This window comes from Hippopotamus amphibius, chromosome 2 (genome assembly GCF_030028045.1).
Source record: "Hippopotamus amphibius kiboko isolate mHipAmp2 chromosome 2, mHipAmp2.hap2, whole genome shotgun sequence".
Taxonomy (NCBI): domain Eukaryota; kingdom Metazoa; phylum Chordata; class Mammalia; order Artiodactyla; family Hippopotamidae; genus Hippopotamus; species Hippopotamus amphibius.
Window position 1 is genome coordinate 144,321,118 of NC_080187.1, and position 243,793 is coordinate 144,564,910.

The following is a 243,793-nucleotide window of genomic DNA, read 5'->3' on the forward strand; positions in this document are numbered from 1 at the left end:
TTTTGCTCTGTGTCATCAGAATTTGTATAGGCTTTCTAGTTTAGCGTATTTCTACTATGACTATAGGAATCCCATCTTTCAATGCCCCAAATGAGAAAGGAACCATTGCACCGAATGTCATTTCTGCTAACCGCCCAGGTGTAAGAGAGAGAGGAGCAGGTTTAGGAAAGAGGAATGACAAGGTCATGCTCATGGAACTTGACCAGGGAGGAGCCTCTCTTTTTAGCCACTGCTTGGACACAGGAATTGATGTGATGAAAGAGACCTCATCCATGAAGAGCTGAGAAGTGAGACCAGGCAGAACTGTGAGAAGAAAATAAGGGGACTGTTGAACGCCCCTTCTGAAGAGGCCTCTTACAATTCTGAATGTTTCACTCACCCCTTATAAGAGTATCTTCTTTCTTATACCAGAGTCTTGAAAGGAAAAGGGATTCTCTACCACTCTGACCAAGAATTCCCCTGAAACAGGAGGGTCCCCAGAGAACTGAAGGGGAAGCCTCTGAGAAATGGCATTATAAATCCTTCTAAGTGCTTCTGTTTTGTTTTGATTGGAAGGGGGGAAGATATCTATACCTATATATGTAGAAATATAGATATATATAGGTATATCTCTCTCTATATATATATAGTCCTTGCCTCCCCCTGCCCTGGACCCAGCACCCCAGCCCTGGCTCAGTTTCAGGCCTCACTCTAACCACTCCCCCACCCTCACCCAGTGAGATCATCTCCTCAGGAAGCAGGGCACAGAGGGTCAAGTGACATGCTGAGGTCACACAGCTGAATAGGGCACAGAACCCCTGAGGTCCTCCAGCTCTTTTTCTTTCCCTGGGAGCTCATCCCAACCCACCCAGCCTCCCAGCCACCCAGCCTGTGGCTCTCAGCCAAATTCCACCTAAGAGCATCTGGCTTCTGGGGGCCGGGATCACTGTTGGCTGCCCCTCTTTGAGGGCAGGACCAGGGGAGCAACACAGAGTCTCCCAGCCTGGAGGAAGAGAGCAGTGTGTTAAGACAGCCCCAAGTTGGGACCTGTGACAGCAATGGCACCGGCCAGCTCGATGGTGCCAGGCTCTCTGCCAAGCACCTCACCCGCATTAGTTCATTTAATCCCCATCAATATTTAGTTATGAGGCAGGTACTATTACCCACTCCCACTGCTTTACAGATGAGGAAACAAGTTAACTTTCAGAGCCAGGACTGAATCTAGACCTTTGGGTTCTAAGCTCAGGGTTCATTTCAAGACACGCAGCCTATTAAACCTTTGTTTGAGAGATCAGGGCACACCAAGATGTCAAGGCTCTAAGGTGCAGTGTAGGGAATGTTTCGAAACAAGTTTGGCTGTTCCTGGATGTGTTGGGCCTCCTGGCTTCTCTCTGGGCACCGAGAGAAACCAAGAGAGGAGGGGGAGGGGAGAAGAGAGGAGGGAGGAGGAAGGGGAAGGGGCTGGGCGAGCGAGAAAGAGGTTAGAAGGGGGCAGAGGCAGAGAAGCAGGTACAGTCGGGTCTGCCCTTCCCTGGGGCTTGATAAGGCCCCCTGCCAGGGCAGCTGCAAGCCCATCCCTGTGGAGGTTGCTCATGGTGGCAGCTCTTCTGCTCAGGATAAACCAGATGATGCCACAAACATTTAGTTTATAATCAAGGCGTCACAGGAGCCTCCAACAGAGTGAGTGGGGCACAGTGTGAATCTCCACCCAGAAGAGCAAACTGCAAAAAAGCTGGTATAGTATGAGCCTCTTTTGTAAAATGAATAACCTAAAAGAGTATTCACTCATGAAAAAAGTCTCATAAGTATTCACTTCTCAGAAGTATTCACTTATGAGAAAAATTCCACAAGCTCAGTGGTGGTCATCTCTGGGAGGCTCAGATTAGAGGGATTTTTGACTTCCTGTGTTCTGCATATTTCTTTTCTTTTTAATTTTTCTTTTTTAATTTTTTGCAATAAACTGCATATATTTAGAGTGTACAATTTGGTATCCCAATCTCCCAATTCATCTCCCCCCCAACCCTCTCCACTTTCCCCACTTGATGTCCATATGTTTGTTCTCTACATTTGTGTCTCTATTTCTGCTTTGCAAACCGGTTGATTTGTACCATTTTTCTATAGTCCACATATATGTATATTTCTATAATATTTAAATGTTTAATGATGCATGTGTAATGTTTTGGTAATCAGAATGGCAAAACAGTATTTTTAAAGAGAAAGAGTACATCTGCCTTTCATCCATCATGGTCCCCAAACTTCCAAAACAACCAGCATGTGCTGGTAACTCCACCTCTGTGTTACCAGGAAGTGTTTATGCATCATAAAAGATTTTGTTCCGAGTGTTTGTGATTAATTATTAAGGAGATGTTGTCAATCCTGTCAGATCAGTTTAATGTTTAGTGTAAGGACTGACACATTAAAGGGTTTGTCCGTTGACTTTGCACACTGTTGCTTGGGTATCAGTTAAAAAGCAATGGAACCAAGGAGCAAACGGTGTGATTTCGTTTTGTTTTCAAGACTGCTTAGGAAACACTTTTACTATTTGTGACGCTACGCAGCTTTCCTTATCTTCAAGCTCAGGAAAATAGATTGCTATTGTAATTACTGATCCAGTGAGAAAAGGGAGACTGGGTAAGATGGAAAATGAAAGATAAAACACACAATCCAAAAAACTGAGTAGCACTGATGACAAGTGGAGAAGGAGGCCTCAGGAGGGGATGTGAGGAGGGTAAGAGTGATAAAGGTGAACTTCCTGGAAGAGGTGGGCCTGTTTGGGAGCAGGAAAGAGTGGAGAGGGGGGCATCATAGAGGAAGAAGGCAGACTCAGTTATGAGGCAAGAGCTCCGTGTGCCAAGCCTAGAGTGGGGCCCACTTGCCCTGTTTCCTCTTTTTCCTGAGAGAGACTTGGGTCCCTGTCCTGGCTGTGGCCCTGGGCTCTAGAGACGGTGCTGGACAGAGCTAGGTGGGAGGCCCAGCCTACTCAAACTCTGGACTCTGCCCAGGAACTTTCACTGACATTAGAAGACAGGCCAAAGCTCAAGCAGGTTGGATCCAGACCGTCCCTGTGGGAACACCTGCTTCCATCTGCCCCTGAGAGGGGCTTGTTGACCACAAATACGTGAGTAAGAAGAGTAGCCTGCCTCTCTCTGTGCAGCTGTGTCTGTGTTCGCGTGTGTGCATGGGTAGCTGGGCCTTCCCAGGCTCTGCCTGTTTGTGCACCCATGTGTGCGTGCTCCTGGGTATGTGAGCTTAGCCAGGCTGACGTTTGGACAGGATAGGGTGCTACCCAAGGAGAAGAAAAAGAAAGGGGACAGGAGTGGAGAGAGATGGGGTCTTAGTGAGGGCTCTTATTTACAGATGAGTTTAGACCTATGAACTGAGTTTCGGGAAAAAAAAAAAAGAGGGACTATATTGGCTCCTATAATCGAAAAGTCCAGGAGTAGTACTGGTTTCAGGTATAGTTGGATCCAGGGACTGGACTGATGTCTTCAGGATATTGTGTCTCTGTCTTTCAGAGATAGAGGAGTATAATACAATGAAAATATCACCTAATGGCAATGGTTTTTACCTGTTGCGGGGAGTGATGAAAGCTAGGGCCTGTCTTCAGAAAAATGCCTATATCAGAGATACACACATGCTGTATATAATTCCTTCCTTTCCTTCTCTATGAAGTGGGTGGAACTTGCTCTGTTTCTGCCTGACCTCCCAGATTTACAAGGACTTGCTTCTCACAGGTTCAGAAGTGCAGGAAGGGGGTGCCTTCCTCTGTCACTGGGACCCCTGGCACAATGAGGGTTGAGCTCTGGGATGAGAGAGGCTGTGCCAGGCTGCTGCTCCCATCTCCCAGCCTACTCCCTCCCATGTTCCGCCCTCTGCCCAGCCCTTCACCTGGGTCCTGCATGGCCTCCCCTTTCAGCTTTTGGCCCTGACTTTGTCTTTCAGCTGCAAGGTCTGGCACATGGAAGACAACACACCGAGACGAAGAGAGTCTATCTCTCTCACATCAGTGGCCAATGGTTTGGAGAACATGGGGGCTGAGCTGTTGGAAAGCCTGGTCTGTCCCCTCCCTTATCCTGGTTTGGTCCCTCCTGGTGGGAGGGGCCTTTGTTCACCATCTTCCTCTAGCCCCCACCTCCTTTTTACCTCTTTGCTCGAACACTTAGGAACCCCCCAGCATGTTGACCTCCTCTACACAAAGCAGTAACCTTAATCACTCATTAAACATCTCTGCACACCTCCCATGTTCCAGTATAGCCTGCCCTTATCAGAAAGGTCAGGGAAGGGCTCACCCAGGAAGCAACACTTGAGCTGCGATCTAAAGGATAAGGAAGACGTGACTGCCCTGGCCATCCAGTGGTTAAGACTCCACACTTCCACTGTGGGAGGTGCGGGTTTGATCCCCGGTTGGGGAATTAGGATCCTGTATGCCTTGTCTTGCAGCCAAAAAAAAAAAAAAAAAAAATTAAAGGATAAGGAGGAGAACCCTCATGATGGGGTGAGGGGGGATGGGGGAATCTCTGGGGAAGCCCCAGCCTCTGAGAAGCTGACAATCTCGTCCTTGCTCTGGAATGGCCAGGTTGAGGCCCACCACCCGGAACGTTGGAGCCTAGTATGACACCCTCTTCCCTCCCAGCTTCCCCTGAAGTGAGAGTATCCCTCCCTCATGCATACCATGAGCTCCCTGAGGGCAGGATGTGTCTAGCGCAGAGCCCAGCACAAAGTAGGTACTCAATGAGTGCTTTTTGGAACTTAATTAAGTTCCCTCTGGTTACTTCCTGTGCCCAGCCCCCACCCCCGCCCACTCCTGAGGTGCCTGTGGGCACACTGGTGGCAGCCTGGGTCTCTCCACACACAAGGCCCCCAGATGTAGTTCTCACTCGAGGTGGGAGGCACACTCTGGTCCCCCTCTGGTGGCTTTAGGAGGAAGGCCGGCATCCTGGCAGTGACTCAAGCCCCCGAGAAGTCGGGGACAGCTGGAGCAGGCCTGGCCCGGAGCCCTCCTCAGGATGGTAGGTGGTCTCTGGGAGGGTGGTGGGCTGGTGTGGGGAGGAGGCCCCTGTGGGGAGCTGGGATGGGAAACCTGTCCTCCTGACAGGGAGGGGGCTCCCTGAAACTTTTTGAAGAAAGGAGTAAATGTGTTTTAGCCAACAAATGAGTTCTGCTGGCCTCTGCCTCACAGGTGAGCCAGGCCAGAGGTTCCCAATCTGCTTGAAAGTACCAGAATGAAATCCCACCGGGAATCCCAATTTATACTTGGGGGCTGCCCTGGTTGAAGTTGCATGGGGCCCTGAACCAGCCTGGTCCCGCCTCTACTTCCCATCTGCCTTCTACCCCATTCATTCTCTGGGGCATCTCAGGGAACCGTGAGGCTTAGTTTGAAAACACCTAGCCTAGGCCAGGCCCCTCGTTTCACATGGGGAGGCTGAAGCCCAGAGAGGGAGTGAGACGGGCCCAGGTCACACAGGCAGCAAATCGAGCCTAGAGCTCCTGACAAATTGGCCTCCTGACACCCAGGCCTATTGGGTGGTCCTCACTGGCCAGATCCTGAGCTCGTGAGAGTGTAATGCCAAAAGCTCGACCTCTGTGTACTGGTGTCAAATTGAATCTCGGAGACAGAGTTTTAGGTGAAGTAGAAAAGCATAGCTTTATTGCTTTGCCAGGCAAAGGGGGACACAGTGGGCTCCAGCCCTCAAAAACTGTGTGTCCCCACCCAGGAGGATTTGGTGAGGAATTTTATAGCAATAGTTCAAGGGTGGGGTTGCTGACAAGATTAGGGTGTGTGCAGGGCCTGCACTCCTTTAAATTGGTTTCAGGTAATCTGTTGATGAGCTTCTCTGATTCCGGCCTCAGGTGGTCTTTTCTGGAATGCAGAATGCTGGTATCTTCAATTCGTTGGGTTTTAGTTCTGTAAAGAGCTCAAAGATATTGTTGTGTGTATCCCTTGAGGGGCAACCAGGACCCTGCCCCAAGGCTGCACTATTGTTTCTTGGCTGCTTCTCCCTTGTCTCTGCATCCCCTCTCTTCCCTGATAAGCAACTGTTTGAATCTGCCCTTGGGACTCAGGGAAGGTCATGGAGACTGGAGTCTGTTCCCTACAAACATGGAAGGGGAGGAGGGGACACAGAAAGGCTTCCGTGCCCAGGAGCCCCACAGTGTCCTGCTCAGTTTCAAGCATGAGTGGAGGGCAGATTCCATCTGTCTGCCTTGGGGTGAGATTGAGGAAAAATGCCTCACTTACGGGATGTGGGGACAGAGAGAGGGGAGAGTGACTGGTGGCTGAATGAGCATCTCCTACGTGCTCAGCCTGGGGAAAACTCAGAGGCTATTCAGGTGCCAGCCTTTCCTCCAGGGACAGACAAGTGACCAGACAAGAACTGGCATTTGCACCAGGTTCAGAAGGCAATGGGGGGTGCGTGATGGCTGCAGGTAGACTTTTCACACTTCCCCTCTCTGGGAGGAGCTGTTGACTCAGAGGATAACGTCCCATGGGAGTAAATGCAATGCTGGGAGCCTCCCCATCTGGCTCCTCAGACAGCTGGACGTGGGACAGGGCAGGGGAGGCGGCTATCATGGTTTGCGCATTTCTGTATGTTGGTAAGGTTCTTCCTTATTGTCTCAGTTCATTCCTTCCCAAGCCCCGGAGGCAGGATTCTCACTGGGGTAGTGGTGCTGCTCCAGGCTGAGACACAGCTGGTACAGACAGAGGTCAGAAGGAGTGGGTGGCCTGAGCCATTCCTTAGTTTGCTCTGGGCTAGGGTTGCTCTGCAGCCCTGTGGGATGTCAAGGCCAGTGCCTGACTTGCCCCCTGTTGCCATTTTACTGGTGGTGTACCTGAGTGGCTTCTACCTGGAGGTGCTGAGGATCCTCACAGGGGTGGGAGTCTGGAGGTGGGGCACTCGTAGACCCTGCTGGTCTTCTCCCCAGGAGGAGCCTGCAGCCAGTCCTGAGAGTGAGCCGCTTCTGCAGGGAGCACACACAGCTGTTTCGGTGGATCTGCGTAGGCCTGCTCTGCACTGGTGAGCTTGGGGCCCAGTCCCAGCAGGGAGACATTCCCTCCTGCCTAGCTGCCCCCCGCTCCCCGCCCCACCACCCAGGTTTCAGCCACCTCCACCCCAGCCATCCATGTCTCAGGACAGAGTCATCCACTTACTCAATAACTCAACAAAGGTTTGTTGAGCACCAACTCAGGGCTACCTCTTGTTCTAGAAGCCGGGGCGTGAGAATTAAGCCAGACCAGATCTTGTTCCCAAGGTCCTCTCTGATCAGTAAGGGGCAGAGGGACAGATTTTTCCACATAAAGCAGAAAGCCATCTGGGAACACCAAGGAAAGATATGGAGGTGATCAGGGGGGACTTCCAGGAGGAGGTAACATTCCAGTCTCACAGGTTGAGCAGGAGTTAGCCAGGTAAAAGGGGAAGGACAATAGGAGTGAGAAGGCAGAGGAACACATGAGCAGAGGTGAAAACCTGTAGAATGTGGGCAGGCAGCTGATAAACAGTCTAGCGTGGCTGGAGGGTGTAAAGTTCTAGACCAGGAGTGCAGGAGGATGAGGCTGGAGGGATGAGAAGGGGCCAGGTATTGGGAGGGGGTTGAAGAGACTTGGATTTTACTCCCAAGTCCAGAGAGAGCCGCTGAAGGATTTAAACCGGGAAGTGTCAAGTTTGGATTTACATTGTGGAAACCGAGAAGAGGCAGGCAGGAAAGACTGGAGAAGGAGGTATTGAGGGCAACAGTCTGTGTGGGAGAAGACAAAGTGGTGGAGGATGGAAGGGGGTGGGTTTGAGAAATCCTCGGGAAGCCACACCAGCCAGACTTGGGAGCTGATCACCTATGCACAATGAGGGAGGCTCTGGAATCCAGGATGCCTCAGGGTTCTGCCTCAGGGTCATCTCCCGAGGTGGGTGATGCTGCCCAGGAGAGCCAGGGAACACGGGTGAGGAGGGGGTCTCGACAGGGAGGGGGATGGTGAGTTGTTTTGGACAGTGTATTAGAGGTACTGCTGCCAGGCCCTCCAGGAGGAGAAGAGGTTTCCCAGGAGTGCATGTAAAACGAATTGAGAAGTAGTTCACAGATGGAAACCTGGGGATCAGCCACACATAAGGAGTCGGAGAGGAAGAGGAGCCTTGAGGCAGCCTGAGAAGGCATGCAGGTGGGGGCTGCAACAGGGGACTGGGAGCAGAGTTGGTGCAGAAGACCGGGGAACAAAGGGTTTCAAGAAGGAGGGAAAGATCACCAGCATCTTTGCAGTAAGGGGACCAGAGTGACAAGGATGGAGCAGTGTCTGTGGGATTTAGGGACAAGGAAGTCAAGGTGACTTAGGGAGGAGGTGCAAAAGCTGTATTGGAGAATGGGAGGAGGGGCAGTGTAGACAGTAAATCTAGACAGCTCCGTTGAGAAATTTTTTAATGAGAACTGGGTGGGAATATTAATGGAAGGGTGCGGTGGTGTCAAGGAAGGGGGTGTGTTTGTGAAGGGAGACACTTTGTGTTTGTGAGCTGAGGCAGGGAGTTTGTAGAATGAAGGGGAAGAGCGGGGAGGCAGAGACACCCCACCGGTGGAGTGAGGTCCCCTGAGCACAGGGAAGGAGGGGTCCGGGACCCAGGAGGAGGGGCGGGTCTTCACAGCGGGAGACTCAACTCTGCTTGGCAGGTGGTAGATAGACTGGGAGGTGGGTGTGGATGCAGAGACCTTCATGGGGACCACTCAGGGGAGAGGACACAGAGACATGACAGCAGTGGCCCAGTTTTCATGGAGAAATCAAAAGCAGGGTCCCCTGCTGAGATGGGGTTTGTGGCTCTGGCAGCTTCCTCCTCGAAATGTCCGACACCGCGAATTCCTCCTTTGACAGGAGCTGAGCAGTGCCGTCTCAGTTCCCCTTGTGTCCGCCTTCACTCAGACTCAGATTTGTTTCTCTTGAAGAAATGATCAAATTCCTTCTAGCAGATAATGGAAATGACCCACTTCATCCTACTTCCACTTTTGTCTTGGCTGTCAGGAACTCAATCTCAATCATTAAATCCTCCCTTACTTTCTCCATGTTTGGGATTTTGATATCCTCCAGCTCTTTGATATCTTTATTGTATCACTTTCTTCTATGGCAAGGCTCTTCACATACTTCCTGAAGTAGGTGTGGTAAGAGAAATGTTCTCAGCACTTAGTCTGAGCTGTAGCAATGGTTTCCTCACCTTAGGCGGGCTTTCTCCACGAATGCAAAGATAACACTGGCGGCTGACTGACATGGAGGGCCTCAGCGTTCCCAGTCTCAGAAGAGTGTACCTCTTGCCCATATTTCCAGCCAAGTCCCGGGAGGCCTTTGATGGGCCTAGCTCAGGCCATGTGCCCATCCCTGCGGTCTCCCACCCCTGAAGTGGGTCAGGCACTGACACAGGCTAAGAGTGGGGAGGGGTGCCCAGAAAGAACAAAAAGTCATGTCACTGGAGGGGTGAATGGATCCTAGAAGGATAAAAATACTTCCTAAAACACGTTTCTCCCGTGTCCTGCCTGGAGGACTTGTCCGCACAGCCCCCTCTCCTGCACGATGTACCAATCCCCGCTGGCCACAGACAGACCTGGGTTGGAATCCCAGTCCAATTTCCTCCCTGTGGGAGTCATTTCACTTCTTATCTCTAAATGGGGATCACCATGGTACCAACCCATGAGATGGGTGTAAAGAGTAATCCTGGCAGTGCTATAAATAGTGCTGACCTTGGTGCCTCTCTCCCACCAGCTCCCCCTCCTTTGAGCCCCCACAGCCCTGTGTCTGCATCCCTGGCACTGCCCTGCAGCCTCACCTGTGTGCTTCTAACTGACCCCATACAGGTGTCCCAGCCCACAAACTTCTGTGTGAGAGAAAAGTAATTTTATTTTCCATAACGTGACATTTTCTATTTTGATTTCATCGTTCCAAGTGAGGGATAGGAATTGAATATCTATCAATTTGGAATATGCCTTCACCTCTTTCCTCAAGAGTCCCCGGGGCGGGGGGGTGGGGGGTTTATCCACTGTCCTTTCTCGAGTGTCTATTAACCTGTCAATTTCCCCAGCTGGTCCTGGATTCTCTGCCGCTGCAGGAACCTAGGCCCACGATGGAGACACCCTCATCTCCTTCGTGGGCCTGTTCTGGTCTCCTTTCTCTCTGAGTCGCTCATAGAGGTCCCTTCTGCTGCTTTGGTGCCTGCTGAGGTGTGCAGAACCTCAGAAGCCTTCTATGGCTCTGCCTAGCCACGCACTCCATAGGTGTTCCTCTCTGTGAAATTTTGCTGCCTACCTGGGGCAGGGCTCCTTTGCTTGCGATGCCACAAACACACCTGGGCTTTTGCCACCTCCCCAGGCTTAGAGCCCTTTTCTCTGGGACCCACCGGTATCCTCTAACCAGTTTGGCAGCAGAGGGGGTAGGCATAGGGATTACACTTACTCAAAATGTTTCATCCCACATTTTTTAACCCAATAAGTCTTTTCCGTTCTTCAAGGGCCCTGGCTCTTGAAATTCATAAGCCAGGGAGAGATATTTCCCCTCTGCTATCCGCTATCATATTCCTTTTTTTTTTTTTTTTTTTTTTTTTGAGGCATAGCACAGACTGGCTTAGCTGCTTGAATGGGGAGAAGGGCACAGGGGGAAAAGGAAATTCCAGGAAGAAAAATGGTCATTGCTGAATATTCAGAACAGGATCCTGGCACACGCAAGTGAACGCCTTCCTGGAGTAACTGGCTTATCCATCGCTGTCCTCCTTGGACCCTAGCGTGGCTCTGGAACATAGCAGCCCCTCCACTGATGCTCAGAGATTCATGCTGTCTTGCCTCCTCCTTAAGTATCTCCCTCACATTTGGTCAGCACTTTATAGTTTGCAAAGCACTTTCACACACATTCTGTCAATTGACTTCCTAACAACCCTCTGACAAAGTAGAGACAATGGTGCTCATTTCCAGATGAAGAAACTGAGGCTCAGAGAGCTCTGGCTGGAGTATGGTGGAGCTGGAGGGTAGGGCTGCAGGGTCCTGGAGAGGCCAGTGTCATTATGGATGACCCCATCTCTGTTTCATCCTCTACCTACTCCCAGCATTTGCTGCCTTCCTGCTAGCTGCCTGCATCCTGGATTTCCAGAGGGCCCTGGCACTGTTTGTCCTCACTTGTGTGGTCCTCGTCTTCCTGGCCCACAGCCTGCTTCAGAGGCTGCTAGGGCCAAAGCTGCTGAGGTGTGTCAAGCCTCTGGGGCATCCCCGACTGAAGCTCTGGTTTAAGAGGTAAGTGAGCCCCCAGGGGGGTAAAGGGGTAGGTGGGCACATTGGTGGAGGGCCTCTGAGTCAGCTGCGGGTTCACAGCCATGGCTGGGTGGGGAAGACCTCTGTCCTTGTCCCACCAGAGGGCTCCTGGGTGGTGGGGAACACACGTCATTTGCTTGCCTCCTGGGAGCCCCAGCACAGGTGTTGCTGGGTGGCTTCAGAGGCAACTTTGTGGCATCTTTGTGGCATTTTGCCAGTTCCCATCTGATTCTCTGCCCCAGTTACAACAGGTGACTATGACACCTGAGGACAGGAATCAACAGTCTCCTAACTTCAGAGATCCCAGTCCATTCAAGCAGGGAGGGCCCATCAGTAACTCCTATCAGATTACCTGGAGCGTGCGTGAGACATACAGCTGCAGGGGACCACCCCTGGAGTCTGATTCAGTGGTCTGAATTGGGGTCCAGGAGTCAATTTTTTAACTTTTTATTTTATATTGGAGTATAGTTGATTAACAATGTTGTGATAGTTTCAGGTGTACAGCAAAGTGATTCAGTTAAACATATACATGTATCTGTTCTTTTTCAAATTCTTTTCCCATTAGTTAATATTTTTAGTTAGGCACCAGGGGATTCTTTTTTTAAATTAATTAATTAAGTAATTAATTGGCTGCATTGGGTCTTCATTGCTGTGCTCGGGCTTTCTCTAGCTGTGGTGAGCAGGGACTACTCTTTATTGTGGTGTGTGGGCTTCTCATTGCGCTGGCTTCTCTTATTGTGGAGCACAGGCTCTAGGCACATGGGCTTCAGTAGTTGTGGTGCACGGGCTCAACAGTTGTGGCTCACAGGCTCTAGAGCGCAGGCTCAGTAGTTGTGGCACATGGGCTTAGTTGTTCCATAGCATGTGGGATCTTCCCGGCCCAGGGCTTGAACCCGTGTCCCCTGCATTGGCAGGTGGTACCAGGGGATTCGGATGTAGCCAGCCACATTCCTGGACAACAGTTTGGGATCCTCTATTTTTTTGTTTTTGGGGTTTTTTTTGTTTTTGCTTTTTTTGAATGAGTCAGGCCTTCATTGCTGTGCACTGGCTTTCTGTAGCTGCAGCGAGCGGGGGCTACTCTTCATTGCAGTGCTCAGTCTTCTCATTGTGGTGGCTTCTCTTGTTGCAGAGCACAGGCTCTAGTCACACCAGCTTCAGTAGTTGTGGTGTGCAGACTCTAGAGCACAGGCTCAGTAGTTGTGGTGCACGGGCTTAGCTGCTTTGTGGCATGCAGAATCTTCCCAGACCAGGGACTGAACCCGTGTCCCCTGCATTGGCAGGCAGATTCTATTTTTTTTTTAATTTATTTAAAAAAATTTTTAAGGACTTTTACATTGAGATATAATTGACATACAATAAACTGCATATACTTAAAGTGTACAATTTGATTTTTTTTTTCTCATTGGTAATATATGTCAATCCCAATCTCCTGGCAGGCAGATTCTAAGCCACTCCACCACCAGGGAAGTCCCAGGGCCCCCTGGTTTTTAAACTGGGTGCCTTAAAGCTCTGGAAACCTTGGAGGTACCATAGGGCAAAGAGAACATCAGATATCCTGCCTCCCAATCTCCATTTCAACCAGGCAGCCCTATTTTATCTGTTTTATAAGCAGATTTGCACCAAAAAAAAAAAAAAAAAAAAAAAGTTTAGCTGGAAAAAAAGGTTTCTATGGCTTAAAAAAGGTACTCTTTTTTCGTTGATGAAGAAACTGGTGACCAAAGATAATCAATGACTAAGCCAGGCAGGTGCAGGGCACAATGGTGTTTCCCAAAGTAATATCCACATACCACAGCAAAACGCTTTGAGCCAGCCTATGAACAAATTTTTCGCTTTATTTATAAATAGATTTGTTTTTACATTTGCCTTCTCTTTGTTAAATAGATTTATGAAAGGATTTATTTTTACAGTCATCTTCTGTTTAAGACAAACCATTGATACTAGTTTTCCATTTGCATTGTTATAAAGTTTCCTTTAAAAAAATACATGCAGATAGGGAGTTCCCTAGTGGTCTAGTGGTTAAGATTTGGCGCTTTACTGCTGTGGCTCAGGTTCAATCCCTGGTCAGGGAACTGAGATCCCGCAACCTGCGTGGCACAGCCGAGAAAAAAAAAAGAAAAATGCATGTAGATAAACTGGACTGTACAAAAATGAAAACTTTTTGATTCAAAGGATACCATCAACAAAGTGAAAAGACAACCCACAGAATGGGAGAAAATATTTGCAAATTATATGTCTGATAAGGGATTTGTATCTAGAATTATAACTCAACAAGAAAAAGACAACCCAATTGAAAAGTGGGAAAAGGATTTGAATAGACATTTCTCCAAAGATATCCAAATAGCTAATAAGCACATGAAAAAAGCTCAACAATCATTAGCCATTATGAAAATGCAAATCAAAACCACAACAAGAGGTAGTTCCCTAGTGGTCTACAGTTAGGATTTGGCAGCTGAGATTCTGCAAGCCATGAAGCAAGACCAAAAGAAAAAAAAAAATCACAACAAAATACCATGTCCTGTGTATTAGGATGGCTATAACAAAAAAGATAGATGATAGCAAGTGTTGGCAAAGATGTGGAACAATTTGAAACCCTCATACACTCCTGATAGAAATGTAAGGTGATGCAGCTTCGATAGAAAACAATGTCGGTTCCTCAAAATGTTATGCATGGAGTTATCATACCCAGCATTTCCACTCCTAGGTATATACCTAAGAGAAATGAAAACATATATCCAAAAACTTATAGGCAAATGTTCATAGCATTGCTATTCATAATAACCAAAGTGGAAACAACCCAAATGCCCATCAACCATTAAATGGCTGAATAAATTGCGTATATCCATATAATGGAATATTACTTGACCATAAAAAGAAGGTAGTACTGATAAATGCTACAATAATAACAAAGCTTGAAAACAGTATGCTAAGTAAAAGAAGCCAGTCACAAAGAACCATATACCGTATGATTCCATTTATATGAAATGTCCAGAACAGGCATATCTATAGAGACACAGAGTAGATTAGTGATTAACTAGGGCTGGAAGGGGATGGGAAGATGGGGGTAATGGGTAGAGGTATGGAGTTTCTCTTTGGGCTGATGAAAATGTTCTAAAATTGATTGCAGTGATGGTTGTACAACTCTGTAAATAACTAAAAACCATACTCTTTAGGTGGGATAATTGTATAGTATGTGAATTTTGTCTCAATAAAGCTGTTTTTAAAATACACGCATTTGATTTCAGCTTCCGAAATCAGGTCAAGATGGAGTAACAGAGACCAGGTTTATCCTCTCACTTGAAACAACTAAAAAACCAGAATGAATAGTTTGTGAAATGATGGCTCTTAAGAAATTGGGCATCAGGAAACAAAGGATAGTGATCTTTGAGAAATAGGAAACAAGTGAAATAAGCTCTATGGTTGCTCCAACTTATTGCATTAAAGAAGTTTCCAGGCCACACTGCAGGAAGGAGGCATTAAGTTGGGGCCAGTAGATTTCCTGAGTTGAAGAGACAGAGCTTGGACTTCAGGAAAGCCAGGGAAGCTAGAGTTCACATTGCAGAGTACCAGAGGAGAGAAAGCTGCACAGATAGAAAGCTCCAGTGGTCTGCAGAGGGTTCCCCTCCAGCCTTCAACTGAGTTCTGATCAGTGAATGCATATGAGGAAACTATGCAAGGCCTAGAAAAGAACCACTGAAAAGGACTAGAGAACAGTGCCCAGAAATCACACGGGGTCAGGAATAGTGTTTGCTCTCAACAGTCAGAGTGGAAAACCTCATGATTCACAGGGTATTGCTTAGAGGACTAAGAAAGATTTGGGGTCAGTAATAGGGGAAAATTAACCATAGAATAAACCCTGCTCAGGTTCTGCCTAACAAATTTTAAAAACAAAACTTGAGTCAAACAGAGCAACATTTAACCAAGGCACAACATTAACTGAGCAAGTAGACATGTAATTGAAATCTCCAAAGGAGAAGGAGGGAAGAAAAAATACTTGAAGAAATCATACCCAAGAAATTCCACATTTGATGAAAATTGTAAACCCAAACATCCAAGAAGCTCTACAAACCTACAACACAAGAAACATGAAGAAAACCACACCACAGCATATCATAATCAAATTGCTTAAAAACATCAATAAAGAGAAAATCTTAAAAATAGAGAAAAAAGATGTTCAGAGGAACAAAGATATGTATGACAGCAGATTTCTTCTCAAAAACAACATAAATGAGAAAATAGTGGAACAGTAAAAAATAAAAATGAAAACAAAAGTGTGTCAGTCTAGAATTCTTTACCAGTAAAATATCCTTCAAGAAAGGAGAAATAGGAATTTTTCAGATATATGAAAGCTGAAAGAAATTTTCAGGCATAAAAAAAAAAGAGATACATTACAAGAAATGTTAAAGAACAATCTCCAAACTGAAGGAAAATGATACCAGATGGAAACCTAGATCTATACAAAGGAATGAAGAGCACTGGAAGTGTAACTACATGGGTGATTTTAATGACTTCTTTTTCTTATTATTTAAATCTCTGTAAAATTGACTTATAAAGCAAGAATAGTAACAATGGGAACTTCCCTGGTGGTCCAGTGTTTAAGACTTCACCTTCCAATGCAGGGGGTGTGGGTTTGATCCCTGACTGGGGAGATAATATCCTGCATGCCTCTCAGCCAAAAAAGTAAAACATGAAACAGAAACAATATTGTAGCAAATTCAATAAAGACTTTAAAGTTGGTCCACATCAAAAAAAATCTTAAAAAAAAAAAAGAATGGTAACAATGTATTGTGGAGTTTATATGTAGAAGTAAATAATCATAGCACAAAGGCTGGTAGGGAAGAAATGAAATTATACTGCTGTAAGATTTTTGTACTCTATATGAAGTGATATAATATCACTTCAAGGTGGATTGTGATAACTTAAAGATGTGTACTATAAATGCTAAAGCAATCATTAAAATAACGCAACAAGGAATTATAGCTAACAAGTAGAAAAAAAGGAGATAAAGGAGAATAATTTTTAAAAAGTCAATCTGAAAGAAGGTAGAACAATAGGAAAAGGGGAGCAAAGAACAAAGATGGGACAAACAGAAAATAAATAGCAAGATGGTAGATTTAACCCCTCCCCATACCAATAATCACATTAAATATACAAACTCATAACCCTCATGAACAAAGATGTAAAAATAATTAACAAAATTTTAGAAAACCAAATACAACAATATATAAAGGGATAATACATCATGAACAAGAATGGTTTATCCCAGGAATCCAAAGTTGGGTTGACATTTAAAAATCAATCAATGTCATACATCATATTAACAGATTAAAAAGAAAAACTATATGATGATGCCTATAGACTCAGAGAAAGCATTTGACAAAATTCAACACCCATTTCTGATAAAAATTCCAAGCAAACTAGGAATAGAAGGGAACTTCCCCAATCTGATAAAGACCAGCTACCAAAAATCTGCAGCTAACCTCATACTTAATTGTGAAAGACTGAGTGCTTATCCACTGAAATCAAGACCAATATAGAGGAATGTCCATTCTCACCACTTTTATTCAACATTGTACTGGAGGTTCTAGCTTGTGCAATTGGGTAAGAAAAAGAAATAAAAGGCATGTAGATTAGAAAGGATGAATAATCATAGCACAAGGCTGGTAGGGAAGAAATGAAATTATACTGCGTAAGATTCACAGAAAACAGGATTGTCTACATAGAAAATCCTACGCAGTCTACAAAAAGCTAGTATAACTAATAAGTGAGTTTAGCAAGGTTGAAGGATACAAGCTCAACATACAAAAAATAATAGTATTTCTATATACTAACAGCAAACAATCATAAATTAAAATTATAAATGTCATTTAAAATAGCATAAAACATATGAAATACTTAAGGATAAATCTGACAAAAGACCTGCAAACCTGTACATGTAAAACTACAAAACATTGCTGAGAGAAATTAAAGAAGACAAATAAATGGAGCAATATACCAAGTTCATGGATTGAAAGAGTCAATGTTGTTAATGTATCAGTTCTCCTCAAATTAATCTATAGATTCTAAGAGTCTCTCAATCAAAATTCTAGCCGACTTTTGAGATAGAAATCAATAAGATGATTCTAGGATTCTTATGGAAATGCGAAGAACCAAGAATAGCCAAGACAACTTTGAAAAAGATGAACTAATTTGATGAATTTACACTATCTGTCTTTAAGACTTATTATAAAGCTACAGTAATCAAGACAATGTGGTATTGGCATTAAGACAGACAAATAGATCAGTGGAACAGAATAGAGAATATGGAAATAGACCTACCTGTGTATAACCAATTGATTTTTGACAAGGTTGCTAAGACAATTCAGTGAAGAAATAATAATCCTCTCAACAAATTCTGCTAGAACAATGGATTATCCATATGTAGAAGAAGAAGGAGGAGAGGAGAATGAAAGAATAGGAGGAGGGGGAATTCTCTGGCAGTCCAGTGGTGAGGACTTCACAATTTCGCTGCCGAAGGCTCAGGTTCAATTCCTGGTCAGGGAACTAAGATCCCACAAGCCACGTGGTGTGACCAAAAAATAAAAAAAATAAAGAAAGAAAGAATAGGAGTAGGAGGATGAGAGAAAAATAAAGGAACTTTGATCCATGCCTCACATTATATTAAAAAAATTAACTGAAAATGGTCATAAAACTAAATGTAAGCCTATAAACTATAAAACTACTATAAGAAAACGTAGGAGAAAATTTTTGTGACCTTGAGTTAAGTAAATTTCTTAGTTAGAGAACCAAAATCATGATCTATTTTTTAAAATGATAAATTAAACTTCATCAGAATTAAGAACTTTCACTCTTCAAAAGACTTGGTTAAGAGAATAAAAAGATAAGCCATGATTAGGAGAAAAGCTTTGAAAATCATATACCTGACAAAGGACTTGTATCCAGAATGTATTAAGCACTCTCAAAACTCAACAATAAGGAAACCCAGTTTAAGTGTGGGCTCAATATTTGAACAGATGTTTAGTTAAAGAAGATATATAAGTGGCAAATAAACACATGGAAAGATGCTTAACGTCTTTAGTCATTAGGGAAATGCAAATTAAAGCCACAAAGAGATACTACTATATGTCTGTGAGAATTACTAGAATTCAAAAGATTAACCATACCAACCATGTTGGCAAAGATGTGGGAGAACTGGAACTTTTATATACTGCTGGTGGGAATGGAAAAATGCACAATCACTTTGGAAAACAGTTTGGCAGTCTGTTAAAAAGTTAGATCTACCATATGATCCACCCATTCCACTTAGAGTATTTACCCAAGAGGAAAGCATATCTCCACACAAAGACTTGCACATGAATGTTTGAATGTTCGTAGCAACTTTATCCACAATAGCCCCAAACTGGAAATAACCTAAATATTCATCAGCAGGTGAATGTATAAGCCATTTGTGGTATAGCCACACAATGGAATACTACATAGCAATAAAAAGAAATGAACGCATGCAAAAACATAGATAAATCTCAAAATAAAATAATTACACTAGGTGAAAGAAGTCAGACAAAAAAGAATATGTACTGTATGATTCCATTTATATGAAATCCTAGAAAATGCAAACTAATCTAGTGACAGAAAACAGATCAGTTGTTGCCTAGAGATGAGGCAATGAACTACAAAGGAGTATGAAGAAGCTTTAGAGGGTGATGGATGTGATATGCTCACTGTGATAGTGGTGATGGTTTCATGGTGTATATATATGTCAAAACTATCAAAGTATATATACGCTTTCAACATGTTCCATTTATTATGTCAATCATACCTCTAATACTGGGGGTGGGGTGGGGAGGGATAGTTAGGGAGTTTGGGATTGACATGTACACACTGGTGTATTTAAAAAGGATAACCAACAAGAATCTATTATATAGTACAGGGAACTCTGCTCAGTGTTATGTGGCAGCTTGGATGGGAGGGGATTCTGGGGGAGAATGGGTGTGTATATATGGCTGACTCACTCTGCTGTGCATCCGAAACTATCACAACATTGTTAATCAGCTGTACTCCAATATGAAATAAACAGTTAAAAAAATCATACCTCTAATAAAGCTATTAAAAACAACCCCTTCCAAAAAAAAAATGTAAAACCTCAAGCATGTATTTAGGTTTTTATAAAATGAGTTAACTTCAAGGAAAGTAGCACAGGCAGCACAGAGCCGGGGCAGAAATCGTGCCAATGGAACTGGGATGATAGGAGTTTGAGAAACACGCCAGAAATAAACAGTAAAATCTGGGGTTAGCCTGCTTGAGTTCAGATCCTGAGTTCAGATCACCTTACTGGCTGGTGACCATATACAGAACTAGTTAAGAGAATAGACTTGCTGCCAGAGTGCAGGGTTAAGATCTCAGCTTGGCTACTTTCTAGATGGGCAGCTGTGGGCAAGTCATTTAACTTCCTGTGCCTCTGTTTCTTCATCTCTAAAATGAGGACAGTTACTGGAAGTCTCTCAGCACCCAGCATAGTTCCTGGCACATAATAGGTGCTCAGTGAACCTTCGCTGTGGTTATAGTATCCAGTGAGTTGAAGACTGGTTCGGGGCTAGACCTTGAACACCCAGTGCCCAGACCTGGGCTCTTGAACACTTTAGGCTACCTCCTGCACAAGCAAATCCCAACCTGACAGGGAGATGTTGCTGTAAAAGTTGCATCCAGCCCTTGGTCTCAGGCGCTCAACTCTGCATTCCAGACAGATGCTATAGCTTCCGGGTGTTGGGAGCAGAACCCATGACCCAGAGTGCTGAGTTCTAGCCCACACAGACCCCACTCACCCTGGCGAGGTTGGAGGCTGGGCTGAGCTGAGCATCACTGCAGCTGTGAGAATTCCTGCCTCTTGATGGGGCCATGGGCTTGGCACCGTGCTATGCTGAGTACCTGGGACCTCTGATTTAGTCCTCTCAGCAACATTGAGAAGTGGGGGGGTGCCTTTTGCTTCATGTACCCAATGAGGAAACTAGACTCAGAGAGGCTAGATGGTCTGTCCGAGGTCACACAGCGCTCTTTCTCCTCTCACCAGCCCTGAGAACCCTTTCCCTGGGGCCCTGGGTGCTATTTTGTGGGGGTGGGGAGATGCTGACAGTTATGACTTTCTGCTTCTGCCCCACAGGGGTCTAGCCCTTGCTGCTTTCCTGGGCCTGATCCTGTGGCTGGCTCTGGACACCTCTCAGCGGCCTGAGCAGCTAGTGTCCTTTGGAGGAATCTGCGTGTTCATCCTCCTCCTCTTTGCCTTCTCAAAGCATCACCGTGCAGTGAGTGCTTAGTCGTCAGGCCCAGAGCGGGCCGCAGCCCCTTCTCTTTCTGTTATCAGGACCCCTCCCTGTTTCACAGTGTGGTTAACACCTTCCCCCAGACTCCAGCCAAGCCTCCCGGAGATCTTGATGCACACCTAGGTGTAGGGATCACTACTAAGGAGTCATTCAATGCTGAGAGGTAGCAGCAGCCCTTAGGAGTCTGGCTCCCTTCTGCTGGGGGTGGGGGGAGTGCATTGAGGGATGGGGTCAGGGTGGCTGGGAGCCCTGGCTATGTGAGGAGGGTTGAGGGAGGGTCCAGACAGATAGTTACACGGAAGCCGGGCTCTGAGGCCACAACTCCAGCTCCGCCTACCTCATGGTGACCCAGGACCAAGTGCCTTGGCATGCTCCAGGCTGGTCCTTGGTTAGATCTTGCCCTACCCCTGCCCACTGCCCAGGCCCATTGCTGCCAAGCATGGCCTATGCTGAACTCCATGGGGGATGTGACCATTGGCAACAGGCCCAGAGCTCTGGCTGCTTCCAGCCCTCATCCTACAGACTGGCCGAAGCTCCCACAGCCCCTCCGCAGTGCCGTGACCTCTGCCCTCACCCAGCTGTTCCCTGTGGGTCTCCCAAGGAGCAGAGCTCACCAAGACCTTTCTATCGGGTGGCAGGTGTCCTGGCGAGCTGTGTCCTGGGGTCTTGGGCTACAGTTTGCACTTGGACTCTTCGTCATCAGAACAGAACCGGGATTTATTGCATTTCAGTGGCTGGGCGACCAGATCCAGGTGTGTACATGGGGTGCAGCTGCCCAGGGCATCTTGGGTTGCCAGGGAATGGAAGAGAAGCCTCTCTGCTGGAGGGAAGTGGGCAGTGAGTCCATAGAGAGGGACTGTGACCAGGATGGTGGGTGTGTATGGGGCCCTAGAGCAGCTGGGCAACTCAGGGCTGCGCAGTGCAGCGGTTACTTCCCTCAGGCCTGGTACCGTCTACCCAGACAGAGCAGCCCATTCAGAGACTGGGTCTGATGTGGAAGAGAATCTCAAAACAGGAGATGACTGCATGTGGCCCTCAGCAGTCATCAGGAAAGGAACTTATAATTGTTAAAAGTGCTTTAAAAATTGCAAATGATTTACTTTGTATATGTATGTTTAAAAATCATGTTCAGTTTGTTGAAATTGTACTTTTTTAATTCCATTTTTTGTTGTGATGAATACACATAACACAAAATTTACCATTTTAACCTTTTTTTTTTACATTTTAACCGTTTTGAGTGTCACGAAGTTCCTTCCCATCATTGGGCAATCATGATTTATTTATTTTTAAACCTTTTTTTAAATAGGTATGTTTCTTATTTATTATTTATTTCTTTACTTATTTATTTTGGCTGTGCCAGGTCTTAGTTGCAGCATGCAGGATCTTTAGTTGCAGCATGTGGACTTCTTAGTTGTGGCATGCAGACTCTTAGTTATGGCATGCATGCGGGATCTAGTTTCCCGACCAGGGATAGAACCCGGGTCCCCTGCACTGGGGGCACAGAGTCTTACCCAGTGGACCATCAGGGAAGTCCCATGATTTACTTTTTAATATATAAATTATCAAGGACACAAGGTTGATCTATACTCACCCCTCTCTTGCCACCTTGAATTTCCATGTGCTCTCTACAGGGAGAAGGAGGGGTGGGGCGGGGAGATCCCACGTGTGCAGGCTCTGCATGCCTGCTGGCCACGCCAAGGGTATATGCATGGGTGTCGTGCAGGAAAAGACAGTTGCTGCTCCACACCCCTCATTTTATGGATAAGAGCATCAAGGCCTAGACAACTGAAGTGACTTGGCCCTGTAGTCTCAATGCATGTTCTGGTCCTAAATATAGGTGTCTTGTAGAAGTATAGCCGGATTGCAACACCAAGGCCAGGATCCCGGGGAGGGCGACAGGTTGGGGCTGTGCCATCAGTGGGGAGGGACGTGGGCAGACACAGGGGGCACCACCTTTGACAGCCTTCTCCATGCAGCTCACTGTTTGCTTCCTCCTTTGTCTCTTCTTTATTGTTGTTGTCCTAACAACTCTCATCTCAGAGTATTTCTTTACAATTTATTGAAAATGTGTCTCCTCTGGAGGATGTGCTTGTAAGGAACAAGCGCCCATGAGTGTGGCTTTAAAGACACACCTGGTGCCCCAGCCCCTGTGAGGCCCACAGCCCAGGGGAACTGCAGCCTCTGTGTCCCTCTCTCGCCCTGGGCTTTGGGGAAGGCCCGCAGGACAGGCGAGGCTCCTCCAGTTCACCCCAGCCTGGCTCCCTGGCTGCTCTTTCCTCCTTCCTCCCTTTTTGGCCTCACTCCGGGTTTTGTTTTGTTTGTTTTCTCCTTTTCAGATCTTCCTGAGCTACACTGAAGCAGGCTCCAGCTTCGTGTTTGGGGAGGCTCTGATCAAGGAAGTCTTTGCCTTTCAGGTCAGCTTGACTCTTGGCCCATAAAGACTTTAGCAGCCTCTGCCCATCACCTCCAGCTAGTCGGGAGTCCAAGCCCAGCCCAGGCAGAGGGGGAGGGCTCCTGCAGGCAGAGCCCGGCTACTGAAAGCTAATGAGGCTTAAGCCTCGGGGTCCTGAGAGGTGGCCCGACAATGTGCTCACCTGGGGGTATGTTTTCAGTACCTTTTATAAAATGTACTTACTTGCAAAAGTAAGATATATCTGTATTCTTTTCCAAAATAAATGAATCCTCACATCATAGAATTGCTGGGAGGCTGAGGACGAGAAGAGAGGGTGGGGACATGGGGATGGCCCCTGCTGTGTCGTTAGCCCCTGACGTGCTGCAGGGACCTAGAACTGTAAAGGACAGTTTCCGGGAATCCTTATGCTCCAATGATCCTCTCAGGGTGCTTCTCCTCCAAGGCCCCTCACAAGCCACGTCTTCCAGGAAGGCTGCCCTTATTAGTCCAGCTGCAAGCTCTAAGTCCCTCCTCTGGACTCTCCTAGACCTACGGTCCCTCTTTCCCTTCCTCCCTCCCTCCCTCCCTCCTTCCCTCTTTCCTTCCCACCTTCCAGCAAAAATGTATCGTGTGCCTTCTGTAAAATATTATAGGGGAAATTGAGATAAATACTCAAAGACTTTATTGTACAATTGTAGAGCTCCAACCCTGATTTAAAACAGGGCGGCCTGTGCTGAGTATGCGATGGTGTGACTGCATCACTGTTTCAGGGTGGAACCGTGGTTATATTTCTTCTTTCTCCAACCGACTGCCCAAGCACCCAAGTGCCTGCTTTAGTAAGATCTCAAGTGTAGCTCCTCTGCCTGCCTCACAGGCAAATTGTCTCAGGACCCCAAGGCTGCTCCAGGCTTAAGTTCTACTTCCAAATGCCAGGTGGAGAGAGAGGGAGACCTGGGCCCCGCTTACCCATTACTGGCCCCAGTTTCTGCCCTGTTGCCATAGCAGCACAGATGGGAATTGGTGCCGCCCACTCCAGCATGTCCCGGACCACTACCACCATGGGGCTGCCACGTAGGATCCCATGTGTCAGTTCCAGAGATTTCTGCCTTTCACCGTTACTCAGCCATTGTTCCCAGAGCCTTCCCACCCTGCTGGGAGTGTCGGGCCCCCGAGGCTTCCAGCCCAAGCCATGGGCTTGGCATGGACTTCTGGGCTGGTGTCAAGCCAGTTCATGACACCCACTCCCAACCCTCCAGCCCACCCTCCACCCTGACTCATGGTGAGGTCCTCTGGGAGCTTCGGTGTCTGTTTGTGCCAGCAACTCTCTGGGAAACGTCCACTCTATCCAAGGGGTTCTATAAAGTCAGCCCTAGGAGGAAAGGGGGAGGGACCAGGTTCCTGTCCTCTCAGGACAAATTTGTCCATCGTGTTTTTCTGAGATCACGTCTGTGTAGGGAGAGGATCACTTCTGTGTAGGCCTCTGTCAGTGCCTCCAAAGGTCCCCTAACACCATTCTTGTAGGGCAGAGGTGGGGAGGGGCTGCTCGCTTTACATGTGCATTTGCAAGTAGGGACCACCCAAGGTTTCAGGGAAGAGCAGTAAAGTCCTGCTCCAGGGTGACTTCTTATGTCCACCAGACAGAGAAATAGCAGCTGGTGGTTTCTCACACTTTATAAGGCAAACACACAACACTCTGCAATCGACCTCCCCAGGCAGCCAGGTTCAAGTGTAACTGGCACAAAGGAAAGTGCCTGGGGAGTTCATTTAGGGAGAGATATGTTAAAATAAGGACAGTGAAGATGCCTCCGTAGGAGGTGGCATTTGAATTGGAGCCTCAGGACAGGAAAAAATGGACACAGGGATATGCAGGAAGAAGAAATGCCTGGGCAAAGGCGTGGAGGTGACAAAGTATTGGTCTAAGGTACAGGGCGTAGTTCAGTTCAACGGGCATATAAGCTATTTGAAGGAGAGGATGGATTAGGGGATAAACTGCAAGTGTGGTAAGGCTGTATCTTGAAGAATCTTAAATGCCAGGCTGAGGCACCTGGATTTTGCCCCCAGGAAATGAGGAGCTACTGAAGATTTCTGAGCAGGGAGGGACTTGACTGGAGCTTTGGGACGGCTATGACTTCAATAGTAAGTAGGAAGTGTTGTAGCCAGGATGCTTGGAATAGGGGACCAGGGAGGAGGCTGCCTCACACCCAAGTGATGATGCAGGGACCACCAGTCTGCCACAGTCCAGAGGAGAGGTCACCATGGGGAATGGAATGGGGGGTGGGGCAGCTGAGAGACCAGCTGTATGAAGCTTATCACTTAGCTCCACACGTTGCAGCTGTGTTTATGTTCAGCTATGTGAGGACAAAGCCTGGGTCTTACTCATCCTGGTGTCAGTTAACGGACCCCAAGCCCTGCAAAGCCCTGCCCAGTGCCTGGTGCGCTGCTTTTTGCTGAACGAATGAGATGAATAAATGATGGTTCTTCTGTGCACGTGGGAAGTGCCTCCGCCTGCTGGGAACGTCTGGCTCTGCGAGCCCCTGGCTGTGGGTTGGGCTTCCACACAGCCAGCCAGCCCACCATTCGCATCACTGTGTGGTCCTTTGGCCCAAGGCCAGGGCTGAGTCCTTCTTTCTCCAAACCTCCTCAGCAGTGGCCAGAGCTTCCCAACCCTCTAGAGCCAAAAGCTATACACAGGCTTTGCAGGATCCAGGGCTCCTAGAAACAATTTTGTCCCCCTCTGACCTGAGATTCTGGTAGAACAGGGAAGAAAATCTTAGGGAGAAGGAAGTCGTAATAACAGCACTATTGATGGAGCAAGGACTATGTGCCAGGCACTCACTTCACCTTCACAACAGCCCTATGGGGAAAACACTATCATTATCACCTTTTTACAGATAAGAGTCCTTAGGCTCAGAGTGGTGGTTGCTTGTGCAAGTTCATAAAGTTAGAGAGTATTGGAATCAAGACTGGAATAGGTCTGATGCTCTTGCTTCTGTGCCTTGATGTCAGAGCCCTTTCCTTGGTAGACAGTGGTGATGAAGGGGCCCCAGACCTTGGATCTTTGTTTCTCATTTGGTTTAGAAGAAAACAATATTCCTTAGGTCTATGTGGTTGCAAGTGACAGAAACCCATTTGAAACTTGCTTTAAAGGGAACAGAGAGGGAGGACTGTTTCTTGACTCACAAACTGGAAGGCAAGGTAGAGCTGATGCCAGCTGGAACCAGGGCCGCGGAGCTGCCAGGCTCGTGGCCCTCAGCCTCAAATCTCTGCTCATCCCAGGGTATCAGCTTCATTCTTTCATACCGGATTTTCTCCTGGCCCCCTGCAACACCAGATACTCATGCTTATAGCATGTCACCCAGCATAGGGGAAATTCTTCTCTGCCTGCTCAAGTTAAAAAATCCCAGGTGGGCTTCAGGTTGGTCTGCTTTGGGTCATAGGACCATTCTTGGCCCAATCACTAAGGCCAGGGCATGGGATATTGAAGTTGGAGTGACCGGAGTCTCATGTGCCCACCCAATGCCAGGGAGTCAGGTGCTCTGAGTGGAAGCCACCCTCCAAAACTCATCATTTGAAGGATTTATTGCCTAGGATAGGCAGGTACTATTAATCCCCCATCATAGAAAACAAGGTGGACATCTCCCTGTAGGACCTGGATTAGTTCCTTTTTCAGGGGGCCCTTGTATTCCAAGTGAGCAACTGTGGTCTAGGATAGGAGCAGAGTGTAGGTGGCAGATAGAATACCTGTCTAGGAGAAACAGCAAGGGCACAGACCCTTTGATCTAGAGTCCCTCGCAGCTAACATGTCGGGCCACATTTGGGAGTCTAGGCTGTATTTCCTGATTGGGGAGCCTAGCTCCTGAGTTTGTCAGTTGTAAATGACAGAAACACAACCCAAATTAACTTAAGCCAAAAGATTAAACAAACAAACAAAAAAAAACCCAAACAAACCAAAAAAAAATGATTAATTCTGATAACTGAGAAATCCAGAGGCTTCATGTTCTGCTGGATCCAGGTACTCAGCATCACCTGGGATTTCGCTTGCTTATATCCTGGTTCTTTGTTCTTAGTCTTTGCTTTAGTCTTAATCTTGGATAAGTTCTCTTGAGGTTGTTGCAAAGAGGTACCAGGCTTACATCCAACCAATTTAGCAACCTTAGCAGAGAGAGAGAGAGAATGCCTGTTTTCCACTAGCTCCAGCAGGAAATCCAAGAGTGGGCTCCTTTTAGCCTGCCTTGGGATACGTGCCATCCTTGAACTGTAGCCAGGGGAGATACCTCACTCTGATGGGCCAAACCTGGAGCCTCTGGGCTGAGAGTGGAGGAGGGGTGGTTTCCCAAAGAAAAGTCAAACTTCGTTACCAAAAGAAGTGAGGGAAGGGGCAGCTGCTTTCTATTCGAACCCCAACCCGACTTCTCTCCCAGTCCAGCCCTGAAAGTATCCCCTGGCTTGCTGATGTGTCCTTCTCCTCACCACTGTCAATTGTGTGTCTTTCCTCCCTCTCTAGAAGAATATGCACACATCTTCTACTTGCATCTCTCCCTGAATCACCCTTTAGAACCATGGATTCATAGAACATCGGGCTAGGAGGGAGCTCATTTATCTTTGGGCCTCCCCTTTATATTACAGATGGTCAAACCACAGCCCAGAGAGGAGTGGTGACCTGGGCACAACTGCGCAGTGAGTTAAAGCAGAGGCAGGGCTGGAACCGGGTTGTCAGACTTCCAATTAAGTGATGTTTTCTTTCTCATATTCCAAGCAGAAGTCCATGACATCAGCTCTCCCTTCCAAATACAAAAAGCATCCCTAATAACAACAATAAATTTAAAACCTATTAATGATTGCTAAAGACTTTGAGATTGGATGTTCAGTCAAGAGAGAAAAAATAAGAGAGGTGGGTTTATTATTAACTAGGCTCAGCGTTTCCCAGTCAAACACTAACTGTTCCCTGGCCCTTGGGAGGCCCTGTCCTCTGCACAAACTCCTGGCCAGTGTATTAGCCAGTGGCCTCCTTAGCAAAGGCAGGCTGGAATGAGGGAGGACTTAAGACAAATGCTCCATGGCCACAGAACTCCCTTTCTCAACAAGATTTACTAATCACAAAATTTCATTCACACCCTGCCCCCCTACATCTCTCTCTCTCTCTTTCTCTCTCTCTCACACACACACACACACACACACTCACACACACACACACACTTGCCCAGCTTGGGGCTTGTCCTCAACCTGGAGGCAGCTTTGTTAGTACTGAGTCGAATGGAAGACTCAAGAGCTTTCTTTCCATCTTTTCCATGAATCATGTGGCTCTAGTCCAAAGCCTGTGGCTCATGTCAGCCTGGGGATATCTCTGAGCTCACTCAGATTTTCAGAATCCAAGACGCTTCCTGGTGGGCCACGGTTCAGCTCATCGCTTCTCCAGGAAGCCCTGTCTGCCTGGGACTCCTTCAGCCCTCCGTCTCCCCTGGCACAGTCGACGTGGCAGCCACCTCCTGGCTGTATCATCTTGATTAGTCATTCCACCTTGGCCCCACCTCCCTTCTAGTAACTTTCCACCCACACAATTGCCTCCCCCCAGGCTCCTGCACCCCTCCTGGGTCTGGCCGGCCCAGGACCACAGGCTCACTCCTTCCTTCACTAATGCTCCAGCCTCTGGAACATGCACCACTCACTAAGCGCAGCAGTGCTGCTGAAATGTTCTCCCTGAGGAACCCCTAGGGAGAAAGAAAGTGTTTTCATCTCCCAAGGGTTTCGGGGTATCTGCCTGATGCAGCCCTCTGCAGGCCCCAACAGTCATCAGTGCCAAATTTGACCAAAAAAAAAAAAATCAAGTAAGATAAGGACTGAAAGGTGCCATTGGATTTAGTCATTAAGAGGTCACTGGTAACCCTAGTGAGCAGGATTTCCAGAGGAGGGCATGAAAAGGAAGTGGAGACGGGGTGGGTGCTGAAAGGAGGGAGATGGATCAATGGGACTGGAGAGATCTTGCAAGAATGTGGCATCTGCAGGGGCCTCTCGAGGCGACTTTGACAGGCAGAGACAGGCATTGGGCAGAGTGGTGAGGTCATTCTGGGTGAAGGGAATGGCATGAGCAGGAAATCAGGAGGCATGCCCAGCTTATCTGGCCTTGGAGTAAGTCCCTTCTGCCCTTCTGTAATGTTGGTGGTGGGGTGGGCATTGCAGCAGTCTCCGCTGAGGAATTTTCCAGCTTTGGGTTTTTGTGGTTCACCATGGCCTGGGGCTGGTTCAGGGCTCTGTCTGTAGGGCTTAGGCCTTGGCTCTGGGGGTGCAGGGATTGCTGGGACAACCTCAGGAAGTCATCAGAAGCCCTGGCTCAACTCTCTCCAGGGAGAGGAAGCAGCAGGGCCAGGTCCTTAGTGGGTTTGGTCCTGCCTTCAGAGCCTGTTTCCTGGGAAGGAGATGGCATCAGCTTAGAGGGTCTGGTCTAGACTCTAGAGCAGTGGTTCTTAGAGTGTGGTGTCCAGACTAGCACCACCAGCAGCATCTGGAAGGGCCAAACTCTCAGGTCCACCCCAGATCTACGGAATCTGAAACTCCGGGGTGGGGCTCAAAATCTGCATTTCTGACAAATTCTCAGGTGATGCTGCTGAACCAGGGACCATAGCTTAGAGGCACGATACTTTCCTTCTCCCTTGAGTAAGGGTGAGCCCTGGTACTAGCAGGACCAGCCTCTTCTGAGTTTCCACAAAGTGATAGTCAGGACTTACTTGAGGCTGCTATACTCTAAGCTGAGGCTCTCCCTGGAAGGAGATGCCTCTCCTTAAGGCAAAGAAATGAGGCTCCAGCACTGGCACCAGGGCAGACCTCCTCAGGGTCATGGCGGGTCCTTGGCAACCTGCTTAGTGTCCAAGGAGGTACTCTTTCTCTTTGTGGGTGTGTACCTTGGTCAGGAAGGTAACCAACATCTCAGAGCCTCAGTGTCCCCACTTTGAAGTGGATTCACATCGACCATGAGGATCCCTGAGTCACCACACATTGGGTACCTGGCTCATAGCAGGACTGCATAGTACATGAGTAGTAGGACCTAATGGCACTTTCCTCCCCCTTCCCACGGCAGCGCCTGCCTGTCCAGCTGCCTGCCCTGTCTTCCTCCGTCTCACATAGTACAGGGCCCAAGGGTATTTCCTGGACTGGGAGATCATATTGGCCTCAGGGACCTTGTTGAGTATTAAATGTTCCACCTTAGAAATCACCTCTCTTCTCCTTCACACATCGTCCCTCCCTAGCCAGTCACAGCTTCCCTTCCACCAAAGATTCCCATCTCACGGAGAGAAAATGTCTCTCGGTTGCTGCCAGGAGAAAGTCCCAATTCTGCCGTCGGGTTCCTCTGCTGCGGGCACTCTCCTTCCTGGTCTGGGCCATCTGTGCAAACCTGCCAGGCAGCCGAGCAGTCCCTCTTGTGATAAATTGGACAGACAGTCTAGACAGTACGTGACACTCCCTGCGTTTTACTCCCAGGGAGAGCAGGGTGCCGTCACCACCCCTTGTGTCGGGAGTGTGTCCAGCACCAGGCGGCCAGGGGGAGTCACGGGGCATGAAAAGGGTTTCTCCACCCAGTGCCTGTGTTCCCTGTCAGGTGACATCTCCCATGCAGTGAAGCTGGAGACAGGGATGTCAAGTGGAGCAGGTCCAGATAAACCCCGCAGCATTCATCTGGGAAGGGAAAGGGAAATCACCTCAGGGGGGCTTGTTTCTCTTCTCCAGGGGACTGCATGGGGCAGTCTCTGTTCTCATCAGGGACCATTCTGTAGTCCCAGTTCATTTTGCACTGGAGCTCGAACTTGATTGCTCAACACTCTACCTTCTGAAAAATGAAAACAACTCTTCCTCCGCCCCTCACCCCTCTCTGCAGCCCCTCTTTCTTCCTGCACAGCTAAGCTTCTTGACAGAGCTGCTTCTTCTGTTGTCCCTGCTTCCTCATGTCCCACTCCCTCCTTGGTTCACTGATACCCGGCCTCTGCGCCCATCCCTCCGACACTGCTTTCACCTAGGTCAGCAGGGAGCCCTGAATAACTAGGTGCCAAGCATCTGTCTCAGTCCTTACCTTTCCAAGTTCTCTGATGCATCTGGCACAGCTAATGGACCATCTCTTCTAGAAAAGCTGCCCTCAGTTTCCATTGCACCCTGCTCCTGGAAGTCTGCCAACCTCTCTGTTTCTTCTCCGTCTCCCCCATGCACCCCTCCTTCTTCTCTCACCTTTCAGGGACGCTGACCACAGGGTCCTGTCCTCAGTCACTGTTCTCACCCAGGGCGGTTTTCTCCATGAATTGCATCTGCCCCGTGGCCTCAACCTGCACTCAACCGAGGGATGCCCCAGACCTCTGCTCTGAGCTGCTGGCTCTTCCACCCACCTGCCCACTCCACGGTCCACTTGGCTGTCCCACAGGCATCTCAAACCCAGCAAGTCCAAAACCGAGCTGGTGAGCTTCCCCCACAGCTCTCCTCTCCTTGCTCCAAAGCTCTCCATGCCCCCTTCCCTTGAGAAGTGTCCAGCTCTTATGGAAAATTAAAGGAGCAGATGAGAAATTAGACATGGAGAGACAAGAAGACAAAAAGCCCACAGTCCCAGCACATAGAAGCAACCACTTTGACTGTTTGGTGTATGCCTCCCAGCCTTCTGTTCATGGTTTTAATATTCCACTTTCCCCACTTTACATTCTAGCATAAAAATGCTCCCGTATTATTCCTCATTCTGCATAACTTATTCTTTTGAAGCTGTTTGGAACTGATAGCACATTCCAACTGTACCAAAGAGGATATGGTAAAAAGTAATGCTCCCTCTCACCCCTGACCGCCACGTTACCCAGATCCCTCCCCAGGGCAGCTGACATTCCTGGTCATTTGCATACCCATCTGAGGATATCCGGGCCCACGTGAGAGCACACTCAGTACCACCCCCACCTTTTTTACTCATGAAGTAACACACCCTGTTCTACCCCTTCCCTTTTGTCCTTTAACAATCCATTTTGAAAATCATCCCCAGACTGCTCATAGCAACCTTCTCACTCTCGTTTCCTGACTTTGTGTGAACCGCTGCACGGCCACACCATAGGTTATCAAACTAGCCCTCCCCTGAGGGACTTTGAAATTGTTGCCAGTCCTTGCTATTATAAGTCAGCTGCAGTGAGGAAGCACTGGGAGGGGGGGAGGCCCTGGAGAGGAAGGAATGGAGATGAGGAAGACTTGAAGGAAGAATTGAAGAGCCTTGGAGTAAGTGAAGAGCAGTCATAAGTCTAGGAACAGGAAACGGGGTGACGGGAGGAAGTACAGGTGGCTGGTTCACCATGAGTGTCGTTCAGAGCCTGCCGGCACCAAGTGGAAGTAGGACACTAGAAAGTTGAGGGCCTCTGATGCAGGCCCAAAGCACAGGAGGGAGGTTGAGGCCAGTGTCATGGGCCAGGGACTGAGCTCAGGGTGGAGGATGGACCCTATGCAAGGTGCTGGGCCCTGAGCCAGCTCCTTAAACCCTCATGACAACCTGAGAGGTAGTCACTTCCTCCCCATTTTATAGACAAAGAAGCAGGTGATGAAAGTGGTGGACTCAAGTCCTGCCTCTCTACCACTCCCCAGTGGCTGGCCAGGTGGATAGTTAATGTTTACAGGTGAACAGAGAGGACAGCTGCCTCCAGAGAGGTCCCATGTGTGATGCACTGAATTCAGAGCTCCTTCTCTGACCCTGTCAGGCCTCTGTGCAGCAAGGCCTCGGATGAGGCAGGCTGTCTGGGTTCTCTGAGGCCCTGTGTGGTACCCTGCCCCCTGTCTGCCTCTAACCTGCGGTCTGTGCTTTTCCCTGGCAGGTTTTGCCCATCATTGTTTTCTTTAGCTGTGCCATGTCAGTTCTCTACTACGTGGGCCTCATGCAGTGGGTGATCCTGAAGGTGAGTTCCCAAGGTCCGAGCCCAGGCTGTCCCAAAGTCACGGGCTCACAGGGCCTACAGTCTCCCAGAATTCCTTGCTCTCAAGCCCACACCCTCCCCAAATCCCCTGCTCTGAGAGCCTGGACCTTCCAGCATCCCCTGCTGCTCAGTGCCCTCTCAGCGTCTACTACCAACCAAACATCCTTTCACAGAGTTTCTTGTCATGCTACTGAGAAATGGCACCAAAATCCAATGAGGTCTTTGGGGGTGAGGAGTTTATAGAATTGAGGCTGCATTGAGGAGAAGTATTAGGGGAAAAAATAATTTAAACCAAAAAGATCTTGAGAGCAGTGGGCCACGTTGCCCAGACCTAGCTGATATAAATGTCAAATCCTGTGCTTATGTTCATAAAATCTGCTGTGCAAAACCAGGATGCAGGAGACAGCACTGGACAGCATTGGACCTGGCAAGAGATTCTGAGGTTTTTAGCTGACTGAGCTCAGAATAAACCAGTACCATCAGGCGGCTGCCAGAAATGCAGCCTGTGGTCATGTTAAGAGTACACGGTACATAGCATGAGGGAGGCGATTATCCCCAAATCTGGAGAATGTGTTCGACTGAGGGTCTATGCCAAACTGAACCATCAGCAGGAGAGTGAAAGGGCCTGAGATATACCTTCCAAAGAATGGCTGAAGGAGGTAGGGATGAGGGGCCAGAAAAGAGGCCAGAGTGAAGAAGGTTAGGGGTAGGATTCTAAACACGTATAGAAGATTAGGGAAAAGGCAGCCTGAGAGGTACCTGCAGTGGAGAGAAATTCCCAGGAAGCAGATTTCATGTTGATTGAAAGAAAGAACTTTCTAATACAGTGTTTCCGAAAGCCTTTTCACAAAACTCTAATTTCACAGCAGGTTAATAAATGCTGCTGGGTAAAAGTATCCCATGGTCAAATGATTTTTCTTTTTTTTAAATTTTTTGGCCACACCACATGGCATGTGGGACCTTAGCTCCCCAAACAGGGGTCAAAACTGCGCCCCCTGCAGTAGAAGCATGGAGTCTTAACTGGACCACCAGGGAAGTCCCTTGGTCAGATAATTTTGTGAAGCTAAGTTAGACACTGTGCTAAATAAATCTAAACAAGTTTCATGCAGGATTTCTCAGAGCCTTTATAAGCTAATAAGTATTTGTCATCTCCAAGGTGTGTGTGTACAGCAATTCTCAAATATATTTGGCCAGGGAATCCTTTTTTCATAGATGGTAAGCCCCCTTCAATGGAAGTGTGGGAGGAGAAGATGAATGGACCTTTGGGGAAATGTAGGTGAGGGGGGGGTCCTACCTGGGTTCGGAGTTGGAAGGAAGGCTTTTAATGTACTTCCACCCCTGACTCTCTCTGCCCCTGGGGCTTACCGGCGCCAATCCACAAAAAGCACCCTGCTTCCTTCCAGATCTCCTGGCTGATGCAGGCTACCATGGGCACCACGGCCACGGAGACCCTGAGTGTGGCTGGAAACATCTTTGTGAGCCAGGTCAGTATTGCAGCCTCCTGCCCTCAAGAAGGGCAGGTCGCCAGAGCTCTGATTCAGTCAGCAGAAGAGCCAATGAAACCTTCTCTCAGGGTCACCAAAGGCTGCTGCCCTAGGGATGCTCCATTTGGGGATGCACTCCTTGCCTGGGTCATGCCAGGGAGGATGGTATCTGCCTGGCACCTCCTACCACCCTAGGCTGAGACTGTCTTCACCAGCTTAGAGACTCACAAGTCCTACAGATGGAATCCAGTGTTCTCCTTTTATACGTGCGGACACTGAGGCTCGGGGGGTGGGAACGCCTTGCCAAGGCCCCGCAACATAAGCCAAGACTTAGAATCCACGTCTTCTTCTTCCTGGCCAGGGTTCCTTCCACAACATCGGTTTGTATTTTCTTCCCTCTCTCTTTCTGAAAACGTATTTTCCAATATAAGTGTGACTCTGAAGGGACTATCAGTCCTGAGTCCCTTTCAGAAGACCTGACCCTCCTAGGGGTAAGACTCTGGTGACCGTTCCTGAATCCTGGCCCATTTGCCCAACATGTAAGTCACCAAAAAGACATACTTGCCAAAGTATGCCATATTTCATTGGGCAGTTTGGGAAACTTTGGTGGATATTTGCATCCTTTTTGCTATGATGCAAGTTTGTTGATTTCAAAAGTTTTTTTTACTTTTGAAGCCAATTAAGACAGATGTGCTCTCAGATAAATTGTCCCAGATCCCTTAGTTGTTCAAAACGAGGCAAAAGAGAAAAAGATATTTCAGTATCAGCGTTTATTTTATATAAAATGCTGCAAATGTAATCAATGGTTTCTGCTGAGAAAATACCGATCTTAGTTGAATGTGACACTGGGTGATATGAAAAGCTACGAAGATGAGTTAACTTTGAGGGGAATGGGGAGCCCTCAAGGATTAGCAGCATCGTTTCAAGCTCTGTGTTGGCAGGCTTGGGCCCTCTTCTCTCCCTTGGCCACATCTATCTCTAGCGCATTGCCCCAGCCCCATGGCTTAAATACTTCCTCTCCCCTAAACTCCAGTCTGATATATATCCAACAGCCCCCTGACCCTCCACTTGGATATCCTTAAATAATTTACTGGGCTAAGTGCAAACAAGCAGTTTGCTTCCCTCCCTCAACACACCTGCACGTCTCCAAGACTTTCCCTTCTCAGTAAATGGCAACGTCTTCGACTAGGTGGTTCAGACAAAAATCGAGGTGTCATCCTCCCTCCCTCTGCTTCCCTTGCTCCCAGCTGCATCCAGTCCATCAGCAAGTCCTGCCAGCTCTACCCCACATCACATCCCAGACCTGCCCTGCTGCCCTATGTCTCCTTTGCTATGAGCCACCCTTGTCTGTCACCTGGATACCGCAATCACCTCCTCTCTGTTCTCCCTGCCACCATTGCTGCCCCTACTATCCATCCTTCATACAAGGGCTGGAGTGGCCCTTTAAAAACCCAACTCAGATCATGCCACTCCCTACTGAAGTCCACTGCTTATCCTGCTTTGCCCACCTGCCCTCCACATCCCCCATCTCTGTCCCTATTCCATAGCACAGTCTGGAACATAGTATGTGCGTAATTATTTATCGAATGAATAAATGAATGGCTCCAAGGTTCCCCATATGCCCTGAAGTAAATACACCATCGAATGCCCCAGCTCCTTTCTTTCTGGCAACCCTCATGGCTTCATTAAAGGTTCAGGCTTGGAGTTACTTCTGTTTCTGGTCCTTTGCACGAACAGAGGTAATTCTTTGAACCTCTCCAATCTTATGTTCTCCTGGAGCATGGGGAGGACCACTTCTTTCCCGGAAGGTTGTAAGTGATGAATGTGAGGTGCTTAGCAAGGTGCCTGGACGAGGGAGGCACTTGACACAGGGGGCATTGTCAGGCCCAAGGAGGGGCTGGGGGTCCTTCCACAGAGCCAGGTTGCTGCTGGGGTTCAGAGAAGTTCAGCCAAGTACAGACTCTGGTCCTCACCCCAGCCTGCTGTCTCTTCCCCTGGGGTCCCCAGCCCTCACTGTGACCTGCTCACTCCCAGGGGGAGGGGGGACACCCCAAACGCCCATGCTGGCCTGACCAGCTCTGCTTGTCTGACATCTTTCCCATTTGCAGACCGAAGCTCCTCTACTGATCCGGCCCTACTTGGCAGACATGACACTCTCTGAAATCCACGTTGTCATGACCGGAGGCTACGCCACCATTGCCGGCAGCCTGCTGGGCGCCTACATCTCCTTTGGGGTATGTAGAGCTGTCCTTCTGCTTGCTGAAAACCAAGAACCTGAAACTCACCTTTTTGGGAGCCCCACATAGCTCCTGGCCAGAGTGACCTGGGGTCTTCTCTCATGGGCTATGTTCCGAACCAGGGCTGCTGTGATGGTGGGAGGAGAGGTTTCACCTGAGTAAGGTGGGCCAGGTGAGCTGGACCATTTGGGCTTATCACATGGCCAGTGGGAGCAGACGTTTCCGGTGTTCTGCTTACTGAGCACCTACTATGTACCAGGCAAAGTGGCAGGTGCTTTAATATCCCCATTTTACAGATGAGGTCATTCAGAGATGACCAAAGCCAGGATTTGAGCCCAGATCTGTCTGACTCCAAAACTCAAACACAAAGTCACCCACCTAGGCCATCCCTGGAGATTTGTCCTACTCTTCCTGCATCCCTGCTTCCCTCCTCTTCTCTTCTATACCCTCTCTGGGCGCAAGTCCTTCCTCTACTCTTTTTTTTTTTTTTTTTTTTTTTTTTTTTATTATTTTATTTTATTTTTTTTTTGGGGGTACACCAGGTTCAATCAATTTTTTTTTTACACATATCCCCATATTCCCTCCCTTCCTTGACGCCCCCCCCTCGATTCCCCCCCACCCTCCCTGCCCCAGTCCTCTAAGGCATCTTCCATCCTCGAGTTGGACTCCCTTTGTTATACAACAACTTCCCACTGACTATTTTACAGGTGGTAGTATATATATGTCTGTACTACTCTCCCGCTTCTTCTCAGTTTCCCCTTCACCCCCCGCCCCCTCCCATACCTCGAGTTCTCCAGTCCATTCTCTGTATCTGCTTCCCTGTTCTTGTCACTGAGTTCATCAGTACCATTTTTATATTCCGTATATGTGAGTTAGCATACAATATTTGTCTTTCTCTTTCTGACTTACTTCACTCTGTATGACAGATTGTAGTTCTATCCACCTCATTACATATAGCTCCATCTCATCCCTTTTTATAGCTGAGTAATATTCCATTGTATATATATGCCACATCTTCTGTATCCATTCATTTGTTGATGGGCATTTCGGTTGCTTCCATGTCCTGGCTATTGTAAAGAGTGCTGCAATAAACATGATGGTACAAGTTTCTTTTGGGATTATGGTTTTCTTTGGGTATATGCCCAGGAGTGGGATGACTGGATCATATGGTAGTTCTATTTGTAGTTTTTTAAGGAACCTCCAAATTGTTTTCCATAGTGGCTGTACCAACTTACAGTCCCACCAACAGTGCAGGAGAGTTCCCTTTTCTCCACACCCTCTCCAACATTTGTTGTTTCCAGACTTTGTGATGATGGCCATTCTGATTGGTGTGAGGTGATACCTCATTGTGGCTTTGACTTGCATTTCTCTGATGATGAGTGATGTTGAGCATCTTTTCATGTGTTTGTTGGCCATCTGTATGTCTTCTTTGGAGAAATGTCTATTTAGGTCTTCTGCCCATTTGTGGATTGGGTTATTTGCTTTTTTGGTATGAAGCTGCATGAGCTGCTTGTATATTTTGGAGGTTAATCCTTTGTCCGTTGTTTCATAGGCAATTATTTTTTCCCATTCTGAGGGTTGCCTTTTAGTCTTGTTTATGGTTTCTTTTGCTGTGCAAAAGCTTTTAAGTTTCATGAGGTCCCATTCGTTTATTCTTGATTTTATTTCCATGATTCTAGGAGGTGGGTCAAAAAGGATGTTGCTTTGATGTATGTCAAAGAGTGTTCTGCCTATGTTTTCCTCTAGGAGTTTGATAGTGTCTGGCCTTACATGTAGGTCTTTAATCCATTTGGAGTTTATTTTTGTGTATGGTGTTAGGAAGTGTTCTAATTTCATTCTTTTACATGTTGCTGTCCAATTTTCCCAGCACCACTTATTGAAGAGGCTGTCTTTTTTCCATTGTATACTCGTGCCTCCTTTGTCAAAGATAAGGTGCCCATATGTGTTTGGGCTTACTTCTGAGTTCTCTATTCTGTTCCATTGATCTTCCTTTCTATTTTTGTGCCAGTACCATACTGTCTTGATCACTATGGCCTTGTAGTATAGTTTGAAGTCAGGAAGCCTGATTCCACCAACTCCATTTTTCCTTCTCAAGATTGCTTTGGCTATTCGGGGTCTTTTGCGTTTCCATACAAATCGTAAGATTTCTTGCTCTAGTTCTGTGAAAAATGCCATTGGTAATCTGATCGGGATTGCATTAAATCTGTAAATTGCTTTGGGTAGTACAGTCATTTTCACGATGTTGATTCTTCCAATCCAGGAACATGGTATATCCCTCCATCTGTTTATGTCATCTTTGATTTCTTTCATCAATGTCTTAAAGTTTTCTGCATACAGATCTTTTGCCTCCTTAGGCAGGTTTATTCCTAGGTATTTTATTCTTTTGGTTGCAATGGTGAATGGGAGAGTTTCCTTAATTTCTCTTTCTGCTCTTCCGTTGTTCATGTATAGGAATGCAAGAGATTTCTGTGCATTAATTTTGTATCCTGCTACTTTACTAAACTCATCAATGAGTGCTAGCAGTTTTCTGGTAGAGTCTTTAGGGTTTTCTATATATAGTATCATGTCATCTGCAAAGAGTGATAATTTTACTTCTTCTTTTCCAATTTGGATTCCTTTAATTTCTTTTTCTTCTCTGATTGCTGTGGCTAACACTTCCAAAACTATGTTGAATAATAGTGGTGAGAGTGGACACCCTTGTCTTGTTCCTGTTCTTAGAGGGAATTCTTCCAGTTTTTCTCCATTGAGAACAATGTTGGCTTTTGGTTTGTCATATATGGCTTTTATGATGTTGAGGTAATTTCCTTCTATGCCCATTTTCTGGAGAGCTTTTATCATAAATGGATGTTGAACTTTGTCAAAAGCTTTTTCTGCATCTATTGGAATGATCATATGGTTTTTATCCTTCAATTTGTTGATATGATGTATCACGTTGATTGATTTGCGTATATTGAAGAATCCTTGCATCCCAGGGATAAACCCCACTTGATCGTGGTGTATGATTTTTTTAATGTGCTGTTGCAGTCTGTTAGCTAGTATTTTGTTGAGGATTTTTGCATCTATATTCATCAGTGATATTGGTCTGTAGTTTTCTTTTTTTGTGACATCTTTGCCTGGTTTTGGTATCAGGGTGATGGTAGCCTCATAGAATGAGTTTGGGAGTGCTCCGCCTTCTGCAATATTTTGGAAGAGTTTGAGAAGGATAGGTGTTAACTCTTCTCGAAATGTTTGATAGAATTCGCCTGTGAATCCATCTGGTCCTGGGCTTTTGTGTGTTGGGAGATTTTTAATCACTGCCTCAATTTCTGTACTTGTGATTGGTCTGTTCATGGTTTCTATTTCTTCCTGGTTCAGTCTTGGAAGATTGTATTTTTCTAAGAATGTATCCATTTCTTCCAGGTTATCCAATTGATTGGCATATAGTTGCTTGTAGTAGTCTCTCATGATGTTTTGTATTTCTGAGGTGTCCGTTGTGACTTCTCCTTTTTCATTTCTAATTCTGTTGATTTGCATCTTCTCCCTTTTTTTCTTGATGAGTCTGGCTAATGGTTTATCAATCTTCCTCTACTCTTGAATTATTGCTTGTGCAGCTTTCTGAGCACAGTACATTTCTAGATCAAATACCAATGGTATGAATCAGGCCCTTAAACCAATCACAACACTATTGCGTGGCAAGCAGAGATGAATCTTCAGTATGTCCCCTACAAAGTGCCTGATAATAATGCATTGCATTTGTGTAAAATGCTGTACTTGTTTGTGCTTTCATATGCAAGTCTTTAAAGATCTTATTTTTTTCCCCTTAAATAACAAAGAAATTCTTGCTTCTTACAGAAGCGAATAAAGTAAAAAAAAAAAAAAAAAAAAAAAATCACTCCCATTTCCCATGGGTAACTGCTCTTACTAGATTTACTAGATGAGAACAGCAGTTCTCCAAGTGCCATCCATGGGCCCGCAGCACCAGCTGCACCTGGGAACTTGTTAGAAATACAGATTCTTGGGCCCCTCCCCAGACCTGCTGAGTCAGAAACGCTGTGGAGGGGCCCAGCATCCTGCATTGTAACAAGCCTTCCAGACGATTCTGACACTCGCTCAATTTGAGAACCACTGACTTAAAATATGTCATCCCAGATATTTCTCTGTAGTCATTTAAGTGCATATCCCTGAATACATATATACTTGCTTTCTTTTTTTTTTTAACTGAAGATGAGTTAATTCTATTCACACCTTTCTACAACTTGCCTTTTTCTTATAAAATTCTGAGCATGACATGAAATCCAGAAGTGTAAAGGAAAAAGTTAACAGAGCTAACTAATAAAAGTGAAAAACCTCTGAACGGTGAAAATCACAATTTTTTAAAAGTTTAATCATTGCTCAGGAAAGAAAAGTTCGTAAATTATAAACAGATATTTAAGCTCACTGATAGTTAAAGAAATTAAAACAATAATAACTTATGTTTCTTCTCAAAGATATGCAAAATTTTACATGCCTCTAAACAGCAAAGCTGTGGGGTATTCATATATTCTTTATGGGAGTGTTATTTGCTCTAACCTTTTTGGAAAATACCTATCAGTCTGTTAAAAATACTCCTTTCCAAGAATGGATACATGTATACGTATGACCCATCACTTTGCTGTAGAGCAAGAAACTAACACAACATTGTAAAGTAACTATACCCCAATAAAAATTAATTTTAAAAAATACTCCTTTTGACCTAGTTAGGAATATGGTAATATAGAAATATTTTCACAAGTGGTCAAAAGATACAAAATTCCAACATTACTTGTAATAGCAAAAAAACGCAAGAAACATGAATATGGAGAAGGGAATGAGCTGGGTAAGCTCATGCGTGCAATGCACAGTCACTCAGCCCCTAGGCGAAGGTGGGCCTCCATGTGCTGATCTGGAGAAGAGAAGCCTGCCTCTCCCAGCGCCCAGGCTCTCCTGATGCTGTGGGTCAGGGGATGACAGAATGACCTGCACAGTTCTCTTCTCTGGTCCCAAGTTCCACCTGTCTTTCTCATCTCTGTCCTTGGGGATGGCCAAGGGGGTGAGGTCACCTGCCCCTTGGTCCCTCCTTCCCTCAGGATATCTGAGCCACACCGGGAGGCCCAGCTCAGCATACCCACAGAGCTGTCTGGGCAGGGTGGCTGCTGCCTTGTGACTTTTCAACAAGGCCCCTGCACTCTGGGGCTTTGTCTTCTTGGCCTGGCACCCTCCCATCTAGAATTTTAGAGATGATCTGGTTTGCACCTTGTCTCACCAGGGCCAAGGAAGGGCCCATTAGAGCTGCTCCATGCCACCCCTCTCCCCCATACCTCACCACCCATTGATTTTGGAAGGAATTTGATATTCCAAAAATGAACACTCGAAATTTTGTTCCTGAAACTCTTTCCATGGTGGCGTATTGAGGGAGGGGTTACCCTACTATCTTTGGGACTTAGAGTCTTTATTCATTCATTCATTAATTCATTCATTTTTGACGCCATTGGGTCTTCGTTGCTGTGCATGGACTTTCTAGTTGTGGCGAGTGAGGGCTACTCTTCATTGTGATGTGTGGGCTTCTCAGTGCGGTGGCTTCTCTTGTTGCAGAGCACAGGCTCTAGGCTTCAGTGGTTGCAGCATGTGGGCTCAGTAGTTGTGGCTTGCAGGCTCTAGAGCATAGGTTCAGTACTTGTGGTGCACAGGCTTAGTTGTTCCGCAGCATGTGGGATCTTCCCAGACCAGGGCTCAAACCTGTGTCCCCTGCATTGGCAGGCGGATTCTTAACCACTGTGCCACCAGGGAAGTCCCAAGGGCTCAGAGCCTTTAAAGATACGTTGCCCTGGGTCCCACAGCCAGTTAAAAGAATAGTATTCCTTCTACCGCATGAGCGTTGTTGCCATTACTTAAGACTAAAGTACTGAAAGAACTCTCTCCCTTTTCCACAATTGCCTTACAACTCAGCCTCCTTTCCTTCCCTTTCTCAGGCTAGAGTACCGGCCCAGCCAGGCAGGCAGGCCTCCCCACCAAAGGGGCCTGGGTACCCACTTCCCTTTAGCTCTACAGAATGTGCAGAGGCCGCCAGGCCCAGCCATGTGGCTGCAGGTCTCCATCCACAGCCTCTGGTACGGAAGCTCAGGCTGCCAGCATAGCTGGCCTGGTGTAAGATGCCTGGTCCACCTTCCTTCCCTCCCCTCCTGCCTCCGGATCTGCCCCGAGCCTGGTCACAGAGAAGCTCTCTTCTGCCCCCGCCTGGCTCTTGGCCGCCACTGCAGCAGCCCGGCAGCTTCCTCCCACAGCCCTGCCTTCCCACCCTCTCCCCTCTCCTTTTATTCCCTCCTCCAGGCAGTTCCTCACTGTATCTTTGGCTCTGCCCTTCCCCTCCGAATTTCAGAGAAATTCACGTTTCACTCTCCTCCTTTCTCTTTGTTGCTCAACTTCTAGCTCCCTCTTCCCTGCACCCCTCCTATTGCTAACATCTGGATATTTCTAGACCTGCCCTGTCCAACACAGTAGCCACTAGCCACACATGGCTGTTGAGCCCTTGAACTGTGGCTGGTCTGAAATGAGATCTGCTGTGAGACTTAATATGGAAAAATTCAATTAATATATTTTATTGATCAGTTTTATATTGATTACATGGGTAGAAAGATAGGTTAAATATATTGGGTTAAATTAAATACATTATTGACATCTTTTTTTTTTTTATGTTTTTAATTGGCTGCAAGAAAATGTAAATCACAGGTGTGGTTCTTACTATAGTTGTATCAGATGACATTGGTTTAGACCTTCTCCTTGGCCTGAGATCCCAAGGGTCACTTGACTGAATCCTTTCATTGTGACCTCCACATACATGTACCTTTTCAAGATATTTCCCCAAAGCTCTAAAGCAGGCGGGAGCTCTCTCTGCTAAAACCCCAGAAACTGGTCTCTTTACCCACCCCTTTGGTTCGAGACCACTGTGAGAGGAGATCCAGATATGTGCCTCAGGCTGTGAACACAGGATGGGTTTGGGGAGGGGGTGGGCGCTGATGTTCCTTTATCAATTGTGCAAGAGTGGGAGCCCCTGGGACAGGATCTGGGAGGTACCAAGCAGGGCCAAGTAAGAGCCAACCACATGCTTAGCTTCCACATCTGTTAAATGGGTGGAATTACTGCCCACCTCACAGCAGTCTAAGAATTAAATGCAATAATAGACAGAAAACACCTGGCATGGTGTGGAAGAAGTGGTCGTTCTTTCTCTGACACATTAAGGCCAGAAGTCCATCCTTCTGAAACTGGCTCATTTTATGCTTTGTAGTATCTGAATTTATTTCCTTTCTCAGTAAAGATCTTTTTGAAAATTCAAATGGAGGGTTCCTACCCTCTATCCTTCTACACATAGGACACATTTGGGTAGAGGGAGGAGGGCCTTGGGCAGGAGTAGGCCCTGATGTGCTGGGACAGAAAGCATTCTTGATCTGGTGTCTGGAGGCAGGGCTGGGGGATGTCATGGCCTTGAGGTGTAGCTGGCAGCAGGGAGGCCATGTGTGGGCTGGGAGGCCATGTGTGGGCTGACCCAATACCCCAGGGAGCCCTGCCAGTACGGTACTCAGCCCATTCCAAGATGAGCAGGAAATGACTGCCTGGGGCGTTTGAGGCTGTGGCCACGACTGGACCACTCAAAGGGCAGTGTCCAGGAATGTGACAACTGCAGGGTGTGCTGAGACTTGAGTTGAGAAACTAGATATAGGCTCCAAGATGGAGAAAGGGGGAAGGTCCTGGCTGTTGGAGGGGAAAATCCCAAGACTCCAGATGTGGCATTGTGCCCGCTGGAGCTGGGTAGCCAAGCAGGAGGCCAGTGAAGTCCCACGGCTCAGCCTGGAAAGTCTGGAGAGAACACCTGCCTGAGCCTGGCTATTCCCACAAGGAGCAGGGCCTGCACACCCAGTGCTTGTGATGGGGGCGCATGGGAGGTGGGTGCGGGAGCTCGTACACATCTTAAGGGGTTTTTGTTTACCACTGAAAGGAAACAAAGGGGCTTTAAAAGAAGAAGGAGGATGATGGACTTCCTACATGGCGCAGGGGTTAAGAATCTGCCTGCCAATGCAGGGGACACGGGTTCGAGCCCTGCTCCGGGAAGATTCCACATGCCGCAGAGCAACTAAGCCCGCACGCCACATCTATTGAGTCTGTACTCTAGAGCCCGTGAGCCACAACTGTTGAGCCCATGTGCTGCAACTATTGAAGCCCACACACCTAGAGCCTGTGCTCCAAGACAAGAGAAGCCACTACAATGAGGAGCCCACACACCACAATGAAGAGTAGCCCCCACTCGCATCAACTAGAGAAAGCCCATGTGCAGCAATGAAGACCCAAAACGGCCAATAAATAAATAAATAAATAAATTTATTAAAAAAAAGAAAGAAGAAGGAGGAGGAGGATATTACAGGGGTTTCAGAGCCTCAGAGGGCCTCCCAGGCCTGATTCCCCACCAGCAGTTCCTGGTACTTCCATGGGCTTCTTTGGCCCTCTGCTTTTATTAGCCTGAGCATGTAGCTTAAACTTACCTCCCCTCCTTTTGTTCCTTTTTATTTGAAATTTAAGAACTGAAGTTGATTTATTACAAACTTTAATGGGAAGAAGGCTATTTTACTTTTCTGTTTATAAAAGCAGTATATATCATGGTGGACACTTAGAAATATACAAAAAAGCTGAAAGGAAAGAAAATCACTCTGGCCCCACTAGCCAGGGACAGACAATTGGTTGACATTTTGGTGTATTTCTTTCTGATCTTTTTATGCATAGTTGTGGAGTTTGTTTTTTCCCCCGTCATTGTGGTTATGCTCTATATGCAAGTTTGTGGGCATTTCTCAATGTTGTTGTGAAGCCTTGGTAACCATCGTTTTTGATGGCAGCTTGACAATGGTTAGCCAGCCCTCCATTGTTAGATGTTTGGGTTGGTTCTAATTTTCCCATTTGGTAAATAACACAGTGGTGAAAAAGTGTCCCATCTCTGTGAAGAGAACAGGGAAGCAAAGGGTTTAGGACCACAGTGAGGATACAAATTCAGGAAGGGAGAATCCCAGGGGCTCTGGTTGCTCCATCATCTTGCTGCAAAGGGCTTCTATAGTGTGGCTCCAGGAGACAGACACAGGGCCAAAGGGTGGTTGTTGTAGGTGGCAGATTTCCTTAGAAGCAGCTCTCTGACCATAGGAGTAGAGATGATGGGCTGCCTTGAAGTGGTGAGTTCCCTGTCACACTAAGTGACAGGAGGGATCCTATAGAGTGAAGATATTACTTTACTACGAGGTCAAATTAGGTCACATCTTGGATCCATCTCAACTCTCAGGTTCTGTGAGCTTCGTCTGAAATCGTCACAAACCCCTCAGCCAGTGATGAAGCAGCCCTCAGATCAGTGGTCAAAGAGACACAGCCTAGAAGGGAATAAAGAACCTTGAACTTGGAGCCAAAAGACACGATGGGTCTAATTCCTTTTCTTCCTTTATTTTGGGCAAGTCATATTTTACCCTTTGGGGCTTTCGTTTCCTTGTCTATTAAGTGGAATAACAATACTTGCCCTGACTAACTTCCAGAAGTCCTGGGAGGAAATATAAGGTTCTGTGCATACAGCCTGTGACCCTCTACACATAAAATGCGTTATTATTATCAGTAACAACAACGGCAGTGCCAACGGTGGTGACATGCCAGTGGGGTAGAGTATCACATCTCGCTGCTGCCCTGGGCCACACGTCATGGCCTCCGCGCTTCCTGGCGTCTCTCTACGACCCTCGTTCTCACTCTTGCAGATCGACGCGGCCTCCTTAATTGCTGCCTCCGTGATGGCTGCCCCTTGTGCCTTAGCCCTCTCCAAGCTGGTCTACCCGGAGGTGGAGGAATCCAAGTTCCGGAGTGAGGAAGGAGTGAAACTGACATGCGGGTGAGCCCAGGGGGAGGGCCCGCAGAAAGGGGAGGGGGGCGGGGATAGGAGCAGAGGTGGGGGCAGGAGCGGGTCCCGTTTTCTCTGCCCATGGCTGTCTTCCACCAAGCCCAGCCCACCTCCCCTCTCTCACTGCCCTGGTTGTGGCTTCACTTGCGAAGATGCAGACGCAGTTCTGGCATCTTATTTTCCAGTCTCTGATGAGCAGAACACATGGACTAGTGAAGGCATGGGTGAGTGGCTTGGTTCTTGGGGATGTGCCTGGTGTGTGTTGCGTGCGTGCGTGGGGGTGTGTGTGTGTGTGTGTGTCTGTTGAGGAGGGTTGTGAGAAGGCTCCACACCACTTTCTCTACATGCCTTGGGCCTTGACCCCCGGTGTCAATCATATTGACATTGACATTGACATATTGAGCACTGTCCTTGATTTCACTGGCTGCTAACCTCTCTTCCTCATAGTCTTAGCAACATTTGTGTAACATTTAATCCTTAAAAAATGTTGAAAGACACCATTTTTGACAAACGTGCTTGTGGATACAATGGACAGTCCCAACCTCACAACTTCCTGAAAGTCTAGAGCAGCACTGCCCTAGAGAAATATCAATATAATGTGTCACAGCTATAACTAAAATTTTCTAGTAATCATCTTTTTTTTTAATTAATTAATTAATTTTATTGGCTGTGTTGGGTCTTTTTTGCTGTGCGCGGGCTTTCTTTTTTTTTTTTTTTTTTTTTTAGTTGTGGTGAATGGGGGCTACTCTTCGTTGTGGTGTGCGGGCTCCTCATTGCCGTGGCTTCTCTTGTTGTGGAGCACGGGCTCTAGGCACGTGGGCTTCAGTAGTTGCAGTACATGGGCTCAATAGTTGTGGCTCACGGGCTCTACAGTGCAGGCTCAGTAGTTGTGGCACACAGGCTTAGTTGCTCTGCGGCATGTGGGATCTTCCTGGAGCAGGGATCTAACCCGTGTCCCCTGCGTGGCAGGCAGATTCTCAACCACTGCGCCACCTAGGAAGCCCTCCAGTAATCATCTTTTGAAAAGTAAAAAGAAACAGGTGATTTTAATAAAATGTTTTATTTAACTCAATATATGCAAAATATTGTCATTTTAACATGTAATCAATGTAAAAGTTATTAATAAGATTTTTTTTGTACTAAATCTCTGAAATCTGGTATGTATATTTGCAACACATCTCAATTCAGATCAGCCTCCTTTCAAGTGCTTAAAAGTCACACGTGGCTAGTGGTTCCTGTCTAGGACAGTGCTAGGAATCTGGGTCTTATCCTAATGCTTGGACTAGGCTCTTTCTCTCTCTGGTCTTAGGGGGAAAACAAGGACCACTGGCTCTGAAATGCTCTGTCCAAAGTTCCTCTTTGAGCCTGTTGGGTGGGGAGCCCTGGGGCTTGTGGAGATAGGCCAATAAGGATGGCTCTTTTTCCCATCAACAGAGAAGCTCAAAACCTCTTAGAAGCAGCTAGCAGTGGGGCCGCTGTGTCCGTGAAGGTCGTGACCAACATCGCCGCCAACCTGATTGCCTTCCTGGCTGTGCTGGCCTTCATCAATGCTGCCCTCTCCTGGCTGGGAAACATGGTGAATGTCCAGGGGCTCAGCTTCCAGGTACAATTCTGGCCGCCCACGCAGTCTGTGGAGGAGGGGGTCCTGGTTGGTGGGCAACAGTGCGTGGACACCCACAGAGCCCAGGCCAGCCCCAGTCCCAGCAGCTCCTCTTGCCTTGTGCTTCAGCTCATCTGCTCCTACATCCTGCGGCCAGTGGCCTTCTTGATGGGTGTGGCCTGGGAGGACTGCTCGGTGGTGGCTGAGCTGCTGGGGATGAAGCTGTTTCTGAACGAGTTTGTGGCCTACCAGGAGCTCTCTAAGTACAAGCAACGCCGCCTCGCAGGCGCCGAGGAGTGGGTCGGCTCCAGGAAGCAATGGATCTCCGTGAGTGTCCCCATCCCCTCCCTGGGGCAGGGCGTGATGCAGCTGCTCCCCTGTGGGCCTGGCTGAGACACACTGAGGTGGTGCTCAACCTCCCACATCCCATTGCCCTGGGCAATAAGATGGCTTCAGGTTTTGCTGCCATCTTTCTGTTAGGAGGCAGAGGTTGAGAAATGGCTCTGTTGGAGGTATCTGAGCTCCAGTTATAGACAGGCCTCCATTCTGTGTGGCCTTGGGGCAGCTGCTGCAGCTTGCCTCTTCTGTTGGAAAACCAGTGTAGTACCTGCCACATCTACCCCAAAGGGATGGATGTGAGCATCCCATCAGCTAAGAGGGTAAAACCTCACCATCACATTCATCTTCAATATATTGGATTCAGTTCAGGGGTTGGTTTGTTCCAAGATTTATTAAAAAACAAAACAAAACTATAAAAGCTTTATAAAATGAAACTCTCTAAAAGAATAACAGCTATATCAGGACTTCCCTGGTGGTCCAGTGGTTAAGACTCTGTGCTTCCAATGCAGGGGGCGTGGGTTTGATACCTGACTGGAGAACTAAGATCCCACATGCCACGCAGCACAGCCAAAAAAAAGAATAACAGCTGTATGTAACGTGATTGAGAATGAAAAAATTACCCATCATCTCATTATCCCAAAATTATAGCTATTGTAATATATAATTATAATTAATTATATTATAAAAATATAAATATAATAATATAATATATAATGCCATTTTTTGGCCATTGTACACAATGCTGAAATGAATAGCTTTTTGTGTAGAACTTTCCCCTCCTCTCTGATCGTTTCCTCGGGAGCTTCCCCAGATATGGGATGACTGAATCACATGACATGAATCCCCACGTGGTTGCCAGTAACTTTCCCAAAGGGTTGTAGCAGCTGAAACTGCCCCAGCTGTGCCTGTGAGCATTGATTTCACCGTACACTGAACAGGGCTGTTTAAAAAAAAATGTTTTCTACTTTAATGGGCAAATAATAGCTCATTGTTTTAATTTGTGTTTCCTGGGTTACTAGGAACTTTTAACATAAAATATTTTTTCTTGCCTTTTAAATTAGTGTTTTTTTATTGTAAAGGGATCCACTCATTAGTTTAAAAAAAAAAAGGTTTGTATGGAATAAAAAGTTCAGATTTCCCCTCACTCCTCATTTTCAGCTCCAATGTCACTCCCCTCTCTAGAGGTAGTGGGTGGTATGTGCCTCCAGGATCTTTTTTTTTTTTTTTTTTAATTAATTATTTTTATTGTCTGTGTTGGGTCTTCGTTGCTGCACACAGGCTTTCTCTAGTTGTGGCGAGTGGGGGCTACTCTTCATTGTGGTGCATGGGCTCCTCATTGCCGTGGCTTCTCTTGTTGCAGAGAGCACAGGCTCTAGGTGCATGGGCTTCAGTAGTTGCAGCACACAGGCTCAATAGTTGTGGCTCAAGGGCTTTAAAGTGCAGGCTCAGTAGTTGTGGCGCACGGACTTAGCTGCTCCGCAGCATGTGGGATCTTCCTGAAGCAGGGCTCGAACCCATGTCCCCTGCATTGGCAGGCGGATTCCCAACCACTGCACCACCTAGGAAGCCCCAGGATCTTTTTAAATGAACTTCATTCCTTCAGCAAGTATTTGTTGAAACCCCTAAGGTGCCAGGGCCTCTGCTGCTACCAGGGATAAAAGGTATCAGGGATAAAAAGGGGGATTAGACAGACATGGTCCCTGGTGACATGGAACTTGCATCTAGTGAAAGATAGGAGCAAAACACAAGAAAGCAAAGGAATAAAAAATTTTAAAACTACAATTTGTGGTAAGTTCTATGATGGAGACAACAAGAGGAAACAGGGATGGGGTCTCCCTTGACTGGGCTGGTCAGAAAAGGCCTCCCTGAGGTGTGGTTATGAAGCCAAGACTTGGAGGGAGGAGAAGGGGCCAGGAGAGGTTGGGAAGAGCATTCCAGGCAAGGAAAGAGGAACATGCAAAGGCCCTGAGGTTGAAAAGCACTTGTTTGGAGAACTGAGAAAAGTGAGGTTAGAATAGGTGGCAATTGTAAAAGAGAGTGGCACAGGCCAAGGAGTGGCAGGAAGTTACTGAAGATTTGACTTATCGTTATTATTATTTTTCGGCTGTGTTTGATGTTCGTTGCTGTGCACGGGCTTTCTCTAGTTGTGGTGACTGGGGGCTACTCTTCATTGGGGTATGCGGGCTTCTCAGTGCAGTGGCTTCTCTTGTTGCAGAGCACAGGCTCTAGGTGCGCAGGCTTCAGTAGTTGTAGCACATGGGCTCAGTAGTGTGCGTGGGCTCAGTAGTTGTGGCTCGAGTGCTCTAGAGTGCAGGCTCAGTAGTTGTGGCACATGGGTTTAGTTGCTCCGAGGCATGTGGGATTTTCCCGGCCAAGGGATCGAAACTGTGTCCCCTGCATTGGCAGGCGGATTCTTAACCGCTGCACCACCAGGGAAGTCCCAGATTTGACTTTTGACATTTTAAAATTACGTGGGCTGCTGTCTGGAGGGTGATTGTAAGTAAGTAAGCAGAATGCAGGTACCTTAATATTTTTCATCAATTTGTATAAACTTTGTATGTTATAAAGATATTAACCCTTTCTGTTACATTTTCTACACATATTTTTCCTAGTCTTTTTTTCTCCCCTTCATTCTGTATTCAGGAATTTTTTTAAAACACAAATTTACACCAAATCTTTGCATTTCTTCTATTATTTCTAAATTTAGAAAGTTATCTCCATTCCAAAAGCCTGGTAAAGGTTAAATTCCTGAAACAATATGGTGAGGTAGTTAAGTCATGCACTTTGGAGTCAGACAAAACTGAGTTTAAAATATGACACAGCTGCCTTTTTGTTGTGTGAACTTCAGTCACTTATGTGAGCCTGTTTGCTCCTCTCCAAAATGAGAGTAATAATACTATTTTGTAACAATAACTACTATTCTATATTTTATATTATTTGATGTTTCCAATATTAATATTTGTCTGCCTCAATGATCTAGAATGAGTTTTTTATATGGTGCGAGGTATGGGTCTAAGTCAAATTTTTTTTTCCAAATTGTTCCATTTTGGCTCTTAACACGTCTAAGAAATTACACAGTTGTTCAGAGCAAAATGGAAGGAGAATTACCTTACTTAAATACCTACTCTGTGCCTGATACTTCCTGTACATTAGATGATCTTTACGACAGTCTTTCCAGTACATCAGATGATCTTTATGACAGACAGCTACTATTATTCCCTCGTTCCTGATGGAGAAGCCAAAACTCAGGAGGCTATCGACCTGCTCAAATAGGCCGTGACAAGCCTGGAACCCAAGCTCATTGGGCTGCGAATCCTGCCCTGTGTTCACTGGGCCACCGTCCTACCCTCTGGGCACAACGACAGCACCTCAGAGGGGCTCAGCCTGAGCACACTTACAGTGAACAGAAGTGCAGGACTGCAGCACATCGGGAAAGGCCGTTCACCCCCTGCCCCCTGGGTACAGAGCTTGGTAGGGCCAACGTGAGAGGACTGGGCCAGCCTGGCTCAGACCCAGAAAGGCTGGTAATGAAGGAGATTCAAGGGCAGATGGGAAGGGGGCTCTGTTTGTGAGGTGGTGCAGCTTGAGTCGACTTAGAGGTGGGTGTGGAAAGGGCAGCACCAAGCCCTTCAGAGGTCAAAGGCACATGGGCAGTGGGTGAGATTTAAAGGCTAGGGTGTGGGGTGGTTCGAGCGTGCCCCCGTCCCATCTGAGGAAGCCCCTCCCCATTCCTCTTCTGTCTCCTCAGGTCAGAGCAGAAACCCTCACGACGTTTGCCCTCTGCGGATTTGCCAACTTCAGCTCCATTGGGATCATGCTGGGAGGCCTGAGTGAGTCCTGTGGGGGCCCCCATCCTGGGGAGTGGGGGTTGGTCTCCAGTCCTGCCTCTGAGACGTGTCCTGGGGATCTGTAGGCCTCAGTCCTCCCATTAGTCTGAGGCAGAGCCTGAAGGAGATGGTTGTGGAGCTTCCTCCCAGCCCTGGATTTCCATGATTTCTCTGCTGCCAGGGTGGCCCAGGGGGTTAGCACCTCAGCCTTGTAGGCCAAGCCTGGCCCAGGGCTCTGAGGAGGGTCGGGAGGTGTGGCAATGACCTGCCCCCTGAAGCTCATCCACAGTGGACAGGCAGGCCAGGTGGGGCCTAGGAAGGAAGGCTCTGCACAGCTCTCAGCTCTTTACAAAAAACATTTCCACCCCTTGCAGTTCCCTGCCTGGTGGTGTAACCATCCCGTTTCACTGAGAAGGAAACTGAGTCTTGCAAAAGTGAAATGATGGCCCAAGTCGCTCAGCTAATAAGTGGCTGAACCTGTGTTTAGTCCCAGGTCTGCCTGACTCCAAACTCACGGTCTTTTTCTACATCTGCCACTGATGGCGTGTGGGGAGGTGTGGAGTGCTACCTAGGGGCCTGCGTCAGGCCAAGGAGGACTCCCAAACTCAATAAGCATCAGGAGGACAACGTCTGTCCCTCTGGCCACGCAGAAGAGAAACGGCTGTCAGCAGATGCAGGCAGAGGCACAGACTGTAGGCAGAGAGGCGTGCAGAGTCCTGGCCCTGAGCACTCCTGTCCTCTTGCAGCCTCCATGGCCCCCCAGCGGAAGAGCCACTTCTCCCAGATCGTGCTCCGGGCGCTCATCACGGGAGCCTGTGTGTCTCTGGTGAATGCCTGCGTGGCAGGTGAGGGCAGGCTTGGTGGGCTCAGGACTCAGAGCCCTGATTCTCCAGCTGGCCCTGGTCCAGGGCCAGGCACTGGGGCTCTGGCCTCTCTGGAAGTCCTTGGGCAGGGTTGGGGGTAGTGGGGGGCTGGGCCCTGCCCACCAGCTGCTTTCCCTGCACAGGGATTCTCTACATGCCCAGAGGGGCTGAGGTCAACTGCATGTCCCTCCTGAACACGACCCTCAGCAGCAGCAGCTTTGAGGTGTACCAGTGCTGCCGCCAGGTCTTCCAGAGGTGAGGGCCTGGGCCATGGGGTCGGGAGGCACTGATAGTGATGGGGCGCACAAGGCCGGACTGCCCGGGGGAGGCCTTTGGTACCAGGGCAAGGGGTAGAAATGCTATAGCTATGGCTTATGTGGCCAAGGGAGGAGGAAGTGAGGCTTGAGGACCAAACTTAGAAAGTTTGGGCGAGAGATGTGGAGCAACTTCCCCAAAGTTGCGCAGCCTTTAGTGGCCAGCAGAGCAAGGCCTGGAGCTCAAACGGCAGCCTTTGCTTCTTTTCAGCACCAGCCCGGAATTCAGCCTAGAGGCCCTGGACAACTGCTGTCGATTTTATAATCATACGATGTGTGCGTAGCCGGGACAGAACACCTTTGTGCCTTCTGGAGGCTATTCTTCCCGAGGAAGCAGCTGTCTCTATCTTTCTCTCTCCAGGCACCACCCTGCCTTGGGGCAGCCACAGGGCTTAGACCCACCGCAGCCACAAATTGGGAAGGGTGATGGGGTGAGTGGGCAGATTGAGTGGATAAGTAAAAGAGGGATGCCTCCACGCCTCACCCCCTTTCTGCTTTCCCACTTCCTACCTCCCCAAATGTGAACTCACAGGGTCACCTCTGCCTCCTCTCTCCTCTGTACATCCAAACAGCGCCCTGCTCTTCTCTAGTCCCCCTCCCCCCTGTGTCTCCCCCATTTGTCCTTCCCTTCTGCTCCGGCGCCCTCAGCCCTGGCATTTCAGCTGCCTCTTTCCCTCCTCTCTGGGCGCTGGAATCTCGCTGGGGTTTAACCCGCACCACACAGCTTCTCCTGGAGACCCCTGCCTCCACTTTCAAAGACTCCCCCACTGCCTTCCCCCGTGGCACGTCCCAAATTGGTGTTCTGTGGAACACTGTCTCACAAGGTATGCAGAAGTTTCCATGATCCGCTGGGTTTGGGAAACACTAAGTTAAATAAAGTTAGGGGTTTTTGTTTGTTTTGTTTGTTTTACTGTGGACTCATCAGAGCTTGATGTGGGTGTGATAGGAGACATTTTCCAGATTTGGCCATAAGAATCTTTTTGATGGAAGCATCTCTTAGTTGAAGATTCCGTGGAAAACAATTTGGGAAATATTGGTTAAGGTTCAGACTACTTTATGTAACTGTAACACTTGCAAAATGTTTACATAGCACTGTGTATCAGTGTACTGTTCTCAGTGCTTCATACTTTGTAACCCAATCCTTAAAACAACCCTGTGAGGCAGGTACTATTATTATCCTTAATTGAGCAATCGGTGTCCCAGAGAGGTTAAGTAACTTGCCTAAAGTGGCACAGCCGGGAAGAGGAGGAGGCAGGACTTGAACCCCAGCCATCCAGTTCCACAAGCTGTGGTATTTAATCTCCCTTGTAGGCTGCTAGCTTTCAAGGAGCTCAGTTGTGTGACTTGCCCTTGCACCCTTGCTTGCCTTTTCTCCCCAGCCCAGTCCCTCTGCTCCAGTAGGTCAGGCATCTGATGTGTTTTCCCCACGCGTGAGCCTTTGTTTCTGGAGTTCCTGTCACCCTGCACGTCCTGCCCTATGCTCCTCCCACCTCCTATCCTCATTTCCCCAGCAGCTTTGGCCGCAGTGACCTGCAGTGCTCCTGTCCCAGTGGCCACGGAGCCCCGATTCCCTTGCCCATCTCTGTTGGATCAGCCTTCCCAGCTGGGGCCTGAGGCAGAGGGAATACAGAGCCTGGTCAGCAGGTGCCCTGTTCTGTCACGGATTTGGGCTCTGCTGGCACTGGTCTTGCTCCTTGTGACCCCCGCAGGCTGGCCCTGGTCCCTTCCTTAGGGCCCGAGTCCTTGCCCTAAGCTTTGCACAGCAGAGTCTTGGCCTGACTCCCGTACCCCATGGCTAGGCTCTTGCCATGCTCCCTGCAGCCCCCCATTCAGCTCCTTTCCCTGCCCCAAATCCCCCTGAGCTGTCACAGGACACCCTTCTGTGGACGACAGGGCTGTCTCCTAATATCGGGTGCCGGCCCCCTCACTGCCTGTCTGTTAGGTCATGGAGCCACCTAAGGGCTCACCCTGCCCTCCTTCCCTGGACCACCTGCACACGCATCACCTGGCCAGTCTCATTCCCTGGAAGACTGTAAGCCCCTTGGAGACAGGACTCAGAGTGCTTCTGTTCCCTGTCATGGTACTCAGCATAATTCTGGGTCCATAAAAAGTGTTAAATAAGTGTTTATGGAACTTAACTGCAACTTCTCTCAGAGGCGCCAGCATGCATGCCATGCTATGCATGTGCACATTGCTTTCAGCTCAAGAGCTGCTCTGATCCAAGGGACAGGCACAGAATTAAGGTCTCCTTGGTCATCTGAGCAGCAGATTCTCATCCTCTCCTTTGCCCACCACGCTCTTTCTTCCTCTTCTTGCACCCGTAAGAAGCTGGGAGCCCCTTGAGGGTAGGACTGCAAAAATATACTGCTTAGAGAAGGCACTGATGCTGGTACCAGATGCCTGTGCTTAACTGCATCCTAAGCAGCAGCTTCTGAGTCAGGATTGGCACAGGTGCTTCCACTCACCCCACCCACAGTCATGACAGGCATTGCTGATCAATCACAGCACTCCTTGCACTGAATCCAGAAGGGGCTTCAGAATCCATAGCAGCTCAGTGCTGGATGAGCCCACCTCCAAGTGATTCTAGGTGCCTTTTCAGGAGAAAGCTATTTGCCACTCCTGTGCTAAGAAACAGACCCTAAAGACCCAAACTGCCATTGAATTTGTGTCACTGGCTTGGCAAGGTCTAAGGTTTTTGTGAAACACTCTAGAAATCAAAGGGGAAGCAGAAAAGGATCCTTGCAAGGAATGAATCCTGTGTAAGTGGTTTGTCCGCTCTGGGTTTACGTATTGTTTGTTATTCAATCAAGGGATATATATTGAGTACCTACGATGTTACTTGGCTTGGGCTGCCATAACAAAGTACCACAGACTGGGCAGCTTAAACAGCAGAAATTTGTTTTGCCACAGTTTGGGAGGCTGGAAGATTAGGGTGCCAGCATGGTTTCTGGTTTCTGGTGAGGTCTCTCTTCGTGGCTTACAGACAGCCACCCTCTTGCTGTGTCCTCAAATGGGAAAGAGAGACAGCAGCTCTCCAGTGTTTCTTTTTATGAAGGCACTAATCTCACCCATCATGGGAGCCTCTTTATTGTTAGACTCAACAAACATAAGATTACTCTGTTAAATTCCTATGCATTTTCTGAATGTCACTTTCGATATCAATATTTACATTATTATAGACCTAGAAGCAGATGTGGACCACACCCGTCCATGCTGTGGCTAGCTCTGTCCTATAGTGTTTTCTGTTAATGAAAACTCTTCAGAGAAGTGTCTCCTCAGATGATTTGTCCTGCATTTCAGATTCTCTAAGGGGAACTGGAAAAAGGCCATGGAACTCTGGTTGGAATCCATGAAACCTGCCTTCCCTGTGAGAGAATGCATGCAAAATTGCAAGGACAATAGAAGAATTCCAAATAATGTATGCAAATGCTCCCAACTCAAGGAGTGAAACATAACTCCCCACCTCTTAAGTGTGGGCTATGCTTAGTGACTGGCTTCCAAAGAGTACAGTATGGAAATGAGGGAATAAGAAAGGAACTTTGCCGTAGGGAAGCCTGGTAAACACTTCCTTAGCCAGGTGGTCACGGTTAACCTCATCAGTGGTAAGTCCAGCTGATAACACATACCCTTGAGATGTTGTGTTGAGAAGGGCACTTCACCTCTGTGGTCCTCCTCCCCGAAGCCCAAAACCCCAGTCTAACCGTGAGAAAAACATCAGACAAACTCAAATTGAGACACAGTCTACAAAATACTGATCCTCAGTAATCCTCAAACCTGGCAGGGTCATTAGAAGCAAGGAAGGTCTGGGAAACTGTCACCACCCCAAGAAGCCTAAGGAGACATGATGACTAAATGTGCACTGCAGTGGGTTGAATTTTGTCCCCCTCAAAAGCCATGTCCAAGTGCCAGCCCCCAGCACCTGTGAATGTGACCTTAGTTGGAAATCGGATTTTACAGATGTAATTAGGTTAAGGATCTGAAGATGAGATTATCCTGGATTTAGTGTGAGCCCTAAATTAAATGACTGTCTTTATAAGAGAAAGGAGAGGGAAATTTGAGGCACACAGGCACAGAGATACACGAAGTCCATACAAAGATGGAGACAGAGATCAGTATTATCCACTCCAAGATATAACACACCCCTGGTGACAAGCCTAGGAGCATCTGGGGCCACCAGAAGCTAGAAGAGGAAGGAAGAATTCTCCCTTAGAGCCTTCAGAGGGAGTGTGCCCTGCACACATAGGACTTCTAGCCTCCAGAACCCCAGAGAGAATACATTTCCGTTGCTTTCAGCCACCAGATTTGTGGTAATTTGTTCCAGAAGCCCTAAGAAATGAATACAGGTGTCTTGGATGGGATCCTGGAATGGAAAAATGACATTAGGGAAAAACTAATGAAATCCAAATATAGTATGGAGTGTAGTTAAAAACACATTAATATCTGTGCATTAGTTGTGACAATATACCATAGTAACTGGATGAGGAAACTGGGTGAGGAATCTGTGGGATATATGGGAACTCTATTATTTATGCAGCCTTTCTGTAAATCTAAAGCTATTCTGAAATTGTAAAGTTTATTTTAAAAACTGCATAGGAAAAAACCCTGCATGGACACAGGTGCTTTGTAAATTGTAATTCAGCCTGTAGGTAGCTCTGCCCCAGACAATGCATGTCCCAGTAGGCAACCCACACAAGGTCTGAGTTGATCAATGAGCCATACTTACTCCCTTTCCACTGATTCTTCCCACGGCACTGATCTCACCTCTGCCAACCCCTCACTTGCATTCAAGCGCGCGCCTGCAGTTGAATGTGAGTTAGTCCTGGCCTCTTTACAAGCCCACGAAGAACATCATCTGCTCGACACTACTTTTGACTCGGAATTAGTGAACCCTGAGTTTGGACAGGACCCTGTGTATCATTCTGAGGGTGTCTGCCCCTCCCAACTTTTCTTAGAATTTTTTTAAGCTCTTTATTGGAATATAATTGCTTTACACTCTTGTACCAGCTTATGAGGTACACCAAAGTGAATCAGCTGTATTTATACACATATCCCCATATCCCCTCCCTCCCGCGACTTCCCCCCACCCTCCCTGTCCTGGGCCTCCAAGGCATCACCCATCATCGAATTGATCTCCCTTCGTTATACAGCAACTTCCCACTAGCTATCTATTTTACAGTTGGTAGTATATATATATGTCTATGCTACTCTCTCACTTCGTCCCAGCTTCCCCTTCGCCCCCCACCTCCCCAACCCCGTGTCCTCCAGTCCATCTGCATCCTTATTCTTGTCCTGTCACTGAGTTCATCAGTACCATTTTTTTTTTTTTTTTAGATTCCGTATATATGAGTTAGCATACAATATTTGTTTTCCTCTTTCTGGCTGACTTCACTCTGTATGACAGACTCTAGGTCTATCCACCTCATTACATATAGCTCCATTTCATTCCTTTTAATGGCTGAGTAATATTCCATTGTATATTTATGACACATCTTCTTTATCCATTCATTTGTTGGTGGGCATTTAGGTTGCTTCCATGTCCTGACTATTGTAAATAGTGCTGCAATGAACATTAGGGTACATGTTTCTTTTTGGATTATGGTTTTCTCTGGATATATGCCCAGTAGTGGGATTACTGGATCATATGGTAGTTCTATTTTTTAGTTTTTTAAAGAACCTCCAAACTGTTTTCCGTAGTGGCTGTATCAACTTACATTCCCACCAACAGTTCAGGAGAGTTCCCTTTTCCCCACACCCTCTCCAACATTTATTGTTCCTAGATTTTTTGATGATGGCCATTCTGACCAATGTGAGGTGATACTTCATTGTGGCTTTGATTTGCGTTTCTCTAATGATTAGTGATGTTGAACATCTTTTCATGTGTTTGTGGGCCATCTGCATGTCTTCTTTGGAGAAATGTCTATTTAGGTCTTCTGCCCATTTGTGGATTGGGTTGTTTGCTTTTTTCGTATTAAACTGCATGGGCTGACTGTATATTTTGGAAATTAATCCTTTGTCCATTGCTTCGTTGGCAAGTATTTTCTCCTGTTCTGAGGGTTGCCTTCTTGTCTTGTTTATGGTTTCTTTTCGCTGTGCAAAAGCTTTTAAGTTTCATTAGGTCCCATTTGTTTATTCTTGATTTTATTTCCATTATTCTAGGAGGTGGGTCAAAAAGGATCTTGCTTTGATGGATGTCATAGAGTGTTCTGCTTATGTTTTCCTCTAGGAGTTTTATAGTGTCTGGCCTTCCATTTAGGTCTTTAATCCATTTTGAGTTTATTTTTGTGTATGGTGTTAGGAAGTGTTCTAATTTCATTCTTTTACATGTAGGTGTCCAATCTTCCCAGCACCACTTATTGAAGAGGCTGTCTTTTTTCCATTGTATGTTCTTGCCTCCTTTGTCAAAGATAAGGTGCCCATATGTGCTTGGGTTTACCTCTGAGTTCTCTATTCTGCTCCATTAATCTTCCTTTTTTTGTGTGTGTGTGTGCCAATACCATACTGTCTTGATCACTGTGGCCTTGTAGTATAGTTTGAAGTCAGGAAGCCTAATTCCACCAATTCCATCTTTCCTTCTCAAGATTGCTTTGGCTATTCAGGGTCTTTTGCATTTCCATACAAATCATAAGATTTCTTGCTCTAGTTCTGTGAAAAATGCCATTGGTAATTTGATCGGGATTGCATTGAATCTGTAAATTGCTTTGGGTAGTACAGTCATCTTCACAATGTTGATTCTTCCAATCCAAGAACATGATATGTCTCTCCATCTGTTTGTGTCATCTTTGATTTCTTTCATCAGTGTCTTATAGTTTTCTGCATACAGGTCTTTTGCTTCCTTAGGCAGGTTTATTCCTAGGTATTTTATTCTTTTTGTTGCAATGGTAAATGGGAGGGTTTCCTTAATTTCTCTTTCTGCATTTTCATTGTTAGTGTATAGGAATGCAAGAGATTTCTGTGCATTAATTTTGTATCCTGCTGCTTTACTAAATTCATCGATTAGCGCTAGCAGGTTTCTGGTGGAGTCTTGAGGATTTTCTATGTATAATATCATGTCATCTGCAAAGAGTGACAGATTTGCTTCTTCTTTTCCAATTTGGATTCCCTTTATTTCATTTTCTTCTCTGATTGTTGTGGCTAAAACTTCCAAAACTATGTTGAATAATAATGGTGAGAGTGGACACCCTTGTCTTGTTCCTGTTCTTAGAGGGAATTCTTTCAGTTTTTCACCATTTAGAACAGTGTTGGCTTTTGGTTTCTCATATATGGCTTTTATTATGTTGAGGTAATTTCCTTCTATGCCCATTTTCTGGAGAGCTTTTATCATAAATGGATGTTGAATTTTGTCAAAAGCTTTTTCTGCATCTATTGAGATGATCATATGGTTTTTATCCTTCAATTTGTTGATATGATGTATCACATTGATTGATTTGCATGTATTGAAGAATCCTTGCATCCCAGGAATAAACCCCACTTGATCATGGTGTGTGATTTTTTTCATGTGCTGTTGGATTCTGTTAGCTAGTATTTTGTTGAGGATTTTTGCATCTATATTCATCAGTGATATTGGCCTGTAATTTTCTTTTTTTGTGACATCTTTGCCTGGTTTTGGCATCAGGGTGATGGTGGCCTCACAGAATGAGTTTGGGAGTGGTCCTCCTTCTGTTATATTTTGGAAGAGTTTGAGAAGGATAGGTGTTAGCTCTTCTCTAAATGTTTGATAGAATTCACCTGTGAAGCCATCTGGCTCTGGGCTTTTGTTTGTTGGGAGATTTTTAATCACAGTCTCAATTTCTGTACTTGTGATTAGTCTGTTCATATTTTCTATTTCTTCCTGGTTCATTCTTGGGAGATTGTATTTTTCTAAGAATTTATCCATTTCTTCCAGGTTATCCAATTTATTGGCGTATAGTTGCTTGTAGTAGTCTCTCATGATCTTTTGTATTTCTGCGGAGTCCGTTGTTACTTCTCCTTTTTCATTTCTAATTCTGTTGATTTGCGTCTTCTCCCTTTTTTTCCTGATGAGTCTGGCTAATGGTTTATCAATTTTGTTTATCTTCTCCAAGAAACAGCTTTTAGTTTCATTGATCTTTGCTATTGTTTCCTTCATTTCTTTTTCATTTATTTCTGATCTGATCTTTATGATTTCTTTCCTTCTGCTCACTTTGGGGTTTCTTTGTTCTTTCTCTAATTCTTTTAGGTGTAAGTTTAGGTTGTTTACTCGATATTTTTCTTGTTTCTTGAGGTAGGACTGTATTGCTATAAACTTCCCTCTTAGAACTGCTTTTGATGTCTCCCATGGGTTTTTGGGTTGTTGTGTTTTCATTGTCATTTGTTTCTAGATATTTTTTGATTTCCTCTTTGATTTCTTTAGTGATTTCTTGGTTGTTTAATAGTGTATTGTTTAGCCTCCATGTTTTTGTATTTTTTATACTTTTTTTTCCTGTAATTGATATCTAGTCTCATGGTGTTGTGGTCAGAGAAGATGCTTGATATGATTTCAATTTTCCTGAATTTACTGAGGCCTGATTTGTGACCCCAGATGTGATCTATCCTGGAAAATGTTCTGTGTGCACTTGAGAAGAAAGTGTATTCTGTAGTTTTTGGATGGAATGTCCTATAAATATCAATTAAATCAAGATGGTCTAATGTGTCATTTAAAGTTTGTGTGTCTTTATTTATTTTCTGTTTGGATGATCTGTCCATTGATGTAAGGGGGGTGTTAAAGTCTCCTACTATTATTGTGTTACTGTCAATGTCCCCTTTTATAGCTGTTAGCATTTGCCTTATGTATTGAGGTGCTCCTATGTTGGGGGCATAGATATTTACAATTGTTATATGTTCTTGGATGGATCCCTTTATCATTATGCAGTGTCCTTCCTTGTCTCTTTTAATAGTCTTTACTTTAAAGTCTAATTTGTCTGATATGAGTATTGCTACTCCAGCTTTCTTTTGACTTCCATTTGCATGGAATATCTTTTTCCATCCCCTTACTTTCAGTCTATATGTATCCCTTGGTCTGAAGTGGGTTTCTTGTAGGCAGCATATAGAAGGGTCTTGTTTTTATATCCATTCAGCCAGTCTGTGTCTTTTGGTTGAAGCCTTTAATCCATTTACATTTAAGGTGATTATTGACATGTGTGTTCCTATTACCATTTTCTTAATTGTTTTGGGTTTGTTTTTGTAGGTCTTTTCCTTCTCTTGTGTTTCCTACTTAGAGAAGTTCCTTAAGCAATTGTTGTAAGGCTGGTTTGGTGGTGCTGAATTCTCTTAACTTTTGCTTGTCTGTAAAGCTTTTGATTTCTCTGTTGAATCTGAATGAGATTCTTGCTGGGTAGAGTACTCTTGGCTGTAGGTTTCTCTGTTTCAGGACTTTCAGTATATCCTGCCATTCCCTTCTGGCCTGCAGAGTTTCTGCAGAAAGATCAGCTGTTATCCTTATGGGTTTTCCCTTATATGTTATTTGTTGCTTTTCTCTTGCTGCTTTTAATATTTTTTCTTTGTGTTTAATTTTCATTAGTTTGATTAATATGTGTCTTGGTGTATTTCTCCTTGGGTTTATTCTGTATGGGACTCTCTGCACTTCTTGGACTTGGTTAATTATTTCCTTTCCCATGTTGGGGAACTTTTCCACTATAACCTCTTCAAATATTTTCTCAGACCCTTTCTTTTTTTCTTCTTCTTCTAGGATGCCTATGATTCGAATGTTGGTGCACTTAATGTTGTCACCAGGGTCTCTGAGACTGTCTTCCATTCTTTTTATTCTTTTTTCTCTTTCCTGCTCTGTGTCAGTTATTTCCCCCTTTCTATCTTCCAACTCACTTATTCGTTCTTCTGCCTCAGTTATTCTGCTGTTTATACCATCTAGAGTATTTTTAATTTCAGTTATTTTGTTGTCCATTACTGTTTGTTTGCTCTTTAGTTCTTCTGAGTCCTTATTAACTGTTTCTTGTATTTTCTGTATTTTGTTATCGAGATTTTGTATCATCTTTACTGTCATTACTCTGAATTCTTTTTCATGAAATTTTCCTATTTCCTCTTCATTTATTTGGTCTTGTGGGTTTTTTCCTGCTCCTTTACCTGCATGGTGTTTCTTTGTTTTCTCATTTTGCCTAATTTATAGGATTTTCTGTCTCCTTTCCCTATGCTGCCTAGTAGTAACTCCTCTTGTTTCTGCCCTCTGTCCCCTGTGGTGGGGTTTGTCCAGTGTCTTGAGTAGGCTTCCTGGTTGGGGGGGGTCTGGTGTCTGCTTTCCAGTGTGTGGCTCTGTGTCTTTTCTTTCTGATGAACAGGGCCATGTCAGGAGGTGTGTTTTAGGGTATCTGTGAGGTTAATATGGCTTTAGGTAGTCTGTGTGCTGATGGGAGGGTTTGTGTTCCTGTCTTGTTTGTAGTTTGGTGTGAGGTGTCCAGCACTGGCAGTTGCAGACAGTCAGACGAAGCCTAGTCTTAGGCTCTGATATGAGGCTCTATGCGAGTTTTCTGCAGTTAGTCTTCTCTGTGTCTGAGGACTCCCTAGTAGTCTAGCATCCTGGATTCAGTGCTCCCTCCCCAGAGCCTCCTACTTGACTTCTGATGGCGTAGTCCAGACTTCAGAGGTTGCTTGTCCCAGCAATAAAGGGGTTTAAAGAAGACTGTCCAAGCCCCAGACTAATGGCAGAGTGTTGAATCAAACAAATACTAAGTCAGGGAAACACATACATGTGTAAGACACACAAATACTGAATCCAATAGCACATAAGGCACTAGAAAGACCTTACAGAAGAACCCCAGTATGCTATCAGACAATCAAAGAGAAAACCAACAGAAATTCAAAACCAAACAAAAACAAAAACAACAAACAGAACAAAACAAAACAGCAAACAAAACACCACACATGCACAAACACAAATCCAGGGATATTTTGAAAGCTAGGATGAAATATAATAAAGAGCAAGAGTACCACCAGAGACACTGAAGATTCTCAGAATGAAATCAGACAATTATACTTAGAACTAAGATAAAGACATAACCTAATAATAAAAGGCAAAGCAGTGTGTCATCTGGAGAATAAAGCAAGGAAACAGAGCAGACCAATAATATTGCTTATAAGTATATTAAGATAAAATAAACTAAAAAAGGATAGAAGACAGGGCAACAGAGGGGCATAGTGTGACTGGAAATATGAAAAGAAAAAGAAAGAAACAGAAATGTATAAAAGATAGAGAGGAAAAGAAGGTAGGAGAGATACAGTCAGCACTACAAAAAACTTAGTTAGAAATAGAAATATATAAAAAGGCTAAAAATAAAAATAGAATAAAAAATAGAATAAAAAATGTTATAAAATGTGTGGATCCCTTAGGACTAAGAATGTAATTAATAAAACAAAAACAAAAACAAAAAAAACCTAGAACTGACCCCAGAATGGACCAGATCAGTAGAATTAATAATAATATTTCTGTTTCCTTGGGGCCTCAGCTGTAAATGTCCTTCTACCTGCCTTGGGCTTTTTGTATTATTCTGTGGCCAGCAGAGCTTCCTTTGTTGTTCATCTGTAAGCACCGGTGTGTGGGGAGAGAGAGGGTGCAATAGTGGCTCCTTCCCCTGGGAGTGAGTGAGCAGTGGTGCCCTGCCTGGGTCATGGCAGTTTGGAAGGCTCAGGCCAAGAGAGCAACTCCAACCGTGGCTCCTCCCCCCATTACAACTCTGCCAGGGCACCCTGCCTGGGTCACGGCAGCTCACTCAGCCGTGGCAGTGTCTGTTGCAGAGGGATGCTGGTGGCCCAGGTGTAAACAGAATGTCTCTAGAGCTGGGCCACTCTGCAAGCTTTTGGCTCTCGGCTGCAGGCACTCTAGGCCAGCCCCACCCGGGGGCCTTTGTTATCCCTGAGTGCATTAGCTAGGCCCACAGGGGTCCTTCCTTTGTCCATGCGGGCTCCAAGAGAGAGGCTACACCTGCAGCTCCTCCCCCCTGCTGTGAGTCAGCAGTATCGAGCTGCCACTATGGAAATGCAGCTTTCCGTGGTAGGCACTCTCCACTGTGGATTTCTTCCCTCCTGTCCTCTCAGTCTGTCTCCCCACTGCCAACATTGTTTCTCACCCTGAAGCAGTTCTGCAGTTCCCACATTCCAGCTCCCAGACCCCCTGTTCAGCTGTGAATTGACATCTCAGGCTGGACACACTGAGCCATGGTGTGGACCCTCCATGTGTTTCTCACTCTTTCCTGTCTGCCACAGCTCAGCTGCTTCACCCTCTTTGAAAGTCCCAAATGCCTCCCTTCCGACTCAGGGAAATTCCCCATTGGAGAAGGGGTTTCCCTGTCAGATGAGGGACGTTTCCCTAAATTTGGTAATCTCCCCTCTGTTTCAGATCCCCATGCCCTAGGGTGTGGGACCCATCCCTTTCCTTTCTTTTCCTCCTCTTTCTCCTTTTTTATTTCCCCTTCTGTCCTACCCAGTTATGTGTGGATCTTTGCAGTCCTTTCTGGTGTCCAAGGTCATTTGCTGGTGTTCAGCTGGTTCTCTGTGGGAATTGTTGTGTCTTTTGGTGTATTCCTGATGCATCTGTGGAGAGGGATACATTCCATGTCCTTCTACTTTGCCGCCATCTTTCATCCCCCCCTGAGAATTTTTATGCCCACTGCATGGATGGTCTCTGCCATCATGCTTTTATGTTTGAATCATGAGACTCCAACCCCATGACCATTGTTGACTGAACCAGGACTGAACACCTGACTCAGAAGAAGCAAAGCTACAGTTTTGCCAACGGTCTTCCAGATTCTTGGAAAAGAGTTCAAACTAAAAAAAAAAAAAAAAAAACAGAAACGAAACAGAGCTGAGAGTTGAGTCACCACAATGGGCCTAGCTTGGAGCTGATTTCATTCCCACCCTTCCTGCAGCCTAGTTAACTGCTCAGCTTTTCCTCAGATTCAGGGAGAGCTGAATTCTTTCCAAAATCCCCTCTAACCTGAGCTAATGTGAGAAGGTTCCTTTTACTTTGCAATCAAGATGATGCTGCCTAGGAGAGTCACATGGTCCAGCTCCCCATTCTGCTTGGAATCAGGTGGTCATCATCATTTGCTTGAACACCATCCAAATGAGAAGCTCATTACTTCTCTATGCAACCCATTTCATAGGACAGCTCCACTTCACAGAAGGTTCTTTTTGATTTTGCATCAAAAAGCGTTCCCTTTTGATCTCAGTTTTGCCACTCTGGGCTACTCAGAACAAGTCCAATCTAGTGTGTTTATCTTTATTTATTTATTTGTTGTTGTTGTTTTTTCTTATGATTTTTTAATTATTATTACTTTTTTTGAGGTACATCAAGTTCAATCATCTGCGTTTATACACACATTCCCATATTCCCTCCCTCCCTTGACTCCCCCCCACCCTCCCCGCCCCAGCCCTCTAAGGCATCACCCATCCTTGAGTTGAACTCCCCTTGTCACACAGCAACCCCCCACCGGCCACCCACTTCACAGTTGGTAGTATATATATGTCTATGCTACTCTCCCACCCCATCCCAGCCTCCCCCTCACCCCCTGCCCCCCCAAACCCAGAGTTCTCCAGTCCACTCCCTGCATCTGCGTCCTTGTTTTTGTCTTATCACTGAGTTCATCAGTACCATTTTTAGATTCCATATATATGAGTTAGCATACAATATTTGATCTCAGTTTTGCCATTCTGGGCTACTCAGAACAAGTCCAATCTAGTGTGTTTATCTTTATTTATTTATTTGTTGTTGTTTTTAATCAAAGTAATACTTGTTTGTTGGTTTTAAAAAAGTCAAACTTTGGGACTTCCCTAGTGGTCCAGTGGTTAAGACTCCATGCTTCCACTGCAGGGGGCACAGGTCAAGGAACTAAGATCCCATATGCCGTGTGGCATGGCCAAAAAACAAACAGACAAACAAACAAAAGCAAAATAATAATAAAAATAGCATTAAAAATAAAATAAAAAGTCAAATTTTATAAAAACCTTGTGGAAATGTTCTACTCCCTCTTCCACAAGACAGCCCCTTCAACTGTTTGAAGATGGCAACCATCCAGTCTTCCTTTCTCTGAGCTGGGAACCCTTAGTTCTTTCAGTTGTTACTCACATAACACGTAATAGTCTCAAAATTTGCCCCAGAGCTGACTCGTAGTTGTTCTGCACTTATGTGCAGACAGTTCATGAGTCATGAGCAAATCCAACATTGAAGCCAGAACACAGGGTGGTAAATATGATCTCATGGGTGTAACCAAGATGATGTGTTAGGACTAAAGACTGGATATAGCCTTGGGAGGGTATTTAAAAGAGGCAGAGCTATTAGGAAGGAAGAGTGTTAAGAATCTACATGTCTGCTTCAGAAATCCTGCAAGCTGAGGGCTTGCATGTTGAGAGTGAAACACCAGGAGGAGTTGTCCTGGAGGAAGAGAATGGAAGAAAGTCCTGGCCCAGATCACAAAGGGGACCAGAGATAGGATAAGAATGGTTTGGATGGAACCTCATCTATTGGGACATCTATTAGGACTCCTACTTACCCACCGTCAAGGGTACAACAAGTTCCTAATTTGCCTGGGAAGTGATTTACATTCCAGATGTGCAGGGGAATTGCTGCTTTGGACCAAGTTCTGACAAAGATATGGAATGATGAAGTGGGAGTAACCATGCCAACAGAGACTTTGTGAGTGGAAGCAAAGGAGAGGCTGGCATAGCTAGGCATGTATTCCATACTTGAAAATACAGGCATTCAAGAAGAAGACTCTGAGTGGAAAGTCAGAATGATACTCTGGTTCTGCTGTATTAAAATATCCCAATGAGGAAGGGAAGGCAGAGATGACAAAAGAAATCAGCATGGTTATAAATGAATATCAGGAACCTGGCTTACAAGAATTTCAAAGTAACAGACACCAAAATCTGACCAAAGGACACATGACCCAGCATAGGAAAGATAGGTGGTTGTCCTCCAACAGTCATTCTCCTCTTTTCTCTTTAGTAATAACTAAATATCTAACTGAGCCAATGGCCGCCTACCTTAAAGACTACATTTCCCAGACTTCTCTACAGCTAGATGTGGTCATGTGACTGAAGTCTAATCAATGGAGTGTGAGAAGTCAAGCAGGCAACTTCCCGGTGATGCCCTTAGAGAAGGGGCCAGCAAACTTTTTCTTAAAGGGCCAGATAGTAAATATTTTGGCCCATATTATCTCTTTTGCAACCACTTAACTCTGCCCTTGTAGTTTGAAAGCAGTCATTAGACAATATTAAACCAATGAGAGTGGCTATATTCTAATAAAATTGGGTTTACAGAAATAGGAAGCCTACCTGAAGCCTGTAATTTGCTGACCACTGCCTTAAAGCAACTCATCCTCTATGTCCCTGGTGCATTTCACAATTTTGCTCCATGCCAGTTGGAACACAGTTGGAAAAGGGGAGCCCACTTAGGCAATGGAGACAAAGACAGCACTCTAGGGATGGGGCAGCCACAAGTTAGAAGGAGCCTGAGCCCCACAGGTCGTAGAGCAAGGCTGCCATGACAATGCAGACTTTATGTGAATGAAGAAGAATGTCTATCTTGTACATGTCATTATTTGGGATCTCTGTCACACACACCCTGCCAATGGACAAGAAGAGCAAGACAGGCAGGTAGAAAGAGCAGGTTTGCCTTTTCCCTGTGGGGTTCTTGATGAACAAATGGGAAACAAGAACACGTGGGAACAAGTAGAAAAAACAAATGAGTCCGATAAAATCCAAGTCTGAAATATACCACTCACTGGCCACCAAGACTTAAAAGAAGAAAGAGTCTTGATACACATGTGAGAAGAAGTGGGGAGAGAGCCACGTGGCCAAACTGCAAAGTTTTCCAATTCAGCTTTGTGACAGGGGAGCACCAGAGAGAGAGAGAAAGCAAGAAGGGTCATACCAGTTCTGCACCTCAGGTTTGGGGAAGTAGGGAGTGGAAAAGCGGCCATCAGCTGTGCAGGACCTGTGAATGTACAGTGACCTGGCCCACTAGTAAATGTGTCCCAATCCATAAGGCAGACTCAAACCAATTAGACCTTTGTTCCCTCCTCTTGGAGAACAGCAGGATGGAGCTAGAAGAAGGACATTCCTCCCCACTCCTCAACCAGCTCCCCTTCTGCCCGGCAAGTGTTGCAAATTGTGTATAGAGCTTAAAAGAACAAGGAAGAGGTAACCTCACAAGGACTGTTTGGAACAGATTTCAAATTCTCCTACAAGTTTATGTTGCTATCTGACTTCTCTCCAAACAGCAGTCACCTTCCATATCTTTTCAAGATGGGACTCATTTTTCTTTTCTTCCTTCTTCCTCCCTTTTTTTTTTTTTTTTCTGTCACGCCTCATGGCTTGTGGAGGAGATCTTAGCTCCCCAACCAGGGATCAAACCTGCCCTGGCAGTGAAAGCACTGGACCACCAGGAAATTCCCAAGATGGGACTCATTTTTCATCTGTAAGTAAGATAGGCAATAACCAACAGATCCCGACTGGCACCCAGAATTCTACAACTCTCCCTGAGGTCAGTACCCACTTTGCATCCAGTGACTGCATGTGCTTAAACCAATGTGAATGAGTCCGATGGGTTTTGGGAAACTACCAAGTGGGCTGCTTCTGCCGTTCAACTCCAGCTGACAAAGGACACGTGTTTTCCCAAGCAAAAAATTTGTTTTTCTTTCCAAGAAAAAAGATAAGTCATTTAGGAGTGGGATGGGAAACTTACTTTGTAAACTAAAGATTGCTTTTATCTCCTGAAACTTGGTTTCTCAATAAGATTCTTTTCTACTTTTAGAGGCATCACTTATTTATATTCTAACCGAACTATTTTTTTCAAAGCCCGTACCTCAATTAGAGAAATAAACTGTATCAAAGCACACAACTTTCAAGGGATCTTTTCTTCCACAGTGCCCTGGGGGCACATATCTCTAATCTCCTGTAATCTTCTTTGTTGGGGCCTGGGGCAAGCTGGGTTTTGCGAGGTCAGCTGCTCTGAGCCAAAGTGTGGCCATATGCTGGAGGCTGGGACAAGGGTCATCTTGGTAAGAACAGAGCCCAGAGGTGAGAAAATCTGGTGGCTGGTATGGGAAAGGAGGTGGCCCTCCTGCTGAAAAGTTTCATCTTTCAGTGAATCGGTTTCATTGACCTAAGCTGGAATGAACTGCAGGAAGCTCATGTCAGCAGTTCTCAACATGCTGGTGGGTTTTATCACTTGAGAGGTGTGTCACACTCATTTACTTGTTTCCTTATAACAGTGAAAGTACTGGAGTTTATGAACAATTTACCTTTTTAATAAAAAAAAATACAAATCAGAGTGGTATTTTAATTCTTTTGGTTGCAAATGACAGAAAACAAAATAGTTTAGGAGAAAAGGAAAGGGTGGGCTGTCTCACCAGGAAGTTGCAGAGGGACAGCTCCAGGCAACAGGACCCAGGGATGGGTCCAGGACTCTCTCTGTACTTCTCAGTCCCTGCTTCTCATTGTGTTTGTGTCTTCCTGTGTACATGGTGACCTCCTGCTGTTGAACTGGCTTTCTCCATAAGGCTGGCATCCTGGCCATCAGAAAATCATGGATTCACATGGGAGCTCACTTCCCTGACAGCTAGTTGGGAAAAAAAGGACAAATCTCCCCAAGACTGTGACTGATCCTCTGGGGTCATATGCCCTCCTCCAGATCAAGCATGATGGCCTGGAAGGTGGGATGTGATAACTGGTCCAGTCTGGTACTTTTGTCCACTCCCTGATCTATCACTGTGACCCAGGAGGCAGAAGATGGCAGCTCCTGTTTGGATAGCATGGTTGGAGGCAGGGGGTTGAACAATTCCCCCAAAGAATGGGAGTGTTGTCCTCTGAAGAAAGGCAGCTATTTTTTCCATATATCTGTAAAGACTTGCAATGGTGGCACATCTTTAAAAAGTCTGAGATGATAGAAATAATGGAAATTTAGCTTTTGAAATAAGTTCGAGAAAAGGGACTAACATTTTCTGAATGCCTATTGTGGGACAAGTTATTTGCATATGCTATCCTGTGTAATCCTCACAACAAACAAACACTCTATGAAGTAAATATTATTATCCTCATTTTACCAATGAGGAAACTGATGTGTAGAGAAGTGAGGTGGCTTGCTTCACAGCACACATTTTGAACTCAATCCTGTTGATTCTAATCCCAGACTCTTAACCACCATAATACTTTGGCTTCCTCTTTACCCAATGAACAGATATACAGTGTGTGTAAAATGCTTTAAATTATTCTTGTTCTGATTAATAGTATTGGACTTCTGTGGTGGTTTAAAAAGATGGCTGCATATTCCCTTTGACAGGCCAGTCTGTGTCTCCTTTCCTTTAACCTGGGCAGGCTTGTGACCACTTTGACCAATAGAGTCTGGGGGAAATGATGCTATGGGGCTTCTGAGGCTGGGTGTCTCAATCAGCTTGAGTTGCTATAAAAAAATACCATAGACTGATGGCTTAACCAACAAACATTTATTTCTCACAGTTCTGGAGGCTGGAAAGTTCAAGATCAAGATGCTGGCAGATTTGGTATCTGGTGAGAACTCTCTTCCTGGTTTAGAGATGGTCGCATTCTGGCTGTGTCCTCCCTTGGCCGAGAGAGAGATAGAGACAGAGACAAAGACACAGAGAGAACTCTGGTTGCTGGTTTGCTGGGTCATTAAACCCATCATGGGACTCTACTCTCATGACCTCATCTAAACCTAATTATCTCCCAAAGGCCCAACATCTAAATACCATCACACTGGAGATTAGGACCTCAATATACAAACTTTGAAGGGACACATACATTCAATCCATAGCACCGGGTCATAAAAGATCAGGCAGCTTTGGTCTTGTTCACTAAGATATTCACTCCTGACACCCTGATCCGCCAGGTAAGAGGTTCTCTACTCTGAGACTTTCATGCTTTGAGGAAGCCCAAGCCACATGGAGCCAGCCGTCCCAGCCGAGCCCAGCCTTCAAGTCATCCAGCCAAAATGCTAGATATGTGGTGTGAAGGAGCCTCCAGGTGGTTCCAGCCCCCAGCCATTTGAGTCTTCCCAGTTGAGGCCTCAGACATCATGGAACATAGACAAGCCATCCCTAAAATACCCCATCCAACTTCCTAACTCACTGAATCCCAGAGTATAACAGACAGTGGTTGTTTGATGTGACTAGGTTTGGGAGGGTTTATTATACAGTAGCGGATAGCTGGAGCAGCTCCAGAGTAGGAATCCAAGATGTCTGGTTTCAAACAATTCAAAAATTGTTTGAAATTCAAAAATTGTTTGAAATAAGAGGAAGGTGAAATTGAGGACTAGCTTGTAGCAACCAAGTAGCAAAGTAGTTGTTCTTCCCAGTAGGGAAACTGTTGCAAAAATTCTGGGCTCCAGGCTGCAATCTCCCTTCCTCCACCAGGTGGAGTTCCTCCACCAGGTGGAGTGGATGCATTGGCTGTGCCCTCCTCGGCAGGTGCCCAAGGCGTGGTGAGAGAATGGGTAGGTTCTGCCAGGCTGTGGGTGACCCCACCCAAGCCTGGATCCCTGGCTCTAAGGCTGCAGAGAGCAGAGCTCCAGGAGGGCCTGGGTGAGGCCACTGCTGGGAGCCTCCTCCTTTTGAGGAAGTCAGAGCCTCTAAAAGAGGGTAGGAGCTGAAAACAAAATTCTCCTGGCAGGATCTACCTATTCAGGATCTACCTTCTGAACCCACTACAGGAGAGTTCAGTCTCCCCATAATGGGAGCCTCTTCAAATTGCTCAATTTCCCCTCCCATCAATCGGATTTCCTTTTTTTAAAAATTTTTTTATTTATTTTTGGCTGCGTTCTGTCTTCGTTGCTGCGCACAGGCTTTCTCTAGTTGCAGTGAGCAGGGTCTACTCTTCATTGCGATGCGAGGGCTTCTCATTGCCATGGCTTCTCTTGTTATAGAGCATGGGTTCTAGGCACGCAGGCTTCAGTAGCTATGGTCCGTGGGCTCAGTAGTTGTAGCTTGCTGGCTCTAGAGCACAGGCTCAGTAGTTGTGGCACACGAGCTTAGTTGCTCCGCGGCATGTAGGATCTTCCCAGACCAGGGCTCAAACCCATGTCCCCTGCGTTGGCAGGCAGATTCCTCACCACTGTGCCACCAGGGAAGTCCCTCAATCGGATTTCATAAAGGGGCATTGTCCCCAATCCTCCTGATTAAAGGCCAGGATCCATGGAAAATCCCCGATTTACTGCCTCCCTTCCTTATTTCCCTTTTTCATTCCATCCAAACCAGTGTACTCCATACACATGATCTAAAAAGTCAAACAGTACCATAAGGTTTATAACAACAACAACAGAAAAAAAGATTCCAGCAATTCTGTACCCCACCTTCCCCATCCCTGAATCCCTCCTTCAAACTCTTTCAGTTGCTTCTTCTGGTATTTACCTACATATTTCTAAATAATGTACTCATATTGCTATTTTTTTTGAATTATTGATTTTAGATGCTGTATTTTTACTCCCAATTATGGAAGATGAATCATTGACTATTTTATACCACTCGTGCCCTACTTCTGCTTCTTTCATCCTCCCAATATGGTAATATCACAATTTTTGGTAAAGGCCATATTCCAGTAATGCTTATTTACCTCATTATGGCTATATGTCTTGTTCATTCATGAACCACTAAAATTACATTTCCTTCCTTACATACCTTTTTATCCTTCTGAAGATATCACTATAATTCGTCTAATCTAATATTGTAAGATGTACCATTATTTGTGTACCACCAAGAAACTAAACTGTGACACTCCATTGTTTGCAGGATGCATCTCAATATCAGAAATGTTGGAATGTGGAAAATGTGTACATTTTCAAGTTCATATAATACCATGTTTGCCTCCTTTTCGTTGCTGAGTTTTCTTCATAATTATCATTTCTTCCTAAATTTTTAAAGAATACTATTTTTTGTTTTTTAAAGCCAAAGACCTTAACACCTAGTTTCTGTAGGGTCAAATGCATCAGACCCCATATCTGATTCACTTTTTTCCTGGAGATGTTCCTTTTGGAGTGCACCATCCTCTGACTCCAGCCTGCTGCGCAGCTGTCACCTGGGAATTTCCTACACCTCCCTCCTGTGAGGATCAACTATTTTCTTGTCTTTCTCACTTCGGTGGAAAACACATACACAGGAGATAACATTTTCTGAGGCATTGCATATCTGAAAATGTCTCTATTCTATCATTACACTAAGTTATTAGTTTGGCTTAGATTAGAATTTAAGTTTGGAAATAATTTTCTCTTACAGATTTGAAGACTTTATCCAACTGTATTCTGGCTCCCAGTGTTGAGGCTGAGAAAGCTGATGACGTTCATTCTGATTTTTTTATCATTTGTATATGAATGGCTTTTTCCTTTCTGGAAGCTTTTAGAATCATTTCTTTATCCTTGCTGTTCTAACATCATAATGAATCTTTTCCCATTCATTGTGCTGGGAATTAGGTGGGTCTTTTTTTTTTTAATTGATGTATAGTTGATGTATAAGTTACAGGTGTATAATATAGTGATTCATAATTTTTAAAGCTTATACTCCATTTATAGTTATCATAAAATGTTTGCTATATGTCCTGTGTCATACAATACATTCTTATAGCTTATTTTATACCTAATAGTTTGTTCCTCTTATTCCCTTACCCCTATATTTCTCCTCCCCACTTCCCTCTCCCCACTGGTAACCACTAGTTTGTTCTCTATATCTGTCTGCCTTTTTGTTACATTCACTAGTTTATTGTAATTTTTAGATTCCACATATAAGTGATATTGTACGATGTCTTTCTCTGTCTGACTTATTTCACTTAGCATAATGCCCTCCAAGTTCATCCATTTTGCTGCAAATGGCAAAATTTCATTCTTGTGTATGGCTGAGTAATATTCCAGTGTGTGTGTGTGTCTACATCTCACATCTTCTTTATCCATTCATCTAGTGATATAGTTGCTTCCATATCTTGGCAATTGTAAATAATGCTGCTATGAACATTGCAGCGTGCATATATCTTTTCAAGGTGGGCCTTTCAATCTGCAAATTTGTGTCATTGAGCTCTGGGAAGATTTTTTTTTTAATCATTCTTTGATAATATTCTTTCACTTCCTCTATTCTTTCTTTCTGGAACTATTATTTGACTGTTGGACCCTCCGGATTTATCTTCTACCTTTCTTACTTTCATCTGTTGTCTCTTTGTGCTTTTGTTTGCTTTCTGGAAATTGTCCTTAAGCTTATCTTCCAACTTCTCTCTCAACTTTTTTCCTGCTGCCATAATTTAAATTTTCAAATGCTTCTTCCTTATGATTAGGTTTTCTTTGTTTTTAACATCTCGTTTCTCTTTCATGGTTGTAATACCATTCCCTATGTCTCCGAGGCTATTAATCATTTTAAAGCATTTTTCTCTGTCCATCTGTGTTGTCTGTGGGCCCTCCATTCCTTTTTGATTTGTTTTGTTTGTTTTTACTTCTGTCTTCCATATTGGATATTTTCTTCAGATATCTGGTGAGCCTTTGTTTTTCATTCATACTTTTTTTTTTTTTTTGGCTGCACCATGAGGCTTGCAGGATCTTAGTTCCCTGACCAGGGATCAAACCTGTGATCCCTGCAGTGGAAGTGCAGAGTTTTAACAACTGGACCACCAGGGAATTCCCTTTCATTCATACTCAACAATGGGACCCTGAAGAGTTCTTTGGATACTAGGGGCTGTGAAGGATAAAGCTTATCAACGGTGGGGTATTTGGACCAGGATCAGACATTTCGCTGGGGGGGCTCCTAAGTGTCAGTACTTATAGATCACTTTCCTGGGGTCATTGTGTTTCTCTAGAGAAGAATGTTCCAGTGTCCTGCCTGAGGGGTATCCATCCGGAATTCTGGGAAAGGAATGGCAGAAAGGGGGGAAGAGGTGGTGCTCACCGTTTAGCTTATAAACTCTCACTTAATCCCTCTTTTAAAATACAGAGTCTCATCCCCTCCACTGTGCCTGTCTCCCTGATTCAAGCTCTCCTCAGACTATAACTCCAGCTTCCTCTGTGTGTTGGGGGCTGTGGCGGGCACGGGGCTGCATGGGGGTGGGCACGTGGGCTGGGGCTCTCGCTTCCCACCTGGCCCCTGTCTTCGGCCCCACCTCCACTCCTGCCTGCTGGGGGAACAGCTGCCCCTGATTCCTCGTTGCCCTGCCTTCTCACCTCTGCCACATCCTCCTTCCGATTCTCATCTTCCAAAACTTTAACCTCTCTTCCCTCTGTTGCCGTTCTGGTCCTCTTTGTCCTTACTATTTCGTCAATATCTTCTCTCTCTCCCCTTTTTAGCGGGGTTTTGAGAGACAACAGCTGAACGCACGTGCTCAAGCTACCACATTCAGCTGGCAGACCAGAGTCTACTCTGTACGGGCAGAAGAGCAGAGCGAAGTGAGAGTGTGGGCTCCAGAGCCAGGCACATCTATGGTTGAGCTCCAGCTTCACTTCTTCACATCCCTCTGTGACCTTGGGCAAGATAATCAACCTCACTGAGCCTCGGATTTCTCATTAGTAAAATGAGACTGAAATTACCTCTTAACTCACAGAGGTGTTGTGAGCACTAACTCTGATAAGGCAGGATTTTCACCCAGGCCTGTCTGAGTGCGAGGCCACTCTCTGAGCCTTCAAACTAGCCTGCTTCCCTAGAGAATGAGTCAGAGACGGGCTTCTCTTCCAGCCTGGGCCCCAGGAAGAAGAAGACACATGGAACAGAGCAACCCTCAAGCTGACTCATGCTGTGAGTGAGAGAGAAATCTTTTTTTTTAAATTGTGAATAGTCTATTTAAGAAAAAAGTTCTTCAACAAATTGAAATGACAAAATTAATCTATTACAACTCCAAATTGCGTGTTTAATTTGTTAAAGAGCTCATCGGGATGCCAAATCCCATATAAACCTTGTGTTCACACTATGTATTTATGGAAACAACTATTGCGTTAAAAATGTATTCAATAAATTAGCATTTTTGACTTCACAGGTGACACAAAGTAGAATCAATACTCATCAAGCTACCTTAATCTTTATCCTCTGACGGATTAGGTATACTTTCACATTTAAATGGATGTTGTTGTTTTTTTAATTCAAGTTGCAAAGTTACATTTTCATACGTTTTGTGTTTGCAGTCCATTAGGTATCATTTAATTTCATAACAGAGATGATTTTTATCACGTCGAAAATGAAAAAAGTTTTCATTGTTTCATTGCAAGGTTGGAAGCATAGTGTGTGAAACGTTATTTGGTTGTAAACCGCTAAGATTCTGGGTTTGCCTCTTACTGCAGCATAACGTGATGAAAGCTGACTAATACAGCAGCAGCCTAAAGGGGTCTGAGTCCCCCAGGATGATGTTGGTGAGGGACGCTCCAGCCAGGGAAAGTCACCAGGTAAGATCAGCAGGTGACAGAGCCGGGAACTGTGTGAGATAGACAACAGCAGTACCTGTGACAAGAAGAGAGCTGCCCTTCCTCACGCAGCAGAGGCCAGATGATTTCTTGAGAATTTTTTTTTAAATAAATAAATTTATGTATTTATTTATTTTATTGGCTGCGTTGGGTCTTCATTGCGGCGCATGGGCATTCTCTAGTTGCAGTGAGCGGGGGCTACTCTTTGTTGCGGTGCGAGGGCTTCTCGGTGCGGTGGCTTCTCTTGTTGCTGAGCACAGGCTCTGGGCGCACGGTCTTCAGTAGTTGTGGCACATGGGCTCAACAGTTGTGGCTCATGAGCTCTAGAGCACAGGCTCAGTAGCTGTGGTGCATGGGCTTAGTTGCTCTGTGGCATGTGGGATCTTCCCGGACCAGGGCTCGAACCCATATCCCCTACATTGGCAGGTGGATTCTTAACCATTGTGCCACCAGGGAAGCCCCAAGATATTAACTTTGTGTTTCTCCCTCCCCTGGCTCTTTCATGCAGGGAGCCAGTCTCTTGGTATTTCCTTGCAATGTGTATTTTGGGTGGTCAGAGCACAGAAGCTTCTGGAAGTCAGTGGCTCTCTTTTGTAATAACCTTGACTCTATAGAGATTCTGTGACATATCCTAGAAGAACAAGAAGAAAGGGTGGGCTTTTAAGAGCTAAAAGGAGGGAGAGAGAGATTTCTACCCAAGAAGGAGAAGGGGCAGAATGTGACTAGTGCAGGGAAGGGTGGGGAGAGTTCCCACGCCCTGATTCTAAGCAGTGTGCAGGAGGTGACAAGGCCTTGGAGGGAAAGGCTGACAGGTACACTCGGAGGACACCTTGGAATGCACACCCCTTCCCTGCAATTCCCATACCCCAAGGGGCACCCCAGGTCAGCCAAGCCCCCGCGCCTGAGGGGGCACAAGGGCTCGATAGGGGACAGTCCTGCAGCTACTGGTGTGATCAGAGGGGCCAGCCCAAGGCTTTGGTCCTGTCTAAGATCTGGGCACCTTGACAAAACATTGGAGTTGGGGGAGGGAAGCTCAATGATATGCCTGTGATTGAATCTCTTACCAGCTCAGTGGGATAGTGATTTAAATTGAATTTGAAAAAATAAAAGAAATATGCCGGACCACTGCAGCTTTGCAATTCCCCAGGCAGCCCCTGACCCCGCCAGTCACTCTCATGTCCACCAGCAAGCAAGTGGCTACCAGCGCAGGAAGCTCCATGTGACCCTCCTCCTAGGAGTGGATGCCTACCAATTGCATGTCCCTGGGCAAGAGGCCCCCAAATCCTCCATCCTGAGGTCCTGCTAGAATGGACTGTCTGAACATTTCCTGACCAGAGGGAAGTGGGGACGCAGGGCCCAGGTCTTGAAGCAGGGGAGACGCCACACCACCCAATGGTGGGCATGGGGCACAGGGTGGCACATCTCTCACCCCACAGTGGGGCAGCACGTAGGGCTGGCTCATCTTCAACTCTGGCCTGACCAGGCCAGATACCTTCCTGGGGGTTCAGCTACACTCTCTCCTTCTACTCCCAGCCACTGCCCACCAGGCCAGTTCATGATGGGATTGACCCAGGATAAGCCCTGGATGACAGCTGAGCGTACAAGGGCAACTGGGTGGTTACGAGGCAGATGGCCCACACGATCCTTTCCTGCGAAGTGCCAGCTTCTCATCATGGCTCGTGAGGACGGTTGTGATCCAGCCCATGATGCCCCCTCCCCCTTTCATCTCTAGTCACTTCCCAGCATAGCCCCTCTCTGCCCTTAGCTCCAACCTCCCTGCGCTGCTTCCATTCCCTGAAGGGACCCCATTCTCTCCTGCCTGGTGGCTCTTCTACAGGCTGCCTCACGTACTTGAATGCTCCTTTCTCCCACTTGGCTCGTTCTACTCATCCCTTAGGACCCAACTCCTATCCATCCCTCAGGACCCAATTCCAACTTATCCCTAAGGAACAAATTTGGTCTTCTGTTCTAGGAAGCCCTGTGAACCCCCAAATCTGGATTGGAGATCTGTTCTAGGCCTCCCACAGCACTGATTTCCTATTTTGGTCCTTGTCATACCTGTTACACAGGATTGTTTCATTGTCTGTTCCGTAGGCTATTTTGTAAGCTCTTGGACACAGGAATGGTGTCTGTTTTGTTTCTCATGGTGCCTTCAGTACCTGATGTCTGATAAGGAGGAAGGAAGAAGTAGAGAAGGGAGGGGAGGGGAGGAAAGGGAAGACTGTTGGCGCCCTCTCTGCCTTGCCTATGAGCCTTGAGACTTCCTTGCCTTTGAAGCTCTTCATTAAGGAAGCCCAGTGTCCGGCCAGGATGGCAGCTTGGTTGCGGTGGTTAAGGAGGCTATGTCTCCAGCAATCCTGTCTCCTGTCTGGATTTAGGACAGACTGGGATGAGGATACCCAGGGCAGCTGGAAGCTACATTGCTGGAGGGAAATTTTAACTGCAGTCAAGCAGAAAAATAAAGGTCAGGGCCAAGGGAAAGGCCTGCATCTGTGTGAGGTACAGCAACAGGAAATGCTCAGAAGGTGGGTTGAGATGAAGGAGGGAAACCAGCAAAGACTGCTTGTTGATTCCAATATCTGTTTCCCTCTCTTTTCTTTCTTTTTTTTTTTTTTGTTATTTATTTGTTTGGCTGTGTCGGGTCTTAGTTGTGGCATGTGGGATCTTTAGTTGCAGTATGTGGGATCTAGCTCTCTGAGCAGGGATTGAACCCGGGCCCCCTGCACTGGGAGCATGGAGTCTTAGGCACTGGACCACCAGGGAAGTCTCCCCTGCCCCCTGCCTTTCTTATATTAAGTGTTTAACTGAACATACGGCCACCTAGAATAAAAATCACCATTTCCTGGCCTCCCTTGCAGCTAAACAGGGCCACATGATTAAATTTTGACAATGAGATAAAAGAAACATGTTGTGTGACTTCCAAGAAGTGTCCTTAAAGGAGGGTCCATGCCCTTTGTCTAGGGTGGCCCACTTGGCCTGGTTTGCCTGAGACTCTTCATGGTTTTAGCACAGAAATTGCCATATCCTGGGCCATCCCTCTGTCCTGGGCAAACCAGGGGGGGTCAGTCACCTCCTTCTGGCCAGAACGTGGGTATGAGAGAAGCTGGTTGGAACCATGAGGTGGAGCCACATACTGGGGATCAAGACGGCTGGGCTTGTTAGACCGGTGCCTGCACAGTGAGTTCAGGCCACTCAGGTGGTCCTGAGGCTCGATCACCTGAGCCTGCATCTCTGATTACTCCCTTTGGGCTTTGTTTACCAGTGCAAAAAATAAATGTCTATGTTGTTTAAGCTTCTGTTATTTAGGCTTTTCTAGCACAGGCAGCTGCACCTAATCCTAATGGTACAGAAACAGGACGAAAGCCTTGACAGACGCTGGCTTGTTATGCTGCCAGTTGTGCAGGGGGTGGTGGTTGTGGGGGGAGGACAGTCCTGAAAGTGCTCACTGTTCTCTGCAGAGCGGCCTCAGGGGCTGCCCCTGGGAGTGAGGGACTGACGTTAGGTAAGTTTCTACTCCCATCCCGCCAGAGGATTCAGTGACAAAATGGTTCCCTTCCTAAAAAGCAATTTGAAAGCCACCGGTTCTCAAATGAATGGTGACAGCCTGACCCACTGTCCCGCTCTGACCCTCCCCCTCCTAGCTGTTCAGCTACTTCTTGCCTTACACTTACATAGGAGCTGCACAAAACTCATTCAGACACAGGCATAATAATGAACATAGAGACCAAAAGGAAAAAGGAAATTCAATCCTAGAAAAAGTTGCATAAGCCTGAACCCCCAGGAGAGACTTGGCACCAGACGGTGTCACTGGCAGCAGCCTTGTACGGGACTTGCTGCTGCGGGGACCTCCCCGAGGGCCACTTTGGGATGGAATCTACTCCAGAGGGTGTTGCATCATGCCCCAGGTAGCCTTGTTTCTAACAAAGCATCGCTGTTCCTGGAAATACTGCCTTTAAGTGCACCTGCGCAACCCAGGAACTGTCTGGGTTTGTGGGTAAGGATGAGGGTGAGTTGTCAGCTCAGGGATGCACGAGGCAGGGTCACATGCAGACACAGATTTAGCGAACTTGAGAGTAAGGATTTCCCTCTGGCCCCGCCAGAAGTTTAGGCAGTTTGTACTAGCAGAGCCCTGTAATGGAGGAATAACTGGGGGCCATTCACACAGGGCAAGTGGCCTAAAGCAGGGGGTCCCTGAAGCGCTACAGGTAAGCAGGAGATGGGGCAGCTCTCCCAGGCTGACCCCTAGAGACAGGGCTTTGTTGTAGCCCATCTCAGCCACAACCTGGCTGCACCCAGTTTCCTGGTCTGCAGCATGCGGAAAATAACAATGCCTACTGCATGGATGTGGTGATGGTGAGATGCAAAAACTCAGTCCAAGGCCTAGCTAGCTTGGTGTGGCTAAGCAGGTGGCTCTGGCCCGGTTCTCTCACAAGGTTGCAGGCAAACTGTTTGTTGGAGTTGCAGACCGTTGAAGGCCTGACTGGGGCCAGAGGATCCACTTCTGAGATGGCTCACCCACAAGGCTGTGGTAAGAGGCCTCAGTTCCTCTCTACACGGGCTTCTCCTAGAGCTGCCTTAGTGTCTTCACCCCACAGCAGCTGGCTTCCTCCAGAGCGAGTGATCCAAGGGGCAGAATGAGGTGGAAACCACAGTGACTTTTACCACGTAGCCTTGAGGTCACATGCCGTCATTTCTGCAGTGTCCTCTTGGCTACACAGACCAGTTCTATTTTGGTTAAGTATCTTTTTTTTTTGTTTTGACTGCACTGCACAGCATGCAGGATCTTAATTCCCCAACTAGGAATTGAGCCCGTGCTCCCTGCAGTGGAAGTGCAGAGTCTTAACCACTGGACAGCCAGAGAAGTCCCCTCAGCGCTATTTAATGTGGGAGGAACTACACAAGGGGGCGAGTACCAGGAGGTGGGGCTCATCGGGCCGTGCTGGGGGCTGGGACCACATGACCCCACTGAACTGCTGAGCCAGTCCTAGGGCACCTGTTGCTTGACATCTTGTTATGTGATGTAACAAGTCCTGTTGTTATTGTGCTACTTACAGTCCAAAGCACCACGATAGCCCTTCTCCAAAATTCCTTTTTTGCTTAAAACAGCCAGAGTTGGATTCTGTGACTTACAGCCAAAGCCCTTGACTGATACCAGCCCATCAGCCTTGTTTAGGAAAGAGGGAAGGGTGGGTTCCTGGGCTGCAGGTACACTCTGTGACTGTCACTCCAAACCTCACACATCTGACCTCGTCGTCCAGGGTCTAAGAACAAGCACTGTGAGGGGAGAGAAAACCTGGCTTTTACATGCTTAAATAGTCATAGTTGGTAAAAATACAAAAGAAAGAGACTTCCCTGGCGGTCCAGTGGTTAAGCCTCTGCACTTCCACTGCAGGGGGTGTGGGTTCAATCCCTGGTCAGAGAACTAAGTCCCACATGCTGCGTGGCACAGCCAAAACAGGCAAACAAACAAAAAACAACAAAAGGAAAATGCTTGCTGCAATGATATGACTTTGGTTCTGCCTGCTTCTCCAGCTAGCTGTGTGGCCAAGTCTCTGTGGAAGGATGGAATCCTTCTCCCTCTTTCTCTCCTATCTGAGATTCCCTGCTTAACTTTGAGATGGGGCTAATTCCAGCAGAGATTCCCAGGTTCTGTCCCTTGGATGGCCAGCAACCAGGAGTATCTCAGAAGTTGCCACCATGGGCCAGGAGAACACTAAATTTACACAAGTCTGGACTCTACTAAGGAAGGCCAGAAATCAGGATTCCTTGAGCTCTCTGTAGCCTTCATGTGGGCTCTGGCAAGCTCCCACATTTCAGAAGGAAGAGGACCCTTTTTGAACTCATTCTCTCTGATCTTCTGGATCAGCTGCAGCCGGAAGCATGGCAGCTGGGTGGCCCATCGAAGCCAGCAGCACCATTACTGCCAAGCTCGCCAATTATGTGATGGGAAAGAGTCTTGCCCCCAGCCAGACCTCTGTATTCTGCTGAGTCCCAAGGGCACCCATGCAGAGGGGCAGACTGCAGGATGGGAAATTATCTAGGGTCATCTTTATCCAACCGTGTACTCCTCTTCAACTTGTCATGAGTCACACAATGAAGCATTTCTTAGAAACAAGAACTAAGTCCATCATTATGCGAAGGGCTTAGGCAAAGGGGTAAAGGCATCTGGTGGGAGAGAATGGAGCAGGCTGGGGGCCTGGCTCCACGACGTGCATGGTGTGGTCTTGGATAAGACCCCTCTTGCCAAGCCTGCTTCCTTCTTTGAAAAGAGAAGCTGAATTACAAAATGTTAGATCTAAAAAGGACAGGGAAATTCATCTGGTGGCCTCATTTGTCAGGTAGAAGGCTTTGGGTTGCAGACAACAGAAGATCCAACTAAAAATAGCTTATACAACGAAGCTGTTTTACCCTACATGAAAAGGAGTTGAGATGTTGGGCGGTTCTGGGATTACACCCGGGACAGTGAGGACACAGGTTCGGTCCATCTTTCCACTTTGCCATCCTCAGGTGTTGCCTGCTCCCCCTCACCGTGGCCAGGTGGCTGAAACAGCGCCAGGCATCTCTTTCTCACCCAGCCATTCTGGAGGCAGAAAGTGTCAGCTGTCTCTCTTGTGTCTTTTCTTCAGAGTGAGAAACCCCTCTCCACACCATCCCCCAGAGCACCCCATACATCCCATTGACCAGGGGGTGTGTCACATGCTCAAGACTAAACCAGTCCCTGGCGTGGGGAAAGGAGTGACTGAGATTGGCTGGAATCAAGCAAGCCTTACCGCATGGGCTGGGAAGGGCCTGGGAAGCAGGTGAGAGGCTCAGCTCCTCCTTTTATCGATGGGGACCTGTGGGGGAAGGGGACTTTTTCTAGTCAAGTCACACAGGAGTTGGTGACAATCAGGGGTGAATGCAGCTCTGACTGTTGGACAAGCTATTTCATCACTACCTGTTGGTTCTGACCTAGGTGATCTCGAGTCTGGAACTAAAAATCTGATTCTCTGTGAAAACTTTTCCCTCTAGAGTCACCTTGAGTCTATGGCCAGCTTGGGACATAATTCTCCAGAGTTAACTCAAGCCCTTGAACTTTGTCTGTCTCCTATCTCAGTAGAGCCTTAATGGGAAGCTGTTATGGCATAGTGGTTAAAAGCTCTCAGTGCACACAGAGCGAGATCCAACCCCATCCCTGCCTTGTCTGCTATTTGTTGAGCCCAGAGGACTATGGCCCGGCAGCGACTGGCAGTGACAGCTTCTGCCAACGAGAGCAGACGTTCGTAACAGTCACCCCATCAATGATTACATCGATCTGTGGCCAGCCAGGAAAATACAAACTACTCCAGATATCTCAGGCGAAGCAGTGTTAATGAGGGGAACTGGCTAAAAGGTGCTGGAAGAGCCGGAGACACTGAAGCATGACAAGGGTGTTTCCCAGGAATCGGGAAGCTGCTAGGCCCCAGGAGGACACACACTTTGCTGCTGAGCTGCTAGAGCTGCCGGCCCCATGCTCATCCCCCGCTAGAGGTGCCACCCACTCAGCGATAGCCACTGCCACGATGCTGCCAGACCAGACTGGCTTTTCCCTTCCTCTTGCCTTGTAACCTCTTTTGTGCCTCCACAGGCTGAATCCAACTAAAACCAGCTGGTCAGAGGAATGGAAGTGAAGGGAAGGGACAAATTTCTCAATAGATCATAGGTGGGACAGAAACGTGTAAGATGAAAACCAACAGCATAGATCTCAGAGTCAGAGAGGCCTGGGTTTGCGTCCTTATTCTGTGACCTTGAGCAGGTCACCTCCCTTGGGTGAGTTTTAGTTTCCTCATCTGTAAAATAGGAGTGACAATACTCATCTCAGGGTTGTGGTGAAGGCTCAAAGAAAAATGATCATGAAGAGCGTCAGACCAGTGGCCAGCAGCTTAGAAGGGGCTCAGTTCCTGAACATACCCTGTTCCTTCCTCTCACTTCAGGGCCTTTGTACTCTGTGGTTTTTCTTACCCCTGCCTGGAATGTTCCTTCCTATATATTTTTTAATGTTATTACTTTCTGTCTCATCCTCCTAGCCAAGATAGGACATTTTTAGTTGCAAGAGACCAAAATTTAGATCCAAAGAGGCTTAATCAAAAGCAGAAGTTGTTAAAGCCGTAAAGTCCCAGCATAGGTCTGACTTCAGATATGGCTTGATCAGGGGTTCAACCAAGAACATCAACACTCCTTAACTCTGGATTGGATCATGTGCTTATCTCTAAATCAGTTTCTTTGGCCAGGGATGTGGTACATACTAAACATTCCACCCAAATAATTTGAGCTGATACTAGGGGTGACTGTGGTTTCCCAGAGGAAAATTAGGTAGCTGTAAGAATGAATGGGTACTGGGCAGGAAAAACAGCTATCCACTCATATTTCAGCTCAGGGAAAACATCCTGGTGCTCACTCTCCTTTGTTCAAGGTTAAGTCATTTCCTACTATGATACACACTCAGAGCTCCTTGTACGTCACAGCACTCATCAGCTTATAATTATACTCTGATGAAGTTGAATGATGCCTGCCTTCCACCCCAGATTATGAGCTCCATTAATAGGCAGGAGCTATTTTGCCATCATTGTATCCTCAGTATCCACCCAGTGCCTACACATGCTAGATGCTCAGTAGAGTTTGTACATGAAGTGTTGAATCTGGGACCCCAGTTATGATGAGGTCCAGCCTGTTACCTTGACTTTTTCCATCTTCACTGCCTCTTAGGCCAGAGTCTTCCCCCTCCAAAGTCTTCTCTCCCTTGTAAGCAGGCTTGGGGACACTTATACAGGATACACCTCCCCAGGGAAGAGAATGACAATTTTCCCATGGGACTTGGGAGGCCTGAGACCCAGAACTCTGGGCGGGTGATTCAGGCCATCAGAAGCAACTTGATGAATCAGGAGAGAAGCCAGCGGAAAAAGGAGGGTTACTTTGGATTAAGAGCTTTAAGAGGAGTGATTCATGATCACTGCGGCTGACATTTAAAAAGCCCCAAATACTTTTGGTAAACAGTGTGCTGCTTTGCATCTTGCCTCCCATTTATCCTGGGAAGGAAGCAGCCCTCGGTGGCTCTGGGGTGTATCATATTTCACTTTCTGCTTCTCCAGCATCAGTGATGTTTGGCTCCTCATTTTCCCGCATGTAACTTATTATTGCCAAAGCTTATTTTCATGGAAGTGTGTGCACAGTAGAGACAGGTTGGGCTTTGGCGTCAGATAGGGCACAGTGTGCAGCCTGGTTCTGCCGTCTGCTCTGTGTCACCTAGGACAAGTTACTTAACCTCCCAGAGCCTCCATTTTCTCTCCAATAGAGTAAAGATAACAGCATCAACCTCACAGGACTTTGGGAAGATTTAGATGGGGTTGCTTCTTTGTAATGCAAACTCCAGGTTTAACCAAAGCTGTGGCAGGTGGATGGAAGGGGTGGGAAGGAGCATGTGTGTCAGCCGAGGGAGGAGAACAGGGAAGCCACAGAGCTCTGGGGTCTCCCTGCTCTACGCAGGGGTGGGTGTGAGTCTGAGTCCCCAATAGAAAGTCTGTGGACAGACACTGGAAGGGCTCTTTGCCCAAATATAAACTCTGCAAGACACAGGGCACAAACAGCATGGCTTCAGGGCCTAGGAGGCTGTGTGAGACACTGTGTGTGTGCGTTTATGTGCGTGTGTGTGTGTGGAGGATGTGTAGGGTGACAAACCAGCCTGGTTTGCATGGGACTGAGGGTTTCCCAGGGTGCAGGACTTCCAGTGCTAAAACGGGAGTCATGGGCAAACTGAGACGTGGTTGGTGACACTATGTGTCTTTTTTTGTTTGTTTTTTAAATTATTTATTTATTTCGGCCACGCTGGGTCTTAGTTGCAGCATGCAGACTTCTTAGTTGTGGCATGCGAACGCTTAGTTGCAGCACGCATACGGGATCTAGTTCCCTGACCAGGGATCGAACCCAGGCCCCCTGCATTGGGAGCACAGAGTCTTAACCACTGCGCCACCAGGGAAGTCCCTGTAAGTGTGTCTTTTCCCCAACTTGTGCCCAGAGCCCAGAGGAGTTTCAGCACCCGAAGGACTCCAGGGCCTCGGCTTTCACAGCATGAGAAGTCAGTGCCAGTGCCGGGGGCCCAGCAGTTAACAGGGCACATGGCTGCCAGCAGCAGAGAGAGTGGGGGGTGATCTCACTGCCTCACCTCAGACCTACCCTCAGACGCTCCCAGAAGTAACTGGATGAAACGTTGCAGGAGGCTGGAGGCCTGTGTTAGCAGAGGGAGAAAGAGCCAGCAAAACATGGGTTATGACCACCGTGGTGACCCGGGTGAGGTCTGGGGAAACTTGGCTTCCATATAAGGGCTAACCTAGAACCTGGCACTTAGTGTGATTTTTGTCATCATATTTTCTAATGAGCCATTGATAGTCTAGAGTACTACTTTTTTACTTTTAATCTGGTCACTTCAGAGAAATCTTTCATCTTAATAACTCTTGAAGTGATTTCTGAGTATCCTGGATATAAAGCTATATTACCTGCCATTAATGTTCAATTTTATCTCCAGTTCTAGTATCTGTGCTCTAATTTCTAAGCCACATCTCATTGCACTTCTCAGATCATCTAGACAACAAAGGATAATAGCAGTGATGGTTGTTGCCCTTCGTTTTATTTCTGAATCCATTGATTACGCTTTAGTTAAGTGCTTCTTGGTCTTGGGACGCTCTTTAGAGTAGACCTGCTGAATCTCAGCCCTGGGGAGTGTTCTAGTGCTTCACTATTAATATCTTGAAAGCTCTTAGCTGGAAATAAATACACGTCATTGTATTAAAGAAGCATCCTTCTATTTTTGAGTCTTTATAAAAGATGGGTTTTGGGTTAGTAAAGACCTACATCAGCCTGCATTCTAGAAAAACCTCAGTGTGTCCATCTATAAAATGGGGGCATGGGTAAGGGAGTGGGAGGAGTAATAGTAACCACTTCATGGGGCTGTGATGAGGAATAAGTGAGCTCACACATGTGAAGTGCTTGGCAGAGAGCCTAACACAGTCAGGCTGGCTGGTGCCATTGCTGTCACAGGTCCCATCTCAGGGCTGTCTTGACACACTGCTCTCCTCCTCCAGGCTGGGAGACCCTGTGTTGCTCCCCCTGTCCTGCCCTCAAAGAGGGGCAGCCAACAGTGATCCTGGCCCCCAGAAGCCAGATGCTCTTTTCAGGTGGAATTTGGCTGAGAGCCACAGGCTGGGTGGCTGGGAGGCTGGGTGGGTTGGGATGAGCTCCCAGGGAAAGAACAAGAGTTGGAGGACCTCAGGGGTCCTGGCTGTGCCCCATCCAGCTGTGTGACCTCGGTGTGTCACTTGACGCCCTGTGGCTTCTTGAGGCGGCCATTCCTGAGAAAACCTGAGGCCTGTCCCACCCACTGCGGAGGTAGAGTAAGGCCAGGGACTGAGCCAGGGCTGGGGCTCTGGGTCCAGGACAGAGGGAGGCGAGGACTGTTGCTGTTAAATAACAACATGACCTGCAGGGCAGACCCTGTGAATTTTTCCTGAGACACCAAATTCCTCCCCCGCACTGCCACATGCTTCTCTCCCCTGCACACAGCTGGACAGTGCACTTTTCAGAGGAGGTAGGCAGAACCAGCTACAGAATTTGTGGGATCCAGTGTGACATGAAAATATGGAGCTCCTTGTTCAACACATTAAGAATTTCAAGATGGTCACAGCCGAGCATTAACCAAGTTTGGGGCCCTTCTAAGCATGGGGCCCTGGGAGTAGGGACACTCCAAATTAGGAACTTGGGAGAAGGAACTTCCACTGTGGTGGAAACCAACAGTGTCGTTGTGGGGCTGTGAAGGTAGAAACTGGGGCTCCCAAAGGCCATGGTTTCAGCATCACAGCAAATCGTGTCTGGAGAATCGAGGTGTCAGGACTGTGAGACAGTACTAGTGCCATCTGGGTCCCTGATGCCGAGCTCCCCTTCCCTTGCAGTATTCTGGGGAAATGAAGCAATAAGTACCTACCCTGGCTGAACTGGTGGAGCTGGGCTCTGACCTTTACAACCAAATACAGCAATGTCAGGAATTTGAGACTTTCTCCAGTAGTTAGGAGAGGATGACCCCCTGGCCTGGAGGGAAAGCATGGATGGAGCCAGGCAGCCTGCACGGGTGGCAGAGCCCCTTGTTGGGAGTGGAGGAGTCTGAGACGGCAGGAGATAATAAGGTCATTTTGAGGAAGGGGGTCCACGTTGTGTTGTCAATCCTGAGCTCCAGGAGAACCACAAGTACCAGGGTCTGTAGCCAAATAGAGGAGAGAAATGCAGGTGCACATCTGAATTCTGGAGTCAGGGGACAGCATCTGGGGCTTCTCTCCGTGGGTCTCACCTATGGGAAGTGCTGCTCCCTCCTTATAGTTCTGGCCCAGGGGCGAATCATCCAGTCCCTCTCTTATCTGAGCAAGGCTAGAACATTCAAATACTTTACTAGAGGCTTGGGAGGTACTGAGAGAAATAAAGATAAGGAGACCAGGGGCCTGGAGAGGACGATCAACAGAGGTTTTTTCTTTCTTTTATTCTTTTTTTCTTTGCATCTGGGGGTGGCTGAATCCCCCTTATCCAGTAGCAGAGGGTATCTCCAAAGAGTTCCCATTCTCAATCCCTCAGCTCAGTTGGGCTCTATGTTTTCATTTCCCCTCATCCCTCTGGAGCTGGGGTGGGGTGAGGGGTACATACCTTTTCACCAAAGAATTCAACTTTTAGGAGTTCATCTTACAGAAAAAGATGCATTCAAGGATGTTCACTGCAGCCCTGTTTGTGATATTCTAATAGCCGTGTGTGTGTGTGTGTGTGTGTGTGTGTGTGTGTGTAATATTTAATATAGAAACAGGCCTGGAAGCATATGGTCCAAACCGTTAACAATAGTTACCTCTAAGGAAGGAAGGGAGTGGGGAAGGAAGAGAGACTTTCCTTTGCTTCTGCACACTGTATATACTTCTAAGTTTGAATTTTTTTAAACTATTTTTCTAGCACATATTAATGTGTAAATTATAAAAACAATTTTAAAATTACATTGTACAAAATTCTGAAAGCTAAAGAAATGAACCTGGTGAAGTCTGATGCCACAGATTTGTAGGGGTATTGATCCTTGAGGTAATTTCATTTCCTCCAGCAGTTTTTGGCAGTCTGGGGGCAGGCCTGGAGGAAGGTGGTGTTGAAAGGACCCAGGAGAAGGCGGTGAGCTAAGATGCAGGCGGCTCGGTAATTATTCTAGGCATCTGACGTCAGTTAGCCCATTTAATCCCTGAGAGGTAGATATGATTAATCCTAGATTTACAGTGGAGGAAAGCAGCGTGGAGAGAGGATGTATGGCAGGGCTGGGATTCACACCTCAGGGTACAGGATCTCTCCCACTCGAGGCTGCTTCAAGCCCAGTTCAGGAGTAGAAAATTGGGTGCCAATAGCAATCTGAATGCTGACTCCTAGGTGGAGGAGGAACTAAAGCCAGGAGGGAGCACCGACTGTAAAAAGGATCAGTTTAGGTGTAAGAGATGTAGAAACAGAACCGGTTTGTGTTTTAGATAGAATAAAGCTGTGTGGGACCCTGCATCTTCATGTCTCTCAGAGACTGGTGAGGGGACCATGAGGACTGAGGAGTCTCCTGGGAATGGCCTGTGCTAGTGGGGGAGGTGATGGGGGGCCCAGGCTGTCCTCTGTCCCTTGGTTGACTCCTTTCCCAGCCCCAGTGACCTCATGCCTGAGAGCTAAGAGTAAGAACTGAAGTAAGAACTGGTGGGTCCAGTATTGGACACTGGGCCTTCCAGTGCTGGTGGGGGTGGGTGGTGGTGGTGGTGGTGATGCAGTTTCGATCCCTGGGTGGGGAGCTGGGATCCCACTTGCTTCACCGCCAAGGAGCCAAAACATAAAAAAAAAGCAATATTGTGACAAATTCAATAAAGACTTTAAAAATGGTCCACATTAAAAAAAAAAAGCTTAAGTTGACGTTCGATTACAATTCTGAGCCTGGTGGGGGTCAAGCAGGTCTGTTTGGGGAAATGGATTGGGGGTGGTGAGGGAGTGTGTTCCCCTGCGTGCCACTGAACTTCCAGGTGCCCACATGGCTGGGGGTGCCTCTCTTGCAGCAGCAGTGAGATTGTTTGTGAGCTACCTACATACCCCACCGGGTGGGATTCTTCATAGGGGCTCAGGAGTCCTGGCTGTGCCAGTGGGTGGCACATGCCAGTGAGGTTTGAGTTAGTTCTGTTATTGTGACCCCTTTTGTGTCTGCTGTTACTGAGGTCTGGGGAAACTGGGTAGAGAATTGTTCAGGGACCTCAAGGTGCAGATTATGGCCAGGGAAGGAGGGGTGGGGTGAAACTGATATTAGGCAGTTGAAGCTGAGATGGGGGAGGGGGCAGGGAGAGACTGTGACCTCCTGGAGTGTCCCAGGCTGAGTTCCAGGGTATGGATGAAAGTGAGTAGGGGGCTGCTCCTTGTGACCCCAGAAGTGGGCAGATGACTCCTATCATTCCTGTCTGCTCTTGCTTCATTCTTAGCCTTTTAGGTCTCTAAGTCTAGGGTCCCCAAATTGCAGAGCTGGAAATCAGTGAACGCTGCTATCCAATAGTTCTCTGGGAACAGAGGGGGCAAGTGAACAGCTCAGGACTGTACAGGGCAGCGCAGGAGGCCAGCAAGATGTGATGCGGGCTGGAGATAAGGGTTCCCACCCCGAATTAGAGCAGGGCTCAAGGATTTCCAAGGAGAGGCCAGGACACCGAGGTCCTGCCTGCAAAGAGGAGCCAAGAGGGCAGCCTGGAGCCCGAGGAGGAGGCAAGGTCAGCGCAGGGAGTCATCAAGGCCAGGCTTCTCAGCAAGGCAGGGAGGGGAGGACAGAGGGCCTGAGAGAGACTTTCAAGCACTCTGATGGTTCAAAGCGTTTTTTTCACCAATTACTCTTTATTTAGAAGAGTCCAGATTCTGCCCGGAAAAATTCCGTTTGAAAACCAGCAGAACAGCGGCAGAAAACACAATTTAGGTAGAATAACGAATGACAGTAAAAATCTTTTCCTGTGTCTTTCAAGACATTTTCATTGAGCCGCTGGTACTTTTATAAGGCAGGGAGGCATACATATGATTACTGGTAAATGTGCTTAAACTTGATAATGTAAGTCACGTGGCAGTGATTTGGGCCAGCCTGGCTAGTAAAGAGGGCCAATGGCGCAAAACTGCTCTCGACCTGGCCTTTCTGCTCCGCCGACCTCGGGAAACCGCCCGGTGCGCACCTCGGGCCCGGATGCCGGCTCGAGGGGCGCCGGGACTGTGGATCTTAGGTTCCCCGGCGCCCTGAAGCCCGAGCCACCAAGGGAACTTGGCGCCTGAGCCTGTGCGGCAGTCCCAGCGCCGCAGCCAGGGACTCCAGCCCGGAGCACGCCTCCGGGTCTTTACAGTAGCCGGGCCCGAGGCGGGAGCGGCGGCACCTCGGGGTCGTTCCAGGGCCACGCTGGGAAAGGTGTGGACGGCGGGAGAGGAAAGGGACCCGCCGCGCCGGGGTCTCGGCTGACCGGGAGCCGCAGAGAGGGCGGGAGTGGGGGCGGGTCCCAGATGGGCCGCTCCGGGGTACGTGATGGACGACACCCAGGAGCGCCACCCTCTAGCTGCTCGTGGGAGGAGACCCAGGCACAGAGAGGCTAAGTGGTTCGCCTAAGCTCACACAGCGAACTGCTGGCGACGTGTGTAGGGCGTTCTGCCAACGCGTCTGGCGTCATCACAGGCCTCTCCCTGCACCGCGGACGCCCGGTTCTGCTCCCGCAAGCAAGATTTAGTCTCGGGTGCCCCGACCTTTGGTTAAGACGAGAGGAGGACGGCGTCCCCAGCCTGCCACGAAATGTAGCTTCTCAGCATCCCAGCATCGCAGCCTCCCAGTCGCCAGTGTAGGCGGGCGTGGTGCTCCAGGTCTTGGCGCGCGAGGGAACGCACGAGGACTTCGGCCGCGACAATAACGCCCGGCCCCCACCTGCCTGGGACCACCCTAAACAGAGGTCCTTCCGCCGGCCTCTTTAATGGCTCAGATAAGTTATGGAGCCAGGATTCGAACCCAGCGGTCTGCGTTTTGGAGGCCGCAGGCCCGAGGTCCGAGCCCACGGGCCCAGGGTGGCCCTGTGTGGCCTTGGGCAAGTCTTTCTCCCCGCAGCTGGGTAGCGCTCCCCTCCCGTCGCGGTCGCGCATGCTCCGTGGCGGGCGGAGCCGGGAGGCGGCTGCGGGCGCCCCAGCTGCTTTGCATTGACGCCAGCACCCGCTGGAGGTCACCGCTGGGGGCTGGGCGCGGCGTGCTGCCGGCAAGACCCGGTGCGGAGTCCGGAGCCGGAGCCGCAGCCGCTCCGTCCGCAGCTCCCGGTGAGCGCCGCTGCTTCAGCGCTTCTCGACGGCGCGGCCTCAGATCCGACTGGAGCCGAGGTCCCTCCTTCCCTACTGGGGCGGACGTGGCCTCGCCGCCCCAGCGGGCTTCCTCCGGCCCCCACCCCTCAACGGCGACCTATCTAAACTAGCTTTTTCCTCCAGCAGCCCTCGGACCAGGGGCGTTTATTCGCGGGAAGGCAGGCGGAGCGGCGTGGGTGCCCGGGCCTCGGGAGGCGGCGGCTGCAGCGCCGCGGAGCAGGAGCGGGAGCGGGGCCGCGAGCGAGCGCCGTGGGGAGCTCACCGCCCCCGGGGGTCGCGCCGCCCCACGGCGAGGCCGGCGTCGCTTGCGCGGCGCGGACTCGCCAGCTCTCGGGTCGGGAGAGCGCAAATCTCCTCCCCCGAAATTCCCCGGAAGCGCGGCGGGGCCGAGGCGAGAGCGGCGATGTGAGGGAGGCGGCCGGCGGCTCCCTCCTCAGGAAGGGCATGTTCGGAGGGGCGGCCGCGGTGCGCTGCCCGCCCCACCGCCCCCTCCCCACTGCCGCCGCCGCCGCCGCCGCCGCGCCCGCACCGCGATAAAAGGGGCGGCCGCACTTCCTGACGCGAGACCCGCGCTCGCCGCCGCCGCCCGCCCGCCTGCCCGCCCAGGCGGCGATGACACGGCGCCCGCGGCGGCCCCGAGGCGCCGGGCGGGCCGTTTGCTAACCGAGTCGCGGCTGTCCGCCAGCGTGTCCCCGGCGCCGCCGCCAGCATGGGCTGTGCCCCGAGCATCCACATTTCCGAGAGCCGGGCGGTGTACCACGGCTGCAAGGAGGCCGAGGACGCGCCGGGCCCCGCGGCGCCGCCGCCGCCGCCGCTGCAGCCCGGCGGGCCGCGCCTCCCACCCGGCCAGAAGACGGCCGCCTCGGGCCGCTCCTGCGGCTCCAGCCTAGTGGAGTCCGAGCCTCGCGGCGGCAGCAGCAGCGGCAACAAGGTAAGCGGCGCCGGGCTCGCGGGGGCTCCGGGGCTGCGGTCCGCGGTGACGCTCGGGCCCCCGCCGGGCGGCAGCTTTCCCGCAGCGCCGGGCGGGGCTCCCTCCCCGAGCCTCGGTGCCCTCTCGCCGGGCTTCGGATGACTTTGACGGGCGCTAGCGGACCGTCTTGCCGGGGCGGCGACCGGAGGAGGACCGACCCTGGTCCTGGGGATCCTGCTTAGTCGAGTTGTGATTAGGACGCTCTCCGAACTCATCCTGCGACTCATCCGACCCGACGTCTTGAGCAGGAGGGACCGCTGTGAACTTGACCGAGGCGCTCGAATCCGTTCCCTACCAAACAGCGGGTACAGAGGAACCCCCCAGGATATTCTGGCGCGACCCTGAACGTGACATCAGCGTGAACTTTGTTCTTTTGGTTCTCGTGGTGGAAAGGGAAGGGTGGCTAGCACTGGGAAGCCGGGGCACTGGACCCCACCAGTTGTGTTTTCCCTGTCAGCTTTGCACAGGCATGCTGTTGCAGTTTTCCATTTTCTTTGGGACTGTTAAAATGTAATCTGGAACATCAGTTTTGCTTCGTTGCACATGTATTTGAGGTTCACGTTTATTAGCATGCATGTTGTACTTAAAGCATATGCCATTAGAAAATACTCTCAGAAACGCGATTTTCGAAGCATTCAGCAGAACAAAGTTAATTTTTTATTAAGCAGCCTTACTGGGCATTTTGTTACTGTTTTTAAACTGCGTGTCTTCTCCAGCGTCTATTGCCTTGGCTATGTTTTGTCAGTTTCTGGGCTTAGTCTTTGTTACGGTTTTCTAAAGGAAAGGTATTTTTCCTTTTTTAAAAAAAGGCAAAGAGTGTTCATGAAGACAGACTGCAGCAGCTTTCACGTTCTCTGATTTGAAATTTTAGAGCTGGAATTCGTGCGTTTGTGTGTTGTTAAATTAGGGGGAAGTATTCCTGTATGCGTGGCTGCAGGTTGTTGAGGATCATCCTTCTCGTCGCTGCTGTGTTTTAAAAGAGTCATTTGCAAACTTGTCTTGATTTTCTTGCTTACCGAGTACTGCTAGACCTCCCAAGTTAGAGGGATAGAAATTGGTTCACTATCTTAAATTTCTAGCTGTTATCATGCCTTTTCTATAAAAGTGAAAAAAGTCTTTTTCAGTGTTGCATAACACAGATGAAGCGGTTTCTCTCGCTCTCATACGCTACCTGAAAATTCAGGTTCATTCTGATTATTAGTTTTGGATTTCTTCTCCTACGGAGTCTTTGTAGAAACCTGTGATAGTTTTAAACTATTAACCTAAGCTGCTCTTAATATCATTGTAATGCTTGTACGTTAAGCTCCTAACTGGCTTAAAAAAAAAAAAGTGTTACGCAGGTGAAGTTGAATCTGGCCGCTTTAACAGCTTTCAAGTTTTTGACCCACATCTGATAATTGGCTATCTTGCATTAAGTAATATTAAACTTTTAGTTACTAAAGTAGCTTTTAAAGAAAGAGGCCTTTGTGCCTTAACGGCCTTTTGGGGGCGGTGTCCTAAATTCACCCAGGTGTCTTGTAAGCATCTCCTGTGGAGCAGCTTTCTTCAGTCATCCACATTGCCTAGAGGTCCCCTGAGCTTCTAAGAGTCCCAAGTATTCTGCCTGTTGTCAGACCATTGTCTTGATTTGGGGCCCAGAAAAATACATTAATCATTACAGTGCTTAATCCAGCGGCATGCATATAGTAGGTGCTAAATAAATGTCTGTTGAGTTTGATTTTTGTTAACTGACTGAATGATGAAAACTTGAATTTCAAGCACTGGAATTGGATTCCATAAAATCTCCAATGTAGGCTTTAAGGTTAGTTTTTTAAGAGGAGGAGTCAAATTATAAATAACCCCACAACCACAGAAATAATAGTCCCATGCTTGTTATTCACGAACTATGCATGTTGATACCACATCTCAGTTACAGATATTTGTAATTAGGCATATCAGGTAATAGGCAGAGGTAAATATCGTTTTTTGATTCAATATTTTTTCTTTAAGGGAATGAATCTTTAGAAATTAAGATATTCAGTATACTCTGGAGATTTAAAAACCCATATTTAGTGAAGATAAGCTTTCAGCAATTTAGCAAAGGAATATATAATGAATTTATTATATAATGAATTTGAATTCCTTTATACTAATATATCAAGATTCACTTTTAATTCATTAAAAATTTCTTCTTAAAAATATAGTAAGTCAGCTTATTGTTGAATGAATTCTGGTCAGAAATTCATTGGGGAAATTTTTGCGTTTCTATAGCATGTAGTAAATAACCAGTTCATCAGAATGCTGGGGAGATTGATAATCAACTGCATTTTCGAGTTAATGAAGCAGTGAGTCCCCTACACCTGTAGTGTATCCCATGTATTCATATCACATGTATTCCATGAAGCAATTTGTGGACCGTTAATAAGTATTAAATGAATAAAGGATCCGTGGTCAAATTAGTTTGAGAAATACTGGCTCAGACTAAGTTTGGCAGATTTCTTTCATACAGGATTTGTCAGAAAACTTAATTTCCTGAAACACTGTGAATCTGCAAGTGGTGTGTAGAGTGTGCAACATTTCCTAAACGTGTTTGATTATGGAGCCCATTTGTTGAGGTATATCTTAGGCCACATGTTAAGACACGATTCCTAGCGTGAGTTGCCAATATTCAAAGTATGAGAAATATACTTAACAGTTATACTCAACAAACATAATTTGCTTCTTAATGATTCCAAAGGTACTTTAGAATTTTGTAATACATTAGGCTGGGTCATCTTTATGAACTTATTTAAGTATTACTAAAAATACTCTGGCTCTTTATCCATTTCAGGAGTTATCCTTTATGTGGTTACAGATAATGCTGTGTTCAGTTTGAACACTTACAGTTTTGTTTTGTTTTGAATCAGGGTGCATTGTAACTGTAACCTTTAATATTTTCTTGTCAGTCTTGAGATTTACTCCATTTTCCCTTTCCTTAGCTAGGACTTTGAGTTGCCCTTGAAAGATCTGAGTGTGGGGGTAGGAGTGTTGGAGGAGACTCTATACTCACCCTCCCTCCCTTTTTGCACCCAGTGCACTGCTAAAGATGGATGCCCTCCCCACCGTATGTCACTAATCAGCTCTGTGAAGGGGCAGTCACGTCTGTTTTGTCACTGCTGTGTCCCCCCACACAGTAGGCCTTCCACAGACATTGGCTGAATTGGAGAATTGTGTGAACTAGGCTGTAGAAGTGGAAGCTCCAGCCAGCCCATATAAAGGAGAAACAGAAACCAGTTTTAACTAGAGTGGAGGCTGGAGAATTTAGATTTGGTTTTTTGGAAGTCTTTGGTATTGTTGTTTCAGAGCATTTGTACCCAGGCAATAATATATTTCCACCCTGGTGAGCTGAGTCAATTTCCCTATAAAGATTTAGGGATTGGTGCAGCTGGATGGGCAGTGCACAACAGGTGACAGGTAATAGCACAGCCTCTAACCAGGGGTTTCTGCCTTCAGCTCTCAGACCGATTCTCCATTTGTCTGTCTTGGTATTTGCTTGTGTCATATTTTTTCTTTCATCTAGTTTTCTCTTATTTTTTACCACTTTCCCCTTCTTCCTAGTCTTCCTCCCTCCTTTTCCCTGCCAGCCCAGCATCCTCCACAAAAGTGGTGAAATTAGCCACCCTAGTCCACCAAAGTTTAGTGGTTTCTTAGTGTTTCCTAGCTGTGGAATAAAATGTGTTGCCTGCTCTTAATAATATAATACAGAGTGGATTAATCAAATTTTTATTTTTCCCTAGAAGAAAGCGAATTTTTCTTTGTGTCTGACCTGAGTGCCCCCCTCCCCCCCAGGTCATTGACCCTTGGTATTATAGATTATATGGAATTACGGAAACTTTCCCTGTGAAAGTGTAGTTGAGAGAATGAGACCCAACTTTCTGTTCCTGAAATAAGTGACTGTAATTTTATCTTGAGCTCAGGGGCTGTGAGTTCTCTAATCACTGTGTTCTTATGCCTTTTGATATATAGAATCTCATTATCTTGACAGTCCTAGCTATAAAGATAACTGCTTTTTAAATTTTCCTGCATACCTATTGCATACATAAAATACTTTGTATTATATACATTTCTTGGTGCTTAATATCATCACCACCATAACTTTAAGTGTGGTTCTTAAGAGTGATGTTATGAATGTCACAGCCCTATCAGCTCAAACCTGCCGTGGGCTGCCCTTGACGCTCTCCTTGCTGAAGTGAGTGTTGGGATGTTCCCTGTGAAGTGGCTTATGACCCTGGCTTTCCCTTGGACGGCTTGCCTTGTTTGGATTGGGTTCTTCAGTAGGGGAACGTTCATGATGTGAGGCCACAGGGTGAGGCAGACGTCTCAGAATAACCTAAAATGCCTTAAAGGACAGAGTATTTTTAAAAGTTAAATAAAAAGAAATCAGAGAACAGAAGGAGAAGCTGCTTAGGACATGAGGAAGCCCTTGGTCCTATCCGAAGTCAGTGCCTTTAGCTGGTTTCTCAACACAGTGGAATGGTAGGAGGCATCAGACTCTGAAGTTTGCTTAGAGTGCAGACTGTTCCTATAAGTAATATCCGCCTTTCCTTGATGCCTCCTATGTTGTAGGCACCGTGCTGGATGCCTTACAGATGTTATCTCATTTCAATCCTGTGAGGTAGCTGGTGTCATTTCCCTTTTGCGGATACGTCACCAGAGGTTAGAAACTCACCCTAGGCCATACAGTCAAACTGGGATTCAAACCCATTGTTCCTGGTGCTTATCTCCTGGCTTGCTGCTCTGTGAACCACCTGTCTCGATTACATCTACCATTCTTTGGCCACCTGCTAGGCAACAGACATCACAGGTCCACCTGGGTTTTAAGCAGGCATCCTGAATCTGTGTTATTAAGATTTTGTGAAGTCTTGACTTACTGGGGAAATTGATTCCAGCCCTACCTTAGCTTCCCATGTTTGGCCCTGTCCCAGTGAATTCCTCACGTCAGGCAGTTTGTGAGGCCCTCTAATCTGTCCTCTTCACTCTCTAAAATGTGCTGGCAGTACTTTTCCCTCTCCCTCCTGCTCAGGCTGCAGGTAGCCTTTCTTTGCCAGGACCTCCATAGGAGCCAGCCTGGAGTGCGACCCCTCATCCCCTTCTTCTGCCCCCAGTTCTGCAAATACATATCCTCCCAAACTTAGGCCCAGCTGAAATCTTTCTTAAGCCCCTGGCTATACTTTTGCGCTCTCTTTCCTCTGCTCTTCGGACCTTCCCCTATAGCCCTCGTGGGCTCGGATTTCTGTCTTGAGCCTCCTGCTAGATTATGGGCCGCTTGAGGGCAAGGACTGTATCCTAGTTTCATCACAGTTCCCAAAGTGTCTGGCACACTAAGTAAATGTTTGGATAAATACACCAGTTTCTAAGGCTGAAAGGGCTTTTATTCATATTCCACGGGTCTCTCTCTCTCCTGTTTAAATTTAACCAAAATTACTGGGGTGGGTTGTTATATGTTGTAACAAAAAGCCAGAATACCCTGAAGCCATTGATGAATCTGAAGAGTGATTAGTAAAGCTTTTGCCTCTCATTTTGGCCGTGTCAGGGTTGAGCAATGTTCCTGGGTCCCATCCTTCTGTTCTACTTTTGTTCTGCGCTGGTAAGAAGAGTGGTGGACTATCTTGTCAGAGAGCTGTTCTGACAAGTTTTGTGTTGCAGTTTCTTACCTACAGGCCTCATATGCAGTTTGCCCATCTGTGTAGACAGATTTCCCCAGACTTTGGGGATGGTGTCAAAGAACTCAGCGAGGGGGGCGTGCCGGTGCGTTTATTCTGTGTGGGTTGGAAGTGCACCTTCGACCTGTTACGTTCATGCTCATTGACTGTCTGCGTGAGTGTCCCTTTCACGTCCTGCTAGTAAGTACGGCAGCTGCTTTAGTCTGTCACTCTGCTCATGGGACACGCGAGGGGCTGGCGGCTCATCAGCAGTGTCCGTGTGGTTGGTCCTCAGATGTTTGATGTTGACGGCAGCTCCACAGCGAGGTGTGTTTGGAAGAACAGAGGTAGAGGAGCCAGAGGCGTTAACAAAAAAACATTGAAGTCCAGCACTGTGTGGTACTGGCTGTGATATTTGGCAAATTCTGATCCTTAGTTTTCTCAAGCATAAAATGAAACTGGAATACCTGAGTTTTGGTGAGGATCACGTAAAGTAATCTGTGTGAAAGTGTTTTGTAAACTCCAAAGCACCAGTACAGGTAAGGATTGATCTTTTTCTTTTAGTTACCTTTTTCAAAGGCAAACTTTGCTCAAATATATCTGCCTTTTTTTTTTTTTGATATATTTTTTTTAAGTTTTTTTTTTTTTTTAATATGGACCGTTTTTAAAGTTTTTATTGAATTTGTTACAATATTGCTTCTGTTTTATGTTTTGGTTTTTTGGCCACAAGCCACGTGGGATTTTAGCTCCCGGACCAGGGATCGAACCTGCAACCCCTGCAGTGGAAGACGAAGTCTTAACCACTGGACCACCAGGGAAGTCCCTATCTGCTTATCTGTTTTTAAAGCAAATCTCTTGCTTTTAAAAATACATTTTTGTCTTTTCCCTAATACTTTATTGTGAAAAATTTCAAACATACAGCAAAGTTGAAAGAATACCTACCACCTAGATTCTGCAGTTAACACTTTATTTGCTTTACCACATCTCTGTACCCCTTTATGACAAATGAGTATGCCCATGTCATGAAAATCTGTGTCAGGATACAGAATATTACCATCACCCCAGAAAGTTCTCTGTGCTCCTTCTCCATTCCTACCCCCACCCACCAACAACCATGGTTCTATTTTTTTTTTCCCATTGTAAATTATTTTTTCCTGTTCTAGACTTCATATAGATAGAGTCTTAAAGAATGTATTTTGTGTGTGTGAGGCTTCTTTCATGCAGCATAGTATGTTTGAGATTCATCTGTGTGGCATGAGTCAGTAAGTTGCTCTTTTTTCTTGCTGAGTAGTGTTCTGTTGTGTGACTAGATCACAGTTCACTTATTCTCTTGTTGATGGATGCCAGGGCTGCTTTTAATTTTTTGGCTATTAAGAATACAGCTGCTATGATCATTCTAGTATAAGTTATTATGTCGGCATATGCTTTCATTTTTCTTGGGTAAATACCAAGAAGTGGAATTGCTGGGTCATAGGATAGCTATTATGTTTAGCTTTTTAAGAAACTGCTTTGATCATTTCAATAGATGCAGAAAAAGCTTTTGACAAAGTTCAACATCCATTTATGATAAAAGCTCTCCAGAAAATGGGCATAGAAGGAAATTACCTCAACATCATAAAAGCCATATATGACAAACCAAAAGCCAACATTGTTCTCAATGGAGAAAAACTGGAAGAATTCCCTCTAAGAACAGGAACAAGACAAGGGTGTCCACTCTCACCACTGTTATTCAACATAGTTTTGGAAGTGTTAGCCACAGCAATCAGAGAAGAAAAAGAAATTAAAGGAATCCAAATTGGAAAAGAAGAAGTAAAATTATCACTCTTTGCAGATGACATGATACTATATATAGAAAACCCTAAAGACTCTACCAGAAAACTGCTAGCACTCATTGATGAGTTTAGTAAAGTAGCAGGATACAAAATTAATGCACAGAAATCTCTTGCATTCCTATACACTAACAACGGAAGAGCAGAAAGAGAAATTAAGGAAACTCTCCCATTCACCATTGCAACCAAAAGAATAAAATACCTAGGAATAAACCTGCCTAAGGAGGCAAAAGATCTGTATGCAGAAAACTTTAAGACATTGATGAAAGAAATCAAAGATGACATAAATAGATGGAGGGATATACCATGTTCCTGGATTGGAAGAATCAACATCGTGAAAATGACTGTACTACCCAAAGCAATTTACAGATTCAATGCAATCCCGATCAGATTACCAATGGCATTTTTCACAGAACTAGAGCAAGAAATCTTACGATTTGTATGGAAACGCAAAAGACCCCGAATAGCCAAAGCAATCTTGAGAAGGAAAAATGGAGTTGGTGGAATCAGGCTTCCTGACTTCAAACTATACTACAAGGCCATAGTGATCAAGACAGTATGGTACTGGCACAAAAATAGAAAGGAAGATCAATGGAACAGAATAGAGAACTCAGAAGTAAGCCCAAACACATATGGGCACCTTATCTTTGACAAAGGAGGCACGAGTATACAATGGAAAAAAGACAGCCTCTTCAATAAGTGGTGCTGGGAAAATTGGACAGCAACATGTAAAAGAATGAAATTAGAACACTTCCTAACACCATACACAAAAATAAACTCCAAATGGATTAAAGACCTACATGTAAGGCCAGACACTATCAAACTCCTAGAGGAAAACATAGGCAGAACACTCTTTGACATACATCAAAGCAACATCCTTTTTGACCCACCTCCTAGAATCATGGAAATAAAATCAAGAATAAACGAATGGGACCTCATGAAACTTAAAAGCTTTTGCACAGCAAAAGAAACCATAAACAAGACTAAAAGGCAACCCTCAGAATGGGAAAAAATAATTGCCTATGAAACAACGGACAAAGGATTAACCTCCAAAATATACAAGCAGCTCATGCAGCTTCATACCAAAAAAGCAAATAACCCAATCCACAAATGGGCAGAAGACCTAAATAGACATTTCACCAAAGAAGACATACAGATGGCCAACAAACACATGAAAAGATGCTCAACATCACTCATCATCAGAGAAATGCAAGTCAAAGCCACAATGAGGTATCACCTCACACCAATCAGAATGGCCATCATCACAAAGTCTGGAAACAACAAATGTTGGAGAGGGTGTGGAGAAAAGGGAACTCTTCTGCACTGTTGGTGGGACTGTAAGTTGGTACAGCCACTATGGAAAACAATTTGGAGGTTCCTTAAAAAACTACAAATAGAACTACCATATGATCCAGTCATCCCACTCCTGGGCATATACCCAAAGAAAACCATAATCCCAAAAGAAACGTGTACCATAATGTTTATTGCAGCACTCTTTACAATAGCCAGGACATGGAAGCAACCTAAATGCCCATCAACAAATGAATGGATACAGAAGATGTGGCATATATATACAATGGAATATTACTCAGCTATAAAAAGGGATGAGATGGAGCTATATGTAATGAGGTGGATAGAACTACAATCTGTCATACAGAGTGAAGTAAGTCAGAAAGAGAAAGACAAATATTGTATGCTAACTCACATATACGGAATCTAAAAATGGTACTGATGAACTCAGTGACAAGAACAGGGAAGCAGATACAGAGAATGGACTGGAGAACTCGAGGTATGGGAGGGGGTGGGGGGTGAAGGGGAAACTGAGAAGAAGCGGGAGAGTAGTACAGACATATATATACTACCAACTGTAAAATAGTCAGTGGGAAGTTGTTGTATAACAAAGGGAGTCCAACTCGAGGATGGAAGATGCCTTAGAGGACTGGGGCAGGGAGGGTGGGGGGGACTCGAGGGGGGGGCGTCAAGGAAGGGAGGGAATATGGGGATATGTGTATAAAAACAGTTGATTGAACCTGGTGTACCCCCCAAAAAAAATAAAATAAAATAATAATAATAAAAAATAAATTAAAAAAAAAAAAAAAAAAAAAAAAAAAAAAAGAAACTGCTTGACCTTACTCCAGGGTCATACAGTTTCACATTCCTGCCAACAGTGTATAATAAAAGTTCGGTTGGTCCACGTCCTTGCCACGGTTTGATGTTACCAGTCTTTTAATTTTAGCCATTCAGGTTGGTGTGTAGTGTTAGCTTCTTGTGGTTTTGATTTGCATTTCCTTGATGGCTAATAATTTTGAGTATGTTTTCATGTGCTAATTGATTGTTTATATGACTTTCTGAAGTTTTTATTTTAACACTTTTTTATTAACAGGAAATAAAAATATCGTCATGATCTCTGGGTAGGGAAGGACTTATTAAACAAGTTACACAAAGCATTTACCATAAAGGAAAGGGTTGATAAACTCAGCTAAATTAAAGAACTGCTTATCAAAAGAGAGTGAAAAGGAAGGAAACCATAAACTGGAAGAAGATATTTGGAGCACATAATACCAGTAAAGAATTAGTATTCAGAATATATATAGAACTCCTACAGTAGATAAGGAAAAGACAGCCCAGTTGAAAAATAGGCAAGGACTTGGACAGGGAGCTTATTGAAGAGGAAACCAAATGGCCAATAAATGTGTGAAAAGGTGTCAGCCTCATTGGGGAAATGCAAATTAAAACCACAAGGAAATAACATTTTACACCCATCAAATGGGCAAATGTTTAAAAGCCTGACAGTATTTTTGAGGAATGCTTCAACACTGCAAGTGAAAGTATAAATCGGTTCAACCACTTGGAAAACCATTGTCATTACCAAGTAGAGTTAAACAGGTGATCCCATGACCTAGCAATTTCAATCCTAGAAACATATGTGTACTGAAACATGTACAAAAATGTTCATAGGAGCACTGATTTTAATAGCAAAATTTTTGATAAAACCCAAATATCCCTCAGCAACATAACGTATGAATAAGCTGTGATACGTAATAAGCTGTGATACGCAAAGGAATGCTTTTCCACTTTGAAAATTAATGGCTTATAGTACAACACAGATTAATCTCAAAAACAATGTTGAAAAGAAAGAACTTATAGAATTTATAAAGTATAATTCTTTTTATTTAAAGTTTAATAGGTAAACAATACATAGAAATATATGTGATATAGATATTAAAACTATAAAGAAAACCAAAGAAATAATTACTATAAAATTCAGTTAGGCAGAGAAAGTTTTTTTACAGACTAAAATGATAAGCAGGTTAATTTGAGTGTCTAGCACAGAAGATATAGGAGCCAAACTGGAGGCCCTGACCTCAGGGCAGAAATAGCCCTCTCTGGAAAGACTGGGGTGGCCTCTGACCTGGAAGTGAAGATGGTGCTTGAGGGATGGAGTGGGTGTTAAGAAAGCAGGCAGGAGGTCCGTCTGAATTGATCAGAAGGTGCAGAGGGAGGAAGGGGGGGAGGGGCATGGCCTGGGCTAAGAAGACTGGGAGGACCTGGATGGGTAGAGAATGGGGGTGTGTATGGGGTGGGGAGTTGTTGGCTTGTTCCACAGACGTTGAGGAGGTTGACCAGGGGTCGGAGGGAGGGCTTGAAAGCCAGGTTGAGGAGTTTGAAGTCCATCCTGTAAACTTCAGAGAACTTTCATTTTCAGCATTGTTACAGGATGAACATATTTTATGAAGATTAAGTTTTAGGAGGAAAGTGCACTGGGTGGGGTGAGGAAAAGTTATAGGTGGGGCATCACCCAGGGGGCTATTGTGGTGGTTCAGGCACAAGGTGTGACCAGGCATAACTACATAGTGCAGTAGTTTGGGAGAGGAAGGAAGGAAAAGCTGACAGGCCTAGGGAATGGATTGGATTTGGAGAGTGAGGGATGAGGGAAGTGGAGGGTGACTCAGAGGCTGGGGTTTCCCAGCTTAGAAGGACGGTGATAACATGCCTCAGTTTGTACAGTGCTAGATAGTTCACCGGGTGCTGTTTTTTTTCTTTTATTTGAAGTATAGTTGATTTACAATGTTGTGTTGATTTATAATGTGTTACATTTCTGTTGTACATACAGCAAAGTGACTACATATACATGTTTGTTTTGATAACCTTTTCTGTTGTAGTTTATTACAAGATAGTGAGTATAGTTCTCTGTGCTGCACAGTAGGACCTTGTTATTTTCTGTATAGTAGTTTGTATCCTAATTTATCCCTCCCCTCCTTTCCCCTTTGGTAACAATGTTTGTTTTCTATGTCTGTGAGTCTCAGAATTGTTTCTCCCCATGGAAATCTAGTAAAAGGCAAGAGGTTTATTTGATCTGAAGAGAAATCAGAGTATACTGAGTGCAAATTTTTTTTTTTTATAAATTTATTTATTTATTTTATTTATTTATTGGCTGCATTGGGTCTTCATTGCTGCACACGGGCTTTCTCTAGCTGCTGCGAGTGGGGGCTACTCTTCATTGTGGTGCGCAGGCTCCTCATTGTAGTGGTTTCTCTTGTTGTGGAGCACGGGCTCTAGACGCATGGGCTTTGATAGTTGTGGCACATGGGCTCAGTAGTAGTGGCTCATGGGCTCCAGAGCACAGGCTCAATAGTTGTGGCACACGGGCTTAGTTGCTCCATGGCATGTGGAATCTTCCCAGGGCAGGGCTCGAACCCGTGTCCCCTGCATTGGCAGGCGGATTCTTTACCACTGCGCCACCTAGGAAGTCCCTGAGTGCAATTTTTATACATCATCTCATTTGATGTTCCCCAAACTCCTGTGAGGTAGGAAGGAGGGAGTTTATTTTCTCTGTTGAAGATCTAAAAGAAGCAGAAATTTAAAGAGAGCCAATGACGTGCCCAAGTTTGTGGTGACTGCTTAAACAGGTTCACTATAATAGCATAAGGTAGAAACCAGTGGAAAGAGAGGTTGGGAGTTTTTAAAAAAGCCTTTCTTGTCTCTTGGTTTCTGGATTTATTTTATAAAAGTAAACTTTTGTTACTTTTTCTCATTACAAAAGTAATGTTCATTTTAGAAAACTTGAAAAAGAAAAGGACAAGGATCACTTAAATTGCATAGTCACTTATTTGCACAATTAGGAGACAGATGCTCATAAAATTGTGGTAACTTTCCTTCCATCCATGTAGATTACTTTAAATAACTGTAATTAAAAAGTATTTTTTAAAGTGGTTTTATTCTTTTAGTTCTAGGACACATTTAGCTGTTATTTCTTCAAAGGTTGTCCCTCCTTCCATTTCCTCCCTTGCCTCTGCAGCTTCCTCCAAATGACTGAATTTAGGCACGTCTTTGATCTGTCTTCTGTATCTCTTCACTTTTCTTTTACTTCCTATCTCTGCGCTATAGTCTGGGAGGGTTCTTTAGCTCACTCTCTTAGCTCACTGATTCATTCCTCAGGGTCTACTCAGATCTCTAGCCCTTAGAGTTTTTAAATTGGACAGTTTCTGTGTTGAAGATTTTATGGCATGTTCTTTTTATAACTGCTTATTCATGGTTTTGTTTTGGGTTTTTTTGTTGTTATAGCATACTCTGTTATCTTATGAGTATATTAATTACATACACTTTAAAGTCCTATTCTCATTGCTGTTTATTTAAAATATTTTTGAGGTATAAATGCAGTTAGCAAAGTATACAGAATCTTAAAGAGTATGGCTTAATAAAATTTTACCCATATATGCTGCATGTAACAACCACCCAGATCAAGATACAATATTTCCAGCACTTCAGAAGACAGCCTTTTGGCTGTTGACTTTTTTTTTTTTTTTTTTTTTAGTATTTCTAACATTTTATTATGAAAAATCTCAAATATACAGCATTCTTGAAGGAATTTTGCAGTGAACCCTTGTACATCCTAAACTCCTGTATTTTATGGTAGAGTTTTACTGTACTTGCTTTATCATATATATAGCCAGCCCTCTGTATCCATGGGTTCTACATCTGGGGATTCAACCAATGGGTCGGGGGGAGGGGGGTGTCCAGAAAGTTCCAAAAAGCAAAACTTGAATTTGCCTTGTGATAACAATTTACATAGCATTTACATTGTATTTACAGCAATTTACATAATGATTCACATAACATTTACATTGTATTAGGTATTGTAAGTAACCTAGAGATGATTCAAAGTACAATATACGTACGTGTGAGAGGATGTGCTTAGGTTATGTGTAATTACTATGCCCTTTCATATAAGGGACTCGAGCATCTGTGGATTTGGTGGCTGAGGGAATCTTGGAACCATTGCCCTGCAGAAACCAAGGACAACGGTGTATCTGTCTGTCTATCACCTCCATCTCCTTTTTCTTTGATGCATTTTAAAGTAGTTGCAGGACTTCCCTGGTGGCTCTGTGGTTAAGAATCTGCCTGCCAATTCAGGGGACATGGGTTCAATTCCTGGTCCAGGAAGATCCCACATGCCAGGAGCAACTAAGCCCATGTGTCACAACTACTGAGCCTGTGCTCTAGAGCCTGAGAGCCACAACTACTGAGCCCGCATGCTGCAACTACTGAAGCCCACGTACCTAGAGCCCGTGCTCTGCAACAAGAGAAGCCATTGCACTGAGAAACCCGGGCACCACAATGAAGAGTAGCCCCTGCTCACCACAACTAGAGAAAGCCCATGCACAGCAACGAAGACCCAACGCAGCCAATAAATAAATTAATTTAAAAAAGGTAGTTGCAGATATCAGTACACTTTTCCTAGAATATTGCAACATGCATATTATTAATTAGAGTCCAGTATTTAGATTTTTCTTTTGAGGTAAAATTTACATGCAGTGAGGGACCTCCCTGGTTAAGAATCTGCCTTCCAATGAAGGGGATGTGGGTTTGATCCCTGATCGCAGAACTAAGATCTCACATGCCTCAGGGCAACTAAGCCCATGCACTGCAACTACTGAGCATGCAAGCCACAACTAGAGAGTTCACGTGCCACAACAAAAGATCCTGCATGCCACAATCCTGCGCAACTAAGACCCCACACAGCCAAAAATAAATAAATAAATAGTAAAAAAAATTTATGTGCAATGAAATGCACAAATATTTATTGCGCATTTGCTGAGTTTTGACAGATGCACACATATATCTGTGTAATCGAAACCTCTGTCAAGGTTAGAATATTATCTTTCCAGAAAGTTCACTCATGCTCCTTTCCGGGCTCTTTCTCCCTACCATCCCTGCAGCCACCTTCTAATTTTTTTCCCACCATAGACTAGCTTTGTCTGTTCTAGAACTTAATATAAGTGGAATTATGTAGTATGTACTCTTTTATGTAACGCTTTTTTCACCCAGCATTAGTTTTTGAGATTCATCTATGTTTCATGTATGAGCAGTTCATAGTATTGTGACTATTAACTTTTAAAAGCTCATGATCCACCCTGTTAAATTGCCCTCCAGAAAGGTGTGATCAAACTTTAATATCACTGGAGCTTGTGAGAGTGATTTTTATGCTTTCACAATCTGTTTGTGGGAGAGTGATATTTTATTGGTATTTTAATTATAATTTATTTCATTTATTGTTACCTTTTCCTTTTCCAAGTGTGTTTTGGACACTTGAACTTCCTCTTCAATGAGTTCATGTCTGTTGCCTATTCTCTGTTTGGGTTTTAAGTTTTAACAAATTTTATTTATAAGAGTTTTTTAATATGTTTGGGAATTAAGTTTTGATCTCTCGTGCTTACTGCAAATCTTTTTCTCTAGTCTTTTTATTGGTTGTATTATTTTTAAAATTTATAGCCATTTTATATTTTTATGACATAAAATCTAGCACTCTTCCTTCTTATATTTTTTTTTCCATCTGCTTTATACAACATCCTCTTTTATTACAGAAGCAGTATACAGAGCGTAGGAAATTAGCAGATGCTTTTACAACCTAGAGATCATTTATTGTAACACGTTAGTATGTGTCCTTCCGGATTCTTTTTCCCTCCCTCGCTCTCCCTATCTTCCTGCCCCCCACCCCCATCTATCTGTCTGTCTATATAATTGCATTTTTTTTTCACTGAAATTGTACATGCTGGGTTTAAAACAAGTTGTGGTAAGGTATACATAGCATAACATTTACCTTTTTAATCATTTTTAAGTGTATAGTTCAGTGACATTAAGTACATTCACGTTGTTCTGTAACTACCACCACCACCATCAATCTCCAGAATCTTTTCATCTTCCAAAGCTAAAACTTCACACCCCTTAAACTCTTTATTCCCTCCTCCTCCCAGGCCCTGGCAACCACCATTCCCTTTGGAATCATATAATATTTGTACTTTTGTCTCTGGCTGATTTCACTTGATATAATGTCTTCAAGGTTCATCCATGTTGTAACATGTATCAGAGTTCATTCCTTTTCAAGGCTGAATAGTATTCTATTGTGTGCATGTACCACATTTTGTTTATCCATTCATCCATTGATGGACACTTGGATTGCTTCCACCTCTTGGTTATTGTGAATAATGCTGCATGTGAACATGGGTGTACATAGCTTTGAATTCCTGTTTTCAATTCTTTTGGAGATATATACACCCAGGAGTGGACTTGATGGATCATATGGTAATTCTGTTTCTAATTTTTTGAGGAACCACCATAAGTATGTACTGTTTTGCAGTGGACTTTCTACAGCCCATAATCTGCACATTTCCATTTCAGTAATTTGTTTTATCTTATCTAATACCCAAATCATACCATACCAATATCCCCTATGATCCCAGAAATGTCTCCTGCCTTGCATCTGCTTATTGTGAACCTTAACTTGCTTTTAACCTAGCCCCGTCCCCCTTTTTAAATCCCACTGACTTGTTAAAGAGACCTGACCACTTACTTTGTCCCAACTTCTGGATTCATCTTACTGCTTCCTTGTGGTGTCATTTAACTTTCCCTCTATCTGCTCTATTTTCTGTAAACTAGAAATTGTATCCAAAATGGATTGAAGTTAAATATTTTGGGTTAGACTGTATCACTGGTGATTCACGAATCACATCAGAAGATACGTGATATCTGATTGACCCACCATTATAGATGCTCAGATTAACCACTGGGTTAGGATGAGGAGGATCTGATCCCTCCACTAGTACCACTGGGTTCTGCCCATATAATCAGAAAGTGACCTTGTGGCCCTTGGCACTATACAAATGCTTAATTCACCATAAGCTGTTCACCTAAGGCTCACTCTACCTTCCTGCCTTCCATCCTTCCTCCCGTCCGTCCTCCCTTCCTCCCTCCCCTCCCCACCAATTGATAATCCTTATCTAAAATAACAATTTTCATTATGGTTAATGAATGTTTCCTAATTCAGTTTACTTTTCTCCATGCAGTAGTTTGTGTTCTTCTGTAAAGTAGAAGATTCCTTCATCAGTTGGGCCTAGAGCTTTTTAATACTGTAAGATGTAGTTCCTGTTGGAAAGGCAGTATAAGTGCTTAACTTTTCCCTTTAGTTAGCAGTTTTAATAGTAAGGAGTTGCGACCTCAAATGGTAATGAATGTGTTGGTTTTTTTTAATAACACTTTTTAAAGAATGTAATTACGGATATATGGATTTTCATTGGTTAGATGTGTTTGGATCTGTTATAGTCTTTTATTTTTTTATTTTAAAGACTGAAGTTGTGATACCTTTGGCCTTTGGCTCCTTCAGATTGACTCCTATATCCTATTGACATGATTCTTTTAGTCTTTGAAAGCACAAGCAGTTTTTCCTGGCTCAACTTGTACCTTCCTTGTCCCAGACCAGCAATAAGCCTTTTCTCCAAGGCTTCCTGGTCCTCTTAGTGGGAAATAGTGTTGGAAAGTACAATCTATGTGCTAGGAGTACTCATTATTCCAAGAATAACATTGTTTTGGAGCCATTTTGGTGGAAAAACCTAGAAAATATGTACATTAAAAAACCCCAAACCATGCAGTTCATACATATATTTTCAACTTAGATTTAATCAGTGTTTTATCTTAATTTGTTTGATTTTACAATTGTATTATTTTTCTCTTACAGTGACAGTTTTTATTTTTTCTTCCTTTATTTTAAGCTTAAGCCCTTATCCATTCCAGATATATAATAAAGTATTCATTCACATGTTTTTGAGTTTTCCATTTTGTTTATTTAATTAGAACGTCTAGTTTTTAAAACTTGACATTTATTTTGATTATATAATGTGAGATAACTCTCCAAAATAGCTAGTTATTATTCTAGCATCTTTTATGTGAATAATTATTTTTATTCCCAATTGATTTATGTTTTTACCTTTATCATATCTTCAGATTGTCTTATATCTTTCTTTTTTTTTTTTTTGGCCACACCATGTGGTATGCAGGATCAAACCTGCCCCCTGCAGTGGAAACGTGGAGTCTTAACCCCTGGACCACCAGGAAAGTCCCTGCATTGTCTATTTTTGGTCATCTACGAAGATGAGTCAAAAATTACCTGCACTCCAGTTATATTAAAACTTCTATAAATTCTACAGCCAGAGTGTGGGTAGTTTTTGACTCACCCTTGTATTCTTGCTTGTACTGTGACTGCACTGATTTCATTTTTCACAGCTTTATAAGTTTTAATAGTGTCTGATAAGGTTTATTCTTTTCCTCATTATGCCCTGTTAAAACAAATCTCCTTAACCCATTCTTGTCTATTCTTCCATGTCAATTTTAGAATGATTTTGTTCTACTCTCAAAATTTGGTAAGATTTTGTTTGTGTTGGAGTTAAATCCAGTGTAATTTGGGAAGAATTGATAGCTTTACAGGATTCTTCTGTCCATAAGTGTGAATTTGTTATTCTTTTATCTTATCTTATGTGTTTTCACATGGGTCTCATTTCTTTTTAGGATAATTCTGTTGTAGCCAGAACCTTTTCTTCATTAAATCTTTTTTTTTAAGAACTTTTATTGAGATGCAGTTAGCAGACAATAAAGAGCATATATTTAGAGTATACAATTTGGTATCCCAGTCTCCCAATTCATTCCCCCCCAACCCTCCCCGCTTTCCCCACTTGGTGTCCATATGTTTGTTCTCTACATCTGTGTCTCTATTTCTGCCTTGAATTTCCTCTTTCATAGTTGTTAGCATTTGCCTTACGTATTGAGGTGCTCCTGTATTAGGTGCATATATATTTATAATTGTTATCTCCTCTTCTTGGATGGATCCCTTGATCTTTATGTATTGTCCTTTCTTGTCTCTTGTAACATTTTTTAGTCTGTTTTATCTAAGTATTGCTACTCCAGCTTTCTTTTGATTTCCATTTGCATGGAATATCTTTTTCCATCCCCTCACTTTCCATCTGTATGTGTCTCTAGGTCCGAAGTGGGTCTCTTGTAGACAGCATATATATGGGTCTTGTTTTTGTATCCATTCAGCCAGTCTGTGTCTTTTGGTTGGTGCATTTAGTCCATTTGCATTCAAGGTAATTATCGATATGTATGTTCCTATTACCATTTTCTTAATTGTTTTGTTTTTGTTTTTGTAGGTGCTTTTCTTCCCTTATGTTTCCTGCTTAGAGAAGTTCCTTTAGCATTTGCTGTAGGGCTAGTTTGGTGGTGCTGAATTCTCTTAGCTGTTGCTTGTCTGTAAAGCTTTTGATTTCTCCGTCCAATCTGAATGAGATCCTTGCTGGGTAGAGTATTCTTGGTTGTAGGTTCTTCCCTTTCATCACTTGAAATATATATCATGCCACTCCCTTCTGGCTTGCAGAGTTTCTGCTGAGAAATCAGCTGTTAACCTGATGGGAGTTCCCTTGTATGTTATTTGTCATTTTTCCCTTGTTGCTTTTAATAACATTTCTCTGTCTTTAATGTTTGTCAATTTGACTACTGTATGTCTTGGTGTGTTTCTCCATGAGTTTATCCTGCCTGGGACTCTCTGCACTTCCTGGACTTGGGTAGCTATTTCTTTTCCCATGTTAGGGAAGTTTTCAACTATAATATCCTCCAGTATTTTCTCAGGTCCTTCCTCTCTCTCTCTTCTCCTCCTGGGACCCCTATAATGCAAATGTTGGTGCGTTTAACATTGTCCCAGAGGTCTCTTAGGCTGTCTTCAGTTCTTCTCATTCTTTTTTCTTTATTCTTTTCCACATCAGTGATTATCACCCATTCTGTCTTCCAGGTCACTTCTTTGCCCTTCTGCCTCAGTTAATCTGCTATTGGTCCCTTCTAGTGTATTTTTCATTTCAGTTATTGTGTTGCATATCTCTGTTTGTTTGCTCTTTAATTCTTCTAGGTCTTTGGTAAACTTTTCGATCTTTGCATCCAGTCTTTTTTCAAAGTCCTGGATCATCTTCACCATCATTATTTTGAATTCTTTTTCTGGAAGGGTGCCTATCTCCTCTTCATTTAGTTGTTTTTCTGGGGTTTTATCCTGTCCCTTCATCTGGTACAAAGTCCTCTGCTTTTTCATTTTCTCTGTCTTTCTGTGGCTGTGGTTTTCAGTTCCACAAGACGAAATACTGCTGATACTGCTTGATCCTGCTGTCTGCCTTCTTGTGGAGGAAGCTATCTAGGAGGCCTGCGATGGGAGGGACTGATGGTGGGTAGGGCTGGGTGGGTGGAGCTCAGTAAGGCTTTAATCTGCTTGTCTGCCAATGCGTGGGGCTGTGCTCACACCTTGTTGGTTGTTTGGCCTGAGGCCACCTGGCACTGGAGCCCACAGGCTCTTTGGTGGGGCTAATGGTGGACTCTCGGAGGGCTCACGCCAGTGAGCACTTCCCAGAACCCCTGCTGCCAGTGCCCCTGTCTCTTCAGTGAGCCACAGCTGTCCCCCACCTCTGCAGGCAACCCCCCAACACCAGCAGGTAGGTCTGGTTCAGGCTCCTATGGGGTCACTGCTCCTTCCCCCTGGGTCCTGGTGAGCTCACTTTTTTGTGTGCCCTCCAAGAGTGGAGTCTCTGTTTCCCCCAGTCCTGTGGAGGTCCTGCAATCAAATCCCACTGGCTTTCAAAGTCTGATTCTCTGGGGATTCCTCCTCCCCTTGCTGGACTCCCAGGTTGGGAAGCCTGATGTGGGCTCAGAACCCTCACTTTAGTGGGTGGACTTCTGCAGTATAACTGTTCTCCAGTTTGTGAGTCACCCACCCAGCATTTATGGGATTTGATTTTAACGTGATAGTGCCCCTCCTGCTGTCTCATTGCGGCTTCTCCTTTGTCTCTGGATGTGGGGTGTCTTTTTTGGTGAGTTCCAGTGTCTTTCTGTTGATGATTGTTCAGCAGTTAGTTGTAATTCTGGTGCTCTTGCAAGAGGGAGTGAGTGCACGTCCTCCTACTCCACCGTCTTGATCCTAATCTGAAATAGATAAATTTTAAGTGTAGAGTGTCTTGGATTTGAGATAAATGTTTACATTATTAGCTGAATGATGATTTTGGGTTTTCCTTTCCAAAAGTATAAGTAATACTTCTTAATCTTTGTTTTCTTATTGTATTGCTTTGGAGTCTCAGAACATTGTTAAATGATAATGGTGTTCGTGTGCATCTTTGTTTTATCCTGATTTTAATGGTAATATGTCCAGTTCTTCACTGTTAGGTGTGATATTGACCTTTGGTTTTAAGACAATATGTGTGCATAGGAAATTTTTAATTGAAAAAACTGTTTTTGCTATAATTTATTTTTCAAATTGAAGTGTAGTTGATTTATAATGTTTCTGGTGTACAGCAGAGTGGTTCAGTTATATATATATATTCTTTTCCATTATAGGTCATTACAAGATATTGAATAAAGTTACCTGTGCTATACAGTAGGCCCTTGTTTATAATTTTATATATAGTAGTGTGTATCTGTTAAATCAAAATTTTAAAATGTAAATTTTGAACAGATACTTTATATAGTTTTATATCCTGACTTAAATTTAATAATAAATTGCAACTATAGTCTATCCTTGGTATCCGTAGGAATTGATTCCAGGACCCCCAGTGGATGCCAGAATCTGTGGATCCTCTAGTCCCTTATATAAAATGGTGTAGTCCAGTGGGCCCTCCGTATCTGAGGGTACTACATCTGTGGATACAGAAAGCCAACCGTATTTTACTATGTCATTAAAATTTCTTCGAAACATAATTTATATGACAGTACTAATGCTGCCATGTACATCTTCTTACTTAAGTCTTTATGAATATCTGTGATCATTTTCTTAGTATTTATTTTTAGAAGGAGAATTTATTATTTTTAAGTCTCAATTTAAAAACAATTTAGTTACAGTAAGTTTTAAAACATTTTGGGCAGTCTATAATGAAAAAGCAGTGTGTTTTATTTAAAATTGTTATTTATGAACTTGGCCAGGTAAGTTACACTTACTTATTGAAATCTTTCATTTTCTAAGGATTTTATTATTTAATAAGACTTTTAACTTTACCATACTCAAATTCCTCACTTTATAGAGGAAATGGCAAAGTATACTCTTGTCTAGTGATTTTATTGTATCGGAAGCAATGAAGAAATTGAACACTTGGAATTTCTGGTATCATTTGGGTATCAGAATTTGGATATCATTAGTGGAGTTGCTTGATTATTGCAAAATGGTTCTGTTTTCATTTTAAAGTCATGTACAGATAGCTGTTTTTTTCTTCTCAGTTTGTAACCCATTCATTTGGAGTTGGAGTTGGCATGCAGTGAACCTATAGTATTTATATAGTCATTCACTACATATTTGACTGGCTTCCTTTACTGCCCTAACATTTTTAGATAAAAGCAGGAAGTCTCATTCCTTTTGCCTTCCAAAGTGTTTATGCCATATTGTTTTGTTATTCCAGTGTTAAGAAACAGGGTCTTGAAAAGCTGAAGATTCCAAAGGAGGTGAGCTGCTGTAAAGCATTGCTGGGGATGAAGGCAGGCATGTGGTCAGCCTGGCACTGCGGTCCAGCAGTATTATCAAAGGCTCAGAACACCTTTATGGGGATAAATGATAGCAGACAGTATGAACAAACATAGACTCGTTTTTAATACTGACAAAAATCAGTCAGTACTGCTGTTAGACACTAACGTCTACAGTGAGATTAGTTTTCAGAGACTGAGTTGAAAAGTGTTTAGAGGCCTTCTAGTCTCACTTCTCCCCCATTGTAGAAATCCCTCATCAACTTTCCATCTACACAGAGAACTCTGGTTTGGTAAGTTTGCATGATAGTCACTGATTCTTTATTGGACAACAAAGTATTGGATCACGACAGAATCTTCCTTCATTCACTCAAGCCATATTTATTTAGCGCTTACTGTGCACCAGGAACTGCACCAGGCATTTGCAGGTAACGTGGGATGAGTGATGTCGCCTCCCCTATTAGATGGTGCACTCGTTAGGGAATAGGCTTGCCTCTGTTTGTGTGTGTCTCCCTGACCCCTAATTCTCCAGTGCGTGTCCAGGAATCGGAACATACCATTGGTGTGATATAGTCAAAAGAGGGCAGGGGAATTAGCATCAGACTTGGATTTGAATTCTGGCTTTGGTACTTTCTCACCTGTGAGCCGGGGCAAGTCACATAACTTGTCTGTGAGCCACAGCCCCTTGTGTATAAAACGAATGTATGAGAGAAGGTGTGGGAAGATACCTGCCACACACCATCAATGTGACAGACTTTTCTGGTTTCTCTCTGCTTATGGATCAGAATTGCGTTTTCTTACCAGTGGGTCAGGAGAGTAAGAAGCTCTGGTACGATCCTTTCAGTGCTGCTGAATATACTGATAATGGAAAAATAAACAGAGGTGCAGTGGTTTTCTGGCCTGTAAACCAAAAAACAGTTTTCAGTGCCAAAAGCTGTGTTTGTCTTGAGAGGCCAAGAATATTTCTGCAATGTAGGACAGCTTCAGATCCCACATGAACCTCTCTGGTGATCACAGAGTTTTGGTTTGGGTTGGCTTGTTTATAAGGCGAGCTTTTGCTACCATGTAAAGTTTGCTTACTGCTCAGTTTCTGCTGGAGCAAAATATCATAGGCTGGCTGGAGGGGGTCTTTGGTCAGGGCTGGTAGGAGTTGCAGGTGTTCTTCCAGCAGGCAGGCTCTGGCCAGTCAGAGCAGTGTGCCTGTCCCATTGCTCAGCCCTAGAGAGCCCTGTGAGCGTGGCACTGTTGCTGGGCCCTGGCTCTTCCCCACCGGGTTGCGGTTTCTAATTGGTGGCATGCGGGCCTTGCCCTACTCCCAGTGTTCTCAGCCTTCTCTGCCACTCTAGAGCCAGGGTGCTAAAACGATATCTACCTTCTTATTTCTCCATCACAAGGAAAATTTCTGGAATTTCTACCCCACCTGAGCTATTCTTCTGAGAAACATGTCTTCAGACCTTATTTCTCTACTTCCCATGTAAGCAGGTCCCACAGGTGGACGTCTGGGAGATGTGCTGCCCTGCAAGCAGAGGTGCAGAGGAGGCTCATGGCGATCAGATGCAGACCTGATTATGCCACTCCCTGCTTCCAGCCCTCTGTGGCCGCCCACTGCCAGATTCAGACTCCTTTCCGTGACCTCAGAGCCCAGCCAGATGTGCCTTCTGCCCCCTTCTCTAGCTTCATCCTATGCCTTTACAGACCGAACGCTTCAAGTACTTATACTTCCAGGGACCTCAGACCGCTGGGCTTTTTTTTTGTTTTTTTTAATATTTATTTATTTGGTTGTACCAGGTCTTAATTGCAGCAGGCAGCCTCCTTAGTTACAGCTCACTGGCTCCTTAGTTGTAGCATGTAGGCTCCTTAGTTGTGGCTCCAGGGCTCCTTAGTTGCAGCAGGCAGTCTCCTTAATTGAGGCTTTCGGGCTCCTTAGTTGTGACATGTGAACTCTTAGCTGTGGCATGCACGTGGGATCTAGTTCCCTGACCAGGGATCAAACCTGGGTTCCCTGCATTGGGACTGTGGAGTCTTATCCACTGAGCCACCAGGGAAGTTCCTGGCCTCTGGGCTTTTGACTGTGCAGTTTCTACGAAAGCCCTTTGCTGAGAATTTCTCCCTAACTTAATCAGCAGAAATAGAAGAACGTTGGTGAAGGTAGAGCTCTATGAAGGAAGTAGGTGATTGTTGTAGAAAGTATCTCATATCTGGGACAAATGCCCTCAAATTTTTTTTTTAAATTAATTTATTTGTTTATTTGATTGGCTGTGTTGGATCTTCGTTGCTGCACACGGGCTTTCTCTAGTTACGGTGAGCGGGGGCCACTCTTCCCTGTGGTGCACAGGCTTCTCATTGCGGTGGCTCCCCCTGTTGCAGAGCACGGGCTCCAGGCGCATGGGCTTCAGTAGTTGTGGCACATGGGCTCAACAGCTGTGGCTCATGGGCTCTAGAGTGCAGACTCAACAGTTGTGGCACACGGGCCTAACTGCTCTGCAGCATGTGGTATCTTCCTGGGGCAGGGATCGAACCTGTGTCCCCTGCATCGGCAGGCGGATTCCTACCCACTGCACCACCTAGGAAGTCTGCCCTCAAATTTTTGTGTTTGTGAAATTTCATTACAAAAAAAAAAAAAAAAACAAGCCTAAGATAGGATGAAGGGTTCACACTGTCAAGGTCATGCATGCTCAGAAGATGGAGAGGTCCCTATAGGCTGCTGTGGGACAGCATTTGCCCTCCTGGCTGTTTCACTGTGGCCCTGAGGGCCCAGGGAGTTAGAGGAGGTCGGAGAGAATGGATATCCTAGGGAGCAGAGGAGCCTGCTGGTGGCGGATGCAGCTGGTCTTGCTCACCTCCCGGAGGGGTCTGAGGCTGCTGAACTGGCCTCTCCTTGGTGGGCACCTGAAGAAGCTGTGCCTTCATTACAAATGAAAGAGCATCTGGATTTGATAGTGCACTGCTGAGGGTTGTGTGGGACACACATGCTTTTTTCTCTGTTCTGCTTGGCACCTGTGTTCACCTGGCTTGTTCCACCTTGACTTACTAAAAACATGAGACAGTAACCTGGAAATCAACTAAGACTGGTAAAATGTAACGATAAAACCATCATGTATTGAATGTTTACCACATACCAGGTACTGTTCTAAATACTTTATGTGTATTAACTAATTTAATCCTTAAGAAAACCCAGTGGGCTTGGTGTTACCCTAAAGGTTCACCTTTAAGAGTAAGAAAACCGAGACAAGTGGGAGGTTTAACAATTTCCCAAGGTTCCCTGGCTAGTAACTGGCCACATGTGGATTCAGTCCCAGCACCCTGGTTTCTGAGTCCATACTCGATGTTGCTACTTCTGTACTTTTCATTTTACTTTTGGAGATTTGTGAGATGTTATGAAGTTTTTTTTTTGGTCTGTTTTTTGAGGCAATTTTCCTGATTATATTGGTCAGGATTCTTTTGATTGCCAAGTGACATCAACCTAATCTAAACTAGCTGAGGCCCAAAGTGAAATTTGTGGGCCACCATAGCCTGGCTTACATAACCAAACCATGGGAAGGACAGGGGTATGCCAGCCTCCGGGCCACATGAAACCAGAACTCTTCTCCATCTTTCCCTTTCATGTGGTGCCAGCTTCATTTTCTTGGGCTGCTGTTTTTCTACTCAGCAAGAAACAGTGCCCACCAGTAGCTCCTGGCCTCACATTTCACAGCTTCATCAGTGGAGCAGGACTGAGCCTCTTCCTTTAATTCCTGGGAAGAACTAAGACGGCCTGGCTTGGAACACCTGCCTGCGCAGTGGCCAGTGCTGGCCTCTGTGAGGAGCGACAGCTTTCCCAGAAGTAGGTAGTCAGATGGGGAGCAGCTCTCAGAGGCAGGGAGGGTGCTGGTCAGACAGACAGTAGCTGCCCCTGCACTGGGGTGCAGCGCAAGCCCCCAAATGCTTTTCAGCTTGAGAATTAATACCACCTTTATGTGTAATGGTAGTTACTGTTCCTAATTCTGACTCTGAAGCAGTTTGCATTCTCAGTTATCAGAGAAACTTTCCAGTAATTCTGTTTGCTGAGAGAAGAATGGATGACTTGTGGGAAATAACTTGTGGGAAAATTTCCACCAGTTTTGACATAGAAAGGGCTTCCCAGTTGACTTGCTTCCTTGCTTGTACATTCTGCCTAAAAGATACTTAGTGACGCTGTATTTGCTCATTACTTCTCTTTTTATCCTGTGCTTTCATACCTATTACTTGTTTTCTATTCTGTTTTTGCATTCCAGTGGCAAGATCATTGCATTCTGTGTTTTTGTGTTTGTTTCATCAGTTAACTGTATCTTGGGCAAGTCATCCAACGTTGTGGACCTTAATTTCTTCACCTGTTAGGATAGGCTGACTGTTGTAACAAACCCCCCAATATACAGAAGCCTCAACCTGAAAAGAAGTTGCTCAGTCACGTAAAGTGTAAAATAGGTGTTCGTGAGCAGTGGAGGACTCTTCTCAGGGCCCAAGGCTCCTTCCATTCCTGTGGCTCTGCCATCTTCAACACATGGCCCCCCAAGATCTTCTTGCATGTCTGCACGGGCAGCTTGCAGAAGGGGAAAAAGCATGAGGGATTGTGGATAAGAGGCTTTTAGGGACCAGATCTGGAAATAGTCCATGTCTGTCTGTTCCATTGGCCACCTGGCCACACGTAACTGCCCTGGAGGCTGGGAAACATGATCCGTCTATATCTGTTTGTGTCCAGGAACTGGCTTTGAACAACCAGCCAGTCTCTACCACACCTCTTTTGTAACATTTCTAATTCTTCCCCTTTTCCTCTCTTCTATGCATAGCAGCCGTGAAGTTTGGGTGGGATTAAGCCCACCCCTAGCTCCAGGGGGGTCCCTAACATCCTTATTGCCACAGTTATTTGTTCAGTAATAGATGCATAACCCAGGCCTAAGTCAGGGAGGACGTGAAGTCCTCTGGTCCCAGTCACTAGCTCAGAGGCAGGCATGTGATATAAACTGTCTCAATTAGACTGGAGTGGTTGTGGGGTAGATACCCCATCCTCCCCCCCCCCCCCCCATCCCCCTTAAGGACAGCGCCAGCTCCGGGGCAAGAACAAGCTCAGAGAATGGCGGAGTCACAGAGCTGGAGTCCTACCGAACCTCTCGTGAGGCTTGAAAGATCTCACTCCGCACTTCCTATTTGCATGAGTCAGTATATCCACTTTATCACACAGTAATTTGAGGTTAATTTTCCTTACCTGCAGCCAAAAGCATCCTGACTGACAGAACTTATGAAAGGGAAGGCGAGCAGGGAGAGACAAAGGATGGAGTCTGGGTCTCTAAGTTCTGCTTTGGTTCGTTGCTGCCATGTCTGTGATGTTTCTCCGAATACTTAAACAGTCAAAGCAGGGTCTGAATGGAGGTTATCCTAGTTCCCTGGAATTACAGCTGAGATAACTATTTTTTAACATTCTTCTTTTTTCTACCTTTAGATGATGATTTCTCTCTGGATTGAATGATAATTTCATTGAAGAATAAATTCGGACATTTTATTTGTCTTCTACCAAAGTGAACAGAACATAGTTTATATGCTTTCTTTTCCCGTGTTTTATTTAGGTAACTTCTCTAAAGTTTGCCTTTTCATCAAGAAAATGTACGGAATAAATAAATCATACACATTGAAGAATACATTTGGTTTACGTAGCTGGGTATTATCTCTATATTATATAGGCCTTCTTTAGTTCTTGATTTGAAATGTTCCAGGCCCTTTTGAAATCTGAATAGTTTGTCAAATTTGTCGATTTTATAGCACTTCCATCTTGAAAAAAAAAATGCCACATGGTGCTCCTGAAAGAACATTTTGAGAGAATTATGTGGTATTCAATAAGGCAATTGAAAATAACCTGTTAAGTATTTAGGAATTGTTGTTGAAGAAACTAATTTGCACAGCCAGAAGCCATTAGCTCAGCACACAGACACCTTATACTGCTGTGGTGATACATGTCACCGTGAAGGTCCAACCTGACTCATTCAGAGTATGGAGAACAGCAGAGGGCTGACAACCTCATCATTAGAACTGCCCTCCTTTGCTTATTTCAAAAAAGATTCGAGGTAAAGAATACTTACTGTAGGATTAAAAAGCAAACAGATGAAGAGAATTGGGCCAAGGGGATACAGGGGTATTGAGAAATGCAAAGTTCCAATTCCAGATCAGCCCAGCTGTCCAGCTCATGCCCACATGCATGAGAGTGGCTGAGCACGGCTTCAGTCACACGACCTTACAGAATGGTGTGGAAACGCGCGAAGTCCAAGAGCAGCTGTGGACCAGTCAGTTGAGTCAGAAGTCAGGTCATATGTGGCAATGCATGCCGCAGGGACTTGCGTGGTTGCCAGGGGGTTGGCTCACACATTTGACTCTACTTCTACAGCCTCAGCAAATAGGAAAACAGTCCCAGAGCTCCTGAGATTTAGCAGAAGCTAGTGACTCAGGAGAAGTGTAGTTTCTGAGCCGAGGCCTAAAGAAATCACTCTCCTGGGCCCTTTTTAAGGGTCAAGGCTCTCACCAACGTTCCCATAATAAGCATGGTGGTGAGTGTCCCTCAGTGCAAGCTGAGGGCATGAGGCTGTATGTGGCCTGCAGGTCAGGCCAGAGTAAGTGGGCCCAGGCACCCTGCTAACTGGATTTAGGAATTAAAATCTAGTCTGTCTGGGAGAATGTGATATTATCAGTTTTTAATCTTGGCCAATTTTATTTACATTTATTTCATTAGAAGTGAAGATCAGTCTTTTTTCCAAATGTTTATCAACCCTTTGCGGTTTCTCTTTTGTATGTTGTCTTTTACTTTGGCCATTTCCTATTGGAGAACTGGAGAGTTGTTTTTTTTTTTCTCTCCCTAATTTGTATGGAATTTTTTAAAAAAGTTAATGTTATGAGTCCATTTGTCATTCATGGTTAATAACTTTGTTTCCTCGTTTGTCTTTTAAATTTGCTTATGTTAAATGTTTCTAGGATTGCTTACTGGAACAGGATAAGTTATTGTGCTGGAAGTGGGAGGATGGGGTTAGGGAGGCTGACCTGAGAAGGGGGAGCGTTTGGAATCGCCTCGGCAAGGAGGGAAGAAGGCATGGTTGGGGACGTGGAGAAAGCATCCTGGGCACGTGGCACGCAGCTGCAGTTGGACTTCGCGCGTTTCCACACCATTCTGTAAGGTCGTGTGACTGAAGCCGTGCTCAGCCACTCTCATGTATGTGGGCATGAGCTGGACAGCTGGGCTGATCTGGAATTGGAACTTTGCATTTCTCAATGTCCACTAGCTGTTGACAAGGCAGACAAGAGAGCAAGAGTAAGAGCTGTGAGTTTGCATTTGACAGAAGTAGCCGACCCAAGAAGAGGCCTGGGAGTCTAGGAGAACAGGTGAGCCGAGGCCTGACAGTCTCAGTGAAAGGCACACAAGCCTCATGCTTAGCACAGCACCTGCTGCGGGAACTACTGAGCACCACTGCTCAGTCTCCCAGCAGCGTGCGCTGGCGGTGAGCAGTGAGGAAGACAAGAGGCCATCCACAGAGGCACAGAGACAGGAAAACAAACCCTGCTGTCAGGGGGCACACGGAGGCACTGGAAGGGGAGCCCGAGGGACTTCCAGTATGCTGGTAGTGTTGCTTCTCCATGTGGGTGCTGGTTATACAGGGGTGTTCAGTTTGTGAAAATTCGTCTATTAGTACACTTATATGTACTTTTCTGTGTTCAGTAAAATATAAAGAAATGAGAGAGAGCAAGTGCACACTTTGGTACCAGACCACCTTTTTTCAAATCCCAGCTCTTTCTAGCCACTTTATAGCTGCGGGACCTTGGGAAAATTATTTAACCTCTCTGTGCCTCAGATTTCAAATCATGTAAAATGATAATGTTAGCACTTACACCCTAGGCGTGCTGTGAGGGTTAACTATGTCAGTACATGTCAGGTGCTCTGAGTAGTGCCCAGCACATAGTAAACACTCCCTATGATTAGTTATTTTTGTTAATAATGGTTGCTGCTGTTATAGAGCCAGGAGGCATGAGAGAGAACTGATGAGCTTCCGCTGCTGTCAGAGGAAGCCAGGGGGCCTGATACTGATGATGTCCGCAGTGTGGCCATGCGGTGGGGCCTGGGTGGGGTGGGACGGACTGGGTGCAGTCAGAATTAAGCGGAAGGAACCGTGGTGTGGGGGCGTTGCCACATGAACCTTGACCTTGCCTAGGACTTGGGGTGGAGAAGACTGAGCTCCGGTCCCAAGTCCCTTAGTGAATGCGAGTGGCCTGTGGCATCTCGGGGGGATGTGAGGCTCAGAGTGGCAGAGCTGGGGCGGCCGCCAGGGAGTGACAGTGGGGGGAACAGGAGCCGCCTTCCTCTGACGGAGCGGTCTGGAGGAGGGCAGCTGTGCCCTTTGCCGAGTCTTATTCCAAGGCTTTCCCAGCAGTCTCTCTGTTGCGTAGGTAGTGGCCCAGAGAGGTGTCAGAAGCCAGGCGACGTTTGCTGTGTTGTGACAGTGAAATATAGATTAATTACATCTGCTCCCATGTCTTTTCCGAATTCCGTTCTCAGTCTACTGATACCTGTGATGGTCTGCCTGGCTCTCTGTCACTGCCTTTCTCCTTGGCCCTTGGCTAGACTTGTTTTGCCCCACAAGACAGACCCTCCCTCCTCACTGTGTAACTCCCTCCCCGCCCCAGGTTAGCTGAAGGAAATTAAAGTCATCCTAGTTCCATGCTCTGGGACAGTCTCATTTCTAGTAACTGACCCTGGTTGCTGTGGACAGACTCCCATCTTTAATTCCACAGGCAGGTATGGGTCTTGCTCTTATACTCTCTACTAGATCCCTGCCAGTGTCCTGGCTTCTCCATCCCCCCACCCCCGCCACACACACACACGCGCGCACACACACACACGCACACCCCGGAGGCCTCCTCTGCATTTGGCCATCCCTCTTTTCTGACTGTAGGCCCCAAGGATGAGGTCCTACCACCCAACAATGACTCCCCGCCCTTGCTAATAGCCTGAATCCTTAGCTCCCACCCTTGCCCTGCCCCTCCCCGCCCCGCCCCATCCTGCCCTGCTTGCTGAGCCATCCGCCTTTTGCCGAGTCTCCCTAAAGCAGTGCTGCCAGCATTGTCTGCTGGGGATACAGTGCTCTTCCTGACTGAGGGAGCCTCCCTCTCCCGGTGTCAGAGTAGCCGTGCACCTTCTCCACCTTCATGAGCCTGTAAGGCTGCCCAGCCACCTCCTCCCAGGCCAGCCTGTCTTTTGTCTTCGGGGTCCTGTTCTGACAATGGGCACATGGGAGGGACAGATTTTGAGTCCTGAAAAAAAAAAAAAAAGGAAGGAAGTGTCCTTCACACAACTTCTGCCTGTTTTTCCTTGTCCTTCCTGGGATGTAGTGTATGTGTGATGCTTTGTTGTTTAGGGCAGGGGATATTTGAAGTGAAGGAGGGTGGGTGGGAGAGTTGAAGAGGGGTTTTTACTTTATGGGTAGGCGAAGGAAGTCTTTTAAAAAGTTAACCTGGAGACCATTTTAGTTCTCTTCTACCATTTGATATAACACTGGAAGACCTTTTGGCAGTATTTACTAAAGTTGAACATATGCCTGTTCTCTCACCCATCAATTCCACCCCTAGATATATACCCCACGGAGATGTGTACATATGTTCACCAAAAGTCACATACTAGAATGTTCATAGCAGTATTATTCCTAAGAAAGAAGCCAGACAGGCTTCCATGCCGTGTGGCTTAATTTATACGAAGTTCAAAATCAGGCAGAGCTACAGTGTTGAGAGTCAAGATGGTGGTGACTTTTGGGGAAGAGGGTGGGGTAGTGACTTGCAGAAGGCATGAAGGCTTCTGAGTGTGGTCATGTTCTGTTTCTTTGCCTGGATGGTGACTCTAAGGGTGACTTCATTTCATGATAATGCAGCAGGCTACACACTTGTGATGTATATTCTTTCTGTAAATGTCAACCTTCAGTAAAAATTTGTATTATGAACCTCACTAGGTATTATATTTGAGTCAGAGTTTCCATAAATGTCTATGTCCCTCTGGTTTCCAGGACTTGGCATGTGCTGCTGCCTCAGTCTAAAATATAAAATAGTCTTTTACTCCCTTTTCACTGAATTCCTTTTCATCCTTTGGGTCTTCCCTGATAAGCTGTTTTCCTCCCTTCCCCAACATGCAGGGTCCAGTTTTCCTCTTATGTGCTCTGTTGGCACCATGTCCTGAAGCATAGCTCTGATTTCACATGTCTGTGTGAGTATCCGCTTGCCTCTCCCCTTGATCTGTAAGCTCCAGGAGGGCAGAGGGCAGGCCTGTCTGTGCCAGCCATCGTGTCTCCAGGGCTGCCCCAGTGCCTACATCCATTGGTAGCTGTCAAATGAATGAACTGAATGGACTGATTTCAAAGGAAGCAACCTTTTTTTTCCACCCTTTGCAACTTTTAGTTGGGGGAAGTGGGAGCTTGAAGGAGCCATGAGGTTGAAGCCCCTACGAAGTTGCGTGGAACATTTTGAGATTACAGTGACTTCAGTTGCCTTGAAGTGTGACCTGTAGGGAAGCGGAAAGAATGAAGCAGGGTCGGCTAACCAGTCAGTGTCCCTTAACCTAGTTCTGTGTTCTATGCCCACTAGTCATGTTCTTGAGGACAAACAGTTTATATATGATGACTTCATTTGTTCTGGCTTTTCTCATGACAATCCTAAGGTCAGGCCTATTTTAAGCCTGAGAAATATGTCCTGGAAGTTAGTTCCAGAGTCCCTATTTCCTTTTTCTTTCCTTAGTATCGAAATCCTGGCTGTCCTCCCTATCCCCTCCCTCCTAAACTTTTCTCAGAAACAACTTTGAAAGTAACATAAATATCCTCTATGTTGATTTTCTCTGAACTTCAGTTGTCCTTTTCCAGCTCGATGTGGGAAAATGGCATGGTCTCATTTACTGTTCTCACCGGCAGAATTAAGCCAAAAGCTGTGCTCTAATTGACCCAGAAAGAAGAATTCAAGACAGTACAGTTACATTTAGGTTTATTCGTTGGGTGATTTTTGTAGGCTTTTTCCCTTCTTGTGTAAAGTGATCAGGAGAGAGGTTTTGGAGCCAGATAGTACGGGTCTGAACCCCAGCCCTGTCACTCCCTGCCTTTTGACCTCTGGCAAGTCACATAACCTCTCTGGGCTCAAGTTTTTTTATTTGTAAAGTAGGGGTAGTCATCAAGATTTGGTTACATGATAACTATAAAACAATCTGTTCAATGCCTAAAAAATTATAAACACTCAAACAGGAGTTGCCTAAAATGGAAGATTCAACCTTGTCATTAGAAAAAGAATAGTTTTAACATTTAGTATCTGTTAGGCTCTAAAAAGTAAGTTAGGGCTGTCTTTTTTTTTTTTTCTTTTTTTTGGCCTGTGGGATCTTAGTTCCCTGACCAGGGATTGAACCCAGGCCGTGGCAGTGAAAGTGCCAAGTCCTAACCACTGGACTGCCAGGGAATTCCCTCAGGAGTGTTTTTATACTTCTCTGCGTAGAGGTTCTTATTAAGCTTGTTTAGATATTCTGTTTTGTTTGTTTGTTTTTGTTTTATAAGCAGGATTTTCTTTTCAGTTAATTTTATAACTGAATTTCCTGTTATAAATGAAGTTATTGATTTTTGATATGTTTATTGTATAACCTGCTAAATTTTCTGACTTGTAATATTTTTTTCCATCAATTCTTTTTTTTTTAATAAATTATTTTATTGGCTGTGTTGGGTCTTTTTTTTGCTGTGCACGGGCTTTCTTTAGTTGCCGTGAGTGGGGGCTGCCCTTCGTTGTGGTGCGTGCGCTCCTCATTGCCGTGGCTTCTCTCGTTGCGGAGCATGGGCTCTAGGTGCATGGGCTTCAGTAGCTGCAGCACATGGGCTCAATAGTTGTGACTCATGGGCTCTCAAGCTCAGGCTCAGTAGTTGTGGCACATGGGCTTGGTTGCTCCGTGGCGTGTGGGATCTTCCTGGAGCAGGGATCGAACCCGTGTCCCCTGCATTGGCAGGCAGATTCTTAACCACTGCACCACCTAGGAAGCCCCTCCATCAGTTCTTTTGATATACCATTATATTATGTGCAAACAGTGTTTTCCTCTTGTTTTCCAATTCTTAGATCACAAAGTGCAGTCTCTTACCTAATTACATTGGATAGTATCTCCAGTGCAGTGTTTAAAAAATGGAAAAGATAGTGTTTTGTTTTTAATACAAAATAGTATCTTCTAGTTTTTCAGGAAATTTCTAGTTTTTCTTCCATTTTCTCCATTAAAATTTAGCAGACTTACATTGAGAAAAAGAACAGTGGAAGGAAATTACATGGAGACTTTTGTTTGTTTGTTTTTGGTTTTGTTTCTTTTCAAAGCATGGGTTAGATATACTCAAAGATGGTGGTGGTAAATGTGATCATCTCTGCTCTCAACTTTATAGTGTAATATCTTAATCATTTTCTCAGTAGTTGAAATTTCAGTGGCTGTTTTCAAATATTTGATGACAAGGAAAATATTTACTATATTTAAGTGATTTTTTAAATAGTAGAAAACTGTTACTGTGTAGTTCTAATTTTAAAAACACTTGCATAGGAAAAAAACCCCCAAAACCCAAAAAACAATTGCATAGGAAGAAAGTTGAATGAAGGTTTAAAAAATGTAACCCCAGGGGCTTTACCATCTTACATCATTGCCATCTCGACACCTAGTTTCAGGGTTTGCTGTGGTAGGTGCAAAAGACAGCGGAGGGCTTACATGCCACCCTTTAAATGCGTCACTGACACACATCACTTTAGCTCACAGTCTTTGGGGGTAGAACTAGTCTCATGGGCTAACTGCAGGGGGTGGGAAGGGCAATTCTCCTGTGTGCCAAGAAAGAGAACCAGATATGGGTAAGCAATAGAAGTCCCGGCCACAGTCTAGAACATTTTTGGTGCTAATTCTTTAATCTTTTCAGTTTTTCCTATGGTTATTGACCTGTTCTGGTTTTATCTATTGTATAAATTCCAGTTTGTTTCTAGAAAATTGTTGATTTTATCAAGATTTTAAAATATATTTGCAACATATCTTGAATAAGCATGGTTTGATGAGCATTTCAAAATGATCATTTTGATTATATCTCAATAAAGCTGGGGAAAAAAGCCCCATTTTGGCTACTGAGTGGAAAATGGATTATAGGGGCACCAAAGTAGCCCCAGGCTAAGTCCAGTCAAAGAGCTAGTTTGGATTCGGTGGTAGCGGTAGATGTGGACAGATGTGAGCAAACTTGGAATGTTATTTTGGGAGGTAGACTCTGTAGTGGTGCTATTCAAGTAGTCACATAGGCAGACTGTTTCTAACAGTTTCAGGACAAGGTAAGGAGTTTGTTCCAGGTGTAAATCAACACATTGATTTCTTCATCGAGAATATCCTGCTGTTAAATTTTTTGTGTAGTTGATTCCCATTCTGGCTTAAAGTATGTATTTCATTGTGGGCTGCTAACAGTGGGTCCATGGGCCATACTTTGAGCAGCACTAATCTCTAGTATTTTTCTTTTAATGCTACAGTTTCTTTAACCAGTCTCTTACTGTGGCACATACAGATGTTTTAGCACCTCTTCCCCACATCTTCTTTTTGGTATTAGAAATGAGTAATAATGCTTTGAATTCTTATTTATATAATTAGGTGTATGTTTCTTATAATTTCTTTCTTTTAAAAAAAAATATTTGTTTATTTGGCTGCACTGGGTCTTAGTTGTGGCACGTGGGATCTTTTTTTTTTTTTTAGTTGCAGCATGCGGGATCTTTTTTTAGTTGTGGCATTTGAACTCTTAGTTGTGACATGTGGGATCTAGTTCTCTGACCAGGGATCGAACCTGGGCCCCCTGTATTGGGGGTGTGGAGTCTTAGCCACTGGACCACCAGGGAAGTCACTCTCATGATTTCTTTAGCACAATTCCTGGAAGTAGAATAAGAGTTTTGGAGCATATTGACAGACTGTTTTCCAGAAAGATTACAGAGCCATATTTTTGCCATCACTGAATTTTTTTCCAAGAAATTTTTGCTAATTTAGATGACACGTAGCATGTCATTATTTGATTATGCATTCATTTGATTACTATAAGGCTGAATATTTTTCATGTATTGTTTTGGAATTGATAGTTCCTTCTTTGCTAATTTTTTATATTCTTTGATCATTCTTTTTTTCGGGATATAAGTACCCTTTATGTTAATGATATTTACTCTTTGACTCTATAGTGAAACTATGTTCCCCTGTTTAAAAAATAGATTTTCATTCAATAAACTCTTTTAAAAAATAAATGAGGGCGGGGGGGGACGCAAGGGGGGGAGTCAAGGAAGGGAGGGAATACGGGGATATGTGTATAAAAACAGATGATTGAACTTGGTGTACCCCCCCAAAAAATAACAAATAAATAAATAAAATTTAAAAAAAATAAATGAGATTTTCATGTTTTTGTGTTATGTAGAAACTGTTCTATTTAAGAGAGTCTCAGCATAATTACTTGGGTGGGAGTGGTCCATGCTCTCTAAGTCCTTGAGGCTGCCTTCTGAGGCAGCAAGTTCTCTGTTGGTCCACCATACTGGGTGAAGGTTTTGGTGTGAGGAACTTGGGAGTTAGAAGCTCCTGTGTCTGGGAAATGCGAATGGGTGATAGATATTAAGATATTATTTTTAATTTTGTTAGCTGTAATAATAGAATTGGGTAAAAAAAATACACAGAAGTCTTTAGGGGTGAAAAAATGTCAGAGTTTTGCTTTAAAATACTACAGCAAAAGAGAGACAGATGTAGCAAGTGTGTCCAAATTATGATAATTATTGAATCTGAGTGATATGGAGGTTCTTCATACCATTCTATATTTGTGTGTGTGTTTGAAAACTTTCATAATGAAAAGGTTTTTTTAAAAATTTATTTTTATTTATTTCTTATTGTCTGCATTGGGTGTTCGTAGCTACATGTTGGCTTTCTCTAGTAGCGGCGAGTGGGGGCTACTCTTTGTTGCAGTGCACAGGCTTCTCATTGTGGTGGCTTCTTTTGTTATGGAGCACAGGCTCTAGGCACGTGGGCTTCAGTAGTTGTGGCACACAGGCTTAGTAGCTGTGGCTTGTGGGCTCTAGAGCGCAGGCTCAGCAGTTGTGGCGCCGGAGCTTAGTTGCTCCGCGGCATGTGGGATCTTCCTGGACCAGGGCACGAACCTGTGTCCCTTGCATTGGCAGGTGGACCCCCAATCACTGTGGCACCAGGGAAGTCCCATGAAAAGTTTTTAAAAGGCTCTTCTTGGATCTTTGCAAGACTTTTGGGGGCTTTTCTTTGGAGTGTCTAGGATTCTCTTCTGACCCCTTTCTCTTGGCACTGTGTAGGTGACGTGGTGATCCACACCACAGATGGAGCCACCATTTAAGCCAGCAGTGAGTTAAGGAAGGAGGCTCACTATTGCCCCTTTATTTAAAAGTCCATGGTCGTTTGCAAAAAACGTATATACTCTCTTAGGTACAAAGTTCTAAGCATTGGGTTGGCCAAGAAGTTTGTAACAAAAAGGTGTTATGGAAAAACATGAATGAACTTTTTGGCCAATCCATTATATCAGTTAAATCAAGGTTGTTAGTCTTCTGAATCCTTTGTCTGTGTTTATTTTGTACGTGCCTAGTCTGCCAAAGGAGAGTGACATTTTGAAGTCCTTCACTGCAGTTGTGGTTTTGGCCAATTTCTCCTTGTACTTCTCACAACTCAGGGCTTTAAAAAAAAAACAAAGCCAATTTTTAAAATTTCAAATAATTTCAGACTTTAAAAAAGGTTGTAAAAAAATTGTACAATATATAGCTGATTCACATTGTTGTACAGCAGAAACTAACACAACATTGTAAAGCAACTATATCCCAATAAAGATGTGAAAAAAACATAGTACAAAGAATTTCTGCATACTCTTCACCCAGATTCCCCAAATGTTGACATTGTAGTGTGTGCTTTATCATTTATTCTCTGTATCCATATTATTATTACTTTCAGAACCGTTTGAAAGTTGTAGACACGATGCCCCTTTATCCCTAAATATTTCAGTGTGTATTTCCTAAAAACAGACATTTTCTATAACCAATCCAGTTATTAAAATCATGAAATTAATATTGTTACAGTACTATTATCTAACAGACATCATTCAGATTTCATCAGCTTTCTCACTACTTTCCTTTGTAGCCAAAGAGAAAGTTGTTATTGTATTTTCTGATCTAGGATCCAAAACAAGATCACATATTCAGTTGTCGTGTCTCTTTAGTCTTCAATCTGAGACAGTCTCTTGGTATTTGTCTGTTGGGGTCTAGGCATTTTTGAAGAGTACAGCAAGTTATTTTGTAGAGTTGTCCTTATTTTAGGTTTGTCTGATGTTTTCTCACAGTAGGTTCAGATCATGCATTTTTGGCCGGAATACCACCAAAAGTGATGTTGTGGACTCCTCGGTGCATCGAATCAGAAGGCCCTTTGTTCCATTACTGGTGCTGTTCACTGTGATTCCTTCGTTAGCATGGTGTCTGCTGGGTTCCCTAACTAATTTTTCCCTTTGAAATTAATGAGTATCTTTGAGGCAGATATTTTGAAGCTATGTAAATATCCTTTTTGTTTTCCATTAAACTTTCACCGCTTAGTTTTATTATCCATTAATGATTTTTTGCCTGAAACAATTACCATGATGGTTACCAAATGATAAGTGTAAATGCTGGGTAGCATGTTTTGACATTTTTGTTTTTCAGCCACTCCAGGTCTATCTCAGGTCTTTTTAGTTGAGGTGTATGGCAGCTTTATGGAAAAGAGCAGCTAGATCTTAACAGTGGTCCAGGCTCATGGATACTTGGAGGTTCTGTTATACTTCCTTCGAGAGGATTGGGTCCTTTTCTCCCCTCTGGCTGCATGGGTGGGCACCAAGCTGCCTCTGCCTGTCTGCTGTCCTCTTAGCTCCAGCACCAATTCATGGTCCAGGCAGCTATCTTTTCATATTAGGAGCTGTGTCTGGTTGATATGATCTGTGACACAGATCATATCAACTAGATTAAACTAGCTGAGGTTGCTTTTTTTCAGAAGGGTGTAAGGCATGGTAGCATGTTATGGATTTATATCTAATGGGCTCAAGGGAAGATTTGTTCATTTTTGTTAAAATGGGAGCTGTGTGAGCACATGAACATGCTAAAGGGAACAAGTCAGTAGGGGAGAGATTAATGATTGGGACAGAGGCAACTCTTGTTGGGCTCCTTGAAGAGGGAGGCCTAGGCTCTGGGCAAGAGGACAGACACTTCTTTTAGGAAGGCATTAGAAGGAAGGATGTGAGCATGGACGTGAACGCCATTTTTGTAGGTTAGGAGTAGGAACAAATATTAAGGAGTTATTGCCTGATTGCCTCATTTTCCTTTATGAAATAGGAGTGAGGTCATATCTTGAGAGTGAAGAGGACATATCCTAAGAGTGAGAGGGTACAGACTTTGAAGACATCACTGAATAGGGAAAGAGTTGTGAGGAAATAAGAGCTGCCTGGACTCGCAGAAAGATTTCCAGGCAGCTGGTGGTGGAGACCATGCATTTTTGGTGGCCTCAGTCTATAAGGCCGTGTGATTTTCTCCAGCAGTGCCCAGTGGCCCAGGTGTAGAAATACAGGAAATGAACAGTTGCATTGGTTGGTGCATTGTGGCTTTGCCACGTACTGTGTTGGAAAGGCAAGAGAAGGTGGGAGACCAGAAGGTAGATTGGGAGCATAGAACTTTGCAGAGGTGGTTTGTGTAATGGATTGTGTGGTCTGTACAGGATGGGAGAAGTGTTGAATTACAAAGAAAGAAGAGTGAAAGGTTTGGAAGTCAGAATTATCAGAGGAGGAGTAAGGGTTCCAGAGAGCTGGCAGGATAGGTATATTGGTCAGAGAGATAGGATACTGGAGTTTAGCATTTCCAATGTAGGACAGTTCTGGCTGATGAGGGGCTGAGTAGAGCGAAGATAAAGATTGCGGGGTTGTAAGGGAATCTGTTGAAGTTGCTGGATGGGTTATTTGCATGGATGTTGACACCACCAAGTGATAGCAGGACATTGGTGGAGGGGTGACTGTGTTTCAGGTGTTCAGGGACAGAGGCAGAGTTGAGCAGGAATGAAGCATGATAGCAGAATTGCATGGGCACCCTTAAGGGAAGGTGGCATTTTGTCTGCCAAGGGATCAGGGATGGTTGGCTGTGGATGTGTGCTGGAACTGGCTGTCCACAAGCCTCCAAAGCTGCCTGGAAGCTAGTGGAGAGTGGCATTTGCTCAGGTTTCCAAAGGTTGGTCACCGAGTCTTTGCTTCCATTATTTCTTCTTCTTGTAGCCCCCTTCCCTACACGCCATATATGGTTGTTGTCTGTCTGTTGTTCTCTCTTGGAGACTACAACTTCCTTGATGGAAGGAGGGACTGTGTCTTTGCATCCCTGGCACAGTGCCTGGCATATATTTGGTTGAGCTGTATGGAATTGCCATTTATTAAGTGAATTTGGTCTAGTTTGTTATTTCTCTCCCTAATGGATGACTTTCCTTTGTCAGCTCATGTTGAATCTTTTCCTGAAGTCACAAGACCCTTTCTTGGCTTGGACTTAGCCAAGTTCCATGCAGACAAACGGATTGTTTCTTTGTGACCAACTGATTTCTATGTGGGCCGCACAGTCCATCTCCTCCTCCTGCTTAGGCTTTTGTTTTTATTTTGTTAACTTCCCCTTTGCTCGCCTCTACAGGTAGTTAGAAGAGGTAAAAAGAAACTAATTTGTACTCACTCTTCCCCAGTTGCCTCAAATTTCCTACCCTGTTTGTCCGTGCACTTCAGTCTCCTGCTGATTCTTACCGAGTACCTACGTGCCAAGCAAAAATCAGGACTTTTTCTGTCCTTCCAGTATGTCTCGTGCTGGTGCTCATGGCTTAAATGTGTTAGTGGACCTGCAGCTGCTGCTGTGGTTGATAGTTGCTCTTTTGAATAGTGACTTTAGTTTATTTACCAACTGCCCCAGACACAGCTTTTCAGTTGCCTAATGACCTGTGTGCATTACATATTAAAGAATGAATTGAACAGCAGTGCATCTAGATTAAAAACAAAGAACTCAAACCAGATATTTCTCATGTAATAGTACATTTTCCTTTGTAGATTAGGGGAAGACACGTATAAATCAGTTAACTTAGTTGAGGCTTTTCCAGTGGTTTCCAGTGTTCCTTTCTGGTTGACCTTTCACTGTCTCAAGCATAGAGGTGTGTGTTCTTGCTTTCGTGGTCACCGAGAGTGTGATATAGATACGCTCTTCATGTCCCAAGGCCACCCTCAGTCCTGGATCAAACCTACTCTCCTTGGAGTCACCTGAATTCTGACTTGAGAGCTCCCTCAGCCCCTACTCCCACTCCCTCTCTGATCTGGACCTTTCCTTTCAATGTGGCCAGTTCCTTGGGAGGACCTGCTTCCATGAGGAGGCTGTGCTTGAAGAGCTTCCCTTCCCCTGGGGGGTTTCCTCACAGATCCCGATGGATCCCAGGCTGTCTTCCTGGGAGTCCTGTCCTAGTCATGAGTTTCCTGTTCTTTTCCTCAGGGGCAGTACTATAATATTAGTATAACTAGTGACGTTTAAAGAAAGAAAAGCCCAGTTAACCAATTACAGTTAAATTCTCTGGCCCCAGACCTGCTGGACACTCTCCATTCACCAGAAATGCTTCTCACTCCCCCTCCCTTCTTTTGGTTTTGTTTTTGTGTTGTGTTTGTGTTTGGTCTTTTTTTGTTTGTTTTTTATTAAAGAATCTGCTAATCCTTAACAGATTAATCTGAGTTTATATTTAGATGAACGTTATCCGTTAACAGAAAAGCCTGAAACTGTAGTTAGGGTTGACAGCATTGAAAATAGATAGAAGTAAATAGGCAGCTTTTTGACCAAAAGGTTTTTGTGGAGATCTTAAGTATTTATTTTGGCAGATGGTCATGCAGGGACACTGCACCATCTCTAGGACTCCTGGAACACCTTGAGACTCAGACCAGAACAACGTGATCCACCTCTGTGTTTCAGAGTTTAGCCCCAGTGAATCTCAAACCGTTTTGGTGCTGGCACATTTATATGGGGTCAGATACCCCACTGTCTACCTTACCCCACTCCACGCATCCCATTCATTCCCAGGTGCAAACATTTCACCCTGTCTGGGTGTGTACGGACTCAGTGGGAACCTTGTAGGGTTGAACACCAGGCTTCCGATGTCGAATCAGTGTCCTCTGAACCAGTGTTTGTCAAACCGCGCTAATGGATCGTGACATCAGTTTTGCAAGTTATGCCCAGCACTGTTGTTCTAGTTATTGTTGTTGTGACCAAACACCTCAAGCTTAATGGCATTAAACAACAAACATTTTATTATGCTCATGGATTGAGGACCAGGAATTTGGACAGGGCCTGGTAGGGAGTGGCCTGTCTCTGTTCCAGGATGCCTGGGGCCTCAGATGGCAAGGAGTGATTAGAATGACTGGGAGTTAGAATCATTTGGAGTCTCCTTCACCCGCCTGTCTTGGTCCCTCGTGGCTGGGATTCCTTGAAGGCTGGTGGGATCAGCTGGGGCTGTTGACCAGAGCGCCTATATGTAACCTCTCCATATGGTTTGGATGTCTCACAGCATGGTAGCTGGTTTTCCAAGAGAGAAGGTTCCTAAAGGAAATATCTAAAGACCAAGTGTTCCCAGTTGGTTGAAGCTATCTTGAGCCTGTCCAGATTCAAGGGGGGGTGGGTGGGGATAGGGTCAAAACCTGTGCAGCTGTCTTAATAACTACTGTAGGTTATTTTAAAATGAGATGGAATGTAAAGTAACAAAGTGTCTCCTGTAGTAAGAGTAAGCACTGTGGTGAAGCTTGTGCTTCAGTTATGTGTGTTTGTATATTCTAGTTCATGACGTAACCTGTGTTTCTTACTGTGGACTACAAAATGTTTTTTTAAAACACTGCTTAACTGTAGTAACATATAATTTGGTTTATGAACATCACATCTTATCTCTTAACAACCTCAATTAATAGGTTACTATGATATGAAATAGAACCCCCATCTGCAATGTCAAACAGAAAATCTCTCACTCTTTCAGATTATATTGTTACCTGATAAAAATACTAGTACAAAAAAAAAAATAGGTTACTACGATGTAGTTTGTCAGCCACTTGTAAAGATGAAAACCTAAGTAATTGATTGTCATTTGCCTGTAAGGCCTTTCCTTTTTGGATCTGTTGTCATCTGCCACCAGGAGAACCTCGAGGCCCCATTGGAGAATGACTGCACTTCAGAATGGGTTGTGGGGCTTGACTGGCAATTAGAACTTACCTGGAATTTTAATCTTAAGTTTTCCCAGTCAGTTTCCTAAAAGAGTAGCTAACAGATGTGAAATGAACAGGGCATACTTGTCTCTGTGGATGATCAGAAAATATTTAAAGATCTGTTGGCTGAAGAATGACCCATAGTAGAGAGAAGGCTGCCCTCTCTGAGGAAGGTGGTGTTTGAAGTAAAACGAATGGTCTCAGGAGAGGTGTCCCACCATTTGTGTTGAAACCACAATGAAATATTGAGATTGGACTCTGCTAAAATAATCTGCTTTCTTCTCCCTCTTCCTTGTAGTTACTTCTGTCCTTTCAAGGAAACGTGTAAAGTTGACCGAGCAATGATATTCACTGTCATCTTACAAAACATTGTGTTGTACCGTATTTGAGGAGTAGTGCCATAAAGAGACTACATTTTTACTCAGATATATCTTAGAAAATTTACATAGTTCTGTGTTTTTCTCAGTGTGAAATTGATACATGTTCACTTTAGGAAACTAGAAAATACAAATAAGTAAAAATAAAAATCATCTGTTATTTTACCACTTAGAGAAAAATCACTGAATTTTTTGGTTGCATATCCTTATCATTTTTTCTGTGGATATATATATATATTTAAATGCATATATATATATATATATATTTAAAAAACAAATGATGGGCTCTTGCAGTACATTTTTCTGAAACCTTTAAAAACTTATGTTAACATGTTCCATGTCAATGAATGTACTTCTGTTACTGTAAACACTTCATAGCATTACGTCATATAAAGATAGCCTTTAGCCACTTACTTGCTGACAATATTTGACTGTATAAACAATATAATTCCATATAATTCAATCTTTTTTGCTCCACACCATCATTATTCTTAATATTTTTCTGCGCATGTACCATATGCACATGGTACAAAATACTATGATTTCTCTTTAGGAGATGTTTATATAATTTGAACTGCTAAATCAAAGAGCATGAACATTTAAAAAGACTTTGTGCTGCTAAGTTGTCTTTTACAAATGTACCAGTTTACACTGCTACCAAAAGTGTTATCTGTTGCTCGTATTTCACAGTTTGGTAGGGAAAACACTCATTTCTTGCTTGCTGGATCGTGTGATTCATTTGAGTTGCAGCTTCCTCCCTGTGCCCTGTTTGCCTCTCAAAACCCTGCCTGTCTTTCAGGGCTCATCTCAAACCCCACCTCGCAGCTGACCCTTCCTGCACCCCTCTAGCACAGCGAAGGCTTCCCTTCTGCTCTGCCTCGTGGATTTGTCTGGTCCTTGCCAGTCACCTGTGGTTTTCCTGAGAGCATTAGGCACGTCCTTATTTTTTAAACCTTCTTTCACATGCAGCATATTTCAGTGTGGATGTTTAGGACCCAGTAAATACCTTGTTAAATTGGAGTCAACCGAAAAGGATTGATGGCAGCAGAAAGTAGTCTCTCAGGAGAGAGATGTAAAGAATAAAAACGACTATCAAGCTAAAGACCACGCAGAGCTCTATGGAGAGGATATAATCCTGGTATTTCATTTAGGTAGCCAGACTTGAAATGCTTTGTTAATCATAACTGACATATTTTGCCAGTTTTTAAATTTTAACCATAGGTAGTAGGATTCCCTTAAGCCAGGATTTGTTTTTTAATGACCCAGCTTTCCATTAAAAGTTTTTTTTTCTTAATAAATCAGTGTTGGCTACAGTCAGAAAGTTTTATTTCTTATTTTTACTGCTTTTTCCCTCCCTCCACACCGTGTATGTGCCTCAGACTCCTTCAGATCTATTCTGTCCTCATGGGTCCTTTTCTTTTTTAAACTTTCTTTAAATTTCAGAGCATCATTCACACATTCGCAGAGACAATTTTTTTTTAAACCAAAGGCTCTTTTCTGTACTTATAACATCTATTACATTTGCCTTCTATCCTTCATCTTCTCCCCAAGTATACAGCATTTTATTTCCTTTTTTTTTTTTTCCTACTGGAATATTTTTGTGATGCTGAGTAAAATTATGAGAAGGTACAATAGTAAAACAGTCTGTAAAACCTTTGGATAGAAACATTTTCTGGTGCCTGACTCCGCTTTACAGTATTCCTGCCAAGCCTTAGCCAGGACCTTTTTTTGAAGCTGCACCTTCTGTCTTTGTTCATCTCTGAGCCTTGAACTGTCTGAGCTGCAGCTAATGGCATTCACAACTACAAAGCTACTTACTTTTCTCGTGTAACAAAAAGTCTGGAGGAGAGGTTCTGGGATGGTTAATTCAGCAGCCCTGGGGCAGCTTGTCTGCCTTCACCTGCAAGGTAGCAGCTCAGTCCTCAGCGCCAGGACTCACACGACGTGGTTTCAGGCAGGAAAGGACACTTTTAATGGGGGAAGAGGTTTCTTCCAAGACCCTCCCCTCTTCAGCCGGCTCCTCTCAGGTCCCATTGGCCAGGGGCTCTATGTGCCTGTGCTCTACTTCAACGAAGGCTGCAGCAGTGAGCATCTGGTGGTCTTTGCTGCTGCCAGGGGAAAAGGCCAAAGGGAGAACACATCCTCAGAGGCCGTCACAGGTGTACTCCTCTCTTGTGTTCAGCTCAAACCTCTCTGTTACCTCCGTGGACCAGTTCTACTCAGTGGAGCACCCACAACCATTTTAGCTCTTCTTTCCGCATGGGAAGTGCTCGAGATGTCTGACACTGGCTATTAAGGCTCTTTCTGAGTTTTGTCTTCTGCTTGTGGAATATCTTCAGTTCCTTGAACCTCAGTAGCCTCCGCTGAATCCTCCCCAGTTTGGCTTGATCTTCCAGCTACTGCCTCCCTGCCCCCCAGCTACACTGGTTTCCTTCTTCTGTGGACTTAGTCACTCACTTCCAGTTTTGGCCGTGATCAGAGTAGAAGGTGCGGGAGCAGCTCTAACCTGCTGCTGGTGTTTGGAATCTGTTTTATTGTTTTCACCTTGTATTTGTGTTGGGCACTTGAGTACTCGCCTGACTGCTTCACTGTTAATTGCTGAGACCTGCCAGTGAACTAGGCCCTCTATCATCTGAGCCAACCCCCTCTGTAGCCTCATCGACTAGGGAATCTTCCATCTCAACCACATTTAGCCATTTGTTGTTCCTGAACCTGCTGCGTGGCTTCACACCTGCCTTTGCACATAATATTTTCTCTTTCCAGAATGCTCCTTTCCTCCTCCTCACTTGGCACAGCCCTACACTTCCTTCAGGATTTACCTTAGCAGGCATCACTCTCCTGAAAATGGTCGTGATTCCCACCCCTGGGCATAGTTAATCAGTGACTTCTCAATCACACTCTGTACAAGCTTTTGTTGTTAAACATTCACAAAGTGTTGTAATTATTTGTTTATATTTTTCTACCCTTCTGTATTTAGCTCCTGGAAAATAAGATCCATATTTTTATTTCTACAGCTGCAGCACTCAGTAAGATTTAGTGCATAAAAAATGCTCTATAAATATTTGTTGGAATGAATGACAATTTCACATCCAAACCTGCAGATTGAATAGCTATTTCATCTCCTTTTTACAATAGGAAATCTGTATGTATTAAAAGATTATAAAATACAAAATACATGAGATATTATTATGTTACCTGAACCTGATAGCCTTCCTCACTTGGTAGACTAGCCTGAGGCCCAGAGTTGTAAGTGACTAACCTAAGGCCAACATAACGATGAGAGGCAGATCTGGGACTAGACTCCTATCTTTGTCTCTCACATATCTTGTCTTCCAGTTTCTTGCCAGATAGATGGGTGGTGGCGGGGGGCGGGGTGGGGGATGGAGGGGGTGGGAAGGAGGTGTAATTAGCATTATCCATGTGGCTGTCAAAGACTCTGCCTCCCTTTCCTGTGTTCTTTTGCTTCCATGGTCTTTGATCTTTCTCTGCCTCTCTGCTTGCCCCAGTCCTGCCTGCCTTTCCAGGCCCAGCCTGATTCTTGCTTTACTGCCTTCCTTGATCAAAACCACATACCCCTCTTCTGAGTTCTCATAGCTGTTTAGCACATGAGGCACAGCCCTGGGTCCCGATTCCACACCCCCAGTTACTAGCTGTATGACTGGCAAATAGATTAACCTTGTTGAGTCTCTGTTTCCAATCTGTAATTAGGAATAATGATAACACTTCCTGTTTTATAGGGTTGATGTGAGTATTAAATTAGAAACTCCTTGGTACATAGTAAACACCCAAATGTTACAAGCTATTATTGTTGGTGGTGGCTTGAGGATAGTAAATCACTGGAGGCTATTAGCCTTCTCTAGCTCCAGTTCTCCTTGGGCCTGACTGCTTACTGCTGAATCAGGGGTTACCCAGTTTTGTAAGGGGCATATCCTAATCTGCTGGCTACGCTCAAGTACTTGTTAGAATATTTTTGTGAATAGCGTTCACTTATAATTGTTGTTCCTTGGTGCATCCAGTGCTTTGCCATCTGGAGATTTGCTCATTTGTGTAGGGGATGTTTTGTAGAAAAAATTGTTGTCTCTATGGTCTGCTGGGAGAGAGAACCGAATGTTTTCTCTCTTTACTGAACAGCTACAGCCAGCTTTGAGGTTCAGTGTTTATATAGCTCTAAGTCTCTGTTAATTAAGGAAATGGATTAGAAAAGACAGTTTATTGAAAACTTACAGACTGCAGGCAATTTGCACACATTCCCTTGTTTGACACCATGGTACAAGCTCACCTCAAGTTGTAAAAGGAGCAGTCTGAAACTCTCGACTTTTTTCTTGATTAATAACCTGTAGAGATTGTCTGTCCTTGGTATAAAACTTGGATAATTTTGTTGTTTGGATTTCTCCCTCTTGTAAATGAGAAACCAGGAAAATACAGTGTATTTATTATACAGGGAACAAAGGTCGTGGAAACAGTAACTTTTAAAAAGAACCCTTAGTTACCTAGCATTTAAAGATCTAGGCCTGCTTGTTTTATTTCTGAAAGCCAGTGGAATAAATCCCTCATTTTCTCTGATTTACAAGGAAACTAAAATGTGGAAAATTTGATCTTTAAGAGGCATGACTTCTGCTTTTATGGGGTTGTTTATTTTAAAGTTTAAACATTTCAAGTCTCATGATATTCTTAGTTAAAAGGAAGTTCTCGTGAATATTGGTAGCTATTAAAATTATAATTTAGATCTATATTTGCATGAAAATACTCAGTTTTAAGGGGCAAAAAAGCATGGGAAAAGGTTAATTTATGTGCACCAGGATATGTGCTCATTTGCTGACAGGGATTACTACTTTAGGTTAATGAGATAGATTTCAGGTAATAGCTTTTTACTTTTTTCCTCTGTACCCATTATATTGTCTGGATTTTGGAGTAACCATATATTACTTTAGATAACAAGAAACTATGAAACCATTTTCTTTTTGGAGGAAAAAAAAGGAGAACTTAAGATTCGAATGTGGTAAAGTTAGCTTTTCTTCATCCTCCCCTGGAAAATTACCCCAAGCAACTGGAAGGGGGACCCAGAAATGAAAACTCTGTCTTTGAAGAAATTAGGAGATGTCTGAAACCCCAAACCAGAAAATAAGTGGAAAGTGTTTTTGAAAGATTGGACCAGGAGTATGAGAGGAAGTAGACCGAAGACACTTGCAGCTGCAGACCCCAGGAAAAGAAAACTCAGCTAGCAAATAGTACTTTCCAAGGTGAGGGATACACCCTGGGGCTGAAAACCAAAGTGTTTGGTTTGAAATAGTAGAAATGAGTGCACAGGCTGGTGGGCAGGAGCTCCACCGGATCCAGTTTGATTCCAAGATGCAGAAGAGGCTGGACTGAACGAGGACTTACGCAAGTAATGTTTGCGGGGAGCGGGCTGAGCTGCGGCAGCAGGAAGGAGAGGACTCTGCACTAGGAACAGCCCCCACAGCTGCCTGTGTCTGTGGTTGCAGAGAGAGAGAGAAGCTCAAGAATACCTCCCCCCACCCTCTGTGCCCACATATACCATCGTGCCAGAAAAAGAACGAACATTCCCATTCCCCTGAACATGGCTCTGGCTCTTCTCCCAAGTGAGTCTTCTTCAAATAACTGGTCCAGAATAAACTGCCTTCCAAAATGAGTAATCAAAAATGGACCAGTTCAGGATCTAGTCAAACATAACTACTAACAATAAAAAAAGAAAATTTGAAGAAACATGAAAAAAACAAAAAGAGGATGATGACCAGCACGCATTAGAAGAACCCTGGCACAGAGCAAGTGAAAATTATGAGCACGTGTTTCACAAAAAGTCAGTTCATTGCTGTAAAGAGCTGGAGCACAACTGAGAAATACAGGAGCTCAGGGAAGAGATGGCAAGTCAGCAGGCAGCGAAACCTAAGTTCAAGAAAGAAAGTGAAGTGAAAAATGAAAACCATCAAAGACATGAAGGCAAAGTTAAAAGTTAACCAAGACACTATATAGAAAATAGAAATGGAGTAAGCGAAGTGAAAATAGAGATAGTTTAAAAGAATTAGAGATATGAATAAAAAGGACAAAAATTCCTTGAAGAAGGAAACAAATAATAGATGAAATAAAAACTTAAAGATGTAAATCAACAGAAGTTCCCAGAAAGGAGGACTTGAATCTACAGTTTGAAAGGACACACTGTACCCAGGAAAAATGAACATAGAACGGCCAGCCTTGCAATGTAGCTCAGTAAAGTTATTGGACTTCAAATGCAAAGAATTATTTGGACAGCCAGGCCAAAAGACCCACTAACTTATAAAAGGGGGAAATTTGGCTGTTCCTTATCATCAGTCAACATGGGAGAAGACTAACAGAACCTTTAAGAAGAGTGAGTTTGACCCAAGGATTTTATTATATTCATTGAAATTGTATTTTTTAAAAAGATAAGTTTTTAATTATAAGAACTCGAGAAAGCGTATTCCCATGAACTCTTCTTGAGGAATCTAGTGAAAGACAAACTCCAGTCCACCAAGCCATAACTGGAAAAACTCCAGCAAAAGAACTGTTATGAGCACTGAGTCTGTTTACCTGTAGGTTAAAACAAGTTTGGAGATGAGTGCAGTAGCACAGAACGTGAAGGTTATATGACCTGACAATATGAAATTATCTAACCACATTTGAGAGGAGAACGGGAAAGAAGATGGTGGTAACTTTAGAATATTCTTCCCTCATCTTTAATAGGTAGAGTTCAAAGGGTATCGTTTAAAGCTTAACAGACTAATAGAGGTGTAGGTATATTTAAGAGTACAAAGTTAAACAGGATGTAGTATGATGGACTAAAATAGGATAGTGGAGGGATGATACAAGGGAAGAAAATATCTTAATTTCATCATTTCCCATGGGGGATTAAATAGATACTGTCTAAAGAAATAAAGGCTTTCAGATATTAATAAAAGTAACCACTAGATTAAAAAATAAACCATCGTAAATATCAAAATATACATACAAAGGAAAACGAACAGCCTCTACAAAGGATAACAAAAATAATTGATAGAACTGAGGCCACTATCTGTCATATCAGTAAGTATAAATGGAGATTGGCGGTCATCAGCTTGGTCATCAGGAAGTCGAATCACATACTCCACTAATTTGGTTCCCTAACAGAAGAGGCACTGCAGTGGGAGCGACACCACAGGAGACTCCAGGGAATCCACAAAAATGTTCCCTCCATAAGAGAAGAAGCTTTAAGAATCCATCAGGCTCCTGGAGTGAGAAATCATCTAATAGTACCAGTCAGGTGAGACCTCCTCTCTGGTCCTTTCCTATGCTCCCTGCCTCGTAAACAGCAGCCCGAAGGTGAGGGAGGAAATGGGGGAAGAGAGGCGGCACTCCCTTCACCAAAGGCACGCTGCCCCACAGCTGGCCCTGCTGGTGAAGAGAGAACCTTCTTCAGATGAAAACTGAAATGCTGTTAGGCCACTGGACTGATAGTTTTCTTTTTCAAGTACCTAAACTCTTTTTGAAAGTTAATGCAGTTAATGTGTAACTCATAAGTGTACAACGTGATGAATTTTTCTAGATGTAACCAGCATCCAGATCAAGAACTAGAACATTCCAGGAACCTATGAGGCTTCCTGCTATTCTCTTTCAGTCACCCGCCCAACACCACCCCCTGCCAAAATATACTATAGATTAGGTTTGCCTGATGTGAACTTTATGTAAATGAAGTGGACTGATCACTTTTAATTACTAAATTGAGGCTGTATTTGTGACTTAATGAGTGTACTGGGTTGAAGAGTGTCCCCTCAAAATTAATGTCCACTGCAACCTCAGAATGTGACTCATTTGGAAATAGTCTTTGTAGACATAATTATTTAAGACAAGGTCACCCTGGATTAGGGTGGGCCCTAAGTCCCATGACTGTTGTCCTTATAAGAAGTCCATGCCATGGCAGAGGCAGAGATGGGGGTGACACAGCTATAGGCAAAAGAAAGTGAAGGATTCCCAGCAACCAGCAGCAGCTGGGAGAGAGGGGTGAACTAGCTCTCCTCCAGATCCTACAGAAGGAAGCAACCCTGCCTACACCCACTTCTGGTCTCCTGAACTGTGAGAGAATAACCTTCTGTGGTTTTAAGCCACCTAGTTTGTGGTAATTTGTTACAGCAGCCCTAGGAAACTAATAAAGCCCGACTCTAGGACTTAGTATTAAGAAAGAGAGGGCAGAAAATTTATGAGACTTGTCCCTGTTTTAGGAGTGGAAGAAGCACTATTTCCATTAAACAGGTTTAAAACAGGAAAATGACTTAAAGTCGCTTTTGGTTACCCGGCGGGAGCCTTGCATATTCACATATTCAATATATTGATTATAGAAGCAAACTGTCGACTCACTGGAGTATCAGACTCTCAAATATTCACCTTTCAGGAGGGCAGTGGAGATAAGACTTTCCCCAGATTTATCTTATGCATTTCATTCACTACCGAGCTCTCTTTTCAAAGTCTCATGTTCCCCAGCACATTCACCTCTGGAAGTGGGTTGTGTGAGAAGTTCCTCAGTGATTCTTGATGGGGCCCTATCCTTAGACCCACCACAGTTCACATGCCCCCAAGTAATTGCTCTGCCTTGCAGTACATAGAGCTAATCCAAGTTAAAAGGTCATAAAAACAAATCCACATATTCAGACTTTTTGTTCTCTCCTGTTAAAAGTCTTTCTTCAGACCACCTATGGTATGGTGGCTTAAGCCAGCCCCGTGGACCTACCCTACCTACAGTGTCGTTCTCTTGAAACATCTTCAGTGTGCTAGGAATCTGTATGTTTCCCCAAATCCTCAGCTATCTGTTTACTGAAAACTATTTAGGAAAAAATAACATATAATAAGTAAAACTAGCTACTTATAGAAGTGGTCTGAGGACTTCCTAGGTGGTTCAGTGGTTAAGAATCCACCTGCCAATACAGGGGACCAGAGTTCAGTCCCTGCTCCAGGAAGATCCCACATGCTGTGGAACAACTAAGCCCATGCACCACAACTACTGAGCCTATGCTTTAGAGCCTGTGAGCCACAACTGTTGAGCCCATGTGCTACAACTACTGAAGCCAGTGTGCCTAGAGCCAGTGCTTGGCAGCAAGAGAAGCCACCACAGTGAGGAGCCCGCTCACCACAATGTAGAGTAGCCCCTGCTTGCTGCAGCTAGAGCAAGCCTGTGCGCAGCAACAAGGACCCAACTCAGCCAATAGATAAATAAATTTATTTTAAAAAAAAGTGGTCTGCCCTAATTTCATTTTCTGTGGATAATTCATGAATATAACTTCATGTTTTAGATTTATTTCTTTTCACTGCCATGTATGTTTGATACTTTATCTAATACTTTTTCTGGTAAATTTTTGTTGGGAAAATTTTTCCTACATTATTAAATCAGCATGATAAAATTCAAGTTTCATTTAGCTTGATATGTAAAGATATTTTGAGTATATATAGATATACATACAAAATTTATTAGTCTCCAAAATATTTTTGCTGCTATTTGTTATTGGTCTTAAAAATTTTTCTACCAAGTCACAGGGTCATATCCTAACGTTTATATATGAAAATTGTGCCTTTGATTGAACTTGGGAAGACTTACTTCCTGTTTTTTGTACATCATGCTTTCTTTTGAGATTCAGTTATGTGTGGTTAAAACTCCAGTGCTGTTTTCCACTTATTATGTTACAATTTAATGAAAGATGATTTTTCAAAAGGAGGCACTTTCTATGACATCTAAACACAACGTGGTTGACAATTGTTTATCTGGGGAGACAAAATGCCCAGAGTGGCAACAAGACAGGAATCTAATCAAGCAGAAGTTAGTTTGAATATTTGGCTAATTGAGAATATACTCAACGATAACAAAACTAAAGATTAGATCACTTCTTTGGAGACCTTAGAGAGTGAGGTAGAATATCCATTCAGCTGGAAAGATTTCACAGTGAAATTAGAAAGAGAACAGAATGATTTATTATAATACAAGCCTATCAGGAAACCTAGTCAGTCTTGATTTTACTCTAACAACTGGGATTGTTTATCCTTTTTTTCTCTTAGCTATTTCCTTTAGGAACATTTATTATGAAAACACGGGGATATGTTGGGGATTTCAGTTATTTAGTAATTGAATTCAGAATTCAGTAATTTATTCAGCAGTTTCTGAGCACTATACTTGCTTAGGTTCCAGTTTCATGAAAGTGAATAGAACTCAGAAACCAGTCTGGTAGGGGAAACAAGTGCATATAATCCCACTGTGATGAAGATAAAACGCAGGATGCCTTGGAAACACATAGTTGTGGCCCCTCCTCCAGATGGAGGTTGGGGCCAGAGGCATAGGTAGAGTTTCCCCGTGATTGAGTTTAGAAAGATAAGGAGGAATTGGGGGAGAAGAGGAGAAAGCAGGAGTATGCCACACAATGAGTGAGATGGCCACGGCAAGAGATACCGACTTTCAAGGAGTTGTAAGTGGTTGGGGCAGTTGAAGCTTAGGCTTCAAGCACTGCGGGAGCCTTGAATGCTGTATCAGAGAGTCCAGGCTTTATCTAGGGCACTGTGGAGCCCCTGAAGGATTTTTCCGTGTACTGTATTTATGGGTCATATATGTCACTCCTTTTGAAACTTAACATTATGATGTTTTTGTGCTTTGGATTAATGCGCATTCCTCATCCCTCCCAACCCCAGGAGTGTAAAGTTTATCTGTTAAATTCAGATAGTGATGACAGAAGGAAGATAGAACTGACTTTTTTTGTCTTGCTGTTCACACAGTTAGTACAAGAGACAGTTTAAGTGTAATAGATGTGAAATGAGCAGAAAGATATTTTGAAATGTTTTGTGTTCTTTATGTATTTTTGTACATCCTGTAGAAATATGTCATTCTGTATATATTTTCAGGCACTTGTGAAACTTTAGGGGTATGAATTCCTTTTTAGAACTTGTGTGGATGTATTCTCATTATTAATTATTACTGAAGTGAAGAGGAAATGATATCAGCAGATGTGCGGAGCTTTTATTCACACTGAATACACTATTCATTTAGACAAAAAGATCATTTCTCAATTCAAATCGGAATATTCTAATTTAAGGCCTAAATCAGTTGTGTCATAATCTCTATGGAAACAAAGCTTTCTACTGTGTAGTAATTGCATAAGTAACTCATTTCCCCTTGTAGATACACAAATTGTAGATGCAGATGCTTCTTTTTCCATTTTCTCTCCAGAACTCTCTTAAAATAGAAGAGACATTAGCCAATGATATTTGTTTGTATGTTTTATAAAGTTTAAAATATCTGTTCAGATTTCCTGCTCATGTACATTCTTATAAAGTTGTTAAAAATTGTAGATGAGCTCACTTTCTTTTCCTGGTTCAAATTCCAACGCAGAGCATTGAATTATTCTTCTCAGTTCTTAGCATATTAGCATCATCTGCCTGTGCAAGGCTCTCTCCAGGCGCGTTGTCTACTTTTGTCTCACTGGTCGTCAGGCATTCTTTATAGATTATGGGTATGAGTCCTTTGTCATTCATATGTTTTGTAAATACGTTTTCCCATTCTGTGCCTTATCTTTTCAGTCCCTGACTAGGGTCTTTTGATGAACAAAAGTTCTTAATTTTAAAACCTAAATTATCAATCTTTTCCTTTATGGTTATTGCTTTTTTTAAAAGAACTTCTATTGAGATACAGTTAACAGACAATAAACTGCATATATTTAGAGTGTACAATTTGGTATCCCCATCTCCCAATTTATTCCCCCCCAACCCTCCCTGCTTTCCCCACTTGGTGTCCATATGTATGGTTATTGCTTTTTGTGTTTAAAAATCCTTGCCTACTTCCCAAGGTCCCTCTCTTTTTTTGTTGTTTGGTTTATTTATATCTGGTTCTCTACTCCCTCCCTTCCTACCATTCTAATGTGTTTAATGTTATGTCATTTTGTTTTTATGTGTTCTTATAAACTATTATTATGTGCTTATGTATTTTAATTTATGTAAATCGTATTACAGATCCCATTCTATTTTCTTTTTTCACTTAACATATGCTTTTTTTTTTGGCGCACGGGCTTAGTTGCTCCTTGGCATGTGGGATCTTCCTGGAGCAGGGATCAAACCCGTGTCCTCTGCATTGGCAGGCGGATTCTCAACCACTGCACCACCTAGGAAGCCCAACATATGCTTTTAAGATCTATCATATTGGCATTCCCTGTCAGTTCTGTGGTTTGGACTCCACCCTTCCACTGCAGGGTGCACAGGTTCATTCCCTGGCTAGAGAGTTAAGATCCCACATGCTGCATGGCATGGCCAAAAAACAAACAAACAAACAACAAGATATCTATATTCCTTGCAACTCTCTGCCACTATGCATAACCCTGGACAAGCATCTTTGCACATGTCCCCTTAAAGATCTTTGTGAATAGACCCAAATTCTCACTTCTGGGACATAGGGTACGCATAGGCAGTTTTGGTTTAAACTTAGTAATTGTTTCCTGAACATACATACTTTTAGTGAAAATTTCAACTAGGAGTCATTTCTTACTGTTTTGAGTGAGAAAAATTACCATTCATTATAAGTCAACTCAAAAACCCTGAACTTACTTCCTAAATCATAACTGAGACTTACTAAACCACCGTACATAAATAACAGCCTAGCATATTGGAATGTAAAATGCTTAAAATAACACTTTCTCATCACCAGTGGTTATTAACAAGTGGTTGTTTTGGATGCACTAATAAGGGCAGTTTGCCTGCCCCTGCCCATAACATGTCAAAGGACACAGAGAGCGGCCCCAGGGAGGTTGGTGCTGGGATGCCTCTCTGCACCAGTTTCAGAGATGCACATCCCCTTTGACACTCCCTGCTTTCCAAAATACTTGTGTAATTATGACTACTGTGATCTAACAAGTATATTTGGACTGTCATTTGAGACTTCCTGCACATAATATTATTCTAAATGTATTAGACTTCTGTTTTCCAGTTCTGTACATAAGCAGCTTGGAAGTCAGCACTCTGTCCTAACAACAATGAAAGCTGAGCAGATTGAAAAATTAGCAACTGTTCTTAAATCCATAATAGAGGAGAAGACACAGGGTAAATTGTTGCCCCCAGGATTGTATAGCTAGGCAAATACAGGGAGTCGCTGCTTACAGGAGACTCATGGGGAGAAACATCCACACCAAACAGTGCCAGGTAGGAAAACCTGAACTCTGACTGATGAATTGCTGGTAGCTTAGTGCAGGTAACTGAGAGTTTACATATCCAGGGGCCCTGTGGCATGGGGGGCCCCCACAACATTGTGAGATTTATCTCCAGCAGCTTGACCAGATTCCCACAGTAAATAGCAGAAAAAAAAATGTTATCTACAAGAAGTCCACTATATTTTATTTTTATAAATAAATAAATAAGTTTATTGGCTGCATTGGGTCTTCGTTGCTGCACACAGGCTTTCTCTAATTGCGGAGAGTGGGTACTACTCTTTGTTGCAGTGTTTGGGCTTCTCATTGCAGTGGTTTCTCTTGTGGCAGAGCATGGGCTCTAGGCATGCGGGCTTCAGTAGTTGCAGCATGTGGGCTCAGTAGTTGTGGCTTGTGGGCTGCAGAGTGCAGGCTCAGTGGTTGTGGTGCACAGGCTTAGTTGCTCTGCAGCACGGGGGGGTCTTCCCAGACCAGGGATTGAACTTGTGTCCCCTGCATTTGCAGGCAGATTCTTACTCACTGAGCCACCGGGGAAGTCCATCTGCCCATTATTTTATTTTTTTTCTATTAAGCTGCATGAGCTGTTTGTAAATTTTGGAGACTGAATCCTTGTCGGTTGGATTGTTTGCAAATATTTTCTGCCATTCTGTGGATTGTCTTTTCGTTTTGTTTATGATTTCCTTTGCTGTGCAGAATCCTCTGAGTTTAATTATGTCCCATCTGTTTATTTTGTTTTTATTTCCATTACTCTAGGAGATGAATCAAAAAATATATTGCTGTGATTTATGTCAAAGAGTGTCCTGCCTATGTTTTTCTCTAAGAGTTTTATAGTATTTGGTCTTAAATTAGGTCTTTAATCCATTTTGAGTTTACTTTTGAGTATGGTGTTAATGAATGCTCTAATTTCATTTTTTTTAACATGTAGCTGTCCAGTTCTCCCAGCACCATTTTTTGAAGAGATTGTCTTTTCTCCATTGTACAGTCTTGCCGCCTTTCTTGTAGATTAATTGACCGTAGGTGTGTGAGTTTATTTCTGGACTTTCTGTCCTGTTCTGTGGATCTATATTTCTGTTTTTGTGCCAGTACCATACTGTTTTGATGACTGTGGCTTTGTAGTATAGTCTGAAGTCAGGGAGCCTGATTCCTGCAGCTCTGTTTTTCTTTCTCAAAATTGCTTTGGCTATTCGGGGTCTTTTATGTCTTCATACACCTTTTTTTTTTTTAATGACTCCATTATATGGACATGTCACATTTTTTTCTAAATGTTTATTTATTTATTGGCTGCATTGAGTCTTCGTTGCTGTGTGCAGGCTTTCTCTAGTTGCAGCAAGCGGGGGCTACTCTTCACTGTGGTGCATGGGCTTCTCATTGTGGTGGCTTCTTTTGTTGCGGAACACCAGCTTTAGGTGTGTGGGCTTCAGTAGTTGTGGCACACAGGCTCAACAGTTGTGGCTCACGGGCTCTAGAGCACAGGCTCAGTAGTTGTGGCATATGGGCTTAGTTGCTCCGCAGCATGTGGAATCTGCCTGGACCAGGGCTCAAACCCATGTCCCCTTCATTGGCAGGCAGGTTCTTAACCACTATGCCACTAGGGAAGTCCCTTCATACAACTTTTAAGATATTTCTTGTTTTAGTTCTGGGAAAAATGCCATTGGTAATTTGATATGGATTGCATTGAATCTGTAGATTGCCTTGGGTGGTATAGTCACTTTGACAATATTGATTCTTCAAAGAAGGACACTACGTAATGATCAAGGGATCAATTCAAGAAGATGCAACAATTATAAATATATATGCACCCAACATAGGAGCGCCCCACTATATAAGGCAAATACTAACAGCCATAAAAGGTTAAATCGACAGTAACACCACAATAGTGGGGGACTTTTAACAGCCCACTCTCATCAGTGGACAGATCATCTAGACAGAAAATCAATAAGGAAACACAGGCCTTAAATGACACATCAGACCAGATGGACCTAATTGATATTTATAGAGAATTTCATCCTAAAGTAGCAGAATACACATTCTTCTCAAATGCACATGGAACCTTCTCCTTAATTGGTCATGTGCTGGGCCACAAAGCGAGCCTCACGAAATTTAAGAAAATTGAAATCATATCAAGCATCATTTCCAATCACAACACTTTGAGATTAGAAATTAACTACAAGAAAAAAACTGTAAAAAACACAAACACGTGGAGGCTAAACAGTATGCTACTAAACAACCAATGGATCACTGAAGAAATCAAAGAAGAAATTAAAAAAATACCTAGAGACAAATGTAAACATAAGCCTGATGACCCAGAAGCCTATGGGATGCAGCAAAAGCATCCCATAGGTTTATAGGAATACTGTACAATCTTATCTCAGGAAACAAGAAAAATCACAAATAAACAACCTAACCTTACACCTAAAGCAACTGGAGAGAGAAGAGCAGACAAAACCCAAAGTTAGTAGAAGGAAAGAAATCAAAGATCAGAGCAGAAATGAATGAAATAGAAATGAAGAAAATAGAAAAGATCAATGAAACTGAAAGCTGGTGCTTTGAAAAGAGAAACGAAATTGATAAACCTTTAGCCAGACTCATCAAGAGAAAAAGGGAAAGAGCTCAAATCAATAAAGTTAGAAATGAAAAAGGAGAAGTTGCAATGGACACCACAGAAATACAAAGGATCATGAGAGACTACTGCAAGCAACTATATGCCAATAAAATGGACAACCTGGAAGAAGTGGACAAATTCTTAGAAAGGTACAATCTCCCAAGACTGAACCAGGAAGAAATAGAAAATATGAACAGACCAATCACAAGTACTGAAACTGAAACTGTGATTAAAAAGCTCCCAACAAGGGACTCCCGTTGGTGGCACAGTGGTTTAGAATCCATCTGCCAATGTAGGAGACACGGGTTCGATCCCTGCTCTGGAAAGATCCCACATGCCGAGGAGCAACTGAGCCCATGCACCACAACTACTGAGCCTACGTGCTGCAACTACTGAAGCCCACATGCCTAGAGCCTGTGTTCTGCAACAAGAGAAGCCACCGCAGTAAGAAGCTCGCATGCTGCAGTGAGAAGCTCACATACTCCAATGAAGAGTAGCCCCCTCTAGCTGCAACTAAGAGAAAGCCCATGTGCAGCAACAAAGACCCAACACAGCCATAAAGACAAACAAACAAAACTCCCAACAAGGGAATTTCCTGGTGGTCCAGTGGTTAGGACTCCATGCTTTCACTGCCAAGGGACTGGGTTCAGTCCCTGGATGGGGAACTAAGATCCTGCAAGCCACACAGCACAACCGAAAAAAAAAATATATATATATATAGAGCTGCTTAGCATGATCTGAGAGTGGAGTTTTCCAGCCTTCTGACATCACAAGGCCATCCATTGGACATCTTCACAGGCCCAGTTTTAGGGTTGGTGGTCCCAACTAATCCCCAGCTGGCTTTCACTGGGCAGGAGCTGACTGCAAGTTCCTGTTAAAACAAACAAACACAAACAAAAAGAAATCTGGGTTGGAAGAAGCTGGGAAGGTAGGCAGTTAAAGAGAAACAAAGAAAAATAACAAAAAGTGAAATTAATCAGTGAAGGCACTTAACAAGCAAACTGGTTTTAACAGGCTGTTCTCTCATCTGTTCTATAAGTTCAAGAATTTCTATTAGCTTTCAACAGACAAAAGTCCAGGACCAGATTGCTTCACAGGTGAATTCTATCAAACACTTAGAGAAGAGTTAACACCTGTCCTTCTGAAACTATTCCAAAAAATTGCAGAGGAAGGAATACTCCCAAACTCATCTCTGAGGCCACCATCACCCTGATACCACAAAGACAGATACCACAAAAAAGATTATCGGCCAGTATCACTGATAAACATAGATGCAGAAATCCTCAACAAACTACTAGCAATCTGAATCCAACAATACATTAAACGGATCATACCCCACGATCAAGTGAGATTTATCCCAGGGATGCAAGGATTTTTCAGTGTTTGCAAATCAATCAGTGTGATACACCCCATCAACAAATTGAGGAATGAAAACCACATGATCATCTCTACCAAACATTTAAGGAAGAAATTATACCAGTTCTCTACAATCTCTTTGAGACGATAGAAGCAGAGGGAATACTTTCTAAATCATTCTATGAAGCCAGCATTCCCCTAATGCCAAAACCAGATAAAGACATTACAAAGAAAGAAAACTATAGACCAACATCTCTCCTGAACATAGACGCAAAAATTTTCAACAGAATATTAGCAAATCAAATCAAAAAGGTATAAAAAGACCCAGGTAAGCAAGACTGGTTTTACATCAGAAAATTAATTAATCCACCACATCAACTGACTAAAAACGAAAAATCACATGATCATATCAGTAGATAGAGAAAACATTTGACAAAATCCAAAACCCATTCATGATAAAAGCACTCAGTGAACTAAGAATAGAGGGGAAATCCCCCAACTTGATGAAGACTATGTGCAGAAAACTGACAGCAAATATCATACTTAAAATGGTGAGAAACTTGAAGCTTTCCTATGATGATCAGGTACAGAGTAACGATGTCCCCTCTCACCACTTCTTTTTAACATCATACCGAAAGTCCTTGCTAATGCAGAAAGGCAAGAAAATGATATAAAAGGCTTACAGTTTGGAAAGGAAGACATAAAACTGTCTTTGTTCACAGATGACATGATTGTCCATATAGAAAATCCAAAACAACAGAGAGAAAAACTCCTGAAACTAGTAAGTGATTATAGCAGGGTTGCAGGATACAAGGTTAATATACGGAAGTCAATTGCTTTCCTATATACTAGCACTGAACAAGTGGAATTTGAAATTAAAAACACTACCATTTACATTAGCACCCAAAAATCAAATAAAAAACTTAGGTATAAATCTAACAAAATATGTACAAGATCTATATGAGGAAAACTACAAAATTCTGAACAAAATCAAAGAAGAACCAAGTAAATGGAGAGAGATTCCATGTTGGTGGATAGGGATGCTCAATATTGTCAAGATGTCAGTTCGTCCCAACTTTATCGATAGATTCAGTGCAATCCCAGTCAAAATCTCAGCAAGTTTCTTTATGAATATTGACAAACTGATTATAGCATTTACATGGAGAGGCAAAAGACCCAGAATAGCCAATACGATATTAAAGAACAAAATTGGAAGCCCAGAAATAGACACGCATAAATACAGTCGGCTGATCTTTGAGCAAGGAGGAAAGGCAATGCAATAGCACAAAGATAGTCTCTTCAACAAATGGTGCTGAGACAGCTGGACATCCATATACAAAATAATGAATTTAAATACAGATGTCGTCACACCCTTCACAAAAATTAACTCAAGGTGGATCATAGGCCTAAAAGTAAAATGCAAAACAATAAAAGTCCTAGAAGATAACATAGAAGAAGACCTAGATGACTTTGGTTCTAGTGATGCTTTTTTAGGTACAACAACCAAAGATGTAATCCATGAAAGAAATAATTGATAAGCTGGACTTCATTAAAATTAAAAGCTTCTGCTCTGTGAAATACAATATCAAATGAATTAGAAGACAAGCCACAGACTGGGGAAAAAAAATTTGCAAAAGATGTATCTGATAAGGAACTGGTGTCCAAAATATATAAAGAACTCTTAAAATCTCAACAATTAGAAAATGAGCAATCTGATTAAAAAGTGAGCCAAAGACCATAACAGACACCTCACCAAAGAAGATATAGAGATGGCAAATAAGCATATGAAAAGATGCCCCACATCCTTTGTCGTCAGGGAAATGCAAATTAAAACAACAGTGAGATACTACTCCACACCTGTTTAAATGGCCCAAATCTGGGACACTGATCCTACCAAATGCTGACAAGGATGTGGAGCAGCGGGGGTGGGGGCGGCAAAGAGTGCTGGGGGAATGGAAGATGGCATAGCCACTTTGGAAAACATATCGGCAGTTTCTTACAAAACTAAACATACTCTTATCTAGTAACTGGAATCTAGCAGTTGCTCTCCTTGGTATTTACCCAGAGGAGCTGAAAACATATCTACACAAACACCTGCACAAGGATGTGCACAGCAGCTTTTTATCCATAATTGTCCACACTGAGAAGCAACCACAGTGCCCTTCAGTAGGTGAATGGAGAAACTGTGGTGCATCCAGACAGTGGAATGTTATTCAGTACCAAAAAGAAATGAGCTATCAAGCCACAAAAAAAGACATGGAGGAATCTTAAGTCCATGTTACTAACTGAAAAAAGCCAAGATGAAAAGGCTACATACTTGTATGATTCCAACTATATGGTAGTCTAGAAAAGGCAAAAAATTATGGAGGCAGTAAAAAGATAAATGGTTGCCAGTGGTAGGGGGTGGGGAGAGATGAACAGGCAGAATACAGAGGACTTTTAGGGCAGTGGAAATACTCTATATGATATTATAATGATGGATATATATCACTGTATATTTGTCCAAACCCATAGAATGCACAACACCAAGAGTGAACCCTAAGGTGAAGTATAGATTTGGGTTGATTATGATGTGTCAGTGTAGGTTCACCCTTGGTTAGAAAAGGTACTGTTCTGGTGAGGGATGTTACTGATGGCAGAGGCTGTGCATGTGTTGGGGCAGGGGTACAAGGGAAATCGCTGTACCTCCCTCTTAATTTTGTGGTAAACCTAAAAAGTCTTAAAAATATATTGAGTTTGGAGGATGTAAGTATTCATGTTAAAAGTATAAATACTAGACAACTTCTGGTTAAGATTTTACCTTAATACCCTGAGGAAGAAGCTGCCCTGGGAAAAGACAGTCTCCCTAGGAAATCTCTAGCCTGGGCGGTTGCTGTTATTTGCAAGGAGGGGGGAAGCAGTGGTTTTCCAAGGCTTGGGGCCAGGACTCCAGCCATTCTCCCCTCGACCCTCATCCCTAACTCCATCCTTGATACAAAGGCCTTCATCTGCCCGAAGGGTTCTTCACACTCTGTTGATGCTGTTAGGGCCTTTACTATGTACTTCCTTCTCTTCCTGTGGTTTCTCCTCTGAAACTCAAAGTTCAGTTTTCTTTGGGACACAAGAAAATGACTTCCTCCTTGATTTTTCTGAGCTGGTTATTTGAAATTTATAATTAGACATAATTAGTAATGAATAATAGTCCAAAAATAAGCTTTAAAGAAATGAGTGTTATTTGTTTAAAAAAAAAAAAAAAAAGCATAGGCCAATTGCCGAGAATCCTTGGGTAGCCCTCACAGAAGAGGACTGGGAGATGGTTTCAACAGTAGACCCTCAGGCTGAGGACACCATTCGGAGCGTCTGATGGTTTAACACAAGAAGGAGGTTGCAATGAGCAGTTTGACTCTTTGTGGCTGATGCATCCCCTTTCACTAGTGAGAATGGCTACATGCTTTGGAACACTTAACTGTATGCAGGCACTGTGCAGAGAGCTGCATATCATTTCATCTTCACAGTCACTGTTTTCCAGGTGAGACTTAGCAAAGTGAAAAAACTTGCCTAAGTTACAATTTTTCAGGGGCAAGTGGTCAGAGTTCAAACCCCTCTCTGTCCCATCTCAGGAATACCGGTGAAGGGAAGTTTGGATGATTCTGGATAATGTATTCTGTTGTGTGGGTCATCATTTGCAGTGTAATCCCTTTGGATGGCATTGAAGTTCATTACGATAACCCAGTAAAACCTAGGCTGCTGTTGGCAGTCGGGGCGGTGGGAGTGGTCAGGTAGGTGGGCAGGCAGTTATAGAGCCTTCTGAACAAGGCTCACTGCTGTCTGAGTGTGCAGGGTGTGAGAGAAACATGATTGATAAATGCAAATATGCCTGGAATAGACACGTCCCAGAGAGAGGCAGGATGCTAATTTATTAGTTTATAGTTAGGAATATTGCTTTTGATATCCAGATCATCCATGCCTGCTGGATTCAGTTTTTCTCTGGGAGGGAGCCGTATCAGTATCACTGAGTTCTCAACCTCTGGCTTCCCTCTCCCCAGCAGCCTGTACACCCTCCTTCTCATTCTGACAGGTGGATACGGTGGTCAGTCTCCTCTTTCTGGAGGGGGTGAGGGAGAAGTAGATTCTTAACCTGGCCACCATGATTTCTGCAGTTGGATTTGAGGATTCTTACATTGCAGTGCCACAGTTAAAGGCAGGCTCAAGGTCTGGTTTGATCCCTCAGTTGGCTAGCCTCATTTTTTTCTGGGTCGATTCTTTCTGTTTTCACCTTCAGAGGCAGTCTTCTTTCAGGGCTTCAGGTCCCCTGTATCAGCTACATTAATATAATATTTAAGAAGTGAGTCCTTTGTACAGTATTTCAAGGTATCATGATTAGAGATTACCTTAGTGCTATGAAAGAAATAGCTCTTTGGAAAAATACAGTTTTAAAAATGCCTCTGTGTGGGGGGGGGTGTGTGTGTGTGTATGTAAAATTATAGTTTCATAGCAAAAACTTCTTGGAAAACCTTTTCTGTGGATATTTAGAATTTATTGGGCATTTACTCAGTGTCAGGAATTGTGTTAAGCTCCTTAAATAGCTTATGTAATCCAGACACTATTTTTTGCCCAACACTATGGGTTTGGGAAAAAAGGACCTGAACAGTTTCACCCTGGCATGTGACTTGATTTTGGCATCCGATTGAGGTAACATATAAAGGGCTTCTTGTAAATATGTGCTGTTTAAATTGATTGAAGGGCAAATTAAGAACAGGTAAGGGGAGAAAAAAAGAGACTAGGACATTGAACATGGGTAATGGAGTATTTTGCTTGCTCTGGGAGAAGGACCAGCAGAAGTAGCTAGGGAGGAGCTTTGCCTCAGGGCAGGTCTTGGTGCCATCTTGTGGGTGGATCTGGAAAGGACCAAGCAAATCCACACCAGCTTCTACTAGGATGCTCTGCAGAACCCCAAATTTCCACACAACACTGATACAAAACTTCAAGTCAGGTGTCATAACGCTGGTCTGGGAATCAGTGGATTTGGTCAGCATGTCCTGATCCCTCCACCTCCAAAACACACCCCAAATTAATCTGCCGATCTCCGTGGACTACTATAGAGGCTTCCTTACTGTCTCTTTGCCTCTACTCTCACTCCCACTGACTGTTCTCCACAGGTAGCCAAAGGGATCATTTATTATTATTATTATTGGCTGTGCCACACAATACACAGGATCTTAGTTCTCTGACCAGGGATTGAACGCGTGCCCCCTGCGTTAGGAACACAGAATCTTAACCACTGGACGCTGGGGAAGTCCCCAAAGGGATCTTTTTTAAAAAATAAAAGTCAGACCATATCATTCCCTTGTGTAAAACTCTCTAGTGGCCTTTCATGAAAATTAGAATAAAACCCAAGTTTCTTGTCCTGGCTTAGAAAGCCCTGCCTCTCACAGCTCTTGCCTAGCCAGTGAGCTCATGTCGGCGCTCTTCCTGCCGCTTTCCTCAGATGTCACCCCTGTTCCCACCCTAGGTTCTGTGCTGTGCCCGCTGCTCCCTCCTCCGTTCCTGGCCTGGCTGACTCCTTGTCATTCAGAGCTCACCTTCCGCAGTGCCTCCTCAGGGCCACTTCTGAAAGGCCTTCCTTGACCCTGATTCAAAATAGCAACCCAGTGACTCTGCATCAAATCCCTCCGTATTGTGTACTGGTATTATCTGTCTTGTTCTCTGTTGAATGCCGGGTGCCTAGGAAACCATTAGAAAACATCATGTGTGTTCAGCAGAGATGTGTCAAATGGATGGATGCTGCTTTCCGGGTTCTTGGTCTTATTTCAGCTATCTAGCTGAAAATACAGGTTAGGGTCAGGTGATTTTAGGCCTTTCCCAGTGAAGCATGAAAAGACCATGGGAATTAAGTTCCCGTGACTTGGACCTAGTTCCCCCCATTGCCACTTACCAGCACTTTAACCGGACTGCTCTGAGCTTCAGTTTGGTCATCAATAAAATGGAGTTAATGAGCTTACCTTACTCATAGGGTAAGGACTAAATTGGATTTAATTATGATTGCGGGGCTTCCCTGGTGGCACAGTGGTTAAGAATCTGCCTGCCAATGCAGGGGACACAGGTTGATCCCTGGTCTGGGAAAATCCCACATGCCTTGGAGCAGCTAAGCCCGTGTGCCGCAACTACTGAGCCCGTGTGCTGCAACTACTGAAGCCCACAGGTCTAGAGCCCGTGCTCCGCAACAAGAGAAGCCACCGTACTGAGAAGCCCACAAACCACAATGAAGAGTAGCCTCCACTCGCCATAACTAGAGAAAGCCCGAGTGCAACAAGGAGGCCAATGCAGCCAAAAAATAAAGTAAATAAATAAATACATAAATATGATTGGGATTGAAGTATTTAGTACACAGTAGACACCTTCTTTCTCTATTAAATCTGCACCATGATGTCATCATTTATGTTTTCCCCTCCTACTACTCAAGGACAGAGTAGGCATTTGGTCTTTGCACTCCCAGTACCTACCTCTGTTCTTGGCTTATAACGTAGTAAGTAGGCGATCCACAAATGTCTGGGTTAATTTTGATTCTTCCCACCTGAGAACTGGTGTCTCCTAACTCTTATCCAGGCTGTGGCCCTTTGATCAAGTTACCACTCTTTGCCCAGAGAGACAGAGACAAGATGGCCACTGGCTGTACAGGGAAACCCTGGAGGGGCAGTATGGCTCAAGACAAAATCTTATTTATGTCTTTACTGTAGTTCTTAGGTTTGTAAACAATTAATATAAGTTGATCCCAGCATAACTTTCTAATGAAGGAATGTAAGAAAAAGATCACATGATTCTTCTGTGGTTCCTAGTGCTTAGACTTTCCCTAAGATTTCTTCCTTCCTTTGTGTTCCTTTATGAAATAAAATATATATGAAAATACTCGGAAAACTGGAAGTGCTGTATTATATACACGTATATAGGTATAAGCTGGCATGAGTATGACTTTTTAGATAAATGATTGGTTCAAAAAGATTAGCTGTTGAGTAAACATTCATTTAGAAATACTTTTTGAATGTCTACCATGTGCCAGGCACTGTTTTGGGTACTGGAAATATAGCAATGAACAAAGCAGATAAATCCCCGTCTTCGTAGAACTTACATTCTAATGGGAGAGACAGTCCTTTAATAAGATAATAAAATACACAGTGTGGCAAATGGTGACTAAAACTACATTAAAAAGAAAAAGCAGGCAAGGGGTAGGGAGGGTCAGGGGAGTACAATATTTAGACAGGTTGGAATTATATATCCCTTTCCTCTCCTGTCCCCACTGGTGACCAAGATTCATAGCATAGTAACTTTGTCCTGTTGTGTCACGATGTTAGGTCAGTTAGGCCAACAAAAGAAAACTGATAGGTGGTTCATCTAGGTGTCTAATAATAATTTTTTTTTTCAATTTCCGTCAGCCATGTTAACAAAAAATTACTTTAAGATATATGTATTTTTAAATATTTAAATATTTATTTATTTAGCCACGCTGGGTCTTAGTTGCAGCATGCAGGATCTTTTAGTTGCTGCACATGAGCTCTTAGTTACGGCATGCGGGATCTAGTTCCCTAGATCAGGGACCAGGGATTGAACCCAGGCCCCTTGCATTGAGAGTGCAGAGTCTTACCACTGGACCACCAGGGAAGTCCCTAAGATATTAAAACACAGACAGACATCATCCTTATCTGATATCCCAATTTAGCAATCTTTCTTTTAATAGTAAATCGTAATAAATATATAAATATTTAAAAACCCATAAGACTAAACTCAACAACTTGTGTAATTACTGATATCAGGTCATGAATATACTGTTGTATCTGTATTACCTAAAAATATAATTTGCTTTTGAAGCTGACAGCTACGTTATTAAAATTGATTTGAAAGTTACAATTCTCTTCTAAATATTAATGTGAAAAATAATTATTAAGAGGGCTATGGGCTGAAGCATTAGGTCAGTTTGATTCTGATTTTCATACACAAAGAAAGGACGAATACACAAATTCTAGTAGTTCCGATCCCCCTTATCCAGAGCAGTTGGGAAGTTGTTTACTCTTTGAGGGCCCACTGCTGACGTCTGCTCACTGAGTAATGTCATCAGATTTCCTGGTGGTGGTTATTTTGGGGGGGGCAGTGGTAAGTAGTTGTCTGGCTCTGCTGGAACACCGCTCGACAGAGGTCCTGAGAGCCGGATATACCCCGTAGACAGGATGTAAGGTTAAAACGCAGTCTAGTTAAGTAAATAAAGTAAGTGTTCAATGGTAAAATAGAATTGCTGAAACATTAATATTTTAAAATGATAGTGCTAAAATTATATTGAGGCAGAATCCATGATCTTTAAAAGACTTAATGTATAGCTTCTTTTATTTCTTAGCATTAATGCAATGGTAAGTTATTTTTATAAATTGAGATCATAAAGTTATGCTGTCCTTTGTTCATAGAAGTGATTTCACCCACTTTTGGTGTAGACCATGTTCTCAGAATTGTTTTCCCAGGAAGCATGAGACTTGTGCCCTCAGCCATCCATGCTTTTATCTTTTCCCTCAGCTTGTGACCAGCGCTATGCAGTATACATATATATGTATTTTAAAAATCAAGCTAGTCATTAACATTTTAAAGCTTTATTATTATAGCCTTTAACTTATTTTTCTCCTCCTGGTTTCCTTAAGTTTGTACTGTTGACTTTCTCAAATTTAGTGATTTGGAAGCTTAATATATTTTCTTAATTCTTGTTTCATGACAAAATGATCTAAGACACTGAGTTTTGCCTCTGAGTAAAATTTTCTAGTATCCTATAGGGTTTTATTACATGATGTTCTCATTTTTATTATTTTCCAAGTAATGTGTAGGTGTAGTTTGTGTTTCCCTCACTGATCCAGCAATTACATGAGTTAACATTTAAAAATTTTCCAGGGAGGGGAAATTATTTTTAATTTTGTTTCTTATGTTTTTAATTTTGGTTTAATTGCCTTATGGTTGGAAATAAAAACTGTACAAGTTTTACTTTTAGGAATATATTTTAAGGTTTTCTTTGTGACCTAGTATATGTTTTTACACCTTTCATAAATATTTTCTTTCTTTCCTTTCAGACTTTATCTTTTGTCTACTTGATCCTTCATAGCAAATTTCATGAGTATCCTCTGTGAGAGGCCTGCAGCCCCCAGTTCACACAGACCCTATATCACAGAGGACCCACATCCCGTCCAACAACCGCTTTACCTTGGCGGTGGCACAGCCCTCCTGTTGATGGGTTTTCTGTTTTCTTTTATGAAACTCCCCCCCCCCCCCACCCCACTGTAGAAAATTAGCAAAATGAGTTTCCTTCTTTTTCTTTTTCCTGTCATTTTCTTCTTTCTCTTTCTTTTTCCTGAGTAGTTCCACTGTCTTCTCCAAGCAGGAGGCCTATATCATTTCTTGTTCTTTCATTCATTCATTTCTTTAAACTTTGTTCATAAAAACCAACAATAAACTCATTGTTCAGACTGGTCTCTCTCACTGCACTTCCTTCTCACTGCACTGTGGGAGTATGGTTACATAGAGCACCTCTCTCTCTTTTAAGATTCTCTTGGACCTCCTGGATCATCTGCTCTCAGAAATTCTGGCTTTGGCATCCAGCTCTCGATGAGGCTGGCCTGTGGCTGCCCAGCTCCGGGGGATAGACGGTGCCATGGGATGTGTGTGCTCACCCTTCCACCCCACCACAGAGGCCTCCTCCGTCTCAAGTCTAGAGTAGTAGCGGCCCTCATCCTTACTCCTTCTGAGAGATGAAGTTATTACAAAGCAAATCAGAAACTGAGTCAGTGTCCCGTGATTAGTAGATGTCAGCTTCTAGCAGTTAAAAATATACATGGACTTCCTCCATCACTAAGCAGGTTTTGTTGCATGTATTTACCGTAGGATAGATCACTGCTTGCCGGAAGAGAGCAGGCAGTTAGAAAGTATCTCGAGGGAAGATTTATAGATCTAGTTCTGCTACTGCTGTGTTTTAGGTGTGAAATCATACCACCACCCAGAGGCCTAGAGTAGGGTAGGGATCCCTTCAACCCATATATACAGTGTTCCTGGAAAAATCACACAAAGGTGTCTCTTCTTCCAGGTAGCAATCCAGGGCCAGGGTTCATGACTTGAGACTGGAGTTTAGCTCTCTGTTCTCCCTCCCTTTGCTCCTTTATGCAGCGTGCAGACATCCCAAACCTTCCAGTGGCTCTGGGTTTGCAGCACAGTTTATAGAACTAAACAGACTGGTCAGTGGAATCCCAGCTGCCACTTGCTGCTGTGTGGCCTTAAACAAAGTACTTGGAGCCTCAGTTTTGCAATGTAAACTCTCAGCATGTTGCAAAGATTCAGTGAGATAACATACATTCAGCCCTTTGCACAGTGCCCAGTATATGCTGAGCTGTCCATTGGTGCTATGATTCTTATTACTTGTTGGGATTTGGTTATGACGTTGTATTTATCTTTGTGTGTTGGTGTTAAGTTCTCAAATAGATAAGCCTTTTTTTTTTTTTTTTTTTTTTTTTTTGCCCGGGCCACCACACAGCTTGTGGAATCTTAGTTCCCCCACCAGGGATAGAATATAGGCCCCAGCAGTGAGAGCTCCGAGTCCCAACCACTGGACCTCCAGCGAATTCCCAGTAGGCCTTTATTGATCAGCAGTGTGCTCCTCTGTAAAATCAAAGTGTCAACTGTTTCTCAACAAGGTGTCTTTGGCTGTGATGTCCCACGGTCCTGATTGCTGGATTTCATTATTTTTGTGCCATTTTGGATGTAAGAGTTCACTATCCATCAGGGGAAAGATGGGAGTAGACATGGAAGGGACCAGTGTTCATTCAGTGTCTAATCTTTGGGGGCTCTTTATATTGTAATCCCATTTGATCTCTGTAACAAATGAGAAATTGAGGCTGAAGGTTGCGTAATTCACTTAGAGTCAAACACAGCTAGGAAAGGAAAAGCCGGGATCAGACTTATTTTATTTGTCCTTTCCCACTCTCCACCTTTCCTGGAGTTTATAGGAGATACTCTGTCTAGTAAGTATTAACGTAATGTTTCTCTAGAGTAGAAATTTCACTTTCATCTCTGGCACTGATTAGAGAGAGAAAAATTTAAGCAAGTTTACCTTTTTTTTTTTCTCTTCTCATTTTTAAGCAGATCTTCTTCTTGCAGGTAGCAGTAGCTGATGTGCAATTTGGCCCCATGAGATTTCATCCAGATCAGCTCCAGGTAATAATATACCATACTGTAATTTTCACCTTGACTTTCTTTAAAGATGGGGAGGGAGAGGGTCTAAAGTTATTCATTGAAAATAATCTATTTTAGATAAAATATTGGATCAGTGTTAAATTTTCTGAACTTGATAACAGTATACAGTTATATCAGGGAATGTACTTTTCTTAGAAATACACAGTGAGGTATTTAGAGATGAAGAAATGTCTGCAACCTACTTTAAAAGGTTCAGCAATAAAATAATATTTTTATAATTGCGTGGGGGTGGAGAGGGAGAAAGCAAGTGTGGCAGAATGTTAACAGTTGATGAAACTAGAAGAAGGGTGTGCTAGCATTCATTGTCCTTCACGACTTTTCCATAGGTTTCCAATAGAGTAAAAGCTTGGTCTACTCTGCTACTGAATCAGCTCTAGCAGAGAGACAATATCTGTACATGTTCTAATCCAAAATATTACAAAAAGTATCCAATTGCAATTTAACTCCAAAGTTACTTAATGCTTCCTGTATGCAAACGCATGCTCAGTTACATTTTTTAAAAATATTTATTTATTTATTTATTTACTTACTTACTTACTTACTTACTTTACTTTCTTACTTACTTACTTACTTACACCTTGCCAGGTCTTAGCTGTGGCATGCAGACTCTTAGTTGTGGCATGTGGGATCTAGTTTCCTGGCCAGGGATTGAACCTGGGCGCCCTGAATTGGGAACACAGAATCTTACCCACTGGACCACCAGGGAAATCCCGTTACTTTTTTTTTAAATTTATTTAAAATTTTTTTTGACTGCGTTGGGTCTTCCTTGCTGCGCACAGGCTTTCTCTAGTTGTGGAGAGTGGAGGCTACTCTTCTTGTGGTACGTGGGCTTCTCATTGCGGTGGCTTCTCTCATTGTGGAGCACGAGCTTTTGGCATGTGGGCTTCAGTAGTTGTGGCACACGCGTTCTAGAGCACAGGCTCAGTAGTTGTGGTGCGTGGGCTTCGTTGCTCTGCGGCATGTAGGATCTTCCGGGACCAGGGCTCGAACCCATGTCCCCTGGCAGGCGGGTTCTTAACCACTGGACCACCAGGGAAATCTGGTTACATTTTTTAAAATGTGAAAAGGACTGGCGGAACTGTGCTCTCTGAGCTGTTTGCAGTTGTGGTATTTGTGCACCTGGGTAAGATTAGAGGGACTAAGGGTTGGGGAATAGGGTTTTTGTCAGCTCTGCAGTCTCTTTCCCTCAGGCTGTCCCACAGTTGCCCCCCTTAGTCAGTTTGGGTGTGAAGGGATGGAGCAGTGCGCTCCTGAGCCAGGCTTGGTGTGGCTTGGTGTGGGGGCCTGGCTGCGCAGGGGCGGGGCAGCAGACCCAGGCCTCACCCTGGCTAGGCACAAGGACAGCCAGCTATCTCTTGCACCTGGTGCTGTTCCTGTATCATTAAATGGGCAGGTTTTGAAGTGGAACGTTTGGTCTACTTTAAATCTCCTCTCTTATAATCAGAGTAACTTTTTTTAACTTGAAAGAATTGTGTAAAGTCTTGAGTCAGAATATTTAAATGCATTATTTAAAGTATTAAGTATTCTAGGAGTTTGACAGAAATATTGGCATTTGCCATCGAAGGACTTACCTAGTTAACGCACTGTTTTTTGTTTTGTTTTTTATGTTTTAGATTTATTTATTATTTTATTTTTGGCTGCATTGGGTCTTTGTTGCTGTGCACGGGCTTTCTCTAGCTGTGGCGAGTGGGGCATTGTGGTGCGCGGGCTTCTCAGTGCAGTGGCTTCTCTTGTTGTGGAGCACGGGCTCTAGGCATGAGGGCTTCAGTAGTTGCGGCACATGGGCTCAGTAGTTGTGGCTCACGGACTTCAGAGCTCAGGCTCAGTAGTTGTGGCGCACGGGCTTAGTTGCTCTGCAGCATGTGGGATCTTCCTGGACCAGGGCTCGAACCTATGTCCCCTGCATTGGCAGGCAGATTCTTAACCACTGAGCCACCAGGGAAGTCCCTAGTTAACTTACTGTTTACTAAAATAAATATTTGTGTGTTTTAATTGATCCGTTTTACGATAAAATAATCAAGTCTTTGTTGGGTTCTTCCACTGGGCTTATTAGCTAAAGAAATAAACATATGATCCATCCACTGACTTCCAGACTGAGAACAGATAGAATAGCACTAATTTCAGGGAGCTGAGTGATAACGTCCCTGAGTTACGTGTAGGAAAAGGATTTATTCAACCTATAATGCTCACATCTATGTACTTGCCTTGAAAACACTTGGGAGTTTTCTGTGGCTTGTTAAGAAACGACAATTCTAATAATATGTTTTTTTTAAAAAGAAGTGTTCATGCTTTTTTGCTTCAGGTACTTTTAGTGTTTACGAAAGAAGATAACCAGTGTAATGGATTCTGTAGGGCGTGTGAAAAAGCAGGGTTTACGTGTACAGTTACCAAGGACGCTCAGACTGCCCTTGCCTGTTTCCTGGACAAACATCACGACATCATCATCATCGACCACAGAAGTGCCCGACAGCTGGATGCAGAGGTGCTGTGCAGGTAAGCCTGCGACTCGGGCCTCAGGAGTCCCACTGGCATCTGTGACCGTAAATGCAGCCGCAAGATACGTTGTTAAATTAAGTGTCTTTTAAGTTGCCTTCCACGCAGGTAAAATAAGCAAGACGTTAGAATATTATTATTTCTAGGAGTGATCTTTATCTCTCTTGTTTTGCTTTGCTTAAAACAGTAAGAAAATATGAATGTGAACTGTTAAGAAGGTTAAGATGAAATCCTATACATAATTAACCACAACTGTCACCTGCATAGTACTGCAGCAAGAGTTACTGTAATTTTCTAGATGTTTTTAAAGTTATAAAAAACTTGAAGATTGTCTTCTAATGTTAGGTGAATATGCTTTGTTCCTAACACTTGCTGAATATCAATCTCATGAGAGAGTTGGGGTAGCAGACATAAATTTAAGAAAAGTGCTTTCTAAAAAAAGTCATTTGCTGCTGATGGAAGCAAGGCAAAGTGAAATATCAATTTTATTTAAAAAATCTTTATTTTGGGGGAGACAAATCATAATTTTAATATAATGTAAAATTTTGTAATGTATTAAAGGAGATAGAAAAGGTTAAAAAGCAAATATAACAGGGGTTAAAAACTAAGCTGACAGGAAAATGACATCCTGTAAGAAGGTTGTTTACAGGTACGTGGTGATTTCCATGTATTTGAGAGTTCATCTTTCAGGTAGTCAGACAAGGTGGCTTTCACCCGGTTACAATCCACCTCCAGTAAAGCGTCCCTCTGACCTTGGTCTAGTGCCTGCCATGCTGCCTGTGTTCCTTTCCTGTTTCTGTCTTGTTGATGGCAGTTAGCCATTGTCACCGTAGGCCAGAGTTGTTTGATGTGTTATCCGACAGTGCACCCATGAGGGATGCGGAGATGTGGAGAGAGCTCTGACCCTGGGTCCTACACTCGGCTCTTCCCTTGCCCAGTTGCCTGCCTTTGGGGAGCTCTCTGTCTTCTCCAAGGATGTGTCTTCTCAGCTGTAAATTTGCAACACTTGGTTTCCAAGGTCCTTTCTGTTTCTAACATTTGATGGATAGCACTCAGAGGAAGGGGAGAAAAAATCTTAGTTACGTGGTGCTCGTAGTCTTGGTGGACTGCTGCGAGGCAGGAGAAGTATCTAAGGAGAGCCAGAGAGCCCAGGCAGAAAAGGTGACGGGGGCGAGGTGCTGAGGAAAACTTGGCTTCCTTCACAGTCTTGTCCAGGTCCAAACCTGGCCACAGGTATGTACTGGCCAGCGACGTTCATACTCATAATAAAGATGGCTCTGCTAGACCGTCCTGTGTTATAAAAGAAAGATTACGTTGTGGTGGTTATGCTCTACTTTTTTTATTGTGGTCAAATACACGTAACATACAATCATGCTCCACTTTTTGAAGGAGGAAAATGTACTATTGTTACACATTTTGGGAATATTCTAAACAAATAGGGTAACTCATTCAGCAAATTTTAAAATTGATATATCAATTTACAGTCTATAGAGTTTTAAAATAGAGAATGTGACCTGGGTTGCTTAATATGCGGTTTTAGAGAAGCATAGACTGTCGTGCGTGCATGTCCTCTACCAAGTCCCCACCACCTTCCATCCAGCCTCTGCTGGGGGTTAGGGTTTCTCAAAGTAAAGTTCTGAATTTCAGAATTTCTCTTCCATGTTGAGCCCAACTTTGTCCACATTTGGCCCACAGGTCACTAAAACAGTTCTAATCTCCTTCCCCAGATTTCCAGCATTTGAGGGCAGGAATGGTCTTTTCTGGGTGGAGCACATCCACACTGCTGTCAGTGGCTCCTTACAGAGTATGGTTTCATATTCCAGCCCCGTCAAGGGGTCCTCCTCTGAGTAGCTTCTTCCAGTCAAGAGCTTCTGTAAGCATGGCTCCAGAACTGAAAAGCTCACTGGTTTGGGTAGATGACTGCAGAGTCAGCAGAAGGGTCACCCCCCTGTGTTGGCCAGGGAGCAGACCTCTACAAATGCACCCCAGTCACGTTCCTTTCCTGACGGTTGTGTCACAGCCCTGGCCAGGAATCTGAAGTCTTTCTTGCTAGCTCTGTCCTACCACATCATTTTTATCTTGTTGACTGAGGATTTGGAGGATGGGGTTGGGGGGTCCTTGTGCCATTCTTAGTGAGTTTTCTAGAGGTAAGAGTGGCCCTGATTTGTTTTGCTAGTTTTGTCAGTTTTATCTCCGTTCTAGCCCTTACCTGGTTTTTCTCCATTAAGATCATCCCTTTAAGGGTGCCTGTCCTCTATGGACTGTTCCTTCAAGGAATCTTTCCAGGTTCTCCCTGCTGAACCTGCTTTTGCCCTCTTTCCCCACTTACACAGCTTATGAGACCTTAGCGCTGGCAGAGCTCTGTCTATCCCTTCATCTTTATTTTGGGATACGTGATCAGCACTCCCTGTGAAGGGTTTTTCATCAGTTGCTGACTTGTCTAAATGATTAGCATTCAGCGGTATCTCTATTGGGGACATGTGGTACTCCTTATACTTCTTATCAGATGCCTTCCTAAAGGCTAAATATTCTGTCTGCGGCGGTATTTTCAAATTCACTAGTTGAGGAAACCCTACTTGCAGATTTTCTTACTTTGGGGCGCTGTGTTTGGTACCAGAGCTACATAGGTGAGTGAGACATGGTTCTTGCCTCCGAGGAGCAAATGCTCTCTTTGGCGGGGCAAGTGAGCAGTTTCTGTACAGGCTCATAAATGCCCACAGAGGTTGTCCATACGGAGCAGTGCAGGTGTCTGTGTCAAGGAGGGCTTCACAGGGGATGTTTGAGTTGAGTCCCAAAGGATGAGCGGGAGTTTTGAAAGGAAGGAAGGTGGAGAAAACATTCCAGGTGGAGGAAGCAGCATGTGTAGGACCAGGCAGGGTGTCCAGGGGTCCTCTGCCTCGTGTTGGGTGGATGCTGGATCCGGCAGGTATGGGACGTGGCTCAGGATGAGGCTGAAGCAGCAGAGGAGCCTGATTGGGAGGGCCTTGTGTGTTGAGCCAAAGGCTTTGGACTTTGCCCTGAAGGCAGTTGAGTCCCTGGCGTGTTCTACGTATTCTTACACAGGGGAGCATCAGAAGCACACTGCCGGAACGCTGTGGCTCCTGCCAGTGGAGTGGGAGACAGAAGGAGTGGAGGCCTGCCAGCCAGCTGTGAGGCTGAGGTCAGGGCCTCCTCCCAACTTCCTACAGAGACAAAAAACGAACCACAGCAATTAACAAACCAAAGATAAGACAACAGATGTGTCAAAAGTTGGGAGACAGAAAAGGACAGGGAGATAGTTGGGAGACAGAAAAGATCCCACTGTATCTCTTGTGCTATGGGGACTAATAAAGAAGCTTGTTCCTGGAATGTCCTGTGCGTACTTCAGCCTCTGAAGCTGAAATTCCAGCGACCCTGAAGGAAGGAAGTGGGAAGAGGCTTCGCTTCACTCCCACTGTGTCCTGCTGAGCCTGGGATGCTGGAGTTGCCCCGACCAGAGCCAAGCACCACCACTTCTGTGATTTATTTTCTACATCCACTGGGAAACCCAAGACAGGGAGCAGAGGGAGATGGACAAAGACGTGGTTTTTCCTACCATGTTATAAGAAGGGGCAGAGGCATAAGGAGCCCGGGAACAGTCCTTCATATACTGCAATTTCAAAAGAGCAAACTGTATCAATTCTCAGGTTTAGCCAGAGAATGGGAGAGAGCAGGCCAGGAGTCTACTCTGTGCAGCAGACCCGTGCATGCCTGCTGGCAGCGCTCTCTGAGCGTGAGCTTGCGCCCGTTGACCTGATCTGCGGGCCCAGACCTAAGAGGAGCATGGCTGCTTCCCAGCAGAGGGGTGCAAGGGAGACTCCTCTGACCCTCTCTGCTGCAGACACTCAGCCTGGGTTGGTGTCTCTCCTGTTCAGGGATAAAGAAGGGGACCTGTAAGAAGCTGCTAAATTATGGAGGGGGAAAGAAGAGCCTTAAAGGCTAAGGAAATTATTTTCTATAAGAAACCAAAGAACCTTTTAGAACACATGCTTAGTATACTGAGAAGAAATACTCCTCTGTGCAACAGGAGCAGGGCTCTGTAATGAAAGGGAAGGTTTTTATAAAGGGAGATGGAGGAAGTGAAGCACTGCATAGAAACCCAACGTACGTTAACAGAATTAAGTCTGTGTTGAACGCAGAAGCAAGATTGAACTCAGAGTGCTGGGTGCTTTCATAACAATGTCTGGTTTTACCTTGCTCTGAAGATCCTTTTAACTACTGTAAATTTCATTCTTTTCAACGTGAAACTCATTCCACCGTGGCAGAGGGAACAGTGGCAAAGTACAAGTAATGGAGTTGTGCTTTTGTAAAATTTAACGCATCGAAGGGCCTTGCTTATGTTCTTACAGTAAGCCTCCATCATGTGGCCTTTTTTGCAGTTTTGTATCAAGGCCATCATCAGAATTATTTGTAGTTTCCTAGTGTATCTGCAGACTGGTAGTTGCCCCCCAATACCCATTTCTACTCTTTTCTTAATAGTAGAATTTCTAGTGTTTCGGTGGGAATATGACCACCTAGAAAATATCCTGCATTCCCTAGGTTTTCTTGCAGTTGGCCAATGGACGTGTCATGTGCACCTTCTGGAAAGTGTCCTTGAAGGGAGAGTGCATGCCCTTCTTCCTGTGCCTGGAATGTGGATGTTGTGGCTAGAGTTCAGCATCTATCTTGGGCCATGAGGAAGAAACCGCCTTACAGACAATAATAGAGAAACGTAAGACAGAAGGAACCCAGTTTCTGAGGCTGCAGAGTGCCACTGCAGCTTGGACTGCCACCTCCACACCTTTCATGTGGGAGACAAGTCTTGTTGAAGCCACTTGGGAGTTTTCTGTTACGCATTGCCAAATCAAGGGCAAATGTTACACCAGGTAGCATGGTTCTGGGAGCTTACCAGTATGCTTGTGCAGCCTTTCAGAATCTCATGCTGTAGGCTTACACCCCATCTTTTTTTTTTAAGATTTTTTTTTTGATGTGGACCCTTTTTTAAAAAAAAAATACTTATTTATTGGCTGTATTGGGTCTTCATTGCTACACATGGGCTTTCTCTAGTTGCGGCGAGTCGGGGCTACTCTTCATTATGGTGCGCGGGCTTCTCATTGTGGTGGCTTCTCTTGTTGCAGAGCACGGACTCTAGGCATGTGGGCTCCAGTGGTTGTGGCAGGCAGCCTCAATAGTTGTGGCTCACAGGCTTAGTTGGTCCAAGGCATGTGGGATCTTCCTGGAGCAGGGATTGAACCCGTGTCCCCTGCATTGGCAGGCAGATTCTTAACCACTGCGCCACCTAGGAAGTCCTGGACCATTTTTTTTATTAAAGTCTTTATTGAACTTGTTACAATATTGCTTCTGTTTTATGTTTTGATTTTTTGGCCACCAGACATGGGATCTTAGCTCCCCAGCCAGGGATCTAACCCACACCCCCTGCATTGGAAGGCAAAATCTTAACCTCTGGACTACCAGAGAAGTTGCTCACACCCCATCTTTTTTTCTGACTTCTTGAAATCTTCTATCCTAATGTCTGGATATACATTTTGATGAGGCCATGTCATTTCTTTCTTAGTTTTCATGGATTCTAAAGTAAAGGGTGTTATTTCTCAACCCAGGTTTCTGACATTTCTATTTCCTAGCCAATTCTTCCTTCTTATGGACCAGAAAAAGTTAAGAATACACTCCTGCCTTTTCATACAATGTTAGACCTCCTTTGCAGGGATCAGCTTGTCTCTAGGAAACACGGTCTTTTCTTTCACTTTGTCCTTAGCCCAGTCCCCCTCATCCCTGTATCCAAATCTGCTTTCTAAGATCATCTGCGTGGTTGCCTACTTGCTATTATACCACTCAGATCTCTGTTTTTCTTGTAAAAAGATGAGAGCTGGTTTGAGATGGCTGGCTGCATACTTTTTTTTTTCTTTAAGAACTTTTATTGACATACAGTAAACTGCAAATATTTAAAATGTACGATTTGATTTTTTTTTCTTATTAGTCATGTGTATATGCTGGCTGCATACTTAAATTGCCTTTTCTCCCTGTAAATCTTCATGATATGATAGAAGTATGAACACAAGAACAACTGCAGTGTACTAAGAAGTCATGGAAAGACCATGTCTTTCATTCCCTTTTTAAGCTTAGTGCTAGCGTATTAGCCAACAGGTTTGAACAGTGACCTGGCCTTGTCTTTGTGAGTGTCTGCCACCCCAGGCATCCTCCCGAGCAGAAACAGCCCTTCCCATGGCTCTTTGTCCAGGAGGGTGAGCTTGGCTATTCTCCAGGCAGAGAGACCATGGTTGGACCAGGGCCTAGCACCTGGTCAGCGTGCCTTGCGGTGACCTGTGAGAGGGCTCTTCCAGCAGAGCCATGCAGAGAGTGCTCTTTAGGTTGGCTTCCTCTGGAGACAGTAAGCAAGTGGAAGCTGGAGGAGTCGAATGGGCACTGGGCAAAGCAGAAGTGTTGAGAGGGAGAAAGGGGGAGAGAGAGAGAGAGAAGAGGGAGAGGGAGCGTGTTACGAGCCACGTGGCCCATGAGAGAGCTGGCTTGTCCGTAGGGCTGCTTTTCCATCCCTGAGCACCTTCCCAACCCCAGAGCCAGTCTGCGTCTATCGTTGGACTCTAAGCCTTTCTCACCCTGAGCGCCATGAAAACATTAGGCCTAAGTGCCCTGAGGCAGGGGTGGGCACAGGGGAACACAGTCAGGCCCATTCATTTATGTATTGTCCGTGCCTGCTCTCATGCTACAATGGCAGAATTGAGTAGTTGTGACAGAGCCTGTATGGCCCGAAAAGCCTAAAATATTTACTATCTGGCCCTTCACAGAAAAATTTTGCCAAAACTGAGGCATCCATTGTATATGATGAATTGACTTTTCTCTTATGCATCTGGAATGGTTATGTTGTATATCATGCGCGGGAGAATTGAGGAATAGTCACGCAAATCAGTTCCTGTGCTCTGTGATTCAGAAGTAACACAAGTGATTCTTGAACCAACAGAGCTGAAGTAATAAGGCAGTAAGTCTGGGCTGTTCTCTGTCCCATCCTGGACACGTTCTGACTTGGCTGGGGCCGTCTGGATCTGGTCCTCTCCATACCCCTCAAGTCACCCTCGCGTGTGAGTCCTCTTCCTTCCAGGCCAGCGGCCGAGTTCCTCCCTCTTCCTGTGGCCTGGCTCTTCTTCTCCAGAGAGGCCTGCTTTCCTTCCCAGTGTAGGAAGGGCCACAGTCATTGCATATCTCCAGTGGAGCAATTTCTTTTCCTTCTCTCCTCTCTGTCACATTTATCTCTGCCCTGTCTCATCGCTTGGCTGGATTTTCATTCCCCGGGGCTTCCTGGGAAGCTGCTTCTCCAGAAAGGTTAAATTCAGTCCCCGTGGGCAGCCTCGTACTCCTGGGGTAATTTCAGTGAAGCAGCGTCTCGTACTTTCCTCGACCAGTTTTCCATTCTTCATGTTTCCTGTCAGCTGTTGATTCTCCTCGCTCTGGCTGATAAGAATATCTTGCATTTCGTAGTTCTGAATATTTATCGTGACTGTTTCTTGCCTGCGTCCTACTTGGGAACCCTCCTTTGTGCTGTTTAGAGTGCAGTGCGGAGCTGAGGCTTGGGTGTCTCCACCTCCGCCGTAATCATTGCCATCAGCTAGTGGTGATGCACGTGAACTTGCATCTTCCTCTGGTGGGAAGAGACGACGAACCCCTCTCATGTAAGCCCCAGGTAGGGAGAATTCCCTACCTGAAAACAGCTTAGGTTAACACAGACCAGAGCAAGTAGAAGGCACATCCTCTGAGCCAGCTGTTCTCGTCACATCCCGTAATTGTTAGGGTTACCACAAGCCACTGGTTAGGAGTTTGTCCCCCAAAGAGAGAGAGATCAGTAGCCCAGAGGGTGACTCCAGAGTATGAAGGGATCTTTTGCTCTCCCTTCTCCCTCTCCCCCAACTTTAATTGTTCTACCAAAAATGATTTAGGTGTATTTAGTTTTTAAAGAATTGCTTTAAATTTATTTTAAAAACCTTTTTTTTTTTTCAAGGTCTATCAGAGCATCAAAACTCTCAGAAAACACAGTTATTATTGGTGTTGTACGCAGGTAAGATATTTCTTTTCTTTCTTTCTCTCTTTCTTCTCTCTCTCTCATATCACCCTTTTTAGTTTTTTTTTTTTCTTTATTCTTTTTTATTTTATTTCACTTTGGCACTTAAATTCATGGTTGGAGTTTGTACTCTCATACTGGGTTTTGTGATTTTGGACTGCCTTTCACTTTAGAAATAGGCAAACCACGAGAGAATTCCATTCCTAAAGTATGAATGTTTTCCAGGCATATTTTCTAGGGACTTATAACTCCAAATATCTATGAGGATTTGAATTATACATGATTGGGGGAAATCTTATATTTCATTTTAAAATTGGAGGTAAGGAAAGAATAGAAATAATTTAGTTTAAATTAAAATTTTTACATATCAGATAGATATATGGTCACTCCTGTCTCCTGGCTATAATCTCTGTATTTCAAGCATTAATGTATACTGCCAAAAAGCCAAATGTGAAACTAAAACAGAAAACTGTTTTCAACTTTATATGTTTGATTTGTATGTTAATCTAATTCATCTAAAAGTACTCATTATATGACAGTGATAATATTATGTGAATTAGTGAAGAGTTAAGATGTGAGATGTAATTGATAAAAACTGTCTCTAACCATTTACTATGTTTTTTCAAAGGGCGGATAGAGAAGAGTCATCTGTAAGGCCCCTTATTGCTGCTGGCTTTACAAGGGTATGTACCCACTTTTTTGTCATATGAGTATAATTCAGCATCACAAGTTATTTCCTCTGTTTAGAGCTCAGCAGTAGTTTTGAATTAATTTGAAGAAAAAAAAACCTGTCCTTATGCTGTGTTATAGTTTGGTTTAACTTTATAATCTGGTAATCTAATAATCCACAACACTTTGCTTTCTTAGTCTCTCAACTATGCCTGCCAAAGTCATGTAAACATAATAAAATCTCCTTTAATGGCTTACTCATTAAAAGTTATACCATAAGATGTGTTGTGAGAATGCTTACATGTATATGTGCAACTTTAAAGCCAGTTCAAGGATTCTGGAAGTAAGACCTCCCCAACATGGCTCCCTCTCTTTCCATCCCTGGCTCCAATGTCTTGGTATCGCTTAAGCCAAAAAGCTTCTGAAGGCTTTGGTCAGCTGGTTGCCAGTGAGCTTTGGGAATCATGATGGAGAGAGCTTATGTAAGGCTGATTGTTGGGCAGATTTGTAGCCCAAATTAATATCAGTGAGGTAGTCCAGAAACCTCAAGCCTTGAATTTAAAGTGATTCTGGATGGTAGCACTCCAAGGTATCTGGAAGAAGCAAATACAAATCCTCCCAGAGGAAGATACTTTCTTCTCTGGCCTCCAAGAATCTCTGCAAGTAATCTTTCAAGGGCAGCAGGCAGCCCTCAGTCAGCATTAACCAATCCACCAGGAGACAAGGTGTTGAGAGTGAGAACTAGCCGGGGAAGAAAGACACCAGGAACAGACCCTCACAGTCCTCAGAAATTAGAATGATCAGATATGAACTGTAAACAGTTACAATTACACTTATATGTAAAGAAATAAAGACAAGCTTGGAAATATCTGCAAGGAATAGGAAACTACAAAAAGTGACATAGCAAATTTTAAGCAGAACATAATTCCATTTTGAGAAATGTACACATAATAACTGAAAAATTTAAAAGTGAATAGGTCAGAAGAAATTATCCAGCATGTAGCACAAAGGTACAAAAAATAGAAAATTAGGTTTAGAAATGTGGAGGATAGAATGTATGGCTTAGCTGTATATAGCTAGAGTTCCAGAAGGACAGGAGGGAAATGGGGCAGTATATTTGAAGAGAATTTTCCAGAACTAATGAAAGACTATAGTGCACAGATTCCAAAATTCCAAAGTAGAGTAAATAAAAAGAGGACACATCATAGTGAAAAAACAAATAAGCAAAACAAAGAGAAGATCTTAAAATCAGCCAGAGGAAAAAGATTACCTTCAAAAGAATGGCAGACTAACAGCTAGCTTCTCAACAGCAGTAAACAGAAGATAGAAAACAGTGGAGTAATACTCTCAGTGTGATAAAAGAAACTAATTGCCAACCTAGCGTGTTACACCTAGCATAAATACTTTCCAAAATGAGGGTGAAATAAAGACTTTCAGGGATATGAAAATTGAGGCAGTTTGTAAAGAGCAGATTCTCACAAGGATATTCTTAAGGATGTACTTCAAGCAGAAGCAAGGTGAATCCCAAGTGGGAGGCCCAAAAGGAAAGAAGGAATGAGGAACTAGAAAACATGAATGTGGGGTAAATATAATAATAGTAATAATATTATATTAGTAATAATGTCTCATCTGATTAGAGATTACAACGAGAAAAGAATTGTAACCTAAGAGTCACACACCCAGCCAAATTACTGTTTGCCCTTCAGGGCAAAAGAGATGTTCCTTTTGGGAACATAAAATTCAGAGGTGTATTTCCCCAGAAGCCCAATGTGAGGAAAATAATGGAGTAAGGACTTCAACCACAGGACAGATGCACTGGAAGAGAAACTCTAAGATGAGGGAGAAAGTGGTGGAGAGAAGTGGTGGGCAGTGAGCTGCCCTGTGCACGTGCTCCCCCCTCCTTCTCGAGCCCTCCTCCTTCTGTCTCTGTGTGTGTACAGACACATACAGACACAGGTGTGCATGTGTACAGACACAGATATGCGTATGTGTGTGCAATGCAGAATATATATCTTTATATAACATTATATAACATCCAACAATAGCTCAGTATTTAAATTCTAGACTATCTGAGCAAACCCTAGGAGTGTTCAAGGTTTTAGGGGAGGAGGTGGAGGTAAAAGCATTCTCGTGGCCTCACCTAGCAGACAGGGGATGGGGGTGGGCAGTGAAAGTATTCTGAAGTTTTCTTCTTAATAGGAAATGTGCAGACTGGAGCATTGCTCGTGGGAGATATTTGTTCTGGGAATAATTGGAATCTTGTTCTCAAATAATAGTAAAGAAATCTATGTCTGCTTTTGAGATCAGGGAAAAGGAAAGTAACCATTAATAGAAAAGTTTAAGAAAACCTCTGAATTAACAAAATATGGAATTTGTGGGAATTTCCTGGTGGTCCAGTGGTTAGGACTCTGTGCTTTCACTGCCGAGGGCCCAATTTCAATCCCTGGTCAGGGAACCAAGATCCCACAAACTGCGCAGCGTGGCCAAAAAAACCCCCCAAAACACAGAATTTACAGAACTTGACCAAACTGGCAGGTCCAAGGAAGAGGAAACAACAGTGTGAAATCAATTGTAAACACAAAGTAAGATAGGAGTAAGATCAAGTGCATGGGAATGGGCTGAATTCTCCCATTATAGGATAAGCCATTAGATTGGGTTACCAAAGCACAATTATATGATGTTTATAAGACAGTGATGCAGGAGCTTAATAATAAAGAGGTAGTAAATGGAGACAAAAGGAACACAGGAATTCCCATATTAACATCAGATAAGATGGAACTTAAGACTTTGTTTATACACACATAAATTTATATAAAAATTTTAGGTTATTGTTATTACATAGTTTTGTGGTTCTCCCCACAACATTCGCATATATCAGTGCCTGTCCCCATTCCCTGACCTCCAGTAATCCATGTGAGCTTGTATGAGAACAAGCACGTCAGCCAACATGAAGGTGAGCATGCCTTTAAGAATCCCAGATTGAAAGTTGTCGGTCACCTATTCCAGCAGATCGTTAAGTCATCCGAAGATCTTTATGTTATTACTCTTAGATTGCAGAATTGGCTATTCTTAACAAGGAGCTTCGATGCTTCCACTTTCTGGTGAAACTGGTGAAACTTGGGGGCTAGATTATTCATCTTGCCTTGGGTTGTTTGCTTACCTACAGCCACCAGCAGTCATTAAGCTCTTTATTTGTGCAAGGTCATAGATGCCATGTTGGAAATTGCATGTCTGAAATTCTGCATAAGGCAGTCCATCAGCACAGCTTCATGGACTGGAAAGCATGTCCCAGTAGAAAGTCTGGTTAACCATGGGCCTTGTATTTTCCTAGTATAATTGAGTTATCATGAAACTAATTTGAAAATGCAAAAGTAACTGACACACACACTTTCCCTGTCCTCTCCCCCTTACAACTTAATCAGGGAGTCCCCCTGAAGCCTATGCTGAAACCACGGTTAAGTGCATGTCTCTGTGAAAACACTTCCATGCAAAAAGCACGAAAGGTTTTAAGTAGTCATTTTAGAGGTCTGTGACTTAAGAAATATGGAGATAGCAGCAGCCTCACCACTTTGTAAGTGACAAATCCAAGTAGGTTATCAGTCATCAAAGACCACGCGTGGTAACTCATCGTCTCATGCAGAGTCCTGTACCCTCAGGAAACAGAAGGATACTGAGGCGACAGAGGGCCCAGAGACAGAGCAGAGCATCCAGACCTGGAGGGAAGGTGATTCTCCCAAGTCTCACGGCTGAGAGGCAGTGGGGCCCAGCCTTGAGCCCAGCCCTGGACCTGAAAGCCATCACTGCAGTGAGAGCTTTGGGATTCAGGGGACAGTCAGCTACTCTGTGGATTGGCCAGAGTTCAGGATTTCAGCGTGGATAGAGACCTGCTTGCCTCCTCAGTTGGACTTGACAGTTGAGCTTTTGCTGACTAAAACCTCAGACGTTCAGGTTTGGTATCTCTCAACACTGGTTGTGCGTTAGAACCCCCTGAAAAGCTTCCCTGGAGACCCTGTTTCAGTTGGTATGGAGAGGGGTCTGGACGTTGGTATTATTTTGTAAGATTGCAGGGAACTCTAATACGCAGCGAAGGGTTGAGAACCACTGGGTGGGGCCCAGCAAGGTGGGTGTGATGTGCTGTGGGGAAGGCGAGGTTGAGTCGGCTCGGGAGTCTGCAGGGCTGTGGCCCCGGCCCCTCTTGTGCGATGGGCCAGGGAGAGGAGACCGGCTGCTATTCAAGCAAAGGGAAGAGCAGCCTGATTGCTGACGATCCCCGGACCTGCTGTGCTTCTGCACCCTCCATGCCCTGTGGAACCCTTGGCACACGAATGACAGTTGGAGAAGGGCAGGAAAGACAGGATATTTAGACACAGAACAAAGCAGAGGTAGTGAGGGGGAGGGGCAGTCAGCAGGAGCAAGGTGCTGTACTTCTAGTCACATGTGCTTGTTTTTTAACCTTGATGTCCATCTTTGGGGTACAGAAGTTTCGATAGATACATTCACACCCAGTGAAAACTCTAGCTGTGCACGTGGGAGCCCATGACACATAATACACACGTGACTTTGTGTCCTGAGATTTCTCCTGCAGAGCAGGTGAGGCCAGGTAAGCGCGTGGACAGCTGGGGACCCCATCCATCTCAAGTCCCCCCACCTTGTCTACTGGAGTGGCACAAGCACTATGCCCAGAAATCTCTCCTTCCTATTCCTGCCCGGTCAGCAGTGGGCACCTGTGCAGATGGGCGGTGTTCCTGAGGGGTCACGGCTGACTGAGGAGTGAGCGGCAGGGCCAGCGCTCTCCTCCCCTCTCAGTGGCAGGTAGGCACGTCACCTCTCTCAGACTTCTGCGGGTAAGAAGGGCTGTGTTGGGCCTGCAGGCCCGGGGACCATCGTGCCCGTGGCCAGCAGGCCTTGCCTTCCCTCCCAGGCAACGGCAGTCACTGTGCTTTATGTGTGTGCAACAGTTGGAATTAGAGTGCTTTCTCGTGGTCAGCTGTGGTGGGTAGGAGCAGGCTTGTCTTGTTCCGCAGGTGAGGAAGCAGGCTCGGGAAGGTTAAGGGCCTCATTGAGGATCTTACAGCTTTTAAGGCATGAACCTGGGGCTGGATTTTTAAGTTGCTTGACACACAGACAAGACCCTGATCCCTGTTCAGACAGGGGGATATCAGCCTTCACTTGGCAGTAGAAGGAGCTCCTTCTGGATTGATCTGGCTTTGGCTTGGAGATAGTGGCCTGCAGATGCACTGTCTCTTAGGCCTCAGCTTCCTCCTCGGTCAGATAGAATATCATCCACGTGTTGAACAGGTGAAAGCAAGAAAGCAAAAATTATCCGCACTCTGGCTGTAGAATTTAATTAACTTTTAGAAAACACAAATATATCATTTTTCAACATAATCTCCTTACTTTTCAATACACTTTGTCCATCTGTCGACAAGCTTTTGTATTCCCTCATTAAAAAATGTTTTAGGCTGAGCTGCGAGCCACAAATGCACCGTTGTCTTCACTTCTTCATCAGAAGTGACTTCGTCCTCGTAGGGCTGTTTTCAGGGGACCAAACAGGTGAAAGTCCGATGGAGCAAGATGAGGACTATAGGGAGGATGCTTTAACACCTCAAAACGAAGTTTTTGCAGAATGTCCACAGTATGGGTAGAAGTGTGCGGATGTGCACACCCTCAGACCAAAAAAAAATTAATCCCTGCACGCTGCTCTTCTGTCTTGCAGATCACAAGTGGGGCATCCGTTTTTGCTCACACCGCAGTTACAAATGAATTGACGTAACACATTCGCACCTGCACAGCAGTGACTGGGGAGACAGTAGCCTTGAACAGAAAGCGCTGATAAGACAATGCAGCCAACAGAAGTTTTAATATAACCAGAGTGTGGATAATTTTTGACTCACCCTCATGTGTATGTGTGTACACACACATACACACATATAGTTTTTCAGATTCTTTTCCATTAAAGGTTATTATAAGATATTGAATGTAGTTTCCTCTGATGTACAATGGGACCTTGTTTACCTATTTGACACATAGTAGTGTATATGCATTAATCCCAAACTCCTAATTTATCCCCACCTCCTTTCCCCTTTGATAACCATCAATTTGTTGTCTGTGTCTGTGAGTGTATTTCTGTTTTGTAAATAATTCATTTGTATTTTTTTTTAGACCCCACATATAGGTGATATCACATGATAGTTGTCTTTTTCTAACTTACTTCACTTAGTATGATGATCCCTGGGTCCATTCATGTTGCTGCAAATTGCATCATTTCATTCTTTTTTGCAGCTAACAGTCCATTGTACACGTGGTACACCCCCCTGCCCCCCTCCCCCCCCCATCTTCTTTATCCATTCCTCTGCCAGTGGACACTTAGGAGGTTGCTTCCATGTCTTGGCTGTTGTAAATAGTACTGCTGTGAACATTGGGGTGCATGTATCTTTTCAAATCATAGTTTTCTCTGGTTATATGCCCAGGAATGGAGCCCTATTTTTTCTAATTCCATTTATTTACTGCTTTATTGAGATACCATTCATATACCATGTAATTCAGCTATTTATTTATTTTAAACTTGATATAATATTTTTATACAAGAAATATATAAAATAATAATACAATTTTCCATTTCCTCATTTCACTTGATAATGTCTTATATGTCATTCCATGTAAGTATATATTCACATCATTCTTTTTAATAGCTGCATGCTGTTCCAGTAAATGATTATAGTATAATATACTATAGCTTTTTAAAAATTAATTTATTTAAAAATTTTTTAATTCAGTTTTATTTTTTTCTCTTTCCAGCAAATGCCTTACCCTTTCTTCCTTCCTTCCTTCCTTTCTTTCTTCCTTTCTCCCTCCCTCCCTCCCTCCCTCCCTCTCTCTCTCTCTCTCTCTCTCTTTCTTTCTTTCTTTCTTTCTTTCTTTCTTTCTTTCTTTTCTTTCTCTTCCTTTCTTCCTTTTTCTTTCTTTCTCTCTCTGCCTTTTTTTTTTCTTTATTGGGGTATATTTGATCAGTTCAGCCACTTAAAGTGTACAACTCAGTGGTTTTTTAATATATTCTCAGGTGGGTGCAAGCACTTTTTTAAAAGCTAATTTGGTATCCATAAGTTTTTATCTCTCATTTCCTGTTCATTGTTAAAGATAAATTATTTTTTTTAGATTTTAGGTACCAAGTTGAGAAGTCTGTTGGAAAGAATTATTTTTTATATGTGCATATAATAATTTAAAGGTACACATTTGTTTATCCACAAAATCCCCTTTCTGTTTGTAGAGGTATGTGGAAAACCCCAGCCCCATGGCCTGTTACAATGAACTGCTGCAGCTGGAGTTCGGAGAGGTGCGCTCACAGCTGAAACTCAGGTAATTCTGCTGCTTCTGGAAAACCCACTATACTACATAAGGCATTATTACAAGTGAGGACTTTGGTCGTGGGCAGCTACATTTTGGCTGTAACTGACATGCTAAAATGGGATAGGGTGGTGGGAAGGCATCTCTCCTCATATAGGACTTCCTCCGAGTCTGCCTGGATGTCTAACAGGTGGTCATGTTAGTGATTGGAGACTCAGTATTTAAAGATGGGGCTCCAATGGGGAATTCCCTGGCAGTCCAGTGATTAAAACTCGGTGCTGTCACTGCCAGGGTCTGGGTTTGATTCCTAGTGGGGGAACTAAGATCCCACAAGCCACATGGCACAGCCAAAGGAAAAAAAGAAAAAAAAAAAAATGGGGCTCCAAAATAACAGCAAATGAAAAAGCAGGATGCAGAGGTATATATACTGAATTATCTGTTTTGTTTTTTAATTAAAAAATTACTTTTAATATACACACACACCCAACCTGTTAACATTATTATCTCTCGTAGGTGACATTTTTTCTTCTCTACAGTAGGCATTTTCTAATTTGCTGTTGCTAAACAGTTTTTTTTTTAACTGAAATAAGTGTAAACCTAGTTCTTGTAGAGTGAGAAAAGCAGAAAAGTTATTATATGAAGTTGACAGAAGTGAAAAAAAATGTCAGTAGCTCTTTATCATCCTAGGTCTCTTCCTTGGGTGGTCTTCTGTTCTTTAACCAGGTCTTCTATTCCTTTACCAGGATCAAAGAGAGAATGAAATTCTCTTTGTGCTCAAGGCAGAGATAAGGGGATTAGAATTTGAAGTATTAAGGTTGGTAGGGACCAGCACAGGGTACCACATGCAGAGAAGAAAAATACCTCATAGATGAGATGAAATGAAGCGTGAGGTAGCAAAGAAGTGCTGCTGAGCCAGAGGTGTTTCAGGGCTAGTGAGGTCTGCAAAAAGAGCTCCTTTTTTGTTGCCCAACTTTTCAGGGAAACTTGAGATGGACGGTTGGCCTTGGGCCTGCCTCCTTCTGACTCCTGGGTCTTCCTCAGCCTGGCTGCAGCACGCCCACAGTGAGCTGGGCTGCCGTCCTCTCTGAGAAGGGAGTGAAATTGTGGAGCAGGGGGTGATGTTAGAGCTTATTTTGTCACATCACGAATCACGATGCAGAAACCGAGACCCAGGGAGGTTTACTGACTTACATCGAGATCTCACATGCAGCACGTGGCCAAGGTAGTTCTTTAGGTTGTAACCCACATTTTCAACACTGCACTCATTGTCTCTCCTCATGCTCTGCTTTGTTTTCTGTGCGCCAGCCGACAGCGAAAGGGCGACGTCCATTCTAAAGGGAGATGTGAAAATATGAAGGGAAAGGGGAAGTCTGGGGCTAGAGAATTGGGAGCAATAGAGAGAGACTTGTTCTGAGAGATATTAAAAGGGACTGAAAAGCTGTAACAAGCAATTTTGTGTTACTGCTAGATCAGTAAACTAGAATGTAAAGTCCTGAAATAGATGTGAGAGTATTGAAGAATTAAGAACATAAGTATATGAGTTCAACGTGGCAATTTAAATTCACACAGGAAAGGGTGGACTTTTCAGTGAATAGAATTGTGACAACTTGTTAACTATTTGGAAAGAAAATTAGGTTATGTCGTGATCTCACAGCCAGTCCCAAAATAAACTCCAGTGTGCGTAATGTTAAAAAGTAGGGCCACATAAGTACTAAAAATATAAGTGAACATATGTAATTGGATAGTGAAGTCTTTTTAAACCAAGCATGGCATAAAAGCCAGATTTCATAAAGGAAGAGAATCAGATTAGACAACATAAAAATGTTAAGCTTGTCTCAGTAAAAGTACCTTAAATAATGTTAAAAATTTAGACAAATAACAAACTGGGGAAAATACATTCATAACATATAGGACGGACAGGGTAATATCCTAAATATGTAAAGAGTTTTGGTGAATCAGTTTAAAAACCGGAACATGTAATAAAGAAATTTTAAAGGACATGTTGTAAACAAGCAGTTTATAGGAGATATTAATGGCCAATAAACATGAAAAATTGTGAAGCTTCACTGGTAACCAAAGAAATGAAAATGATACACCATTTTTATTTACCAGATCTGCAAAAATTAAAAAAAGAGTGGTAAAACCCAGTAGGGGTTCTCACAGATGCATCTCCTCCAAGCTTGTTACATCAGAGATGGAAACTTACTTCTCGTTGTTTTTTGGTTCTTGTTTTTTTCAAATAACAGCTTTATTAAGGTAATTCACATACTTTTTATATGCCAAGACGAGCTAATTTTTATTGGCTAAGCTGCTTTGTCTTATTTAGCTAGACAGTTTAGTAATACCAGGAATAATGAAAAGTATTGTAATTGTTGATTTTCGTCATCTAATCTCTGCACTTTATGTACAAGTAGACAGTTGCTTTCTTTTTTTCATCGTATGAGGCATATGCAAGAAAAAAACTGAAAGCAGCCTAAGTGTCCAGTCATGGGGAATTTGTTTGAATAAATTATGGTATAACTTTACAATAGAATATTATATAGTTACTAAACGTGATGATAGGGAACTCATCATTGATATGGAGAGATGTTAATGTATATTGTTCAGTGGGACAAGCAGATTGTCAGACTGTAGAGTATGATCCTGTTTTTATAAGTACATATATTACACGTACATTTACACAAGACGTTGCCTGGAACACCAATTGACATGTATGTTTCGGGATTTCAGATGATTTAATCTCATTTATTTTTAAACAGATTTATTGAGATATAATTCACATTCTATACAATTTACCTATTTAAAGTATGCAATTCAGTGGCTTTTAGTATGTTCACAGAGTTGTGCAACCATCACCACAATTTTAGAACATTTTCATTACCCCCAGCCCTAGATAACCACTAATCTAATTTCTCTCTCTGTGTAGATTTGCCTGTTCTGGACATTTCATATAAATAGAATCATACCATATGTGGTCCTTTGGGACTGACTTAACTTAGCATAATGTTTTTCAAGTTTCAACCGTATTATGGCATGTGTAAGGACTTTATATTTTTATATGTGCATAGTATCCCATTGTATGGACAGACCACATTTTATTCATCCAGTAATCAGGTGATGGACATTAGGGTTGTTTCCACCTGTGGGCTGTAAGTTTTTGTGTAGAAGTATGTTTTCATTTCTGTAGGGTATCCACCTAGGAGTGAAATTGCTGGGTCGTATGGTAACTATGTTTAACAGCTTGAGGAACTGCCAGACTGGTTTCCAAAGCAGCTACACCATTTTACACTCCCACCAGCAGTGCACAAGGGTTCCTCACCAACACTTGTTTTTAACCTCTATTTTTAAAAAAATGTTATTTATTTGGCCACACTGCACGGCTTGTGGGATCTCAGTTCCCCAGCCAGGGACTGAAACCGGGCCTGGGCAGTGGAAGTCCAGAATCCTATCCACTAGGCCACTAGGGAACTCCCTATCTCTTTTTGATTATAGCTCTCCTAGTGATTATGATGTAGTATCTCATTTATTTTTATTTTCTGATTAAAAAAAAAACTACATGTTTGTCACCTGTGCAGTTAAGAAATGTTTTCCCACACTGAGGGCAAAGGAGAACGCTCACACGTAAGGCTAGGTGGAAGCAGGGCACAAAGCCTGTGATCCCGATGATCCCGATGTTGTGGAAGGAACTTGTTGAAAATGATAGCTGCAAACCACGGCTGCCTCCTTTCTTCCAGGCTTCGTGTGGGGTTCTCGACTCCATTTTCTCACTGAGTCCTCACGAGACCCTTCAGATGGTGAGAAGGGAGACCCAGGGAGGTTCAGTCCTGTCCCACAGCCAGTGAAGGGCTGTGATCTGACCCTGGTGTGTGTTCCACCTGGTCCCCTTGTCCTTAGGATGCAAAGGAGGGCACCAAATTGTGCACAGTCAGGATCCCAAGTAGTGGGGTTGCAGGAGGTGTTTATTTCTTCCTTATGCCTTTTAATATTTCCCCCTTCTTTTTCTTGAGATAGCATTAGTTACCTTTATAATCAGAGAACACATTTAAAGAAGTTAATGTAATATCCCAGGATTGTATTACATTTTATAGCATTTACATGAATCAGTCCTTTTTCTCTTCTACCCATAAAGGGCTTGTAACTCAATATTCACTGCATTAGAGAAGAGTCAAGAAGCAATTGAAATTACAAGTGAAGACCACATTATACAGGTTTGTTATTTTGAAAGTTTGTCCTTCTGAATTTCTGGTTCGTTTGCATTTTTAGGATTGAACCCCTCCAATATGTTATTGTGTTTTTTTTTTCTTTGAAGTTCAAGGGACCAGTTTTTCCTTAGAGGATTATCAGAACAAAATCTATAAAATATGTAATTTAAAATAAATTCCCTATAGGTAAGAAAAGGTTCTAACAATTGCTTAATGTGCTAGAAAATATTCTGTAGAAGTATGGCATCTGCATTTATTATTTCTCACTTTTTTGCTCATTCATTTATTTAGCAAGGAGGGACTTTTGTCCAGAGGATGATTCCTGGGGTGGAGCGGGGTGGGGAGAGACTGCTGTGGCAAGGAGAGGCTCCGCCCGTAAGGGCTGCACGCTTTCACCTCTCTTACTGTTTTTGAAGATAGTTTACACCTATAGAAATGTACTGGAAACTACTGAAAATTCCAAAAATAAACTAGTAATTACTTAACAAATTACCCATTATTAGCAAAGTGACTTCCTATAAGTGACTTAAGATAACATGGTTTTCAGATAACAGCAAAAGAGTGAGTGGTGCCAGAGGAATGTTCCTTTTGTCTGAGAACAAGCCCCACTTGGATTTTAGTTCCGAGTACTCCAGTTCTTCACTTTAACTAGTGAGTTTCTTGGTAAAGAGCTGATGATGTCAGCATACAGGAGTTGCTGCCCTGAGAGGAGACACTGGCCAGTGCTCGAGGTCTCAGGCTTGGTATCAGTCAGGCCTGGGTTCCAGTCAGCCTCAGCCCCTTCCTAGCAGGGCATCTTCCGTCAGGTTACTAAATCTGTCTGAATCTGCTCTCATCTGTACAAATGGGAATAATATTAATGCTAACAATAGCCTACCTTTTTGTAAGGATGTTCTGAGGACTAAATGAGTTACTGTGTGTGAAGTGCTTACTACAGTGCCTAGCAAGGAAAACAAACCTTAAACAGTATGATTATTGTTTTATCATCATTATTTGTTATTTTTATTAGCACATGCACAGCTTTTCCATTTATTTTCTTCTAGTCTTACAGTCCTATTTGAAATTTAACCGTAAAGCCTCACATTTGTAAACACGTCCCAGTTCATAGCCTGCTTTCCACACTCATCATTCATTTGCATCATGTGAGAGAGGCGAAATAAGTGTGTCATCCCCATTAAACAGATGTGTAGACTGAGACTTGGAGAGGTTAAATGACTTGTGAGAGTAGAGCCTGGATTTTCAGACTCCCCGTCTGGTGCTTTCTTCCACTGTGTCATAATCTTAACAGCCCTTTTGTGGCAGGCCCGGGTCTGTCTCCATGCAGCTTCTTTCCTCTGCTGGTGTTTAAGTGGGAGTGGGCCTGCTGCCCTCCCTGGAGCCTCAGGAGAACATGGTAGCAAGCCCAGCCCCATGTCATCAGAGCAGAGGCTTCTCCAGACTCTGAGGTTTTTCTGGGGTTGTGTTCTTGTGGCTTTACAACCATCATAGTGAGCACCAGGCTTCTGGGCTTTCTGGGGAAAAAATATGATGGTTTAGGTTGAACACCTTTGACTGTCCTCTTTTCAAAATTTCTTTTAATGCACTTGATGTTTTTTCTTTTGTCTCCCCCTCAGTATGCAAATCCGGCATTTGAAACAACAATGGGCTATCAGTCAGGTGAATTAATAGGGAAGGAGTTAGCAGAAGTGCCTATAAATGAAAAAAAGGCTGATTTGCTCGATACTATAAATTCATGCATCAGGATAGGCAAGGTAAGTAAGAGGTCAGTACCCTTGTTATTTTCACATAACAAAGAGGGAATGAAGGAGACTTAGCAGTCACTGAGCACTGCGAGAGCCTGGTAATCTCAGTCTCACTCTTCCCAGAAGCCTGGGGAAGTATAGATAGTGTTATCTCTGTTATGCCCATTTTGCAGATGAGGAAACTGAGGCCAAGAAAGTGTATATATATATATCCTGATCAGCCAATAGGAGTAATTTTGACACTTAAAATCATTGTTTTCATTTTTGTAATAAGTAAGGTGATCTTTCTAATAATTGATCTTCTAAGTGGTGTATGTTGGCAAATGGTAAAGGATTGCCAGTGCGTTGACACATTCTCTGAACCCGTCAGTTCTCTGAGTCTCGTTCATTCATTCAGCATTTTTTGCATGCCATGTGTGCTAGATTCTGGTATAGAAAGAAGAGCAAAACAAAAATTCCTTAGAGAACTCATTGCAGGGTGCAAAACAGACAGATAAAAGGAGTCATTACATTTTGATGTGAGAAGTCACAGCACTGTGTTGCTGGATGGGTAGACAAAGCAAGGCAGGTTCAGTCTGAAAGGTTATTTCTCTCTCTAAACTGTGGCTTCTGACAGCACCTCACTGTTACTAGGTTTTTAAATGTGATGAGAAGGAAAAGGCTACCACTTTCCGTAGTCATTCTTAGGCTTTTCTTGCTGGGCACTTTTTAACTTTCAGAAATTGGGGCTATGAATCTGATTATTCAGAACATTTGAAAAATTGGTGACCTGCTGTCCTGCCAGCTGTCTGGAGGCCCTGTGGCAGTGATGCCCTTTCCCTGTGGCATTTGGCCCATGCCTCCCACAGCACACAAGAGCAGTCTGCCAGAGGGGGCAGAGAGGCTGTGCAAGGCTTATACCTCCACTTGGCTTGGGCCCCTCGAAGACACTATCAGTGGGCTGGTGTCCTTTGCTTTCCCGTGGCTCTGAGCACAAGATGGCTTTGCAGCGAGAACAGGGAAAGAACAGGCCAGCTGCGGGGCCCAGTGGTGCACTCTCAGGGCAGTCACAAAAACGGGCACTGCTCGAATCCTGTTTTACCTTCAGCTTTTCTGTCGAGGATGATGATTTTCTTACTGGAGAGTGGCAGGTCCTCTGGAAAGAGAGATGAAGTCTGAAATGAATGAAGAGACCTTAGGTGCTCAGGCCCACCAGTGTTCCCTCCCTGAGCTGAGAGGGGCGTCCTCGGAAGGCAGCTACAGGACAGCAGCCATCGCAGACCCCAGCAGCCTCCGAGGGGCTTTATCGTGCCTCCCCAGTCCTGGCAGTTAGGTCCCGTGCTGCCACCGCGTCAGCCAGTGGTTTTGCTGTGAGGTTCAGTGGGGTGTGAAACAGAGGTGGTGGCTCTTGTGCTCCTTGATCTGGCATCTACACTTGCAGTGAGGAATCCCATCTCACTCTCACTGAGGAGAGCAAGTCAAGATGGGGGAGCGGGGATCCAGAGGATTAACTGTAGGCTCTGGGATCCATCCAGATCCCTGGGAACAGCGTCTCGCCTCCTGAGTTATGCTGTCAGGCACCAGGGACAAAGAGCCTCGAATCCCAACAGCAGGACACCTGTTCTCTAAAATCGGTATTTGCTGTGAGCAGAGAATATGAAAGATTATCATATTATCAACCTCTATACTGCTTTATTTCAAAAAAGACCCCAGGCATTTGTTTTGTGTGATTCTGAGTTCTTGGGGAGAGTGCAGAAGCTGCCATTTGTCTTCTGTTGGTACCCTGCTGATTCATGGCCAACCCTGCAGCAGGACAGACCACTTAGCTGGGCAGTTTTTTGAGGAGAAAGATATACGGCCTTTCTGACTGAGTCTCCCTAGGGAGAAGAAGGGCTTGTGGAGAATCAGCTGGCCCTGGGCAAACAATGGTACCATGGTCAGTGGAGAGAGTTCAGACATGTGCTGGGAACCAGGATGGAGCCTTCAGAAGTGGTCAGGTGACTGGGGCAGGGCTTTGGAATGTCAGCTTCTGGGTGTCCAATCAGTTGGATAGTCTTGGGGGCAGAGGAGAAATTCTGATGATGTTCAAACAGAGACTATTGCAAACACCACTCTCTATAAACCTCCTCTGCCTGCTGCTCTCAGCCAGTGGCTCCCCTTTCAGGTGACACTCATAACTATTCAGCACCTTGATTTTCAGTCCCACGCTCCTTCCTTGCAGCCCTTTATGTGTCCTTCTTGACTCTCCCCCCCCGTTTCTTCTTCCCTAAGTCTTCTCTTTCAGGGCCCTAGAAGCCCTGGCCTCCCATCTTCTCAGATACCTAAGCCTTCTACTGGCTCTTCTCTTGTAGCAGTTTTGCATTTTTCCCCTGAGAAACTGTGTCTTGTAGGTGCTGAAGAAACGCTAGCTGCTCGGCTGCCGGCCTCTGAGGATGAGGTACAGCCGCAGAGCCCTTTAGCTTTCCACACCTTTTCCCTTCCGCAGCTCCGGGGACTCTCCGTCTTTTCTCCCTCGCTGCCTCCCCTCTTCTCCCACTTTCCTCCATCTCTTTCCTCCCAGGTTTACCAGGGCTGTTTGTCCCCTGCTGGTGCCTCAGAAAGCTCCTTTGTTGTTGAGCATCTTTTCTGCTCTACATAGGTGTCTCCCAGTTTTAGTCCCAGGGTCTTTTCCAAGGTCTGTTTCAACATCCTGCTGTCATCTTGGAATCCACTTGTAGAGCGATGATTTTCTCTCATCCCCCAATAACAAAAGACCTGATCCATCTCCAGCCTCTGCTGTCTCAAAAAATATTTTTTTTTGAGAGACAAAAAAATATTTTTTGTTTCCATTGTAGACTGGAAAACTTACAGGCAGCTCTATTATCCAAGCAAAGTCATTGGCTAAATTGTCCTCCCTCACCTGGACTGTCCAGCTTTGGCTGACAGGGCTTCTTACACCTTGATGTGGGATCTGGCAGCTGCCCATATCTGTTCAGAAAGGAATGGAGGAGAAAATCCTGAATATATGTTTTGAAGTGCTGACTGGCTGACTGAATTGGTCTCCCATATTTGTCCTCTCTCTCTTTTTATAACAGCTCTGTTGAGAGAGAATTCATATGCCATACAATCCATCCCTTTAAAGTGTACAGTTCATTGGTGGTTGGTATATTCACAGAGGTTTGCAAACATCAGCACAATCCGTTTCCTGTATTTCTCTGGATAGTGAGCTTCAGAAGTAACTCTTAGAGCTGTGTGCTGAAGCCTTCTGAGGTGGCTTCGTGGGGCTGTGAATGTGGAGGACAGGCTGCACAGTCCTGCCCAAGGATCCCTGTCTAGTCCTTGCCCGTTTCAGGCACAGGCCACTCTCCCCTCAGAACTGGAGTGAGTAAGGCCCGCACTCCCTTTTGCTCCAGGGCAAGTAAGCACCTAGCTGGGCTCTTGGGCTGTTTTTTAATTTAGTCCTTTCTTGGTGCCCATTGTGTTCAGAAGGACATCGGGAAGCCTCAATAACCATCCTTCGGTTCTGTCAGTGTCCTGGTTTCTCTTGGATCCACTTTCCCAGAGGAGTCTGAAGATGAGACTTTACCATTAGCATTTGCATGCAGGTTGCCACTCCCCGAGCACAGATTTCAGAACTGACTCTGCGTAAGAGTACGAACAGGAGACTTGAGCTAGGCTGCCGTGGTGTTCCACTCCCCACCTGGGTCAGCTCTAGGCCCTGTGCAACTCAGGAAGTTCAAGAAGGGTATGAAACACCCTAGGAATTCAAGGTCCTACAGTGGGTTTTAGGGATTTTTATAGCTTAAGGACCTTGGTGACTCTTGGAGGAATTTAGAATGGTTTAAGTGGTCACAGAACCCAGCCCCATCCCAGGTTTCTCTCCATCAACCCCGGAGTAGGGGAGCCACCTGTAGCCCCTGTTTGCTCCCTGTGGTCACAGCCTGGGCATACCTGCTCTCCCATCGCAGTGAATCCCTGTATTCTGTCTGCTCCAGAGAGCACGACAAAAACAATGGCAGCGCTGGCTTTTAAGGTCTCACGTAGTTGTTCTGCGTGAGCCCCGTCCTGGCTGTTAGCTCACCGTCCCCACCCTACCTGCAGAAGGTACACAACAGAGAGGGCAGCCCCTTTGCTGCCCCAGTCCTGAGTCTCTCCCCCTCCCAAACGCAGGGGCAGAGGCCACGCTTCCCCTCCACCACAGCAGCTAGGAGGTGTGAGAGGAGGAAGCTGGACCTGAAAGAGTGCTCCCCATTTGTGGGCCCAGGGCCTCTCTTGCCAGCAGAAAGCCACTGAAAACACACAACCATTTAGACTGTGGTGACCTGGCCTTTGTTGGCAATCTAGGAGAAGATGGACTTGGGAGGTTGAGAAAGAATTGTCGGATTACCCAAAATTGCCTTTGGGGTTGGGATGGTTTTATTATCCTAATTGCTTTAGTGGCCATGGTAAATGAATGGAAACATGAGGTGGAAAATGCTTAGGTGTATGTTTTGAACACAGTGTATAATGATGCTTACATTCCATTTATAGGAATGGCAAGGAATTTACTCTGCCAAAAAGAAAAATGGAGATAACGTACAACAAAATGTGAAGATAATACCTGTCATTGGACAGGGAGGGTAAGTGGAAAAAACAAGTACTTCAGTCAACGTACCATGTTTGGCTTATTGCAGAATTTGCTTTGAATACTTAACTAAGTTAAGAACTGCATGCAGAAATTTCTAAGAAAGACTTATAACGAGATCAGCTACCGTCAAAGAATGGCCTGCCAGGGTGGTTTGCTCGTGGTTGCAGCCTGAGCCTCCAGCTGGCCCCCCAGAGCCACCAGACGCCGACAGTCTTGCTTAAGCTGTGTGAGCACATAAAAGACTAAAGTATTCAAATCCGAGTGCCACTCTACTGAACTGTGTGCTAAGAACACTCACTGGCAGACTCCCTATATTTAAAAGATTTCAATCTAATTTGATAGCCTGTGTGTTATTTCTGCACAGAATTATCAAACTAGGTAAAAGTATTTTAAATACTAACATGTATGTAAACGCATATGAAACAGATGTGACCACAGATTGGAAGGCAGTGTCTATCAGGAGCCTTAAAATGTCATATGGTGTGTCTCAGAATCTATCTTAAATAATACCAGCAGTGGAAAATTGTGAATGTGAATTCTAGAACACCCAACAATAAAATACACAACCATTAGAAATGATGATCATAAAAAACTAAATTATAGGGGAAATGTTTTTGATAAATGCAAAAGTCAAAATGTAAAATCATACCTAGTATATCATCTCAGTCATGAAACCAAAAGAAGGAAAAAAAGACCAGGAGGAGGTGTGGCGATGGTGGTTGTAACAACTGCTGCTGTCCATGAGCCCTCCCCTCCCCGGGGAGGCTCTCAGTGCCTGGTGGATGTCACTTCATTTGGTCCTGACCGCAGCCCTGTGATGTGGGCACTGTGACTGTCTCTGTTGGACAGAGGCTTAGAGAGGTGAGGCTCAGCCCGGGGTCCTCTGCGCTGACCGTGTGGCTCACGTGCTTGGTCACCAGACTTTACTGCCAGCTGGTGATTGCCTCAGAGAGAGAGCTCTGTGTGGGCTCTCTGTTCTGATTCTTTGCCTTTTTATGTCCTTTCCAAATTTTGGGGGGATAACTCTGTAGGGATCGGATTATCAAGGGGAAAAGCTGAAAACTCGAAGGAACAATAAATAAGGAAGGAGAGTCAGCATCTTCTGAGATAAGCCCCGGTGGTTTTGTCCTAGACTCGCACATTCGGCCCCAGTGTGGCCTGTGGCTGTGTCCATGAATGACTGTGAGCAGGCTGTTTGTTGAAACTTGAAGAGCATCCATATGAAGGGTTGTGAAAATGAAAACACGTTAAGGAATTAAAGGCATTTGCTTCATTAACATGTAGTACATTTTTAAAAGAGGCATTTTTTATTATATGTTGTGATGCCTCGGAAGGATTTTGTTGTTTTTACTGAAGAGTCAACTTCTCTGCTACAGAGACACCAGAGAATGCTTGTAGACTCCTGTGTGTTTATGGGTGGCCTTGGCCACAAACAATAGAGCTGCTCTCCTCCAAGCATTGTGTGTATTATGAAAGAGAGATGCTCTTTCTGTAATGAAAAATTAGCTCGATATCCACCAGGATAGAGAGCCAGGAGAGAAATAATGCATTGTTTTCTACTTGCAGAAAAATTAGACACTATGTGTCCATTATCAGAATGTGCAATGGCAACAATAAGGTATGTAAGGAGAGCCCTTGGGACCCCAGGGACCCAGCAAGATTTCCCTTCCTGCGGTAACTAGGCACTCAGAACTAATGACTTCTAAAATTCATTTTTAGGCTGAGAAAATAGCTGAATGTGTTCAGTCTGACACTCATACAGGTACGGTGCCCCATATTCATTCTTAGGGTTCCTTGATTGAGCTTTTGAGAAAATAAAAATAAAAACAGACCCTGCCTCTGACGAGCTTGCTTGGTGCGTAGGTGGGGCTGTATTTTCCTAGCAGGGTGGCAGCATTTCTCTCCCTGATTCCCAGGCTGGTTTCTGAGTCAAAGGACCTGAGCACAGGTGGGCGTTCCGACAGGTGTCCTGGGGTGGGTCTCAGCCTGTGGGGAGAGAACTGGTCGTCTCCAATGCATGAACTTACGTGAAGAAGTGTGGTTTGTTGGCCTGATCTGTGCTTTAAGAGGCAACGGTGTTGGTATCAGACTGCAGTACTTTAGCAGGGACGCTTTCACCACCAGCCTACAGGGAGGCAGGTGGACCCCTCAGACTTGCCTCACGTCGTATCTGTCTTGTGAGGACTTACTGTGCTTTGGGCACCATCCGCTCATCCCGTTATCTGTGTGACAGCAGATGTTTTTCCCTGGCCTGGAGTCACCCGTTTCCTTCCAGGGTATGTCATGGCTTCAGCAGGACCCCTTCCTACTCTGGCCCTCACTTGTGATGGTGCAGGTCCACTCCGGCTCCATGCCAGAGGCTCTCCATCCAGCCTGTGTGGATGCTTTTTGGCACCCTGCCACACCCAGGCCTTGCTCTGGTTGCCCAGCTAGTCTGTAGGAGCCTCCAAGCAGAAGACTTTGTCTTCCATCCCTTCAACTATTGATGATGTGCTTTCAGCAGTACCAGAACAGTTCACTTATTCGTTCTAGGACGTTTTCCCCTGTGTTTTTCTGAATGTTTATTGTGTATGAGGCACTGTGCCGAGTACTTAACTTACAGTGTGTTTAGTTGAAGCCGTGCAGGAACCCAGAGGGGTAGACACTTTATAGATGAAGGAAACTGAGAGGCTACATAATTTGCCCAGGGATATCCATCTAGAAAGTGGTAGAGCTGGCACTCAAATCCAGATGGCCAGCTCCAGAAGCTCTGAAGCACACGCCAGGACAGTTTTTGTGGGTGCCCCAAGAGTAATCAGGCTGTAATCTGGAAAGAGGAGAAACATACTGACACCAAGGGACACATAGCAAGTGATAAGAAGTGATCATTAGTGGGTGAGAAAGGCAGGGGAAGAGGAGAAAGCTCCAGGCAGGGAGAAGTGGATTTGAGTAAGAAGATGGGTGTGGGAGGAAAAACATTGCAGAAATACCAGGGTGAGTCAAAAATTATCTGCACTCTGGCTGTGCGGCCAACAGAAGTTTTACTATAACTGGAGTGTGGACAATTTTTGACTCACCCTGGTAAAAACAGTTACTGAAGAAGGAAAGTACAGAGTGTATTCTAAAAAGAGCAGGGTTAAAAATATTGACTGGTATAAAAGGTCGGTGTGGAAAGGAGTTGGGATCATGAAGGATCCTTAGATGGTAGGTGGGAAATTAGGATTTTCTTCTGTAGGCAGAGGGAGTTGGAGAATTTTTGAGTGAGGGAGTAGCATAATGACACCTGAACTCTGAGAAGGTTTCGGAGCCTGTATGTAACAGATTACCTGGAAGGAGGGTTCAGAGCTGAGAATACCAACATTGCCATCGTGTAGAGGAGAGAAAACAGGCCAGGGCATAATTCATCCAAGACAGTGCACGGGGCGCACGTGCCAGGCCAGGTGACTGTCTCTGCTTGTGAGAAACCTGCTTTCTGTGTTTCTAGTAGGGGGATGGTTAGCGCAGGGACAAGGAGGGGGTCCGGAAGGGCCTTGCCGGCCACGGGCCAGGTTGCGGGTCAGGTGGTGCGGAGCAGGGCGTAGGTGTATTTTACAGGTGTTCTCATGCGCAGCCGCGGTCTGGACCTGGCAGACCTGAAGGAGTATTACTGTGGACCTGGAGAAAGTGAGCTTTCTTAAGAGCAGGAGGAGGAAGCAGGGAGCCTGGGGCTGGGCGGCAGCTAGAGGCTTGGCCGTGTGGAGTCGTGAGACCCCGAGGTGGGGTCCCGGTGCAGCTCTGGCGCTCCTCAAACGCTCGAACTGTTGAGAGCGTCCGAGAAAGTTCTCCGAAAGTCTCTTCGCAGAGTGACTTTGCGGCAAGTCACATAAGAAGCCTGGTTCTCAGCTTCCTCAGACCCAGAACGGAGCTCCGGCCAGGGCAGGCGGTGTCCTGGTGTCCGGATGGAGGCGGCTGCTGGGTGGTTCCTGTTCCCCAGGGCTTCTCCAGGCTCCCCTGGATCTACCCAGCAGGCCAAGGAACAGCAGCCGCCTCCATCCGGACACCAGGACACCACCTGCCCTTTCCTCTCCTAAAAAGTTGGGCAGTGCGGAAGGATCGCATTTTCTGGAACAGGAATCCGAGAGACGTGAAGTCGCGGGCGGTGCTGAACCCGAGCCCAGGTCGGCGGAGGCCGGTTTAGCGTTCCCTGCGCTGGCCTGGGTCGGGTGTGGGTGTCCCTTCCCGGCCGCGGGCTGGTTGAGAGGTCAGGGTCACCCGGCCTTGTGAGCCCCTCGGCCTTCCCCGCGGGAGCAGCAGCCTGGCAGCTGGAGGTGCTTTAAGAACCAGCAACAAAGTGCTCTGGGGACTCAGAGGAGCAGGGATCTGAACAGGGCTGTCGGGAGCAGGCAGGTCTAGTCTTGCTGCCCAGGGAAGGTAACGTAAGACGTTGAGTAGGAGTGGAAGCTTGCTTGTGTGCCCCCACGCTTGCTGCTTGCTTCCTTCCAGCCGCACCGTGCCCCTTCCGCGCAGGCGGCATCCTCCTCCGGAGACGCCTTCCTCCTCTTCCGGGTTCCGCTGCAAAGCGCTGCTCATCTCCTCCCTGCCCTCCCCCAGAGGAGACCTGCTCCTTCCTCCTGGGGCTCCTTCTGCACTTCAGAGCCATGACTGTCACTCTTAGTTCACCCGCTTTTGTTCGCTTCTGGACTGCCCCTGTGAGAATGTGGACCGCACCTCATTCGTCTTCACATCCCTAGCGCCTGGCTTACAGCCTGACACGTGGTAGATGCCCAGTAGGTGTTTGTTGAGTGGCAAAAAGGAAGAAGAATGAAGAACATCGAGAAGTTCAGTGCGCAGTCTTCTCAGCCAGCTGTGTGCACACCGATCTCCACTAAGCTCAGAGGAAGGAGAGGGGCTGGGGTCTGTGCGTGGTTGAGAGGAGGTGCAGTTGGAAGGGGCGAGCACTTGGAGAGGGCGCCAGGTCATAGGTCGGAGGCAGAGGGAGCAGATGCCAAGGCTGTTCCTGGGGTGGGGGGGGGGGGAAGGGACTGTACCAACACAGCCCATGCGTAGTCAACACAGCGAGAGGTGAAAGGCGGGCTGTTGCAAGCAGACAGTTCCTGTCCTTGACTGCCAGTAGGTTCCTCTTTATCTCTGAGGTGCTGATGGGTTCTGAGTGAGGGAGCCATGGACTCAGAGTGGTTGTATTCACGGTAGTTTGATTTGTGTACAGGCATGTGCAGTTGGTTGGAGAAGCAGATGTGTCTGTTGAGCATCCGTTAATGTGCTGACTGTGCCAAGCACCTAGGAAAGGGAGGGGAAGGTTATTTCTGCCCTCATGTCATTCACAGCTGGCAAGGAAGACAGTCAGTAAAGCAGGTGGTTACTGGCAGTGTTGGGGGTGGGGGTGAGGCATCAGGGAAAAATTTCCCAGAGGTGATGATACCTAAACCGCATCTCACCTGCATCTTCAAAGAGGACTGAGACTTAACCAGGTGAAGGAGGTGGCAGGGGAGAGGCACATTCCGAAGCGGGGGTAAACCTTTGTACCAAGGCAGAGAGGTTTAGAAGGTGAACCAGCACATCATAAATAGTTCGTGATGGCTGGGGAGAGGAGGTCCAGATATCATAGGACTCTGCGTGCCAGACTGGGGAATTTAAATATGATCTTAAAAACAGTGATGAACGATTAAAATGTTTTAATCGGGAGAGTGGTCTGGCCACATTTTTGTTTCAGGAGGATCACTTGGCTCCCTGTAGAGAATGGGTCGAAGGGGGCAAAGTTGGGCCCGGTAGGACCCATGAGGCAGGCTGTCATTATCATCCAGAGGAGGATGACAAGTGTCTGAGCCAGGACAGGGACAGGGCAGGGGTAGATTACAGAGGTATTTAGGAGGTCAAGTCCATAGATTTATCTGACCTCTTGAGGGAGAGGAGCAAGGAGGAATCGTGGATGACTTCTCTTCAATTTAAGCAAAAAGGTAGATGCCGTTTGGCGACCTGGGATAAGGAGTGATTTGGGAGAAGATGAGTGAACTCTTTTGGATAGTGAGCTCATTTGAAGCTCCTGAGGGGAGTCCAGACAGAGGTGACCAGTGGCCAGTTCAGATGTAAGTCTGGAACTCAGGAGGAAGGCCTGGGATAAGACAGCAACACAGGAATTAGTCAAAGCTGTAGGAAAGAATGAGGTCTCTTGAGGGAATTGTGTTGTCTGAGAAGAGAAGGAGGGCTAAGAGGAGCGAACCTGTGCTGAGGAAGAGGGAATGAATCGTGATGGAAACTAGGAAGGAAAAGTAGGAGATGTAAGGAAAGCCAGCGTGGACTTGTGCAGACCAGAAGTCTCCAGCAAGCATGATCAGTTGTGTGTAGCACCACAAGTCAGTCAAGTCAGGTAAGGACTGAATCGTGTCCTTCAGATGTAGTAACAAGGTCACTGCCAGTGCCCACATAGAAGAGAAGGTAGCAGATAGCAGGTGGGGAAGGTTCTGGACGGTGGGAGCAGTACCAAGGGCCCGCATTTGGATCCTTTTTGTGAGCAGGAATCCAGCTGAGGAAGCCAGGAAAAGGCAGAGAAGACAGAAGCTGCAGGTGGGAGAGCTGAGCTCGAGCGCCAGCTGTGTGCTCGCTCATCTGCACGGCAGCTCCCAGTTTCCTCGTCTGTGAAACAGAGACAGGTTGGAGAGGCTTGCCGCCACATGTGACACCCAGCGGTGCACAGAGGAGGGCACAGGAAGGAAGGTCAGCTTTGCCTTGTCATTGATTGGCGTGGGGTCAGGGAGAGAGAGGAGTCCAAGACAAGCCCTGTTTGGGCCTGGAAGGATAGTGGTGCCATCCACGGGAAGTGGGGGCAGAGAATACACCCGAGACTAGTGCTCCCTGTACTACCCTCCAAAGAGAGGCACATTCTTCCCTCAGACGTTTTAGAGCTTGTATTGTAGAAAAAAATACAAGGCAGATTTTGTTTTTTTCCTTTGGGGCAAGGGTGGATGGGGATCAAAATGTTCCCACCACTTTATTCAGTTGTGTAGAAGTGTAATAGGTGACGTTCTCCTGAGTTCATTTCTGCTAGTTTTTGCATCATGGGACTCTGTAATTACATAATCTGGAAACGGAAAAGCACTCGAGAAAAGTCAGCCTCCCTTAAAGCCTAATTGTTCATAGCCTTCATCTCTGTGCACTGTGTTGATTTTTGTGACATCCTAAATGGTATTTTATTGGTAATTCTTAAATGTTGTTTTTTAGAAGTTTTATGTTGGTAATTTTCCTAATATGTTGTTAAAATCCCTTTCAGAGGTAATTTATATTTTAATTGTTTCCACAGATAATCAGTCAGGCAAACATAAAGACAGGAGAAAAAGCTCACTAGATGTCAGAACTGTGGCCTCTCGAACAAGCGAAGGTAGGTGACAAAGACAAGAGGAGGAAGCCTGGTCCTGTGAGCACTGACTGCACGGGCACACGTGACGCTTCCTCCCCAGTCTTATCCCTGGGTCGCTGCCCCCACTCCTGCTCAGGAGAGGGAAGGGGACCGCTCGCAGTCTGTGTCCATTTCTCCTTCGCCCCGGGCTCCTTTGCCAGTGGGTTCCATTCTGACCCTTTCGATGGAGTCAGGGAATAAAGAAAAAAAGAAGATACCTTTTACCATCTGTTCTATAGTTGTTTTCCTGAACTGTAACAGCAGATGTCAGTTTATCTGCTATAATTGTATGTGTAACGCATTTGGAAGTTCTCAATGATATATTCCATTGTGGGTGGCAGTCTGCCATGGAAGCTTACCTTTTGGTGGGGAAGTGAGCTGCATTTGGGGATGTGAAAGACTTTTAATAAGCAAATATTATTTAAGTTCTAAGTGGGATATAACTTTTTTTTTGTTAAAACAGTGTTATGCTTTTAGTAACTTTTCAAGGTTAAGAAGTGATTTAATAATTTTTTAAAAGCAAGATTATGGGAATAAAGTTAGATATGATTTCTAGTGTTATTTTGATTATTTCTGATTTCTGATACTGATTTTCTTTTTTTTTAAGAACTTTTATTGAAATACAGTTAACATACAATAAACTGCATACATTTAGAGTGTACAATTTGGTATCCCAATCTCCCAATTCATTCCCCCCCCAATCCTCCCCGCTTTCCCCCCTTGGTGTCCATATGTTTGTTCTTTACATCTGGGTTTCTATTTCTGCCTTGCAAACCGGTTGATTTGTACCATTTTTCTGTATTTGCATAGGGATATAATTTTTTTTTTTTTTTTTTTTGGCACGCGGGCTTAGTTGCTCCGCGGCATGTGGGATCTTCCTGGAGCTGGGATCGAACCCGTGACCTCTGCATTGGCAGGCAGATTCTTAACCACTGCGCCACCTAGGAAGCCCAGGGATATAATTTTTTAAAGATTATGTAGATATGTAAAATTCCTGAATGATCTAGGAGTTTTAAAGATGCAATGAAAATTATCAGTAGATAACGTGGAGGCAAATATTACTGCTAGCTATGTACTTTGACTCAAAGATGAATTGGGAAGCACATGGAGTTGATTGTTACTAGATAAAAATCCAAAACTTTGCAGATGTTACAGTAGAGATCCAGTGCCTCACTTCTCTCATGGGTTTGTTGTGAGGACCGGAAGATATGCTTATGTGTCCCTTGCACTTGGAAGATAAAGGGATCCCACCCCTGCTGCGAGGGCAGGGAGCAAAGTGATATTACAGGGAAGAGTGTGGGCTTTGGCCTCAGCATGACCTTGATTCAGGTCCCACTTCATCTACTTTGTGTACAGCCTTGGGGATAGACCTGTGTGCTTCCATTTCTTTATCATCAAATGGGGATGATCATGCTGCCCACAGAGACCACGCGAGGGGGCGTGAGTGTGGCGAGTCACTCGTGCCCTGAACCGTCTTTACCGCCACAGTCTGACTTCTGTGCATCCTTTGGATTACTTTTTCCATTTCTGTATTTTTAAGAGTTAAACATTTTTCTTTTAATGTTTTTGGTTTTTAATCACTGTTCTTTTTAATTGACTTGTAATTTACATATGATACAGTTTGTATTAAGTGTTGAGTTCAATAGGTTTTGACACTTCTATATAGACTGTAACCACCCACCGCCCAAAATCGATACAGAAAATGCACACGTGCAGGCCTGCACTTGCACACGTTTCTCCACACAGAGGCATCCACTGATTTCTGCACCGTAAGTTAATTTGGCCTCTTCTAGTGCTTCATGGAAATAATGGAATCGTACAGCATGCATTCTGTGTGTCTGGCTTCTTTCTCTCCTTTTAGTGTTCTTGAGATTCATCTGTGTTGCTTGGTGCATCAGTTCTTTTTCATTGCTTGGTAGGACTCCGTTGTATGAATATGCTACAGTTTGTTTATCCATTCTCTTATTAATGGCCCTTCCTGCTCCTCTTCCACTTTGGAGCTGTTAAGAGCAAGGCTGCTGTGAATATTTTTATGCAAGTATGTGTGTGTGTGTGGGGGGGGAGGGGGACGTGTTGTTCATCTCCTACCTAGGGGTGGACTTGCTTGGGCTTTGGGCAGCTGCAGACAGTTCTGCAGTGTGGGTTGTACCAGGTACCATCAGTAATCTCTGAGAGTTCCAGTTGCTCTGCGTCCTCCCACACTTGGTTATACCAGTGTTCTAAACTTTAGCTATTCTACCAGATGTGGTTTTAATTTTAATTTTCCTAATGACTAATGAGGTCGAGCACCCCTTTTATATGCTTATTGGCCATTTGGATACCCTCTTTTGTGAAGTGATGTTCAAATATTTTGCCCATTTTTATCACTGGGTTGTTTATCTTTCTCTTGTTGGTGTGTAGGAATTCTATTTATATTCTAGATATGGACATAAGTATTCCATATGTATTGTTCTTAGTCTGGAGATTGCTTTTTCACTCTTTTAGTGGTGTTTTAATGAACAGAGGTTCTTAATGAATCTTGCTTTTTTGTGTCCTGTTTAAGAAATCTTTCTCCATCCCAAGGCCATGGTATATTCTCCCGTATTTTCTTCTAGAAGCTTTATTGTTTTACCTTTAACTTTGGGTCTGTAATCCATTTCAAATTAAGTTTTATATCTAGTGAGGGTATGGATCAAGGATGAATTTCCACCCTACAGGGAAACCCAACTGGCCCATCACCATATTGAAAAAACCATCTTTTGCAGTACTTTCATTATTGTAAACCAGTTGACTATAAATATATGGTCTGTTTTCTGGACTCTGTTCTATTTCATTGTTATGTTAGTCCTTGCTTGCACTAATACCATGATTGATTCCTGTGGTCACATGGTAAGTCTCAATATCTGGTAGTGTAAAGTTCTACAAGATTATCTTGGCTATTCTAGGTCCTTTCATTTCCATATAACATTTAGAATCGGCTTGTTAGTTTACACACACTCACACACACACAAAACCTCCTGGGATTTTATTTGCGAGTGTCTTAAATCTGTAGATCAGTTTGGGGAAAATTGAAATCTGGATAACGCTGAGTCTTTCAAAACATGAACATGCTCTTTGTCTTTATTTAGGTTGTCTTTTATTTTTTCTCAGCAGTGTTTTGCATTTTCAGTGTATAAATCTTGCACATCTTTCCATTAGATTTATTCCTAAATATTGATGTTTTTTTGATGCTGTCATAATGGTGTTTTTTATTTGTTTGTCACTTGTTGCTAGTATATAGTAATATAATTGACCTTTGCGTGTTGACCTTGTAACCAGTAACCTTGATAAATTTACTCATCCATTGTTAAGAGTAGTGTTTGCAGATTCTTTCAAACTTTCTGCATACACAGTCACGACAATCTTTATACCTTTTATTTGTTTTTCTTACCTTACTGCATTCACAGTATTGTTTGGTTTTGATAAGTATATGTCCCTTTCATTATATTTTTAAATGAGAGCAAGTCTTTTTATGACATAGTGATAGGATAGTGGTTTTTATTTTTGGCTTAATGACCTTGTCGGGTAAAATGGAAAGACGGCAACCATGTGCTGATGGCCAAAATTAGATTTAAGGAGTTTTGTTGGTCTCCAAAGATTAAAGCATTTGAGAGCCCCTGAGTTGGTTAATTTTGGTTGTTTCTCCTTGGGCCGCAGTTTGGTAAAATAAGGCTGGCGCATCAGGCTGTGGAACAGTCTGCGGTCCTTTAAGGCCTTTGGTAAACAGCATTTGGCCTGACAGTGGGGGCTTTCAGGGAGAGACACAGAACACTATGTGAATATTTTTTCCTGCCTGTTCACTGCTCAGGCTTCTCCCCACCCCAAAGGAACTGGATCTTGACAGGAGCAACAAAAAATTAACAAACTTTAGAGCCTAAGATTTTCTGCCTGCCTCACTTAAGATATTTACCTCATCTGTCTAGATTAAGCATGAGTGGAAAGCACCAAAGGATGCCTTGAAAATTGAACCAGAAATTCATGTATTTCAGTTAGTTGAGTTGTATTTATTGCTCCTGCCATATATGAAACAAAGAGCCTGTGTGGCATTGTCTTTCAGAACATTTCACTCCTGGAGAGCAGCAGGCTGAATAATTATAAAGCCTTATTGTTATAAACACAAAAAGAGGCTAACTGTTTGGCCTTGACTTGCGAGATTATTTCCTCTGTTTTCTCTCTGGCCTGTGACCTCAGAAGTTCAGTCTGTGGGGGCACGTGCGTCCTAGTGCCTAGAACTGGAGGGAGCAGAGTTGTTGATGCCAGCATCCCAGGCTTGTTAGGATGGGAAGGAAGCTCAGCGACCAGGTAGTTCTGCTCCTACCCTCTCATTGTGTAGCTGAGCACGCCGGGGCCTGGGGCAGGAAGGGAGACAGGTGCCCGAGGCTGTGCACACCCTGATTTCTGCATCATGTGATCTCTCCACAGTTTCCAGCCAGAGACGACACTCTTCCATGGCCCGGATACATTCCATGACGATCGAGGCGCCCATCACCAAGGTGAAACAGTTTGTGGTCGGTCTCCGTTGAGCACGGAAGTCCCTTGCTGTCCTGTTTGATTGTTTTCGGCAAGAAGAAACAGGGATCCACAACAATAGTGATGCTCTCCTAGTTGTATGGAGCTGCCTCCTCTGAAGAGAGGATGTGTGACATGAGCATTTTAACTTGTCTTGAGTTAGTGTTGAGCCCTAGCCAGCCTGACTCTCTGGATTGCTTTCCCATTGTCTTTAAGGTTATGAAACTCAGGTCTTTTCTCTCCATATTATAGGTAATCAATATCATCAATGCTGCCCAGGAAAGCAGTCCCATGCCTGTGACAGAAGCCTTAGACCGTGTGCTGGAAATTCTAAGAACCACTGAATTATATTCACCGCAGTTCGGTGCTAAGGACGATGATCCTCACGCCAGTGACCTCGTTGGGGGCTTAATGTCTGTAAGTGTATGTGACCAGGCTGCTGGCTAGATCCTGCTATTCTCATTTGTCTTCTCAGAGGTTATTTGCTTACGTGCTGGCCTACACAGCGCTCTTTGTGTGTGGGGCTCAGTCAAGGCCTAAGCCATCCAGTGCCCGGGCTCAGATGCCCTCTGGCCAAGCCATCACCCACCTGCTGCCTCCCGCCCCGGGGGGACCTCAGCTCGAAGCAGAGAAGGGAGGAGCACGTTCTAGACAGCTAGCTGGTCTGCTGAGCTGGTTCTCCGTTTTTGCTCCGGGCTTCTACAAGTCATTTATTTAAATAAAATTTAATCGTTTTAAGATTTTGAAAACTGGGGCAGAAAAAAAGAACAGTTTATGAAATGTTCCATACCGTATTACAAAACAGAATGACTGTATGTGTTTAAAGAGGCACCAGGGGGAATTCCCTGGCAGTCCAGTGGTTAGGACGCCATGCTTGCACTGCAGGGGGCACAGGTTCAATCCCTGGTCCAGGAACTAAGATCCCTGCAAGTGGCACAGTGCAGCCGGGGGGGAAAAAAAAAGAGGCATCAGTGGATGGGACACAGTTTCCCTCCATCCTGTACAGATCTGGTGACATTATGGGAAGGAAGGTCTTGGGCCCATTTCATTAGAGGAGGGTTTATACTGTGGGCTCTTGAGGGGTCTGGGTGCCTCCTCCAGCCCATTTAGTACAGAGGCCTCACGGGGCGAAGAACAACTTTGTGGAAAACAGATCATCCCATTGTCATCTGTCACCTTTTTTGTTTTGGTGACAAAATTCAGAAACAAAAATTCACCTCCCCTCCTAATTTCTGCTCTCTGAAGTCACTTGATTTCGTGACAAGGTTTTAAGCAGTCATCAGAGGGGTGGAGTGGTTCCCAGCGACGATGATGTCTAGCTGTGGTCTTGCCTAGTTGAGACAGAGGCTCCTCCAGCCTGTCGGTGAGATAGTGCCCGGGGGTGAGGAGGGAAGAGAGGCAGGGTAGGGAGAGGACCCTGCAGGGCTGAGGAGAGGGGCCGCTCAGGGGCTTGGGCAGCAGTCTGGGGCTGAGCAAGTGTGCTTAGGGAGCAGGGAAAACTCTGGTTTTCCTGAGGAAGCCTGGTGTCCACGAGAACGTGAGGAGGGTGGCAAGAAAATGGGGGGGGGGGGAAGGGTTGAGGGCAGAGGGGCATCATCATGTCCTGAGTGCCGGCAGGACACTGGGCTCTGAGGCGTCTCCGGGCTCACCTCCCTGGCGCCATCCCCGCTCCTGAGTTGAGTCAGTCCTCCCAGCGTCAGGCTGGGTGCTCCTGGGTGAGTGACCGAGTGCGGGGCTGACCGCAGAGGTGATCACAGGGGAGCCTCGACGTGCACTGAGGGAGAGGGCTGCCCGCAGCGTCCTCTGGGACCCGCTGTCCTGGGGTTTTCAAGGAGTACAGGGTTGTTGTGACTTCCCTTTCTCTCGTTTCCTTGATTTTTATCAGGATGGTTTGCGACGACTCTCTGGGAATGAGTATGTTCTTTCAACAAAAAGTAAGTTTTTCCTTTTTAATATTTTTGGATCACTGTTAATATTATAGCCTTGCTTAAGTGATGAAAATAAATTTTACAGATAAAAGTTTTAAGATAATTTTTTTAATCAGTAAGAACTTTTTTGGCGTATCATCAAACCTGAGAAACAAAGCAACCATCCCCTGAAGCAGAACTGTTCTCCTTAAGGAACAGTTAATGCTGTAAAGCCTATTAATTTTGTTCTCCAAATCACATCACTTTGCAGACCTTCAGCCGGTTTCCAGCAGTATAATCACCCCCATCTCCCTTCATGACATCCCATCACGGATAACTCGGGCCATGGATAATGAGGGATACTGGGACTTTGATATTTTTGAACTGGAGGCTGCCACTCATAAAAGGTGAGTCCACGTGGAGCACGGCAGACAGAGAACTTGATTCCAAGGGCCGGTGTGGACAAAGCCACCCAAGGAGTGTGGATTCTGCACAGAGCCAGTCCCTGGTCAGGGAGGAGGCTCAGGAAAGAGAAGCAGGTGCCCTGAGTCACCAGGGCCTAGGCCTCAACGAGGGGATCCGTGGGAAGCCAAGGGGAGCCTGCCTGGTTGAGACTTCCACAGAGAAGGCAAGCGTGAAACTGAGCAAGTGATTTGACCTCTCCAAATAGCAGGGGTTTTTTTTTCCTGTAAAATTTGGTTATTAATTTCTCCTGTAGGTAGCAGTATGTTGAGATAGCATCAAAGAGCCTAGAACTAAAAATTAGAAATACACAGACATACAGATTGGGACTTCCCTGGCAGTCCAATGGTTAGGACTCCACACTTCCATTACAGGGGGCACGGTTTGATCCCTGGTCAGGGAACTAAGATCCTGCATGCCCTGTGGCACAGCAAAAAAAAAAAAAAGAAAGAAAAAGAAATACACAGACATACACATTGATAAGAGCTGTCCCCAGATCTTGGTTGCTATGTTGGTGACAGGCATGGGGAGTCCCCAAACTCCAGTCATCCTGATCTAAGTGTGGTCACCAAGAGTAGGGTAGGATTGCAATTTTACCTTCAATTTTGTACCTTGCTGAAGAAGACCAGTCAACCAAAGGCATGTGGTTGGCTTGATACACAGAAGAGGGTGTCCAGGTTTGATGCCAGCCAGTGCTGCCCTTCAGGAGGGTGAGGCCCAGCCCCTGGCAGACAGAAGGCTGTTGCAGGAGAGGTGTGCTCTGCCGGCCCTGGGCTAATTCGTCAGGTCTCATCCCAGTCTGGGTGGCGGTCCCCAGGAGAGGCCCTACCCTTTGCTCACACTCACAGCAAGTCAACCTTCTGAAACATTCTGGATCCACGTACCCCACACGGCCAAGGGCAGTGGAAAAGAATGTTCCCATGGCAAACAAATCTTTGGGTACCTGGCTTACATACTAGTACATTTTATTCATGTGAACTGGGACAAGGCAGGTCTGTTCAAGTCCTGTGAGCCCGACCACCTCTGGATACTGCCTCAGCAGAGCCAAGTTTCTTGACCTTCCAAGTAAAGGCCCGATGCTGGATGAAGGTTACTTCTCAAGGAAAGGTCTGATTTGGTGGCCAGTTGGTCACCTTCTCTGGGGAAACCTCCTCACACTGTAACACCCACCTGCAGACTGTTGAGACCATCGCATGACATGTGACAGCATCTGACTCATATGCTGTCATCAGGAACTGTTATTTTCTCCCAGGCAGGACATCTGGCCAATGACACAGGTCCAGCAAGTCCAAAGAAGAGGGTAGGGTTTAGGGTGGCACGAGTGTAGACTGGCATCATGCTGACTTGGAGACTACTAGTGCCAAGAGGAGTCTGCATCAGGAAGGGCAGGGTGAACAAACCTCGCCCCAGCCTGTGGGGAGCACCAGGCAAGTGCTCCCAGAATTGGAGCTGAGCTCCACCCAAGGTTGGCATTGGCTACCAGGAGAGAGGGAAACAGAGCACCACCCGCATGCCACCCATGTGCCACCCGTGCGCCACCCGTGCAAGCTTCACTTTGCTACCCTGCACACTCACTGAAGTCTGGCTTGGGTTTGCTTGTTGGATCGGAACAGATCCAACACTTTGCCTGTTTCTTTGCTTTATTTTAACACTGGATGTTTTTCTCTATAGGCCTTTGATTTATCTTGGTCTCAAACTGTTTGTTCGCTTTGGAGTCTGTGAAGTGTTAAAGTGCTCCGAGACAACGCTCAGATCGTGGTTACAAATTATTGAAGCCAACTATCACGCTTCTAACCCCTACCACAACTCTACACATGCTGCCGATGTGCTTCACGCCACTGCCTATTTTCTCTGCCAAGAGAGGATAAAGGTGAGCTGTGTTTGTGCTGCATGCTCAACAGGCAGCAGCAGTGGGGTGGGCTGCTGTGCCATGTGACGGCTCCGGGGGGCCCGCACGGGCGCAGCCTGGCCAGCCGAGGGGGCGGCCACGTGAGAAGTCGGGCAGGAGCCACGCTGTGGCTCTGGGGAGTTGATAATTAATTCACAACATGACCCCAGCCATTCCGTGGAAGACTAAGGAGCCGGCCTTGGTCCCCGGGGAGAGAGCCAGCAAGGACAGGATAGGGCTGTTTTTCTGAGGGGTCTCACTCTGAACCTGCAGGTAAGTTGAGCCAACTAACGGTTGGATATGGCCACGTTAGCCGCCCACCCCCCCAGCCCTCAAAGTCAGCGGGGTTTGAGACCAAGCTCATCACCTTTGCCCAGCACGGCTCCCACCCAGGGTCGCCTGCCTGGCCCAGAGTCCCATCATCCAAGCAGATACCCAAGTCAGAAGCCTGGGGTCATCTTCAGTTCTCTCCTCTCCTCAAGCCCCCAGCACCTGGTAGGTCATCTGACCTTGCTGACTGCAACCCCTAAGTGTTCTCAGCATCGTCCCCTTCTCACAACGCGGCTGCCACCATCCCAGTGAGGGCCCCGTCATGACAGTCCCAAACAAGAACTCCTGGCTACCTGGTCTCCTAGGGAGCTCGCTCTGACCCATATCATGCCCAGGAACAGCCTCCTGTCTCCCACAGGCTTAAGCTTTAAACTCCACAGACGGTGTGCACCACTCACAACACACAGGCCACGTTTGGGCCGAGCTGAACCACTTTAGTTTCTGACGCTCCTGCCTTGACATGCTTTCCCTCTGCTGGTGCTGGCTTCCCTCACATCTCCCCCTGCCCTTCAGGACTCCATCCCAGTCTTCATTACTCTAGGAAGCCCTCCCTAGACTACCTGCCACCCCCAGCCCTGACTTGGGCGCCCTCCTCTGTATCCTTACACCCTCCTGGGTGCCCTCCTGATTGTACTGTCCACTCCATTTGAACAGCAGCCTCCTTTAGTAGCCCCCGTACCTGTCCCACTCCATCACGTCAGCACAGAGGAAGAAAGGTGAGGCCCCTAATATCAGGTGCAGTTGCCACTGGCACCTACTGATGGCCCATCAGAACTGTCTCAGAGTCTGCCTGGGGGCCATTTAGCAGCTTTAGCTCCAGCTCTGAGGTCTTAGGAGAAAGGGGGATGGGAGTAGGTCACAGTAAGGAGAGCTTCACAGGAGAAAGGTTCCATTCAGGGATGTTACTCACTGCCCATTCCCAAACCAAGCTTCCTTAGAAAGCTTTTCACGTTGTAAATTATTTCATTAGGGCAATTTTTGAAGCAGCAACTAGACATGCACTGATTTGCCAAAGTATGTGTGTTATTTCCTTCAGCTTTCATCATAAAATGGCACAGTGGGTCCAGGGAGCTCTGGTGCATGGCCATTTCACTTTCAGAAATATTGACTACTTGAGAGTAGAAGAATCAAACCACTGGTTTTGTACCTAAGAAGACAGGGCTTCATGAGGAATGAGACAGCGAGGCATGGTTGCCTGATGTCTGGCATCTGAGGAAGGCCACATGGTGGCCAGGACCGGCCCTGGCAGTCAGCAGAGTGAGGGCCAGTGCCTCCCGGTCCCACTTCCTCACCTGCACCTGGGACTAGTGTAGGTCACGCCTCACCCTGAAGTCCTACCTTCTCAGAGCTGGGTCTCTCTGTTGCCCTTTTTCTGCTCCCTCTAATTGTGTTTTGTGGTTTTTTTTTGGGGGGGGGGGGGGAGCGGGGCGGGGTTTTAATAAAGGTCATGACTAAGACTGTAGGTAGAATAAGAGTCCAGAGAGAGGGCTCTTTTTATAAAGTATGAAAACAAATGGCAGAGGAGAGACGTCTGTGTTAATATGGTTTGGTATATAAAGACAACCTAATTTTTGCTATAATTTATTGCTTTTGAACTCCTCTATAGATAGCATACAAATATATACTCAGAAAACTAACTTAATTTTTAATGGCATTTATTGAAATATAATTCACATCATAAAATTCACCCATTTTATACTCAGACACAATGTCTTGAATAAACTTCAAAATTTCATAGTCTGTGTTTTATAACCATAACAAAAACTAGAATTTAATAACTAAAAGTTAAATAAAAAATGTCAGTCACTACAAATGAGAAAATATTTCAAATAATTTGGAGATAAGCAAGGAAATAAAGCCAAAAATAACAGATTATTTAGAAAACAACAAAATGAGAAACCTGTGTATCAAAACCTATAGAATGGGAAGAGCAAAGTGATAATCCAGGATGATTCTCAGAAAACCAAGCGGATTAAGTTCTAGCCAAACTAATAAAAAATACAGACCACACAGAAATACACACATTTGAAATGGAGACTAACAGAAGAAGGTACCGAACACTTCTGTACTTAAGTTTGATTTAAAACTAATGCTAGGAGTACAAAGCCAAAAGAGAGGTCATTACCATGGGAGTTGTTTTTAAGCTATCAACTAATTTCTTCAAAGTTCTTTAGCCCTTTAAAGAATGTTCCCATGTTCCATAAACCTTTTCAAAGTCTTGAAAAGGATGGAAAACTTCCAGATTATTTACCAAATTCACAAAACCCTAAAATCAACCTGACAGACATAGTACCAGATGGGGGGAGAAAACTATAGACCAATTCCCAGTTAATGTAAGTGACGCATATCTTAAAAATTTATTTCTCTCTTTTATTTAGTAATACTAGTTTATGTTGATCTAAGTCAATATCTTAGACTAAGGGCCTTTTTTTGTGATGGGTCTAGAGACAGACTGGCTGAGGAGGTGACTCCTGTCTATTGAGGACACCCTGTGTCTTGGTAAGTCCTTAACTTGTGTGAGACTGAGAATCAGATAATGTTTCCCGATAGACATGCAACAATGCAACTGTTTCTATGTGGAGATTGGGAAACTGGGTTTGTGCAACAATACACTAGTCTCAGAAATCTGAAATATTCTTACCTTAAAGTCATAGGGGCAGAAGGAAAACTACACTTCTGTAGGCTACCTTGTTTTCAATGCCATGCCCCAATTTTTAAAAGAGCTCTTGTTTTCAGCAAACTTTAGATCCACTTGATGAGGTCGCTGCCCTCATTGCAGCCACTATCCATGACGTGGACCACCCCGGGAGAACCAACTCCTTCCTCTGCAATGCTGGGAGCGAGCTGGCCATTCTGTATAACGACACTGCTGTGCTGGAGAGCCACCATGCAGCCTTGGCCTTCCAGCTGACCACTGGCGATGACAAATGCAACATCTTTAAAAACATGGAGAGGTAAGAATGAGTTGGAAAGTATGTTTCCACTCTCTTTTCATAAAATGTTATTAAGATATAATTCATGTACTATACAGTTCACCCATTTAAAGTATACAGTGGTTTTTAGTATATTCAGAGTTGTGCAACCATCACTACAATCGAGATTTAGAACATTTCCATCACCCCCCAAAAGAGCCTCGAGCTCATTAGCAGTCACTCCCCATACGCCCCCTCAATTCCTACAGCTCTAGGTTTGCCAGTTCTGGGGCATTTCATGTAAATGAAAGCACCCTCAATATGTGTCTTTTGTGTCTGACTTCTTTCACTTAGCATGATATTTTCAAGGTTCAGTTCCTTTGTGTCTTGACATTTCAAGACGACAGAGTATAAGGCTGACACCTTGAAAGACCCAGAGAAGCCGTCATCTTACATCTCTGCCTGGAAGACACCACTCTGCCCGGCAAACGTCTCATCATTGTCTCTGTTCACGTCACTTCCTAGAGGAAGCCTTCCCTGACCCCTCCCATTAATCATTCAGGCCCAGGTCCTTCATTTGCCTGATTCTGGTTTGATTCTTATGTGCTGTAAGATCACCGTGTCATATGTCTTCTCTTCCTCACTGTGCCCCCGCCCCAGTGTCTAGTGTGGGGCCTGATCCATGGTAGGGACTTAATAACTATTAGATGGAAGAAGTGATCGGTTGTAAGGAACACTTACTAATTTGGATTTTTAAGGAAAGCTTTTAAACTTTTAAGGGATTTAAAAAAAAAAACAAAACCTCCCTTTTGCCATGTTTTAGAATTTCACACGTGGACTTAAAGTCGGTTTTACTCATAGTTGTTTGTATATACATCAGTTGTCGCTGGAAAAATACACAAGACCCTGATAACTTTGGTTGTCTCCAGGGTAGTTGGGGCTGAATAGAGATTTCAGTTTATACTCTTTGTAGCTTTGAAATTTTTAATTATACAGTTTCTATCCTCAAAAGATAAACTTTTTTAAATAAATAAAAACAAGGGCTAGAGGAAGAGGTATTGAGTATGCCCTGTGATTCTCTCAGCTTTCAGAAGGTCTGCCCTCTACGTTTCTGGGCACTAAAATTATTGGGTCTCAAGGTTCCTCTGTGTGGGGTACATGCTTCGTAACCCAGATCTCCATCTTCACTGAGAGCTGGCTTTGGTCACCCCTCCTGCATTCCTTCTTTTTTATCTTTCACTACAGGATGATATTACTGTGTACACTGTGTCCGTAGTCTTGCCCATAGGTTTCTGGTTTTACCTTCTGTTCAGGTTCCCCTTGCTAACAGCAATCTAGGCAGTAACCTTTAACGTCCACATTCTTTTAAAGCATGCCTTGCCACTGCCTTACAGTGCATTAGAATTTTGGCCACAGTGGACACATCCTAGATAATAGCTTGTTTTCAGGAGCACCTGTCTGGTCTGGATCAGTAACCAGCAGCAGCCTCTCATTTGTTGTCTGAAACAGGAATGACTACCGGATGCTGCGCCAGGGTATTATCGACATGGTCTTGGCCACAGAAATGACCAAGCACTTCGAGCACGTTAACAAATTTGTCAACAGCATCAACAAGCCCTTGACAGCACTGGAAGAAGATGGGGTAAGCGAGCTGATTGCAAAGGGAACCTGTGTTTGGGGCCCTTGTTCTATAGGTTGTGTGGAAGCATGGGCTTAGGGTACCCTGAGTATTCTCATTCCCCACATTGGGCTCGCTGAATTTAACTTCCATTGATTAAAAAATTAAAGTACAAAAGCTTGGCAGGGAAAAAAAAAATAGGACATACAGAAACAGATATGAAAACTCTGAAGGGAGGGTCAGGTTTTAGATGAACTGCCTTTCAGATGGGTGGGTCATCCCTGCACCTTTTCTCAACAGTTGTCCCCTTCCCCTCTTCTTGAGCACTCTGGGGTTCATTGGAGCCCGTGAGGTGTCTCACCAGCCACTCCCTGCTGTGCACATTCTGTGGTAGCAGCAACTATCCTCTGTTGGTCTATGTCATAGGAGGGTGGGGGTTGGGAAGGATCCTGTATTTGGACCACAAGCATGACAATTATTGTTGCTCCTCATTTCTGGATTTGAGGCATGGAGTCCAGAACAACTTCCTGGCCAAGAGAATATTAAACTTTTCCCCAGGCCGGAGACCACAGCTGAGGAAGCAGACCCATCTGAGTTCTCATCCTAGTCCTCCTTCACCATTTCCTTGTCCATAGAAAGGGCATACTAGATCTCAAGGCATAGGACTGATGGGCATGGCACAGGTAGGCACTTAATAAGTGGTATCTGTTATACTAGATTCATCGTGGGAGCAGCACCTAGAAACCACGCTCTTTCACGAACCCTCTTCCTTTGAGGCCCACATGTCTGCCCTACCACCTACCCCACCTGCACTGAACATCTGGGCACCAGCCCACAGCCTTTTCCATGTTCCTCCTCCCCAACTCCTGTCACTACCCTTAAGTCTTTGCCACACATAGGGATGACTTATTCTATCAGGCTAGGATGACAGCTCCTTGAATTCTAATTCTACTTGTACTTCATTTGTTTGGCCATGGTATTTGTCGAACCCTGACTTTCTAGCTTATTACCCCTTCACACTTTTTCCTGTTTCACCTGACTTGAAACCTGTTGAGAATGCTGCTCCCTTCCCCTCTCCCTGTTCTCCAGTCTGCCAGTCTGCCTTTGACTTCACTCCCTTTCCAAGGACTTCCAGAGCAGAGGCGCCCACACCAGCCTCTTTTATTGACTCCTGCCCTACCATCCTGGAGAGGGCTGATTATTGCCCGGGCCGTTGCTCCTTGCTGACCCCATTCCACAGACAGAAACCACATACCTCATAGACGTGGTTTCCTCCATCTAGTCTGGGAAGTTCCCAGACTCAGCTGAGTCTTCCATTCCACTTGACAGTCATGTTTCTCATCTCTGTTGTCAGTACTTGGAGTTAGTTCTGAGAGACTGGAAATCAGTATCCAGTGGATGAGAGCAGGGACAAAGTATCGTGAAAAAAAAAACAGCTTCCAGTTGGCAGTATTGTAGTCACATATCTGAAGAGAGAAGGGTCAGCACAAAGCTGGTTGACAGTGGGAAACAAGGAGAACTACTGAGGACACGACCACTGTCCACTGTGGCACCCTCCAGGAGACTAGACTCAGGATGCCACCTACCCATCCTGATGGTAAATGTGTCCCCAGTAAGCTGGGACCATCAGGCCTTCTTAGACTACTGTGCCTACTCACAGAAATCACATGACTGACTCCTTTGGAAAGTAGCTTGATGGGCATAGAATCAGAGGAGATGCCTGCTCATGTCTTTGACTGTGTTCTTTGCCCCTGCTCCCTCTTCCAACCTGAATTTGCTTCAGGGGGCCAATAAGCAGAGAGTCCATCGCACCATGGATTGAGATTCCACATCCAGAGGGGTTCCTTGTGAAGCCGACAGCATGTAGTACTGTGAATAGCCAGAATCCAGGACTAAAGGTGGAACTTAGGTTCTCATCCTGGTTCAGCTGGGTAGCTTTGGGTGGGTCTCTTCACCTCTCAGAGTCCCAGTGTCCTCGTCTGTAAAATGTAATAGTAAATAATACTGATTTTCATGCCTACCACAAGATCTTTTTGTGAGTGCGGATCGAAAGAGAATGACTAAGTCCTCTCTACACCATAAAATGTTAGGCAGTATCACTATATCTGACACAGTCCTGGTACACTGACAGCTAATTCCCAAGACCATACCTCTCACAAAGCTGGGTGATTGGGGATTGGCTTGTGAGAAGCAGAGCCCCTGGTTGGACCACAACACGCTTTCTGTTGTGAGGGCAGAGAAATCTTTATTTTTCAACTCACACTGTTTTTTAGTGAATATAATAAAAGATAAAGCCAGTCTTTGAGTGCTTACCAAGGGAGAGTGACAGAACAGAAAGAAAAGGCACCTGTGAGAGAGAGAGAAAGAGCTGAGGAGGAGGGGAAGGGCAGATATGCCACCCTCCAGCACTACCCTCTGCTTCTGGGTCCTGCTGGAATCTCACCGGGCCTCGGTTTTCCCCTTTGTAGAGTGAGGGGCCAATCTCAATGGTCAGAGTATCCTCAGGACTGTTTTACGAGACCCTAACTTGTAGGTCCTGAACAGCTTGGTACCTGGGGACCCGTTTTGATTGCTGTGACTTCCACTCATGTTTTAGGAAACTGATAAAGATCAAGAAGCCATAAACACTATGCTCAGGACTCCAGAGAACCGCACTCTGGTCAAACGAATGCTGATTAAGTGTGCTGATGTGTCCAATCCCTGCCGACCCCTGGAGCAGTGCATTGAGTGGGCCGCACGTATCTCAGAAGAATATTTCTCTCAGGTAAGATGCAGCTTCTTAAGTTCCTTAAGCAAAAGAGAGAGAAACACCATAAGGACCATAAGAAGTAATGGACTTAAAACTAGGAAGCAGAGTTCTAAATGAAATTCTGTCCTTGAAGACCATTGCTTGTATTATAGGCTTATTGGTAATAATTCTATTAGTTTTTCCTTATCCAAAAATGTGTTTTATTTTGCCATCATCCTTGCAGGGTATTTTCACTGGATATTTGACATTTTCTCCTAATAGTGCTTTAAAGGTGTTAATTACACTGTTGTCTGCCCTTCCTAGCCTCTTTGGGTAGAAAAAATTCTTGTGAGGCAGAAAAAAAATTAGGAAACAAACATACATACATACCGCTTTCAGAAACCCAGCAAATCCTAACCCATGACCAGGCACATCATAGTCCATCAGCTACAAGCCAAAGATACAGAAAAAATTTTGAAATCACCCAGAGAAGAATGACACATTACTTACAAAGAGAACAGTGATTCTCATCTTTTATAACTTCATGTCAGAAACTATGAAGGCCAGAAGACACTGTGGAACAACATCTTTAAAGTGCTGTTAGGAGAAAACTGTCACCCTAGAATTCTGTATCCATTAAAAATATCCTTCAAGAATGAAGGCAAAATAAACACATTGTTAGATAAGAAAAAGCTAAAAAAATTCATCACCAGTAAACCTGCAATACAAGAAATGCTGAAGGAAGTTCTTAAGGCTGAAAGGAAATGATACTAGATATAAACTTGAATCTTTAGGAAGGAATGAAAGAATGAAAAGCACCAAAACATGGTAACTAGCAAAACCACAATGAGATATCACCTCATATCTATTAGAATGGCCATTATCAAAAAGATAAGAAATAGCAAGTGTTGTCAAGGATGTGGAGAAAAGAGAGCCCTTGTGCACTGTTGGTGGGATTGTAAATTGGTGCAGCCAATAAGGAGGTTCCTCAAAAAAAAAAAATAGAACTACCTTATGATCCAGCAATTCTACTTTTTGGTATTTATCCAAAGAAAACAAAAGCACTAACCCCAAAAGATATATGCACCCCCTCCCCCCGCCCCGTGTTCATTGCAGCAGTATTTACAATAGCCAAATTGGAAACAACCTAAATGTCCATTGATGCATCAGTGGGTAAGAAAATGTGCAGTATTATTTAGCCATTAAAAAAGAATGAACTCTTGCCATTTTTGACAACATGTATGGACCTTAAGGGGTTTATGCTAAGCAAAATAGGTTAGAGAAAGAGAAATACTGTATGATTTTACTCATATGTGGAATCTTACAGTGAACAGATTGGTGGTTGCCAGATGAGTGGGTAGGGCTGCAAAATTGGTGAAGGGAGTCAAAAGGTACAAACTCCTAATTATAAAATAAATACGTCATGGGGTTGTAATGTACAACATGGCAAAGGTAGTTAATACAGTATTACATATTTGAAGGTTGCCAAGAGAGTACATATTAAAGGTTGTAATTACAAGAAAAAAATTCTGTAATTATATATGGTGACAGATGTTAACTAGATTTATTGTGGTGATCATTTTGCAGTATATGCAAATACTGAATCATTATGTTGTATACCTGAAACTAATAGTGTTGTATGTCAATTATAACTCAATAAAAAGACAAAACACTTTAAAAAATGGTAAATAGCTGGGTGACCATAAAAGAGTTTTTCCTCCTTGTAGTTTCTCTAAATACATAGAACTATTTTAAGCACAAGTTATAACAATGCATTGTAGAGGATATAATATATGTAGGTATAAACTATATGACAACTATGACAACTATAACATGAAGGATGGGCTAAAGTAAAATGGACTTCCATGAATCCAGGGTTTCTACGTGTTACATGAAGTGTTATAATATTAGCTCAGTAGACTGAAAAGTGAAAGATATATTTAGTAATCCCTAGAGCAATCAGTGTCCCTTAAAAGCTAATAGATTACAATGGAATTCTAAAATTTATTAAATGATAGAAAGGCAACAGGAGAAATAGAGGAATCAAAAAGAGGAATAAATAGAAAAAAAAGTAAAATGGTAGCTCTAACTCTAATCATATTCATACCTACATTAAATGTTAGTGGACTAAACAGTCCAGTTAAAAGACAGAGATCATCAGAATGGATCTTGAAAAAATAATACCAACTACATGCAGTCTACAAAAGACACACTTAAAATATAAAGAAGAGATAGGTGGAAAGTAAATGGATGGAAAAAGATATATCATGAAAATTGTAAATATAAAGATTGGAATGGCTATTTTAATCTCAGACAAAATAGACATCGAGACGAATATTATCAGAGATAAAGTAGGACACTTCATAATGAGAAAAAATTCTGTAGGAAGACATAATAATCGTAAGTGTATATGCATCTAATAACAGAACTTCAAAATAAATGAAGCAGAATTGAAAGAAGCAAAGAGACAAGTAAAATCATAGTTGGAGATTTTTATACCCTCTTTCAGCAACTGATAGAACAACCAGATTAAAATATCAGTAAAAACACAGATAATTCAATCACTTTACCTTAGTTAATATTTATAAAATACTACACCATAAATTTGCAGAATATGTATTAAGTACACATGATATGTTCACCAACATACATCATATGCTGGGGCCACAGAAAAGATTCAATAATTTTAAAATAATTCAAATAATACAGAATATATTCTTTAGCCACAGTGGAATTAAATCAGAAATCACTAACAGTAAGGTATCTAGGTAAACACCAAATATTTGGAAATTGACAACACATTTCTAAATAATCCATGAGTCAGATAAAGGAAATTAGAAAATATATAGAACTAAAGGTTAATGAAAATATATTAAAATTGTGGGATGCAACTAAAACAGTGATTAGAGGGACATTTATAGAGAAAAAGCTCTAAAGTTAATGACTTAGATTTCTCTTTAAGAAACTAGAAGAAGAAGACAAAATAAACCCAAAGTTAGTAGGAAAGAAATAATAAATATAAGAACAAAAAATGAGGAAATAGAGAAGAGACAGTAGAAAACATTATAGGAGACAAGATGGCAGAATAGAAGGACTTGAGCTCATCTCCTCTTACGAAAACACAATCACAACTGTTGAACAACCATCAACAAAAAAAGACTGGAACCTACCAATAACGATATTCTACATCCACAGACAAAGAAGAAGCCATGACAAGATGGTAGGAGGGGCACTTTTGCAATATAATCAAATCCCATACCCACTGGATGGGTGACCCACAAACTGGAAAACAATTATATTGTAGAGCTTCTGCCACAGGAGTGAGAGTTCTGAGGCCCACATCAGGCTCCCTGGCCTGGGGGTCTGACATCAGGAGGAGGAACCCCAGACCATTTGACTTTGATGGCCAGCGGGGCTTGAGTGCAGGAGCTCCACAGGACTGGGGGAGACAGATTCCACTCTTGGAGGGTGCACACCAGGTTTCACATCCACCGGAACCCAGGGCAAAGCAGTGACTCCATATGAGTCTGGGCCAGACCTACCTTTGGGTCTTGGAGGGTCTCCTGGGGAGGTGGGGTCAGCTGCGGCCCACTGCGCAGGGGTAAGGACACTGGTGGCAGAAGCCCCTATGGAATATTTCTCAGTGTGAGGTTGCCATTTCAGTACTGAGACGTGGCCCCACCCAACAGCCTGCAGGATCCAGTGCTGGGATGCCTCAGGCCCAACAACCAATAGAGTGGGAACACAGCCCCAGCCATCAACACACAGGCTGCCTAAAGTCATCCTGGGCCCACAGCCACCTGTAGACACACCCCTTGACATGGCCCTGCCCACCAGAGGGACAAGATCCAACTCCATCCCCAAGTGGGCAGGCACCAGTCCCTCCCATCAGGAGAAACCTGCACAAGCCCCTGGACCAACCTCACCCACCAGGAGGCAGACACCAGAAGCAAGAAGAACTATAATCCTGAAGCCTGAGGAATGGAGCCCACAAACAGAAAGTTAGACAAAATGTGATGGCAGAGAAATATGTTCCAGACAACAGAACAAGATAAACCCCCAGAAGAACAACTAAGTGAAGTGAAGGCAGGCAATCTGCCTGAAAAAGAATCCAGAACAACAATAGTAAAGATGATCCAAGATCATGGGAAAAAAAATTGAGGCACAGACCAAGATACAACAGATGTTTAACAAAGAGCTAGAAAGTTTAAAGAACAAACAGAGATGAACAATACATTAACTGGAATGAAAAATACAGCAGAAAGCATCAATACCAGGGGACTTCCTAGGTGGCACAGTGGTTAAGAATCTGCCTGCCAATGCAGGGGACACGGGTTCAATCCCTGGTCTGGGAAGATCCCACATGCCGTGGAGCAACTAAGCCTGTGCACTACAACTACTGAGCCTGTGCTCTAGAGCCCATGAGCCACAACTACTGAGCCCATGTGCTGCAACTACTGAAGCCAGTGCGCCTAGAGCCCATGCTCCGCAACAAGAGAAGCCACTGCAGTGAGGAGCCCACACACAATGAAGAGTAGCCCCTGCTCACCGCAATTAGAGAAACCTGTGCACAGCAATGAAGACTCAACACAACCAATAAGTAAATAAATAAATAAATTTATTAAAAAAAAAAAGAATCAGCAGGATAAATGAGACATTAAAACAAATAAGTGAGCTGGAAGACAGATTGGTGGAAATCACTGCTGCAGAACAGAAAAAAGAATGAAAAGAAATGAGGACAGTCTCAGAGACCTCTGGGACATCATTAAATGCACCAAAGTTCACATTATAGGGGTCCCAGAGGAGAAGAGAGGGGAAGGGCCTGAGAAAATATTTGAAGAGATAATAATCAAAAACTTCCCTAACACAGGAAACACTTAAGTCCAGGAAGCGCAGAGGGTCCCATACATGATAAACCCAAGGAGGAGTGCGCTGAGACACATATTAATAAAACTGACAAAAATTAAAGACAAAGAAAATACTAAAAGCAACAAGAGAAAAGCAACGAATAACATACAAGAGAATCCCCAATTTTTCAAGCAGAAACTCTGCAGGCCAGAAGGGAGTGGCACAATATATTTAAAGTGATGAAAGGATGAACTGGGAGATTGGGATTGATATATATACACTATTGACACTATGTAAAAAATAGATAACTAATAAGAACATACTGTATAGCAGAGGGAACTCTACTCAGTGCTCTGTGGTGACCTAAATGAGTAGGAAATCCAGAAAAGAGGGGATATGTGTATACGTATAGCTGATTCATTTTGCTGTACAGTATAAACTAACACAATATTGTAAAGCAACTATACTGCAGGGGAAAAAAAAAATAAAGTGATGAAAGGGAAAAACCTACAATGAGGAATACTCTACCCAGCAATGCTTTCATTCAGATTTGAGAGAGAAATCAAAAGCATTACAGACAAGCAAAAGCTAAGAGAATTCAGCACCACCAAACCAGCTTTACAACAAATGCTAAAGGAACTTCTCTAGGCAGAAAAGAAGAGGCCACAACCAGAAACAAGAAAATTACAAATGAGAGAGCTCACCAGTAAAGGCAAACATGTGGTAAAGGTAGGGAATCATCCACACACAAATATGATACCAAAACAATCAATCATGAAGAGCATACAAACACAGGATAGTGGAAACTGCATTTGAAATTGAGACCAGCAACTTAAAACAATCTTGTACATATACAGACTGCTATATCAAAGCCTCATGGTAACTGCAAACTGAAAAACTAGAATAGATAAACAAAAAACAAAAAGCAATCCAAACAATACTAAAGATGGTCATCAAATCACAGGAGAACAAAAGAGAAAGGAAAGAAAAAAGTCCTACAAAAACAAATCCAAAACAATTAACATACATATTGATAATTACCTTAAATGTAAATGGATTAAATGCTCCAACCAAAAGACACAGACTGGCTAAATGGTTACAAAAACAAGACTCATATATATGCTGTCTACAAGAGACCCACTTCAGATCTAGGGACACAGACAGACAAAGTGAGGAGATGGAAAAAGGTATTCTATGCAAATGGAAATCAAAAGAAAACTGGAGTAGCGATACTCATATCAGACAAAGTAGACTTTAATGACTGGTATAAGAGACAAAAAAGGACACTACATAATGATCAAGGGATGAATCCAAGAAGAAGATATAGCACTTGTAAATATATATGCACCCAACATAGGAGCACCTCAATATATAAGGCAAATGCTAACAGCCATAAAAGGAGAGATTGACAGTAACACAATAATAGTGGGGTACTCTAACACTCCACTTACATCAATGGACAGATCATCCAGAGAGAAAATCAGTAACAAAACACAGGCCTTAAATGACACATTAGACTAGGTTGACTTAATTGATATTTAAGGAGCATTCCATCCAAAAGCAGCAGGATACACATTCTTCTCAAATGCATATGGAACATTCTCCAGGATAGATCACATGCTGGGCTATAAAGCAAGCCTTAGTAAATTTAAGAAAACTGAAATCATATCAAGCATCTTTTCTGACCACAAGGCTATAAGATTAGAAATAAACTACAAGAAAAAAAACTAAGAAAATGCAAACACATAGAGGCCAAACAATATGTTACTAAGCAACCAGTGGACCACTGAAGAAATCAAAGAGGAAATAAAAAAATATCTAGAGACAAATGAAAATGAAAGAACAACGATACAAAACCTATGAGACATAGCAAAAGAAGTTCTAAGAGGGAATTTTATAGGAATACAGTAAAATCTTGGATTGTAACTTGTCCTGTGAGTGTTCCACAAGATGAGCAAATATTTCTAACATTTTAACTTGATAAACGAGCAATATCTGCAATACAAGTAGTATGTGATGCCGAATGTCACATGATCACAGCTGAGCCAATGGAGCTGTCCACCGATGAACTAATGGATCTGCATCATGAGCAACAGCAAGAGGTTATGGAGGAGATCTCGTCTGCAGAGGAGGAGGAGAAAAAGGTAGAGGAATCCCTCACTTCAAATGAGATTAGGGAGATGTGTAAAATGTGGGAACAGTGCAAAATTTTGTAGAAAAGCACCACCCAAATAAGGCTGTAGCAGTGCGAGCAATGAATCTGTTTAACAACAATGCAATGTCACACTTCCGTGAAATCCTCAAAAGGAGGCAAAAGCAAGTGTCATTGGATAGATTCTTTGTTAAAGTTTCATGAAAAGAAAAAGATTCCATTGAGCCAATAGCTAGCAGTGATTCCGTTAGTGATAGTGAAAGTCGTCCTACACAATAACCATCCTCTCTCATCTCCCTCACACCAGCCACGAAGGTTTTAAAAGGTAAGTGCAGGTTAATTTATTTTCTTTATATTTTGTATTATATTACTGTATTATAATCATGTTTATATGAGTATTTTTGAGTTGTGGAACGAATCATCTGAGTTTCCATTATTTCTGATGGGGAAATTCACTTTGATATACAAGTGCTTTGGATTACAAGCATGTTTCCAGAACGAATTATGCTCTCAAACCAAGGTTTTATTGTACAATCTTACCTCAGGAAACAAGAAAAAAATCTCAAACAACCTAACCTTATACCTAAAGCAACTAGAGAAAAAACAAACAAAACCCAGAGTTGGTAGAAGGAGAGAAATCATAAAGATGAGAGCAGAAATGAATGTAATAAAAATGAAGAAAACAATAGAAAAGATCAATGACACTAAAAGCTGATTCTGTGAAAAGATAAACAAAACCTTTAGCCAGACTCATCAAGAAAAAAAGGGAGAGGGCTAAAATCAATAAAATTAGAAATGAAAAAAGAAGTTACAGTGGACACCACAGAAATACAAAGGATCATAAGAGAATACTAGAAGAAATGATATGCCAATAAAATGGACAACCTAGAAGAAATGGGCAAATTCTTAGAAAGGTACAACCTTCCAAGACTGAACCAGAAAGAAATAAAAATATGAACAGAACAATCACAAGTACTGAAATTGAAACTGTGGTTAAAAAACTCCCAACAAACAAAAGCCCAGGACCAGATAGATGGCTTCACAGGCGAATTCTATCAAACATTTAGAGAAGAGTTAACACCTATCCTTCTGAAACTATTCTAAAACATTGCCAAGGGAGGAACATTCCCAAATTCATTCTATGAGGCCACTGTCACCCTGATACCAAAACCAGACGAAGATACCACAAAAAAAAGGAAATCACAGACCAATATCACTGATGAACACACATGCAAAAATTCTCAACAAAATACTAGCAAACTGAATCCAAAAATACATTAAAAGGAGCATACACCACAATCAAGTGGGTATGATCAAGTGGGTTTATCCCAGAGATGCAGGGATTCTTCAATATCCGCAAATCAGTGTGATACACCACAGTAAAAAGTTGAGGAATAAAAAACATATGACCCTCATGCAGTAAAAGCTTTTGATAAAATTCAACACCCATTTATGATAAAAACTCTCCAGAACGTGGGAATAGAGGAAACCTACCACAACATAATAAAGGCCATCTATGACAGACCCACAGCTAACACCATACTCAATGGTGAAAAGCTGAAAGCATTTCCTCCAAGATAAGGAACAAGACAAGAATGTTCACTCTTGCCACTGTTATTCAACATGGTTTTGGAAGTCCTAGCCACAGCAATCAGATAATAAAAAGAAAAAAGTCAAAATTGGAAAAGAAGTAGTAAAACTGTCACTGTTTGCAAATGACATGATACTATACATATAAAATCCTACTAGAGCTTATCAATGAATTCAGTAAGATTGCAGGATACAGGATTAACACACACAAATCTCTTGCATTTCTATATACTAACAACAAAACATCAGAAAGAGAAATTAAAGAAACAATCCCATTTGCCATCACATCAAAAAGAATAAAATACCTATGAATAAACCTACCTACGGAGACAAAAGACCTGTATTTTGAAAACTATAAGATGTTAATGAAAGAAATCAAAGATGACACAAATAGATGGAAAGATATACCATGTTTCTTGGATTGGAAGAATCAATATTGTCAAAATGACTATGCTGCCCAAGGCAATCTACAGATTCAGCGTAATCTGTATCAAATTACCAATGGCATTTTCCACAGAACTAGAACAAAAAATTTTTTTAATTTTTATGGAAACACAGAGCTGAGAAAGAAAAAGAGAAAGCAAAACAGAGCTGGAGGAATCAGGCTCCCTGACATCAGACTATACTACAAAGCTATGGTCATCAAAATAGTATAGTACTGGCACAAAAATAGTAATACAGATTAATGGAATGGGATAGAAAGCCCAGAGATAAACCCACACACCTATGGTCACCTAATCTATGACAAAGGAGGCAAAAATATACAATGAAGAAAAGACAGCCTCCTTAATAAGCAGTGCTGAGAAAACTAGACAGCTACATGTAAAAAAATGAAATTAGAACACTCCCTAACACCATACACAAAAATAAAATCAAAATGGATTAAAAAGCGAAATGTGAGGCCAGACACTATTAAACTCTTAGACGAAAACATAGGCAGGACACTCTTTGCCATAAATCACAGCAAGATCTTTTTTGACACACCTCCTATAGTAATGAAAATAAAAACAAAAATAAACAAATGCGAACAAATTAAACTTAAAAGGTTTTGCACAGCAAAGGAAACCATCACCAAGATGAAAAGACAACCCTCGGAATTGGAGAAAATATCTGCAGACAAAGCAACTGACAAAGGATTAATCTCCAAAATATATAAACAGTTCGTGCAGCTCAGTATCAAAAACACAAACAACCCAATCAAGAAATGGGTGGAAGACCTAAACAGACATTTCTCCAAAGAAAACATACAGATGGCGAAGAGGCATATGAAAAGATGCTCAACATCACTAGTTATTAGAGAAATGCAAATCAAAACTGCAATGTTGTATTACCTCACAGTGGTCAGAATGGCCATCATCAAAAAATCTACAAATGATAAATGCCAGAGAGGGTGTGGAGAAAAGGGAACCCTCTTGCACTGTTGGTGGGAATGTAAATTGATACAGGCATAATGGAGAACAGTATGGAGGTTCCTTAAAAAGCTAAAAATAGAACTACCATATGATCCAGTAATCCCACTCCTGGGCATATACCCAGAGAAAACCATAATCCAAAAAGAAACATGTACCATAATGTTCACTGCAGCACTATTTACGATAGCCAGGACATGGAAGCAACCTAAATGTCCATCTACAGAGGAATGGATAAAGAAAACGTGGTACAGATATACAATGGAATATTACTCAGCCATTAAAAAAAGGATTAAATAATGCCCTTTGCAGCAACATGGATGGACTTAAGGATTATCATATGAAGTGAAGTAAGTCAGACAGAGAAAGACAAATATCATATGATATCACTTCTATGTGAAATCTAAAAAAATGATAAAAATGAACTAATTTACAAAACGGAAACAGACTCACAAGACTTCAAAAATAAACTTATGGGGACTTCCTAGGTGGCGCAGTGGTTAAGAATCCGCCTGCCAATGCAGAGGACATGAGTTTGAGCCCTGCTCTGGGAAGATCCCACATGCCATAGAGCAACTAAGCCCGTGAGCCACAACTATTAAGCTTGCGCTCTAGAGCCCGTGAGCCACAACTATTGAGCCCATGTGCTGCAACTACTGAAGCCCACGCACCTAGAGCCCATGCTCCACAACAAGAGAAGCAACTGCAATGTGAAGCCCGTGCACCACAATGAAGAGTAGCCCCCCATCGCTGCAGCTAGAGAAAGCTGAAAGCCTGTGCAGAGCAATGAAGACCCAACACAGCCAAGAAACTAAATAAATAAATAAATGTATTAAACAAACAAACAAACTTATGGTTACCAAAGGGAAACATGGTTGGGAGGGATAAACTAGGAGTTTCAGATTAACAGATACACACTACTATATATAAAATAATCAGCAAGGACCTACTGTATAACACACAGAACTCTACTCAATATTCTGTAATAACCTATATGGGAAAAGAATCTGAAAAATAATGAATGTATGTATATGTATAATTGAATCAGTTTGCTATACACCTGAAACTAACACAACATTGTAAATCAACTATACTCCAATATAAAATAAAAATTAAATTAAAAATATAAACCAAAAAATTACAAAATCCAAAAATTGATTCTTTGACAAAGTTAACAAAACTGGTGACTACCTAGCTGGGATAAGCAAGAAGAAAGAGAGAATGCAAATTATCAGTATCAGGAATGAAGGAAGTATTGTGATAATAAATCTGACAACTTAAATGAAATGGACAAATTCCTTGACAATTATAATTTACCAAAACACACAAGATTAAGCAATAACCTTAGGAGCCCTGCAGTAAAGAAATTCTTTGTTAAAATGTTTTATTTAAAATTTTTTTCACAAAGAAAGCTCTAAATGGTTTCATTGAGGAAGCCTATCAAATATTTAAGGAAGAAATGTTAGTCTTACAAATAATATCAGAAAATAGAGGTGAGAACACTTTTCAACTCATTTTATGAAGCCATTATACTCCTGATATGTAAACCTGACAAAGACAGTACCAGGAGAAAACTACAGTTCATTATCCTCATGAATATAGATGCAGAGATACTTAATTCAACAGTATATAAAGAGGGTAATATATCACTAAATAGAGTTATCCTCAAAAATGCAGGGTTGGGTTAATATCAGAAAAATCAATCATTATAATTCATCATACTAATTAAAGGAGAAAACCATATGATTATTTCAGTAGATGGAGAAAAAGCATTTGACAAAATTCTGCATCCATTCATCATAAAAAAAATTTAGCAAACTAGGAATAGAAGAGAACTTATTTTTAAAAGGGTATCTACAAAAACTTAATTATATTAAATGGTGAAATAGTAAATACATTTTTCTTAAGATTGGAAACAAGGGAAGGGAACCCATTCTATTCTGTTCCATCAGTGTATCTGTCATCTTTATGCCAGTACCACACTGACTTGGTTATTGTAAGTTCTGAAGCCAAATACTATAAATTGTCCAACTTTTTCAAGTTTGCTTTGTTTATACAAGATCCTTCACCTTTCCATATAAACTTTAGAAGGAAATATTAAATATATTTTAAGACTGAAAACAAGGCAAGGGTACCCATTCTGACCCCTCCTATCCAATATTTTATTGGCAGTCGTAGCCATTGCAACAAGGCAAGGGAGAAAAAGTACATACAAAGAACAGAAAGTAAGACATAAATTTGTTTCTGTTTGCAGATGACAGAATTCTTTTTAATCTTTAAAACTGAGTGTACGAAACAATTACTGGCATTAACAAGTGGAAATTATTTAGCAAGGTTATAGGACCCAAGCTCATTATACAAAGACAGTTGTATTATTTTATGTACTTGCTGCAGACAATTGGAAAATGAAACTAAAAACCCAATCCCATTTATGATAGCAATAAAAACCAAAAATTACTTAGGATAAATTTAACAAAAGAAGGCCAGTTCTTTACACTGAAAACCACAAAACATAGCTGAGGAAGAACACTTCAATCAATGGAGAGATGTACCATGTCCACAGATTGGAAGGCTCAATGTTGTTAAGATACGGTTCTTTCCAAATTGATATATAGGTTCAATGCAATCCCGATCAGAATCCCAGCAGTTATGGTAAAAATTGACAGACTGATTCTGACATATATGTGGAAAGCTGAAGGACCTTGAATAAACAACACAAACTTGAAAAAGTTGGACGATTTACGCTATTTGACTTCAGAACTAACACTAACCAAGCCGGTGTGATACTGGCATAAAGATAACAAATACATTGATGGGACAGACTAGAAATCCCAGAAATAGGCCACATGTATACAATCAGTAGGGAAATCAAAATGTTTTTCAGCAAGTGGTGTTGGAATATTTGGATATCTCTATCCAACAAAAAATCAGCCACAACTCCTACCTCAGTCTGTGAAGAAATATCAGTTCACAGTGGATCATAGACCTAAATACAAAACCATAAAGCTTTTAGAGAAAACATAGGAGAATATATTTAATTAACTGGAATGGGATAGATGTTTCTGAGGTACAACAACCATAAAAATAAAATTTAGTGAGAACCAAAATTCAGAAATGATTCTCATCTAAACACAGCTAAGAAAATGAACAGGGAAACCACACAAACAAAATATCCACAAATCATATCTGACAAAGGACTGTATTCAGAATATATAAAGAATTATAGTTCAGTAATAAGCCAAACCACCTAATTAAAAATGGCTAAATATTTTAACAGACACCTCACAGGAGTATATATATGAAAATGTGCTGAACGTCATTAGTAATCAGGGAATTGCACATTAAAACGACAGTGAATACTACTATACATCCACTGGGATGGCTAAACATTAAAAAGACTGACACCGCCAGGGGCTTCCTAGGTGGCGCAGTGGTTAAGAATCCACCTGCCAATGCAGGGGACACGGGTTTGAGCCCTGCTCCAGGAAGATCCCACATGCTGCAGAGCAAGTAAGCTCGTGTGCCACAGCTATTGAGCCTGTGCTTTAGAGTCCATGTGCTGCACCTACTGAAGCCCACACGCCTAGAGCCCATGCTCTGCAACAAGAGAAGCCACGGCAATGAGGAGCCTGTGCACCACAATGAAGAGTAGCTCCCACTCACCGCAACCAAAGAAAGCCCGCACACAGCAAAAAAAAAAGACCCAACACAGCCAATTAATTAAATAATTAATTTTAAAAAAAGACTGACAACACCAAATGTTTGTGAAGACATGGAGCAACTGGGAGTTATTCATCAGTGTAAAATGTGTAAAATGCTCATCATGCAGTGATGATGTGTAAAATCATCATTTTGGGAAGCAGTTTATCAGAGCTTTTCTTTGTTTTACTGTGGTAAAACAAAATAACCATTTTACAAAGTCATGTTTTTTCCTTCCATTCTTTTCATGTGGTGTATTACATCAGTTGATTTCAGATGCTGAATCATCCTTGTATTATTGCAGGACTAAAATCCCACTTATTCATGGTGTATGATCCTTTAATATGCTACTGAATTCTGTTTGCTAGTATTTCGTTGAGGATTTTTGCATCAGTATTCATAAGGGATACCAGTCTGTAGTTTTCTTGTAGTATTTTTGTCAGGCTTTGGAATCTGGTTAATGCTGGCCTCATTGATTGAGTTAGGAAGTATCCTCTCCTCTTCAAATTTTTGGAAGTGTTTGAGAAGGATTGGTATTAATTCTGTTTCAGAGCTTGGTGGAATTCACAGGTGAAGCTGTCTCGTCCTGAGCTTTTCTTTGTTGGGAGGTTTTTAATTGCTAACTGAATATCCTTACTAGTTCTAGGTCTATTCAGATTCTCTATTTCTTCATAATTCAGCCTTCGTAGGTTGTGTGGGTAGGAATTTGTACATTTCATCTAGGTTATACAGTTTGTTGGCATACAGTTGCTTGTGGCACTTCCTTATAATCCTTTTATTTCTGTAAAATCAATAGTAATTTCTGATTTTAGTAATTTGAGTCTTTTTCTTAGTCTAGCTAAAGTTTTCAATTTTGTTGCTTTTCAAGGAAACAACTTTTGGTTTTGTTGAGTTTCTCTATTTGTTTTTCTATTTTTCTTATCTCTGCCCTAGTCTATAAGTTCCCTCCTTTTGCTAGCTTTGGGTTTGTTCTTTTTCTAGTTCCTTAAGGTCTAAAGTTAGGTTGTTGATTTGAGAGCTTTCTTCTAACATAGACATTTACAGCTATCAGTTTCCCTCTTAGCACTGCTTTTACTGCATCCCATACATTTCCATATGTTGTTTTCATTTTTTTTGTCTCTAGGTATCTTAATATTTCCCTTGTGATTTCTTCTTTGACCCCTTGGTTAAGAGCATATTGTTTAATTTCCATATACTTGTGAATTTTTCAGTTTGCTTTCTGTTGTTGATTTCCAGTTTCATTCCATTGTTACTGGAAAAGGTACTTCATATGATTTTGATCTTTTAAAATGCATTGACTTGTTTTGTGGCCTAAAATATATTCTGTCCTGGAGACTGTTCCATTTGCACTTGAGAAAAATATGTATTCTAAATGTTGTTGGGTGAATGTTCTCTATGTCTATTAGGTCCAGTTGGTTTATAGTGTTGTTCAAGTCCTCAATTCCTTATTGATCTGGCTGTCCTATCCATTATTCAAAGTGTGTTATTGATCTCCCCAACTGTTATTGTAGAAGTGTCTGTTTCTCTCTTCAATTATGTCAGTGTTTTCTTCATATATTTTGGAACTGTAATTGTTTGGTGCATATGTGCTTTTAATTGTTACATCTTCTTGGTGAATTGACCTATTTATTAATAATGTCCTTCTTTGTCTTTTGGAACTATTTTTGGATTTTTAAACTATTTTGTCTGATATTACCAAGCTACCTCAGGTCTCTTTCTGGTTATTTGCATGGAATATCATTTTCCATCCTTTCACTTTCAACCTGTGTGCTGATATCTAATGTCTTTTGTAGACAAAATATAGTTGGATCATGTGTTTTTACCCATTCTGCCAGCTGTGCCTTTTGATTGGGGAGTTTAATCCATTTACATTTAAAATAATTGCTGACAGAGAAGGACTTACTTTTGCCATTTTGTCTTCTGCATGTCTGATAGCCTTTTTTGTCCCTCACTTTTTCCATTATCGCCTTTCTTTGTGTTTGATTTTTTTGTAGCACCATGTTTGATCCGCTTCTCATTTGCTTTGCAAGTATTCTACAGATAATTTTTTTATGGTTACCACAGAAATCACGTATAACATCCTGAAGTTATAGTAGTTTATTTTAAGTTGATACCAACCTATATTTCAGTTGTATACACAAACTCCTATACAGCTGTTTCTCCACCTGACTTTGTTCTTGATGTCACAAATGACACATATTACACTGTGTGCCCATTAATACAGACTTGTAATTTTTATGCACTTGTCTTTTAAATCTGTAGAAAATAAAAAGTGGAATTTCAAGCCAAAATTGCAATAATACTTTTTTTGTATGTGCTTATGTATTTGCCTTTACTGGAGATCTTAGTATCTTTATATAACTTCAAGTTGCCTTCTGGCTTCTTTCACTTCAACCTGAAAGACTCCCTTTATCATTTCTTGTAGGCTAGATCTAGTGGTAATGAATTGTCTCTGCTTTTGTTTATCTGGGAATGTCTTAATTTCTTCCTCGTTTTTGAAGGACAGTTTTGCCAGATATAGAATTCTGTGTTGGCAGGGTTTTTGTTTTAGCACCTTATGTGATTATCCCAATGCCTATCGACCTCCAAGGTTTTGCTGAGAAATCAGCTATCATCTTATTGAGACTGTCTTCTCATGTATGTATGTGATGAGTCACTTTCCTCTTGCTGCTTTCAAGATTCTCACTCTGTCTTGGCTTTTGACAGTTTGGTTATAAGATGTATCAATATGGTTCTTTTGGAGTTTATCCTTCTTGGAGAAGATTATCTTCCTGGATTTGTAGATTTGTGTTTTTCTTCAGGTTATGGCAGTTATGGGCTATTATTTCTTCAAATAATCTCTGCTCCTTTTTTTTTTCTCTTTTCTCTTTCATAGACTCTGATAATGCATGTTTGTCTGTTTGATGCTGTCCTGTAAATTTCTTAGGCTCTTGTCACTTTTCTTTATTCCTTTTTCTTCCTCCTCTCAGACTTGATAATTTCAAATGTCCTATCTTCAAATTTATTAACTCTTCCTTTTGTCTGCTCAAATCTGCTGTAGAACCCCTCTAGTGAATTTTTCAATTCACCCTTTGTATTTTTCAACTCCAGAATTGTTATTTGGTTCTGCTTTATAATTTCTCTCTCTTTATTGATATTCTCATTTTGTTCATATCATTTTCTTGATTTCCTTTAGCATCTAATCCATGGTTTCCTTTAGCACTTAGTGCATATTGAAGATAGTTGTTTTAAAGTCTTTACCTAATAAATCAGTGCCTGTGCTTCTTTAGGGATGGTTTCTGCCCATTTATTTTCTTCTTTTGAATGGGCTATGTTTTTCTGTTTCTTTGGCCTTGTGATTTTTGTTGTTGAAAATTGGACATTTGGGGAAAATGGCCACCTCTCTGTGTCTTTGCAGTTTGGCTCTGCGCCAGGAAAGTCCCAAATTATCTGGGCCTGCTCTGAGCCTTAGGATTAGCCCAACATGAACGCTTAAGGTCTCCTCAGGTCTTTTCTGAGCATGTCTTTGAGACATTTCCACTCTAATACAGTTACTTTTGAATGTCTTAATTTCGCCAAGAGGCTTTTCCTTGGGGCCTTAAATAGTGCATTTTGTGAAACCACCTATAATCTCTTGCCCCAGGCATCTGTGTGTCTGTTGTCTCCATGCAGCTTTCCCAGTAGAAGCCATTGCTTTTCCACCTGAAAGCAGGCTTAGGTGAAACAGAGACCAGTCCTTTAGGCAGCCCCCAGACAGGTTAGAATGTTACAAATAAGCTCAGCTCTACTTCTTCCAGTTTAATGTAAACAGTTGAGAGCTGGGCTGCTACCTTCTCCAGACCAAGACTTGTGCTAGGGAGGGGTGGGGCAAGGGTGAGTAAAAATACCATGACACTTCTTACCATTTTGAATGTGACTTTTTCTTAAGTGGAGATTCACTTGGTTACTGTAGTATCTTTGACTGTCTTCCAGAGTTCCTGTGAAGTTATCTATAGGCATGGAGCTCTCATTGGTGACCTAGAAGTGGGGCATGGGCACAGATGACCTCACTGGCAAACAGTGGTCTCCAAAAGAGAATGAGGGCCTGAGAAGCTCCATATACCTGCCACAGTGGGCCAAAGAGAACAAATACAAGCATTAGCATTTTCACCGATGTTCAGCAAGTCAGCTGCTTCCATATGGAGGGGAGGGAAGGCCTAGAGTGCAGCACAGACAGAAAAGCCTCTGGAGCCATGAACTGCTGAGCTCAGTGAGCCTCTACTATGGTTTTCCCAAGAGAGCTGCTTCAGCATTCAGTCTGACCAGGAGGAGTGTCAAGAGAGCACCCCACCCCTGGGTACTGCTCTCTGAGTCAGACAGGCAGTGGGCTGTGAACCTGCATGCTCCACCCTTTCCCATACACACCAGGGCAGAGACTCACATAGAGCTAACCCTGAGATTTTCTGAGACACTGGGGGCCGGGGCTGCCAGCCTGTGGCCTGACAGCAGAGACTTCAGCAGACTGCAGAGGCCAAGACATGTCAATATTCCCTATTTATTCTCTTCCCAAAGCACCCTGACCCTACCTTCCACACCTCCTACAGTGCACTTCTGGCCTGACAACAGGTGTAGATAGTCTCTGCCCTGCCTCTCATGAAACCGTGGCCTGGAGCATCAGGAACTCTTACTGTTGGCTTCTGCCCCGGCCCATAGTCTAGCACCGTCCACCTGAATACAGGGAGCACAGGCCTCTTTCTTGGTACTGTCCCCAGCACTGTCAGCACCCACCCAGCATAAGTACATCACTGCAGCACGGTACTAGGTACAGCCCCACCTAAGAAAACCCCCAAAGGTTACCTGCTGCCCTAAAGTGGAGATTCCACGTTGAAAGCTACAGTGAGTCATTGTCACTTCCAGGGAAAAGTCACCTGCCTTTAGCCATGGGGCCTAGTTCTTCCAGTGGCCCGGGCCTCGGATCCCCCTTTGTGCAGGACAAGGTAACTTCTGACCAGTCCCTGCAGCCCTGCTGGTGATCGCCAGGCCTCAGCAAAGACAGCCGAATAGAAGTGAATGGCACAGGGGAGGCAGCTCCTGGCCAGTTGTCAAGAACAGTACTGGGCAGGGGGGACAAGGAGGACTGGCCCAGTTTGCCCAGTGGGAACAGTTCCAGGGATAAGAGTTGGCGGGACAGGCTCCCAGCCCCCAAAATAGGTTTTCTTTTGGTCCCGCTGAACACCTGAATTCTCATCCCAGGGCTGGCTGCTCAGGAAATGTCCTCCACAGCCCCAAACGGCCCACAGAGCTCAGCCACCAGAGCCAGGCTTTGGGCAGACGGCTGAGCGCACCTCCTGTCCTCAGCCCTTGCTCTCACTGACTGGCCCCCCAGAGAAGGCCATGACTGGTGAAAAAGTTCTCTCGTCCCAAGATTGCCACCCCTGCTGAACACCCTAGAGAACCAACTCCTGTATCCACATGGGGTTTCCTAGTTAACTCCACGCCTGTCTTCCGTGTAGAGCTGCCCCTTCTGTCATCTTCTCGCTATGCCTGGCCCAACAGACCATCAGGAACAATGATCCAGGTGCCTTGAGGACAGCTGTGCTGTGCAGAGCCAGAGGATGGCCCCAGCCTTACCTGGTCCTGCACTCAGCCCCCCTCATCCTGCCCATCGTGTGACCATCTACGTAACTCTCAGCCCTGGCTCCTGGCTCCAGCAGGGACCTCTCAGTGATTCTAATTGTGCTCTCGAACCCCCCGGGTTCCCACCTCGTTCCAGGAAGACCCCCTGCTTCATTGTCACCCTCCGGCATCCTCTCATCCTTTTCTCCAGGGCCCTTTGGTGAAAGCAACCTTATGAAAAAAAAAAAAAAAAGAAAAAAGAAAGAAACTCCATGATATCTTTCAAGCTAAACTTGCCTATCCCCACAGGATCTTAATTATATTCTCAGTTTTTTATAAATCTTTCTGGAATCCTGAAGATGTTCTGGAAGAGTCTATCAGAGTACGTAAAAACTCTTCATACCAGAGCTCTTTTTTACCTCAAGCGTGTTCAGAACTTTTTCAAATAAAATAATCTGGCCCAAGATGAGAAACACCACTTGTCGCTTCTCTGTGAAGGGGGCTGTTTCTCACTCACCATTGCCACCCTGGGTCAAGCCCCTGAAATGCCTGCCGGGTGGGAGGATGGCTGGGCTGAGGAGTGTGCTCATGCACTGCAGGTACCGTTTGCAATCTTACCTCAGGAGCTTCAGCAAGAGGCTTCCAGGTGTGGAAAATGTGGGGTGGGTTGGGTTGGGATGTCCTCAGGCACCCCTGGCACAGAGTAGTCCCCATAGGGGACCACGTGGTGTGCTGTTGGCTGGTGCTGTGTTCAGCTTCTCCCTACGAGCGCCCTGGGCTGCTGGGAGAGGCTCCAGCAGAGGGCTTGCTCCTGGTGGGGGAGTGGAGCTATATACTGGAGTCTTGTAATTCTGGCATTTTCTGCTTTGCAGACTGATGAAGAGAAGCGACAAGACTTGCCTGTGGTGATGCCGGTTTTTGACAGAAATACGTGCAGCATCCCCAAGTCCCAAATCTCTTTCATTGACTACTTCATCACAGACATGTTTGATGCTTGGGACGGTAAGAACACTGAGCATAGTTCCCTCAATAAGAAGGAACTGCTGCATATTAAGTAGTGCATAGTGCAAGTTTTGACTGTAGAATATGTTTTAGGGTGCAGGCTTTGAAGAAGGGCTGAGGAGAAGCAGTGAGCTGACACCGAGGGTCCTGAAGGCGGGGCGCTCTCTGTGCTCTTCCTCCTCAACTGCCCCAGCCCCAGGGCTAGATGTTGTTGTGCCAGTTTCATAGATGAAAGGATTGAACTTGGGGCTACACCCAAGTGTAGCTGGTGGTTGAGAGCTCAGGATTCAAAACCACTTATGTTGACTTCAAACCCTATATTGTTCTGTGGGAGCCCTTTTACCATCCGCTCCCCCAGCTTCTCCCGCCTCACTTGGTAGCCGACCCGAGAGCGGGTTGGTCTCTGCTGGGCACACGTCCCTCTTCTCATCCTTCAGTGTGGGCCGAGAAGCCTGTCACGTAGAGGATTCTCAGGGAAGGGGCCCCTCTTAGTACTCCCCTGGCCCCTGCTGTGAGGCAGATACATGTCCAGCTCTGGTTGGCAGGAGATGAGCCCACGTCTTAGGGTGCTGGGAGGCGGGGGAGGGACTGAGACTGTGGAAAGAGCTGTGGCTTTGGGGCCAGACTGCAGGCTCTGCAGCTCACTGAGTCCAGACACGTGGCGTCTCCTGGCCCCATTTTCTTCATGTGAAAATGACTTGCTCCCCACTCGTGCCCTCGGGGATGTGTACAAAGGAAGGGGACAGTATAAAGGAAGCTGGGGTGGAGGGAACACCCAGGAGAGCCAGTCAGGGCCTGGCTCCTGGCACCCCAGGCCCAAAGGTGCCAATTAAATGGTGATTGAGCAGATGAGTCCCCCCTCTGCTTCACCTGCCAGAGTTGTCAGCTCACGCGGTGCTCACAGCGGAGCTGCTGGCACTGAGCACAGGACTTGGCTTCAGTTCATTCAGGCCACTGGGTTTGCTGTGTCTGCCGAGCACTGTGCAGCTGTCTACTCCCATCCGTCCCTCTTCCGTAAAGTGCTGTCTCCTTAGAAATGTCAGTGTCTAAGCGCAGGCTGTGAAAGGATATCACATTCCTGTCTTTTTCTCCAGCCTTTGTAGACCTGCCTGAGTTAATGCAGCATCTTGACAACAACTTTAAATACTGGAAAGGACTGGACGAAATGAAGCTGCGGAGCCTCCGGCCACCTCCTGAATAGTGTGTGACACTGCTCCCTCCGGTCACTTGGGATTCCTGAGGGCAGCCAGAGTTCCTTGGTCCTTTCAGTATCAGCACAACAGTCCCCCGGTCTGCAGAGTGTGTAAGAGCACACGGGGAGGTCAGTAACCTTCTGTAGCCACCATCTGATGCCACTGCCATAAAGTGAGACTTAGTCCACTCACTGTACCTGGGCCTGCTGCGGGGTCTGTTCAGAAGGTCACATGAGACTCACGGTTTCCATTAGCGTCCATTACAACACGAGCTCGGGACTGCCCCTGCAAAGGACGGTGATGGATTTCCTGCCAGTGACAGAGAATATCTTGTTGCAGTTTCTCTCATTTATGTTCAGCACTTAAGAACAGCTAATGGCAATCGGATCTTTTTTCACATCATAGAAGGTGCAATCACTCACTTTGGAACACTACTGAAAGTGACTTCTCTTACAATTGAACAGCAAATGAAAAAAAAATTTTTTTGAAGTTGATTATTAATATCAATTATTAAAATGTTTTTATTTATTTTATTAGAAGTTCAATATTTTCTATGAATTTAAAAATACTTCAAAGCCAAAGCCAACTTTAAATGCCAAGACCAAATTTACATGAATCATATTCATTAAATACGTATTACTTGGTGTACAGAGTTATTTTCATAATGCAAATTTAAAATATAAAATGACACATTTTTACTGCACTATAGAAATATTTGTGTATGTTACACTTTTCTGATTGATGCTAACTGGGAAAAGCTGTTTTGTGGGCGAGTCTGATTCTAGAAGAGCTAAACGAGAAGGGCTCCTGTACAGCAACCAGAGCTCAGAAACTGCTCCACTTGTCTGATGGGCTCTGCAGGCGACGCCCCAAAGTGAAAGACATTAGGACTTCACACTTTTTTCCTAAAATTTTATAATTGAATTTCCAAAAGTCTGCCTTATTTTATACCAGTATTTCTATGAAATATTCCTGATAAAAACAAAGAGCGAAGATGGAATATTTAGTGAATTGACATTTTATAACCAATCTGATTTCATCTGCATTGGGAATCTGATTCCTGAAATTTATAAAAGGTTCTGTATCTTCACATTTTGAACAAGTGTAGTACCATAAAAAAATGACACAATGACATGTCAAAGAGCTTGCCGTTTCCTTTTGAACTTGTATTTTTTTTTCCAGATAAAAATGAAATTAAACTATTTGTTTTTAAGAAAACATGTGCCATCTGTTCTTTGAAGTTTTAAAACTACTTAAAATACTTTTATCTTCTTCTCTCTGTAACTAAAGAAGATACCTTTATTTTACAGAAAAGATGAATGGTTAAATGACTTTTTCAGGGTCACAAAGGGCCAGGTGAATATTTTGAAATATTCTCAGAAATACCTTAATTCACCACTTGGTACCCATTCGGAGAGATCATGCACCCTGGAGGGCTGACAGAGGGGCTCTCTCAGGGATGGGTCCTGGGTACCTGATGCCCATTCAGAGATGTCAGGGCACTCTGGAGGTCTGACAAGGCCAGCCCTTCAGGGGTCTCTTCATCTAAAGAAACAAAGGCCCCTTTTTCCTGTGTGTAGACATGTGACCTAAGTTGATAACTGTGGACTGATGTGGGAAGAAAGCCCTCTCCCCTCCTCTAGGTGCCAGGAAAGAAAAGGAAATGACCCAAGGAACTCAACCATCATGAGGTAGAGAGAGAATAATCGGAAAGAGACTTTATCTTTTTTTTTTTTTTAAGATAAGTATCTTAACATGCTTGAAGAGGTACAAGCAGCAATAGAAACCATAAGGTAAACTAAGGTAGTTTTGGGGAAAAAAAATCCAAAAAAGAACCAAAGAGACATCCTAGGTATGAAGTATATAGTCATCAAAACAAATGGAGGGACTTCCCTGGTGGTCCAGTGGTTAAGACTCCACGCTCTCAATGCAGGGGTCCCAGGTTCAATCCCTGGTGAGGGAACT

The 243,793-nt window shown here is 44.2% G+C and overlaps 2 protein-coding genes and 1 pseudogene across 3 annotated transcripts; 2 read left to right on the top strand and 1 right to left on the bottom strand.

Moving 5' to 3' along the window:
- Positions 1-2,986: 2,986 nt before the first annotated feature.
- Positions 2,987-54,302, top strand: SLC28A1 (solute carrier family 28 member 1). The gene is made up of 18 exons (XM_057722273.1): positions 2,987-3,097; positions 3,922-4,033; positions 4,900-4,988; positions 6,904-6,995; positions 11,037-11,220; positions 20,390-20,531; positions 21,188-21,301; positions 22,886-22,963; positions 32,754-32,834; positions 34,256-34,336; positions 36,445-36,570; positions 46,341-46,471; positions 47,915-48,083; positions 48,210-48,407; positions 52,168-52,249; positions 52,993-53,091; positions 53,253-53,364; positions 53,635-54,302. The coding sequence occupies exons 2-18, from the start codon at positions 3,938-3,940 to the stop codon at positions 53,705-53,707; spliced, it is 1,947 nt and encodes a 648-aa protein (XP_057578256.1). The 5' UTR covers positions 2,987-3,097; positions 3,922-3,937; the 3' UTR covers positions 53,708-54,302.
- Positions 54,303-94,017: 39,715 nt separating this feature from the next.
- On the top strand, positions 94,018-243,004 carry PDE8A (phosphodiesterase 8A). 2 transcript variants are annotated; one of them, XM_057720858.1, is made up of 22 exons: positions 94,018-95,122; positions 167,407-167,463; positions 169,805-169,995; positions 178,019-178,075; positions 178,707-178,761; positions 186,015-186,103; positions 190,221-190,299; positions 191,907-192,044; positions 196,524-196,612; positions 198,187-198,238; positions 198,340-198,382; positions 203,894-203,971; positions 208,430-208,500; positions 208,769-208,933; positions 210,402-210,450; positions 210,695-210,830; positions 212,557-212,755; positions 215,840-216,057; positions 217,525-217,657; positions 220,230-220,397; positions 240,506-240,635; positions 241,730-243,004. In XM_057720858.1, the coding sequence occupies exons 1-22, from the start codon at positions 94,901-94,903 to the stop codon at positions 241,834-241,836; spliced, it is 2,526 nt and encodes an 841-aa protein (XP_057576841.1). In that variant the 5' UTR covers positions 94,018-94,900; the 3' UTR covers positions 241,837-243,004. The 2 variants fall into 2 exon arrangements, with proteins under 2 accessions (XP_057576841.1, XP_057576842.1); XM_057720859.1 differs by lacking the exon at positions 167,407-167,463 and having other exon boundaries at positions 94,020-95,122.
- Positions 106,940-107,027, bottom strand: LOC130847651 (U5 spliceosomal RNA; annotated as a pseudogene).
- Positions 243,005-243,793: the final 789 nt, after the last annotated feature.

Excerpts from the sequence above, each read along its gene's own strand:
- SLC28A1 (XM_057722273.1), top strand. The coding sequence starts at position 3,938 with ATGGAAGACAACACACCGAGACGAAGAGAGTCTATCTCTCTCACATCA. Across the intron at positions 4,989-6,903 it reads CCGGAGCCCTCCTCAGGATG|GAGGAGCCTGCAGCCAGTCC; the intron begins GTAGGTGGTCTC and ends TCTTCTCCCCAG. Across the intron at positions 52,250-52,992 it reads GATCATGCTGGGAGGCCTGA|CCTCCATGGCCCCCCAGCGG; the intron begins GTGAGTCCTGTG and ends GTCCTCTTGCAG.
- PDE8A (XM_057720858.1), top strand. The coding sequence starts at position 94,901 with ATGGGCTGTGCCCCGAGCATCCACATTTCCGAGAGCCGGGCGGTGTAC. Across the intron at positions 208,934-210,401 it reads TCGTTGGGGGCTTAATGTCT|GATGGTTTGCGACGACTCTC; the intron begins GTAAGTGTATGT and ends GATTTTTATCAG. Across the intron at positions 210,831-212,556 it reads GAGGCTGCCACTCATAAAAG|GCCTTTGATTTATCTTGGTC; the intron begins GTGAGTCCACGT and ends TTTTCTCTATAG.